The sequence below is a fragment of the Polyodon spathula genome, chromosome 5 (assembly GCF_017654505.1).
Source record: "Polyodon spathula isolate WHYD16114869_AA chromosome 5, ASM1765450v1, whole genome shotgun sequence".
In the NCBI taxonomy this organism is placed as follows: Eukaryota; Metazoa; Chordata; class Actinopteri; order Acipenseriformes; family Polyodontidae; genus Polyodon; species Polyodon spathula.
Window position 1 is genome coordinate 66,517,931 of NC_054538.1, and position 288,358 is coordinate 66,806,288.

Consider the following 288,358-nt stretch of genomic DNA (forward strand, 5'->3'; position numbering starts at 1 on the left):
GGCCGTGCATATAATAAAAAAATAAAAACAAAACAATCCAAAAACAATGAAAATTGATCGAACACGAATACAATATATTATACGAAAACTAAAAATACTAAAGTGAATAATAAATCTTTATTAGTGCACGTAATGCACATAACAGCACTGTAACACATCCTAATAGAAAACTTAACATTTTAAGTACAGTAAACAAGTTCAAAATCAGCATTTAGCTGTAACACAGAAAATAAGCGTGTTCAATGCGAAGAATGAAGACATCAGCATTGCAAATAATTTCGTTTTTTTGTTAACATGAACATTGAACTGCTTTGAACTGGCATAGGCAATCCTTCATCTTACTCTGACACTAGTCTGACCCAGAGACTTCAAAGTGCCTGCACGTCTGAGTCAGTAAGAATTGCATCATCCTGGCATTTTGCAAACAGACACACTTGGTGTGACATCACGTCTAGTGCACAAGTTGCGTAGTACGTAAACTTAGCTGTCAGTGGATCGCATATGTGGTTAGCATTTTGTTTCTCTTTTTAGTTGTACATAGTGTTTTACAAGTTAGGGGTCTACACTAGGTCGGTCAAACGACTGATTCCGAAAACCTAAACACGTGACATCCTCTTCTTCCTCTTTGGGCCCGGTGCTTCTCTTAGCCCTGTTCGGGTATCCACTTCCACCTCCTGGTGTGGGGGTGGCAGTCAGGTGACACATGCCCGACCTCTCCAATGGCAAGGCACCACTCCTCCCCTTTTATGCAGGTGAGGCAGACATCCATTCCTTGGTCCATTCTTCTCCATTGTCAAAAAAACAATGAAAAAATACACTGTGTACCCACAGTACTGTTCCTTGCCCACATACTGTGAAGGCGCTGTTTTCCACTTCTTGACACCATAGCTTGTGTGGTGCCATCACAGACCAGGAAATGCAGAAACACAGTCTGACGAGTGAAGTGCGGCTTCGCAGTTTTATTATAAGTAAATGATTTAAACAAAACAGTTATACCAAAACAAAATGGCATGGTGGACAAACAGACAGACAAAACAAACACTGGATAAACCCTAAATAAACAAGTATCGCGCTGGCTCCCTTCTCTCTTTTCTGTTCTCTCCCTGAACACACCAACCCCGCGTGAGAAATCTGTGACTCTCAAATACAGCTGTGCCGGGATTCAATTGCTAATCATTCAATCTGGCCCCAGCATATTCTGAACTTGAACTAATTGTGACATTCCAGTGCCCACATATCATACACACATTTTAAATCACCCGTGCTACATAACCCACACTATATACAATAATCCAAAATGCACCCTAGAGATGTTCAGCTGATGTGAATCCACAAACACGTGGCTGCATTTCTATTTTCCTCAGGACTTACAGAGAGAGGAGTCAATGTGCTGTAGTGCCTCTTTATAAGAAACAATTTAAAACAACAGACTCGTAGATTCAGCCATCAATGTCAAATCACTTGTGTAATTGATCTGAGACCTCCACAGATTGTTGCAGATTACACTCAGTATTGAAAGACAGTTCCAGACTCTCCAAGCATCTGATTGGTTTAAGACCTCCTTCAACATTCAAAACACATTCACAAGCCCCTGAGCAGGCAGACTACACTTATAAAATGGACAGAAAGACAGGATTTGAAACCATATTCTCCATATTCATTAAGGATTGTTTTTTGTCCAGGAAGTATGCTAATTCATACAAATCTACCTCTAGTCCCCAGTGCATGTGTTCAGCAATACACCAGTGACTCTGGTAACCATAGCGAGGTTCTGCTATATAAAATCATCATTTAGGACCGCCTGTGTTCTGTAAAAGGATTTGATGTGTTTCATTTCAGTTCAGTGCATATGAAAGAACTGTGTGAAAAATGTCATTGTTCCATTTCTGGAACACTGCTGCATTGCACGTGTAGAGTAAATTATTGAAATTCAGCCCAAGTTTCAACGCACAGCATCTATCAATTCCATTTAATAAGCACAGTTAAATAAATAAATAAATACAACACATTTTACTGTAAGGATTAATTTACCTACAAAAATATGTTTTACATATGCCCAAATAAAGAGGTGTTGCTGATTAAAACAACAGATCACTGAAGTTAACAGGGGTATTAACACGCATTGCAAGTTAGACAAATTAACACTGATTGGTCACCATTTTACTCAGTCACCCAATTCCCAATTCATCAGTCATCACTATTGATTGAGTCAATAAGAATTAGAAGCAGATTAGGAGTTCTGATCACTCAACCCAAGAAACACTCACACTGTCTCGTACTGCTTGCAAAAACTTAGCCAAGGGCTGTGGTGGAAACTGAATTCACTACTGACTGCTTTAGTTGAAACTTTGTTCTTCTGACAGGCTCATATTGCCCAAGATGCAAATGCCCAGCACTTCGGGAAATACAGATTTTCAGCTCTTTACATTGTGCTTTACAAAGACTGGTGTATCCTCTCTGTGTGAGATGAGCAAGGAGTGATCGGATGACTATCTATCCCTCTCAACACCAGTGAAACGCATTGATAGGGCTGACAGTGACAATGAAGGGAGGCCAAATAGACTTCAGAAAGTTACAAGAAAGGGTTTAAGGATCTGCATTTAGCTGGGTATTTTGAACCATTTACATCTGATATAATCCATCTCATACAAATACATTTCAGATGATTATATCACAACAGTGTCAGGGTCTACTATATAAATACATAATTAAATAGATGCCTATGTTTCTGCTTGTATGGTAAACTCTGCTGTTTCTGGGCTGTGAGTGTAGGGTAAACCCTGAAGTCGGCAGTGTTAGTGTGCCGAGGGAAATGAAGCTCCAGTCGAGTGTAACGCAAGCAGAGCTTGAGACATGTTTCCACTTGGCTGCTTCACTGCCATAGAGCTACCCTCCGATTCTCTCTGCAGGTACAGCTGTACCTGCAATAGCTACACACAGGAACACATGTTCCTGTCGGCATTACAAGCTCAGGGGGAACTTGTCTATCACCCCGACCAAGGAACTGAATCAGTCTATCACATAAAGAGATTCACAGTACCCAGGTATGGAAATAACTCCCATTGCAGAGAACTCTGTTCCACTCCTGGTTTTTTAAGAGTTTATTAAGACACACCTCATCTTGTTACCCATACACTATGGATAATCAGGCTAATTTTAAAACCTGGAATGGGAAAAACTGCTGCACAGTAAGAGTCTCATTTCCATCCCTTAGTACCTGTGTCCATCAACACAAGTGGCATAGATCTGTACCTGTTCTTTACTTACATAGCAGTGACAGCCCTGTATACCATTCAGAATTTAACCATTCCTACAGGTCTATAAGAGTAGACGTCATGTATATGTAAAACGTACAAGCCACACTATTCACATAGTAGAATAAAACCTGTCTTTAAACCACTGCAGTTAAAACACAATTAAACACACTTTTTACAGTCCTGATTTGTCCCAATTAACAGCAATGCAAAGTCACCTTCAACATATAGGCCACCCTGTATTTAGTATTAAGGCCATCAGCTGTAGTCCCCAAATGTATCAAGCATCTATTAAATTGACGAACATAGCGCAATCTACCCCCACCCCCCTCTTTTAAATCTACAAATATTTATTCATTTGTTACACGTATCTTCTGTATAAAGCCACATTTTGTTGTACCCATTCAGGCCTCAATTTGCAAGATGTCACTTTATAAATGAAACCACTGCATCTTGCTAATCTTGAAATATATTGTAATACACATTTTAAATTATTAACCATGAGAAAGTGTTAACTGCACAAGCTGGAACTTATTAAGTCAACGTATTTTTGCTGCAATAACATTACAGATGTTTCTGGAAGAGGGTCTTGCTGCAGTCACACAGACAGACAGATAGACAGGGAAATGCTCCTCAGCTCCTTCCCTCACACTGCCTCTATTCTTTTTTCTCTTTTTAATACTGGCGGAGGGGTTCTAGCAGCCAGCTCTGTGGAAATGTCAGATGGAGCGTTGCTGCTGCTGCTGCTGCTGCAATTAAAGGCTAATTTAAACATGTAAAGATGTAAAGAGCGTCTCTTCCCCTAATGCAGGATCTTTATTTATTTCATTTTTTTCTGACATTTAAAGAGGCGTACGAAAGGTTAGCGTACAAAAAGTGATTTGCAGGCAGAAGCAGGCTTTGTTCCCTTGCTCCCTGACAATTAGGAGATTCGGAGATTCGGTTTAACGTGAATAGAGAGACAGCCGATCTGCAACTCGCTGCTTTTGCTCTGCTGCTGCATGCTCCTCTAAAACCCTAATTGGGTGCTTCTTCATCATCTTCTCTGCTCTGGAGCAGGTAATGATCAGAGCGTGAAGTTTACTTTACTGCATCAGCCAGTGAGTTTTTGAACCCACCGCAAATGAAGACATGTCGTAGGCTATGGATTAAGCTGTTACAAACTACCACAGCAAGGTAGCAGGCATATCAAAGACTCCCAGCAAAAGACAAGGAAACAAAAGACAAGTAAGGGTTTGATTTGGATCTAGAATTTACTCCACTCCAAGCATCTATAAGAGAGGGGAAAAGGTTCAGTTAGTCAAAAAAAGTTGCTTCATATAGTAAACTCCAAGTCTCTTAGCTCTAATCGGTAGCCACACTGCTTCCCACCAAGTCTCTCAGCTCTAATCATTAGACCACACTGCCTCCCTCCCTCCATCCCACTCTCAGCTCTAACTACAAGATCATACTTCCTCCCTCCCAACTAGTGGTTCTCCAAGTTTTTGGACCTCGCCCCCCTTTCTCTTGTATGTGGTACTTGTTGATCACAACATAACTCAGTGGAATGATCAAAGTATCATACAGTAATTGTAGGACAGTATTGCCACATGTGAAAACTTTAACAATAAAGCCGAAACAAAAATTATTTAATTTGTTTCAAAATAATTTCAAACTTACTTAATAGACAAGCAAGCACTGGCAAAATCAGTTCAGTTTTAATGTGGTGCAGAATAGTGTTGTTTTGTTTATGGACCTTGCGATACCTTCACAGTCAGTGTCTTCAGTAATCGTATCTACATCATATCTACAATAACAATCAACAATTTCGTTACAGACTTTCTAGCAAGTCTGACACAAACAATACTAAATTAAACCCTTGTAAAAAAAATAAAAAAAAATAAAAACCACAAAGAACAGTCCTACTACAGTAGCAAGCAGTTTACAGTGCCTCTGGGTTTCTGATTGCATCATCAATTCCAGATTTTTTAAATCCATTGATGCAAATGTCTGGTCTACTTTTAATGTTTTCAAGCAAACTAGCTTCATCACTGCCATTATCATCTCCACTTTGATATCTGACACATTATTTCTCTTGTCCAGCATTTCTTTAACCTGTTCTGTATACCAGTCTGCCAGAGGGCGGGATCAATACGGGCACTGTATGCCATCCTCTGATTGGTGGAAGTAATATTGCTGATCCAATCAAAACCGCCAATAAGCCAAAATAAATTATCAGCCGTTAAATGGTATTGTTATTATGTGCGCTGTAATTAAGGACACTACCTCATGCCTCCCAGTCCCTCAGCCCTAACCACTAGACCACTCTGTCTCCTTCCCAGCCCCTCAGCTGTAACCACCACCACACTACCTCCCTCCCAGTCCCTCAGCTCTGACCCCTAGCTCACACTGCCTCCCAGTCCCTCAGCTCTGATCCCTAGCTCACACTGCCTCCCAGTCTCTCAGCTCTAACGACTAGACTGTTTCTGAAAAGTGTTGTGTAAAACCAGCCAGATTGCTTTATTGAAATATTGCATTTTCATACAATCCCCCTTGTTATCAGATATAGCTTTCACATTGGATCTTTAAAGCAGGAGTATTTCACTAACGATCTATGAAACAAAATCTGTGTCTGCTAAAGGCTTTCCAATAGAGACGATCTATCGTTTCTCAGCTGAAACACATTTTTTCAAAGACAGGTTCAATACTATTCCCTGCCTTAATGAACTCAGTCAAAGAGTAAAACCATCATTTGGTTTAAAATGCACTTCCCTACCTATCACTAGCTGTAGTATCATCCCTATCTCCAATCTTCCTTTTGTATATATTTTTTAAATTAACAGGTTTTCATACTTTTAAAGAAAAGTCTGCCTACCATATTTTCAGGAGCAACACAACTAGTAGCACTAATTACTGTTCCAAAGTCTGCTAAGAGTCCCCTATACTATGTACTTTTACGAATTTCTACAAGAAATTTATTTTTGCCTATTATGCTTCCTCGGTGCTAACCAGAAGATAACAGTTTCCCATTCACTCAGCTCTAACCATTAAACCACATTGCCTCCCTCCCATTCACTCAGCTCTAACCATTAAACCACATTGCCTCCCTCGCAGTCCCTCAACTCTAACCACTAGACCACACTGCCTCCCTCCCAGTCCCTCAACTCTAACCACTAGACCACCCTGCCTCCCTCCCAGTCCCTCAGCTCTAACCACTAGACCACCCTGCCTCCCTCCCAGTCCCTCAGCTCTAACCACTAGACCACCCTGCCTCCCTCCCAGTCCCTCAGCTCTAACCACTAGACCACCCTGTCTCCCTCCCAGTCCCTCAGTTCTAACCACTAGACCACCCTGTCTCCCTCGCAGTCCCTCATCTCTAACCACTAGACCACCCTGTCTCCCTCCCAGTCCCTCAGCTCTAACCACTAGACCACACTGCCTCTCCTCAGTCCCTCAGCTTTGTCTTTAATCCCTATTGTTTCTTATTTGTCTTCAATATTTGTCAGGTTTTCCCTGTAAAGGAATGCCTCAGATGTTCAGTAGGTTTACAGATTGTTTGTATGTCTTTAATCTGGTCTTGTTAGTAACAGAGACATCAGCTTCAAGTGGTTCAGCATTCACTTTATGTGGTTAAAGAAAAAAAAGTAAGTCTGGCCATCTGGCAAGCCACTGATAGAATTATATAGCTAATTAAATTTTACTTTCATCTTCTATTTGTTTATAGCAGAAAATATGTTTGTAAATATGGATGTCAATTTCAAGGGCATTCTCCTCCAAAGCACGATAAAGCTCATATGTGATATGTGGATCATGATAATTGCTGCAGGCACTACAGTAGGATCCCCAGCCTGGCAGACACATTTCTTTGGCTTTGCATAGCTAGGGGATAATTGATTTACTTTTAAAGAGACTCACATACTGTACACTGTTACGAGACACTGATTTAAACAATAACGGTATTTAGACCGTCCATTGTTTAGATTAATTGAATAAACCCCATTATTTCATAGAAGATTTTATTTATTTATTTTAATTTTAGTAGTTGTCAATTATTTTATTATTTTCTCCCAATTTGTCATTTCCAATTGTTATTTTTTTTAGACCACTACCACCCCTGTGCTGGTTTGGGAGCGGCGAAGATGAACACAAGCTGTCCTTCGAAGCGTGTGCAGTCAGCCGACCGCTTTTTTTCACACTGCAGACTCACCGTGCAGCCACAGCGTCGGAGGGCAACGCAGCTCTCTGGACAGCTAACAGGCAATTGCAGGTGCCCGTCCAGAATACAGGGGGCACTGGTGTGCAGTGAGCCGTGGACACCCTGGACAAGCTAAGCCCCCCACCCCCGGGCGGTGCTCCACCCTGGGAGCTCCCATCTACGGTCAGAAATGAAATAGCCTGGTCTCGAACCGGTGACCTCCAGGCTATAGGGTGCAACCTGCACTCCACTCGGAGTGCCTTTACCAGATGTGTCACTCAGGAGCCCTAGATTTCATTTTTTATCCAGCCTAAACAATTCCCTACAGTGTAAAAGTATAAAAAGGTCATTGAAGTGGGCATTCAGGGGGCTGTGTGGTCCAGTGGTTAAAGAAAAGGGCTTATAACAAGGAGGGCCTCAGTTCAAATCCCAGCTCAGCCACTAACTCACTCTGTGACCCTGAGCAAGTCACTTAACCTCATCATTATTATTATGCAACAAGATTAAAGGAGTGTGAATGAGATTAGACAAGGCTCTCCCCTATTTCTTTACTGCTTTAGCTGCTCTTTGAAGAGACGTGATCTCCCAACCTGCATTCTCTCTCTCTCTCTCTCTCTCTCTCTCTCTCTCTCTCTCTCTCTCTCTCTCTCTCTCTCTCTCTCAGCTGCACAGATAAATCTTTATCAGGTCTCCTTACCAAGGGGGCTACCCTGCTGTGTGTCAGACTCTCTCCCCCAGTCATCAGCAGGAAGCTGTGAGCTCACATTAATCAGAGAGCAGCGGAGTAATTCCCTCTGCCTTCACCTCACTCCTTCCCTCCTGTACCTTTATAATAAGCTATGCATAGCTGCTTATTCCTGTAATTACCGGACACAGAAAAAAGCTGATTAATAGAATATTTAAACAGTTTATTTGGGTCTGTGTGTGTGTATGTCTGTGTTAGTAAAAAGGCTCCTGTAGTTTTTAAAAGAAAATAAGCTTTGTTGAGGGTTCTGTTTTGTTTTCAACGCACCTCCAAAAGACTTTCACAGGAGGGCATAAATCCATGGAAGTATTGTAACATTTCATTTTTCCTTTTTGAAAATAACTGCTTCACATTTGCATTGTGGCCAGTGTTTAGAGAATCTGTCCACATATACTTAGATCTGTGTCCAGTGGGAATTGATTTTTAGTGCATAGCCTCTGCTGCTGTTCTTCAGGTTAAAGTTCAGTCTAGATCTTTGTACAGTCATATTTGTTTCTCTGGTGTACAAGAACCTAGAAGTTGACAAATGCAAACTTATGTACACTGAAAACAGCGAAGTAGAGGAAAGACCAGATTAAACATATCGTTTCAATCAGGACTTGGAGGAGCTGACTAACTAGGTATCTCTCGTAGAATTAAGTTAAGAGCTGAAGGTTTAAAGCCTGGTCTTGCCTCATATCCATTTAAGTCAGGTTTTTCTTCATTTCTTTCCCCTTCTCTCCAGAGTGTTCTCCATTGGAAATGAAAGTTATTTATGTCTGTTACTCTACTATTTTAAGTATATTTGTGAAGCTGTCCAGTGCTCTAGAGTTAGAAACTCAATTCCTCCTCAATTTAAGATCATGCAACTCACTTGAGTATCTTAACAAGGTCCATTACTGATGTTTGGTATATACATTTCACTGCAAACGTCTTAACAGGTAGAAGCTTATGTAACTAGTCTGATCTCACTCGCTGTTCTGCATTCAGTCTTGCTATGACTTCTGAAGCAACCACACCATCATGGGCCGGCAGGTTCATGCAACATTTATTCCTGATGAACAACAAACTGTGGTTGGAACAGGCACTTCATACAGCAGTTATTTCTCTCTCCTATTTATTGAATGTAAGACGGACTAGCATACTACACTGTCTCATAAGTAGTTATCATACTGTAGTTCAGTGTATTTTCTCCATGTGAGTTATAATCAAGATCCGACCGTATTGCTAGTCACAGGCCACATACATGAGCATGTATTTTATAATAATAATTAATAATTACTAAATGCCTCAAATTCGCAAAAATGACTCAACACATGTAACAACATTCTTATTAGTGGTCCTTACAGATGGTTTTTGAGGTATTATGAACAATATTTCCAGAAATAAAAATAATTATAGGAGCACACAGAAAAACAACTTACTATAGTAGGCAATAGCTGATTTCCAACTACAGCCATAAAGCAAGTCATGTAGTTCCTGCCGCAAAATAAGTAATTGCCTGTTTCAGCAACAAGATGTTTCCCTCTCCCCTCAAATAACAACCCCAATAGCATATAATGCAACCAAACCAATACATTTTGGTAAAATTTTCTCCTAGTGAGTTTCAAACTTTCCAAGAACAGACACATACCTAGAGAAAATGGGCAAATTCATTGTTTAAAGGTCATATTAATTTTTAGGTGACAGGATGAAATATTAACCCAGGAATTAGAATGGTTAGCATGCTTGTGATATAAACGGGAATTGAGTATATAAGGTGTAAAAGGCACCTTAAGAGGTATTGATAGAGCTAAGAGTGATAAGCGTTATGCTCAACCCCATCAGTTCTTTCTTGAACAACCAACAGGCTGACTGTTATGGAGGGAAATGTTATGCTTTTTCTTCCAGTTTTGTATCTTAAGCTATTCATGGGCAGTATTAAACGGTTAACTTTAAAGAGAGTGGCTTGTAATCCTGTATTTTTTGGGGTTTTTTTTCTGTTGTAATAATAAAAATAAACATATCAATGGGGAGGGAATTAAATAAAAAGGGAGGGAAACCTGTGGATCCATGAGCAGTGCAATTATTCAAAGTTTGGAGCATCTGTGGCCATTTTTGCTTGGCTCTCGGTGAAAGAGACCAAATCATGTTACCTAACATCTGGTTGAAATGTTCAGTTGTACCATTATCCACAGGGTGATAGGGCGTAGTGTTGGACTTCTTAATGCCTGAAAGCTGAAGTAATCTGCTAATTAATTCACTATCAAAATTTGCTCCCCCCCCCAATCCAAATGAATACATTCAGGGAATCCATAGATGCAAAAGTAGTTATTCCATAACTTCCGATCTACTTGTTTAGCTGCCTGGTAAGAGCATTGGAAAGCATGTGCCATCTTCGTAAAGTGATCCGTGATCACTAAAACATCTACAGTTCTTGGAGTCCTGTGTAGTCCAGAAGTCTATGCAGACTAATTCTAATGTAACAGTTGTTTTTATGCTCTCCAATGGCGCTTGTCCCTCTGGCTGTGGGGTTGTATTGATCATGCATCAGGTACAACATTTCACATTATTCCTCACATCTTTGTCAACATTTATCCAGTAAAACCTCTATCTGATAAGATGAAGTGTTCTGAACTGACCCTGATGTCCTGCTTCATTGTGGCACCCCACACGGTCTCCTCTTTCAGAGATGTCGGCGCAACATACTGGTACCTCTTCCTCCTGGTAATTGGGTCTTCTGATACCCTGTAAAGGATTCCACCATCCAGTTCTAATCTGTCCCATTGTTTGAGGAGCTTCAGCACTTTTGCACATTCCTTGCCTCTTTCCCTCCGTGAGGGTCTGCATCATTCCTCTACATAATACATTGCCCTTGAAAGCTCTTTGTCCTCTAACTGCTTATCCCTCAGACTTCATAAAGAAAATGAAAGCAACACATCCTGTCCAAAGGTGGTTAACTGCTGGACATGGTTAGCTAATGCAACAGTTCGTACTCTTGGTGCCTGTCTCCCAATCGGTGCGCCTTTCAAAAATAGCAGAAACCTTTGCACTCAACAGAGAGCCAGTCACAGGTTTCTCAACCTTGGGAGCATTTCTGGATCCCACATTTTGATTACTTCACTGTCCCTGACCTTTAGCTGTTTAAAGGACTTCTTGATAACTGTGGACCATCTGAACAGATATTGCACCATGCCCCCTGACAGCTTCTCATACTCTGCAAGTAAAATATGTCTCTCTTATCGGGCGATAAATGAGTCTGCTCCCCACGAATGGTTCCCTACTCAAAGCATTGGCCACAGCGTTCTTCAGACAAAGGACATATTTGATGTCAAACTCATATGATGCGATCTTTGCCACCCACTGTTGTTCTCATGCATCTAGCTTTGGTTTCGACAGAATGTGGGTGAGAGGATTATTGTCTATCCAAGCCGTGAACATATGACCCTTAACCAGTAGCTGAACTCTCCAATTCCATTTCAAAGCCAGAAATTCAAGGCGATGTACACGGTATTTGCTTTGTGCTCTGCTCAATGACTTAATTACAAAGGCAATCAGACGTGCTTTCTCTTCCCCTGGAGCAACTGCTCTAAACCCATCAAAAGAGGCATCTGTGGACACTATAAACAGCTTAGAAAAGTAAGGATGAGCCAACTCAACATTGGCCAGCAAAGCACTTTTGAATTCTTCAAGTGCCTTCTCACATTCAGGGGTTCAATCAGCCATTGTTAACTTCCTAGGTAGATCCCAATTCTTCTGCCTTCTCCCTCTACCAGTCTTGTTTCCTTCAGTTTACTGCATCAGTGGTTTAGATACTGATGAATAGTTTTCTATGAAATGCTGATACCATATTACCAACCCAAGGAAGGATTGAACTTTTTTGCTGAAGGACTGACACCATCAGGGCACATTAAATCTGCTTTAGTTATGCTAACTATGGCTTCAACTTTGGCAGGGTCCTTAGAGACCCTTTTCTCATCAATCACATGGCCAAGAAATTGCACAGAGCGTCTAAGCAGATTACATTTCGTGGGAGCGAGCTTTAGGTTGTGGGCCCGTAGTCTTTCAAAGACCATTTCTAGCCTTCTCATGGCTTCCTGTGCATCTGGAGTAAAGATTATTAACCCTTAGCAGTCCATTTATAGAGAGCTTGTCAGGCGCATCAGGTCCAATTTATTTTCACACATGCTGTTTATTTTACACACAAGCTGTTTAAAATAAAATAAAAATTCAAAGTAAGACAGGTTTAAAAGGCATTGCGTAGCAAAAGAACATCAGTACTGCATCTCCAGCCAAGCCCCACCCCTTGTTCGCTGCATTTTTCACATACCTCTTCATAGTCATGCATATTAATAAATCCTCTCCTGATCACTCATTTTATCACCTAACTCCTCAATAATGCAATCCAAGTCATTTATAACTATAACATCTCAAAAATCTCTGCAAATCTTCGTGATATTCTTTGAGCACTGGAAGAGGAAGCAGCTATCTTCTTTGTTTGTGTTCGGGTTATTTCAGTGGTGCAAGGGCTATGTGTATTGCTCAAATACGCCTCTTTTTTCGACTTCGTTTGGCTCCTATCAGTCTTACTCAGCTATTGAAAGGTTTTCTCGGCTTTTTCCGGAGAAAAAACGACTAGAAACCTGTGCTTGACATATTTTTGATGACTGGAAAGGAAAAATTTTAATGTCAGACCTGGTCCAACATAGGACCACAAAGGGTTAAATCATCTAGGTAACAAAGTAAACTTCAAAAGTTCTGGTCCCCAAATATACTCATCATCATGTGCATAAACCTATTACACAGACCTTGTGGGAGTCTGTTATATTCATGTAAACCGACAGGTGTTTTTGTCTTCTTCATGGAGAGAAACATTTTAAAAACCAGAAGTTAGATCCAATGTACTAAACAGAGTGGTGTGGGAGTGGGTGAGCATCTTTTATTGTGCTTGCATTTAGCCAGCGAAAATCAGTACAAATGTGAAGGTCACCATTCTTCTTCCACACCAAGACCAGAGGTGAGGCAAACTCACTAATGGACTTTTTATTATTCCCCTCTCCTCCATTTCACTCAGAACTAACCGTATCTTTTGGTAGTGGGCAGGTGGAACACATCTGTAGGGCAATCAGAAAGGCCTCTCATCTGTCAAATGTATCCTGTGGACAAAATCTTTCACTTCACCACAGTCAAGTCTATGTCTAGAGAAAATATCTTCATACTTAATACCTTCCAGAAATCAGATACGTCACATGAGTCAAGGTTTAAGTCCCCTAATCCTTATTCTTTCAAAGTGTCACAAATTGTAGCAGCCTGTGGTGACTGCTTACAATCTTTCTGTTGGTTGTTAGATCTCAAGGTCAAGTCAGTGTCAGTTCCTTCCTTCATCACATCCTCTAATGCTAGACAGGGGTAAACATCAGCAATCTTGACATTTCTTTTGAGTGTCACAGACTTACTTGTGGGATTTATAATCTTCAACAGGACCCAACCATCTTCCCACATGGGGGTTACTAAGCGTCCCACTAAGATATTCCTCGGAGCTGAACAAGCCTTTAGTAGGTTCAACTATCACTGTGCTGCCGGGGGAGCCTCGTACTTTCACTGGTAACTTTCCCCATACTAAATGTTCATGATCAAGTGTTAATGTGACTGCCTGATTGAGCTTCACTGTTCCCATAATATCTGGTAACTCATCACCCTTCCATTGAATAATGCCTGCCAGCATAGCTAAGAACTCCTCACTCCCATCAGCATCAGAAACTCTGGGCTTTGCAATCATCTCCCTGTATTTATCCAACTGTTTGAATTTGTGTATGAGATACTTGATGACATTTATCCCAAGAATCAAATCATCAACAGGTCCTGGTATGACCAAGGTAGGCACTAATAACTTACAACCGTAAACTCAAGATCACAAACTCTCTTCAGATGCACTCGCTTTCTTCCACTGTGTTCTCTTTTACAGCACTCTCTAGTGCTCCAGCTCCAATCAAAGTTTTTTCCACAGATTCATTTATGGTACAAGCCATAGAGCTAGTGTTTAGCATGGCATTTACTGTTACGCAATTTTGAAAAATAAACTTTCACAACCACTCAGGTGCTGTATATTCTGAATTACTAACTTTGCGTGGTCAGGTAAGGTTTTGCTAATCAAACAGCCTCCAAATCCAGTAAATCACTACAGAGGGAGTTTTCAGTAGTGCCCACACATCCCCTTTTCCAATGCAGGCATTCTAGTTTCCCTGGTTGCTACCAGCACATGTATTCAGTGAAGCTGTCTGTTGCGATGGTAACCCTGCTCGGGAGCAATCTCTTTTAAGGTGGCCAGATCCATAGTACTTGAAGCACAGATGGTCTGTTCTACAATGGGTAAATGTGGTATGGGACACGTCATTACAAATCTGACAAGCTTTATTAATAGCCGACCCCTTAGTTTGCCATGGATTACTATGTGTGCCTGAAACTCTTTGATTATCTTGCAAGGTAACTTGCTCCAAGACCTTTTCCAACATCCCAACCATGCAATCCAAGCTGGACTGTACTGTAACGCTAGAATCAGTCACCTTAGGCAGTTGCCATGAGGCCTACTTACAAGATTGCAACTCCACTGGTGATACTTGAGTTACATTTGACTGGATACTGTCACTGAAAATGTCCCTATTCTGTTTTTTGTGATGGTCAGGCACTTGTGGCATACAGGCTCTAGACTTCTGCTTACGCTGTCTATTCTTCTACTCATCTATTCTTTCCTGGACTTCCTTTGCTGTCCAGCTATCCACAGATTTACACTTAAACACATAGGCCAGACATGGATCAGGACAATTCCTGACAAACATCACTGCAACCTCATTATTGAGATTCTAAATCTTCCTGCCCTGTCGCTATAAACACTCATAAACACTCCTCTGCAATGTCTGCTGCTTTATTCAATTTAACCCAATAATCAATAGGGCCTTCTCTTGCCTTTGGTGGAGTCTGTAAAAGTCTGTGAGGGGAATGCATGAATATGACAATTTACTGAAGTGCTATTTAAGTATGCCACAAATTATCTCAGGGCTCTGTAGAGGGTCTAGTGAAGGGTTGCTTTGTAATCCTATTCTGACTACATCCTTTGCGCTACCCATCAGCCTACTCATTATTTCATCAAACTGGTCAGTTGTTCTAAAGCTTCTCTTTCGCAAGTATATTTCCATTCTTGGCTACTACACTTCTCTGAGCCACCCAAACCAAAAGATTGGAGGTTCTTTTATGTCAGACTTCAAAATCACATTCAACTGTGATAAATCTAACCCAGTAACCCAGGTGGCTGTACTTTCTTTCTCAGATAACAGACAGGCTGTGACAGAGTCGCCAATGTGCTTCCCTAATAGTCTAATAGTATCATTTGACTCACCCCCATCTGGGGAAACCTTGGGGGTTGAGGTGTATGGGGCTGTGTTTATAGTGGGGCATGTATCAGAACCATATAACTAAATAACTAGGTTTTTCACAAGCCCTTCCACATACAGAGGTGTGTTTAACTGAAGTTTGGGGATTAACTTGTCCAGGCTTAATATATGATGTTTGTAGAGAACTCAAAGGCGGGGCTCTCCCAATCCCCCAAAATGGAGTATCACCATCTATCCCCCTCTGCCATTTTATCCTATGACCAATGCAAATTAGGATTCGCACAAAACGAACAACAACAAAAACTGTAATAATAGTAACAATATTAATAATAATTTAAAAAATACTTCAATATGTAATATTGTCTTTACCAGTTAGTATCTAACCTGAATAACAAACTGGCAATAGATGCAGCAGCTCCACCGCGATCGGCACTCCGCTGATCTGATGATCCGGGTCACGGCACCAATATAACCTGTCTGATCTCACTCACTGTTCTGCATTGCGGCTTGCTATGCCTTCTGAAGCAACCACACCAACACGGGCCGGCAGGTTCATCCGATATTTATTCCTGATGAACAACAAACTGTGGAACAGGCACTCCATACAGCAGTTATTTCTCTCTCCATCTTAGGCAATAGCAGATTTAAAACTGGAAATACAGTATTATACACTGGTCATATTTCAGTAAAATACAGTGTGATCGTATAGTTTTACATTAGAATATAACATTGCACAAACCCTTTCTTTTTCTCTTATATATTTTTTTGCAAACAAAATAATTCAGTATCAGGATTACCCATACAGAACATTGGGATACAATAAACATAACTAAGACAAATGTTTCCAACATAAAATACAAATAACATAGGGAGACCCATCATCATTAACATAACATACAAAATATATAAACATAAAACATACCTGATGAACAACAAACTGTGGTTGGAACAGACACTTCATACAGCAGTTACTTCCCTCTTCTATTTATCGAATGTAGGACGGATTAGCATACACTGTCTCATAAGTATTTATCATACTGTAGTTCAGTGTATTTTCTCCATGTGCATTATAATCAAGACCCAACCGTATTGCTAGTCACATGCCACAAACACATGCATGTATTTTATAATAATAATTAATAATTACTAAATGCCTCAAATTCGCAAAAATGACTCAACACATGTGTCAACATCCTTATTAATGTTTACAGATGGTGTCTGAGGCATTATGAACAACATTTCCAAAAATAAAAATAATTATAGGAGCAGAGAGAAAAACAACTCACCATCTTAGACAATAGCAGATTTCCAACTAAAGCCATAAAGCAAGTCATGCACTTCCTGCTGCAAATTAGTTATTTGCCTATGCCAGCCGCTAGAGGTCTCTCTCTCCCCTCAAATAATAACCCCAACAGCATATAACGGAACCAAACCGATAAATTGTGAACTTCAATCATTTTTTCTCCAGCTCTGCTACACTTTGCTAATTGCCCAGAAGAGGCTGGAATGTTTTTCTTGAACTTTCTTGTGTTTTATGTTTTCATATTGGCCCAGGTGTTTATTAAATTGATGCTGAGATTTTGATTTATGAATGAGACACAGTATATTTATTGAATTTTATGTTATTTGAGTCCAACATTTTGGGGAGGGGACTCAATTTCACGACTACTGAAACGTGAACTTTTTTTTTGTTTTTGGTGATCGCCACATTTTTCAGTTGTCTTTTTCCAATTTGAAAACCCACTGCCACCAAGTACTGTATTGACTGGTCAATAGTGACAGGCCTCCTAGCATTAACTCCAAGAAAAGTCTCACTATTTAATTAGGTAGCGACACATAAACCGATATACTTTTAAACAATCATTATACAACTTTGGCAGTGAAACTGAAGATGGGGTGCGCCTTGAGAGCAAAACAATAAATTAAGCTCTAACAAAAAGCAAGCCTCTATGGTTACACAAACTGTTTTACTGCTGTTGGAATACAGATGCAGACCTAACCTACTGCCTTAACTTTTATGTCAAAGATCAACCACACAAATGCAACATACTTGTTTTATCAATTGAATGCAGAAGTATTAACACAGTAAAGTTAGAGTATCTAAAAATCTGAGAGCAAAGCTATTCATTCAGCTGCAAACCTCTGTCATCTGACATGTCTTTAATTAGTTTTTGCTTTGCACTGTATTATTAGACAGTGGGATTGTGACAGGACAGTTAAGTGGTGATGTCAGGCCAGATGCAGGAACAGAAAACAACAAAGGCAGTACTGAAGTTGAAAAGACGCAGCATGCGCCGTTTTTATCAAAGACAAAATAAATAAATAAAATATTTGAACAAAACGTTGATGTGTGTTAATGTGTGTGTTTTACGTTTGTCATCTGTGCACTGCTTTCCTTTTAACTTCTTCTGCAGGTTACCCGCCCTCTCTCAAATCTTGGTCTGGAGTTGGTGTGGTGACAAGTCCACTGAGAAGCTTGGTTCTCAGTGTCCTGTTGAACAAAAGACGAGCTGGGGTTTCCCCTACAGTGGCATGTTGTATTGTGCGGTACGCTAAAAGCTGGGGGACCAATACAACTGGTTTCCTGTGCATTGTATTCCTGCTCCTTGGAGGTATGCACCTGTGCCAGGTGTCAGATGTGAACTGAGGTCCATTATTTGTGGAAAGTAATGCAGAAAGTCCATGCATGACAAACAGATGGTGCAGCCAATTTACAACGCTTGTGGACCTCAGAACGTCTACTTTTGGTCTGCATGAATAGTAGTCGATCAGGAAAACAATATACTCTCCGGTTGGAAATGGCATGTTGTATTGTGCGGTACGCTAAAAGGAATGTGGCAGTTTAACAGGCATAACAATTTTGCTTCCTCGTAGAATAACAGTGTCGTATGTAATAAGTTCAGTCCAGGCTGATACATATGCCCTGTTGCATTGCTTTTGATCGCCTGTGTCAAGGCACTGCTTCAACGCTCTTAGCTCTGGATCAGCTTCTGAGGCTTTACTAATTTCTAGTAGGGACATAGATCCTGGTACTGCATAGTGAGAGATGAATCTCACGTATTCCTCTGCACAGTTCCTGATATTTTGTCTGGGTGTGACCTTGGTCAGCCTGGATAAGGCATCTGCAACATTTGTGGGACGAGGATGGTATTGTATCTTATACTGGTAAGGCTGAAGACGCAACACCCACCACCGCTCTATCCCTGAATATTTTAGTTTTGAAGACGTATTTTTTCCATTTTCTTTGAAACATACTGCACACAGATTTTCTGCGGACACGGTAGCAACATGAGTTCATGCTCATGCAATTGTCAGGGCTTTGTCTAACGTTAAATTTGATCCTCTTAAAAGCCGAAGCCGCAATCTGCTTGATAAGCACTAGTCAATCACTTGGTCCCTGATGATTTAGTCAGTAAAATTGCCGTACTTGCAAGTTTTAGTTGTCTGAGCCTAGTAACAAACATGTCTAGCGTTTCGCCTTGCTGCTGCACTGTCTGCCGGAAGACAAGTCTTTCAAAAGCAACATTTTTCTTTGGTTCAAAATATTCATTAAACTCTGTATCAAAATCGTCCCCTGTATTAATGAATGTATACAATTGTTTTAGTCAGTTTTTGATGCTGTTTTCATAAATACTATTCAAGTTCTTCTTAGTTTAGCTGGTTTAGTTTCCATGATTTTCCATGGTTTACAGAGCTTTTAAGAGAAAATGCAGGGACGAGTTTGCAAAGAAGTTTTGATATCAACTTCGTGTCTGGAAAGCAAATAAATTAAAACTGTGAGGAAGAAAAACCTGAACAAACAAATACATAGGGGAAACGGGAACAACAAACCGCTTCTAACAAAACATGATGACGAGGTAAACTGTTGTAATGCCATCTCAATCAGTATGTCAGTGACAAGCTTCTATCTCTTTAAAAAGAAAATAAAAGAAAGAGGAATGCCTTTCTCTCTGCTGAAATCTATCTCCTGTTGTAGAATCTTCCTTTTTTTGCGTGTTTTTATTTTACTTTGCAATTTTGTGATTATTTTTGATGAGAAATGAATGGGTCCTGCAAATATAATCAATAGTTGTTTCTCACTGAGCATCCTGATTCAAGGATTAGGACCCATGAACCTGGGTTACATTGAGCTGTTATTGAACCACACAGAGACTCAGCCATCAAGCTAGGATTTGTAGGGGGGAAAAAAAGTTCAATAAAATAATGCTAGTTTCGCATTTGCAGGCTTTCATTAAACTAGTATAACAAGGGCCGTTCACTCACAGAGCAAAGTAGCTAGTTGGGGTGAGACTTTATGTAACTCCAAGGTTAGACTGTACATTGCGTACTTCAGCGTAACACCACATGGGAATTAGAAGGGGGTGGATTGGAGAAGCAATATTGTTATTGTGCTAGCATACTGAGCTGTAGTGTGGAATACAGTGGTTTGAGTAGCTCAAAGGTTAGAGTGCTGGGCTGTAATGTGGAAGGCAGTGGGTTTGTGTAGCTCAGTGGTTAGAGTGCTGGGCTGCAATGTGAAGGTCGGTGGGTTTGTGTAGCTCAGTGGTTAGAGTGCTGGGCTGCAATGTGAAGGTCGGTGGGTTTGTGTAGCTCAGTGGTTAGAGTGCTGGGCTGCAATGTGAAGGTCAGTGGGTTTGTGTAGCTCAGTGGTTAGAGTGCTGGGCTGCAATGTGAAGGTCAGTGGGTTTCTGTAGCTCAATGGTTACAGAAAGTGTTGGGTTGCAGTGTGGAAAGTTTTGAGTAACTCATTGGATAAAGTGGGTCTAACTACAAGAAGACACATATAAAAAAGCATTTATTTGTAATTTGACTGGAACTCAAAAGGGTTGTTTTTCCTTTACTAGCAATCAATGATTACAACCTTTGTAATCGATATTTGTAATCAAAAGCTATAATTTTCTATTGGACAACTTTACAATAAGGTGAAGGAGACTACAGTGAACTTATTGACTTTTTTGGGGAAGATAAAAGGGTGACCTCATAATAATGTTTTTTATAAGTCTTAAAATATTTTGACAGGAGGAATTTGAAAAGGATGATAGCAGTGTCCTGATGAAAGTATATTGCACTGTGAAGTTTCCAAGACCTCTTGCAAGGTGAGAACACCATTGTTCTGCTTGAAGAACTTTATGGTTTGTATCCATCTTGCCTGTCAGACTCATTCTGTTTTAATAGGTCAGCCTATTTTCAAATAGAACACGCCATGCTATCCCAAGGAAACAATAAAACAAAAAAAATGGTCAATTCTCGCTCGTTTCAAGGGATCAGCACTTTTTTTTTTTATCTTATCGGTAACTTATATTGTCATCTAAAGCCAAAAGCATACTGTCAGTTTTTTTCTTTTTATTGAAGTTACAGTAACACTGAAATCAAATTACAATTACAGAAACATTTAAAGTAATATAAATGTAAAGTACTGTGTGTTTTATTGAAAATACAACTGTACGTGAACTTTTCAAAAGTATCCATTGCAAATGAGCTGCACTTGAATCCTGCATGTCCCATTCTGATCACAGGCATTTTTAAACAACAAAAGCAAGTTGTTCTCAAAATCAGGGTAGTGAGCAAATCAGAAACACTAACAACTTCAATCCATACAGTAGTTTGCAGTTCATAAGCCTGTATTATAATATTTTTAGATGGTTGACAAAGTGTCCGTGGGAATGTTGAAATCTGTAGCTACATCATTCTTTTTCTTGTTCAGATAGTGCATGTTTCTGCATGAGCACTAGCAACTGGAAATACTTAATAGGATCTGTAGTCCCCAAACAGCACTAAAATACAATACAGAGGTGCTAATGTGGATGCAAGCTAATACATTTCCTAATATCCTTTACACTCAGCTGTTCGAACTAGCCCATTTCGTTTTATTCACATTTTTCTTCCCTGGAAGGGCTCTGTTTTTCGCTAATAGGAATTGTGTGTTAAGTGAATTCACATTAGAAGAAGTAATTTACAATAAGCGACTGCTAATCAGACTTCGTTTTAAGGATAGTTCACTGTAAATAAAAATAAAATACCTGTTGTTGCTTGTAATGCTACAGATGTGTACCCCATGAAACTGCCTTTTCAGTCAGGAAAATGCTTGCATTTGAAAACATATTTTTGTTTAGAAAATTAAACCAGCTAATATAACATTTTGACATTTTTTGTTCTGCTACTGACATTTTGATTTATACCTCTATGCTGGGGTAGTCTGGGGTAATCATGGCCTGTTGTTTGCTCTTACATAGGGTTGGCCGTGCTCTGGCTCTGGAGTGGCTCCAGTAGCTCAGCTCCAGGCTGGCTCCAGAGCTGAAAGAGACCTCCTGCTCCATCTCCAGGAAGGCTCCAGCAGTCCCTGTTCCAGCTGAGGAGCCGGTGTGATGCAGCGCCACACTGCTGCTCCAGCTCCAAGCTGGCTTCAGCAGTCACTGCTCCAGCTCAGGAGCTGGTGTGATGCAGCTCCACACTGCTGCTCCAACTCCAGGCTGGCTCCAGCAGTCCCTTCTCCAGCTCAGGAGCCGGTGTGATGCAGCGCCACACTGCTGCTCCAGCTCCAAGCTGGCTTCAGCAGTCACTGCTCCAGCTCAGGAGCTAGTGTGGTGCAGCTCCACACTGCTGCTCCAACTCCAGGCTGGCTCCAGCATCACCAGTTCCAGCTCCGCTCCGGCTCCGGAGCCCTGCTGTTTCCAAAGTCGGAGCATGGCTAATCCACTCTTACCCTAGAGGATCACTACAAAACTACCAGCCCCCTTAAAGTGATTGTAGCCAACAAAATAATTCCATAAATCTAACCTGTCATAAACTTCAATCACTTTTTCGATTTAGGTTTCAAATGTGAAGTTTTGAAAGAAACACACTATAGCAAGCATTTTAACACATGAAATCTGATACTACATTGCGTTAAAGAAATTATTAGTTTCAATGTCTTACCTTCAGGAAATCTGTCAGTTTTAATTTCCCCTCTGCAGTGTCTTCTGGGTCAAAGCATGTCACTGGCTGAAAGCCTGTCAGTTAATAGGGAAATCAACTGGTAGTTTAATTACAAGAAAAGAAGCGGCTGGAAGGGTTGGGGGTAATCTCAACCCCAAGGTGAAATACCCAAGGATGTACAGCAGTATCTGAAAGCATGGCTTGTAAACAGATTTATTTATAGATATAACAACATATGTTCCTTTTAAACCTGAACATGTGAAGCCTAGGTAGCTAATGGAAGTGCACAGCAAATAAGATTCATAGACTTATTCTTTCAGCTGCAACCACTTTAACTATTTAAACCAAACACCCAGGGATGACCATTTCTGTGTGCTGCCATCACAGCAATTTAATGGACACGTGCTACATGAGTGACGCACAAACATGTGATGAAAGAGAGGCTTGCTGGCTGCTAAACTCTGTTTTTTCGCTGTCCAATAAAGTAAACGTATTACCTTATTTCCAACTATACCCAGAGCAATTATGCTTTGTTTTAAACTGAAGCTAAACTGAACATGTTTTGCTTGAGGCCGTTGGTGCATATGAATTTGAATACAGGGTACTACTCAAGGGAATACGATAACAGTTTTGTGTGTGTCTCTTTACTCCCACTCAAGCTGCTGTAGATGCATTTATAACCCTACATTTAAAAAAAGACCACATCTCTGATCCATGTCATCGTAAAATAACACAAAGAACTAATAAATCAATTTAGTAAAGCTTGCCTTGAATTAATCTAGTGTTATTTCCATGGTCTTTGTACAATATGTTGCTATCAAATTGACTAAATGTGAATCAGCACAATGCAAAAACAGGTTACCCAATGTGAATATGAATGCATATGAATGTTAATGCATGTGAATATGAATGCATATGAATGTTAATGCATGTGAATATGAATGCATGTGAATGTTAATGCATGTGAATATGAATGCATGTGAATGTTAATGCATGTGAATGGCAGGCTAAAGTGTCAATAATAATTCTGACATCATTTACAATACTGCTTCCTGCAATTTGTGTTTCAACAATATATTGTTAAACTAATCCAGGGATTCTTTTGCATTCTACATTTCACACCACCTATACCAGTATTGTGTAGAAATAAAACTCCCTTACATCCCCTGCTATTGTAAAGGGGTGGGGGCGAAGACAAAATGTGAGGTTTAGTCAAAAAATACAGATACGCCGGGCAGTGAAATTAGTTTGGAAGTACTGCCTCAGCAGATCAATGGTACATGTGAATAGAAAATATAAAAATAATCCAGCTCTGTTTAAAACTGCAGCAATTAACGAGCAATTAATATCCAAAGCAGCAGTGTAAGATAACTGAACATGGCGACAGTTGCATGCCATGAGCCTGAGGGAAGGGCACTTCACGATATCCAAGGTGATTTATCTGCAGGTAACGCCAGCTACAGCAGGGGAAATTAAAGCCATTATGAAGTGAAATAAAACAGTTTACTGGATTGCATTGGGCCATTGTTACATTGTATTGGATGTGAGTGTTTTGCTTATCCCTGATTGGTTGAATTACTTCTCTAATGCGATTGTAAGGTGATTTAAAACCAGGTAACCAGTCAAAATTGCTCTGGCGGCAGGTTTGTCACGTTTGTTCTTCAAGGAGCTCCTTCGCAAATTAAAGACAGAAGTGTTTTAGTGTTGAGCGTTTGTCTTGCTGTACCCCTGAGGAGTTGTGAGATGGAATAGGTAGCTGGAGTAATGAAAAGGACTCACAGAAACACACAGTCGGCCGGTCTGACTCAGCGCTGGAAAGTTTAATAGCCAGCCGCAGAAGCCTCCTCATTGCGTTTTAAAGGATTTTACATTTTTATCAATAAATGTAAATAACAAGATATCTTCTTCTGCATAACAAAATACAATTACCAACTTGATTTAAGAACATCTGAGAGCAGAAAGCAGGTGACAATGTAGAATGAAATCTTATCACACAATCTCTCTCCTCTCTCTCACAGCACGCACCATTACAACAGCTTACAGCCACACTGTCACTGCAGCCCTGTATCATTCGACTGGTTTATTGATCTGCATGTGAGTAAAACCATAATGAAACCATATATATGCATGTTTGTATATTATGGTTTGCATATTTATGCTAGCTCAGTTATTATTTTTAATATTTTACTGAAAAACTTGAATCTAATTTGAATACTCTCTTTTTACTAGATAACTGCTAGTACCAACTTGTTGTTTTTATTTTGTATTAATAACTTTTGTTAATATATTTTTATGGGGGGGGGGGGTCCAAAATTTTACAAAGCAAAATGTTATATTCCTCCTGAACAGGGCAAGAAGGGGACAGTTTTTCCAAGAAGAAAAATAATGCACATGCTGTACCACCAAAGATCCACTTCTGCTAGAAAAGATCCTATTTCTTGTGTAATTTTGTATGTTTTATTCTCAAGTTCAAGTAGGGTAATCACAAGAACATTAATTAAAAAAAACCAAACAATTTTAATACTGTATATCACGACAGGAAAGTTGGGTTTTGTGTGTACTATTACTTGTGATTCTTGGATGTAGGAATTGTACAGTATTTATGAGGTCCTGGAAGGATGCCTTAACACTGCTGAGCAGACTCATGATCAATATTTTATCTTACCAGGTTGTGTTTTTTTTATTTATTTATATATATATATATATATATATATATATATATATATATATATATATATATATATATATATATATATATATATATAATATATTATAGAATATATGATAATAATATATATTCTAATATATCCATATATATATATAAGTGACAATAAGTGTTGGAGCATATGTTTTTGTTTTTTTTCTGGATATACAGATCCCTGCCAGAATAATTTAAACACCCCAGTATGAATGCAGGCTTTTAAGGTGCCTGCTGTGGCTGTCTCGAAAGAATTAAAGGATAACATTCTGTATTGTTTCTAACAGATTGTTCTCCAGTATCTTCACTTGAATCAGCCGAGTACAAGTATGCGGCAAAACATTCTCTCTAGTGTGGCTGTGCCTATTTTATATAAGATTATCCAATAGGCTTAAGAGACGTTGCATCGTATCTACACTGGTGCAATGGATCTCTTAGTGGCTGATGAGTTAAGAATACTGACATCAGCATAAGACCCATACTCACCTCTCGACTACAAAGCTTGCTCTTTAGTTGAATGGTACAGTTGCCTTTGCATATTCAGGTTAGTGGTTGAATTCAATGTTCCATTACAAACAATCAGGCTTCAAAAAATTGTTAAAATGAACATACAAGTCTGTGTAAGACTGGCAATGATATTCACTGCTTAACATGGTCTTTGCTTGCTGCCAATGTCCTTAAGTGCCTGAAGACACCTGTACATCCAGTGATGGCTAGGGCAGTGGTGTAGTCCATTCTGTGACTCCCAAGCGCTGGCCATTTGATGTAACAGGTCAGAACCAAGCTTGTGTTCAAGCTAAATGCAGAAGGCTACATGCATCCAAATCCAGCAGCCACAATGTTTTCAAGCTAAGGGGTTTAAATCATTCTGGCAGTGTGTTTCTGTTCAATACATTGCTGGATACAAATATGCATTTCATATACGATACAGGGCTGCAGGAAAACGCTTTGTTTCCAAACTAAATCTTACAAAATATCTCTCAGATACATTGTTTTCCTCTAAAATATTTTGATACGTGATATAGAATATGCAAAACCCAGCACCTGCCCTCTTTATATTTTCACCAGTTTACCTGTCAATGTACAGGGGTGCATCCATGCGAGTCTGCATACAGGCCCTATAATGTATACACAGAGCTCTGAACACAAGGTATTTAATACAATCATACTGGTCCTTAACCTGGATACATGGCCACGCTTGTTTATATGCATATAGATCAGAATCAGAGTCAACCTGTTCTGTTTGAAGTACATTTTTACATTATTATTCATCATTCCTGTGATCTACCTGTTGCAGAGTGAATATGAATACTAAGGTAGAACCTATAAGAAACTAAGGATTTTTTTTCAAAAAATATATGTATATATATATATATATATAATATATATATATCTATATATATATATATATATATATATATATATATATAGACTATAGTCCACTATTTTCTATATCACATCACGCACACCTCAGGAGTGACTGCTCTGCTCTTGACTCTTGAGCTGTGTTTACACTGCCAAGGGCTTCAGTGCTCTGTGTGCAGTTAACATGGGATGGGGTGGGGATGGTTCCTTAGCTGAGTGCATTGAGCTAGGAATCGAGGGACTGCTTTGTTTAAATAGAGACTGCTGGACTTGGGTTGCCTTGAAGATCAGCAATCTTAAATGATGTGCGAGCCCTGTTGATAGAGAGTAGTCCCCCTTTTTTTTTTTTTTTTTTTTTTTTTTAGAACTGTGCAACCATATTCATTCACCAGGGTACCACATTAGCAGATATGTAAACTATAGTACAGTGCTCCCTCGATAATTCACTAATTTGGTTAATTCACTGTTGACAGTAATACTAGCTCTTCAGTACTTTTCAGACATGTTGTCTGAATACATTACAGCACGTTCTCTAAGTTCTTCTAATGCTGAGTTATTGACCATCCCAAAGGCTCAGTTCAAAACTGCTGGAAGTAGGCAGGGCATTCAGGCACAGCGCTCTGCATTTATGGAATTCTCTACTGAAACATATCAGGGACTCCACATTAGTGGCATTTTTTAAATCTAGATTAAAAACCTATTTGTTTGATGAGGCATTTGATTTTGTTTATTATATGTTCAGAACTTTGAGGTGTTTTAGAGAAGGTGCTTTATAAATCACTATTGTATTGTATTGTATTGTATTTAAAACCCTATATATTCCTGTATAAAGGGCCCTTCAGTAATTCACCATTCTTAGTGTTTAATTTGTTTTTGATATAATCACTGGGCACTAGTGCAGACACAGCTTCAGCTATAGAGAGGAGAAGTGAGTCGCAGAGCAAAGCAGTCACTGCCCCTGCCGGGCACTGGGCTTTTTGCGCTGGGATACAATATATGAGTACAATGAAGTACATGCAGCTGTAATGGAGTACATGGGATAAATGAATGTAAGCGATGAGCAGTCTCCATACACAGGGAGATGGGCACAGCACTGGTGCAGTCTGCAGTCTCCGTACACAGGGAGATGGGCACAGCACTGGTGCAGTCTGCAGTCTCCGTACACAGGGAGATGAGCACAGCACTGGTGCAGTCTGCAGTCTCCGTACACAGGGAGATGAGCACAGCACTGGTGCAGTCTGCAGTCTCCGTACACAGGGAGATGGGAACAGCACTGGCGTAGTCTGCAGTCTCCAAAAACAGGGGGATGAGCAAAGCACTGGTGCAGTCTGCAGTTTCAAAGATAGTACAGCCTAGTACTTGATAAGTAGTGGAGTCAAGCAAACAGTTCTCACCATCTTGCCATCCCGTTAAGAAAATAAGACACAGAAAGAGAGTTATTTTGACGTAACAAAGAAGAAATGTAAGTAGTTCCTCAAGAGGGCAAACAACAAACAAAAAAAAGGGAAAAATCAGTACAAACTTGTGCTTCTTTTGTTTTCCATTCTTTAAAAAAAAAAAAATCCATTGATTAGTCCTTCACCTTCTCAAACAGAAGTGCAATAAGAGGAAAGATCTTATTTTAGCAACACAAAGGGGGTCCCTTGCTTTGTTTGCTTTTTAAATCATTTCCCAGTCCTAGTCCACCACCTTGTATAACAATCAACGGATTTCAGTGCAGCTCCCCTTTACAGGTTCACACTGCTTGAAGTCTTTGGTAGATTTTTTTCAATTCGTTGGTGTCCTGGGGAGGGAGGGAGGGAGGGAGGAAGGGAGGAAGGAGGAAGAAAAGAACAGAGAAGGCGAGGATAAAAACATTCAAATGGAGGAAAAAAGGTAAAACGAAGAGTGATCGAGGAATAGAAAGTGGTGTAACGGGAAACAAGAAACAAGATGGGCTGACAAAAGAGGAAGATACAAAAAGGAGGGAGAAAAAGCAGGCTGAAAGAGTGAGATTGGGTATGAAAAAAGTGAGGATGAGAAAAAAAAGATGTGGAATAAAGGAGAGGATGGGTTCGGTATTGATTATTATGAGTTGATAGTTGAAAAAGGGTAAAAGAAAGTGAGAGAAAGATGAGAGAGATGTAGAGACAGACATAGATAAGAGAGACAGTAAGAGCAAGGGGGGGGCAGGGCAGTAGTACTCCACCGGCAGACAGGTAGGTAGGTAGGTAGTCATCTTTAGTCGTCATCATCTGTGGAACAGGGCTGTTAAGAACAGCGCGAGCAGCACAGTGTAGATCGGCAGGGAGAGAGCTGCTGAGGATCCCTTCACGGACACCGCTGGAAGGAAAGAGAGGACAGTGAGACCACACTCCCACAGCACTGTACACACACACTAGTGCATTACAACCAGGGCTTTTGACTGTTGGGTTTTCAACTGTGAGCCAATAAGAGACCATGGAAGGTGGAACTAACCCAGGGGTGAAACTCAGTACCAGGACTTGTTTTAATGCTGGTACTAGGACTTATTTTATATGTTGTTATCTACTTTTCTTCCACAACGCATGCACTCCTTCCACTTTTACACAGTCCACTAGCATTCCATCAGAAAGCAGTCATGTCACAGCAACTAATCATTAAAAAAAATTGTTATATTTATTATATTATATAATATTCTTTTCTTTGCACCATTCCAAAACAGCTAAAAGGGGGACTTGTCAGAGAAAATTGGTCCAGTCTTTGTATGTGCGACAAAAGTTTAAGCCATCTGATGTTTTTCTTGTTCAGAAAGACTTTCTTAGCTAGCATTCCTGACACCAGACCACACTCCAAGAGACACCTTCTCAGGGTGCATGCAGATACCTTCACTTCAACTTCTTTCCATTGGCACAGTAAGTGAATAGTACCGTCCGTCCTATCTCTCAAATCTGAGCGTCCTATCTCTCAAATCTTCTTATATTTCTGGATGATCTTAGATACTGTGTTTTGGCTGACATAACCTCTGTTGGTTATCTGACCACTGTTAAAACATTACCTTTATGAAGAGCAATGATGGCTGAGCGTATTTTCTGAGGAGCTATGGCTCTTCCCCCAAATCTATGTAAAAATCATGCTTATATAGCTTAAATCTACTTGTTACCACTTCTAACTGTAACTTTTTATTTACTTCTAATTGAGTAGCAAGTGTCAAAATTTGTGACATTTTCATGAGTGATATCAAAATGTCGCATTTTTTAATTTGTCAGTTTTTCGTTAAGTATATGGAAAACTACAAAGCGGTGTGTAATTAAATATGTTAATGTAACATTGTTCAGCTAGTTTCATCCAACTTTATGAAGCAGAATTATAAATTCTGGGGTGATGTAAAACTTTTGGCGATAGCTGGAAGCAGATTAAATACCTTAACATCAGCTTTTCATCTGTTTATAAGCATTCAGTGGCTACCTCCAATGATATTGACAGTGTATTTTTATTGCAATCTTTGTATGACAGACACAACAAATACACTGTCAACATGATTTGAGGTCGCCTCCGGACATTTCTAAACATGCATCAGAACTTTCTGTGGTTTATGAAAAAAGCTTCAGAACCCCAACCCTTTGTTGATGCCCCAGTCCTAATTCATTCAAAAATCTGTGCGCTGACTAAGAGAAGCTCAAACCCCACATTATCAATGCAAGCCACCTGCAAACGGGTTTAATAAATAAAAAGACAATGTATTAAAAAGATCAATATGAATTTATATGAAGTGTTATTTCCTCTTGGCAGGAAATCAATTTTTTCATAATAAAGCAGAGGGTTTTTTAGAGCCCCTTCAATATAAAAGAAGTTAAGCAAATGGTGTTCCATCTACTATATCTCTTTCAAGGTGCTTCCAAGGGTATAAAAAGCTCCCAACACAAAAGAAGAAAGTTAATTAAAGAACCAGACTTCACCTGTTACAGTTAGTTACAGTATTCCAGTGCTGGTAAGTCGAGCAGCTGTTATTGAAATGGTAACTGACTCCAGCACATCACAGCACTGGCAGACAACATAACGTTTCTGTTTCAAAAGTCTTTGACTTAATGTATCATCACCATGGAGAAATGATTCACACCATGTGATCAAACTTCACAAATGAATTACTCTATCGAGGTAGTCTCAGTCCCTTGTTGTCAAATTCCAGCTTCTTCCTGGGGTTAATGTTCTAAGAATTTAATTAAAATGAACACGTCAGCGAGTGATAATTCTAGTAGCTCAGTACTGACCTCGCCTTAGTGAATACAAGATCTCTGGGGAATAAATGTCTCCTAATCAACAATTTTATTTTGGAATCAAAACTAGATATTTTAACTCAGGGTTCCCCCCAGGAATTCTGTACAGCCGGGCAGCAGAGCATGATAGACGGCAGCATTTTCAACGCAAAAATAAAACTGCCTTACCTTAAATATATAATACGACAAAGAATGATAAGGATACTAATGAATAACAATGCACCCTAATGTAGAACCCAGGCTACACTGCTCCATTTTCCCCCTGATCCTTTGCGATCTTGTTTGTGATTCTGGCAGAGCTTGCACATCATACCACCCTATTCCTTGCTGTAAAAAAGCCATTTCTATTTTCTCTCCCCATATAACATCATACCTACTGTCATGATGTTTTATTTTTTACGTGCTGGCACCTCTTGTGGTTCATCCAATTTTTCATCATCCATTTCGGTCTGGTAATTTCCACATTCATTGTCACTATTATCGCTTAGAAAATAGTTGGTTATTTTTTTAGCAGTAATTTTAACGTTTCATCCTCTAGAAGTGCTTAAAAAGGAAAACCCACCCCTTCAACTCTCTGATTGGTTAAATGTAGTGTCAAGACGTAACACCACAACAGAGCTATCGTGTGGTTCCAAGTTTTTTTTTTCCAAGTGATCTAGTCTGCTACCAGTGCAATCAATCTTTATCGTTAAAGGCACAGTAGCAGCGCACAATTGGCCGAGCGCTTCCTGGGTGGGGAAGGCTTAGGTCAGCCAGGGTGTCCTCAGCTCACTGTGCACCAGTGACCCCTTTAGACTGGCCGGGTGCCTGCAGGCCTGTCTGTAAGTTGCCCAGAGCTGCGTGGTCCTCCAGCACTGCAGCAGCGCGATGGTGGCATCGGTGAGCCGGGTTGAAATAAAAATAATTGGGCTTTTCAAATTAGGGAGGAAATGAGAAAAATAATTAGCGATTCCAAATTTAAAAAAAAATAAAAAATAAAAAAAATAAGGAAGCAGTTTTTAAAAGATTCACCCCATGCTTTAATTAAACTACACATACATTTAAGCATCAAAAGAAACTTATCACGATTATAACACATTTATTAAAAAAAAAAAAGTATATAAATGATGGACATTGACGAAATGTTTTTTTTTTTTAATCACTCAACCATTCATCCTTGCCCATGACTCGCTTCAATGACTATGACTGAAGCACATGCACTTAATCACCGAATTAGTGAGACAGTTGATTGGACACTGGGTATAGAGTGATTTCAGCTGTTGAATTGCAAGCTTGAATAAAAGCAATAAAGAAAAAAACAATATGCCACGTGTGTCAGACACATCTTTTGGCAAACTGAGTTACAATAACAATAATTAACAACAACTGTCCTTCGTTGCGTGTGACATCAATAGCACGGCTCAGCTCTTGCATGGAAAAACAGCCCAGACTCCCCTTACCGCAGCGTGAGAGCTCAGTATGGCCCTGGCGTGGCTCGGTTGTACAGTAGAGAAGAGGACCAATAGTACAGACAATTTAAACAAGCCATCCTACAACACTGACCAAACTACTTCTCTGTTTCCTGCTACACCGGACCAAACCTTTGATTCTTTTACCTTAATTAATCAGCCAGATTTAATTTAGAAATTGACACGGGAACGAAACTTGAGTTCCATCCCATCCTGTCCCATCATAAATTTTTCCTGTCCAGTCCCATCCCGCCCTAGTTCATAAGACAAAATATACTGCATGCGCTTTAGACTAAACTGCTTCAAGAAGTTTTTTTTTTAGGATTAATAATACCACTTTAAATATCATTAATAGCTCACTTTCATCTGGTACTGTTCCCAATGCCCTTCAAGGTTGCTGTAGTACAACCATTGCTTAAAAAAACCTACTCTGGATCCTAAAATCCTTAAACAGCTTTAGGCCTATTTCTAATCTCCCCTGTCTAGCTAAAGTTTTAGAGAGAGTGGTAGCTAACCAACTTAATACCTTCCTAGCAGTACATGATATATATATATATATATATATATATATATATATATATATATATATATATATATATATATATATATATATATATGAGAAATTTCAGTCAGGTTTTCGCCCTGGCCAAACTGCTTTTATTAGAGTCGTAAATGATGTGCTCTTGCCATCACGGGCTCACACTCTGTTCTTATTCTTTTAGATCTAAGTGACACTATTGATCATCCTATTTTGACTGAACATCTTAAGAGTCATATAGGATTGTCAGGTAGTGTACTGTCCTGGATTAAATCATATCTTTCAAACAGGCTGAAGTTACATGTGGTGTCCCCCAAGGGTTCTGTTCTCGGACCAATTTTGTTTTCCCTATACATGCTGACTTGGTCAATATTATCCATAGACATGAGATCAATTTGCATTGTTATGCTGAGATTATCTTTGTTTCTAAAACTGGTTGCTACTTTATCTTAAAATATTCTGACTACCTGCCTCGCTGATATTAAGCTACTGATGTCAGACAACTTTTTATTGTTAAATTCAGATAAAACAGAGGTATACTTTTGGGATCAAAGAGTCAACTAAACAATAAAAAAAACATGTGTTTTTCCAGTGGACAGCTTCCCTTTCTCACTGAAAGCTGAAATGAGGAACAGGTGTAATTTTTGACCCAGATCTTTCATTGGAACCGCATATTAGGAATGTAACCAAAGTGTCATTTTTTTCACCTTACAAATATTGCTAAAGTAAGACGCTTTCTTTCGCTGCAGGATGCTGAGAGATTGATGCATGCCTTTGTATCATCTAGGCTTGATTATTGCAACGCCCTGTTCTCAGGTATCCCAAGCTATGTTTTATCCTAATTGCAGCTTGTGCAAAATGCTGCGGCCAGGGTTTTAACAAGAGCAAAAAAAATGAACATATTTCCCCTGTGCTAGCAGCCCTGCATTGGCTCCCAGTGTGGTCTAGGATTGATTTTAAGGTCCTACTCTTAACCTACAAAGACTGGCCCCATCATACTTAAGGTATCTTGTAATCCCTTATATTCCTAGGCGGCCTCTGATCCCAGGGTGCTGGGCTGCTTACTGTTCCATGGGCTTTTAAGAAAAATGCAGGTGGTAGAGCATTCAGTTGTAGGGTCCCTGTACTGGGAACGCTCTCCCTGGCTCTATAAGAGGCCTCAACCATTGCAATTCTTAAGTCAAGATTGAAACCTATTTTTATGATCTATCGTTTCCATTTTAATCTGACTGTCTTTTTTTTTATTGTTTTGCTGGGTTTTTTTATGTACTAGTTTTATGGGTGTTTTTATGGCTTTTACAGTTTTATGTTGATGTTTTGAACGGTTGTTTTCTCTTAAGCGCCTTGAGATGGAGCCACGAAAAGAGCTACATAAATAACGTTTGATTTGATTTGATTTGATACCATGCAATAGAAAGAAGGTAATACATGGTGCTAATACAAAAACAACCCAGCAGGGAGAATAGCTGCTTTTTTTAAATGTATTTGTTTGGTCGCAATAACAGTATTTGTGTATTTCCTTTTCTCTCCAGGCAAGCCAGTGTACACGACAGTGTTGTGTGATGCTCTGTCGTTACAGAATCTGTCACGACGGGGAGATGAGGCTAAACTCTACACCCATGAATGCTCATTTGAATCATGCTTTAGATGCTCAAGTGTTCAGGGTCATCGGTTCATGTTTAGCCTTCGCCCTGTTGCCAGCCCTTTTAAAGATTTACCATCGTAGAAGCATAATAAGGCATAGTGAAACCATGGTAAATTAGGATAAGCATTGTAAAGCCCAGAGAGTTATGGTAACGATAATAAATAGTTATAAAAATCTCAATGAAATCTAAAATTAGAACCCCCTCTAACTATAACCTTGCTATTGTGTGTTAATATTTTACCCTTTATTCAATAGTTTAGGTGGGACTATAATCCCACAACTCACTTTAGAGAGGATGTCAAACAAGGGCGGTCTGCAGGTAAGACAAATACACTTATAAAATATAAATTACTTTGAGTTATTTGATAATGTCAGATTGTTGTTGATTGCTACTCAATAATTGTGTAAACAAGTAAAAAAACAAGGCATTGTTTTGTGCTCAGTAATTAACACACTTTATTCCATTTAATTAATACCTAACAACTTCAAAATTATTAGTATCACCACACCGCTATTCCATACTATATATAGTTATATATATATATAGTATAGTGTGAACAGTGAAGAAAGGGCCACGTACTTGTGTACATTATGCAACAAGAGTTAATATTTCTCCAATGGTAGACTCTCCTGTTTAATTAATAATAACCCCAATGCAGTACAGCTGTAATCAGCAGTTCTGCGACATGTTGAATTCATTTCATTTGTTTCTGTTGTTTAATTACCTCATCCCTCTGTCCCTGTTCTATCAGATGCCTTCAAGGTGGCTTCTGCTTCTCTGTTTATATATTAGAATAAATTAATAAATTATTTACCATATACCATTTGATTGTGATTTAAAATCACCATCACAAATTCCTCTTTCTTTGTTTAACACTTCACATGAGGCGTTTTAAAGGGATTTTTGTATTCTGGTTTACAATGACAAATTGTTACCATGGTTCCTAACTTTACTAGCTGAAGGACATTTTAGCCAGTAAACATTCCTTAATGAGAGTTCTGAATAATTGTATGCTATTCTGTATAATTGTGATTATTAGGAATATGGATAGCTTTCCTTAATTGCACTGAAATATCCATTAACCTCTGTGTTACATATTAGTCTTACTGAAGCAGGGCAATATTTCTATTCCATGTAAATCAGATCCTCAGGGAGAGAACAAAGCTAATTTAAATCTGCAAATGAGTCACAAGACTAAAGTTGGGAAAAAAAACATCTATTTAATCTCCAAACTGTTCTTACCAGACATATTTTTTTTAAATGTATATATTTTTTGCTTTTCTGTACTGGCGTATTATGCAAGGAATCACTGGAAAGAAAAAAAAAAGGAAACTCTACCAGTCTTCCCACAAAACAAGTTTACTTTTCAGACACACTTCTGAAAATCTATTAAATGATTGCCCATCCCTGCAGGCAATGAGTCTCTCTGCTATGGGAATAAAAGAGCACGCTGAAACACTGAAAAAAAGAATGATTGGACATCATTATGAAGGTTTAATTATGAATCTGACTCTATGTCCCTGAATATCAAAACTTTTCCAACAGTCTGGGAGAGCTTTTGTGGCAGTGTTTTAAGTTTCCGACTGTTTCTCGTGTTCTGAGCAAAAATAAAAAATCGGTAGGAAGGATGAGAAGAGTCGCAAAACCCCAATTCTGACACTGTGAAGAATGTTATGCAAATTAAGTGGGTGCCTAATTAACATATCCCTCCATGCAAAAATCAAAAGGGTTAAGGTAGTCGGATTGAGTATCTTCATCTAAAGTGGTTCAATTTGTTTCAGAGTCCCAATGCAGGTGGAAACCTATTACAAACAGGCTCTATGCTAAAATAAAAAGGGTCTGCTGTGGGTGGAGTGATTCTGACTATACTACCAGTGATGGTGCCCAATGTGGTGCTAGGGATTGCTGTGAATTTAGAGGATGAAAGGGATAAGCTATGATATTGTATTTATGTGATGAACTTAAAGAGAATTTAGAGTCAACACCCTGAGGTGTCCTGTATTGCCAGTATCACTCACAGCCCTGTCATTCTTTGCCAATGGTTGTTTGTGTGTGTGATATCATATTATACCAGGGGTCGGCAACCTTTTTGTGCAAAGGAGCCAAACTCAGTGGTCTGCAAAGAGCCAATCATAAACACACAATGCATGTACTTTACTGTGCACTTCTTTATTGTGACTTCTGCTGCATCATTTTGTTCAGTTCTTTGAAGTCATTCAGGCTTTCTTCTGTTCATCTTGAATGAACATTGTTTTTTAATGTGATTCAAGTGGGAGAATGCCTGTTCACATGTATAGGTGGAGCCAAACATCGTTAAGAGAGACAAACTGGTATTCTACATTGTGCCGTATGTAAGTGGAAATTCAATGCAAGTTTGCAGAATGAGGTTAAATCTTCACACTCCGATTTCTTCAAATCAGTCTATTTGTGCAGTTTTGCTAGTTCTGCGTGTTGCCGAGCAAGACTTTCCAGATTTGAATTTATAGTGCAAAACTTTTCAACCCAAATGTCTTTCTCCTTGAAGTCAGCAACTTCCAGCTCCAAATCTGCCCAGAATCACTGTCAAGTCCAGTGCTTCCACACAAGTTTCATGGGGACGAATCATAAACTTGAACAAAGTGCTGTGTCTGCAAAAGTCCACAAAACGAGACTTTAACAACATTAGCAGATCAGCTGTAAACGCCACAAGCTGCTGCAGATCTAGACTGTTGCTAGGATCCTCTACCATGCATGCATCTCAAAACATTTGCAACATATTAAAGTGAGTCAGACTGCCAGTCTCGATATCTCTGATGAACAGATTCAATTTGGATTCAAATGCAAAAACTACCTGCTGTACAGACAGGATGGTGTTCCCTTGCCCTTGAAGTTTAACATTAAGTTTCAAATTGTAGTGTAGTGCAGCCTAGTGTCTTGCGAGACCTAGAGAGGCAGAGCTAAGATGACAAGTAGTATGAAAACAATGTGTTACAGTGAGCAAAACACTGTTTATGAGTTATTAATGTGTATTAATAAAGACTTGCTTATACAAACTCTAAGTGAGTGATTATCAACAACACTGCACAAGTGATCTGCAATGTACACAAGATAATAAAATCTTCCTTTCTATTTACTTACATTGTCAACCTGATCCACCATTTTCACAGCTCGGTCGGGGAACTGTTTTTGCAGATGAAGGCATATCTTGAATTTGTTGCAAAATGTTGTCTTTGTTGGACAATTCTTCAAACAGCTCTTTGGCTATATTAAGCATACATCTCTTCACATATTTGCCATCAGTGAAAGGCTTGCCCTTGTGAACAATCGCTAAAAAGAGGGCAAAACCTGCTAAATTTAAACTTCCACCTTTATTTGACCATGCCAGTAGTTTACTTTGCCCCGCTTTCATTTTTCTTTGGAGCTCCTTGCAAGTATTTTTCCACTCCTCCCCTGGGTATTACATGTTTTGTCATGAGATGTCGTTGTAAATTCAACTTTTTGTTAGAAGCCAGTCGTTCACTGCATACGAGTGGAAATCCTGACCTCCACAAAAGCGTACCTATCAGTCCATTCTGGCTGAAAAGAACGGTATTACTCATCTGACTTCCTTCTTTTTGCCATAAAAGCAGCAAAAAAAGGCGGGGTTGTAGATTGTGACTCGTGTGCATATTGTTTGTTGACAGATCTCTCGACCAATCAAAGCACGGTGAAACAGACCCCAGGAAAATAAGCACCAATAAGAGCAGCAGGTAGGTGGATGTAAGAATAAATACATAAATAAAGCGAGATATCACATCCTGAGTTGGTGATTTGTAGATTTTATTTGTGTGTGTGTATTTGTGAATTACTAGAGACTCAAGGCTCATATTTGGTTACTCGAAGAGCCAGGTATGGCTCACGAGCCATAGGTTGCCAACCTCTGAATTATACGCTCACATGTTATTAATTTTCATAAAGTGCAAATGGCTATGGAGGACATTTTATGCCAAAATGAAAACTAAATACATAAACAAATGTCTATATATGTATGTCTATATTTATTTATGTATTCATTCATTTTTCATTTTGGCATAAAATGTCCTCCATAACCGGGTACATGCAACAAAATGTAATTAATACAGAACACACATTTACAAAATGAGGCTACATTAAAATGAGCGCTCTAACGTTACTTTTTTTTTCTGTCCTGACGTACTTGTTTTATTATTATGTACTATTAAATGTATATTCTCTTGTGTCTCCATGTCTCTTTAAACACGTCTGTTTTGTTTTTCTCAACCTTTACAACCTTTCAATCCCACCTGTCCATTGACTGAAATCCTGAAGTGACTCCAATCATTCTCAGTACTGATGTCATTCTTTGCAGACCAAGCTGTTGTGTGACTGATTTGTGCATTTGTAACCAGCCCCATATAAAAAACACATTACTGAAGACTGAATTAGATTAATTTGCTGAACACTAATTAAGAATCAGAACTCCCTATAAACCAACACAAACAGATACAGGCATGTTGCAAATATATACACGCTGCCAGATTTTCACCAGTCATAGAGTTGGTTCATACTTCTGTCGCAGATGAATGCGATACGGCAGGCGCAGACAGCTATAAAAGCTGTGCAGCTTCACTCATACTATGCAGCAAATGTTGACATTTTTCAACATTATCCAACCCTGTGTGACTTCAGGTTGCAGATGCATGAGAAAAGGCTGTACGACTTTTCAAAAAATACGCACATCGCAAGAGTGTGGATCACATAATTCCGAGCTGTCGCACAGAGTATAAACTGAAGTATGAACCAGCCCTTATAATTCAGAACTCAGAATATTTGTGTTGTTTGTTTGTAACCTGCAGAGGTCTGTAGAGCAGTCAGTATCGTCAGTCCAGAAGGAGTGTCCTAGAATACAACAGCTCCATCAAAAGGAAGAACGCCACTCTCCACACAAGGTCTTACCTTCAGACATTGTTTCCCTGTTCATTGGGCATTTGCCTCTCGCCACATAGACGTCAGAAGGAGTGTCCTAGAATACAACAGCTCCATCAAAAGGAAGAAACGCCACTCTCCACACAAGGTCTTACCTTCAGACATTGTTTCCCTGTTCATTGGGCATTTGCCTCTCGCCACATAGACGTCATCAATTGCAATGTCCCCCTCGTAGCCACTACCTCGAACACCCTCAAATACAACCTGCAGTTATAGAGAGAGAGACAGAGAGGGAGACAGGTCTATGATTACTTTAGGCAGTCTAAATGGGCACGTGTGTGTGTGTGCGTGTCTGTCCGTCATCAACACGTCACTCTCTTATAAACAAAGATGAAAAAATGATACCTATGCCCAGAATAAAGCTTTACGTTACAATGCTTCTGGGTGCTGGGACCACCTTCAGAAAGAGTTAAACGCTGTACCCTGGTATCTCTGCATGATTTCAAGCACATAATTGATAATTATGTAACAGAAATCTGTTCCTGTTTTACCTAATATTTTAATATTTTTGTGAACTTGCAGATAACGATTTTGTAATTCAACTGGATAGTGAGTGTGTGTGTGTATGTGTGTTGGTATCTATTTGCCATCTTCTCGACCAGGTCTTACTTGTAAAAGAGTTTCGTAGACTCAAGTGACTTTCTGGTAAGATAAAGGTAAAATACATTGAAAAATGAAAATATTCAGACGCAGCCTGTATGTGCTCAATGTATGTGGACATTAAAACATTGTACGACTTGAAGGGGTGGGTAAATAGTCTTCTCATACTAAAAAGCCACACAATTGACCAAAAAGTAACCCACCATGCACTGTATTTTATTTTAAAATAATGTGTTATGCCTCATATTAACAGAGGTCCATATTGTTAAGAAACAAAACAAGTTTTTTGGAAAAAGTAAACGTGAACACACACCTACACAACAAGTAAGGCTTGAAGTTTTCAGGTTTGATTTTTAATCATGTGATTTTTAAACAAATTCAGCTGATTCTGTTTCACAGTTAACTCAGAAAAAGCTGTTAATTAAAAACAATCTTTGATTTTACCTTCATATCTTGCCTGAGCTTAGTTCTGGACCATTTAATTTTATTTCAAACAGAGCTGACAAATGATGTCAATTGTTCATCCAATGTTTTATATGTTTTTATTTTCATCAGATTGAACCCCAATTTGGTTATCTGCAATCATTGCCTTTTACTGAATTGTAGAAGGGCTACAGGACGCCTGAGTTTACAGAATGTCCCAATGTCCTGTAAAACAATCGGAAGATCTCTGAGAAAATGATCTGGGGTAATAACAAATGGACGGTTCTCACGGGACTAAATTTCACCGATGTCGGTAAAAATTCAGAAATCTTCTGTTTATGTGGTGATTTTTAGTCCTGTGCGAACGTTTGTATTTCAAATAGGTTTATTTGTACCTTGTACTGTTGTTGTGGACTATTTCATTATTGGCGTGAGATGGGATGTCTGTGGTTCAGTTTTGTGTACCATGTAAAACATTTCTGGGGGTGCTCCTGGTACCATTGACTGTATTTCTGAAATATACTTGTGTGTAGTAAAAGTACGGCTGTATTTCTTTCACTTCCAAAAAATGCTTATTTCACAGCATTTGGTGGTATAAAAATAGGTATTACAAGATATTTTGCAATTACATATGTTTATTTAAGTAGAAAAAATAGCGTTGTCACACTCAAAATTATCACACAACAAATGTGCCTAAATATTTAATGCTTACTTGAAAAACAATAACTTGTAGAATATTTATTTAATTAAGTAATAAAACCAAATGCTGTTTATTGTTATAAAAGTTCTGTGATAAAGTGTGTGGTAAATTGATGGATGGCAGGTACATAGGGCCACGCCTGGAAAGAGGCATATACCCTTTTTGACCACTGAGATAAGAAATGTAGATCAGTGAGTGTGATAGAGAGCGAATGAATCCGAGTCAACAATCTGCCTCCCGACCTGTGATGGCGTTGTGTAACAGGAACAGTGTGCCCTGGACTGGGTGGTTTAACAATTCAATCCAGGGTCAGTTTGAAGTTGGCAATCCAGAAAGGAGGCAGAGCCACCTTACCAGAAGTCATCAACCTAATACAGTAGGTGATGTGTCAGTCACAGATTGGGGAAGACAAAGAGGGCGGGACTGAATGTATATCAGGGTGCGTGGCCGAGCGATCTGTTGCATATACAGTATAATACATAACTAGTTAATGCTATGTCTCCAGAAGACATACCTCTCTGAATTATTATCCTATCAGCTGGGGTTTGGAAGATACATGGGTTGGATTAAGTGACGCTCATTCAGTTTTTACAGGCGTCCAGTAGAAGTTTAACTAATTCTCTGCTCTGAGATGATGGAACAGCACAGTTTGCTGTGACAAATCAGCTGTGTGGGTGCCATGCCCTTACCACTTTCTGCCCGTAGTGAGATGTGTAGTTTTCAAGAGGCTGGCTTGTACACATAAAACATCAATCCTTCAATTCAAAGCGGCCATTTAGCTTAGAGTAAGATTCTTTCTTAAAATGCGTTATTCATTTAGTACAAATATATTGCCAATTTAAATTACGAAAGCTCAAAGTCAGCAGAGGTATAAAAAAAAAAAAAATCAAAGATGGCCACTGGATAAATAAAAAAGGTGTTTTTTACACAATTAAATGTTTTAATTTTAGATAGGTTTAAGTTATATGAAAACTGATTATAATAATCGTTTCGATCTTTTTTTTGATAAAATGCTGGATTGGCAGGAGCACGTTTCGGAGGACGCGTGCTCCAGCCTCCATTCCCCGAGTTGGCAGGGGGGGTTGCGAGCGGTGAGCCGAGGATACAGATAATAATTGGGCACACTAAATTGGGGAGAAAACCAGGGTAAAAAATTGGAGACGACAATTAAAAAAAAAAAAAAAAAAGGAAGAACGATGTTGATAAAAGCACAGCATGCTATCTTGTTGTAAACTGGCCCAATTAATGCCTGCTTTTTCTCATTCATGATTTTTTTCTAAAATGACACCCCTGCTGTCAGAGGAGAAAGTTGCAGTGAGACTGCCTGTGTAAAACAATGGGCGTGGCAGGCAGAGAGAGGTAGACTGATGCTAAGTTGCTTCACTGAACTGGGACAGAACACAAGTCCACACTGGGAGGCCCAGAGGCCCATGACCCAAAATCGGTTCCATGCGGCCAGCCGCAGAGAACTGATATCCCCAGCCAAGTGGGCTGCATTTTCACACAGCGCCTTGTGGTATGTGCGTGTGTCCTTCTGAGTGGACCTGATGGAAAACCGCCAACTCTCAAACAACCAAATGTACACAGAACAATTTAAAATTAAAACTCCATCCTTCCACCTTTGCCTTTTACATTTTAGAATACTAATTAAAAGATAATGATACAAATGCAAACATGCAAAAGATATAATTATATCCCCTACCATTGCACAGATATTAATGGTTGAAAATTGAAGTTTAACATGAAAATAAATTTGAAACCATAACTACTGCGACATTATTGTGCCGCTATATCAGAGGTAGGCTTTCTACAGCACATTAACACAATGTTCTTGTATTACTTCAGTGCCTATAACCTTCTGATTTGGTAACTAAAGTGTAATTGTCTGCTAGCACAGCCACATGTTCTATTTAAGTTTAGGGTGGTTATACCATAATTAGGGTTTATGTTTTGCTGTGCTACAGTCCCCTCATTGTTCCATCAGTGATAATGCAATATTCTCAAGGGAGAATATTGAATCACTAGGTGGGGTCGAGCAGGTCCAGGTTTTCACAAAACTCCACAGCTCAGCATCAACACAGCAGGTCCACGATACTATACTTCTCACATGCTCTGAGAGGTTGGCGCTCTATTTTCTGCAGCACCTGGTATGTCACAGTAAAGCACTGTCAGAAGAAATCTGAAGCACAGTCTGTGTCAGTCAGTCAGCTGGAAATGAGAACAAGTATACCACCTCATTCTTTCCCTGAGTCTCTTTCTGTCTCTCTCTCGCTAATAATATCTATACCGGGCAGCTCTGCGTTTCAGATAGAATCAGCACAGAGATTTATACATGTTTACTCCACTTTTATTAATATAGCAAAAGGAGCAATCAGATGAACAGAAGACCTGCAAAACAAAATCTCTCTGGGCTGATCCACTGAACTGAAATGCAGGTCCCTCGGTTTTGACTGTTGAGATGGGGACGTGAGACTGGCAGCAACATCTTCATGGGCTCACTAGCTCAGCTTCTAGTGAAAAACTATAATCCTATAATCTTGTGGCACATAAATCTGAAGATTATTCCATTCATTCACCCATTAATACATACCTCACCCCACCCCCCCCCCCCCCCACCCCCCCCAAGGACAGATGGACAAAGTCACCACTGCCAGAAGATTTATGGTATTGCATGCATTACTGTCATGTAATACATTACTGTATGCAATTACATCACCAGGTATAATGTACTTTGATCAATTCCCCAGTTGCATCCTTACAGATCTATGCCGAGCATCAAAAGAAACTTATCACTATTATAACACATTTATTTTCAGAAAAAAATAAGATATATAAATGACGGACATTGATGAAAGATTTTTGGTTTCTTTATAATCACTTGATCATTCATCCTTGAGCACAACACATTTGAGTGAGTAAATAACAATAATAATAATAATAATAATAATAATAATAATAATAATAATAATAATAATAATAATAATAATAATAATCTTTATTTTTATATAGCGCCTTTCATAGTGGACCACCATCACAAAGCGCTTTACAAGATACGAGACTAGGGTGTGTGAACTATGCATCAGCTGCAGAGTCACTTACAACGTCTTATCTGAAAGACGGAGCACAAAGAGGTTAAGTGACTTGCTCGGGGTCACACAGTGAGTGAGTGGCTGAGCTGGGATTTGAACCAGGTATGTCCTTGTTGCAAGCCTGTTTCTTTAACCACTACGACTGAAGTATATGAACTTAATGAACTCACCTAATTAGTGAGACGGTTGATTGGACACTGGATATGGAGTGATTTCAGCTGTTGAATTGAAAGCTTGAATAAAAGCAATAAAGAAAATCACAGAAAATGTCAAGAGAGCCACGCCTTCATGCAATTAGCATGTTGGAGGCTGGACTAAGGCAGCGTACTGTGGCTTGCCGTCTCGGGTGCTTACAGCCAGCAATTTCAAACCTGGCAAGATGGTATAGCGAAACATACTCTTTCAATGACAGGCCATGAACTGGGAGATCAAGAGTCACAACACCTGCCCAAGATCTACACATCATTTTGCAGCACCTTCGTGATGTCAATTGTTAATCAGCACTATCAAAAGTCGCTGCACCTGCTCTAAAACAGAGTTTGTCATTTTCTAGTACATCTAGTGAATTTTATCCAAATATAAGTGATAAGTTTCTTTTGATGCTCAAATATAAGTGACACGTTTCTTTTGATGCTCAGTATACCAACAGATCAAGAGATTGTCTCTGTACCTGTGGGGGCTGCATGTGTAAGAGTGTTGCATGGGTGTGATGAAAGTGTACCTGGAATGGCCCACGGGGGTTGATTGTGATGTTGGCCTGTTGCCAGTCGGGTCCCTGGTTTCCAGAGAGAGTCCAGACCTGCATGTCGAGAGCCCCGACACTCTTCACCCTTAAGAGCACGTTCAGGGAGCCTGCGGGGACAGGGGGAAACACATGAGTCAAAGACACAACAAGCAGAGCTGGACATTGTCCTGATACTGCTCTGGAGGACTGGGTCCCTGTGAGTGATTCTCATCAGCATGGTCACAGAGCCTGCTGCACACGTATTTATTCACGTAAGAAAAAAGAAAAAAATACAATTCAAAGCATGTCACAATGTCAACGTTATCATTGCTACAGCAGGCTGGCAGTGTTCCCAGAGCTGAACTTACAGCATAGTTGTAGAACTGTCCCTAAGTGGTGGGCTCTTGGAACACCATCAACAGTTTATTTATACTGTATTGAATTAGCTGGCTCTCAGATCCTCAGTACTGAGCTCTCTATACTGTGTTGAATTAGCTGGCTCTCAGATCCCCTGCATAGAATTGTACAGTATACTGTACTGAATTAGGTGAATTAGCTGGCTCTCAGATCCTCCATAGTGTTTTCTATACTGTACTGAATTTGCCAGCTCTCCGTACTTCCTTGTTTTGACAGACTAAATATTGGGAGGACAGCGTGTGTTTGTCTTCGCCGCTCCCGAGTCAGCGCAGGGGTGGTAGCGGTGAGCTGAGCCTAAATAATAATTGGCCATTTTCAAATTGGAAGAAAATAAAAATAAATAAATAATTGGCAACAACTAAATTTAAAAAAAATAAAATAAAAAAAAAATGTCTAATTTGCTCTCACATTATTATCTGTGGTTGCATTATTAATATAAGTAATACACCATAGTTTCACAAATTAGTATGAGGATTGCAGAAATTGCTGTTAGCTTAATATTAAAGGGGATATAATTTGTTCATAAATAATTAAAGCAACAGGTAATTGGTTCTGAGTTATTATTTGAAATGGGCAATTTGCTTTTTTAATCAATATTAAAGCAGAGTGATCCCCTCATAATTCTTCTAATATGTTCACTTTAGCAATGGGTTATCATTGCTGCAGTGCCGAATAATGCAAGGCAGAGTGGGCTAGTGGTTAGAGCTGAGCGACTGGGAGGGAGGCAGTGTGGTATTGGGGTTAAAAGTGAGAGATTGAGAGGTAGTGTGATGGGTTGCTATTCTTTTGGGCATAAAAAGCAAAGAGAATGACCAAAACAGAGAAGCCCAGCAGAGACAACACAGCACTTCACATGTATAGGACCGCTGTTGAGTCCACACACTGGCAAACGACAAGTCTTAACTGAAATACTGTATGTCTGTAAATGCGAAGCTACGCAGTTTTCAGATCTGGGTCATTCCCCTGACCTTGGCTTCCATTAATAAAACTCCAGGTGAGTCAGGTGGGATTAGACTTGTCCTGCTCACTCACATCCTGGAGGCAGCACAGAAGCACAAACATACGCATGCACAGAAGCACACATGCACGCACAGAATCATACACAATTAAAGTGACACATACAGCGATCAGAATTTTCATATCCTCACAAATCTCCCAAGTCCTGGACTTATTTTTGCCGAATATCTAAACAATGTTATGTGACATCAATTATATGATAGGCATACATAACCGTTAAAAATAAAAATCAGAAGAAATCAGAAAATCTATTAGCTTGTTAGGCACGCCCTGCTCTTAATTAAAGATGATTTCAATGTATTATGATGTACAGCACATCAGACTGTTCTAGAGCTTGCTGTAATTATTCTATGCAATGCTTCTTTTGACCTGCGTTTCATCCTTCAGATAGCTGTTTCCTGGTTATTGCATGAATTTGATGAAAATCCTTCAGCTGTGTTAATACGAAAACTCTAGGCCTGCTAACAAGTGCTGGTGTGAAGTGCTGGTTCAGGAGGGACTGGAGGGCTCCATAAATCCATGTCTGGTACATTTAGAACAGCTATTTACAGAGCCCAGGCAGGGAAAGCAGCCAAGTCCAACAATATCTCTCTGTATTCCACACTCCGTCAGGGCAGGCATGGCAGTGTTAGTGCTGCCTGCCTGTTTACATCCTGAGAAGGATGCAAACCTCCAATCTTCATTTGAAGCGATTCTCCATGTTGAAAATAAACAGAAAACAAAAAAAAGTCTTCCCATCTTAAGAATAAATACAGAGCGTCTTAACCACTATGCAAAAGAGCCAGGCTCATCTGCATTTGTGGTTAGAGAGCTTGGGGCCTCATCTCATCTCCTCTAACTGACAGGGGAGAGAAACCATAATGGCAGTACATCACACAAAAGCTTGTGTTGCTCCCATGCAGGTCCTACGCACATGAGCCCCACATACGCATTGCTGGGGTGTGTGTCGATTAAATACGGATTATAAATTACTGAGTTTACTCCTCACAGAACAGAAAACATTGTACTAGTAAGTACTAGTAACTAATGGCAACTCCCTTATAAAAGTTTACCACAGCATTTTTGCACAGTGTTTTTGCAGTTTTACCATAGTTTACCCTGGTCTGCCATGTCTATGTACATGCTTTACCACACCTTGTTACTCTTTACAATGCTTACATCATGCTTTCACTATGCTTTTATACACTTTGCTAGGCTTTTACTGTGGGAAACTTTTATTAGGGCTACAATATCTAAAAGTACTGTTTTTACAAGGTGTGTATTAATAACAAATAGTGATTATAATATACTGAACAGATGATACTGTTCTTAAAGGTACAGGTAAGTAAGTTATTGCTAAAACCCAATGCTCAATGGTCAGTGACTCTCTCCTCAGGTATAAAAAGCTACTGCAGTGTATAGTTCTCAATCAAAGCCATTCTGTATTTGTGCAAACAGATTGTAATCAATCCCGCTACAGGATGTGTTTATCAGCACTAATGGCATTTACCCATGTGCTTGATGCATGTACACGCAGCTCATCTCCTTACTGTCTGCCAGAAGCTATCTCTGCTGTTTAAATGTTTTAATAACAGAGCTCAGAATCTGTACCCTCAGCTCTCCCTGTAATCAAACAGTTGTGTATTCAGATCTACCTGTCATAACCCAGAAAGACTCTGGCACTCTGAGAAATTATTTTATTTCCCTCCTCTGGGGCTTATTGAAATTTGAATGCATAATTTCTGAGCACTGAGTCAGTCATCAACTGGCCTTCGGTCCTTTTTAAAACTCTAATGATTCGAACCCAGGTTTGTGTTAATGCACTTAATTAATGTGTAACTGTAACATAAGGTGGAAGATCTTTCTGGTCGCTATGTCTCAGACATTTTCTTTAATTAAAAAAAAGCCCCAGGTACCTGTACAGTGGAGAAGGTTGGTTTGCATTTAATTAATTGTCGCATTAAAGTCAGTTTTACATTCTTTCACTATGCTATATATATTTTTTAAATAAACGTTGGATTCGATTTTGATTGTTCACTGGTTTGTGATGACCGTGTTGAGAAAGAAGCTCTATCATATCATCATTGTTGTTGTTGTAGTTTATAAGAGTCCGTCATTGCAGTGTCTCATTAAAAAGATGCTCGTTCCAAATGAGATGAAAAGAGTTTTTTTAAACATTTCTTATTTTAAAATAACAAGGGGAGGGGGAAAAAATATTGAGAATGTCAGATTGTAGTTCTACAATATACCCATTCATTTAGTCAAACATTATTACAGCCATGTCTTTACTAATGTTTCACTGTACCGTAACAGAGACAGCATCATTCATGATCTAACTGTCCCTTACAGATATTTAAAGTTATTTTACTTCTAAATAATACAGCAGTTTTTAATACAATTAATCACAAAACACTTAGAGGTAAATGTAACAGGGCGTGCAGACCACTCACAGAACATTGTAAATATTGTACTCTCTTTGTCTAGCCTATATATTGCAAGAATATTTCTGCCAATGAGGGGGCCTGTACAGTAGTTGTGACTATCTGTGCAAATGGCAACTGTAAGACACTTGTTAGACCAACCACAGATATGTATACTTTATGACTAGGCTTGCTCCTTTTTTATGTTTATTTTTCAGGGGTTCACAAAATATTGTAATAAATCATCTTTTATAGTACGTATTTAACCATGGGTTTTGCCACATTCAGTTTGAGTTATTGCTGACCAGCTGAGCTAAGCCATGATTGATTGGGGTGGAGAAACTGGTATCTAAAGTCAACAATAGGAAAGTGTTAGGTATGACTTACACCCATTTCATTTACTGTGATTTTCCTTAGCATGGATATCTCCACCCCACATTTGGTCAGATGCTAGTCAGAATAAACTTAAAATTCTTGCATTAAGTAGCATAGCCCCTGCAATCTGTTGCAGAAATAACAGTTTTCCGGATGTTTCAACAAACAAATTGAGTTGTATTATAACCACAAGAAAGCTTAAACTGCACAGCCCAGTAATCACCCAGCGTGAATTGCTAGAATTTGCATCTTCTTTGTTCATCTGCCTGAATCATATTACCAAACCTCTTTAAAGAGCCAATAAAACTGAGCAATCAGTATTACAACACATGCATGTATCCTGACGCCTGACATCCTGCTTGTACTTCACAGCCTGACAGACTGATTACAGTAGAGATACAACAGTGACACAGGGGCAGTTGGGACTAGTTTCCATCCTATTAGACATCACGTATGTTGCTTTAGGAGGTTGCTTTTTTTTTACTACGATGCATTTACCTCGGGACTTCGCGTTTGGGGCACTGTGTCTTGTCAGCGTTACAGTTTTCATTGTTTTACAGACAATAGACCTAATAATTCACCTAATACTGGTTTCCAGAGATGTTTGGAATTGATTTTAAAATTATTCCTTTAACTTTCAGCATTAATCATGGGTTGCCACCTGTGTATCTCATCGATTTTTGGTCTCTAGGTACAGTTTCTTCATACCAGGGCCCCGCGGTACAATAGACAGCAATATAACCACTATAGAACTTCAGAGCACAGTAAGTGCAGCTTCCATTACTCTCTTGAGTGAGAGTGAAGATACTTTACAGGTGCCCTGCCTGGCTACTTTAGTCCTATAGACAGAAGCCCAGAGCTGATTTATCATTGACAATCTGACAGAGAGTATCAAAAGGTGCAGCATTGTTAAAATCGAAAACTTGTTCGGAAGCAGCAATTAATTATAGTCTGGGGCCTGTGGCTGAACGCCAAGCTGTCCGGGAGCCAGCTTGTCACCTCCCCCAGCCTGGGAGTTAGCTGAGGAGCTGAGTTGAGGAGGACAGCCAAGCCAGAGCACTAATACAGCACACAACCTGCACACTGTCACTCACAAACTCAACCATATACAGAACCCAAACTGTCTCTGCCAATGTAATGAATTAGCATATGTTCAATAAAAAGCACATGACTACTGCAGTTGGCAAAGCTTGCAGTTTGAAAGCCGGATGTTATGCCAACTAGAGTACCAGTGCTAGTGCTCTTTATAATGACTATGATTGACTATGTTTTCACTATGCTTTATTTCATTTAACAGTGCTTTTCCCATGGTCTATAAGGGTTGTGCTAACTAGTCATGCAAATGATCCCCCAGATAAAGATTGAGCTGGTGTAGTGCTGTATTATGACCACCACAGGCTCAGTAAATGAAAAGTTTGTAAAGCTTGTTATTTCTGCATCTCTGCCTGCCATTAGGATTCTGTACGTATAACTCTCCTTACAAGGGAATCAACAATAATAAAGCAATCACTGAGGCTGGACAGGCTGTACAGCTACACTGCATCCCTGCCCACTGCACATCACAACAAATACCACTCTGCATGGAGAATTAGCGCTTTACATTTTCAATCCATTCTCGCTTTACAGTGCTTGCTTTTACCTTTAGAATAAGCTAATACTAAATTGAAGTTTAGAAAAACATGACTGTTGAATTATGTTGCTGTATCACATCACAATGTAAAACACAGAAGACATGCACCGTGTTGAACAGCAAGTGTTCAGTTCTCTCTTATACTGTAAGAGCACATCATCATCTGGTTATGATGAGGTTGTATAATGCACTGGTGCACACTTGGAGTATTGTAACAAAGGGAAATCGTGGCCCTGGAGAGAGTCCAACGAAGAGCAAGACTAAAGATAGGCTGAATCTATTTAGCCTAGAACAAAGAAGAATTAAGGAGGGCAAAATTGAAGTCTGGAAGTGCATTTGGTAGTCAAGGCTGGTCTGCGCCCTTGAAATTCTGAACCCAGACTCAGAAGCTGCACGTTTAGCGTTTCTTTACACACTTTCATTCTCCAAAACAAAACAGCAACAAAAGAAAAGGTTTAAAACAAAAACACTTCAAAGCACTACAAATAAAACAGCACCCAAGCTTCAGCTATCTCGTTGTCTCTGTATCTCTTTCTGTTCACTCTCTGCTCAGGCTGGGCAAAACTCCTTCACTGAACCATCGCTCCACAAACATTTATTTGTTCCCCTTTAATAGGATGTGGCCAGGGGTTGATTGACAATCAATAATTCCACCTGGCCACGTTTCACACCTTTTCACCGAACCAATAAAACATTTCATACTAATTACACAATTAAACATTCCAATAATCCAATTTACCAATTACAAGGTGGCTGTGCAAAGACATCCATCTTGGCCCCAGGCTGTTCTTCTACGCCTGAGCCAAGATGACTGTCAGCCACAAAACACATATACACATACACATACACACACACACGTTTGTATTCCTATATTTGTGGGGACTTCCCATTGACTCTCACTATATTTTTATTTACTATTTCTAATTCCAGTCAGACAAAACTCCACACAGGATGAAAGTCGACAACAAACGAAATATTTTGCCTTTTTTAAAAAAAAAATAATAATAATTTTAAAGCCATATTTTGTTCTTAAAAAGGTGTTTTACAAATTGGGGATATCCCCACAATGTAGTTTTTTCAGGAGTTGCTATCTTTCTGGGGACATTTTCTCAAATACAATACATGCCCACAGAGGCATACACGTACACACATGTGCACAGCCTCTGCTCTGCGACAGTGCAGTACAGAAATCAGGACCAGAGGACACAATTGGAAATTAAGTGGCGACACTTAGGACGAGACAGAGTGGTAATGGTATGGAATGGGTTAACTAGTAATATTGTTGAAGCAGAATCACTTGGATCCTTTAAGGTTTTAGATCAATCAGCTACTAGGAGCCAGACTAACTTAGATTATCCAAATGGCCTCCTCACGTTCATAGAATTTCTTATGTTATTATGTTCTTATTTGTCTTCTCTGCACAAGGATTGAACTCCATATGGGTGTAATTATGAAAGAGCTGCACTAACCAGTGTTAGTTGTATAATAGTAACTGATGTGTTTTATTTTGCGAAAATCCCTGACCAAAATTGTCCAAACTGTTAAAAGTTATGTTAAGAAGACCAACAGTAATTGTTCAAAAACAGTCCACTATCAGTGAATAAAGCAGTGCCAAAGAAACCAATAAGGTAAAACAGGTACAAGAACTGGCTGAGTAAGCGGTAGGTTTTAATACAGGCTGGCTATTAACAATAATAATAATAATAATAATAATAATAATAATAATAATAATAATAATAATAATAATAATAATAATAATATACAGTATATTTAACTCAATTCAAGCTCACAGTGCTTGTGTTTGAAACGTGTTGAAACGTGCTGTCCTGCTGGATCACACACAGTAAACAGTGTCCGATATGGGATGACACTCTCTGAGCTGTAAGTTTCTCATCACAAAGAGAAAATGTAAATGACTCAGAGCAAGAGGAGAGTCACATTACAGCGGCCTAGCAGAGAAAAGAGACAGTGAGAGATAGAGAGAGCTAACAAGAAGAAAAAAAAAACATCAGACAAGCAGAATTTGATCAGCTTTGATTACCCTAGAGCATCCGGCTCTCACTTCTACTCTTTTGCCCTTTTCAAACTCATTTCCCTCTCCTCTTTTCCTTCCCTCCTTATCTTGCCAAATCTCTCTCTCCATCTCCCTCTTCTCTTTCCCTCTCCCCATCTCCTCCTTTTGCCCTCTCTTTCTTTGTTTTCTTTTTCTGTGGGCGCTCAAATTATCCAATTCTATTATAGCAATTAACAGTTTCTACAGATTATTAAAAGAAAGTCCACAGATTCTGAAAGGTTTTAATGAAGGTAATGCTCATGAAGGGTGGGAGACAATAACAATGTTACAATTAGACAAAAATACTGTTTTGTGTGTGATTTTTAGTTATTTCCAGAAAACTATTGAATGGCACTAAAAGAACTGGGATAGCTGTGGCAATGCTCTAGATTTCCCATAAAGTTTGTCCTGTATAAGTAGTCATGGTATTTTTTATCCATCCTTTATTCTAATTTTCTCTAGTTATTGTACCACAAATGTTCTTAAATATTTAAATGCTTACCTGAAAAACGGTAAATGCTAAACTGTCTCATTTGTTAAGTCCACCTTTTAAAGACATTCTACTTTCACCATCAGTGAATTATCAAACACATTAAAAACATAAATAAATATAAAAATAACAACAGTCACATGAAATATCCTCTTCTTGTACTGGATTGAGTGAACTTTGTGCAGAAATATTTCCGCTCTTTCGTGCAGCTGGTGTTTTTTTCATTGAAGACATTTTAAAGAAACAGTGCAAAGAAATCTATGCAGTGTGTTCAATCATTTACAGGAAGCAAACTAAACCGGTTGCCAGGTTCCTAAATGCATTATAACAGGTAGTGAGTCTAGAAGGCAAACGTTTGCTGTATGTATTTTTAAGTGATACAAAAATATGTATATTTACACTACTCTTTCAAAAATGGGAATTTTCACAGAAACTACATATTACACAGCAAAGGGTAAATTTAACAGAAATCATGAAACCTCTGGTAACCGTGACAAAAATACAGCCTTACCAATGAGACTTTTTTTTTCTTTACAAAACCCCACATTTTAACACAGTGCTTTACAGAAAACAAAGTATATTAAGCTTCAAGTACAAAATAGAAAAGCTTCAAGTTGTTAAAGTGTAGATAGTTTACGGGGCAAACTTTAATATGAACCAAGATACACAAACGTAAATCACCTAATGTATTGACTCTCCAAACCCATTTTTACCAGCTTTTGAGAATAAAGTTACAGATTAATGTTTCTGTGTCATCCTTGACTAATCATCATGTTTCAATTGAATTGTAGAATAAATAAACTACAAGATCAAAGGATGGAGTCATAGAAATATTTTAAATGAACTCTTTTAAGTACATCTCAAAACTACCCCACTGACTCTTTGCTACTTTGCCCACTCACAGTGCTGCTTGTAAGAAGAAAGCCTTAGGAGACAGGGTCAGCTGTCTTACTTGCAGCAGAAGTACAGTCTGCCAGGGTTTATTTATTCTGTGAACAGTGCGAGATATGTAGAGTCACTGCTTACATTGAGCTTATTGTGAGAGGCTTTCTCTGCCACAGTTTCAGTGTAAATCAGGAAGTAGTGTCATTGAAGATGAAACGGTGTTTTTTTTTTATGTTGGTTAATTTAGCATTGAAAAGAGGTCCTAAATCTGCAGAAATTGGCCATTAAATATAAATGTTCACCTGGAGATTGCTGTGAGTGTGTTAACAGCTGCGTAACCCAGTTAATCAGAAGACTAGACTCTTAATCACATGCTTATCAGCCATTCAGACCAGCTGTTCATCTTTCCACACACCTGTCTCCTCCTCACTTCATTATCTATCCGTATCTATAACCTGGAACTACTCTTTTTTTCCTGTTAATTAAACACTATTTGATAATAATAAATTCCTGTTGTCACAAAAAAATATATCTTGAACAGGATACAGGCTCTGCAAATTGTTCATAAGCAGACCCTAGACACACTTTTTAGACTGGAGTCAGTATGTGTAAATAATATATATATATATATATATATATATATATATATATATATATATATATATATATATATATATATATATAAACTGAGTATCCGGGAGAGAAGGGCACTACTTAGGAGGCCTATGGCAACTCTAAGGGAGTTACAGTCTTCCACTGCTGAGCTGGGAGACACTGTGCATACAGCAACAACAGCCCAGGTGCTTCACAAAACTGGCCTTTATGGGAGAGTGGCAAAAAGAAAGCCATTATTGAAAAAAACTCGCATCAAATCTCAACTAGAGTTTGCCAGAAGGCATGTGGGATACTCTGAGAAGAATACTCCGATTTTGCATTCTTTACCTACAGTATGCAAATAAGAATAAGTACCTTAATGCAAATAAAATATATATTAAAAAAATTATCTTTCTTAAACTAGGAAACTTCATATCACTCTGGACACTGGGTTTCCCCCATTTCAATGCACGGAAATTAGTACTAGGGGTACAATATGTTCAGTCACTGATTCAACGCGATTAAATCTCATGCAAAGATATGTCAGTACAGTGCAACCAATTTTGTAAGTTATTAGCCATTCTTGGGTCACCATCACAGGACTCATCAATAACAGATTTATTTTTACCTAGATCCTGAATCATTAAGGCCAGTTTGTTCGAGCTCCTAAGCCCTTTATTGTTGTGTTTTGCTTCCTTAAGAAAATAGTTTATTCTTTTTTTTTTTTGTACTATAGTCATGGGAAGGGTTTTGGCTGTTTAAACAAAGAAAAATAGCAGCCAAGAGATACTCAAATTAAACTTCCAAAGTAAATTAAACTGAAACAATGACTTAATAACATGCTATTAATAAAATGCTGTTTGCTGTCTAAAAACTGCAGATGATATAGGTTACATCTGAGCAGGTGCTGACAGCTCCATACTGAATGTACAGACATCTGTACTACATGAAACTTACCGCCATACCACATCTTCAGTAGAAACCAGCCAGGAGCTAGGAGATGCCAATTTGTGTATGTGTTTCTGTCTATCTCTGTGTGTCAACTGTGTGTCTTTGTATGGGTCTGTGTCTCTTGTGTGTGTCTGTCTGTGTCTATGTATGTCTCGCTGTGTGTGTCTCTGCATGGGTGTACTCACCAATATGTTTGCCATACATGTGGTAGTAGAAGGAGATGCAGAAGGGGGTACTATAAGGGCCCTTTGCTTTGGTCGTCACATTATACAATGGGCTGACTAAGCGAGCTTTGTCACCTGGAACCCGGGGCCGAGAGGCTTCAATGTACATGTAGTACCCTGCAGAGAGCCAAAGAGAGAAAAGGGGAGAGTGATGCTGTTTTTACACACAGTACTACACTTTTCTTACTGAATGTCAAAAGGGTATTCGTCTCTGAATATGAATGTATCGTCACCTCCTGCTGTCTTCTTCAACACAACACAAAAAAAGGGTCAATAGCTGTGCTGGTCCACATACAAGAGGTTTTGTTTAGTGATACTAACAAATATATACACACTGCCTTTTGAGGCCACAGATGTCGTTGTTCTTTATCTTCAATTTCTACTTCTCATCTGAAGAAGAGACATTTGTGGAGAGCTAGAGTGTATATATTTTAACATATTTAAGCTGATCTTTTAAAAAGTAACACCAAGAGAACAACAGCACATCACACACATAAGTATTTATTTATTTAGTAACAGAATCCGTTAAATGTATTGTGAAAAGAAAACTCTAGTATAATATGATAACGCAAACAAAGAATTATATTATATTAATTCATTTAGCACCAAGAATTTTAATGGCATGAGGTATATATATTAAAACAGTATATATGTATTGTGTACTAGAGCAGATATTTGGGTAAATCCCTCATTCTATTTAGCATTCTCCCTGCTCCACCTTTATAAATGTGACCAGGCTAAATTGCCAATCAATTATACAATTTAGTCTGACCACATTCTCACAAGTTTTTCAGTTCCCTGCCTGCCTGTTGGAGGGGAATTAAACAAAATGCAAATATGTTTTCCTAAAAGATACAATAGATGTAATAAATACTTTTTTTTTTGGTTTTTAATCTATGAGACAGAAGACAATTCACTGTCAGAAGAGCTCATGTACATTTTGTAAATAATTTCCACTGTTGTGTTTTCTGTATATAATATGTATTGTGGTACAGTACCACTGATTTTGTTCTCAACAATGTAATGTTATCAACACAGTTCTTCTTATACCTGGTAATACAGACATTACCTTCCCTTGTTCCACTGCGGTCTTTAGTGGGTCCCGTGTTGGGGGAGCGCTTGGGATTCTGGGTATTGGCATTCTGCCGCATCCAGTCAAAGTCATCCTTCTTGTCTTGAGTAAAGCCACAGATCTTCTCCACCTCAAAGCCGCACGTCTGGTCTGTTGGAAATGAAAAGGAGACAGACTTTGGACAGGGGGTAGGAGACACTTAACACAGTGGTGAGGGTGTAGAACAGGTTATCCAACTTTGGTGTTGATGCTGAACGATTGCAATCACTCTATAAAAGTTTAACCTTGGTAGAAGGCAGAGACAGCATAGCAGCAGGGGCAGGAGGCGTGGCCGTGGCCCCTCTGTGTGTGCCCTTATTTTAGAGCAAGAACTTACAATATGTAACACTTTAAAATAAAAAAAATGTCCCAGGAGTAAAGAATAAGTTGTGTAGGATTTACTTTACTCCAGTGTATTAACTACAAAACAATGCATGCCAAATAGCAGTTCAAGTTAAACATTTTGTTTTGTTTATTCCCAAAATAAATAGTACATAAAGATGACAACGCATTTTATTATTATTTTTTTTCATTCCTTGCCATTGCTGTTTCCTCTCAGTAAACAGTGGGCATAGACACGTTTTCATAAAGTAATAACATGAGGTTTACTTGTGCCTTTTTGTAGCCGAACAAGCAAACAAAAACTGAAATTTAATTTTAAACACTTAAACAAACAAATAAAACAAACCGTGGAAATTACGTTGTAAAATAAAGGGGAAAAAAACTCACCATTTTGGTTCTTGTTTACTACATTCCACATAACAAAGTCACATAAAAAAATATATAATATATACAGTCTATTTAAAAATCACTACACAACATTGTCAGGAAGTTGGGTACTGTTTAAGTGAGGCATTTCAGATGACATGCTTGCCTTTTTTCTGTCCCATGAGATTCTGGCTCTAAAGCAGCACAATGCATTTTTCTCCCAGATGGCTTTCCGTAGAGATGACTAGGCATGTGCACACATAATCTGGTTTATTTACCTTTTGCTGTCTAAAACTTTTAAACAGAGGCTTAAGATCTGTTGTGTTGATTCTGTGTTTTTTTTTTAATATATTAATCTCACATATCTCACATATCTTTATCATTTGCCATTTTTTTAAACTGTTGCGCAAATTCTGGTGAGGCAGTAAATAAGTGCAAGGTATTTTTGTAATTTCTAGCAAATACTAACATCTGATTTTTGTATCCGAATACATGTTGAAAAACATTCATTCGAATATTTGGGTATTTGTCCCAGCACTAAGTATAACCATGAGAAAAGCATAATACAACTACAAAAATACCATACAAAAATATCGTGGTAAGCTTTTATATAAGGGCTTCTAAGATATGACGGCGAAGTTTTCAGATCAATCGGCTAGAAGGATGCACCGATAGGCCGAATGACCTTCTCTCATTCATACATTTTCTTATGTTCTATACTTCTTATGTCCAAGTCAGCAGAGAGAGAAGAGCCATTAACAAACAAACCAACATTTTATACAGTGGATGGGGACTGTAAGAAAACAAGCTTTGGGCATGGGTAAACCTGCTGTGATACAAACCCGTGTTGAGTTCATGCAGCAAGCACCTGTAATGGGGAGCCAACCCGGTAGCAGATATGAACAGAATATGAACAGTGACCTGCAGGTGACAATTCTATAGAGGATAATAATAAATTGTTCTATAGGATGACAGAATATATAGAAGATGATATCGCTGCTGTTGAGTGATGGACTGAAACACTTTCACTCTGGACTTATAATTGTTTTTCCACACCACATAAACAGTCACAATAGTTCACACACACATCTAATGATTTTAAGGGCTGCTAATAATTTCCCTCCCAACTCTAGCCCCTTGTTATCTGGCTTTTTAACTTGACAGTCACAGATTTCCTGTGGCATATGTTTTATAGCAGTACCAAATCTTACAAAATAAGTAACCAGGAATTTATATACAATGCAGAACCTGAATAATTAACAACATTTTTTTTTTTTTTGTGCCTGGCAAAATTAAGATTGAAATTATATCAGTTTGATTTCCTGGCAATTCCAGATTGATACAAAAGTGTTTCTGCGTTTTTCAGATTTGGTAGGAGGATGTGCAGATCGGTAACAAGAAGATGAGGCTGATCTACTGGAGACAATGGGAACTGTGATGACAGTATAGAAGAGGATAACGTGAAAGATGACAATGATTGTATGAGGATGATGATGATGATGATGATGATGATGATGATGATGACACTGATGCTAATTCCTTCTTACCTGATCGTCCTGGGTAGCTGTAGGCTATAAATTAAAGAAAACAAAAGCAGGGAAGTCTGTTATTGCCAGTTGTTTTTTAGATGGACTCATTTTAAACTGTGCAAAGGTCTGCAGGACCCTAGAGCATTCAGTTAAAAGATTAAAAAAAAACAATAAGGACAGAATTGTTTTGTATTTAGGTAGTAGTATGTTTTGTATAGAAGTAGTATAATAGTCACTGTGCTGTGCTGTAGTGTAATACTCATTGTGCTGCAGTGTAATAATGTACTGTTCTGTGCTGCAGTGTAATAATGTACTTTTCTGTGCTGTAGTCTAATAATGTACTGTGCTGTGCTGTACTGTAGTGTAAAACCTGTTTTATACTCCATTGCTCGACCATTGTGAAAGAGCAATGCGACCGCCAATCATCGCTATCACATCGCTGTTACACAGTGCTTATAATTAATTATTTCAGCACACGCATTATTTATAGTACCAGATGCCAGAATAAATATGAATTCAGCGCAGGGATGGAAATAAGATATTGTTTGTACAGCAGTTTGAGACATTTTAGGATTAGGAGCAGCAGGCTCTCGTACAAATTGTACAGATAAAGCAGAAAAGAGAAGACAATGTTGTAAACATGCTTATATGCGAGAAATTCACATCTGTTGTCTTCTCCTTCTTAAAAGTAAAACTACAGCGGAACTACAGCGTCGTTGTGCGTTTATAGTGCGCCAATGTGTGTTGATCGGGCAATAATTGTTGGCAGGGTTTCAGTCGATCGACAGTTGAAAAATTGCGTGTAAACCAGCCTTAATACACACTGTTCTGTGCTGTGCTGAAGCGTAATACTAACTGTGGTGTGTTGGGCTGTAGTGTAATATTCACTGTGCTGTGGTGTCCTGTAGTGTAATATTCACTGTGCTGTGCTGTGGTGTCCTGTGGTGTAATTCACTCTGTGCTGTGCTGTGGTGTCCTGTAGTGTAATTCTCACTGTGCTGTGCTGTGGTGTCCTGTAGTGTAATACTCACTGTGCTGTGCTGTGGTGTCCTGTAGTGTAATTCTCACTGTGCTGTGCTGTGGTGTCCTGTAGTGTAATACTCACTGTGCTGTGCTGTGGTGTCCTATAGTGTAATACTCACTGTGCTGTGCTGTGGTGTCCTGTACTGTAATACTCACTGTGGTGTGGTGTCCTGTAGTGTAATACTCACTGTGCTGTGCTGTGGTGTCCTATAGTGTAATACTCACTGTGCTGTGCTGTGGTGTCCTGTAGTGTAATACTCACTGTGCTGTGCTGTGGTGTCCTGTAGTGTAATACTCACTGTGTTGTGCTGTGGTGTCCTATAGTGTAATACTCACTGTGCTGAGCTGTGGTGTCCTGTAGTGTAATACTCACTGTGCTGTGCTGTGGTGTCCTGTAGTGTAATACTCACTGTGCTGTGCTGTGGTGTCCTATAGTGTAATACTCACTGTGCTGTGCTGTGGTGTCCTATAGTGTAATACTCACTGTGCTGTGGTGTCACTGTGTTGTGCTGTGGTTTTCTGGATTGTAATATCGCTGTGTTGTTCTGTAGTGTAATAGTCATTTTGCTGTTCTGCAGGGTAGTACAATACTCATTGTGCTGTGGTGTGGTATAATGTAATATTCACTGTCCTGTGCTATGCTGTGCTACAGTGTACAGTAATACTCACGCTCGCTGTACTCAATGATTCTCATGCTGGTGTCCCCAGGTCCGAAGTTTGTGATGGGGGTAAGCCGCACCTCATAGCTCAGCGGGATCTTCAGGTCAGTGAGGATGTGCTGGAGAAGCACCCCCTTCTGAGGGGTCCCAACCTGGATCTGCTTCGACATGTAGCTCTGGAAGTTCAGCTGTGCAGAGAGACACAGGGGGCACATTACTCCTTGGCACACAGCTAGACCCTTCCTCCATACAAGACAGGGAAGAGCTGCTATTCTTGCTGGTGAGAAAGCTTTCAAATCAAAGCAAATAAAAGGCTATTTGGAGATTATGTACATGTCATCATGTGCCAGGAGTTTGTCCTAAATTGAAAGACTGAAAGTTGTTTTCTCTGTGTGAAAACACAATCAGTTTTTCAAATGAAAACAGTTTATTGTTCATCTTAATGCACGTGTAAATATTGGTAACAATAACATGTATTGTGTATTGAGGTTTAAATCCACACATTGGTCTAGTTCCCCTCAAATTGGGCAGGACATTTTCCAAACATTTAAAAACATGTGTGTTTGAATAGGATGCCTGTCCTAATTGAAGGCAAAAGAAAAGCATGTGAGAACAAAGTCAAGCTAAATTGTTTCATTATTTGCCAATTCAGCCTCGCCACATCGCTACTGTTGAGTCCCTGTATTAACTGCATTATTTCCTCATAACGTTTGTCATCCAAATCGATAATGCAAATAATATAAGTCAACAATGCTACTATTCCAGAAATCCTGCATTACAGCGCCTACACACATTAAACATAATAACATCATGTCTTGTGTCATCCATTATTAAGGGAATCATTTAAAAGGACTTGGTGTTCCAGACGGCTATTAACTATCTTACACCTCATCAGACTTCTCTGGAAGAGCCTGCTTTTTTATCATTCTCCCCTAATCAACTCAGCTTCTGTTTTAACACGTTACAAGGACACTATTTGAGATTATTATTTATTTAGTTATTTATTTAGCAGACACTTTATCCAGAGACTAGGGTGTGTGAACAATGCATCAGCTGCAGAGTCACTTACAGCAATGTCTCACCCGAAAGATGGAGCACAAGGAGGTTAAGTGACTTGCTCAGGGTCACACATTGAGTCAGTGGCTGAGCTGGGATTTTAACCAGGGAACTTCTGGTTACACAGGGGTCAGTATATCTTATACAAAGGTTACCAGATGACATGGATTCCATTATCAGCGAGCAATAAATAAACAAGGCTTTCAGAGATATCATAAACTGCAAGAGCGAAGGTCACAATGTTTACAGCCAAGACACCAACAGCATTCTCGTCTTTAACCTTTTACAGGTACGTTATTTAACGTGGAAGGCAATATTTTTAAAGGTTATTCTTAACACAATATAAAAAAGTTATGTAAATGTATACAATATGTCACTAATTATTTAACCAATTAGAATTGTTTTTTTTATGTTTATTAGAAATTCTTAAATCCAACATTTTTTTTTTATGATTTACAAAACGTGAATAGGTTGTGTTTTAGAATTGTATTTCAATGACAGAATTTACTCACACACACACACACACACACACACACACACACACACACACACACACACACATTAATGATATTCTGTGGGGCCATGGAAATTGAATAATATTGTAAATTGCACGTTCTTGTTTAAGTAACGTGAAAAAATACATTCCAGTAATATAGCCATTCCTACATCATGGTGCTCCCCTATCAGCAATTTCCATTTTCGTCTCTCTGCAACAACTCAAAATAAAGACATCAAAATTCAAGCAAACAGAATACAGCCAGATTATTATTTAAGAAACATTGAGGGAAATATATATATATATAAAACCTATTAGTGATGATACATTATCACGTATTGTCTGAAAAAATATATTCTGATCCAAACATCATTCTGTATCCTATCCTACACGCAACTGTTGTTAACTTATAAGACAAATAAACAAATACACACACACACACGTTTGCATTCCTATATTTGTGGGTACTTCTCATTGACTATCATTATATTTTGATTTACTATATCTAACTTTCTAAGATTAAGTTCTTCAAAACATGTTTTACAAAGTGGGGACATTCCCACAATGTCGTTTTTTCAGGAGTTACTATCTTTGTGGGGACATTTGATCAAATTTTGTCCACTCATTGATAGCAATACCTGCCCACACACACACACACACACCCTGGCATGTACATTGCACTGATATCACTACAGCTATGGCCAAAAGTTTGCTTCAAGTCGAATGAAACCTGTTGAATAATGTTGCGGTAACACATTGTACAGCTCTAGATCGTATGTATCTCAGCTTTGTACTGTTAAGTAGCCAGGGCTACACACTTTGTCTCATTTAAGAACTAGCAATTACACTGGCGCTGGGAGCAAGAGTGTGCTGCTCATTCTATTTCAATAAAATATTATCAGTGAATAATGGGATCATTTGAATTTTAATGGGACATGAAGCTCTTACATTGAGAATTACAAATAGAGAAAAACGATCAAGAGATGATGCCGGGACCCCTGCAGCAAATTGCCTCACTTTGCTCAAATTATTTTCTAGTTAATAAAGATCTTCTTTCCTATCACTGTATTAGTGAGAATGGTTTTTCCACTTTCTAACTACAGACATCCATACAGACACACTTTATCATTTCTATCATACTCTAAGGCATTATTTTGCTATAATATCATCTAAAATCAGTGCAATATCATCTCATGTAACTTTGCTATTCACATGCTCATCTACAAGGGTGAGAGACACAATTCATCATTTATAAAAAATAAAAAAAATTCCTCACGATCATTAGCCAGATGACGATAAACAGTACTAGAAACCAAACTCTTGTATAAAAAAAAACAAAAAAAAAATATTATATATAAGATTAGAAGCTGGGCTCTTAAGCAATAAGGCACGAGAGGGCATTGGTTGTGCTGGATATTGTCACTTCTTGGTGTGTTGTTAGTCACGAGGCACAGCCAAGTACCTACAACCAACCAAGAAGTGACAATATCCACGATAACCCATGCCGTCAAGTTCCTTATTGTTTTTATAAAACTGATTTATAAACCTTTTATAAAAAAAAGAAAGGTGAAATCTATATAGTTTCTAAAGATTTATTAACATTTTGAGATACAGTATAACCTTCCACAACAGAAAGTAGTCCCTATGAACTAAAAATAATATTCAAGTATTTTCTTTTTTTTGTTTCACTTTTTTTTTTTGTTATTTAAATTAAGACTTTAAATAACTATACAAACCTTGCTTAGATGTGTTTCGGTTCATTTGTCTGACTTTAAATGACTATCAAAAAAATCTTGCTTAGTTGTATATCTGCGAGGTGCCTGCCATCCTACATATTCTAGACAACACTGTTGCTAGGTAACTCACTTCGACTGGCTCTAGCATATACCAAACGGTGCCAGAGTTTGTGGCATTTTTGTACCTGTAAAGAGAGTGAGTGCGCGGTAGTAAAGGAGAAGAGAGACAGTGAAGAAAGGCGACAGTCGTATGGTTAAGACATTGCTTGTAGTAATGTAAATACTGTCGGAAAATATAAAAATATCCAGTTAAAAATTAATGAAGAGTAACAAAAACAGTTTCACAGAACAATGGCTGATACCAACTAAAAGGAGGAAAATCAAACTGAGTATCTGACAGCTGGATCCGTCCGAACTTACAGAAAATGACTGGTATGTGTGTACTACAAATAAAATATCAGCATGCAGTATTCTAACAATCCATATTATACAGTTTTTCATACAAGCAGTTGGCCATGATATAACTGTAAAATAAATCCCTTCTAGAAACAGCTCACAATATCAATCTCTATCCCTTTCCAGGCAGAGGTACGCTGTAAACTCACTGCACTTGAGAACTACAAGACCAAAAGGCAGTGGTGGCCTGATTACACATTCTCGGTGCCCCCTGATCCAGTCACTTCATTTATCAGCGGCCTGCACAACCAATCCCAAACTCGTCAGCATTGCTCCGTCGTACCATTCATCAGCAGCCTTCCTGATGCCTGTCTGCACTCCGCTAAGGGACCTTATCAACAGTGCTGACTTAGGGGCTCCAGACATGTCAACACAGAGCAACACTGCAGAGTATGGAAGCACTAACTGCAGAAGAAGTAAAACTAGAATGTTAATGCCCTAGGTTCCTAATCCATGTCAGGTGTGTATAATTTAACGAACACTTCTTATGCATGGTTATCACTACACGTTTCACCAAGTTGTATTGCATTAGTTTAAGTCTGTCTTTATTTAAATACTGTCCTAAACAGTACAGTCACTTTAGAAGAATACCAACAGTTTATTTTCTTCTTACAAATGGCAGTAGAGTAGCTTGACATCTCCTTTTCTTCCTTGAACTAAAAATATGTTGAATGCAGAGGTGGATGTGGGTGACAGGAAGCACAAGAGGTATTCTTCTAACAGAGGAAAGGAATCAAAAGCCTTCTCAGGAACAACCTGCTAATTAACTCCTCGTTCTCTCTCAATCACTCCATGTCTCCATCTGCATGAGGTACTGAGAAGGGAAGGGGAAGGGGAACCTCCCCCTCCCCCCTACCCCTCTCTCTCTCTCTCTCTCTCTCTCTCTCTCTCTCTCTCTCATACAGCAAGCCTTATTAGGTCTGCCACAGGAATTTCATTACAAGCTTCTCTCCCCAAACACCCCCCTCCCTGCACACATGCACTCTCACACCTTTCTATTATGTTGGCCATCTGCTAGACCCCTGAGACACAGGGACAGCATCAGCATCAGTCTTACACTGCACAGGCACGCATATGAATGCTGAAAGTACCAAACCATAGGCTGAAGTGTTTATAGAAGCATGAAAAAATTAGAAGAATTTAAAAACAGGCATTTACTGTATCTCCTTTTCTAGGAACTCAAAGCTGCTAATAATACATTGGCTACATAAGTCAGAGTTGTTTTGCCAGCAGGTGGCTTGCAAATTGTCTCTTCGTTCAAATAAAATGTACATTTACTGTAGCAACAATGTCATCATTAGTGCATATTTGGATCTCTGCGAGTCAAACAAATCTAGCTGTGAATTAACTACATCCTCTTTAAGACCCATATACATGCCAGCATGTTTCTATAGAGAGATGTAGGATTTGTTGAAAAACGGGGTTTGTTTGATATATTTTTTGGAATAACAGATCTATATATTTAAAAAAAAAATAAAGGCTACACAGAAAAGGTGCTGAATTATATTTATATAATGAATATTGTCAATACAATACAATACATTACAATACAATACTATATCATTCATTTTTCTGCTTTTCATATTGAAGCATCTCAGTGTTTTACAAATAAATCTGAATACAAGTTCCATGGCCGCTGTGAATAATGGCTAAAGCCAAAAACCCAATTTGGCCTTGGATAATTGTAATAATTTGCGGCCCTTTTCTAATCTACCCTTTCTCGCTAAACTTCTTGAACGTGCTGTCAGTGAGCACTTAAATTGTTATTTTACTGCTAACAAGCTTTATGAACCTCTTCAATCAGTTTTTCGACATCTTCACAGTACTGAGACTGCTCTTGTTAAAGTCACCAATGATCTTTCAATAGCTGCAGACTCAGGTGCTATATCAATTTAGATTCTATTGGATCTTAGTGACGCATTTGATACTGTAAATCATGAGATCCTATTAGACAGATTAAAGTGTTTATTTGGTCTCTCTGGCACTGCTCTTAAATGGTTTAGCTCATATCTAACAGGACGTCAACAATTCATATCCCTGGGTGGGTTTAGTTCTGAAGTCAGGTCAATTACATTTGGTGTTCCTCAAGGCTCTATTTTGGGCCCCCTTTTATATAACATGTCCATGTTACCTCTAGGCCACATTCTCAGATCACATGGTTTAAATTATCATTTAAGAGCATTGGCCTTATCAGATAACACAAAGCAGACTCACAGTGGAGCACGCACAGTATAAGCATCAAAAGAAAATCTGTGAATTAAAAACGACACCCAGATTTCTTGCAACCAACGAGGGTAGAAGCTGGTGCCCATCAGAAGGTGAAACTGTTTGTGAAGCGTGCTGGCTCTGATCTCATCTCACATGATGGCTTCTTTTGTTTTTCTATCATACAAAAAACTAGCTTTGAGTCGTGAGACACTGGTTGTTGGAATGGTCCTACAGCTACAGAAAAAGGGAGGGCGGGGGTATTGAAAGAATGTCTTTGCATTGTGTACTAGGATTTATCTTGCTATCTCTTTAAGCTTTTCAATACCACTGCAGAGAGATTTTTGTAGTGTCTCACAGTGATAAAATGCCAAGAGGTCTCTATACACAGATTCTTGCTGATCTTGTGGGGGCCCATTCGTAGAGAAGAACAGCAATGTCTGATCTGAGAATGTTTTTTCAGCATGAATTCGAAAACATTGATGATGGGAACAACAGAATAAGGTTCAACACGTAAAGTGAGATCGGTCTAAATACATGGCATAATTAAAACATGTATACAATTTATATTTGGACCAGTATGTTGTGCAGTAGTTTTTTGTTTGTTTGTTTGTTTTTTACCAGTGCTATAATGTTGTATAAAAACAGTTTCTATTAATTTTGTTTTTGTAACTTACTCCATTTGAAGAGCTACTCACACCCCACACACCCACAGACCTCCCCCCTTTGTTTGAGAATAAGTGTTTTAGAAGCAGCTCTCATAGCTTATAAAAGCCCACTCTTGTGTTAACCTGTTGCCAGGTCAAAATCATTATTTTTTTTACACATAATTAAACCTTAAACGAGGACATTTACCAAACTCTGCTTTTCAACAATGTACAAATGACACATTTTAAACAATATCTTTGAAATTGAGAAATATCTCGAGGAATAAAAATACACGTCATTTTCTTTTTAAACTTGTCAAAGTCACAATCGCTAATAGGCTACAGCAGAGTATTCCCGAGTCTAGGAGCATAGCAGCTAGAAGCCCTATCACCTTACATACACCTCCAGGTCCCAGGCTTACAGAACAAACCCAGATTCGAAGGCTGAAGAGACAGAAGAATCTCGATGACCTTGCATGTTAAAAGTGTAACTTTAAAATTAATTTTAGATTGCGCTGGAAACTACTGAAGGGATGCCAAGCTTGAGGAGATGTACTGCTACAGATATCTCCTCAAGCAATTGAAATCCAGGTCAGCACTTAATTCCTGTGTGAGTAGGGCACCTGCTGTTCGGTTAGTTTAGCAGCACCGCCTTCCTCAGGGAAATTAACAGTTCATTTAACACAGCACAATTAATAGACAAATTCACATCATGTGAAAACACTGGGAAGTATCACAGATGTTTGAGTGTGTGTGTGTGTGCATTCACACTCAATGTATCAACACATACTTTATTGCATTGCATCTCATTTGCAATTTGCCTACAATGTCAAGTCAGTGCCTTTGGGAGCATTTGGAGGTATATTAAATGTAAAGTGACATGGGAGACAAATGTATCAATTGTTTTTAATGATGTTAATAGCAGGAAGTGGTGGTAATGGCGAGCCATTCAGGGACCCACGTGTTTGTCTTTGTGGGTATTCTGCCCCAGTAATGTGTTGCTCCAGTGGCTAGAACCTGCTTCCAAAGGATTAACTATTTTTCCAATGTGGCATAGCCTGGTGTGCTGTAAAAGTATTTTCTAGCAGTTCATATGTAACCACTTGTTCCAGATGTATATCAATAATGTGTGAGTGTGTGGGTAGGTGTGTAATGAGTCATATGCAAATAGCTTGGGTAGGGAATGACAGAGCTGTCTGTGAGAGTGTGAGAGGGGCTGCAGGGCAGCTGTGCAAAGCAGAGCAGAAATGATCTCGGCCGCTTCTTCTGCTGCGGCGACGTGCTAATTAAAGAATCTGTTTTTGTATTCCCTCTTGCCTCCTCCGCTTCTAATAAAATGTAAAGAATTCATGTAATAACAGCAATCACTAATCTTGCAGCTTTCCAGCGGACGGACCGGGTGATGGCATTGCAAAGAAAATCGGTTTAGTGATGGGGGGAGAAAGACATTCAGAACATGTTGGAAATGGTGGGCTTGCTGTTTATTAGGTAGTTATCCAATATGATTTAGTGAAGGGTGCTGTTCCAAGGCTAGACGTGTTTTATTTTATTAATTAATGGAATGAACCCCTTTCCCAGTGTTATGCACCGTTTGATCATGTGATTTAGAAGTTGTTGTGCCTTTACAAGATAAGCCATTCTGGGCCATGGTTATTAGACACATTTGCATTACATCTCCTAACATGTTCTGTAATTGGTGTTAGAATTGGTGCTAGAATAAACAAAGAGATCTTCAGCTTGAGGAAATGTATCATTACTATTCCTACCCTGCTACTCTGTGGACTCAAATTGCAAAATGCCAGAAAGTCACCAAATAATGATATTATACAAGCTGAGATATTTCAGGACTATTTGTAATTTGTAATTGTCATAATGCTTAGAATTAATCAATTAGAAAGCAACGCGCTTGAGCACAGAACTACACAATTGCAAAACCCAAGTGTAAGGTGTCAAATAATCGCTTATTTGTCTTATTTTGATAATGCAATTATTTTATTATGTTCAGAAATAAATGTAAGGTTGTTTGGAGGTAGGAATTACTAAAGGCAAACTGGGAGGGGCCCTGCTTCCTTCTGGAAACCTCATAAACCTTGTAGGGGTCCTTTTGGGCTGCACTCTGATCAGGCTGCATAGTGTAAAGTATGCCTCAGCCACTGTATGTCTGCCTTAAAATTGTTAAAATGGTTTTGACATAACAGCGAGTCCAAAACCACACGACATCACCGCGAAGGACACTGAAGCACAAACGTTACAGCGACTGCCCATAACAGCTCTACGACATCACCGCGTAGGACATTGCACGGTAAACTATTACAGCGACTGCCCATAGCACCGCTAAGACATTACCATGCCAAACTACAATTACCAGAAGACTCGGCGAAGTTCACAAAAGCGTCACTTACCAGGAACTCGTATACAGTACGCTGTCAAGGCAGGATTCACCACAGATTTTCAGATTGCAGAATTTTTTTTTTTTTTCACTGTTCCCATACAGCTCCATCATAACTAGACTGGTAAAGTAAAACTTCCAAGCTATAAAAGCGTGTTTCCACAAGCATTTTTTATGTAGTTGGGTTGCATATAGATTTTTTGTTTTTGTTTTTGGGATTGGGGACCGATACAAGGACATGACGTGTTTGGATTTTTTTTTTAAGTATATTTTGTGCAGATCTGTTTTTTAAATAAAGAGTTTAACTTTATATTGTTGTCCTTCCCTACCGTGTCGTATCCATACTGTACACACTGTTTTCTTTCCCACTGTTTTCACATAGTTTTTATTATTATTATTATTATTATTAATTATTATTATTATTATTATTATTATTATTATTATTATAGTACTACTTCTTATCAGGGTCTGTACACTATTTCTCATAAAAGGGACTATTTAAAGACCCTTACAAATACATCACAGAGATATTTACAATCCATTCATCCCGCTGTACATCAGTTTGCCTCCTCTCCAGCCTCCATCTGTTTCTTGGCCTCGTCTTAGGGGGAGGGCAGCTATCCTAGCCCCTGCCCATGGCTTCCCTACAGTCAACCTCTCCACCATCAGCAAACTAAACTATGAGCAGGGCTACCTCAAAGAGTGAGGCCGAAGGCAAAAGATGCAATAAAAATATGTTTAATTGTTCTCTATCGCATGAGTTTTCCAGTCTGAAATGTTGCAGTTTGAAAACTTTATATTTTATTGTTATGCTAAAAGAAGGTCAATGAAAGTTTAATCTAGGGATTACTTGAGTTGCATTGAGTTAAACATACCAGAAAGGAAACACTAAATGTTTTTGTGACGGGGTACCCTGCCCCTGCGCATGTTCTGTATTATTTTGTATTTGTTTGTTATTATTATTATTATTATTATTATTATTATTATTATTATTATTATTATTGTTATTATTATTATTATGATTTACGTATTTTATATGACAGCGAAAAGCCGGTGTTTTGATTTATTATGTTTGGCAGGACGAGTGAGGTGCCGTCCGCTATTATTTGTTATTATTTTAAAATCCCTTGTGAGAATGCGTGACTGTCAGCTACTGATTGTTTAAACTGGCTGACAGTCCTGCAAAATTAATAAACCGGTGCAAAATGTGACAGAGGGACAATAAGATAATTAATAGCTAGTTAATCCCTCAGTCATCACTATAAATACCTGCCGCTTTGGCTACATGGAGTTGATTGTTCAAGGGTAGAGAACGGGAGTAAGAGGAGGTAACATAATTATTCAAATAAACAATTGCTAGGCGTGCTGGTTTTGAGTTTTGTTTAAAACCTTTTATTTTACTAAAAGAAAAACAAGTGCATTTGCGTCTGTCCCCGTAACGGTGCCTGTGTGTTCTATATATTTCCTGGCATTTACAAAACCATTTTCTTTGTTATAAATACTTTTGCTGTTTAATACAGGTATGTAGTGTCGAGAATGGTAGTTTATTCGAACTGTATTATTGGAATATACTTTGAAAGGCATTAATAGGACATGTGCTTTAGTGTACAGCAACTGTATTCAGAAATTTCATTTTTAGAAGCTGCCTGATAATGCACAGTGTGTACAGTGAATTGTTCACTCTTCTGTTTTATTTCCATTTGCTCTATTGTGGTCGTACTACTATATGTAAAAATAATTGTAATTGTGCCTTCAGTGCTACACTCTGATCTGCCTGCATAAAGTAAACTGTGTCTCATTTATAAAATGTTTGAATCAAGACACAAAACAAGCCTTCATAGGAGTAGACCTGGTCACCAGTGCCATGGGAATTTTTCTCTTACACAAGGACTCCTCTCAAGGTTTTAGCAATACACCTTTTTTTATATCATTCATGGGAGTGATGGGTGATTACTAGTTCACTGGATGAAAAACACTACATGGCTCAAAATCACAAACTACAAAGTGTTCATAAAATATACCCATATAAGACTAATTATACATAGGTATAGAATATGTATATAGGGGGGATTAGGGATTTGTTGGAGCTTTTTAATGATCACGAGAATTAACACTATGTAACACAATTTTTGTTCCTGGGTAGTAAGTGTTATTTCCTAATTGCTTATGCCTCAAAAGTATAGAAAATGGCTATTATTCCCCACAAACTTTGCTTTTGTGACCAGGACCCAATGGGAAAATGGGCAAATGTGTGTCTTTTCGTTCACATAAAGTCAGAAAAAAACAACATATGAATCCAAATTAACATGTATTTATACTAAAGTAATACAAAGATTTACAGTATAATTGTAAATCTCAAAAAACTACTCACTTCTAAATCTTTTGTAGTCATCTTGTATTACTTTAGTATAAATACATGTTAATTTGGATTCATATGTTGTTTTTTTCTGACTTTATGTGAACGAAAAGACACACATTTGTCCATTTTCCCATTGGAAATAGTGATATTTTGAAATATCACTGTCCTGGTCACAAAAGCAAAGTTTGTGGGGAATAATAGCCATGTTCTATACTTTTGAGGCATAAGCAATTAGGAAATAACACTTACTACCCAGGAACAAAAAAAAACGTTTTTTTTGTTACACAGTGATCTATTCAAGAGAGTATGCTTTCGAAATAGATACATCCATACAGTATATTAAAAAATGCTTGTTTTGAATACATTTCAAAATATGTGCACAGTAACTAAATGTATCTGCTCTGTAACTAACATTTCACTACACATACTTTACACACAACTATGATGTGTAGGATAACCAAGTTATTGTATGGAAATGCAGTATAACAACAAGGATTAATAATGATATTCTCCAATTATAGCACTTGTATATGTTAAACATACATCTGAAGTATAGGTATTTGCAAATAATGTGTATCCCTAACACTCTATTCTGGTTCTTAAAAATCACCGGTATCTCAATTAATGGATCCAGCCTTCGGTGACATTCACACATCTGCAATGGCAGTGCAGCCTAATGGTTTTCTTTCCTGTGAGCGAGAGAGCTCATGAAAGAAAATAAAGAATGACAGTGTAAACCAGACTCAACTAAGTGTACATAATTATGTTCCCACAATAACATATAAAAACAACCACACAGAATTCAGTACTGAGAACCTGTAAAGGAACTCCGAGCCAACAAATTCAATACAGCATAGTCAATTTAGTACAATACTGGGGATCTGAGAGCCAGCAAAATGAATACAGTATACTGTGCTGGGGATCTGAGAGCCAGCTAAATCAATAGAGGATAGTACAGAGAACTCTAATACTGAAATAATTAAATATCAACGTAGTGTAGATAAATCAGTACTGGTGATCTGAGAGCTAGGAGATTTAATAAAAATGCAGCATGGTGGACACATCACTTAGCGCTGTGGTTGAAAGCTTAATGCAGTAATCAAGTCAGAGCATGCTCTTCCTGCACAAGCACTGACAGGTTCTCTTAAATAATTCAGTATTTAAAACTGCATTGTGGTCATATACCAATCCTTTTAATTTCACAGAGCGCTTGTGCACCACTCTTTTAATTTACAGATCATTAACAATCGCAGAGAGTCATTAAATAAATACCAATTACAGGCTTCATTTCAATGGAGAAGTGCAAAGTTTTACAATTCAGACTCCAGTTCTCCTGACACAAGCAATTCATTGAGGCCCTTTTCTACAGCAAGTTTCTGTACAAGCAAATCGATTTCCACGACTTTCACCCTATTGTGCCAATCATCTGAAGAACCTATGAAGGTTGGACGAGTCAGACTCTGCCAAAGCATGGACACTCAATTACAGTGTAGACAGATCAGTGTAAGCATCAGAGAATTATCAAATGTAATACAGTATAAAGAAACTGCCCCTATGTTTATTTGTATTATTGTATTGTTATTATTTAAATGAATTTTGTATTATTATTATTAGTGTGGTTTTGGGTTGGCGGGGAAGCAGACAATTATCTTTCCTGCCAAGAATAACACGAGCAGAATGTGTCCATCTTCAAATTGATGATTCATTGTTTGCCAATTCGAGGAAGGCCAATGTGGCAGTGTGCCCCCCCCCCCCCCCCCCAGTGTGTATCTTATGTTTACATGTTGTGTGTGCTGTATTAATGTTGGTATATATGTATTGGTGCACAGGATATAATGTGGGGTTATGTAGCACAAGTATTATAAAATGTATAATTGTATTTAGACACGAGGATGGCACAATCACTTCACATGCAGATTAAAAATTTGTATGGAAGCACGGGAAGTGCACAAAGTAGTTCACGTACAGATGTACCAAGATTCCAATTGAATCGAGTCTCGGTTCAGCTGTATAAAAGACTGAATGTTTCACTCACTTGGGTTTGGCTGTTCAAGGAGAAAGAATGGGAGAGAGAAAGGAAAAAATAACAATTGGAGGGCCAGCACGATACTTGTCTGTTTTGGCCAAAGTGCCGTTTTGTTTTGTCTAAAGAGTTTTTTGTTTGTTCAAACATTTTATTTTGTTCACCAGTTATTTATTTAATAAAAGCACCACAGCACATTCACTACCAATCTGCTCTGGATTTCCCTTCCTTTCACTCACCATATCAGCTCGCAGTGCTGTGTGTTTTGGTTTCAATTCCTGGCCTATCGTCACCCCTACAGCCAACCTATTCAGAGCCACATGTGTAAAAATAGAAGCAGCTCAGTGCTGCAAGGAAGAGAGAGGAGAAGAACCTTACAACAACTGCTACTCATGCTGGATTTAGACCAGCATGATATTTGTTGGATTATTGTGTTTGTTTATTTTGACCACTGTGCCGTTTTGTTTATGGTTAGTTTGTGTAATTTATTTAATAAAGAACAAGCGCATTTGCATCTCACCCCACAGTACTCAGCCTGTGTGTATTTCCAGGTCCGGTGACGTCACCCACCCAGCCATCTGTGACAGGGAAATGTGAGAGCCAGCAAACTCAATACAGCATAGAGAAATCAGTGAACAAGATGTGAGAGCCTGCAAACTCAGTGCAGTATAGTACAAATAACTCACTATTGGAGATGCAATAGTAAACTCAATACAGTATAGTAGTATGTACAGACAACTCAGAACTATACTGGGGATCTGATTTCCATTACATGCGAGTAGATGTTAAAACTTCATGCTGATTTGAACTTGGCTCTCTGGGATCTTCAAATGGGCACCTTTTATGATGGGATGCCAGAATCACTGTCGAGCCCACAACACCTCAAGAGGGCTCGACAGCGATTCTGGCATCCCATCATCACCCCCCACCATCCCACACTGAACTCAGCCCAGCTTATTTACCCGTACATCAGTGTTGCTTTCTTTGTGCTTGAGATCCTCAGACAGAATATTTCCATCTCAACCACAGACAGTTGCAGCTCCTTTCTGCTGGTTCAGATAAGTTCTTCACTGTGCGATGCAACCCTTGGCCACTGAACCCGACATCTCTGAGAAAGCGGGTTGTAGAGTGTGCCACAAATCCTCGACAACCCACCTCCACTGGGTAAAACGGACTCTCCATCCTCTCTGTTCCGCATCAGCGGCTAGTTGAGCATATCAAAGTTTCTTCCTCTCATATGCCTTATCCACAGCATCCTCCCATGGCATTGTTAATTGTACCATATGAACAAGGCGTGCTGATCCAGACCACAAGACAATGTCTGGTCGAAGGTTAGTGGTGGCAATCTCAGGTGGAAAAAAATAAGCAGTTGACCAACATCTGCCAGCATCTTCCAGTCTCTAGCAGCTTCCAGTTGTCCTGGGCGAGGCTTGGTTTTAACACCTTTTCTGGATGGAGGAATATTGTCTTTCGTGTGTAATGCTTTGATGGAACTGGTGGCAACTTATTGGTCAGGTTACGATTGTCTTCCAATGCTAATGCCAAACATCACAGCAAATATGTACTATACAGTATAATGTAAAACAACAGGAGATGTGGGATAACTCAGCACTAGGAATCTGCAAGCCTGCACATTCAGTGCAATAAAATATAGAAAACTCAGTACTATGGACTTATACAGTATAGAATAGAGAACTTAATGCAATAGTCCCTCACTAACTGGACATCTCAGGAGACAGACACAAACGTTTATAGTGCTTAATGTATTTGAAATGTAGAAATCATTGCACTGAAATAACAATAATGTGTTCTTTGTACACATTAGGTTATGTGAAAATGTAAATCTCTACAGAACATTACAGTAATAAAATCCAATGAATACCCTGCACACTTTCTTTTTATTAGCCTACCAATAATACAAAATAACACATTACTGTACAATGTGAAAATAATGTAATATTATTTTAAATTGAAACTAAATTATTTTAGTGCATTTTCTTTTTTTTTTTTTTTACCATAACTTACTGAATACCAAAATTAACACAAAATAGATTTTTTTTTTCAGTGTGTCTCTTTGATCATGCAATTCACAGTGACTTAGTGTCACGCACAATTGGATATTACTGGGGGACATACACTGTGTCCGGCATAGGCAAATGTACAGCATAACGCTGTCTGTAATAGCAAGGGACTATTGTACTGGTGTTCTGAGAGCCAACACATTCAATACAGCATAGAATAGAGAAGTCAGTAATGGGGATCTGAGAGCCGACAAATGGATGGAGGATCTAAGCCAGCTAATTCAGTACAGTTTAGTACAAGATAGAAAAAGCCACAAGAACAGTTACTCAGTACATAGTTCTGTTGTTGGATGTGTACGACAATATGCTTTGACATTAAGAGAGAACATGCTGTCTAACCTGTGTGAGCTGGTCTCCAAAGAGAGCATCAGGAGCTGTCAATCTTCAGTTAATTAGCTGTCTGTCTACCCAAATTCCTGCCTGACACAACTGAGGGCCCAGAAGAGATGAAGTGCACAACAAACTGGACAACAAGCATGAGGTAATAACACAATGGTAAACAAAAAACATACCTTATGGATATGAGTTAGATCACATATTACACTGCCTCTCACAGTCTCTCAGCTCTAACCACCAGACCACACTGCCTCCCTCTAAATCCCTTAACTCTAACTATCAGACCACACTGCCTCCCTCCAAATCACTTAAATCTAACCACTAGACCACACTGCCTCCCTCCCAGTTCCTCAGCTCTAACCACTAGACCACACTGCCTCCCTCCCAGTCACTCAGCTCTAACCATCAGACCAAGCTGTCTCTGTCCCAGTCCCTCAGGTCTATAGCAACAGAGGTGTTGTTGTAATAGGAAGCTGTCAGACACATGCTGCCCGATGGGGCCTGACATTTCAGTCGATAACACAGGCAGCAGAATACAGACTTTCTTCACGAAAGATAAAAACCCCTGGAATGAAACAAAAACATCAGTGAGGAACACACAAAGGAAACATGGAGAGTCAATCACTCCCCTCTGGCAGGGCTGGGACCCAGCTGCTCCTGGGCACAGCAACTTCAGCACTGAGTCGCTTGTCAGCATGTGACATGCTAGTCTAGGTTTGCAGGACTAATACTGAGTTTCAGCATTCAGATCATTGTAGGGTAGGTGTACTAGTGTTGCGGCTGTCGCAATAGTTGCAAACCGGTCGGAAGTCTTAGATGAAATGTACAGTAGTTTCTGTTTGCAGTTGAAGTGTAGATGAATATGTAATTATGGGCATTCCTGCATAAATCTGCAAATGCAGGTTTTCAACTATTACAATGGCAATTGCGACACTTACAATTGCATACCTATTTTTTCCCTAAAAGCAGTGAGTACTTAGAAGCCTTGAAAACAAATTTCTATGACATTTCTGGTTTTCCCAAAGTGTACTGCACACAGGGGTCGCTAACCCCTCCAGCTCATTTTGAACATCTGTATAGGAATAGCCAAGTACAAGGCTGTCCTGGAAGAAAACTTGCTTCCTTCTGCTCTGACAATGTTCCCCAACTCTGAGGATTGGTTTTTCCAGCAGGGCAATGCTCCATGCCACACAGCCAGGTTAATCAAGGTGTGGATGGAGGACCACCAGATCAAGACCCTGTCATGGTCAGTCACTGGTCAATCTCCAGACCTGAACCCCATTGAAAACCTCTGGAATGTGATCAAGAGGAAGATGGATGGTCACAAGCCATCAAACAAAGCCGAGCTGCTTGAATTTTTGCGCCAGGAGTGGCATAAAGTCACCCAACATCAATGTGAAAGACAGGTGAAGAGCATGCCAAGATGCATGAAAGCTGTGCTTGAAAATCAGGGTTATTCCACCAAATATTGATTTCTGAACTCTTCCTAAGTTAAAACATTAGTATTGTGTTGTTTAAAAATGAATATGAACTTATTTTCTTTGCATTATTCGAGGTCTGACAACACTGCATCTTTTTTATTATTTTGACCAGTTGTCATTTTCTGCAAATAAATGCTCTAAATGACAATATTTTTATTTGGAATTTGGGAGAAATGTTGTCAGTAGTTTATAGAATAAAACAAAAATGTTCATTTTACCCAAACACATACCTATAAATAGTAAAACCAGAGAAACTGATCATTTTGCAGTGGTCTCTTAATTTTCCAGAGCTGTATATATATATATATATATATATATATATATATATATATATATATATATATATATATATATATATACATTTACAGTATTAAAATAGGTCAAATGAAGATGGAACAGAATTGTACAGATGTTTACATTTAACAAAAACAATGCTATTTTGATTATTTTGATCCCTAAACCCTTGCATGTATAGATGTTATCCTTCGGGCAGCCTGTGCTGCTGCAAACCACAACTCAACTCCCGCTATTTATTTGAACAATGTCGTACAACTTTCGCTAAAAACGCAACAAATATTTTAATTAGTATATTGCAGCTTTTTTCATTTTCATATTTTCTCTTAGTACATATGACAAAATGTATACTTTGCTAAGTGTCACAACGAAAATGCAAATTGCGGTATGTTTGCGCTGCGACTGGCCCATCTTAGTACATCGACCCCTAAATGTTAACGTCTGACTCTTTCTCTGTCCAACCTCTTTATTTCTATCTTTTTCTCTCATTCTCGAATGCTGTGAGTTTCACTGTCCAGCTCATTAAACCTCTACGCTGGTGTGTGTTTGTGCCTGTGTGTTGCTTGCTGTGTTATTGATCCCCGGCAGTTAGTCAAGATGGGGCAGTGATTAATTTACAGCACAGAGAATGGAAGACAACGTCCCTCTGAGAAACAAACAAAACAGTTGAAATTAGCTGTCAGACAGGAGCGATCGATCGGTTCTCACGGGACATAGATAGAGGTCCCAACATGTTTATACATAAAAAACACAGAGCTTTCCCCTCTTTATTAAACTCAAACCAGCTGGCACGACCCAGGGACTCTTTGTGATGCTGAACCAGGATATCAGAACTTCTTACCATCTGAATAATGGCATTGAGACTCCCTCTCTGTTTCCACTTTAATCTGTGTCAGTTTACAACACAATAACTCACTGGCAAGGGACAGTACACAGCACGGAAACGCAGAAGAAATCTCCCAGGTCACCTTCTCACCAATCAAGGCAGAATGCACCACTGCGTCAATTTGTTTATCTACTACCAACAAGTGGACACACTCTCCCATTGTTTTCGATGGAGGTCAGCTGTTCTGTTATTACTCAATAACGGAACAGCAAATAAAGCACTGTTTATTTGACACTAACTACTGACAACTGTTATAAAACCAGTTACTGACAAACAAAGGTAAATAAATAACTAACACATTGTAATGTAATAGTGCTAGTGGCATTGCTGTGGTATGTTCCTTGATAATAATAGATGCAACCTTAAACAAAGCTTTGATTACTTTCAAAACTAGCCAAGCCCCAGCTTGGAAGCTATCCTGGTAGAGAACATGGTCAGTGATCCCTTTCAGTGTGTCTTGAAACAGCAGAAAGCTGTATTAGCCCAAGCCCCACAGCAGGACCAGTGGAGCCATGAGCAGGGAGTTCTCCAGGGTTCCCTCTGCCTTTGTCTTAGAGCTTTATCAACCCAACCCCAAGGAAATACTCTGCTGCTGAAACCAGGAGAAGGAGATTGGTCACATTTATTGCTTGTTATATATTTAAACATTTTTTTTATTGAAATGTTAATTGAGAGACATATTATCAAACGCTTACTTACGCTAAGGTTCAAATGATCACTTAAGAATGTAAAAGACCTGTTTTAATTAAGCTGGAGGTTTTATTAAATAAATGTTTCTTTACATGTTACTTTTCATGTTTTGGATAGAGATGTATGGTGCTACCTGGATAACTATATATATATATATATATATATTATATATTATATATATATATATATATATATATATATATATATATATATATATATATTATCATTAGCCAGGTATCGGTTACTAAATGTTTAGACCTTTGGGATCATTTTGCAGCTTAAAAAACGTCGAATAAAAAGTGTGTTTGCTACGTGACCCCCACGAACAGGTTGTAGTGTGTTTACATTCGTTTCGTCGAAAATGACAATCTGTCGTTCGGATGTCACCCAGACACTACGATCTTTGATGCAGCTCCATAAATAAGACTGCAGAAATGGGATATAAAACTGCCAGGAAAAATAAACATCACAGCACTGCTTAAAAAGGTGGATTAACTTGGTTTCAGGACTAAACTCAACCATGCCTTAAACTAACCCTTCATACTTCAGGCAGCAAGACTATGCATTAGTAAGAGTGGTGTTGAAGTAACCAGCATAGCACAGCAGGAGGGTGTTTAACAGACAGGAAGTCCCAGAGGTAGAGATGAGCTGAGTAAAACTATTAAGAAATCTAGTCAAGCAGATGTTTCAGATATCAGTTAATCTTCTATCAAAGAGCGATTTAAAAAATATTAACACATACTGTAATCCCAAGGGTTGGAGCCAACACTGACCCCTAAAATTCTACGTCTAGTTGTCTGTTCAGAATGTATTTGACAAACCTACAGGGATAAACTACAGTTAGATTTCATTAGAGCCTTTTACATCTCGGAGTGCTTCAACCATCTACACATGGTTATCCCAGGATTACCCATACAAATAAGGTCAGGTCACTAAAATCTATTTTTTCTTACCTCAGGGTATATAAATCTGTCCTAGTTGCCCACTTTTAATATTTTTGAGCACAATGTTTTACAGCACAATATGAGAGGGCCAGGTCTGCTCATGCCTGTTTGGAAATAGGCTCATAATTCTGCTTACATTGCCCTATGAAACTCTGACCTGAATCTGTCTCCCTCTAAACAGGGGAGGAAAGAGCCTTTTTGTCCCAGTATTGCCAAAGTATGTGAGTGAATAATTCATTATATAGAGAGAGCTACAGTAGCTGTTTGTCTGTCTGTCTTTTTCTGAGCAGGGAAGGGTGGAGTTCTGTCTTTCTTGCTCTCTAATCAGGGGAGGAAGGCGCTGTCTGTCTGTCTGATCAGGGAAGGAAGGCGCTGTCTGTCTGTCTGATCAGGGGAGGAAGGCACTGTCTGTCTCTGTCTGTCTATATCATTCTCTCTCTGAGCTGCTGAAGAAGGAGTTGTCTGCCCGTCTTACTGTCTTAACAGGGGAGAAAAGCACTCTGTCTGTCTCTGATCAGGGGAGGAAGAAGCTGTCTGTCTGTCTCTGTCTGTCTATCTGTCTTTCTCTCTCTGAGCCACAGAAGAAGAAGCTGTCTGCCTGTCTTGCTGTCTTATCAGGGGAGGAAAGCACTCTGTCTGTCTCTGATCAGGGGAGGATGAAGCTAACTGTATGTCTGTCAATCTGTTGGTCTGTTTTTTCTGAGCAGGGAAGGAAGGAGCTGTCTGATTAGGGGATTAGGGGAGGACCTTATCTGCCCCAGTAATGGCGCAGCCTGTGAGTGAATATTGACTTCAATATTTAGAGAAGCTTGATCTTGAACTGTCAGTAATTTTATCCATCTACCTCTCTGTGACTGAACAGGGGAAGAATATCCTGTTTCTTGTAGATCTGTCTGCCAGCCTTATTTACGCATTCATGTCAGACGCAGTGGTCATTGCCTGCTAGATAACTGACCATGGTGACAGTCAGTGTCTGAAATGTTGCCATTTAAAGTGAGTTTCAAGATTCTAAAGTCCTGTTAGGATAATGACTGTTCTAGTTCTGGAGCATGATTGGTTGAGATTACCCATGAGGTTTGTTATAACCTTCATTCTGTTACATCTCTCTTTCTCTCTCTCTCTCTCACTAACCCCATTCTCCTGTCTCATAGATCACTCTGCGACATAAAGGATGACAGACTCTATACAATAACACTCCTGTCTCTCTCTTCACTCTCTAGTCACAATCCGATAAAGACCTTGTAAATCCCTGCTAAAGTGTTGCTGAATCCCAGGACAGCGTGACACACCAAAATTAACCAGGAGGGGGCATAAAAAGGGGATTACCAGCAAATAAATCACCACCCCCGGGATTCCTCAGGGTTCCTAATTACAGGGACACGGTGGGGAAGCAGGGATGTTACTGAGCCAGCAGAATTGGGTAGACACAGTTACAGGATAAGCTAAAGCAACAAGACAGTGTGCAGTAATGAGCTGACTGGGAGATAGAGACTGCACAGTCACCAGACCTGTTCTGATCTTACTGTGACTGTGGGTGCGATTAACCAGACCACAACCCCAACAAAATAAAAACTATAGCCAACAAAAAGTCTCCAGTGGTATATCCCATAATGACAGAGACACATGGTCATACTACTTGGAGCTAGCAGATTTGAATACCGGTCGCATAGAGTTGACTATCATGGCTGGTTGCTGCAGTGGTCTTTGCGATCACTAGAACTAGAGAGGGCACATTGTCTGGGGTTGGAGTGCTTCAGCACACCACATCTTGAAAATTAAGTGATGCAAGCTATTTCACTAAATGTTTTTACTTCTTTATGCAAGTCAAGGTTGTTATAATAATAGAATGCGCTAGTGGAGGATTTGAGTAAACATGTCTAAGACTTTTGCAGTGTGTGTGTGTGTGTGTGTGTGTGTGTGTGTGTGTGTGTGTGTGTGTGTGTGTGTGTGTGTGTGTGTGTGTGTATATATATATATATATATATATATATATATATATATATATATATATATGTAAAGCAGCAGTCTCTCTTAATTAAAGATTAAAGCTGATTCCCTCTTGTTGCGATGGAGCATTGCCATGTGTACAGTGTGTATCTGTGCTTTCTGCCTACAGGTATATCCTCTGTGGAACAGCTGCTTCCTCCCAACATGACTTGAACCTCCCGAAAAAAAGGATGGATCACAGATGGCTTTCTGTGGGGGGTGAGGGGCTCCATTTCTGGGAACAGCCTTCAGTTTCTGTTCTTATTGCCTACCTGTTACATTTTAACATTTTAACAGCCATGCATTCACGATCCTTTAGTCTGGCAATGCCAAACTTACATTTCTGTAAACCTGAAGTACTCACAGACTCTAAGAAAGTATTGATTATTACAGTGAAGAGAACAGGAACCCCTATCAGTTAGCAGGTTAACTAATGCTAACCAATGATATGAAATCATGTATTATATCTGTTACTAGGACTATCAACTGATCACTGCTTCCCCTTTGTTATATTGAAAATCCTTTGGCTCTTTGTGTTTATATACTTTGACGCGGGACACAATTTTAAATATTTCAATATTTCAAATATAGCAGTTTAGTTTCTCACGTCCTGCATAGTAGTTCAAACTCATCTCAATGCTCTAGCTCCAGCACCAGGATGCAATAGGGTAGTTGAAGTTGATATAGTTGCATTTTGAGTAAAATATTTTCATCACAATAAAAAGCGGAGCAGAAATAAAATCTTAACAAGTTAATAAGACCAAACATAAGTTAACACTGTTAGTACACTAAGTGCTCCTGTGATTACATCCACCTTACACTCCCTGATTATTATCAAAAAAGGGGGCATTTTAGCTTTCAGTGTGCTAGCTGTATATAGACACACTGCCGTTTCCTTTAAGGCAGTCATTGAACAGCTATGAATGCTGTGGATTTAGCAAGCTTAGAACAAATTAGTTTTAGGGAGCAACCACAGAAAATAAAGGGACGTGCATGAAGCTGAATCACAATAACGAATCTGTGTTTGTTTTATTTTTTGATTAGAATAAAGCTTTTAGTGGAATAAACTTTTTTTTTTTTCAGAAACAACTCCACACAATGTGATTGCAATGAGAAAAGGGAGACTTTAAAAAAAAAGCAGTGGTATCAAGAGTCCAGATGTTAACTGAACCTTCCTCTGACTCGAGAACTCTTCTTTTGAAATATAATGATTGATATCAAAGGAAGAATAAATTATTAGAGATCCCTCTAATGCACACACCCCACTCACTCCATGGGACAGCAGGAAGATGAAACCAGCTTGGTGAATCAGTACAAGCTCATATTGATCCTCTGTCAGTCCTCTCCACAGCCCTGCAACTCCCCCGACCCAATTATGATTGTACATATGTATGTTATCTCCCTTAGTATTCAGCTCTGTGTGCCTCTATGACCTGTTTGCCATTAGATACTATTGAGCAATGCTTGTTTTCCTGCTCAAACACACAGTAACAGGAGGGTTAGTGGGAGAAAGGGAAGATATTTTCTTTCAGTTTAACTTTTGCGTTTTTTGATTTTATTACAGGTCATGAAAGGGGAATGAACAATGAGCCTGGCTAAAAGGGGGGGGGGGGGCTGTACAGTTAAGCAAGAAGCATTGGGTCGGAGGGCTACAATTAATTCTACAGCAGGTAATTGTAGGTAATAACCCCATATTCAGAATGAATCCCAGTAGAAAACCATAGAAGAAGCCACTAGTTGTTTAGAATTAACAGTGCCAAGGGAAGCAGTGCAACATTCCCAGGCTTTTCATATTGCGTGTTTCATCTGATTTCTATTATGAGTATAGATGATTGTGTGCAGCGTTACCTCTAAGCTTTTTAGATACTGAGAAACTTGCTGTTTTGACTGAGAAAGAGTAAATTATCAGTGAGAAAGATAAGGTAAATTATCAATGAGAAAGATAGGGTAAATTATCAGTGAGAAACCTCCGCCATGTATTGACCCTTTTAATATATTTTTGTTGCATTATACGATTTTGAAACAATATTCCAACACAAGTATCTCAACAATTTTACAATTTACTTTACATTTAAACAAGACATTTGTTGTGGCTCTGCCTCTCATTTTGAATCATCCTCTGATCCTATGCAGCCCAGTCGGTTATTATCATAGATATAGATTTCATTCTGTTGCTTTATACTACTGCATAAAACACTGGCATCTGCATTGTCTTCAATTGTAATCCTCTCTGGGGCTACTAATTGTTCCATTCTTGGGAATACCACATTCAGTTTTTCAAAAATGGCCAATTCCGTTTGTTCCCACTTTTTATCATCATATTAATAATTAAATAAGGCATTTGAACATAAATATAATGTTGGTAGTTAAAATAAGTATATTTAATAAATACTACCACAATTCTTTTTTTTTTTTCAATCAGACTCTTGTTGCTGTAATAGTTAGTAAATCACCTGAAGACACTTCATACCTGTCATAATGTTTATAGACGTCACTTGGCTCATTGCTGGCATTGAATTAAGCAGGAAAACCTAAGAATTATATTACAATAGTTCAGAAAACCAAATGTCCAGCACAGTTGTGAGAATCATATTTACAGTCTTCCACTAACACAGTAGTTCAGTCTACAAATAAAGGTGTTTTGAAAAGACCTGTTTAGCGTATTGTTCTCATTTATAATAACAATAAAAAAAAATGAAACAGTTTAGTAACGGTCCAGCAGTGTACAGTACTCCATAAATTAAGTTTAGCGTTTTACTGGCATTATAATAATAACCTGAATAAAATATGAAACACTGATAAAGGCATGTTGACTGACTCTAAAACAGGTTGACTGCTATGTATTACCCAATTGTAATTTAAATAGCGCCCTGTGACAAAGTGCCCCGCGCCTGGGCTATTTATTTGTGTTAATGTTGGTGTATAGTCATTGGTCACGGGATATAAATGGGGCTGTGTAACACAAGTGTTTAAAATGTATATTTGTATTTAGGCACGAGGATTGCACAGCACTTCACGTGCAGGTAAAATTGAATAATATGTGAGCATGGGGGAATTGCACTTTATTAATTCACGTCCAGTTGTACCAAGACTGCAATTGAATGATTGATTAGCAATCGAGTCTCGGTACAGCTGCATAAAAGCAGCATGTTTTCACCCACTCGGGGTTGGGTGTTCGGTGAGTGGAGAACGGGAGGTAACAATAATAATAATAGTTAAATATCAGCTCACCGTGTTTGTCTGTGTAGTCTGTTTTGTTTGTCTCTTATTTTGGCGAAAGTGCCGTGTCCTTTGTTTTTGTTTGTCTTTGCAACCTTTTATTTCCTGTTTGTTCATTATTAAATGCTGAGCGAAAGCAATCACTCAGTTTCACCAAACTCCACCTCTCCTCCTCTGTTTATTTTGTGTTGGTTCCTGTTTCTGGTCTGACGTTACCCACTGCAGCCGTCTTTGTGACACACCCCTTTTAATGTAAACGCATAATTAATCCTCTCCGTTGTTTCTTTTCTTATTCTGCAGTGTTATTTGCAAGATTTAAAAAGAGGTGTGTCTCCAAACAGAATGTCTTTATGAAACCAATGGTGTGTAGTGTAGTGACTACATCATTTCCACAGTAAAGTGGTCAATTTCCTTTAAGGATTGTATAGCTAGAAAAATAGTTTTGAGCTTGTTTCTTCGTCATCAATGAAATGACCATGGTTTAAAATTGTTAATTATTAAAATAAAAAATGTAAATTAACTAAACTAAACAATAATGAAATACGCAATTAATTTAGCTTACTTTGGGAAAGCGCAGAACCTTAGGTCTTACTTTTCCAGCATAGAATGCAGTGCTTTGCCATTGTTGCCATCTTATTTGCTTTCTTATTATTTACTGTTTACGATTGGCATTATGATATTTAATGGTATTGTCTCATGATCACGTGAATTACAGAAAAACTTTAAGAATACTATCGCACCATACTCCTATAGATAATTGCATTTCTTTTAGCTCTGTCTTACTGAAACATTGCTATTTTTCCTTTGTTGGCGCAGACGCCAAGTTGAGTTTCAGCAGAGGCATGGAGTAAAGTCAAATGACGAATAAATTTGCAAAATAAAAATAATGGACATAGTATGTCTTAAATTAGTATACACTTAAATGTGTATTTTCGACTAATGTGCTTATTACATTTTTGCCAGTTTCAAAACCCTTGAGATGATTTCTGAAATGGCTGGTTTTTTAAAAGGGAAATAAAACAAAAAAAGTGTGAGTATTGTGATTTATATTTATGTTTACCGGAGTATTTATACTTCTAAATAAATGCAAGAAGATTGTGCTTCACTGATTGGTATTCAATTATACAATGAGTTAAAAACTGTAAAGTTCATGAGCATCACCGAGCAGCACGAGAGAACCGCTAGACGCCTGCTTCGCCCACCCTGCACCTGTAGGTTCACTGGTGCCCGAGCCAGCTCTGCACTAATGTGACGTGCATTTTTACAGAGGGAAATCAGGGAATCAGCTGCAAGACAGACAAAAATATGCTTATGTTAATGCTTTTTAAGAATTGTCTCAAAATAATAGGTTTACCTCGAGAGGCTGGAGTCTCGACTGAAGTTGATATCTGTGATAACAACTTGCGAAAGTTAGTAAACTGAGTGCAAAGGTTGTTGCCAGTTACTGCGAAAACTGTGCACATTTTAGCCTTAGAGGGAACGCTGCTTGTGTGTCTGTAAATATGTGTGTTTTGGTCTGTGTGTGTGTGTGTGTGTGTGTGTCTGTGTATGTTTGTCCACGTATATAGAAGTGAGTGTCTGTGCTGGTCTTTCCAAGTCTGCAGGACGTGCCACAGGAGAACAGTATAGTCTCTAGAGCTTAGTGGCTCTGCACACTCTTAATTAGGCCTCAACGGGATCACATAGTGAAATATTCAGCTTAGCACAATCACAGAATAAACTGCCTTAAACATAAACAACACAGACAAGCTGCAGCCCAACACCTAATGAGCTATTCACTGCATCCAAGCCAATACCAGGATAGGAGGAGCACAGTGTTGACACTCATCAACACAGCCCAGAGGAGACTGCAGCAGACCAACTCCCTTCTGCATCCCTTCAGTTAAACTCAATAAACTCAATGGTTAGCCTTGTGTGATCACAGTCTGCATTACGCCAGTTTGTCAGGGGTTAACCAAGATTTTTTTAATTGAAATCAAGAGTGAAATGGCCCCATGCAAACCCCCGGAACATCAGAGACAGATTCCATACAGAATACACTTCATTATTGCAATTCCATTCCCCTTCAAACTTTATACATAGTGTTTTCTTCTCCTGCCAGCCGCAAACAAGAAAGCTGCAGTGTACTTTCAGTGAATGTAAATGCTTAAAAATAATATTGTCTGTAAGTACCATGAGGCCTGTCTCTCAACACAACAGGGATTTTTTCCCCCTGCATTTTGTATATTTGTTGTTTTACAAAAGAGAACATTCTGACATTTCCTGGGGACCCCCCCCTGGTCAACCTCTGTGTACCCCAGTTTCAGAACTACTGTGTGCGCTGTTCATGATAATCCAAAACCTGTAGATCTGAATCTTGTGTCACCCATTACAGTACAGTCACCCATAACCTGAAATGCAGAACAAAATGTGTGTTGCCAAAGGAGTTTGGATAATGAAGCCCACACTTAAGACATTACAGCTGTACAATAACCCCTACATGCCATGAGTAAACCTAATACCACCTACAGTAGCTTGGTTACAGTTACACAGTACATTCAGGACAAGATTAGGAAACATTTCAATTAAGGAAACATTTAAGTGCTTAATTACAAACCCCACTTAACATGTAGTAAAATAAGCAGAACACTTTGATTAGAGTGGAGACGTGTTACATATTCACAGCAACACTTTGATTAGAGTGGAGACGTGTTACATATTCACAGCAACACTTTGATTAGAGTGGAGACGTGTTACATATTCACAGCAACACTTTGCCGTTCAGACGTAGTAACTTCTGAACTATATATTGCCCTCTTGAATTTTAACAAAGCACACTTGTCAATTCAGATGTACATCTTTATAGCAGCTAGCTTGTCTCTGATCAAGAAGCAGTAAAGATATAAACTCCTACACTGTCCCAGTTCACTGTGGACATATTTTCAGCAGCTCAATCTATACTATCACAACTACACACATCTAAACAACAGGCAAACAAATTCTGCATTTTGCTGTATCTTTACGTAGATTTTCGATTACCCACCATGTGTTTCTTGAATTATTGTAAGTATGAAGGCAATAATGAAGTGTACTTTGGGATTTTTTTTTTAATTAAATATATTTAATTATTAATGTGTGCGCTGTTTAAGACTGTACAGTATTATTATCTTTGTATTTTGCAGTCTAAAAAGAAACATACAATCACTCATACAAGCCATGTGTCACAAACATAAACTGCCCGGGCTTGTTTTCTGTGCCTGCCTGTCTGCCTGTGTTCGCTTTGAACTTCACTGTGACCGACGGCACTATTGTAGGGTAAGTCGGACCAGCACTGATGTTTCTACAGGATTACAGTCATGCTGGAGAAAATGGACAGGGTAGGTCAATCTCAAAGAGGTGTGTCTATATTTTCTCCAATCACTTTCTCCCAGGGCACTATTCGAAAAACTCAAAAGGGGCATGTATTGCCATGTGATGAGTCAAAGGGGTTTCGGTCTGTGATTCAGCCTCCCGACAGTAGATGGCATCAAACCAACTCGGGACTTCCCTTACCAAGATCTCGTGACCATGGCAAAAGTCATCTTTTGAGGGGCGGCACCTTGGTGAGGGGCGGAAGTACGAGTATGTAACTTCCAGCCACTGGAGTCAAGTGAAGGATAAGGACACGTGTCGGTTGGGGATTGGTGTTCCACTGACTACAGAGGCGGGACATTACATACTAAAGGGAACGTACTACTGTGTTCGGGGTTGGTCCGAAAGTAAAGTAGGAGGAGTAACGGGTGGAGGGAGAGTCTGGTTTTGTGCAGCGGGATTTTTGAAACACTAACATTTCTTTTGTCTTTTTTTTGTTTATGTATGGTCACCACGAAGACAAATTAAAGACGAGTCATCACAGTTTGTTTTGGATTCCACCCCTGCACTCCTTCCCTCACACCATTTTGTTTTTCGTTTGTTATTTAATCCTTTTGTTGTGTATAGAAAATAAAAATAAATTATTTTATTTCTGTACACATAAATTACTGTCTGGACATTCCATTTAATACACTCTCGCCTCACACGTGGTGTCAGAAGTGAAAATGGATCCAGCTACAGTTTTGACAATGTTTAGGGAGCAGGAGGAGAAGCGAGAGGAGAGAGAGACACGGCACCTGGAACAGCTCGCCCAGTTCTTGGGACAGCTGGTAGAAAAACTATCAATATCAACATCAGAGAGAGCGGTTGCCCGGATGTTTGCAGCTCAGCCTAATCTTCAGAAGATGACCTCGGAAGATGATCCCGAGGCTTTCTTGATTACGTTTGAGAGAGTGGCAGAGGCTGCAGAGTGGCCTAGGGAACACTGGGCCATGAAATTGGCACCCTGCCTGACAGGGGAAGCTCAGGCAGCGTATCGAGCCCTGACGGCCACGAATGCAGGGGACTATGTCAAAGTTAAAGAAGCCATTCTCTCACGCCTCGGGATCACGGAGGAAACATACCGGCGCCGTTTTCGGGAATACCAGCTGTCCAAGGGGATGCGGCCCCGGGTTGCGGGACAATATCTTTTAGATCAGTGCACCCGGTGGCTGCGGCCAGAAGAACATACACCCCAAGAACTGGTGCAGAAAATAGTTATAGAACAGTTTGCGTCTATACTACCGCCAGGGAATCGAGAGTGGATTAAGAGGAATAGACCTACCACTCTCGAGGATGCCCTCCTCCTGGCGGAGGCCTACGAAGACGCAAACGAAGGTGCCGGGTCAGACCCCACTCCTGCCCCTAAACTAACTCGGACCAACCAACCAATGAAGCCCAGAGGGGGTAACCGGACCTTCAGACCATGGAGGTCGAGGTTAGCCCCATCCTGGGCGAGAGAGAATCCCCCTAACCTGCCGGTCGCGGACTCGCAGGACAGATTAACTCCGTTGATGCCTCCTAACCAAGTGTGCTACCAATGTAATGAGCCTGGACACATTGCCAGGAATTGTCCAGTAATAAAGGTGGACCTGGCGACAAGATCCTGGTCAGCAGTAACAGGTAGGAACACTGGGGAATGTCGGGAGGGCCCTTATCAGTTAAGAGTACAGGTCGGGGGAAAGAGTACTTACGCATTTGCGGACTCTGGGTGTGCACAAACATTGATTCGGCAAGCTCTCTTGGATGGGGTAGCCTGGGAGCCACAGGGTAAAGTGGCTATCTCCTGTATTCATGGAGAAACTCGGGTTTATCCCACCACTAAAGTTAGACTTATTGTAGGTGATTATTCAGCTTGCGTTAAAGTGGCTGTAGCGCAATGTTTACCATACCCTGTTCTCCTGGGAAGAGACTGGCCGTTTTTTGATCGTATTTTAGGTCGGGAAATGGTCTTAGTTTCTACCAGGGGACAATTAAAGCAACAGGAGAAAACAATTGGCGAGATTTTTCCGTTGCAATCCGACCTGTTTAACCCTAAAATCCGCCCAAGAAAAACAAAAAGAGAGCGTCGGGTGGAAAAATATGAGGGAACTCTGAGACGACAAGGGGAGGGGTCTGACACAAAAGTAAACCAATCGCTGAAACGGCAAGGAAAGGGAGTAGGTATTCAGTGTAACCGGGGCTGCGAGGTTACTGAGGTGGAAGGTCATGTAATAAAAGACACTCCTCTCTGTGTACCTAACCATTGGGACCGAGATATTGACTTGGGATATGAACAACAAAATGATCCCACGTTACAGTATGCTTGGAAACGGGTTAGATATATCGAGGGGAAGGATATGCAGGAAGGACAACCGGTGGTATTTCCGCATTTTTCTGTATCTGGGCACTTATTATATAGAATAACCCGGGCTCCCGGGACGGGACAGCTCGTAAAACAGTTATTGGTTCCTAGGCCTTTTCAGTCAGAAATCATGAGATTGGCGCATGACATTCCATTTTCAGGTCATTTGGGAACTGAAAAGACTCAGGAACGAATTCTGGCCCGGTTTTTTTGGCCTGGGGTTTATGGTCTTGTGCGGAAGTATGTATCGGAGTGTCCTGAATGTCAATTAGCTGCCCCTAAGTCAGTTCGCCCCGCACCTCTGGTTCCACTTCCAATTATTGGGGTACCGTTTGAAAGGATTGGTGTAGATTTAGTAGGCCCTCTGGAGGGAACAGAGTCAGGATATCGGTATATTTTAGTAGTAGTGGACTACGCAACGAGATATCCAGAAGCTGTTCCCTTACGCTCTATGAATGCAATAGCTGTAGCGAATGAATTGGTAAAAATATTCTCTAGGGTGGGAATCCCGAAAGAAATTCTCACTGATCAGGGCACTAATTTTATGTCAGACTGTATTCAGCAACTATATAAATTATTGAAAATTCGTTCAATTAGAACCTCAGTTTTTCATCCACAAACGGATGGGCTTGTTGAACGATTTAATCAGACTTTGAAAAATATGTTGCGCCGCTTTGTAGATCAAGAAAAACGCAATTGGGCTAAACTGCTTCCCTACTTGCTCTTTGCAGTTCGCGAGGTACCACAATCCTCAACGGGGTTTTCCCCGTTTGAGCTCTTGTACGGTCGGCAGCCGCGGGGTATCTTGGATCTCATAAGAGAAGGCTGGGAAGAACAGTCAAAGGAGTCTAAAAATGTAGTAAAATATGTGTTGCAGTTACGCGATCGCTTAGAATTAGTCGGTCGATTGGCACATGACAATCTCAAAGCGGCACAGCAGAAGCAGCAACAAAGCTACAATAAAAATGCAAGAATTCGGAACTTTCGACCTGGAGACAAAGTGTTGTTATTGTTGCCCTCATCGGAATCTAAGTTGTTTGCTAAATGGCAGGGTCCCTTTCAGGTTATTCGAGCAATTGGTAAAGTCAATTATGAGATCCGACAGCCTGGGCGTCGGAAAGAAAGTCAAATTTATCATGTTAATCTCCTGAAACCGTGGAAAGAACGGGAAGTCCATTTTATATCTCCTGTACAGGAGGGAGAGGATTTTGGACCCTCAATTGAGTCAGAGTCAGCAATTGAGGTCCCGATGGGGGAACAATTAACTCCTGATCAGCGTGAAGAGGTAAGCAATCTAATTAAAATGTTCAGTGATGTGTTTTCTAACGTGCCTGGAAGAACGCATTTGATCGAACATGCTATTATCACTCCGCCAGGTCTAAGAGTTAGACAGAGACCGTATCGCATTCCAGAGAGTCGGAGAGATTCTGTTCGAAGGGAGGTGGAGTGTATGTTGAAACTTGGGGTAATTGAACCTTCCCGAAGTGAGTGGTGTAGCCCAATAGTACCAATAGACAAGCCAGATGGGTCACTACGATTATGTATCGATTTTAGGAGGGTGAATGCTATCTCCAAGTTTGATGCATATCCCATGCCTCGAGTAGATGAACTCTTAGACAAACTGGGGCAAGCTCGGTTTATTTCAACTCTGGATCTGACGAAAGGATATTGGCAAATTCCATTAACGAAAGCCTCTCGTGAGAAAACGGCATTTTCAACCCCAGAGGGTCTTTTTCAATTTTGTACTATGCCGTTCGGACTTCATGGAGCGCCTGCTACTTTTCAGAGACTAATGGACAGGGTTTTACAACCTCATCGAGAGTATGCAGCTGCGTATATCGATGATGTAGTCATTTATAGTTCTTCCTGGAGAGAACATTTGACTAGATTAGAAGCCGTCTTACAGTCTCTGAGGAGGGCGGGGCTCACAGCGAACATGGCAAAGTGCGCTATTGGAAAAGAAGAAACTAAATATTTAGGTTTCATAATGGGTAAGGGTAGAGTGAAACCGTTGGTTTCAAAAGTCCAGGCTTTGTTGGATTCACCGGTACCTACCACGAAAACCCAGGTGAGATCACTGTTAGGGTTGGCTGGTTATTACCGCCGCTTTATTCCACACTTTTCCACTATAGCCGCCCCTCTCACTGATCTCACTAAAAAGAACGCTCCAAATAAAATTAAGTGGAGTGCAGAGTGTCAGACAGCCTTTGAATCTATTAAAACTAATTTGAGTCAGGCCCCAGCATTAATAAGCCCGGATTTCAGCCGAGAGTTCGTCCTGCAGACAGATGCATCGCAGACTGGTCTGGGGGCGGTTCTGTCCCAGGAGAGAGATGGTGTAGAACACCCGATACTATACATCAGTCGGAAGTTACTGCCCAGAGAACAGAGGTATTCGGTAGTGGAGAAAGAATGCCTGGCAGTGAAATGGGCAGTGGAATCTTTAAAATACTATCTTCTGGGACGACCCTTTGTACTCATCACAGATCACGCTTCTTTAAAGTGGTTAGACACGATGAAGGATTCAAACGCTAGGATTACGCGGTGGTACCTGGCGCTCCAACCCTTCGCCTTTCAAATAAGGTATCGTGCGGGTAAGTTACATCAAAATGCTGATTTTTTTTCCCGGGAGGGAGGTAAAAGGGAAGGGTTAGAGGTTTCCGAGTGTTCCTTCGGCTCCACTCTGAGGGGTGGGATATGTGATGAGTCAAAGGGGTTTCGGTCTGTGATTCAGCCTCCCGACAGTAGATGGCATCAAACCAACTCGGGACTTCCCTTACCAAGATCTCGTGACCATGGCAAAAGTCATCTTTTGAGGGGCGGCACCTTGGTGAGGGGCGGAAGTACGAGTATGTAACTTCCAGCCACTGGAGTCAAGTGAAGGAGAAGGACACGTGTCGGTTGGGGATTGGTGTTCCACTGACTACAGAGGCGGGACATTACATACTAAAGGGAACGTACTACTGTGTTCGGGGTTGGTCCGAAAGTAAAGTAGGAGGAGTAACGGGTGGAGGGAGAGTCTGGTTTTGTGCAGTGGGATTTTTGAAACACTAACATTTCTTTTGTCTTTTTTTTGTTTATGTATGGTCACCACGAAGACAAATTAAAGACGAGTCATCACAGTTTGTTTTGGATTCCACCCCTGCACTCCTTCCCTCACACCATTTTGTTTTTCGTTTGTTATTTAATCCTTTTGTTGTGTATAGAAAATAAAAATAAATTATTTTATTTCTGTACACATAAATTACTGTCTGGACATTCCATTTAATACACTCTCGCCTCACATGCCATAATTATGAAAGCTGGGACTAAAGTAAATACTCCTGCATTAAAAGTTTTATGTCAAGATGATGTGGTTTAAAAGTCACAGGGACATTTTTCACACAAGGTAGGCTTCACACAGGTTTTTCAAAATAAGTTGTGGAGGGGGTTTTGTAAACGAGCTCCCCATACAAGGAGGCTTGGTGGTCCAGTTGTTAAAGAAACAACTTTTGGGTGAGACATAAAACCAAAGTCATACTATTAGTGACTCCGCAGCACCACCTGTTGATGAGGCACAGTTCACCCCCTAGTCTCTGTAATGTGTCTGCTAAATAACTAATCTAAGACACACGATCAACACACTCTCTCCAAGTACCTATGCACACATTAACCTTCCTGGCTAATACAGCTTAAAAGCTGCTTAACAAGAGACACAGCTTGACAAGAGACCTATCCACAGCTGATTAGAACATAAAGAAACAAGCAGGGCTGTATTTTAGTGTCATCTTGTGTATTGGTATATGCACGTGTGTAAATATTGTTTTTGTTCCTTTAGAGAGCTGAATGCTGAAATTGTAACTGTGATCTGTTCAGAATTCACTGCAGATAGACAGAAAAGTTAAGATCAGTGGTGTTCGTGTCTTTCTGTACACCTCTTCCCTTACTCCTTCACTCTTCCTCTCTGGACAATATGTCACAGAGAGGTTTCATTTCTTTGACACTTTCAGTGGCATTCTGCTCTACTGCTCTAATCATCTTCCCTTCTCTCTGGTCTCTCTCTGTAATTAATGAGTTTTTATTCCTTACTAATGTCTTATAGCAGAGCTGTGCTTCAGAGTATTGAATAAGAAGACATCAAGCTCTCTAGCCAAGCTTTCCCAGAATGCCTCCATCTCTATCTCCCCCTTACTGTTCCTACTCCTCACCCCCTACATCTCCCTCTCCATCTCCCCCTTACTGTTCCTACTCCTCACCCCTACATCTCCTTATCTATCTCCCCCTTACTGTTCCTACTCCTCACCCCTACAGCTCCTTCTCTATCTCCCACTTACTGTTCTTACTCCTCACCCCTACATCTCCTTCTCCATCTCCCCCTTACTGTTCCTACTCCTCACCCCTACATCTCCTTCTCTATCTCCCACTTACTGTTCCTACTCCTCACCCCTACATCTCCTTCTCTATCTCCCCCTTACTGTTCCTACTCCTCACCCCTACATCTCCTTCTCCATCTCCCCCTTACTGTTCCTACTCCTCACCCCTACATCTCCTTCTCCATCTCCCCCTTACTGTTCCTACTCCTCACCCCTACATCTCCTTCTCTATCTCCCCCTTACTGTTCCTACTCCTCACCCCTACATCTCCTTCTCTATCTCCCACTTACTGTTCCTACTCCTCACCCCTACATCTCCTTCTCCATCTCCCCCTTACTGTTCCTACTCCTCACCCCCTACATCTCCTTCTCCATCTCCCACTTACTGTTCCTACTCCTCACCCCTACATCTCCTTCTCCATCTCCCCCTTACTGTTCCTACTCCTCACCCCTACATCTCCTTCTCCATCTCCCCCTTACTGTTCCTACTCCTCACCCCTACATCTCCTTCTCCATCTCCCCCTTACTGTTCCTACTCCTCATCCCTACATCTCCTTCTCCATCTCCCACTTACTGTTCCTACTCCTCATCCCTACATCTCCTTCTCTATCTCCCCCTTACTGTTCCTACTCCTCACCCCTACATCTCCTTCTCCATCTCCCCCTTACTGTTCCTACTCCTCATCCCTACATCTCCTTCTCTATCTCCCACTTACTGTTCCTACTCCTCACCCCTACATCTCCTTCTCTATCTCCCCCTTACTGTTCCTACTCCTCACCCCTACATCTCCTTCTCTATCTCCCACTTACTGTTCCTACTCCTCACCCCTACATCTCCTTCTCCATCTCCCACTTACTGTTCCTACTCCTCATCCCTACATCTCCTTCTCCATCTCCCACTTACTGTTCCTACTCCTCATCCCTACATCTCCTTCTCTATCTCTCCCTTACTGTTCCTACTCCTCACCCCTACATCTCCTTCTCCATCTCCCCCTTACTGTTCCTACTCCTCATCCCTACATCTCCTTCTCTATCTCCCACTTACTGTTCCTACTCCTCACCCCTACCCCTCCTTCTCTATCTCTCCCTTACTGTTCCTACTCCTCACCCCTACATCTCCTTATCTATCTCTCCCTTACTGTTCCTACTCCTCACCCCTACATCTCCTTCTCTATCTCCCACTTACTGTTCCTACTCCTCACCCCTACATCTCCTTCTCCATCTCCCCCTTACTGTTCCTACTCCTCACCCCTACATCTCCTTCTCCATCTCCCCCTTACTGTTCCTACTCCTCACCCCTACATCTCCTTCTCTATCTCCCCCTTACTGTTCCTACTCCTCACCCCTACCCCTCCTTCTCTATCTCTCCCTTACTGCTCCTACTCCTCACCCCTACATCTCCTTCTCCTACCACCCTACATCTCCCTCTCCATCTCCCCCTTACTGTTCCTACTCCTCTCCCCCTACATCTCCCTCTCCATACCCCCCTCCTTTTGAGTTGTACTCTTCTGACAAATGCTTTCATCAGTGTTACTTCTCAAGAATTAATATTAGTCCAAACGTTTGTCTGTTGATGTGTTTTACAATAAATATAAAGCACTACTGAAACATTGAAATTCTATTGGAAACAAAACAAAAACGTGATGAAACTACAGAGGCACATTGGGACAGAACTCGTAAACCTGCAGAGGTTACTCTTCTATCCAATGACTTGCTTAGGCTTACATCACTTAGCTGTTTGTCTCTTTAATAACAAATACAGGAGTAAATCACGTGAGTAAACATTTTGTAAATCCAGCCCTTTACCTCCCCCTTAATTACTGTGTATGCTCTAGCAGGACCAGCTCCAGTGAGGAAGAATACAGAGAATATTGTTTCCATTTTCATTTAAGTGTCTTGCTTACTTTGAAAAACAACTGCAGAAAGAGACAACTACATAGAGACTAATTAAGGGGGGAAATCAATGAAAACATTGTCATTGTGTGGACAAGGAATTGGTTCATCTGGGAAGATAATCCTACTTCAAAAAGGTACAGTAGCTTCTGCCTGCCATACTGTGGCTACCTGCCAGACACCTGCAGCAAAACTCTCATACACACTTACCCTAGAAAGAGGACAGTAACACGTAGTAGAGCACAGTGACAGTTAAACTTACATGTTAAACCATGGTAAATGCACAGTAATACCATTGGAAAACTGCAAAACTACTGTGTAAACATAACACTTTAAGCCCTTTAGGACATTTTGAGCAGAGTTAGTATAGAGCTTCGTTCCCAAAGTTCTCAGCCCAATAAAAACTATTGAGAAAAGACAAACAAAAAAATGTATTGGGAATTTCTAAATGAATAGTTACAGGTGGAATAAAGGAAGGCAAACTCTTCATGATACACTGCACAGTTAGCAATGCATGCTACTGCAAGGCATCATGGGTCTGAACTTCAGAATCACAAACAGTTTTAAAAAATCCTTTATAAATTGATGCCATGTAGAATGAAAATTCAAAATGAATGTGAAAACAATATTATTCCATTCCGTTAGCACCAAGCTGAGATCTGTTGGCTTCTCTTAATGCAGCCAACCTTCACTTCTTAAGCCACAAGTTTACAAAAACAACATTAACAACACTCATCTATGAAGCATTTATTATTTACAGCTGCACAGCTAATAATGTAAATGTTCCAGACTGTCCACAGTTATTGATGTAATAAATCATATTTCCAGAGAGCTTGTGTTGTAAATAATGGCTTGTGTATGTCCCACAGCACCCTCCTTGTATTAGCTTCTCTATATATATATACAAAACCACGGTAGGCAGACTCTGCAATTCTCTGGGGTTTGCAACTGAATTGATTGATGAAAAGCATTTCAGGTAAGCTTAGTATTAACAGCATCATTACAGCATTTATCAATGATCCCCTTGAATAGCTACTGCAGTTGCTGTAATTTATAAAATCAAATCGATAAGCTAAAAACATTAGTGGTTAAAAAAATATATATCTATTGTGGCCCATCCTTTTTTTTAAATTTCAGGCTAATGGTAGAAGTATTGCCCACATTTACAACAGAGGATTCTACAGTATTATAGAACACCAGTGCACTAGAGCAGACATTTTAAAAATAGCTTTGAAACAGACTTTAAAGTTATAAGAGTAAAAGGTTTTATCAGGATGTAAACAATGAAAAGAAACATTACAGGTATGTTATTAAACAGTTGTAGCACCATATGGGGACGTGTAGCGCTATATTTTTCAAAACCCTGCTACTTACTCTTTCAGCTTCTAAAGTCTTATGCTCCACTACTAATGTCTCTTGTAATGGACTGTATTTACTGTCTTTCTTGTTTGCTGTGATGATTTTAACACATTGTTATTTCTGGGCACTGGGGTTCTACTTCCATGCAGAGGTTATTACTTTCCAATAGTAATCCTTGGCCTGGACTGCACTGTACTGGAGGAGAGAGAATGACAGTGACAACATTGGAGCTGATTCCCTCTCGGGGTCTATTTTAATGATCTAAACAGAAGGGAGTCTTAATAAACCTGGGGCCATCTGTATCACAGACCTCTATCCACTGAATTTGTATTGTATTTAGTGATGTTAATATGGGTGTCAAGGGGAGCGCAGGTTTGCATCTTTGCTGTGCCAAGTCACAGATCATCTGTGGGGATTCCCCAGGAAGCATCTCATTGGCTCTGGCACAGCCACAGGTTAGTTAGACAAATCTTCAGCTCCCTCACTGTGCTACAGCAAACCACATGGATTCTCAACAACAAGTAGAGCTGCTGTAAGGAGTTGCTGCAGTGAGGCTGGAGGAGTGGATAACTGTCTTATATATTCCTTTAATAAAAAATCAGAAGCCATCTCAGCAGAGAGGGCCTGAAAATGAAGGCTTGGGTCAAAGACCAAACAGGAAAATAAAATGCATTATGGCACTCTGACACTACTGATATTAATATTAGATTTTTATTGCAGCACAGAAAGTATTGGATTTACATTATTTGGAATATAATGCAAATCCAATACACTACAGGAGAGGCCATGATAAACCTAATATTAATCTTTGGAGAGCTACAGCTAATTTTAATGGTGGGAGGACGGTAAATCTGAATAATTCACCCAAGATTTGTATTTTTTTATGCTGTAGCTGCTAAATCTGAAGATGTTAAAGTAACAAAAAGGAATAGACATAACCAGTACTGCTTCCTGTGTGACCTGAGTATATTAGTACTTGTCATGCAAGCACAGCCATATGAGCAAATCACAATTATACACACAAAAAGTGGTTAGTATAGAAATTCAGACAAAGCTCTATTCCTGTCTGGGATCACACTCAATCTCAGTTTAGTTATGTGCAGATGAAGATTAATAGCATTGTGTGGATTCAGACCAAGGCTACAACTGATTCCAATTAACACTGAACTCATCTCTCATCTACACCTCCAATGCTGCCTGTTAACAGTGTTTACATCCTTGTGCATTTCAGAGGAAATCACAGTTCATAACAAAGGAAACACAGCTATGAGTGGTGTTGATAATGAGGTAAAGCCCTTTAGACTTCCTTGATCCACAAAGAAGACAGATCGGTAACACTCAAATACGACAAAGCAAAAATTACTCCACACTGCTCCTGAACAAATATTTATGTAAGGTATATTCAACCTCAAAAAAGTAAGGAGTTTTGAAAACGTTGATAACACATGTTTTATAAGCAAATTTAAAATGTAAGGTCTGAGGACAAATTGCTGCTTGCTGATTGGTTTTCTTAAGAGGGGAGATTGAAAATTGGAACTGCTATGTGCAAAACATTGGATCATGTTTTGACAAACAATTGAGTGGTAAAAAAAATATTTAACATTCTTTTCAACTATAAAGTTCAGTCCCATGCATATTACGTGTAACAGTGATTGTGTAAAACATCATACTGAAACCTGTAACTTCATTGGACAGTAACGTTACCTTTGAGACCCCACCCCGTGGAGTATAAAAGTAAGGACCCATTAACAAAGTGCAGAGGGCTGATGTCAAGCTTAATTAAGGAATTATAATAATTAACCCAAGAGAGAATTAGTTTGGGACTTTGTTTTCAAAAGAAGATGCTTGATCTATAAAGACAAGTGACCCAGTGAAACTGGACTGGAACCGACAAAACTTTCTCTGCCTTTTGAGTTTCATCGCCTCTGCCAAGAGCAACTGTGGATTTGTGTTCAAGCTGCTAGCCTGCGACCTTGGATACAATAACAAATCTCAGACCAGCTGGTGATTGCAGGTGGAAAAAGCAAAGTTACAGAGATGCACAGACAACCTCATCAACTTGTAAGGAACGGGTTTGATGAGAATAAACAGGTTCACATAACATTAACATAGACTGGGATACTCTAAGACTAATTTAACTCAACTAATTTATTGTTTGATTTAACCCTTTGATTACTTTCTCTGATTGATGCCATTCTGTAACTTTGTGAGCTGCATTACTGAGTCACTTCTTTATTCATCTAACTATTCTGTATTCAATAAAGTGCTTTACTTTGTTATATATTGTTATATCTATATATTTGAACTATTAGGGGATGGTGGTCTTAAATAATTTGACACCCTGATTCTTCACGACATTTACATGCACTGCTTAATCTGATCAGCTGAGTTAGTTACCAGAGAGATAAAGGAACAAGCTTGAAGGGCCGAATGGTCTTCTCTCAATGGTACATGTTCTTATATTTTATGTACTTATGAGATACTGTCCATCTCTGACAAGGGCTATTCGATTTACACAAACAGCAGCACTCCAGTAAATTGGGGAGCTGCTTTCTAAGTGTAAGGCAAACATTAGCAAGAAGACCTGTGTTTAAAATGTGAACCTAATTTAAAAAAAAGTTTTTGAACAAATAAGTGTCTGGTTCCAATGAGCGCACACATTGGTTAAATCCAATCCTGCTCTTTTCCTGTGGTTACAGTGACAATAATAATGACACGCGCACCAATTAACCAGACGCAGCCTGCCAACACCACTGAACTGTAAGTAAAGGCCATTGCGTTATCTGCCTCGCTAATTGCTAGGGGATGGATCGCACAGCAGTGTCTATATATAATGTGCCAAGCTTCGGAAGAAGAAAAAGAAGATGTCCTAGTAAAGCAAAACAGTTACTGTATGACTATGCTTACAGATAATATGTTCTTACGTAAAGGGGGAGCACTTCTACACGAGACAAACACATGGGCTTGTGCAAGGGACTACTTTAGAAAAGAGCTCAATTGAAAAGCGAAAAGTGATCATTTAGAAGAAATCTAATTAAAAGACTGAAATGTGGTCTTTTATCAGCGTTCCTTTAACATCTTACTATGCTGGCGAACAGAAACACAGATTTTTACATGTTGGCCCCCGTGTCTTACATTTGCACTTATCTTCAGCTGTGGGGGTGCTTATACTGGGATTGGGGTGCATGGCCTTATGTATATGATGTGTATATGAAAACATGTGTACCTGCATTTTCTCCCCGAAAACACCACGCACCCAAGTACAAGTCCATGCCCCTTTTTGTAAGATTACTACAGCTGTCTGTTGCCCTGTCTTACCTGTCTGACCTCCAGTTTGTAACCGATTACGACGTCCACTGCTTCGGGCTCTCTCTGGGTCCACTGCAGTGTGTAGGAGTAGTTTCGGTTGTCCTTCTTTATCGGGGCTGGGGTGTCGTAGTAGAACTCAGGGTTGTACGCTTTGGCTGGAGGGACAAAACCAAGTTTAATGTAACTTTTATGATATCCATACAGTCATCTGGTGGTTAGAAACGTGGGGGTATTGTAAGGAAAATCTGTGTAAAGCTAGAATTCACTTTTAACATGTGATAACCACTGCCCTCTGCCAGTGCATCTCCTCCTCCACACTGCCCGCAGAGAACAGAGTAGCAGTTGAGTTGGAACACAAGTATATAGATCAGGGTAATTGAATGAAGTAAAGAAACCAGGAAACGGTGACATGTCAAAGGTATGCCTGAAACTAATCTGCCTGGAGTTATCATGACCAAAAGGATCCTGGAAAATTCACATTAAATAAACTTGCTTCAACTATAGTCTCTACAGTTGTCCCACGTTATACCGCCCCCTTATATAATGCCACCCTCATATACCGCCAGGTATTCTCTGAACAAATGTCACCAATATAAAAACAGTGCTATTTGTACCCGTTATACCACCACCCTGATGTCAGCCACCCTCCAACTTCCTCAGCCAAGCAAACGTAAATATAAGCTGTTGAGCTTAAATTGCTTTGTAAAATAAATAGATATAATCGTTCAATCGGGGATAGTATTCAGCAGGCTACAGTCGTGCCACAAACAGTAAAGTTCAACTGACCAGTACAGTAGAAAAAAAAAAAAAAAGGCATGCTTTTTTGTTTTTATGGAACTTTTGTTTGTGTGATTTGGCACTAAGTGAGTATATTATATAGAATATATATTTTTTTTTTAAGTATAAACTCTTCCTCAAAAGTAACCATGTATGTTTCATACAGATGGGAAAAGATGACAAAACGACACTAGTAGACCTACTGTTAAGAACTAGTACTGTAGTTTTAAAAAAGATTAATGTTTTAATAAAATGGCCTGGAGATACTGTAATTGTATAACTAAAAAAAATAAAATGCTTATTGCTCGTTTTTGCCCATGGCCCTTACCTGGCAGTAAAAAGAGGGCTGACTATATCTGATTCTTAAAGAATAAGTAAAGAATAAATATAGCGTCCCCATGTGTTGTTACAACTATATAAATAACATACCTGTAATTTTTCTTTTCGCTGTTAATATCTTATGAAATTTTTACACTTTAAATGTAAAGTCTCTTTCAAAGGTCTTTTTAAATACCTGCTTAGTGCACTTGGGTTTGAGATCAGAGGAGTGTCATCTCTCTCTGATCAGAGAAGAGACACGCCTCAGTAAAGCTGGGGCAGGGACAATGGTGTGTGTTTTTTTTCTTGATCTGTCTATCTATCTATCATCCATCCATCCATCCATCCCATCCATCCATCCATCCATCCATCCATCCATCTAAGGACTCCAAAGCAAAATACGACCCCATCAGGATGCAGAAAATTCATGACGGTGAGGGTGAGGGAGAGGGTGAGGGGTGAGGGGTGAGGGGTGAGGGGTGAGGGGTGAGGGTTTGTGCTGTGATTTTTGTATTGTATTGCAATGTAGTAGTGATTGGCTAATGCCCAGCCTACAAGTGTGTTGTTCTTTTGTTTAAACCTTTTATTTTGGCCATCGTGCCGTGTTTTGTTTGTTCCTGTTTGTATTTGTGTTTAATAAATGTGCGCTTTAGCGCTTCAACTGCAGCTTTCTGTCTCTGGGTCTAATTCCTGCCAGGAACCAGCCTGGGCCGTGATACTACCCTGTTACAGAGACTTCAAATGTATAACTGTCAAAACTTGTCAGGATGTTAACAACGAAAAGAAAAATTACAGATACATTATTAGACAAAGAGAAGGAGTGTGATGCCTTTTATTGGACTAACTAAATAATAATTATTCACAAGCTTTCAAGACCTCAAAGGTCTCTTCTTCAGGTGAAAGTAGGAAAGAGATTGCAATGTGGTAATGAAGGCTAATGCCCAGCCTACAAGTGTGTTGTTCTTTTGTTTAAACCTTTTATTTGGCCCTTCAATCTCTCTTTCCTACTTTCACCTGAAGAAGAGACCTCCGTAATAATTATTATTTAAGTTAGCCTCCAGTAAAAAAGTATACATAACAATCCCCTCCTGAGGTCTTGTAAGCTTGCGAATAATTATTATTTAGTTAGTCCAGTAAAAGGTATCACATCTCCTTCTCTTTGTCTATCATTTCTGGACTAATCCAGCTACAATCTATCCATACATTATTAAATAGTTGAAGCAACACGTGGGAACGCATATGCGTAAGAATATGTATATTTTTCGGAACCCCACTTAACTCTTTAATGGCCTATATACACCTTCACTTTAAAACACAACTCTTACGATATAACTGCCTGGTATGTTATTAAACTAAATGCCATCTTGTGGAGGCCGGACAGACCAACAGACACACAGACTCACCGGACACGTAGAAGATGCATATGGAGGTGCCCACGTCGTTGGAGATGCTGCACTCGTACGTGCCATTGCTCAGCTGGCTGAAGCTGTCGATCTGCCACTCCGAGTAGTCCTGGAGCTCAGGGCGAGAGGACCGGATCAGGCGGCCATTCAGTCTCCACGTCGATGAGGCGATGCGTTGAGGGTTCGCTTTCAGCATGGTGCACCTCAGAGTCACGCTCTCCCCTGTCCGAGTGCGCACATCCAGGGACTGGGGGTCCACGATGGGGGCGACTGGAGAGAGAAACAATAATAGGAAGACTCTTATTCCTTTCGCTTTCACTTTCAGAGTGAATTATAATTATTATTATTATTATTCTTTTATATAGTGCCTTTCATTAAATGAAATCCCAAAGCGCTTTACATTTAATGTAATCATTGTAAAGCCCAGTGAGTTATGGTAAAGCATATAAAAAATAAAAAAAAAACTTGTCAAAACCATGGTAAACTATGGTGAACTGAAAAATTATTGAGCAAATTAGTAAGGGCTGTGTTCTCTAATGCAAGCTTCTAGCAGCCAGCGCGCTCACATCCTTAATTGACATCGATGGGGTTAAGAGTTCAGAGCAGGGATCAATACACCCCTCTCCAGAGCTGATAAAATACAAGTAAACAAAGTAAATGAAGGAGCAGACTGACAAGAATGGGCTCGGAGAGAGAGAATGCAATTATTAGGACACAATAGTAGAGTTAATAAGAACAACCTGAGCTGGCTCTTGGTTTCGGGGGAAACTTCCCATGAACTACCAACTGCTGTCAGAAGGGGGCCAACAAAAACTGAGAGAGGAGGGTGCCCTAATACAAATGTATCACTGTAAAATAGCATGATTATTTTGCAGTTTTTCCCATGCTTATACTCCCACTGATATACTTTTACCACAATGTATTTTTATAAGGGTGGGAGGGATAAAGAGTGAGACAATGGAGGAGAAAGAGGAGGCGGCTGCAGACAGGAACCCTTTGTTTAAAATGAAAGAATACTTAACCTTACAGCTATGGCCAACAGATCTGCATCACCTCAAATTGTAACATTGTGAGATTTATATATAAAAAAATATATAAATAAACAAAGCTGCAAAATGATACCGCAAGTGTCTACCGGAAGCCATAATAGTAGTACTGTATTTCATGTTAGATTACAAAATACCACATTTTTCAATTTCTGTCAATTTGTCGTTTAAGTATATAGAAAAATGGGGAGGTAGAAAAAATGGCAGAGGGCTTGAGGGCTTAAGCCCCCAGTAACAATAGAATCTTATTATTGTATTCTGACTGACAACAGTTTTTCTATTATTATTATTATTATTATTATTATTATTATTATTATTATTATTATTATTATTAGTATTATAGTAGTAGTAGTAGTAGTAGTAGTAGTAGTAGTAGTAGTGGTATGTATTTAATTTATTTATTTGGCAAACACCTTTATCCAAGGTGACTTACAGGTGTTACAGGCTAGTACTGTGCAGGGTTACAATGCAAGATTAATATTTAAATACAGTATAGTTTACAGTAAGTGCAAATAATACTACTAAAATACAATATGAACTAGGATGCAACAAGTTAGGATTACAACAAGTTATATCTACAATAATATATTAGTAGTGCAATAGTGCAAGGATAGTGCATCAGCTGAGGATCCAGTAACATGGTGCTTAGGCCAGGCAAGTCCTGTGCATTGTAGTAGGGGTAGACCAAGGAGGGTTTGAGTTGCTCCTCCAATTAAAACCTAAAACCTAAAACTACATCATCTGCCATTGCTAGTACTGTACTGTGTGTGGTTATAGCAGATAGGAGTTTGTAACGGAGGCTTGCTTCCTCTGATGAAAATAACTCCCTGGACCCCTCCAATTAAAACCTGTATACAGTCTGTCATGTGATCTGCTACTGCTAGCACTGTGGTTAATAGCAGATAGGAGTTTATAATGAGGAGCCAGACTGCCGTTACTACAGGAATGTTGAATCTAGGGTTTAGGTTAAACAATATTTTTGTTTCTGTTTTATTGAACATTATTATATTATAATGTTACACAACAATATATATATATATATATATATATATATATATATAGAGAGAGAGAGAGAGAGAGAGAGAGAGAGAGAGAGAGAGAGAGAGAGAGAGAGAGAGAGAGAGCGTACTGCCTCCCTCGCCTCCTCTAAGGACCCTCCACTTATATATGTAATTCAATATGTTAACATAACATTATTCAGCAGGTTTTACTGGACTTTATGAAGCTAAACTAACAAAACTTTTGGCCATAGCTGTATAACAGCACTGACAAAGGAGGGTGAGATGGCGTAGGAAAGAGGAGGGGAGAGCGTGTGGGGGCTTCACTCATGACTGAGAGATGTGTGTAAACATCCAGTTCCACAATGCACTACTGCACCCGGTAGAGGCCTGTCTCTGTACAGGCTAAGGACGCTTGGCTACATGATTGTAATGAGAGGGTTAGTCCCTGATGAAACTGATCAGACAGAATGGGAGATTACGGGGCCCTAGCTCTCTTAGACAGGGAAGACGAGAGAGCAGCCTCTTTGATTAGGAAGCACAGCAATGCTCTTTATTGCATCAAGTTAAACACAATCTGTGGATCAGCAGGCCATGGCTCCACTCCAGAGGCTTGCTTCTAACCTGCCTCTGGAGAGACCCAGCATTGGAAATCAAACAGGTTATTAAAGACAGGGAGGCTCAGAGAAAACACTGTGCTACAGACTGAAGGTGAGCCCTAACCAACAAGCATAGCCTCAAACTGTCTAAAAAGCAGGTTATGCAGAACCTTTCATCTTAAACTGGGTGTCTGGCACTCCATATTGAACTTAAAACACCAGGAAAAAAAACACTATATATATATATATATATATATATATATATATATATATATATATATATATATATATATATATATACACACACATACATTCATACAGTGGTTTGCAGAAATATTCACCCCCTTGCAAAGTTTCCACATTTTGTGGCAACTGAGAGTACTCCACGATGCTTTCAAATTAGACATTACATGTAGAATCTACACAAACTACTCCACAATGATAAAGATAAAAAATGCATATAGAATATAAATAAGTAAGATTTACAGAGAAAAACAGGTTAATCTCAGCTGCATAGGTATTCAACCCCTTTGCAAATGATGCGTTTGAAAGGTCACAACATTAGTGAAATGGTTTCAGCCTGTGTGAATTCAAAGTGGTTTAACTTGTAGATCATTTCCCTCAGGTAAATAAAGACTTTCAAGCTGCAACTCACATAGTGATCCAACAAAGCAACGATGAAGACAAAGGAGCTTTAGAAACAACTCAGGGATAAAATGGTAGAGAGGCACAGAGCAGGAGAATGGTACAAGAAAATTTCAAAGGCGCTGATTATCCCTCTCAGCACAGTGAAGTCCATCATTAAGAAGTGGAAGATGCATCATACCACCCAGACAAGACCAAGATCAAGTCGCCCTCCCAAACTGAGCAGCCAGGCAAGCAGGAAACTGGTTCGGGATGTCACTCTGAAGCCAATAATGACCTTGAGAGATCTGCAAAGTTCTGCATCTGAGATGGGAGTCAGTGTTAACACATCAACAATAAGCTGGTCCCTACACAAAGCTGGCCTGTATGGACAGGAAGCCATTACTCAAAAAGCCTAATCTTAAAACATGTATGGAATTTACGAAAAAGCATGTAGACATGTGGAAAAAGATTTTGTAGTCAGACGAGAAAAAAATTGAACTTTTCAGTCTAAATTCCAAGCGTTATGTGTGGCGTAAGCCCAACACTGCACATCACCCAGTCAACACCATCCTAACTGTCAAGCATGGTGGCAGCATCATGTTATGGGGATGCTTCTCTTCAGTACGGACTGGGAAGCTTGTCAGGATAGAGGGGAGAATGGATGGTGCAAATTACAGGTGAATCCTTGAGGAAAACCTGTTTGAGTCAGCCAAGACTCTGACACTGGGGAGGAAATTCACATTTCAGCAGGACATTGACCAGAAGCACAAAGCCAAAGCCACACTGGAGTGGTTAAACAAGAAGAGAATTAATGTTCCTGGGTGGCCCAGTCAAAGTCCTGACTTGAATCCAATCGAAAATGTATGGTGAGACTTGAAGACTGTAGTCCATTGACGATCCCCAACAAACAAAAATGTCACCATCCTACTGTGCAAAACTAGTAGAGACCTATCCAAAAAGACTCATAGCAGTAACTGTTGCAAAAGGGTCTGAATACTTATGCAACCAGTAAATTTCATTTTGTACATTTTCTTTGCAAATGTTGCCAACATTTAACCTCCTCCTCATATAGCAGTGTTCAGTTTAACCACTACAGCTTTGAAGAAAAAAAATTTATTTGAAAAACTGTGCACACATTTTTGTAATTCAAAAATTTGCTACTTACTGAGATACTTTTTGAATATATAAATATTACTCCACCCAAATCTGATCTTCAACAAACTTCAGTATAATTCCTCCCAGTACCTGTTTCTGTTGAAGAAGTGCTCAGAAACAGGATATCTAAGAGGGCCAGGATAATGTTAAAGTTCAGGGTCAGGGCTAGGGTTGGGTTTGATTACTCACACTGCACACTGAGTTGCACCAGAGCCTGGCGGGGTTTGATATTGAGGCCGTTGAACCTGGCAGTCTGGCAGCGGTAGGAGCCGCTCATGTCTCGCGTCACGTTGTCCAATCGCAGCTTGCCATCCCTAGTCTCCACCAGCCAGTCCCCCGAGGGCATGGGCATCTCCTTGTCGGCACGAGACCACAGCACAGGGGGTCTGGGCTTCCCAGAAACATCGCACTGCAGCTCCGCACGCGAGCCCTCTCGCACCATGACCGTCGCGCGGTCCTTGGGTACTGTCAACACAGGAGGGACCACTGAGGAACAAAAAAGATACAGAAAACATCAGCTGTGGCGCTTTGCACCCAATAAACTCTCTATGTTGTTAATTGAGTCACATAGCCCCAAAAGTCTCCTCACTCTCTTAGTAATTTACTGTAAAAACCAAACCTATAAGTATATTCATTAACATCACCTGCTGGACAGTCCACTAAAAAAATAATCTGTTTAATAAGGCCGGATGAAGAACCAAACATACTCAAGGTTATGACTTTTTTTGCTGTATTTAAAAAATTGTGGATATGTTCTGAATGTGTTTCAACCAGAATTAGTATTAGTAGTAGTATTTTAAGCCAGACTTATTATCATTATTAGTAGTAGTGGATACAATAATGTTATAATACAAGAGACAGGGTCAACTGTACATATTCAGTTGTTATTATTAATGTTTTAATTTTTTTTTTAAATCAACATAATACTTGTTTAATGCCAGGCTTTAGAATTATTGTCCATTGCACAAGACTAAGCTTGTGGTGGAATATTGTCAAATATTCTGAGAGTAGCAGTGCTCGCACCAGTATTCCGTGTGAGGTTGACCTCAATCTTCAGCTCAGGAATGGGGGTTCCTGTAAATGAGGCCACGCAGCTGTAGGTGGCCTGGTCTCGGAAGTTCATGTAGAAGATCTCCAGGCTGCAGGTGCCAGGGTCCAGTTCTGGGTCATTGCGAAGGATTACCAGGGTCTTGGAGGGGCGCACTGGGAGGCCGTTCTTGTACCAGGTGTAGTTGACCTTGTCCTGGGGCTGTGCATCCACATGGCAGGACAACTTAACATCCTGCTCCATTTGGATGGTCTCGCTGTCTTTGTTGGGGTCAGGCGTAATCTGGAAGGTAATGTTGCTCATGGCTGAAAAACAGAAACAAGAGCTTGTGTTGTGTAATGAATTGGCATCCCAACCCATTGAACTAAATGGAGAGGCACAGGTTGGACGCGAACCTCTAACTTCACAGGTTCTCTGTAGTCGAGAGGTAAGTATGTGTCTTAAGTGGATGTCAGTATTATTAAGTTATCAGACACTAGTAGGAGATCTACTGCAGTTAACAGAACAGCACTCACTGCTGCTCTAATGGCTGAGAAACTGCTGTTCGGTTGCTGCAGTTCCAATGAGGGATAATGGCACTGGCTACAGTCAGGCGTCGTGGCTACATGAAAGCATCATGAGGGCTTATCCATATATCTTTGTACATGAACTGATTCCCCCCTCTCCCGCTCTCCCTTATCCTCTTTCTCCTCTGTCCTCCCCCTCCTCCTTCTTTTCTCCTCTCCCTCTCTCTCACCTCTCACAATGAGATTCACAGTCTTCTTGGCTGGGTTGCCCACATTGTTGACAGCGGTGCAGTTGTAGTAGCCCGAGTCCTGGACCTTGACATTCTGCAGGATCATTGTGCCCCCCTGGACTCTGGCGGTGGTGGGTATGGGCCCTGGGTAGTGCGTCCAGGAGATCTCAGGGGTGGGAATGCCACCCGCCACCAGGCAGGACATGGTCACATTGTCACCGGGGTTCACAACCAGAGTCTCGTCCACCGAGAGCTTGAGAGCAGGAGGCGCTAAGAGAGAGACATAAAGAAAAGAGGGAAAGGGGAGAGAGAGGGGGCAAGAAAGAGGAAGAGGGAGACATCCAGAAGAGGAGGGAGGGAGGGGAGAGCGTGGGGGCATAGAAAGGAGGAGACATCGAGAAGAGAGGGAGGGGACAAGAAAGAGGAAGAGGGAGACATCAAGAAGAAAGGGAGTGAGGGGAGAGAGAGGGGGCAAGAAAAAGGAAGAAGGAGACAGAGAGAGAAACCCATTTTAAAAATATTAAAGTTTATCAATAACTTAAACAACGCTTGTAAAAGTAGCACCCACTATTTAACAATAGTAAAATATATGATATTATACATTGCAGTATTGTTCAAATCATGAAAGTCCATCAATTTAAAAAACAGTTAAAGAAATAAACGAACACACTTATCTTATATGTTTACATTCTGTGTATGCAAGGAGCAAATCTGAACAATACGTTTTTTTTTTCCCCCACTAAAGTTCTCACAGAAGTTTTGACCTGTGTCTCTGCAACTTGGTTTTAATGCCCCTATTGTACACAGCTCTAATGCATTTGGATTTCAGGGAACTGACTTTGTAGTGAAAACCTGTTTGTCTTGTCACTGCAATGGAACTATATGAAATTCACATTTGATGTGTGAGAGAGAGGGGGGGGGGGGGTAGCAAGACAAAGAGTTTGGAGATAAGGGAGAAGACAGAGAAAAACAATGAGCTTAGGAAGAGCTCCAATAACACTTTTTTATATTTGAAAAAGTGTACAAATAACAACGAGGGGGGGCTAAAGAGAGTCAGGAAAATAGACAGAGGGAAGGAGACACAAAAAGAGAGTGAAGAGATGGAAAAATAGAGCTTGAAATGCAGATAGAAAGAAGCTAAGAGAAAGAGAGAGAGAGAGAGAGAGAGAGAGAGAGAGAGAGAGAGAGAGAGAGAGAGAGAGAGAGAGAGAGAGCATTTCCCAGTTAAGCAGAGGCAAGGTCAGTGTACTAGGCTGACAGAGTGTGATGGATTAGGGAGAGCAGTTTGATTAGGGAGAAGCGCTGGACCCGGGACTCATGCAGTATGCTGGTTGTCGTTTCCTCATTCCAAGCTGTGTGTTTGTACAGAGAACAGGGAGGTAGTTTAATGAACTAGCTGATTATTAACCCAGCTCTATTAAACTGTCAATTGCAGTTAGAGTGCGGAGGCAGAGAACAGCAGGGCCGCGTTCACAACGACCGCTCTTCCTATGTTCTTGGCCTCCAGTAATGAGGAGAGCTGTCTGATCACTGGCTATGCCACCATTCTCGAGGGACACCTCCACTCTGATCCACACAATTAGCTTTCAGACTCATTCTAAACGTTCAATGTTCAATGCAATACAGTCAACCGGAATACAATTAGCACAATACAAAAAAAGTACAAATCATTTGACCTACTTCTATTTGATAACAAGTCCTAGTAATGATGTGCCCTCCTCTTGCCTAAGGAAGTAACTGGCAGGAGAATACGCACACCCTGCAAAAAGTGAATTCTGCCACAGGAGAACAGAAAATATGCTTTCTATTTAAAACATGGTATAATTCGCTAGAAGTAAACAATAACTCATACTTAACACTAATAATAACATTAATTAAACTTCTTTTTTTTTTTTTTTTTTTTTAATAGAACCAATATGAAGCGGAATTAATGTTTACTTCACATGGATTTAATATGAAATGTCAGTTCATAGGTAATTATATTACACACAGCTATTAATGCATCCTGTTCTGCTCAGTGTCTTGGACTGTGTAAAGAACACAAGTAATCTTCTTAACTACTATGCAAAGGAGGCAGGATTGTCTGCGTTTGTGGTTATAGAGCTTTTAACCTCAACTCCCCGACAAGTGTCAGGATCCGTAATGGCAGTGCACCACATAGCACACTTTCAACCTCACTGATCAGCTGCTGCCAATCAATGAGACCCGAGTCATGGCGCTAGTCTAACCTCTGCTACTATAGCCCTGCCCAGCACTCTTAAAATCGGCACCCACCACAGGAATTAGAGGTTGTACCGTTCAGCGGTGAAAGTAACTTCCATTTCTTGCAGGTACTGTGTAACTGTATAAACTACGCGCGAAATGTTTACATTCGAGTGTTGTTACCTTGTACCGTTCGTTTTGATAGTGAAGTATCTCATGGTTGTTTTTCTGTTTTGATATTTTTCCTTTTTAAAAGCAATTATAGGAGCAACGTGTCACAGGCTGTCATTCTACCAAACAATAAAGTGGAACAGTTTTATGATTTTGTCTTAGAAGGTATTCACTTCATTTCAGGCCACAGTGTTGACAGGTATGCTGAAACCCCTTTCGCAGTCAGCGTTGCTTTCTGCAAGTGACGGCTATCATTCTAAATCACGTAAACGGGACCTGCGTGAATTCTGAGTTCTTTCTTTTTTTGTTTTTAAAGATATAATCGCTTTGTCAGCAGCAATACTAGGGTTTACAGGGAAGGGGATGCACATACATAAATGTGGTTAACTTATAATATTCAGGAAAAAAACCTTATAATACTTAAAAAACTTTATATGATCACATAAAATATTTGACGTGCTAAGCGTTTTTTAAATACTGTGTGTGTGTGTAATTTAATATATACTATATTTCGTGTAGTTTTGAGTCTGACTCGAAACTTGTTGGAGGCGGGGCGTCATTCAAGCAGGCAGGGAGTGGATTGGCTGTTGTGGAAAGAACTGAAACAGGGTTGGCAGTTTGACTGGCTGGTTTTGAGGGAGGGTGTTGTTTGGATCCAGCCGATGACAGAATTGTGGACCAATCGTGTCTTTCCTGTTGATTTGCTGTCCATTAGTTGCGAATTGAGTCTTCCTATGGTGTCCTGTCACAGACGCGAATTCAATTGTGTCTAGACCAGCGTCAGAAAGTATGTTTCAGTAGTTTTTTTATGTTATCTGATTAGTTGTAGATTAGGATGTTAAAGGAAAAAGCCTGTATTTACGTGCGGATTGATTGAAAAAGTGAGTGGTTGAATTTGCTGCCAATCAACCCACGTTTATTTATTTATTTTTCTGATCAGCTGTTCGTACATAAAAAAAGCCGCTGCAGCTATACAATGTAGTTAATGCAACTGTGAGCACGACTCCCTCCTCCCGATCCACCAGAAGAGTGGTGTCCTTTTTTTGTCCGATCACAATTAATTAATGCAGGGAGATGATCGCTCGGTGTGAACTAGCACTGCGTCCGTTCGTATAGTTCCTCTGTCTATCTCATATAAACCAGACTATTACAACATTCTGAAATGTTCGTGCCGTAAATGCAAAAAAAAAAAAAAAAACGTGTTTCCGCTTGTGTTGCCTCGCTGCGTCTGAACGACCCCTTAGTGGTAGTCTAGTTAGTAGTATATGAAAGACATTTTTAAATAAAGTACTGTATGAGGTACAGTGACAAGCACAGTACTAAAGAACACGTAATCATATATAGTGCTGGAAACTTGTGTACACACATTGACGCTCATTCGAAGATGCAGCTAGTGCTAAATCAATGATCTCAGAAGCTATAGCTCTCCTGCAACTCCTAACAGTCTATTGTGCCAAGTCGGAGTTGTGGTCGTGGTCTGTGAAAAATCAATATTTTTCTGCAACCGTCGAAAGACAGAAAGGGTTGCAAATGTACCAAAAAATTGTACGATGTGCGCTTTGAAGAAGGATTACTCTCATTTTCCAAATCAGACAAGGGCATTCTTGGTATCAAAATAAAGATCATCGATTACAATGTAATCACGTTAAGATATCCTAGAAGACTCCATTTTTTTTTTTTTTTGTGGTGTTATTGTTAAACACGTTTTGCTGCTGATGAAGGCTTAAAGGCAGGAGAATATGTCGCCTGTTCAACAAAAGTTGTTGGCCCAGGTATTGGAAGCAATGCGCAATCCCCGCGCAAAAGTTATGCCTCACAAAAATGTGTGCTTTTGCACAAAAAAATTATATTTTCCACCACGGCACAAAACAGTTGCGCGAAGTTGGAAAATAGCAGTGTTTTGCTCAATTTGCAAATGTGTTTGTACCTCGCAAAACCACCTGTGCATCAGTTACCAATATAACAGGTGGTAACAAGTGCTACACGTGAATGGCACAATTGGAATACTACATGACAATGGACTGTTAACAATACCCTGCCAAGCAGCTATCATAGGGGTACAGTACATACCAATATTCATGGAATGCAGAATGAAAGCTCAACAAACATCTGTAGCATTGGCACCCCCACAAATATATAAATAAGCTACTAAATAAATAAATGAAACAATTGACCACAGAATGGTGTAGGATATTCAACATATAACAAATAAAAATATATTGTACACTGTAAACCCTGATAAGTCAAGTTTATTCAAAAAACGGAATAAGCTCATTGCCTTAATATAATTAAGTTTAGCTACACGTTTAGTTTTTGCTATGACAACTTTCTCTGGGGCTGACTAGACTCATAACATGCATATTCATGTAACTTAATCCATTTGAATTAGATGTGCTTCTTAATAGTCAAGTTAGTTTGAACATTTTTATTTAATTTAAGCAGTAAAAAACTGGCAATAGAATGTGCAAAAAACAAGCTATTTTATTAGCTGCCAGTGCAGCACTTCTGCTTATGAGCTTATGGCAGCATATACAAGTGCTGGAACCAGGCAGAGACTGAGGGAGAAGAGAGGGAAGTCGCATCCGCAGACTGACCACCGAGTGGGGGTGGCCACACACAACACAAGGAGAATACAAGGGACAAGCAAACACAACACACTTGTGCAACAGCACCTACACAAAACAACAACAATTAACAACAAACAATTCGAAAAATAAATTGTATAAGTCCCACAAGGGCTGATTGGAATCTAGTCCCCTGATTCTACTTAAACCATTTACTTTGGAACAACTAGTAAATTTGAATGTTCAACTAACTTAAAAGGGATGAGTGTTATGAATAAAATTTGAATTAAGTTAATGTAACTTGATTTAATTTATTTAGAATGACTTTGGGGTTTACAGTGTAGCAACTTACGAACTGTCAACATGAAGGAGGCAGACAAAATATCTCTGTAGCATCAAACTCCACTTTTTATTTCACAGAAACGCGCCTGTCAGCCAGTGTTCTCAGTAGCTCCGACCTGTGCTTCTTACACTATACATAAACATATTTACAGAAATGTGGACTGTAAAACAAACCCACAATGCTGGAAACACTACTCTGTTTGAAAGCCCCGAAGACAGGAATCTCAGCATGGAGCCAACCAAGAACGCTGCCTGTGGATGTAGTCTGCTCATGTGTATCACTTACTCATACTCCTGCTGAATGCATCTTCCAACTGCCCCCCCGCTCACCACACACCCTGCGCCTAACGCACCTGAATGGCATAGTCAATAGCATGGAATGCAAGTTGTGTGTGTCAAAGTATTCTTCTGATATCAATGAGAAATAAATAACAATACTTAAAAAAAATCAGCTGAGTGTGGAATTACCGGGTGAGTGGCACGAAAAGGAAAGGGAGCCTTTGGAGAGTGCAACTACAGGGTTATTTTACAGATTGAGCTCTTGGGCACCACGGCCCTTTGCCACTGTTGCGGAAGATAGGGCACAGGTAAATGCATTTAATGGAAACATTCTGTGCATTGCAAGCCTGTCATGCTTATCGCAAAATTTCCCCTTCAGAGCAAATCAAATAATTTTGTGCTTAAGCATCTGAAATTTGCGCACATGCATCCATTTGTATGTAATGTTTATTATTATCACAGGCTGATATCAGAAGCACACTTTGACACCCACAGCTAATAAGCTAAATATTTAAAAGGCCATCACAGAGTCTACGGAATTCAAACAGATGTATCTATGCTGTGCTGTTTGCTGGGAAGCAAGTTTACGAGTCCTCTATTCTGTCTCCAAAATTTTGACAGGTGTCACTCAAATATGAGTACATATTCCAATTCATTTACATTTGCTGACTTTCTTGTTTTCTGTTACAGTACCATCCGTTTCTTTCTCAGTTTTAGCCGTGATCTCGCTTATCAAACCGCTATTGCTCTGTGTCTGGACTGATCTGATTTTTGTAATGTGTTTTTTTTTGTAAGAACTGTAAGTTTACTTTTCTTTTTAAACAGATGAAGGGCTTTTGCCCGAAACATCCTGAAAAGAAAATATTTTTTAATTTTATAAACTGTATTTTTTTATATATCATATATGTATATATATATATATATATATATATATATATATATATATATATATATATATATATATATATATATAACAAGGCAGGGATGGGGGTTGTATGTGTTTATTTATTTGTTTAATTATGATTTATTAGTTAATTATCACCTGTACCTGGATATTATTGTAAATTAGAGCCAGGTGCAGGGTATTTAAAGAAAGCAGCCAGTCTGTTCAGGGCTGCTGCTGTGTGAAGGAGCCAGATTGATAGAGTGCTCAGTCATACTTAAAGGTACTGTGTATAGCCTTTTTGTGTGATTTGTTTAAAAACTGTGTGTTTTCGTTTTGTTTTGTTTGGTGTTGTTTTTTAAAAGGGAAACAGCTTAGCTGTCCTGTGTATTGGTTAGGTTCCTGTATTGTATAGTCAGCACACCATAAACGGAGTTAGGTTTTGTTGTCTTTTTGTTTTATTTTTGTATTATTAATTCAAGTCCTGTCTGAGTCTATGATTAAAGGGGCAAACAAACAACAGAGAGTGAAGCCAGGTTCACTATATATATATATATATATATATATATATATATATATATATATATATATATATATATATATGTGTGTTTGTGTGTGTGTGTGTGTGTGTGTGTGTGTGTGTGTGTGTGTGTGTGTTTCATACATTAACTTTGTATTCAAAATGCAACAAAATTTACCAATACAGTAATCAGTACCCTAGCCTACAACTCTATAAGCAGTGGCCTTGATATTGAAATCTATGTGAATGCAAGGTAAGGAGGTGCAAACTGTTGCTGATCGATTTACAGTTGATATACTGCTGTTTGTGTCTATTAAAGTAAATCTTTCCTATATTATACAGGTAGTTGTTGAGAATCTGCAGGCTCGGTCTATGTTACATACCATAGGAATGTAGGCACTATGATACCGTGCTGTACTCTTGATTCTTTTTTGAGAGTTACTCTTTCAGCACCAAGAAAGCGTACTTGGGAAAGTGATTCGTTTTCTTACAGTCCGACAGAACGATATTGTGCTCATAACGACCATTTGTTGTTACATTGGAAACACACAAGCAGGGTGACACATTACTGTCATCAGACACAGAGGTTAGGACGTGAATTTAAATACAGTAAGGTGTGTTTAATTTATATACACTCAGAACACATCTGAGTGCTGCCGAGTTTGTTTCCTGAGTGAATTGTGATGAGCGGGCATTGCCTCCAACTTGTAGTAAACCTTAAAGCTCAGAGCAAACAGGATTACAGACTGAGGTCTACTGCCTGTGGGGATTTAGTGACAAGTTTCACAGTTGACTGTATGCAAACAATACAGTGCATTGCTTACAGATTGAGATGTGAAAGATTATTTGTTTCAGTAATCACGTGTTTAAAAACTGTACTGTACAATTTCAAAGAAACCATAAGTACAATCAAGTGTTGTGACAGGACCTCTAGAAATAGAAACATCCATCCACATAGATAACATCAAAATCAAACAAGCAAATGAAAAACTTTTATAGCAAGCTCTTAACATTTCTACAGACAACTGTGTGCTATCTGTGTAATGCAACCACATATCCCTGCAAATAGTTCAGTCTATCACACAGTACAGAGTAATGCCTGTTCTGTTGTGTCAGTAACCTTGTTAGACAATTTCTGGTTGCATTCAGATGAGATTAAAGTAAACTCACATTCCCAGGACCCGAAGTAGTAGCTGATTAACGGAACGACTCTTTGGTAATGATTTCTCTAATCTCCACTTTTTTAACTAAAATCTCTCAGACGCATCAGGTTTACTTGTTTACCTCCCGTGACTCCCTTTGATCAAAACTCACTTTTTAAACTTGTCTATAAAAACACTGAGGAAGCCCTGGGGCAGTGTATGGCAGTGCAGTCTCTCCTGTAGCAGAGATCCACTATGTAGCGCCTCTGTGTATAAACAGCAGTGTCTCTGTATATAAACAGTATATCTTTCCCACGCAATGTAAAGGACACTTTTAGATATGAAAACAGAAGGAGAGGAGGTCGTTTACATCCAGTAATATGGGAATTGGAAAAGCTATGGTGGTATGCATTTGAAGCCTTTGCAAAACTCTTCAGATTTGTTCAGGTATCCGAGAATAAAAAGCAAAAGAAAGTAAGCCGAGCATGTTTAAAGGAATTTGTTCTATAAAGTTACGATGTGAAATAGTGATAATTTGGTTTTAAGTGCAGTGAACTCGGAGGAAAAATATTCTAAATTCTAAAATAAACAGACACGGAATGTCTACCTCCACATACAGCACACTTAAAAATGAATTATTGCTTAAAATGTGCTATGAGTAGGTAGAGGAAGGTTGAAAGATCACTGTGCCGTATTACGAAATGAGGAATTCAAAGACAGGCACTAGCTTTCAGTGGATTTACAGTATTTGAAAACAAATCTTGTAATGACTGAACTACAGAAACTGAAAAAGTACAAAGTAAATGGGAAAATAACCCTTTTATAATACCTTTCATATATGTACCTAGACAGATGTCATAGCAGCTCTTTGTTAATTCAAAAAGCAGCATTGACTATATAAATATTAAGACTATGCTTTTTACACATAGTTTATTCATGTACTTGGCATACTGTATACTTATAGAGTACAGGCAAAGCAAGTTCAGATCCTTTTCTCAGAGTATTCTATTGGCAGCCTTGAAATTGCATTACATTTTAAAAACAATTCAATATATAAAATAAAAAAGAGAGTACAAAATGAATCACTGCTTCAATTTCCTGTATAAGGACATAACTGGAATGAAATCTGTGTTTCTTAAAAGGTTTATAGTTGTATTAAAAATGGGTTTACCTATCAAATAATCTGGAAGGACGGTAACATGATTTGCGCAGACAGGAGTCCCCTGAGACAGTCAGCTTTCTGACTGGGAGGCTGTCAGGGTGCCAGCAGTCTTCATTGTTAATCTGCTGTTATCTGATTGTGTTGGAGTAGCTGGAACCTGAAGTTACCTGCATGCATTGAATTAAAGAGCTGGACAGACTGAAATTGGGTGCGCCTCTGTAAAGAGATTAGACACTTATCTGGAATGCAGTATTAAAGCTGGCTCCAGGTCTTTGTTTCACTAATTCAAATGGAAAGATTTGTCATTTTGTCTAAGGGCAGCCCATAAGCCAGAGCTGCAGGACAGGACTTTCTAAACACTATTTACTGACGTAGAAACTGAGAAGTGTAGTGTACAAGCATTAAAACAAAAGTATATTGGTATTAATTACAGGGATAGATACTTTGTAAGACAGGAACTACTGTATTTGCATGATCTTCACTTACATACAGTAGCTCCCAAACTTCTTGACAATGACAGAAACCTGAATTCCAGTAAGTAAACTGCAAAATGTCTTTGTCAGTTTACAGTGGTAAACTTTTATAAGGGTGTGTGGCAAAGTGGTTTGCAGTGCACAGGTGTAGAGGTGATGCAGTGATCAGGAATAACAGACACAAGACAGTTCACTGTGAAAACAGCTCTTTGTTTGGCTGGGCTGCATGCTCACAACTCTTAAATAATAATATCTGGCTCTACACAGCAATGTGTATCGCTCAGTTAATCCACGGGGTTCAGTCCTGAAATAGCACAAGACACTAAACAAGACAAACACAAACACAACAAGTCCAGAGTGAATGCTCTTAGTGAAAGTGGTGATGTACAGGGTTATACGTATACAATGGTGAAGTTTAGACGGGTTTAATTGCTGACTCTTTTGCTAAAGCTCCCAGAGTTTAGCCTTCTATAATGACAAATACAACAGTTAAATAGACAGGCAACACACAAAAACTCACAGTTTCTTTTCATTAAACAGTAATCCTTTACTAGTATTGTGACCCCGCCCCCTTTCTGGATGGCCGACTTCCAACTAACCCTGGAATGAATTGCCAAACCATCCAATCCATGGCACACTGTTCCTGTTATACAGCGCCTTCACAGGCCGGAGAGGGAGATTGCTCACTAGGATTCATTTGCTCTCCAGTATCACATTTAGGGTGTACAGGTACGCCTGCATGCCTGCCTGCCAGTCTTTCACATTACCATATAGTGAGCAGGAGTATTGGGATCTTTCCCACAGACATGTCTCACACTCCTGCTATAGTAGATTGGCTCATGTTACATAGCGGAATGGATCATAAGGGTTTCCTCCAAGAAAATTACACATCTCTAATTCTGATCTGTTTGAATAAGAGGCATCAAGATTAACCTTTCTGTCCAGGAGTGTAGAATCTCTAACTGCATATCGAATTCGCATTATTATTTATCTCGTGTTGCCTGCAGCAAAAAAACAACCCTGACAATCAGCAAGAGGCTCAGAGATTTATTTCATGCTCTTCCAGAACAAAAACATTTTTATTTTGAACAAAACTTTCATCTGCTCATGACTTGCTATGTGCATGGAGCAGCACAGAGCTCAGACACGCTGAGAGGTTTCCTGTGCTCAAGCTCGGTGTGTGATTCTTTTGAAACAACAACAAAAAATAACTGTCAGCGTTAAATTGACTGTTATACAAGGTGCATCTTAATAATCTTCCATTTAATACCTGTTTAATAATGTAAGCAGTATTCTGTTGCAGTTTAATTGTTTGTCATGTTGATTGAATACTCCAGAGGTACAGCTTTGCCTGTGGCTGCTCAGATGACTCTACTGTGGCTTGTATCTGAAGGGAGACTGTGGAGCAGGGCAACAATCCCCTGTGCAACCACATGGACAGCCAGTACTAAGATGAATTCCTGGTGCAACAGGGCAGAGGCTGGGTGTGAAACGGCAACCCCTTCTACCACAAGCAGTTATCTTAACCACTATGCAAGGTTTGCCTGCATTCATGGTTTTACAGCTTTGAGCCTTATCTCATCTCACTGATAGGGGACAGGATTCATAACACCATGTATCACACAACCCTGTCCATTACACTGGGAAGAGGGTAGTTTAATGATCTTTCCTCCTGTCTGGTCCTTTCTGTTTTCTCTTAAAGGAGTGAGGTGGGAATGACACGATTTGCAGTCTGGAAACATCTTTGTTTTGCTAATTTTTCACAGCTGTTCATCATCTCCCTGGCCATCATCACAGTTTAGGCGCCTCGTCGGCGAATGTGTTATTAATTGGCTCTATCTCTTCTCATATAATTACAGCCCATTGATTAATGGCATACAGGGAGTGCTTCATCCAACGGCTTGTTAAAGAGACCTCAGTGTAATGGTCTGAGTGAGTTTCTGTGTTTTTAAAATCTGATGACAGACTCTTGTCTCGCCCAACCCCTCCCTGTCTATTGTGTTGTACATGAGAACTGCTGCTCTCTCTCAGAAGCCCCTAAAGTTAATGGGCATTTTCCTGAAAGTGTTTCTGCTATAGCTACTACTAATAATAATAATAATAATAATAATAATAATAATAATAATAGAAAACCTGAAACAGTTTACAGGACAAGAAAGGATTACAGTCAATTTTATTTACACAAGCCTTGGCATTATGTGATAGTCTCTTCGACTCTTGTGATTTGATTGTTCTTGCTTCCTCATATTCTCAGTGTTCCCCAGTTCCAGGCACATTCCATTCAGCTCCTCTAAATCCCCTGCAAGCACTACCCCGTTTTCATTCTGACCTGACCCAGGAAACCGCTCCTTGCCTGGGGTCATCATGATCTGAACAGAACAGAACTTGTTCATAGGGACATAACGAGTAGGAACTACAGGGCATGAGTTTAGAGGAGAATTCAGGAAGAACAGCATTGGAGCAAACAAAAGAAAATATAAATAAAACATGTTGAAAATACACCACACAAAAAAAAAACTTCTGCCTTTGTAGAAGACGACACTTCCCGGCATTCATTCAAATGAGTTGCATCTCCCTGGCTTGGAGGCACAATCTTTGAAACTGTACCCTTGTGTACATAAACACCAAAAACATTGAAACGGCAGACACTGCCTGTATTACTGCTTTGCGAATGATCAATCACCCAATCCCTTGCAGCCACAGTGCTCCGTTCTCAAGCATTCCTGCACATAGCTGCTTTCCTGCACACAAACACTAAGTCACTGACATTGGCAGCAAAACACAGTCTTAAATATTCCTGACAAATTCAGGCAACTAACAAAAACCCTGGGGACGGAAGAGACTCAAGGTGTAAAATTATACAGTTACCTGTCTCTTAATTTACACTGTAACAGAACAGTAATTAATCTGACAACACAAAACACGAGTTACAAAAGTCTTTTGTTATTTCACAGTATTTCCACAAGGTTGTGTATTAACAATACAATTACTATGTAACCACATCTGCAATCACAGTGTAATTACTGTGTAATTATAGACACATATTCTGGAATATTTCTTATGCTATTGAACCAAGAAAACTAAACACAGTTGTTTACTTTGCCAGCATCTGAGATGTTGGTTATGCTGACAATATTGCATTAATACTGTACACTGGCAGTACACAAATGTGGGTCTGGAGGTCCGGAGTCCTCCAGGTTTTACACGTCTCATTAAATAATGAACTGATTAAGGACTGAAGTTAAATGGTTCAGTTAAGTAATTTAGGGTACAGGTGGAGCAAAGACCCGTTGGGCTCCAGATATTGAGGGTGGGAATTGTGCACCAGAACGTAACACCAGGCATCGTTTAAACAACTTGTTGTAGGGGTCATTTTCCAACAACTTTCACTCAGATCAAGATTTTTTCAGATACTGTGGCTTGAACAACTCACATGGTTACAGTTGCCTAAAAATGTCACCACCAACAAGTGTCATAAGTTAGCAGAAAAAGTTTCCAGGAAATGCCTCGCGTTTCATGGAATTTGAATAGCACGAATGGCAAACTGAAACAGTGTACAGTATACTCTGAAACCGTCATCACCAATCATTCACTATTTGCAATCATCTGTGCAATCTGAAAGGTCAACTTTGAATATTAAATATCCAGACATTCATACACTAATTTTGGTTTCAAATACCCTGATTAGCACTAGTCTTGGACTACTTTACCTAAAATAACATTAGTTAGTCCAAGATTAGTGCTGATCGGTAGCATGAAACCAGCCGTAAAAGATGACAATTCCAGCACAACTGGCTGTCTAACGGTTAATAATAATAATAATAATAATAATAATAATAATAATAATGTGGGCTTACAGGTGGCGTTGGTGAGCTGGAAAGTGATAGACTTGTCCGGGATGCTGCACACGTTTCGCACAGACACCTGGCATGTGTAGTTGGCAAAGTCCTGTGGCCGCAAGTTTTTCAACTTCAAAACTTTTGTCTCACCCTGCAGGAGAAAGAGAGAGATTTTAACTACAACTGCCGTCTTGTTAACTACACAAAGGGAAACAGGTTCTTACAATAGAAACAAACGCAGAAGTTCCCTACAGACGTTCTCCATGAGCACCAAGGTATGTTAATATCACTTTAAAGAAGTAATATACTACTGATTACTGGCTCCAAAAAGTAATCTGTTAAATATTACTGATAATATGTTACTGATTTTTTTTGTTTTACTTTTGACAATAATAATAATAAAACACATATAATAGATAGTATAAACAGCACAGAACTTCTTGCTCTTGAGTTATATAATGGGTTTTACTGGCCTTTGCTTGCTCCAAATTGTCAGAAAAGATAAACACATCCACTATCCAAACCAGAATTAAACTACTTTATTTATTTTGGGGGGTTCTAAGAAGTCATAAACTGATATGTTACACCATTTACAGAATATTTATTGATCCTGGAAACTGATCCATGGGGTGTGCAACTGTAATTTCTGCCCCCCCCCCCCCCCCCCCCCCCCCCCTGCAATTATGACAGCTGTGAGGCAGTAAATGGAAAACCTCAACAGAACATCAAAGTTTAAAGTTTAAATTACAGCTGAAATTGCATGCCCCTTGTGGCCCTGGGGTTTGAGAAACTTGCCATTCATCTTACTTTAAAACAAAATCTCTTTTCATAACATGTTTTTTTTTCTTTTTGTTATCTTTAATTGACAAAGTTGCACTGCCGCAATCAACTAAAAAAAACCAAACCTTACGCTGTGTGATTCACCTTCATCTTTCTATTGAACTTTCCATTGAACCGAGCAATGGGCATCTCTAGAAGTCCGTTGTTTTGTCTCCCAAGCTGAGAAATTATTTTACCATCCTCAGTCAGCAGACCTGGGGGCCTGCCTCAATGTCAATCTAGCACAGAGGACCAGTCTGCCAGCTAATGAGACACCATGCTGACAGACTGAGGAAACATACTGCACCACATCCTGTCATTCTCAAAAGGCAAACTTTAATGTTCGCTAGAATAAGAGGAAAAAAGAAAAGTAAAAGGTACCACGAGTTACTGAAATCTGCACAGTCTGGAATGAAAAGTCTGGAGTAAAAGCGACCCAAATTTAGGAAGTGCGTATGAAGAGCCCTTTGCTGTGTGCGTGTCTCAGTATGATTTAGCATGTGATTGTGTATCAGTGTGTACTGTGTATCAGTGTGTGTGTTATTGTGTATTGTGTATCAGTGTATAAGTGTGTACTGTATCAGTGTGTATGTGATTTTATCACTGTGTGTGTGATTGTGTATCAGTGTGTACTGTATCAGTGTGTGTGTGATGGTGTATCAGTGTGTACAGTGTATCAGTGAGTGTGTGATTGTATCAGTGTGTAATGTATCTGAGTGTGTGATTGTGTATCAGTGTGTACTGTATCAGTGTGTGTGTGATGGTGTATCAGTGTGTGCAGTGTATCAGTGAATGTGTGATTGTGTATCAGTGTGTACTGTATCAGTGTGTGTGTGTGTGTGATGGTGTATCAGTGTGTACTGTATCAGTGTGTGTGTGATTGTGTATCATTGTGTACTGTATCAGTGTTTGTGTGAATGTGTATCAGTGTTTTTGTGATTGTGTATCAGTGTGTATTGTATCAATGTTTGTGTTGTGTCCCCTGCACCCCCTCCTCACTGACCTGTGTGTAGAGAGGCTCGTAAATGTCCACGCCATTGTCTTGGTTGTGTGTGATGACCTCAGAGCCTCGTTTCCAGATGAACCGAGCTGGCGGGTTGGAGTTCACAGTACAGCGAAGGAAGACGGTCTTCTCCTGGTAGTAGCTGCCGCGCACGTCACTGATAGTCTGGTGAACGGTCAGGGTTGGCATGTCTAGATCTGCAACCAAACACAAATACTTTATTACAACAAAGCATGGCGTTCACATCAGCATCAATGCAAGAAACAAGAGTGCTGAAATATTTTAACAAAACACTGAGTAGAGTCAGAGTCCAGGTGTGCATTGATACAGGATTACCATAATGCAACACAAGACAAGGTGAAAGATCATTGTAATACAACAGTGTGAATAGTGTTCAGGTGTGCAACAATGCGGAAATACTTCAATGGAAGAGTGCAGTAATATTTCAATACCACACAGCATAGTGTTTTGAATCCATATCTACAACAGTGCACAAATGCTTTAACAAAACACAATACAAGAACCTGAGAATCTGTCTGTGTTTCTGTGTGTACAACAAAGCCCTGCTACAGCTCAGTAGTCACATAGATTTCAGTGTTGGAATATCAGTGTTGCAATATCTACTATCACTGGTCTGTCTTTTTATCCAGCCAGATATTAGTCTAATGTGTTCAACTGAATAACTGCCAAAGAGAACAGGCAACAATGATAGGGTCCTGTATGGGTCTTTTTCTTGGATTTACTTAGAGTAGAACAGAGACGTATTAAGTGGAACTTGTTGAAAGTCTTACCCATAACCGAGGTGAACCAATACTTCAAGCTCAGCAATGAAACCAGGACTAGAGGACACAGTTGGGAGTTAATTGGAGACAGACTTAGGACAAACAGTAGGAGGCTCTTCTGTGCAGAGAGTGGAGCGGGCATGTAATGTGAATCGTTGGGATCTATTAAGACCCGACTTGACAACCCTAACCCAAACCCAAACCTTAACTATATGATGGGCACTCATGGGCCGAGTGGACTGCTCATGTTCGGATTTTTAGAAAAATAACAAGTCTGGGTGCAGGGTTTCCCACCATTGTAAATCCAGGCTGGAGAATGTAAACACATTAACTATATAGCAAACTGTGTTCCACAAACAATCATTCCATATCCTCCACTTTTTTATATTGCACTGTGAATCAATAATCACATTTTTATTTGATCTTTCACAGTTGGGGAGTTGGAAATTGTATAACGGTATATATTATTTTTTATTGTTATTTAATATTGCACAGTTATGGATTTTCTTTACAACTACTACTACAAGTACCACTACTAATAATACAACAATAAACTCCATAACAGTGAAATATATCAAATAATAAGGTTTATGATTTTCTGTGAAAGATCTCAAAAGCAAAAAATTATTCCAACACCAATAACAATGAAAACAGTGTCATTCAAACCAGCAATGTGAAAACGTATAATCCACATTCTTAAAGTAGTATTTTAATAAATCAGAAATTTCTTAAAGAACGCCCACAGTACAGTATTTCTTACAAATCCTCATTAAAATCAGCATCTATAATAAGCCTCTGCACTCTGCCCATGTGTCTTTGTTGGTTGTTCCAGGCTGTGTTTAGTACAAGATTATGAGTGCTTTTGCTCTGCTCAGAGAACAGGATCTCATCTCTCAGTGATGTTCCTGGTTTAAGTATTTCAATCAATCAATAACATTAAATAAACTAAACAAGATCAGAGAAATCCCTCAGGTGGTCTTTTAGAAATTAAATTTATCTTCTTTCAGGAAACCTAACAAACTAGAAATGAGAAGCCTGAGTTTTCATCAGGATTAACAAGGACATGTCTGGCAGTGTGCGGTGGGATTGACAACCGCAAGGGGAGAGGCGAGAGGGGGGAGAGGAAGAAAGGAGGAAGAGGGGAGGGACATAAAGCGATAGAGAGGAAAAAAGAGGGAGACAAAGGTGAGGGGGAGAGGGAAGAAGGCAGGAAGAGGGCGAGATAAAGAGAGATAGAAGGATAGAATGAGTGAGAGGGAGAGAGAAGGAATAAATAAGAGGTAGAGGGATAAAGACAGCAGAGTAGAGGGAGAATGAGAAAGAGGGAGAGAGGGGTTAGAAGGGGAGTAACTGACAGATGGGTAGAGGGGGTAAGGGGATTGAAAGGGATAATCAGAGGGATAGAGAGAGAGAGTGGGTAAGGGAGAATGGGAGAGAGGGGCATAGATAAAGAGTGAGATGGGCAAGAGGGAGAGGGGGTAATCCTGACCAAAAAGCAAAAAATTTGGAAACATTAACGAGAGAAGGCTGTGTAACCAGTGTGAAATGGGGGAGACAGAACCTGAGTTTGCTCGATTCTGCAATAACATCACAGTAAGGGATACATTATTTCCCAAATTCAGTTGTCAGATTATTGACTTCATCGAATGTAAAGATGAAAAAGGTTCCCAATTATTTTTAGGAAATGTAGAGAAAACAGCTGCTGAGTATGTGACTGCCTGTCACAGCTTGAGGGACATTGCTGCACGTAATGTTTGTAATTGTCAGTATTATGTATAATAGCATGCATGTTTTAACATGCTCTGGGTTCTTGTTAACTTGTCCTGATTGTAATTGCAAAACCTGAATAAACTTGTCAAGCCAATAAACCTTATTTGAAATTGAAATTGAAAAAGAGTGAGAGGGAGATGGAGGGAGTTGAGTGGGGGATTGGAGAAAGAAAAGTTAATGTTTAAGCCACAGCCTTCCTCACAGTCCATCAGCTCTAAACACGATACCACACTGCCTCCCCGTCACTCAGCTCTAACCACTATACTAAACTGCCTACCTTCCTCCCAGTCCCTCAGCTCCCACCACGATACCACACTGCCTGCCCCAGTCACTCAGCTCTAACCACGATACCACACTGCCTCCCCCAGTCCCTCAGCTCTAACCACGATACCACACTGTCTCCCTTACTCCCAGTCACTCAGTTCTAACCACGATACCACACTGCCTCCCCCAATCCCTCAGCTCCCACCACGATACCAGACTGTCTCCCTTACTCCCAGTCACTCAGCTCTAACCACGACACCACACTGCCTCCCCCAGTCACTCCGCTCTAACCACGATACCACACTGCCTCCCCCAGTCACTCAGCTCTAACCACGATACCACACTGTCTCCCTTACTCCCAGTCTCTCAGCTCTAACCGCGATACCACACTGCCTCCCCCCAGTCACTCAGCTCTAACCACGATACCACACTGCCTCCCCCAGTCACTCAGCTCCCACCACGATACCACACTGCCACCCCCAGTCACTCAGCTCTAACCATGATACCACACTGCCTCCCTTACTTCCAGTCACTCAGCTCTAACCACAATACCACACTGCCTCCCTTACTTCCAGTCACTCAGCTCTAACCACGATACCACACTGCCTCCCTTACTCCCAGCTCTAACCACTACACCACACTGCCTCCCCCAGTCCCTCAGCTCCCACCACGATACCACACTGCCTCCCCAGTCACTCAGCTCTAACCATGATACCACACTGCCTCCCCCAGTCACTCAGCTCTAACCACGATTCCACACTCCTTAGTGTCTGTACCCACTTGTTTGTTGCCTCATTCTGCTGAATGTTTAATCTATGCAGCTGACTGCAATTAACTCAGCATGTTTATATTTTAAATATTGTGCAAGTGTTGTAATGTGGAAATAGCATGTTGCAGCTCCCATGCTCAGTGTTAGTGAAATCTGATCTGACAGCATGTAACACAGTCAACTTATTTTTACTGCAATCAAGTGGCTGTACATTTCGTTTTTTATTCCCCTAATTTTTTTGTTTTTGTCTTCTCAGCAGTACACTTCCTAATTATAGTCCCAACTATTTCTGTGGGTTCTGCTTTCACATTTATTAAAATGGTCAGTTTGACAAATAAACTTTTTTTTTTCCCTGCAACAGCTGACCCTGCTTTAGTACAAAACTCATGATACATTATGTTTTTTCATTATGGTAACAATACTCTTTGGCCGTGCCTGCTTGTTTGGCTGAAGAGATGGTATTAGCTCATGACAGTAAACAATGTAACTAAATCGATTATATCTGAGATTCAAGATGCAACAGAGACCGTTCACGATGAGTCAAAACTTAATTTAGGCACTATACGATTTGACTGGTGAAAGATAATGTTGGTTTATTAGAAACTTTTTTCAGCTTGGTACAATAACATTTTCACTTGTTAGTTATTGAGCTTTTTGCTGCATTACAGGGAATTTAAACAGCACTCACACATGTTATGTCTCATTAATATATGCTTTTAAAGGGACAGGCAGCATTTTTGTGCCTATCCATGTAAAAACCATTTTTGTAGTTGCAACCATTTTAGTCACAGTCTGGAGCATCATAATTTCTAATTTCTCCGTGATTCAGTGGTACAAACAGATATAATACATTACGATGGTGAGATTGAGGGAGCACTGTTACTGCCAGTGTGTTCCAATTACAAGCCTGTCACTACCATTGCACTAGAACATACTTCCTTCATCCCAGTCCCTCATCTCTACCCACTAGACCACACTGCCTCCCTTCCTATTTCTCAGCTCTAACCACTAGATCACACTGCATCCCTCACAAGTCACTCAGCTGTAACCACTGCCTGCTTCCCAGTCCTTCCACACTGCCTCCCTTCCTATCTCTCAGCTCTAACCACTAGATCACACTGCATCCCTCGCAAGTCACTCAGCTGTAACCACTGCCTGCTTCCTAGTCCTTCCACACTGCCTCCCTTCCTATCTCTCAGCTCTAACCACTAGATCACACTGCATCCCTCGCAAGTCACTCAGCTGTAACCACTGCCTGCTTCCCAGTCCTTCCACACTGCCTTCCTTCCAGCCCCTCAGCTCTAATCACTAGACAACACTGTCTCCCTCCATCGCAGTCCCTCCGCTCATATTAGCACAGCTCGGTGAAGGAGAGGAAAGGTGAAGGTGTCTATGTAATGGGAAGCTAAATGTTTCCTCGGATGCCAACTTCATTTCCACTGAACGATACTTGGGATAAGTGAGATTTACAAATAACTATACCATACTTTAGTCTGCATTGTTTTGACAGGTAATCATTATGGGCTGTGGAATACAACTTTTAGCTGATGCCCAGCTTTTCCAATGCCAGGTTTTCTTTCTGTATAATTGTGAATTTGACAGGTTTCCCAGTGCTCACTCAAAAAAACACTGTGGCTGTTAACTGCTGCTGTCTCCTGCACTCCTCACAATGCACACACACACACACACACACCACACACACACACACACACACACACACACACACACACACACACACACACACACACACACACACACACACACACACACACACACACACACACACACCACACACACACACACACACACACACACACACACACACACACGTATCATTATGTGGACCTTGCATTGACCATTGCATTGATCCTGACTTAAATATGATATTATTTAATTTGCAAGGAATTCTCAAACTTATTTTCTAATTTCATATTCAGGCAAAGTCACTTATATGCACTAGGTACACAAACATACTGTATAGCTGAATTATGCTTAAAATATTTTGTGTTTCATGTTTGATTAATATGTTTCTTTAGTTCATTGAAGCCTGTTTTAAAGAATGATCGTGACCATTCATTTTTGAGAGGATAAAAAACAATAATAAAAACAATGATCTGTAAAATTAATACATTATTTTTTTCACAATTCAAGCATATATACAGTGGTTTGCAAAAGTATTCAGACCCCTGACCAATTCTCTCATATTACCGAATTACAAATGGTACATTGAAATTTCGTTCTGTTTGATATTTTATTTTTAAACACTGAAACTCAGAATCAATTATTGTAAGGTGACATTGGTTTTATGTTGGGAAATATTTTTAAGAAAAATAAAAAATTGAAATATCTTTCTTGCATAAGTATTCAACCCCTGTGCTGTGGAAGCTCCCTGTTTGCACCGATGAAAGAAATTGCCCTAACGAGGACACAATTACCTTACCACTGGCCTCCACCTGTGAACCATTAAAGTTGCTGTCACATTTTCTGGATAAACCCCACTGTTGAAGGATCATTGGTAAGGCTGTGAATCTGAAGGAAAATGAAGACCAAAGAGCATTCTACAGAAGTTAGAGATAAAGTAATACAAATGCATAGATTAGGGAAAGGGTACAAAATAATATCCAAGTGTTTGGATATCCCAGTGAGCACAGTTGGATCAGTAATCAGGAGTGGAAGGAGTTGATTTTGAGTTTAAGTGTTTTAAAATAAAATATCAAAACAGAACAAAATTTTAATGTACCATTTGTAATTCAGTAATATGAGAGAATTGGTCAGGGGTCTGAATACTTTTGCAAGGCACTATATATATATATATATATATATATATATATATATATATTACATTTTAACGTGCTTTGAAACTTTGATATGCTCCATTACATGTATTTTAATATAATTTCAAGTATTACTCTTCTAAAGAAATTCAGTTCTGAACAAGATTTGTAAAACATTTTGTTTATTTCAAATAACAGATATTGTTTAAATGTTGCCCTGGATAAGGGACCTCTGCCCGCAGACGATTATTATTATTATAGATAATAATAATAATAATAATAATAATAATAATAATTGGCTGAGATTCATGGTTTAATACATTGCACTACAGTTAAATAGTAGTATTTTTTTAAGTCATGCATGCTTTATAGATATGTATGTATATTCCACACCCTGAATATTATTGATAATCATCAATGTTTTCCTCTCTCCCTCTTCCTTACCCCCTCCCCCTCTCTCTCCATCAATGAGTCAATTATATATTACATTTCTACACTACACCCCTACCGTGAACGTTGAGGATAACTTTAACATTTCTCTATTAAATAATTCCTCTTAAACTAACAGTTTCCTCTTAGCTCAAACATTATGCTGACCAGGCTCTGGTGTATTTAACTATCCCCAGGGATTACTAACCTACACAGATCAGTTTAGAAGAGTAAAGGATGATTTCCTAAAACCCAACACTAATTGTTCAAAGGCTAGCTACCTGCTGCTCTAAAAGAGATTTCAGACTCATTTTGCTTATAACCAGCTAGCCAGAGAGAGTTCATTACACTGGTAATGTAAGATGTTGGGTGAACAACAAAAAAAACAACACATTTCAACTTTCAAATCGGTTTTTGTGTCAAGGCACCTCAAACCACATGAAAACTAACGGCCCAAAAGGTTGCAGAGGCTAAACTGTAAAAAATAAGTCTTTAAAGCAATCCAAAACCCTAATTAATTTCAGAATGTAGATTTTAAAACATTCCTAGGATTATTTATGCTATGCACCATCATTTTGGACCAACAAGAAGCTCAGTACAGATATATCTGATCTTTAAAAAGGAAACAGTGTCAGAGTTCTGGAGGCAGTGCCAGTGAGGAGTGAGGATGCTGTGCAGATGCATCATGTTCTCTGACTAACTGCACTAATCCTAAACGAACACACTGCACTTGTTAGTATTTACATTCTGGACTATTAGCTCTTTTTAATCTTGGCCTGCAGTCTAAGGTTTAAGTGAAATGCGATGCAAATCTCCCTGAACTTCTCACTGCTGACATGTGAAATAAATTACAGGTCTGTGCGTGAGAACGGATTTCTTTTAGTGGAGTGATGGTTTGCTGTGTTCTTCCACAAGGGTGTTCATTCTCTTCTAGTGTGAGATCATCAAGGATTTCATCAGACAAGACTACAAACCAGAAACACAAACAATTTTTCTCATAATTTCTAAGATTTTTGATTATTTATTGTAATTTGTTAAATGTCAGTAACTTCTCCATTTCTTTGCCCTCTCTGAACCTCACACAAACACAGCGCTGCAGGCTCTTCCCATCAGCAGGCTCACAGATAGGCATGTGAACTCATTCTGAGGCTCAATTACTGACGGTCCCTACAAGTCCCTCTCACTTTCTTCCCTATCCTTTCTTCTAGCATATCAGTCATTGCAACAGGACTGAATGACTCCTTTCTTCAAATTAAACAAAAGGAATGTTGGGTTACATTGAACCAGCACAGTAAAGTCGGCCAGTACAGGATCTGACCTCCAGTCCTAGGCAGGTTTGAGGCATGGGGAACTGCTCCCTCCCTCACCCCTAAGTGGAAGGCTGCTTCCTCTAGCATGGAGGCTATGTTGCACTCTCCCTCACTCTAAAAGAAAGGGTGCGCCCTCTAGTTCAGGGCAGACTTGAGGCTCAACTGCTCCTTCCATATCCTGCTATGAGAAAGGGTGGTTCATGCTCAATGCATGGGCTGGAACAGAACTGGTGACCAAGTACTATCTGGTAACTTGGCTTCACAAAAAAAGGACTGAGTGTACAGTGTTATTATTTGCTTTGCTTCAGGTCTATAACTTGGATCTGCAGATCTTTTATTCAGGTTTGTTGTATTCTGCCGAATTGAAATCCTTATTACTATATATTCTGTTCAGGAACAATAATATTGAATAATATCAGTGAGTGCTCCATGTTATGGTGAAGAGTCAATGAGTAGTTATTGTATATTATATTCAAGCGATTTACTTCAAGTTGTATTGTATATAATTTACCTTCATTTTTCCAGTAATTGAAAGGACAGCTTTTATTTTTTTTGCATAAGTTACATGTTTTATTCACTTTAGATTAGATAAATGTGGACTTTTCTCCTCTTTCTGACAGCAGTAATTTTTACACAAAGTGATTAGAAAGTATATTTACCATATCAATGCATGGTAACCAGCTTACAAGGTAAGAATGCTTTTTAAATAAAGGAATGTACACACTTTCTTTACCTTGGAGTTCATAAACCGGTTAATATAGTTTCCAGAAGACCTGAGAAATGAGTGACAGAACCCTGGTTGTAAAGAACTCCAGCTGTATTGTGATGAAAGTACTGTCATAATCAGGAGGAAACTTCATAGCCAAACCCATTCACATTGACTATATAAAAACTGTTCTCAGAGCAGTGTCTTTGGTAAGACTGTTGGTTTTTGGTGCAGGTGGTCCTGGGCTCAATTCCCACTAAAGATACACTTAGCAAGTTGTGCTGGAGTTTGCCCAGGGCCTCGGAGTTAAGAAGATTCCTCCTCTGAAAGAATTATGCCATGGGACAACAGCAATAATATCCAGGTTATGGGGCATTATCATCGGGTAGTTGGCCATGTCAGGAAGGTAAGAGCCTCAACCACAGGAGAGTGTGCTATTGTACAGACAAGGTTATCAAGGTACTTCCCAAAACTGCTAAATCGTGGATGAACACTCTCAAGTTTCTAGGTATGTTTAATACCTCAGCTGAAGGAGGACACCTCCTACAGAACAGTATTCTATAAAACAATGCAGCGCATGGGGATCTGGGTGAGATCTGTCGCAGAGCGCCCCCTGCTGACAGCACTAGCTGTGGGCTACAACTCAGGGAGATGGTTCTTCCCAATGCTGTTTATGTTGTTTAATTTGGAGAGCGCTTCATTTAACTGGAATACAGTATTTTCAAATGATGAATGAAGATTGCTTTTCAGAGCAAGACAGCTTAGCGTAGCACAGTGCAGTGAGTACGCTGTGAGTTGTGTAAATTGGGTAAACCAGGTTGAGCTCTTGAAGGAGCTGCTGGAGTCTCCTGTGGTTTCTCAGGCTGCTGTGGCAAAGAAAGTTGGCGAGTCAACATCTCTGGTACCTTGTCTTGTGATAAGATTTCATTATTTTTCATTTCATGTAGAAATAAAAAAGTGTGACTAAGGTCGTCTCAGCTGCCTCTTGTTTAATTGGGAAAGCCGCTTAGTGGGGATATTTTTACATCCCTTTAAAGCGGCACCGACAGTATCTACTGTACTGGAGATCTCCCATCCAAGTACTGACCAGGTCCAATTCTGCTTTGCTCCTGAGATCTGACACAGGCAAGCCTGCAAAATTAAAAAAAATAACAGGAAAAAAATAAAGTTTAGAAAACTAAGCCCAGTGATGTTGGATCTATGCATAGAGTTCGGTTTTTGACTTATTTGTTTAGATTCAGGCTAAAATACGAATTGATTACCTGAACTGACACAGTAGGAAATATCAATATGAGGTTTGATTAAGATTGGTTACACAAACTGAACTGCGTGCATGATTGATTATGCAGATGTTTTGTGTAAAACAGACTCGTCTGCTGAGTTATCTAGACTTGATCCTGGATAAACAGTAATACAGCAGATCTACCAGAACTATAATGGAACGTCTTTATAAAGCAGCTCACTGTGAAACAGCATCCGTAGACAGGCGAGAGTGCCACTGCTTGAATCTGCACAGGCCACTTTGCTATAGTGGAATCACACAGTTACTTTAATGCACAAATCTAGATTTTAAAATAAATAAAACATTCTTATAGAACCAATTGCAATAGAGCATCATAATGTGCGAATGGAATGTGCTTGTGAATGATGCCCCACCCATTTGTTAAAAAACAAGCTCACAGTTTAGATTGCCTGTGTCTTGCCCCATAAATCAAGCAAAAAGAAGCTGGTCCCACTCCTGCAAACAGAAGCAGTATTTGTCAAAGCACCCTTCATGGGTATGAAGGCTTGTGGTTAGAATTACAATGCCGTTTGCAGCCTTTTATAAAGATAATACTATATGAATACAAAGTGTTTGTGTATTTTTTTCTTTCCTGTTTGAGGCGTTTCAAAATATTAGACATTTGAACAAATTCCTAATCTAGCATTTTTAATGTACCAAAGAAAATATTCCAAATAAAATTGTGTTTGAAGGGAAGCTTTAGTTAGTCATGAATATGCATTAACCAGTTTTCATACTATCAACAAATACATGATAATTGTTCCCTCTGCCTTAATGATAACAGACAGATACCTTTATAATAACCAGAACCTCAAATACAATTACAGAATGTAATGTGAATGATAAATGACTTATCCTCTTCATATTATGCTTTGTATGTGTTTTATTGATAGTTCTATTTACAGATCATGAAGATGTCAATATTAATCAAAAAAGAAAATGTCTTTGTGAACATGGATCAAATACCCTGGGGAATGCCCTTGCACTGTCCTGTCAAGAAACAAGAGTGAATATCAGCATTGATATAATTGTCCACCAATGTGAGGAGTGCACTGATAGCGTCTTGTAACTGATTATAAATTAAGTATTGTTTGCGCTGCATGCCTTGATCTGTGTTAACTGCCAGAGTGTCCCGCTGGGCTCTCTTGAAAACAAGATAATCAGAAGCGCTTCTCCTGGGAAAAGAATAATTTCACATCTACTGATTGATTTCAATTTGTCTTAGCTGAAGAAGAAAAAAAAATCCCCTTTACATTAAAACATCTAGATCAGAAGAGTGTCCTGGAAAGCTACACTGCTGTTAACAATAAAACAAGCCCTGTGGTGCATATTTACACAACTAGATACATGGAAATCCAAACAGAACAACTGAGCTCAGGAAAGAAGCCCTATGACTAATGAAGTCATCTTAAAGATACAATACCAGCCAGGCTACTTCCACACCCCAAAGCACAGTCCTGCGCGGGTCCGATTTTTATGACCCGCTTCCGACCCGGACCCGCAACCCGCTGCAACACCATCTTCTTACCCACGACCCGACCCGCTTTAATAAGACATGCAACTCGACCCGAACCTGCAAGTGTTTGTCCTTTACCTACTGTCTGCGTCAAATGACTCTATCTCTACCATTCTCCACAGATTAAGTTTATACAATAAGCTATACAGCGTGGTAACTCGCTCTAGTGGTCTGGATATATTTTAACATAGTAACATATTAACTATCTCTACTTAATTTACTATAACACATGTCTATTCCTTTTGTGCCTCCAGCTGAAAGGGAGCTACACCTGTGCTTTGAATGTTTTGTGGCTGTCCTACAGAAAAACAAGGAATCCAGTCACGTTCATTATTTTCCTTTGCTCTCATTCAAAAAGAATTCCACACTTCTGATTTACCTCTCCAACTATTATCCACTGCATGACATAAACCCTGCAAGTGGTACAAACAAGTGGAAAAACAAACTGAGAACATTGCTTAGCCAGCTGACTCCTCCCTAATCGTCTCCTGCATTAGAGCAGGAAATAGCAGTACATTTACCTTCTAATTTGGGAAATGGTTACAGATGAGTACGCTGAAAGGACAGAAAACGTTTTTGGTGATTCAAATTAAGACCTGACCCACTCTCGAACTGCAATCTGCGAAAAAGTTCACATTCCGAATTGAACCCGACACACTTTGCAGGTCACCACCGGGCACCTGTAGGTAACAGACCCAATGCAGGATTCTAGTATTGTTGTGATAATGTGTTTGTAAATGTAATGTGCCAGGAGGTAAACATGTTTTTTGTACTCTTACTTATGGTTTTGCTTGATTCTCGGATACTTCAATAAATCCAGACATCTGTGCTTTTTACTCTCATCTGCTGTAGTCTCCATGGCTGCTGTAGTTCCATCTATTACAGGAAGCAAAAGCCATAATGTATCATGACATAGCCTACAGCAACGCAGTGATCTGATTGGTTGTAAAGGTTGTGTATAATATGAGATATAACAACAGATAACCAACATTTAAATTGATGTTTGATATTGGTGCTCTTATTATATGTTGTCACAGGATTTATAAACAATCAGATTACTCTGTTGTAGTAGATGATGCCATTACTGTTGAAACTGTTGATAAAAAAAAGCATTCCATTTATAGCAACTATGGAGACTACAGGAGAAAGTGAGCAAGAAAAAAGTGAAATGAAATTCGTGTTTCCCAGAATAAAAAGCAAAAGATAATTCAAGAAAGAGCAAAACACAAACTTGTTTTAAGATATTTCTTTTATAAAGTAAATGGTTTTTAAGTTCATTAAACTCTGAGATAAACATGACAAATTAGAAAATAAAACAATGTGGCAGGCTGTTGTATATATAGCGTCCTGAAAAAAGCATCTGACCACCCATGATTTGGAGCATCTTATGCAGTACACCACATTTGGTGTTGCTGATATGCAAATCTCAGATGGTTGCAGATATAAAAGCCACAGCCAAAATCTTGAGGGACAGAGCTGACTTCGAACAAGGTGTGATAGTCGGGAGCTACTGTAAATTAGGTAGATCAGAAATATCCCAAGCTGCCAGACTATACCCTCCTAAGAACATCTCTACCAGAGGGAGTACTGAACCGGATTGTCAGACAGGTGCACTGAAGAATGGAGATGAATTATGCAGTGGAGGAAACATCTTGACAGCTTTCCAGTGTCACCCATGCTAGACCAACAAAGGACCAAATGTGTACGGTTGGATAGATGTCCAACACTTTTTCCAGGACACTATATGTGGTTTATATTAAATGTATGCATTAAAATATAACACAAATAGTTTTCTGTGTTGTTTATTTTTTTGCATATGAATCTGTAACAGCAACTGCCTATTTAAAATTCCAGAACTACATTTCCCATCATCTTCCTGCTCACATATGCAACTGAGATGGATTTAACAATGAGCAGGAGGATGATAGGAAATATAGTTCTGAGAAGTCCATGTAGGTACATGTGAAGCCATCTCGAGGCAGGGAATGCAATTAAAAACATTTAAAAAGTGGTCAAAATGTAAAAAGAAAAAAATTAAAAAAATACACACACCTTACTTAAACAGTTGTAGCAACACATGGGAAAATGTAACACAATAAAATAAAATGGTCCTTATATACCCTTTAAGGACCATAATATTTGATGCAGAATGGATGGTTTCTTTGATTTTGATCCTGCTTGTCTGAGGATAAGTGATTCAAACTGTTCAAAAACACAAAACTGTTCCATCAATGTTTTTTTGTTTTGTTTTTATCAGCTGAATCTTCAAACAGTCATACATGTGTATTGTTAAAGTGGCTGAGGATATTAAACCAAAGCAGATAAATCTTTTGTGAATCAAATTGCTTTTTTACTGCATAAACACAGATAGCCGGATTAATTGGACCAGACTTAGCTTTTATAGGGCTCTTGTAGGGGCTGTGTACAAAAGGATTTCCTCTGCAGTATTAATCTGGTAGCATATTTGTAGTTGGGTTTATAGTCCCAGGAGACTTTAACACAAAGGAGAATGTGTGTAGTTGTATACTCTCTGGCTACTGATTTTCAAGAGGTACAAACACTGGTGTTAATAAACTAAATCTATTTAACATCGAACCAAAAAAAAAAAAATAAGTTGGTGTAGATCTTTTCTTAAGAAGCAAATGTGTGTTATTTTTGTAACCACATTTATCAAGAACTAATTAGCAGATTGAAAGTAACGGTTTCCCTGATGAATAGCTGTAGAAATCCATTCAAACTGCCTTGCAGGTTCCTTGGGGTTTTTCATATTTGAGCAAAACAAGAGGTTTCTACAGTATGCTGGAGAACCTTAGTTTGTTTGGTTTTCAAGAAATTACATTCACTAGTTTATATCAACAAAGTACACAGTTTCATGAGAATTCTTAATGACAAGCCGTGGTGGGGTGAAGACAGGTAAAAGTGAAATCTGGCCTTGCAATAGGTGGAGGCACTAAAGGGAGCTACTCACGTTACCTCACCAAGTTAAATCGTGCCTTAGGCATAGGATCCGGTTGTAGCCACCATCTTGGGAAGGTCGGATGCACAAGTGTTTCAGGTTACGCTAAAATCGCAACTGGTTTAGGTCAAATGTACAATCAAATATGGCTCTTTAGTGCTTTCGTCACTGACACTCACTTCCTTAGAGATGGTTGCTACCTGGTTCCAAACAACATGGCTCTCTCAATACAAGTGTTGAGAGAACAGGCCCGGTCAGTGGAAGGGAGGATGGTGGACAATTCGACCCCTCTCATGTATCCGTATTAAGCCATAAGCAATCAGTTGTTGTATCGGGTATCCCAAGTGTCAGGCACAGCAGGTGGCACATCAGTTACTGATTCCACAGTCTTGTCAGACAGAGGTGCTCAGGCTGGCCCATGGCATTCCGTATGCAGGGCACCTAGGCCACGCAAAGACTGAGGAAAGGATCCTAGCCACATTTTATTGGCTTGAGATCTATGGGGATATATGGAAATATGTGGCATCATGTTCGGAATGCCAATTAACGGCCGCAAAAGGAAAAGTACAGACTCAGGGTACCGGTTCATTTTAGTTAATGTGCCACTATCCCACTCATTACCCTGAAGCTGTTTCTATGCACAGTTTTAGTGCACATGCCGTGGCAGACAAACTTGTAAAAATGTTTTCTTGCTTAGGCATATCGAAAAGTATACTCACTGACCAAGGTACTTTGTTTATGTCAGAGTGCATTCAGCAAATGTGCAAGTGTGGTAGGGTGAGAGCCCTGCCCAGGCATGGGGTTGTACATCTGGAAAGTATTGGGTGGCAGGGACAGAGTTAAAATCCTCCCTGAAAACACACATGTGAATGTGGCTGGAGCCGTCAATTGAATAAATGTTTAAATAATTAAGGCTCTAACTACAGGTGTGTAAATAAGGTGATCATGGGTGGTGAAACGGTCAGTGTGTTAGAGGTAATGTTGGTGTTAGATGTATGTGGTGAGTGTTTTTTCTGTTCTGTGTTGTGCCATTTGTCCTCCTTGAGTGTTTTGTATAGTCCTTTTGTTTTGGCCCTTACACCAGCTATTATGTTAATGCGCTGGTGTTCTGTCTAGTGTTTATTCTTATAATTTATTAAATATGTGCATCGCAATACTGTCTCCATTCCCTTCCTGGTCTGACGTCACCCCCAAGCCAACTTGTTCACAGCAAGTTGCTCAAAATACACTAATTAGAACATCGGTGTACCACTCTCAGATAGACAGTTTGGTAGAGCATTTTAATAAGACCCTAAAACAGATGCTAAACTGCTTTCTAGAAAAAGATAAAAAGAATTGGGTTAAAATGCTTCCCTTCCTGCTGATTGCTGTAAGAGAGGTACCCCAATCCTCCACTGCCTTCTCCCCATTTGAGTTGCTCTGTGGGAGACAGCCCAGGGGTATTCTGGATTTGGTGAAAGAAGGGTGGGAATCAAATCAAAATCGAGCTCGCAATATTGTAGATACGTGCTCAAATTACAGAACTGCCTGGAAATGGTGCAGGAAAATTTACAAATGTCCCAACAGGCTGAAGAGTGAAGTTATAACCAAAACGCTTGAATTCAGTCATTCCAATCGGGCAACTGGGTGTTACTGCTTTTCCCCATGTCGGAATGTAAACTATTTGCCAAATGGCAGGGGCCCTTTGAGGTGATCCAAAAAATTGGAACTGTAAACTATGAAGTTCGGCAGCCTGAGAGATGCCAGGCCAAGCAAATTTATCATATCAATCTGTTAAGACAGAGAGAGACATTGTTCATCTCCCGTCTCCCCTCTGAGGCTGATTAAGGTCCCTGTACGTCCACTGAGCAGCAAATAGACATGGGGAGAGAATCTAAACCATGGACAGAAAAGAGATCTCAAAACGTTAATAAACTCATTTGCTGATGTTTTTTCAAAGGAATCAGGTAGAACAAATTTAATCGAACATGCAATAAATCACAAAACCAGAGATGAGGGTGAGAGAAAGAACATGTCGGGTACCAGAACGACAGAGAGAGATATCATAAAGAGGGACGTGGAGGATATGTTAGAGCTTGGAGAAGCGAGTGATGCAGTGCGGTGGTGATTACCAAACCAGTTGGAGCCATTTGCTTCTGTGTCAATTTTAGGACGGTTAATTCCCTCTCTAAGTTCAACGCATACCCCATGCCCTGGGTAGATGATCTGTTGGATCAACTGGGATCAGCATGGTTTATAGTCACACTCGATCTGACTAAAGGTTATTGGCAAATACCATTGACACTAACTTCCCGCGAGAAGACACCTTTGTCCACTCCACAGGGTGTTTTCCAATTCCGCACTATGCCCTTTGGTCTACACAGAGCGCCAGAAACCTTTCAACTACTTACGTCCATGATACTCCAGCCTCACAGGGAGTACGCGGCGCCAAACAAAGATGACGCAGTGCTCTATAGCGTGACATGGGCGGAGCACTTATAGAGGCTGACAGCAGTACTGACATCCATAAGAAAACCAGGTCTCATGGCTAATCTGGGTAAGTGCTCATTTGGAAAAGAGGAATATGTCTTGGGAAGGAGGATAGTGTGTAAATAAAGTACAAACACTGTTAGATGTCCACATTCCCAAGACAAAACATCAGGTCAGGTCAGTATTAAGATTAGCACGGTATTACATGCAGTTTATTCCTGACTTTGCGTCAATGGCATCCCTCCTTACTGACCTGACCAAGAAAAGTGCAGCAGAGAAAGTAAGGTGGATCACAGACTGTCAGGGGGCCTTCGATATGTTAAAAAATGTTTTACCCAGGCCCCTGCATCAGCCCAGATTTCTCTAAGCCTTGTAAAAGGACAGGTAAAAGGAGTGAAATCTGGCTTCCCGACAAGTGGAGGCACTAAAGGGAGCTACTCGTGTGACCACAAAGATGCAGCATGTCTTAAGCATAGGTTCTGGTTATGACGGCCATCTTGGGAAGGTCAGAAGCACAGGTGTTTTGGGTCACACCAATACCACAACCGGGTAAGGTCACACGCATATCCAAATAGCTGTTTGCTGTAAGGGGAACAGTGTTGAGTAGCGGGAGTTCCCTGGCAGAGGTCAGATTTTGGACAGGTGCTGGAAACACACAGAGAGCAGATGTCATTGTGTTCTTTTCTCTGGATACACTGGAACTTACAGGATTGAGAAGAGGAGCTGGGGAGATGAAGACCCAGTGACCAGAGCGAGTAAACAAAGCACCACAGAGGCAAGACAGACAGCTATGGTCTACCAAGACCAATAACACTGACTGTGAATAAATGTAAAAAAAAGTGTGTGTGTATGTGTGTGTACCATGAGCACTCGTGTGACTTATTGTAAATACACTGTGTGATTCACCCAAAACTACTGCATTGGTAATTTCATCACTTCCCTTCCCTCTCACACAAGCACTAAAACACTCCATTCTCACCTCTCCAGCACTGTCCTTACCCTACACCTTAATAATGTTCACCAGTCTAAACACTCCATTCTCAGCTCTCTAGCTCTGTCCCTGATCTCAATTATTTAGAAGAGATACAACAACTTTTCACTTGAATAGTGCCTTTCATAACGAAGCTCATTCCAAAGCGTTTTAAAAAACTAAACTGGTCTCACACAGCACACCCAGGTTCGAAGAACGAAGAGATAGAAGACTGGTAGGGTAGCAGTGGGTTTGAAATGTATGAAGGGTCTTGATGGCCTTGTAGGTTAAAAGCATAACTTTAAAATCAATTCTAGATTGCGCTGGAATCCAAAGAAGGGGAGAGGTGCTGGTTTACATGTGTTTTTTTGAGCACTCGGGCAGCAACATTTTGAACCAGCTGAAGTTTACTGAGGGAGCTGAAAGAAAGACCAGTAAAAAAAAAAAAGGCATTACCTCAATCAAGTCCAGAAGTTCCAAATTTATGGACAGGATCTCAGAGTGATTTTCATAGAGGTGAATGATAAAAAAACTCCTCACCTGCTTACTGGTCTTCTACTCCACTGTGTGCTTACAAAACATGGGCCCATCAGCCTCCCGCCTCATGCCACCTTTAACACAATGCTTCTCTGGACTCCATCAGAAACGTTGTTTAAATAAGCAGTGGAGAGATGTTTATCTGGATGGCAGGGATCTAAACTCACTGTTCTTAACTACATAATCATGCATGTTTTAAGTTGATTAAACAATGAACATGACTATGTTATACAACTGTAGTATCACACATTCCTCCTGAAAACTTAGCAGCATGATAACTTTAATTTATTCCACTCAAGTGCTAAAAATAACACTAGAGACAGCTGCTGCAGTTTACATTAAGGGGTTTACTAAACAAGCTGTCTTCTATCTTATATTTTAGTGAGCTGTTTTAATATGTTTATTGTGGCTTAGGTGAGATTAATCAAATTAACAACATGTTATTAAATTACAACTAACAGACTCTAAGAGCTACAACTTTTTATTAAGGGAGCTAGGAAACATTGCTGACTGAAATGATGCCATTGATTTTAGCAGTAGCTCACATATTACGTGTCTCAAGCTGTATTGTGATAACATTGTAATTATACAATAGTAACACATATATTTGTGTATTAATGATGGAGCAAGATGCTTAATTACAAGATGAAAAATGTTGGCTGTTGCTACCGTCTTTTACAATTACATTATGTACACATGGGATTGGGTATTCACTATGTAACTACGAAGTAACTACACATGTAATTACAATGTAATTACACTGCATTCAGAGACACTTAAAGTGTTACCATTAAAGCATATATGTACTTTCCCTTTAACAGCGACATTACAGCCACATTAGATTCAACAGAAAAACTTTAAAGGCAAAGTGGTTTTAGCCACAATATATCTGTCGTTTGCAGTGTACATGTTCTATAGAGGTGTCCGTACATCTGTTTATTGAGTACTTGTTTTTTTTTTCTATTGGAACTACCTTCAGCTCCATCATGTGTGCATAATCACCTCTCCACTGCTGGGGAGCTGCTAGTGTTTCAGTACACACAAGTCTGTACAGAGGGTATTGTGCATCAGGTCTCTGGACCAAGTCCATCTCAGCAGTAGATGTTTCGCTCCACCAAACTCCAGTTTGCAGCCCCATAGTTTTACAGGACTTACCTGATTTTCAACTTTCAGCTTAGTTAAAAGTCCAAATCTTTTTAGTTCTGTTACTATATATATATATATATATATATATATATATATATATATATATATATATATATATATATATATATATATATATATATAGTATTCATATCAATTTATTATAAAATTTATAAATGGCCAAATCTATTCTATATCACAAATTTGGCTCAATATCAACATACTTTTTTGGCTCAACAGCAATGTACTCTAGAAGTAGTCAGGCAAGTTTTGAGAACCAGGCCCCTAAGTAGAATTTAGCTGTCTGTGCCAGTGAGCACCCTGAACAAGGGAAACTAGTCCTGAGAGCTAGAGAGGATGGGAGAGAGGGAGCGAAACTCCACAGTGACATAATAAAGCAAAATGGGCATTGCTAGACTCCTAAGACGTTCTAGTTGCACTTAGGGCCTGATGTTACAAACAATGTAAAAATATTGTAATCTGGCGACTTGTTTGTTGCCTGCTGTGGAGTGGTCTTAAAGGTGTAAAAAGCAATTATCTAAAAACATCCTTAAAAGTTCTTTATTCTTGTTCTTTGTTCAAGCGATTTAATAAGATGCCTATTGCACTGCAGTTTCACCCATTCCAGGTTTTACTACAAGCTTGATTAGTCACAGTGTTTAGGTAACAATTTCAGGTATGTCTTATTAAGCGCATAGTAAAATCCAGGAATGTTTCAAACTGCTATTCAATAGGGATCTTATTTCCATCCCTGATGATCTGTTTGTTTTCTCTTTGACTGATGCTCATCCTGTCACAACCCTATGAGTGAAGGAAGTAACTTCTCCTCAACCACTACCCGACCACACATAAACCCTTACAGTGTTATGGCAGGAACAATGAAAATAAAATCTGAAAACTAAAAATATCAACATATATCTATATGTCAGATTAAAATAAATAGTTCCCCGTTGAAAATAAAGGCTGGGCTGTTAATGAGAAGCATTGCTGTAGACTTTCGTCTTGCATGCTGTACACGCACCCTAACTACACCACAGCCAGTGCTAATGTCACACACAGAGCGGCCAAGTGGTTGCAGGAAAATTGAACAAGCGTTTACTGTCACTTGTGGTTAAACTCACTCCTTACTGCTAAAACTATTTATCCAGGCCACTGTCTTAAAATTACTAGTCCCTGGGCGGCTTTTTAACACGATACAGCAGTGGGGTGTCACCAGCTGGCCCCAGAGGGCCACATGGATACAGAATATAGTAGTGTGATGGGTGAGGTGTCACACTGAGAGAATACAGTGGGGTGGGGAGAGTCACTAAGATAAGGGTTCAGGACTACCAGTAATAAACCTGAACCTGTACTTTTACTCTGTACTTGCTCGCTCTCTCTCTCTCTCTCTCTCTCTCTCTCTCTCTCTCTCTCTCTCTCTCTCTCTCTCTCTCTCTCATTGTAGAACTGTGGAAGCACTGCAGTGCCGGGGTTTGGCGGTTTTGGACTCTGGTTGTGTCTCTCAGTGTTGACTTACACTGAACATCTACTCGAATGGACTTGATGGCAGGCACCCCTATCCTGTTCTCGGCTTTACAGTAGTATCTGCCTCCCTGTATCCTCTGGATGTTTTGGATCTGCAGAGTCTCGTTGAAGATCGACGTCTCCTGGAACTTGTCTGAGGCGCTGCCCGCTGTCTTTGTCCAGCGTACCTGAAACACACAAACACAACCATCCATCTATTTACAACTAGAGTAAAATAATCAGAACTAATGAATGGCCCAATAAGGTCACTCAGTCTGTCAGTGCTTCTCCGGTTCCTAGTAACTGATTGATGTAAAAACATTGTCAAGCCAAGTCTTAAAGGATGCCAATGATTCAGCCTTAACACCATGACTAAGTAACCCATTCCATACCCTCACTACTCTCTGTGTAAAGTCATGTCTCCTGCCTTTTTCCTAAGTTTATCATTACTTAATTTCCAGGTTTGTTTCTTCCGGTCCTGGTTTCTGTGCTGAACTTAAAGTTTTCGTGAGGGTTAACTTCTCAACTCATTTTTGAGATTTTAAAGTGTTCAACCTTGGTCTGCTCCTCCTGGGGCTGCTTTTTCAAAACTTTGGTAATCGGATTTCCGCGTTTGATCTGGATTATATTGTGAAATTGGATTTTTCAAAACATCAAAATGCAATTGGATTACTGTGATCCGGATATCGTTTTGGTAATCTGATCGCACTTTTAATCATGATTTTTTCAGAATTTAAAGAGGAGATCAGGATTACTTTCATCCAAAATTCCAGGATTATTGTGATCCTACTGCGGACGAGGATTTAGCTTTTAAATGATCATAGAACAGCGATATTTTGTTTGAATTGTCATAGTAAACACACACTATATGTCAAAATAGAGTGTTATAATATAATATTTACATATTTATTTAAGTTTTGGATCCATGCAAGCAAAAAGGAAAACATTTATTTAATGGTATAGCTTTAATTTTAAAAAAAGCATTTTATTGTTTTATATACACGATGTTCAACAATTTATTTATTTTGAAATGCGTGTTTGTGTGCTATGTAGAAATAAAGATGTGGGGGGAAATTGCATATAGGAAGAAGCGATTACTGTTACTTATGCTAAAAGGGACCAATTTCGGAGACTTTATTCTGTCATTGTTGGTGGTTTCAGCAGAACAGCTCAGGGAATCTTGGGCAAGACACCAAAAGAAAAAATGCAATATGGCGTGACATTTTAACTGGAGTGAACTCTGCTGGGTCTGGGCAGATGCAAACCGTGGATCAAATCAAGTTAAGGTGGAACAATTGAAAGCAGAAAGCCACAAAAGACAACAGCCAGGCCAAATACCCCCAAACTGGCAATAAACCACATCGACGTGGGGAGTTTACAGATCTGGACCAGACATCATTGGAGGACCGCAATAGCAGACACTACAAGGACTATCCTCAGTTGCTGGTGGAGGCGAGTCAGAGCTGTTTCAGTGAAGACAATACAGAAGGTAATGACAACACAACCTGTCGACCATCATACTGATTTCATTAACAAGCCCCCTTCCAAGAAAGGCAGTTGTAGATACTTCAGCCCCCATAGCTGAAGATTCATTAGCCTTATTATTTATTTTTATTCTATTTAGATGTAGTTATTTAATTTCTGCTTAGGCATAAATAAAATAACCATTATTTGGTTATATGTGGTTATATAGTTACTGTATATGTGCACTAACATTAAAAGTGATGTGTGATTGTTGTTAAAAAAATATAAAACAGAATCAAATGTGTGTATTACTCATTATTACCACAATCTTATTTATTTTGTTAAATTAGGTTATATCATAAACAGTGGCCTCTTAAAACATACTTAAAAAACACTGGATTTTGTAATGATTATTTTTCAAAATGATCCAGATAAAAGTAATCTCTATCACAAAATATGTATTGCTGTTACCCAGATTAAAAATTTTGAAAAACCAGACCCCTGGTGACTGACAGTCACTGAAGCCCTTCCCCACTCACAGGGTCTCTTTATAACCTTTATAACATTGGCCACAGGAAACACAAGAACAACTAAATTATTTCTAATGACTTGGTAATGGTCTCTTCTGCTTTTACCATCCATTCTGGCTATTTAATCTGCACAATGAAATATGTCGGTTGTGACTAGGGTTAAGTGAGAATATACGATTGCATTCTCCAGACTTGCCACAGCATCAACACATTCAAAGGTCAGTCCATTGTGTGAGACACATTCAGCCAGTAACACAAAGCATGCACTAAGGTCCATGGCTAGTAAGCGCTGCAATAGACCATCTGCACTGCATCATGCTGGCCCCCGAAAGGATTTCCACCACATAGTTATCTCTTTAAGGAGTTTCCTTATAAGTATACTGTAATGACTATTGATGTTATTCCACATCATAAAACACCAGGCTTCAACTTACCTAGGAAAGCCTGGGTCAAGCTACATAATCTCCGAACTGGATATGGGAGATGTGCCTACTTAGTGAACAAGTGGAATGCTGCTCAATCACTGACATGCAGTTGAAGTGCAACAAACAATCCAACATATCATCATGGAGTGCACCCAACACACCCTCGCAGGAAAGATTGAAGAAATACATAAAGCCACACCAGCTGCGGTTCGAGGGATCAATAGTCTTGACTTTATAAAATATTTTGTTGTAAGAATATCTGTATTGTTAAAAAAAATTGCTACTACATACCATGTACACCGATACGCATATAACTTGATACTATATATATATATATTATATAGCAGATATATATATATATATATACAATATATATATATATATATCATATCTAATTATCCCATCACGTTTCTTCATATTACATATTTATCAAAGCGTGTCACCTGTGCATGTACTGTGTATTCAAATTAAAACGCAGCCGCTTCCCACTTTGAGGAATTCAATCAAAGCGATTGCACTGCCGGCAAAAACTGACTATATGGAATTGACTGATTACTTCATTACAATGTAGAAAGCAAACAGCATTTCACTTCATACAGTATGTAATTACATTTGAATTCCTATCACCTATGGAAACTGTTTTTGCTATACTTTTCCTTTTTCTTTTCTTTAAATCAGAACACATTTTGCCTCAATCACAGATACAATTGTAACACCAATATGAGAACTAGACCAGGCTGGGGATGGGAAATAAGTGAAATTGCTTGGAACAAATGAGAAGCAATGTTATGATGTTATATATATATATATTGACAAGATTGGCATTATTTTGTGGTTTTGGGTTTGTGTCTGTCACAAATATGGCCGGAGTGGGAGACGTCAGACCAGAAACAGGAACCAGGAAATAAACAAAGAGAGATGGAGTTTGGTGGAGCTGAGCGAATGGTCTCGCTCAGCATTTAATAAATGAACAGACACTCAGAATTTAAACGGTTGTAAGACAAACAAAAACACAGGACACGGCACTGGTAGCCAAAATAAACAGACAAACAAAACGGAGTAACACTAAACAAAACATGGTGAGCAGATATTTTAACTATTACTATTATTATTATTACAATTATTATTATTACCTCCGTCTCCAAACCCGTTCTCCACTCACCGAACACACAACCCCGAGCGAGTGAAAACATGCTGCTTTTATGCAGCTGTACCAAGACTCGATTGCTAATCAATCATTCAATTGGAGTCGCGGTACAACTGCACGTGAATTAATAAAGTGCAATTCCCTGTGCTCACATGTTATTACTTTTTACTTGCACGTGACGTGCTGTGCAATCCTCATGCCTAAATGTGTTACACAGACCCATTTATATCCCGTGTACCAATGACTATACACCAACACTAACACACAACATACAACACAAAATACACACAGGGGCGGGCACTTTGCCACAGTGTCCCTACAAAAATGTGACCCAGAAACAGAACTTGATTTTCAGTGTTTTATTGCACACTTTTAATGGTCCAAAATAAATCAAAAAACTAAATAAACAGCTAGCTCTTCTGAGCACTTACTATACATGAAGAGGTCCCTGACTAACTTGCAGCAAAGTTAGGCCGTTTACCTGACAGCAAAACAAAACACTCAATTTCACAAAGAAGTACAATAAAAGAAGGTTCACACAGTACCTTTTTGCAATACAAATGACAAACAGTCAGGCTCTTCATATAGCATCAGCCCCTAGTAAACTGACTGCTCTCCTTAAATATTGGTAGTTGCCTCTAATTTACAATAACGAGAGAAATGCCAAAACAATAAAACAATTTACAAATAATAACACAATTAACCAATAAAATTAAACAAAAACAACTAGCTTGGCAGGGAGACTTTTCACCCTGCCCCTGCCACAAAACAAACATTTTTACTCTTGCAGGGCCCATGCCCTGCTACAATATATTACATATATTATAAAAGTGATTCCAGGACCAGCACCCACAGATAATAGCTCATAATTCCTGTTTATTACTGTGAGCTAGCTTAATTTCAAAGAGTGTGCTGCAGTGAAACCTCACAGGTACAACAAAAATAAAACCATTAAATAGTGGCACCCAACAACGCTCACTCAGCTCCTCATCTCACATGCAGCTGGATTGGATGGGTTTATGATGGAATAGAAAGTAGTTTAAAACTGTAACTGTTATTTATATATTTTTTCATGTGCTGCTTGAATATCACAATTGTCTTTAATGGAGACTTCTGAGAAACGAACCAGTATCGCAGTTTAATGCACTGTGGTGCACTGTAATTCAACCCATTCTCCTGGCATAACCACTTGCCTTAACTCAGCATCAGTGATGCAGTCTCCTTCAGCTATGAGTTTAGTTCTGTGTCAGCAGCTTGATAATAAACTGTCCCCTTAAATCAAAGATATCAAACAGAGTGCTTCTACAGTGCAGAAAGAAGCAGTTAAAATACTGTTATAGTGTGGCAAAGTGCCCGCCCCTGTGTGTATTTTGTGTTGTGAGTTAATGTTGGTGTATAGTCATTGGTACATGGGATATAAACGGGTCTGTGTAACACAAGTGTTTAAAATGTGTATTTGTATTTAAGCGCGAGGATTGCACAGCACTTCACGTGCAAGTAAAATGTAATAATATGTGAGCACGGGGAATTGCACTTTATTACTTCACATGCAGTTGTACCGCGACTCCAATTGAATGATTGATTAGCAATCAAGCCTCGGTACAGCTGCATAAAAGCTGCATGTTTTCACTCACTCGGAGTTGTGTGTTCGGTGAGTGGAGAACAGGATTGGAGACGGAGGTAATTGTAAAAGTAATTAGTAGTTAAATATCTGCTCACCATGTTTTGTCTTTATAGTCCGTTTTGTTTGTCTTTTTGTTTTGGCGACGAGTGCCATGTCCTGTATTTGTGTTTGTTTGTACAACCTTTTTATTTTCTGTTCTGTTTATTTACTAAATGCTGAGCGAAACCATTCACTCAGCTCCACCAAACTCCACCTCTCTCTTGTTGTTTATTTCCTGGCTCTGGTCTGACGCCACCCACTCTGGACGTCTTTGAGACATATAGTTAAAGTTGTATTGCTCTAACGAAAAAAAAGGGTTTGTTATGGAATAACGTGCTTACTAAATGTTATTTTAGTTGGTTGTAATTAACCTTAGGAAGGAAGCAATATGCAGTTGTTACTTTAATCCAGTGTTAAATAAAATTTGCTCAATGCACTCATCTGTGGATTATCATGATCGCTTGCTATATAACATGTGAAAAACAGACTTGGAAAAGAAGCCATTAACAACATCTCTTGTCTGGAGTATTGAGTATTAAAAGCTTTAACGGGTAAAGCCTTTCATAGTTTTAAGATAAATCAGCTGCTAGCCTCTCACGTATCGGTATAGTATATATATATATATATATATATAGTATAGTATATATATATATATATATATATATATATATATATATATATATATATATATATATGATATATATACAAAGATTAGGTAAGTTAGTTTCTATAAAAAAAGTTCAAGAAAGTACCTTTGAGAAACAGTGACTTTAAAAAATCACTTGCAGCTCTTCCTGTTTCTGTGTCCGCATGCTAGCGACAGCTGTACAGGGACATTTACTTAAACACATGCTACCCGAAAACAGACAGTAAACAACTGCGGGAGAGTGAAAAGGCAATTACTATAAGTTCCATGGCCGTGTCCCAATTGATTATAATCCAGGACGAGTAAATATATCAGAACAACTACAATTTCTGTAGTGCTATGTGTGTTTGAAAAGAGCGTGCACCAGAGGCAGTGACAGTACGTATTGAAAGTGTGTTTTCCAGAGTTTTCGGGCCCCACTCTGTCACAGTCTAAAAGCCCTCCTATAGGGGGTGTGTTCCCATGGAAACCTGCTTTGTTTGGGCTTCACAGCAGCTACAAGGCAGTTCACAGAGTGCACAGCATTGACAATGGCTGGACAATTGTAAACAAGTTTTTCAAGATGTCACCTACACAGAAAAGCCATTTACTAAGCTGGGTTTGTCCGCCTTTGCTCCATTGTTCACATTGACAGCCTTTTGGAAACTTGTTTTTAAACTATAGGGGCACCGTTAAGGGGTGAAGCGTGTTTCCCAAAATAACCAAAGTGTAGCTTAATAAGTCCCACTAACTTCCACACTGCAGCCCAGCACTTTTTCTTACCACTGAGCTACTCAAACCTACTGCCTTCAGATTGCAGCCCAGCACTCAACCACTGAGCTCCTCACACGCACTAGCTTCCTTGTAAGGGGTGCAGGTGTGACCTTGTGTCGACTGTGACTCCAGCATTGTCAGTGTGTTTGTGCAACACGATCCTTGCACTCAACCAGCCCAATATCGAACAGACAGGGAAGATATCAGGGACCTGTCAAGGACTGAAACCAAATCCCCTAACCACAGATGCTAATAAACCCTTGATTGAAACACAGTCATTCCAAGGTCAATTTCGTCTCTTATTTTTACATCATTATCATTATTCCAGGTATTGATAAGAAACACATAACTGGATGATAAAAAAGGTAAATTATTCAAATAAAAACTTCAGGCTCAGCTGGTCAAACAGAGGTGCTAAGTATGTAGTGCATTCTATTGGTTCTGATTGTTTTTTAGTTTTCTTTTTTACATTATTTGGGTGGTACGGATTTGTGTGTGTATGTGTATAAAATGACACTATTATTGAGTTGATGTATGAGGTCTGTACTTTTTTTCCAAAAAAAAAAAAGATTACATTTCATTGTTATGGATTACAGCCAAACTCATCGCAATCCAATCTTCTCGTTCCAAGTTAAACAATCACAACTAATATAGGATTGAATAATTCCTCAATATTATTCTTTTGAAGCACATTTTATTAAAAAGGCATTTACAGGGTGCTAAATTGGATCGAGACCAAATGTGAGGAACTAACAGCATTGGGGTATATAGGAGAAACTACATACCGTATTGAGAAAACTACACCGGGAATTAATAACAATTACAAGATGCGTAGAGATTATCTGTGGGTAGTGCGAACACAAAGATGAGGAACAGAATACACAGTCTGAACCCTATTACTGTTGAAATCTTAACTAGTTGTTTTGTGTGATACACATGGAACCTGCTTGTTTTCTGTTTGTCCTACTTGAAAATCAATACCAGTGCTTTTGTTTTCACTGGTTTAACTGCAGAAGTGAGACTGGAGAAACGGACTGACTGCTTTATTTTTTATTTAAAGCAGGTCAAATTCTTCTCAGCTGGCTGGATGCTTATAATGCATTTCTTTTGTCAGGAAGGAATTTATAAAAATGTAGTAATATTTATGTTACTGCCTATTTGCATGAGTTATTTATTCCTTACAAACAGATCTGTACGCTGAGATGTGTCTGAGATGTGTCTCTTTTTGGTAATTCTAAGATTAGTCAGTGTAGAGCTCTTTGTATTTGGTCCTATTTTTGTAAAGCACCACGGGATGCTTGTACATAAAGGTAATGGTACAGTATGGTATGCTTTCCCTCCAAATTAATTTAAACAAAAAAAAAACCTTGAAGATTCATCATGTCAAACCACTACTCCCTTTTGACAGTTTTACATGCACTGCTTCTTACTATCAGGATTGCATGTCAGGTTACCATGTCTCCTGCTGATCAAACCTTAGCTTCCTGGATTATTTGTGAGCATGGCTCTTTTGCTTAGCAGGTGAGACTTGTTTGTGGTGTGCGTTGTGCGTTGTCTCCAGCTCACGGCCAGCCTCTGCCCTGCTGCATTACTCTATTTCCTTGTCTCCTGGACAGGATCAGTTTGCCCCAGTGAGGCAGCATGTTTTCTTTGTGCTTGTCTGGCTGGTGGGGGAGTGTGTATGAATTCTAGAATAGGGGCCATGGCAACACTGCTGGTACCTCCGGCAGCCACATTTAATACTGGCTACTGAAGGGTTAGGGTTAGGGTTCAGTCCAGCTGCACATTTCTCAATGTACAACATCAGGAAGCAAGGAATCAGTAGAAATGAGGGGGGTCACAGGATCTCCCCTCAACATTTGACACTTTTTGGGTCTGTTTTGTGGTAATCCCCCCTGCAGCCACACTTTGCAGGAGTAGTGCATAATGCCACACCAATCCATTTGCATCTTTTGAGTAGCTTAGTGGTTACTGTGGTTAGAGAGCTGGAAGGCAGTGTATTTTAATTGCTCAGTGATTAGAAAATGTGCCCAGCTACAGTGTGGAAGGCAGTGGGTTTGCGTAGCTCAGTGTAGAGTGCTGGGTTGTAGGGTGGAAGGCAGTGGGTTTGAGTTAGGTTAGGGGTAGGGTGCTGGGCTGCAGGGTCAAAGTTAGTTTGTTTGGGTTGGGTCAGCTGGTTTGAGTTGGGTTAGGGGTAGAGAATGTGCTGGGCAGCAGGATGGAAGGCAGTGGTTTTGGGTTGGATCAGTGGATTTGGGTTGGGTCAGTGGGTTGAGTTGAGTCATTGGGTTTGAGTTGTGTCAAAGAGTTTGAGTTGGGTCAGTGGGTTTGAGTTGGGGAAATGGGTTTGAGTTGGGTCAGTGGTTTTGGGTTGGGTCAGTGGGTTTGAGTTGGGTCAACGGGTTTGAGTTGGGTTAGTGGGTTTGCGTTGAGGAAATGTGTTTGGGTTTGGGTTGGGTCAGGGCTCTGGGATATTTAATTTATCTCAAGTACAAAATGTCTGCAGATTAAAAATGGAAAATGAAAAATACATTGAAAAAAATGAAGAATGCTGTAAATTTGAGTGCCACTGCTTCCTTTTTGAACTTCCAGACTGAGAAGCAAGCCCTGTTTCTTAGTGATGCTCTCATGGGTATCACTCTGGAAGCTGTCAAGGACCATGTTAAGTAGGATCTTCTGGCTCTCAGAGTCCAATTGGTATCTATAATTGGCATTAATATCACTTTCAGTGGCAGAGAGGCACGCAGACACAGCTCATTACAAGCACCTCTACATGGGCATGGATTAATAAAGCTCCTGAAAAAACGTTGACAACCCAGCACTAAACTCAGAAAACAGAAAAGAAAGGTTGAAAAAAGTAATTAAACAGCTAGCAGCTAGTCTCTGAACTCACAGGCTGTCACCGGGAGCTTTTCCATCTAATTTTGCAGTCCTCTGAAAATTAAGAATTGCACCAGGCAGGCTCCTATCGTTTACTGCAGAGATTCCTTCAAGTTAGGAAAGCAATCTCAGGCGTGGGCTGCATACTAACTGAGTATCTTTGGAGAGGAAATCAAAATAAAAAAAGTACTGGAACTCTGAAAACCAAGGTCAGGCACTGTCTTTGTTTAATGTAAAACTAGAAAAACAAGAATGGCGTAACAGCGCAATATGAAACATGAAAATGTTTGACATTAATGTATATTAGATATATATTATATATATATATATATATATATATATATATATATATATATATATATATATATATATATATATATATATATATATATATATATATATATATATATATATATATATATATATATATATATATATATATATATACAGCTCTGGAAAAAATTAAGAGACCACTGCAAAATGATCAGTTTCTCTGGTTTTACTATTTATAGGTATGCGTTTGGGTAAAATGAACATTTTTGTTTTATTCTATAAACTACTGACAATATTTCTCCCAAATTCCAAATAAAAAATATTGTCATTTAGAGCATTTATTTGCAGAAAATGACAACTGGTCAAAATAATAAAAAAGATGCAGTGTTGTCAGACCTCGAATAATGCAAAGAAAATAAGTTCAGATTCATTTTTAAACAACACAATACTAATGTTTTAACTTAGGAAGAGTTCAGAAATCAATATTTGGTGGAATAACCCTGATTTTCAAGCACAGCTTTCATACGTCTTGGCATGCTCTCCACCAGTCTTTCACATTGATGTTGGGTGACTTTATGCCACTCCTGGCGCAAAAATTCAAGCAGCTCGGCTTTGTTTGATGGCTTGTGACCATCCATCTTCCTCTTGATCACATTCCAGAGGTTTTCAATGGGGTTCAGGTCTGGAGATTGGGCTGGCCATGACAGGGTCTTAATCTGGTGGTCCTCCATCCACACCTTGATTGACCTGGCTGTGTGGCATGGAGCATTGTCCTGCTGGAAAAACCAATCCTCAGAGTTGGGGAACATTGTCAGAGCAGAAGGAAGCAAGTTTTCTTCCAGGACAACCCTGTACTTGGCTCAATTCATGTGCCCTTCACAAAGACAAATCTGCCCGATTCCAGCCTTGCTGAAGCACCCCCAGATGAGTCCAATTTTCAGCTTTGCTCAACACCTGGTTGTCTAATGGTTAGACGGAGACCTGGAGAGGCCTACAAGCCACAGTGTCTCACACCCACTGTGAAATGTGGTGAAGGATCGGTGATGATCTGGGGGTGTTTCAGCAAGGCTGGAATCGGGCAGCTTTGGCATGAATCAAGCCAAGTACAAGGAACTACATTTCCTGTACCACTAGAGGAAAAACAGCCCCATAGAAGGATATTACCACATCCATGCTTGACAGTAGGTATGGTGTTCTTTTCTTTGTATGCCTCACCAGACTTTCTCCAAATGTACCGAATATCAGCATCACCAAATAGCTTGATTTTTGTTTCATCACTCCACAAAACCTTTGACCAGAACTCATATCCTATCATTCAAATGCCGATTTGCAAACTTAAAGCAATTGTCCTAGTGACGTTTTCCTAAGAGTGGCTTTTTCCTTGGCCTGCGACCATTGAGACCTTCACCATGCAATACTCGACCCTATGGTTGAAATGGAAACCTCAGTCCCACATGGAGCCAATTCACTTGAATATCTTTAACAGTCAATCTCAGTTTGTTATTAACCTTCCTCACAATTCTTTTACTTGTTTTTCTTGATAATAGAAACAATAGTTGAAGCTGGGATACTCAAATGCTTGGAAATTTTCTTGTATCCTTCTCCAGATTTATGACAATAAATAATGTTCTGCCTAAGGTCTTCAGATAGTTCTTTACTTTTTCCCATATTGACTTATTGGTAATGACAGCCATTATCCTATATTTAACCCTTTTATACTCTCTAAGAATGTTCACCTACAATCCAGCACTTTCTAGACTTTTCTATGATTAGGTTCTGCATTATTATATTGCAACTTCTAGCACCTTGTAGACAATACTATCATAGCATCAAAGGGTATGAATACTTTTGAATTAGCATTTTTGGAGTTTTGCCAAAAGAAATACTGAAATAAATCATGCAGACATCTATTTCTTGTATTTTATTTTCCTCATCCACAAAAGCAAAACTTTTGCTAAAAAAGATTTTTCCTATAATTATTTGTTTTCGAGAAATTTCTAGAAATGGGAACATGTAAACTTTTGACTACAGCTATGTGTGTGTGTGTGTGTGTGTGTGTGTGTGTGTGTGTGTGTGTGTGTGTGTGTGTGTGTGTGTCTCTGGAGTCACATTGAAGACAAAAAGAGAAAAATTGCTTTCCGAATAAAACACCATTGTCAATTCAGCAAGCAGCCTGTTGTATAGGGTTCGGAGGCTCACTGCCTGGTTAATACATTCTCAGACAGGACCCAAGGACATAGGGAAGGGCTATTCTCACATACTAATAGCTTTTATTGGCTTAAATGAGGTGCTGAGTTTTACAAAAGTCACCAGACTCATTTATCAGGGTAAGGAATTGCTGCTGCGGTTTTTTAACTGTTACAAAAACAAATTTGCATTTACTGTATAATCAAGCGCTTTTGAGAAGAGTGAACAAGACACACACAAAAACTGAGAGACACACATACATATCTCTCAGTATATATATCAAAACATAATTAAGAAATCTGCACCTTATAAAGCCAATTAAAAAAATATGAGTTCTACTTTCCTTAAATGCTTCTAGCTTTTTTGCATTAAAAGGTAAATCAGTCCCTTGGTGCGGTTAGACATGGGTATCGAGCACATGGACACATATTATAGTGAAATCAGAACATTATGAACTTCAAAAGAAACAGAAAGTCTTAATCTGGAGCTAATTAATGTTAGCTGTGCTAACTGTTAAACAGCATGTTAAGAACTCCACTGGGAGTGTTCTGTGCAGCTTTCATATGTTGACCTTGGAAGTTAAAGTTGGGTTCCATTCTTTGGTTGTGCTTGTATGATGCGGGTTGCCCAGAGCTAGAGTACACCGGTTGGAAAACAGCGCTGCATACGAGGTACTAATGATTGTGATGGTTGAGTTACTGATGAGCTACTGTCAAATCATTCAGGCCACATGTTAAAGGGTTTAAAACTAAGACATGTTACTTCTCGTGGCTGCCCCCTACGTATTTCTGCAATATCTTGTTTTTTTCAACAAAATCTAAATTGTTTTGATGTTTTTATTCACATATGCTGGGTCTTAATCTGGCCAAATAGATGGTTACTGATTTTACCCATGGAAATGAACGTGAGGATCATTTTTACACATATAGGTTACCCGTAATGATAGGCTGGTGGATTGAGAGATGAAAGTTCAAGTCTTTTCGTTCTACACTGTTACCATTTGATTGCATTGCTTGTTAGTTTGTAACTAAAAGTTTTTTAGCTTCAAAAGACATCTTTTGCTCAGTTCCATAACCAAAATGGATTTGAGCTGCAATGATCAGCAATGATTCAATAATAATAATGAATATTAACTTACGATTGCTCTGTGTAACACCTCGCTGTGCAAAACCATGAAAACCTATAGTTCTCAAATTTTGCTAAACCAATTCAAAAGGTGATTAGTCTTTTGCCCAAAACCTATCATATCATAGAGGGTGACTGTCTGATTTATACACTGGTTTGCTCTGGCTGTCCTCAATCCATTTTGAATGTATTGCAGACAAACAATCAGAGGGCAAGATATTGATCAATTTTGTACAAACAGACACTTAACATCTCTACTGTATCAAGCAGGTATAAGAGCAAAATACCCCAACAGACAGAAAGCCACCAGGGAGATAGAAAAGGATCGAAATTTGACCCTGTGGCAAAGTGGTTGATAGTGTGTAGGTGCAGGTGATTAAAGAACAGACAGACAATTATAATCCAGGTGAAAAGGTTTATTTTGTTTATTTTTATGTCCCGTGCCAGACGGCAAAACAAACAGTAAATAATAATGCTGGTAAGTAATACAGCTGCATGTATTACATTTTATAATCTCTAGGCTGGTCCCAAAATAGTCCCATTATTGTATCCCCACATTAAACAAAAAACACATACACAAGTCCGTTTAGTGCATGAATTAGTGATTGTGATACAATACAGTTTACAGTGGTACAAGTGAAGTGCTGTCCTGGGTTTGTGCTGCCATCTGGCCACAGCTCCAGAACGTGTTAGCCGTCTAGTGATTTACAAACACAGATGATTACTAACAGACACAAACAAACAAACAAAACACTCACGAATATTCTTAAAACACAAAAGGTTTATTTCAGCAGCGGTTACTGTGTCTCTCACAGTCCTTCAGGTTCAAGTTCTCAAACTAAGCAAAGGAAAAGATTACGATTCTTCACCCCTCTTATATGCTAACACGCATGACTCCTTGGTAAACGAATGCAGCTGCCTTTACAATCTGCGGCTGCTGCATTGTTTCCCTTCCAGGTTGATACGTTCTTGCAATGGAGTCTCGCCTTTTTCCAGACTGAACCGAAAGAACTATCAAGCCAGCCAGTCAAAAAAAACTCTGTCCTCACTTAGTACCCTTACAGGTCGGGGGGGAGATTTACAACCAAGGTTTATTGTATTTCTGTCACAGACAAAATTTATATCATCAAAACCAGCATCAAGAGAACAGTGATAGCATTGCCAACTCTCATGAATTCATCGCGAGACACATGATTTCTAAGTTAAATTAAGATCTGCTCATGATCTTGCAACAGTACTGATGGATCTCGGGATTTTTGGTTTTTCAAAAGATATGCATTAGAAAACTCAAAGAAACGCAAACACTGTAGATAAAAATTGAACCCAGACTGGAGCAGTTTCCAGCTCCTTCATATTGCTAAACATGCAACACTATAGTAGGTGTCATCGCAGCAGCTATCTATACAGCAGTAACAGGTACGATAATAGATAATGTTGTTTGCAATGTTGAATAGTGATCTGGATTGTCAGATTTTGTTATGCATTTTGAAAAGCACTAATAGAGGTTTGTAAGTTATCGTACGTGTTATAGACTCAATATAAATTGTTAACAAGGCTTTAAAAAACAAATGAAAATATCAGTTGTCTCTTAGCATTGAAATATTGGTTTATGTTTTGAAAAATAAAATCTCGCCAATCGAACGCTAAATCTCTTGATTTCTAAGAGTTTGTCTCATGGTTTCTACAGAGGTGTGGTTGGCAATACTACAGTGCTGTCCAGGCATAAAAAAAAAAGGAGATCATGGTTGTCGGGGACTCTATATTGAGAAACACAGCAAGTTCAGTGTGCAGTCTGGACCCCCTTACAACAACAGTGTGCTGAGTTCCGGGAGCCTCATACACATCACTGAGAACGTGGACAGATTCCTCGAATGAACAGGAGATGACCCGGTAGTAGTCGTCCACATCAGTACAAACAATATTGGAAGAGATAGACCATAATCCTTGCAAAACAAATTCAGAGAGCTAGGAAGGAAATTCAAAGACAAGACCAAAACTGTGATATTTTCTGGGATAGTGCTGGCACCTTGCAAAGGACCATACAGAAAGCTGGAGATAAACAATCTAAATGCATGGCTGAAATCATGGTACACACAGGAAGGCTTCACCTTCCTTGAACACTGGACCACATTCTACAACAAGGACTATCTATATAGGCAGGATGGACTTCACTTAAATAAAAAGGGAACCAATCTACTCTGAAAAAGGATACTCAAGGAGGTTCAGAAGAATTTGAACTAGAATGGAAGGAGGGAGAAATCAACAAAAAAACAAGGGAGACTACATCAAGGGCAACAACTTAGGTAAGACAGCCATTAAATGTATTTATCTAAATGCTAGAAGTCTCAAAAACAAAATGTTGGGATCAGAAGCTGCTGCACTAACAAGTAACTATGATCTGATAGGTGTTACTGAAACTTGGTTATCCGAGAGTGATGGAGATGAATATAATATTAGTGAGTATACACTGTATAGGAAAGACAGGCAGGACAGAAGAGACAGAGGGGTAGCACTATACATCAAAAATAGTCTTGAAGCCCAGATGTTAAATATGGAAGGGAAAAACAACGCAGAATCAATATGGGCCAGAATAATGGACAAAAATTCAAAGGGCATAATAATAGGGCATGCTATAGTCTGTCAAATTTAGACACCGAGCAAAATATTCTGTTATACAATGACATTAGAAATGCGTGTAGTAAAGGAGAAGCCATACTAATGGGGGATTTCAACTTCTCACATATAAAATGGGAAAACTCAGTGGGGAGCACAACAGCCAAAATTGAAATGGTAGAAATGACAAATGACTGCTTCCTAATGCAATTTGTCAATGCACTGACTAGAGGAAAGGAATGCCTTGATTTAGTCTTTTCAAATACCGAAGACAGAGTAACTAAAACAGAGGTCAGAGACCCATTGGTAAACTCAAATCACATCATGTTCTCATTTGAAGTGCTTTTTAAAACTCCAAAAGTAAAGACTAAGGCTATGATTTACAATTTTAAAAAGGCAAATTATGAAGAAAACAATTATATCCCAAAAGTAAACAAATCAAAATCTAAAACAAAATGGCCAAAATGGTTAAAATAGATCAATTAAAAAATATTCTGAGAAAAAAAGGCACTTTACAGATTGTTTAAAAGTAACCAAGAACAAAGTACACAGAAAGAGCACTTCAAACGAAACTGCAAACGCAAGTCAAAAAGGAAGTGAGAAAGGCCAAGAGAAATGAGCATTGCTAAGGGGGCTAAAACCAATTCCAAAAAGTTTTGCCAATATTATAACAACAAAAGAGCATTCAGGAGGAAGTAAAATGTCTAAGGCTTAAGAAATACAAATGGTAACATCATTGATGAAGAGAAAAAAATAGCAAATATATTAAATGATTAGTTTTCACAAAGTCTTTACAAAGGAGGATATGGACAACATGCCCCACATGTCGACCTGTTCCTATTCTGTTTTAAATAACTTTAGCATAAGTGTGTGCAGAAGTGTTAAAGGGACTAGGAGCTCTTAAAATAAACAAATCCCCAGGGCTAGATCAGATCCTCCCAATAGTACTCAAAGAAATGAAAGAAGTTATTTACAAACTGCTAACCAAGATCATGCAACAGTCTCTTGAGATGAGTTATACCAACAGACTGGAGAATTGCAAATGTAATACCAATCCACAAAAAGGCAAACCAAACTGACCCAGGTAACTACAGATCAATAAGCCTGACTTTTATTATATGTAAACTTATGGAAACTATAATAAGATCCAAAATGGAATATTGCCTATATGGTAACAGTATCCCAGGATCATGGTTTTAGGAATGGGAGATCGTGTCTAACTAACCTGCTTCATTTTTTTGAGGCTGCAACATCGACAATGGATAATTGCAAAGCATATGACATGGTTTATTTAGATTTCCAGAAGGCTTTTGACAAAGTCCCACATAAAAGATTAATTCTTAAACTGAGCACAGTAGGGATCCAAGGAATTGCATGCAGAGTGGTTAACATAGAGAAAACAGAAAGTACTAATTAGAGGAGAAACCTCTAAATGGAGCGAGGTAGCCAGTGGAGTACCACAGGGATCTATATCTCTTCCTAATCTAAATTAATGACTTAGATTATGGTATAGCAAGCAAACGTCTTAAATTTGCAGATGACATAAAAATAGGAGGCGTGGCAAACACAGCTGCAGCAGCAAAGATCATTCAAAATGATCTAGACAGCATTCAGAACTGGGCAGACACATGGCAAATGACATTTAATATAGAAGTGTATGGTACTGCAAAGTGTATGGTACTGCACACAAGCAATAAAAATGTGCATTAGAAATGTCATATGGGAGATACTGAAATTGAAGAAGGAATCTATGAAAAAGACCTAGAATTTATGTTGACTCTGAAATGTCTTCATCTAGACAATGTGAGAAAGATATAAAAAAGGTTAACAAAATGCTCGGACACATTGTGAAAAGTGTTGAATTTAAATCAAGGGAAGTAATATTAAAACTGGACAATGCATTAGTAAGACCTCATCTAGAATATTGTGTTCAGTTCTGGTCACCTCGCTACAAAAAGGATATTGCTGCTCTAGAAAGAGTGCAAAGAAGAGCGACCAGAATTATTCCGGTGTTAAAAGGCATGTCATATGCAGACAGGTTAAAGAATTTAATCTATTCAGTCTTGAACAAAGAAGACTACAAGGCGATCTGATTCAAGCATTCAAAATTCTAAAAGGTATTGACAATGTCGACCCAAGGGACTTTTTCGACTTGAAAAAAAGAAACACAAATGGAGATTAGAAAAAGGGCATTCAGAACAGAAAACAGGAAGCACTTTTTTACACAGAGAATTGTGGGAGTCTGGAACCAACTCCCCAGTAATGTTATTGAAGCTGACACCCTGGGATCCTTCAAGAAGCTGCTGATGAGATTCTGAGATCAATAAGCTACTAACAACCAAAGGAGCCGAATGGCCTCCTCTCATTTGTAAACTTTCTTATGTTCTTATGTTCTTACTATGTTGGCAAGCATTTTAGCAAGAGCATTGTGCAGTATACAGTGCAGTACATGTTCTTCAGCTCCAGAGGCTGCAGCTCTGTGATTTTTCTAAGTACTATAGATTATTTTATTCTGGTAGACTGCTGTGGCAAAGTGCCCCGCCCATGGGCTATTTGTGTTGTATGTTACGTGTAGTGTGTTAATGTTGGTGTATAGTCATTGGTACAAGAGATATAAATGGGTCTGTGTAACACAAGTGTTTAAAATGTATGTTTGTATTTAGGCATGAGGATTGCACAGCACTTTACGTGCAGCTAAAATGTAATAATATCTGAGCACAGGGAATTGCACTTTTATTAATTCACGTGCAGTTGTACCGAGACTCCAATTAAATCGTGCTGCAGCGCATCCATTTATCATTCCATGTGTGTTTCTTCTGGTTTGACGTCCCCACTACAGCCGTCTTTGTCACAGCCCCCTTTGCTTTTTGACAGTTATTGCGGGAGGAAGCAGGGCACTCACTCACATTAGTGGAAACCCTACAAGTGCAGGTGATCAACAAAGTCAAAAGCGTCTGACAAGTCGACAAAATTAAAAAGAATAGCAGCCAATCTGCCTCTCCCTGGTCCTAAGAAAGCAAGGTACATTTCAGAATTAAAATCAAAACTTAGGGAGCAGGCCATTTGTGCAGTGCAATAGCCGAGTCAAAAGACAGATTGACATGGTGTCAGAAATACAATTGAATTGCACTTGCTCTATGCGAAAACTGAAAAAAAACCTTATACCAGCTAAATGTTTTGAAATAGTGATTCTGACAGCCTGAAATATTCTGCCAGCAGAGTAAAAATGAAGCAGACTAGCAGACTGTGGTGGGGTGGGGATCCTGTGTGTATTTTATGGTTTTATGTTGCATGTTGTGTGCTATTGTTGGTGTGTGTATAGATTGGTACACAGGGTATAAATTGAGCTATGTAGCACGAGTGATTTAAAATGTATATTTGTATTTAGGCACATGGATTGCACAATCACTTCATGTGCAGATAAAATCTGTATCAGTATGTCGGCACGGGGAGTGCACAAATTAGTTAACACTAGAACCGCCATGCGGGTCATTGTGACCCATTTTTCACTTAAAATGTTAATTACTCTTCCGTTGTAAATCGTATGTGTATGTCCCTTTTTTACTTTTTCTAAATATATGAATGAAATATCCTAACGGCGTTTGATAGTCAGAATCACAAAAATGATAACATTATAAACAGTTCTACCCAGAACTGCCACGAGGGTCAATGTGACCCATGCATTACAATACATGTCTTTTTTTTACTATAATGTAAGATATTCTATTATTTTTGTAAATGCAGCAAACAAGACACGCCCCCTCCTCCTAGCATGTTTTTTTTTTTATTTCAAGCCTTTGTTTCTTGACTGACTATGAGACAGAGATTGCTATGATAGTGGATTTGTCAATGCCAAAGACTAGTTGCTTATTTTTCAATGTACCTGGGAGACAACAATCCTTCGTTTTGTTACACAAATGTAACTGGGAATATATCAGAAGGAAATATTTAATCTTGAAAGTAGTAATTTTGATTTGAATAGGGCAAGCTACACTTTGCATACAGCAAACCGAAATGACAGGTAGGATAAGAACTTACAGTATGTGCCTAATACAAAACGTATTTTATATATTCTTTTTTTATATTATTTTTTGGAAAAAAAAAAAACATTTCGGTTTTGCAGGTTTGTATATACCAGTTTACACGTTTACACAATAGTGTTCAATGGATCAATAAAATGCTGTTTATTTTGAGTGTTTTGTCTTGTTTAAAACTTTTATTTATAATAAACCAGAGCAACAGCGCATTCACTCACAAACCTGTTGTTTGTCTACTTGAGATCGTTGAGAAGAATGGGCGTTAAATCTGCCAAGCATTTTCTCCTCGAATGACATTGAAATGCAACGAAATCCTGTATTTTGGAACTTGGTGATACTGCAACAGGACTGTCACAGCCTTGTTTACCTCTGTATTTCTATCTGGTGAGCAAAACCATTCATCGGAATATTAAAATACGTTTTCATATTTAGAGTACAGCAAGCAGGCAAGTGCGATTTTCTGCTTTCCTTGCAGACACTTTTTCAGAAGTTCAAAAGACCCAGCGTTCACTGAAAATGGAGTGAATGGCTGGAAAAAAAAAAAAAAAAAAAAATCTGCAGAAACATTTGTAATCTAGCACCACAAACTGTGTTCTGAAAGGTGGCAAATTTTCAATTTTTCAAATTTTCAAAATTTTCTGAGTGTAGCGTCAGTTATCAAATTCTCACAAAACGGTGGTCCGTGAAAACAGACAGTATGCTACGAAAATATTTTGCCACAAGTTCTGTAAAATTGGATTCTGATCAAGCTGTTTTTATAGATAACAGCAATTCGAATAAATGTAGAAATGTAGAAAGAGGACGTTCCAGGCAAGGGAATGAGCGAAAACGATTTAGCATTTTCGTCGGCTGCCTCCTGCAGCAGTATGGGAGGGCTCAGATTAGTGGGAAAAATGGACATTAAACCAGCCAAGCATTGTCTCCTCGAATTACATTGAAGTGCCAGTTAAACCCTGTATCTGTACTACAGTGTTGATTCTGATATCCCAGCTGCACTAGTGGTCTGGCAGTTGCGCAGTAGGAAAGGTTTGTTAGATCTGCTTTGCACGCTTGCGAAAAAAAGATCGTTCTTCTCTCACAAATATTTTTTGTGTTGGTCAGAACAATTTCTCGTGAGGGTTTGGGCAATTTATTTTGGGGAGACAGTAGTGCCACTGGCTGAACGTTTGTGGCAAAGGACCTGTAACGTACCTTTGAGCACCGCTACTGGGAAAATATTCTTACCTGTCATGCCCAGGGGTCTTTCACATCCTGTGACAGAGAGAACATCACTCAACCCACCAGGACCTAGTATCCAAAACACAGCTCTGGATTTAATCGAACTACAGCATTCAGGAACATGTTGCTATTGTTAGCACTGTCTGCGTGTCATTTGTGGTTTCCTGGAAGAGCGTGTCTTCTTCTCCTACCCTTCCAACCCTTTTCTCTGCCCTGCACTTAGTGACACAGTGTATCAGTGTTTTTGGGCTTACCTGTGGCCTGGGATGTCCCTTGACCAAGCACTGCAGCATCAGCATGTCTCCCTCCCGAATGGTGTAGACTCGCTCGCTGATGTTGTCATCCTTCACCACACATGCCTGGCCCGAGTGAACTATCTGACCGCTAGCCGGAGCTGAAATACAAAGCAGACCCTGTCAGAGGAGCCCAGTAAAGACACATACTGCTCAGAGACACACACACACAGACAGATGGACAGACAGGCACACAAACTGACAGACAGATATAAAAAATAAGTCTGGTTAGCTTTTTTGACCATAGTTACTGTCAGCAGTGAGCACTCGAGACATGTGTCTTTCTGTGTTATGTATCAGTTTATATTAGTGAAGAAGGAGATGGGAAAGAAGATGAAATCAAAGAAGATGACCTGCCAGCAGGCAGTGTATTGGTGAAAGATCGATGCAGTATGAATGCTAACTGGGGCCAGCTGAATCAGATCAATACATTTAACAACAGCACAATCAATACCCACAGATTTTAGAGCCTAACATATGTATTTATGTAGTGAAGTATTCAGAGAGTATTAAAGAATATCGAGTATGGAAGTTTAATCACACAGCAGATTGACCGAGAGAGGCAGAGGGAGGGTACCTGAGCAGCGGGGTGACATCAGAGGTTTTAGGGGGTGTTTGTTTCCATTGAATTTCCTAAACGCTTACACTTTAGGATCAAATGCATTTAAATGCTTATACTTTAACATAGTGGAGATATTTGTAATCAGCCAGGAAAGCCATTGTAGGAAGATCACCATCACGTTTTATAAATGATTGCAATATACATGTGTGTATAAGATTGTAAGTGAACAGCATTTAATTGAACTCTCTATGGAATAACTTGGCCTGCACTCAACAATTACTACTATGTAAACACTAAGGCCAACCCCTAATGATTTTGGTAATGTTTAAACATTTAGGCAACATTTTAAACTCTATTCACCTCCTAATAGTGATATAAAATTAATAAATAAGAAAAAGTTTTGCAAGCTGTCTGTGACTTATTCAATATTTCATATTTGCAAATGTTAAGATAGTTCACTATCCACGGTGAGGATTAAGATTGCTGGATTTAGAGCTACCATGAATTTGTAAACAACAGAGACGAGTTAACTGTCCAATAATGAGCTGCGATGCATCAAAGTCATGCATGAGCAATCCCTGACACACAGTCAAAACAGCCTGACCGCCAAGCTAATGCACAGTACATCACAGCCTTGTTGCACTGAAACCTGTTAACCAGGGTTTCATGACAGAAAGTGTAAATAAGTGTCTCCTGCCCTCTGTCCTGAGTCTATCTCCACCTACTTTCCAGCTCTGTACTCTGGACCTGCTAAACTATTGCTTATGATTAACCTCATGTCAGTTCCTTTTAAGATGTTAAAGACTTCAATTAAGGCCCCCGTATTTTTTCTTTGTTCTGGTATAAACAAATCCAATTCTTTCATCTTCAAAGCACTCTCCTTTAAACCCTGGGATCAGTCTAGTTGCTCTTTGTTGGACTGTCTCTGAGATTTGTCCGTAGTAGTCATAGTGTGTGCAGACTCTCATAGAGTCTGTGACGGGGAGGACCCCGTCACTGGTTCTTGCGCGTATGTGTGGGATGAGTAACAGGAGACGCATTACAAGGCAACTAATTGAGTCGACAGGCTCTCCCAGCGCTGAGCTGATCGGGAGGTCCAGACTGGCAAGAGGGCATTGCCAAGGACTATGCATAAACAAAAAAAAAGCGTCTTTGCTACAGCTCGAGGCGACTTCACTGCCATGCTATACAGACGGGCGCTTTGTTTACATCGAGGAGGAGAGTGTCCGCTCTGCAGGACAAATACTACGGAACTCTTCAACTGCAAGACGGTGTTCATGAAGGCTCTGCTCAGCCAGGACCGTCAGAAAGAATCTGGAGTTGCCAGGAGGCCAGGACTTCGGGAGCAACAGCAGTAGGTTAGTTTAGGGTATGCTGATCCCAACCGTTATAGAGAGGGTTTCGTAATGTAATCGGTTCCAGGAGCGGGACGTCACTATTAATGAGGCTACAGCTCACCTTGTGTGTCAAACTTTTATTTTTGGCTTTGTTTTGTTTTCTTTATTAAATCGGACACTAGGGCTACCATTGCTGGTTCCCTAGTGGCAGCACCTGTGTGTTTATTAAATCTGCGTGCCTGTGTGGTGTGCCAACACCCACTGCTCTGTGCATGACTCGTTATTATTTAGTTCAACACACAATTCTTTCAGCACGTGAGAGTAAATGTTGTATCCGGGTTGGGTGCGAGAGGAAGAAAGAAGGATTCTGTTGTAGTTACAACTGCAATGAAATATGATATTGAAACAAGATTTTGACATGACATGCATTGTTTATTGACTGTATTTAAACCAAGGTTTTATTATTATTATTATTATTATTATTATTATTATTATTATTATTATTATTACTATATTACCAATTATAGCCTTTTGTTTAGGAATTACAAAGGAGAGGGGACTATAGCTGCAGCAGGAGTGGTTACAATCTTTCTGTAACACAAGAGCCTCAGCCATCAACATCTAGTTACGTCTTTAAGAAAAAGATTTTGTAGGTGGAAAGATTTCACGGTTACGGAGAACACAGTTTCACAACCAGAACTCGTGTAACACAAACCACTGCAGGATCATCCAGACTTCAAATACAAAACCGATTTCTGAAGTAGTAAACATTCACAGGGGCAACAAATTCTCCACCGATTTCATTTAACAGATTCAGAGGACGAAGGTCCGACTGACGTGGAAGCAGACAAAAATAGGGGTAGGCTTACTGAAATGGAGAGAGGGGGTGAGGAGGACAGAGAGTAGCGGTAGTGCAGAATTAAGAGATACAGGCAGAGCAGGGACAGTGCAGGCAAAAAAAATATTACTGAGACAGGAAGCGAGAGATAAGCCAAAAAAAATATTACTGAGACAGGAAGTGAGAGATAAGCATAACATAGAATTTATGTGTACTTAAACAAAAGCGGAAAGTGCACAAACACAAAGAATTGTATTATCATACAAAAGTACAACTGCTTAAAGGTACACAGGCAGATAACTCCCCATGTAGCAATTTTACTTTTACTTTTTCAAATGATTACTTATGAGCAGTAGTAGCCTACTGGGTAATGTTGATTGATAGAAGTGTAACACAAACTGATAGCCCCCCCTTAGTTCATCATGTGCATTTCTTTCTTAAAAATGAGCCCTATTCTCATGCACCGACAAACTAGGTATTGTGCCCATTCCAAACATTGAATACCATACTGGCCCAAATTTAAGGCGGTCTCTTACTTTTCAAAGATTTTTTCAAAGTACTAATTCACGCAACAAATGGGGAGGCATTCACATTGTACAGTTTCTAAGACTGTTTTGTAAAACAGCAAAAAATATGTAAAGATAACTTAATAAAATGTAAATTAATAAAAAAATAGAAATTGCAGTAAATAGATATTGACTATGGCAGCCTGTAACTGCAATTTGTTGGCACGCAAGGCCCCTGGGAGCATGAGACACCAACACAGACACCATGGATCTGACAAGCGGCATTGAAAGAGATCACAGGAAGGGTCGAGGCAGGCTGACAATGGGATTAAATGGTAAAGTAATAGAGAGAGAATAAAACGCTCAAGATTTTACAGACAGGTGTCAGCGAGCAGCATGGAGAGAGAGGCCCATGGGGTTCAGGATGTGAGGAGAGATAAATAGAGATAAGAGAGAGAGAGAGAGAGAGAGAGAGAGAGAGAGAGAGAGAGAGAGAGAGAGAGAGAGAGAGTCTGTACACAGCCCCATCACAAACACATAAACACACAGAGACGCACCCCGAAGCACAGCCCCTAACAAACACAGAGACAAAGTCCATCACGCACACACACACACACACACAAGCACACACAGGCACAGACAAACTCAATGACACACACTCTGTTATGCACAAATACGGCACACCAAAAGGTACACACACCCAGAGACACACAGACACACTACCAGAGACAAAAGTGTATACACACACACACAATGAAAATGAGACACACTCACACGCAGCTTCTAACATAAACTCTCATATACATCCACAGCTCCTTGCACACACACACACGCACGCATCCATACTGTATCCACAGGTCTTGGGAAAGCTTGTTAATTTATTTAAAGACATGTTTATTTTCTCTAGAAAGACTGTTTAGAGTAAGGTGTTTGGACAGCAATGATTTCTGTCCTGTCTGTGTGCCTACGTTAAGTTTACCCCACTGCTGGTAAATGTTTCTAAACCTCATGCGAACAGTGAATAGCAGTCTTGAGTAACACAACAGAGTCAACTTGAATCTTCAAAGCTCTGAGTTGTGACAGTGTTTTCAGTCCTGGCACCTCAATAAGCACCTTGGTAATATTGGTTCACTCTTTATTCTTCACAACAGATGTCCAAGTCCACACATCTGAACACCTCAATTTACACTTTATGCTGCTGTGCAAAGTTTCAGATGTACCTCTGCCTTTCTATGAGCTGCATGTCAGTTGTGTTTTTGATGGCCTGGCATCTCAGCCCATTGTACTGAAAGGACAGGCAAGGGCTAGACACAAACCGATGACATTACAAACACCTTAACATTCAGCCAAACAGCGAACTCCACAGTCCAGAGGTAAGTAGTGTACATGCCAAATGCTGATAAAAGAATGGTTGAATTAGGAGCAATCAACAAGAAAAGGACTTGACCCTAACCCTAATCCTAACCTTAACTCTAACTCTAACTCTAATCCTAAACCTAAACCTACTCCTTCACCATAACCAGCATCTCTAACTCTAACCCTCTTTCATCAAGCACCCATGTTCAGCTAGGTCTGTTGACAGTTTCAACAGTTTTAAGAAGCGCTCAGTGTATAGCACTTTAACTGAGAATATATTGAAATATTGCCACAGCTTTATTGCTGCTTGATATAGTCATATACATGAATGTAATATAAATGTGCCCTTGCTTTACTCCTCTAATTTGAGCATTTCTACAATGCAGCAAATGTCTGATGTATTTATGTATTAATAAGCAGATGATCTTTGGTCACACTGCAGAAATACAACATGCCTGACAGTTAGGACTAGCCACATATTTGATCTCAAGATCTCTTGGATTCCACTTATTCTACATTCAACTGCTCTAAACAGCTTCACAGAAATTACATCGAGTTATCATATTGAAAACACAACTCAGTGGAATTTAATTTCTTAGCTAATAACTATGGTTTATCACTTGATCTAGCACAGTCAATGATTTCCCACCTGAGCAAGAGGGATGAACCTTGGTGTTTAATTGCTGTGTATTTGAAGAGCCAGTCCTCACATGGAGGAAGCTGGAGCAGGACACCGGCAGGATCAATCATGTGAGTGCCTTCTTTTTATTGCTCCCAGCTGACTTGGGCTGCACGAAAACTCCTAATACAACTCCTGCTAACACAGCTAGATATGGGTTTGTGGGTGAGTTAAATCTAACACTGTGAAAACGAAGTTACAGTTCACGCTGACAAGCTGACAAAACTGAAATGGCTTCAATACAAAAGGCCAAATTTCAACAGGCTAAAACGGAAGTTCAAGGCCCTTATTTTTCACTATTGGTGCCAACTGAAAATACTGTGATTAAGAAAAAATATATATATATGGTAAACGGTATACGGTAAACTTTCAGATGGGAAAGTGGAGCAGTCTAACCTTTTTAATTGAAAAAGCCTCAGAACATGACTTGGAAAGCCATTCCATACTCTCAACAAGCTAATAAACCCAATTCCAAGCAGACTCATACTTCTTTGTTTTGACAAATGGAAAACATGATCAGGTGGGAAACCAACCTAGAAGAACCTAATGCAAATTAGGAATGTGAAAATGGTGGGAGGGGCAGGGGGTGCATAAGGAATCAAACTATGAATACAATTACTTTCCATTTCAATTATTACTGTTTACCTTCCAATACACAGCACCAACTGGTGACCAAATACATGCATATCTTTCAGAGAATGTAAAGCTAAAGCTTGATGAATATGCAGATTTTGTAGTTGTCTTCCATGGGACAGCTTTTCAAGCTGCAAGCAGAAAGACATACAGCTACAGATTTTGACATCTTATTACAGGGAATCATTGTGGTGAGTGTTGTTGGTCTCCCTTTTATGCCTGGAAGTTTGATTAAATGTGCCTTTCAATGTATGTGTATAGCTAGAGTTTAAACAGCCATTCCCTATGATTGCAATGCTGGACAGGGCTTGTGTGACCTTTTGAAACGCTAAATAATAAATGAACCAGTCTGTCACCTGATCCTATCATTATTGATCACTTCATTTCCGAGATGTAGTCACTTGTATTGTCCTGCGAATTGGCGTTCTTCAACAAACGTTGGAAACCGCTTTGATAAAGTTAGGTAATAGCCCAGGATCTCTTCCTTACTGCCTGCCAGGGGGTACCCTTGACTAAGAAGAGTTAAGGGCATCCCAGCCTGGGTCATGGGACCCATTTACGAAGAGACCCATTTACTGTCCAAGTGAATCAAAACAAAAAAAAATTACTTTATGTGACACATTTCCCTAGCTACCCTGCACATTCAGTGTAATAATATAGTCATTACAAATATGCTTGCATAGGTACTATGCAACAACTTGATTAATTACAAAATAAAAATGAGAGTGGTTACCAGCATGTTGTGACCACAAGCAGTGAACAAAGCAGAGTACAAATGTTTAAATTTTAACTAGACCTTTATGGTGGGTTTTATATACCCTGATTAGAGCTAAATCTTGGAGAACCTAATGTTATTTGAGGCAAGGAAATCCAAGATTAGAACAAGCAAATCATTTTGATTTACTCTGAAAAGTGTCGAATGGATCACAAGTGTAATTTTCAATTGTTTTCTGTTTAAATTATTTGTTGAGGTTGTGTGTTTTGCAAGTTTTCAACAATACTGACCTTGATAATACATGCTGGAAGGAGAGGTGCGACCACACTCAGAGGTCCCCAGGCTCACAGACATGAGCTTAAACACAGTAAGAGAGCTCAGCACAGAAGTGTGAAACAGTTACATCTGCTCATACACAGTGGAGTATATGGTTATGCAAATCAGAAGCTGTCAAACAGCTCGTTAACATTGAACATACAGTATCTCAGTGACAGAGGGAGCCTCTCCTGACTGCATTCTAGTGCCTTTACCTATTGTTTAATAAGTTACAAGAGAAGGAATACTCAAGCAAGGCTGGATATGGCAAGGTGCTTCAAAACTTTTCTTATTTTGAATGTACAGTAATTACGTGACTAACACAACATGGACTGAATTGAAACAATAAATGGCAGCTCATTGTGCATGCAGCTCATAATAAAACCTAAAATGTACAGCTTAGTTGCGATATTGGTGGAAAAGTGGGCCAATGAATCTAATTTTACCCCCATATATAAAGAATGAATGCAAATTTAAATATCAATGTTATATTGTCAGCTCCCTGGCTATGTCAATACAGCCAGCCTTTGTATAATCGGATTCCAAGTGTCTTTCAAACAAGTGTATATTAATAAGCGTTAGAATTCACAGGTCAAAGAGCAATTCTGAGCAATTATTGTGAGAAAAAAAGCGTGTCATTTGGTAATAAAGTGAAGCAGGCTGCATGAAGGCGATCTATCTGTGCTGATTTATATTAGCTGCACAATAATAAACTTAACAAAAATCAACTTTATTTCTATAGCTCCTTTCACGCTAAAAGCAGATCAAAGCGCTTTACAAAGAAAATGCATTTAAAATACCAAGAAAATGAACATACTTGAAGAGTAGAATGTTTATTTTAAAAATATTAAGAATTAGTACAAAAAAGGGTTACAAAAAAAAAACAATACAATACAAACTAAAAGAAAACATTCATTTTAACCATTTGAGGCAACAGAAACAAAACACATTAAAAGTACATTTGATTTTAAAAGGCTAGATTATAAAAATGTGTCTTAAGTTTTAGAAATTGCCATTGAGGGTGCCTCTCTGACAGAGAATAGCAGGGAGTTCCAGTCTGGAAGCATTTAGAACAAAAAGCAACCTCTCCTTTCCTTTTGCGCTTTACCCTCAGAACACAAAGTAAGTCGCTGTCAGCTGACCTCAATGGCACATAGGCTGATATGGAGTTAACATCTCAATTAAATAGTGCAGAGCCTGGCCATTAAGTGTTTTAAATGTTAGTAATAGAATTTTAAAATCAATCCTATAACTGGAAGCCAGTGCAGTGATGCCAACACAGCAGTAATACATGTGCTTTTCTTTGTTTTAGTTACTGTATTATGATTTGAATGAAACCCTGACTGAAACTTCTCCTAAATAGAAGTAAAAGTTTATCTTATTTATCAAGTTAACATGACTGTAGAGATTAAACATCTAATTTGCAAAGTCGTCCTGGAGGTTCAAAACAAACCAACTTCCTAATCATTCCATTTCAATTAGCATCGTCATCCTCATCGCAGCTCTCTTTCATTTACTGTAAATTACAAGCACAAGGTTGCTGTAGGAAGATAATTTTGTTTCTTGAAATCATTGAGAAGCTGAATGAACTGTTTTTCACTGCAGTCAAGATCTGTTTTAATAAGCCCTTGATGTCAGAGAGCAATGGTGTTTTGACTATTGACTCCTGAGTGACATCTGAGGGAAGAAAAAAGTTTACTATTACACCAACTCCAGCTTGTCTTATTTAACAAGCGTGGTGGGACCACGTCCCAGTTAGCTCTGAATATAAGCACCACGTAGGGTTATTGATGGAGCACGTTTTTATACACATGTGAAACCTCAAGGGCTGTATTAGTCACCTCACCACAGAGAGCAGTGAGTATGTTTGGGATACCTTGCCACGTTGTTGATGTTTAATCAATGGGATCTTTTTTAGATCAATCAGCTACTAGGAACTGAATGAGCACTGATGGGTTGAATGGCATTCGCCCATTCACGAAATTTTCTTATAGTCTTAGACCACCAGCCGTATAAGCCTTATTGAAACATACCGTCAGTATAACTGCATACTGTCACAGATATGTTCGTAGAAAATACCACTAGGGAGACAGACAGATAGGAATCTGTTTTTTTTTGTTGTCAGGAAGCTTTTTTTTTTTTTTTTTTTAGCGAAGCTTTTTCTAATTTTCTGAAGTTTGAGTAATAACTTGTGAGATTTACGGCACAACGAAAATTCACAAAAGCCCCCTTGTGAGTTCAGAGGGATGGTGATTTGTGTCTCCTCTGCTCCTTCTCTTTTATAAAACAAATTTTGTTCAGAAACTGCAGCCATTGCCATGGCGACTGACACAAACCCCTACAGCGTCTGAAAAGCCATAAAGTGGAATTGAGCTATGGTGTCCCACTGGGGCCGCAAACAGCATCAATGTTTTTTTGAGCTTGAAAGATAGATGAAGTCATTAATAGATAGAAGCAAATACATACTTACTTTCTTTATCTATGGAAAGTTAGCTTCATGGTGCATATGCTATGACTTCAAAGTTTAATGCTTTAGGCTTGCCAAAACTCTGAAAAACAACAACTTTGTTAAAAATTGAAAGCAAAGTTTGGATCGCATCCATATGGCTAACTAAACACTAGCACATTCCCTATTTAAAACACAGCAAGGATCTATCAAACTCACATAAACTGTAGCAGCTCCCTATTAAAATATAAGAAAATTTAACAAAGAGAGGAAGTCATAGCTGATTGATCTCAAAAGTCAAGTCTGGTCTTAAAGGATTTCAATCAACAACATGGCTATGTAACCCATTTAAGACCCACACAACTCTCTGTGTGAAGAAGTTTATCAAACCCTAAGTCTATCTCCACTTAAATTTCTCTGCTTTGGACTCACTGAACTTTATCAAAGCAAGAACCCTGTTTATAACTGGATCTGATCTCTCAGGGCTGCTCGAAATGAACTCAGAAACTGTTTCTCAGCCCTACAGCTAACGCAGCTGAAAAGGCAACAATGCACCTGCTCTAATATACATCCTGCATGTGTCAGCCTTGGGACAAAACTGAAGTCGAAATACAGCCAAGATTTTCCTGACAATTGTCAGAAGTGTTTTCTGCAAGAGTCAAAATGAATAAAGCAAGATAAAGCATGCAATAATGTTAGAGAGAAATGGGAAACTAAAAGCCTGTTGAGTCAAAGCATCAGAGCCCACATCAGACATTAGCTGGGTCCAAAATGTTTTCTTTTAAAAGTAAAGGCCAGCATGTATAGTTGAGCTGCTAAAAGGGCAACTTGGAAGGTACTCTAATGCAAGTGTGTTTGAATAGCTCAGGGTTTAGATAAATTGTTTGGCTGCTGTGTGGAAGGCAGCGTTTGAGTAGCCCAGGGCTTATATAAATCGTTTGGCTGCAGTGTGGAAAGCAATGTGTTTGAGTAGCTCAGTGGTGAGAGAAAGTGCTGGACGCTAATGTGGATGGAAGTGGTTTTGAGTAGCTCAGTGTTGGGCTGCAGTGTGGAAGGCAGTAGGTTTGAGTTTTTAAGTAAATTATTAGAATCATTAAAATGACTCTAGAAAAAACTCAAAGTAATATATTTCTTTAAAAAAAAGACAAGAAGCACATTAAAGCATACAGTGCTGTGTAATAAACTGAACATTTAGCAAAATGTGTTTTGTATATTCAGCTGGCACACAGAGGAATTGTATAAATGAGGAGGAGAATGTGAAGATCTGACAGAGTGAATCTACAAACACATCTTCAGCACATGTAGACAGCCATTGTTCTGAAAATACGAGTTTCAATGTTGCAGATTCATAGCACAGAGATGAGAGTTGAAAGAACAGCCCGATAGAAAATGAGACAGCCTGTTCTGAAAAGTGTGAAGCTTGTGGAGATAATGGCTTCACAGACACTTAAACACAGCACCTTACACTTTGAGCTTGTTACACATTCTTCACGTGCCTGTGGCTGACAGTGTGTACTGAAGTCTTGAGAAACATTCTTTATGACAAGCAAAACATTAAATGCAGTCCTGAGATACTGGGATGGGAGTTCGACAGTTTTACAGCTCCGTCTTGGTGGCAGCCATATCAGAATTTCAAATTCTAACCTAATTGCAATTCCAAATTCCATGACACGTTTATATTTCTGCAATTATGAAAAATAACGGTGAATGAAACTTTGAGATTTTTTTTGTATTTTATCCCCCTCTCTCACACACATTGTAATGTATGTTGATGTGTTCAGTGGCCACCTCTTAATCAAGTTGCAAGTGTATTTCTCCCACTCTTTGCTTTGTCAGGCTCATGAGAGAGAAGCGATGCAGGTTGTTGGATCATAACTTCATTTGTCTTCCTCAATGTCTTCAATGTTGAAATTAGTTTAATTTACATACTATATAACTGGGTGATGTGAACCTCACCCCCAGTTAATAAAGTGTGAATGCGCTCTTAATGGTCCTATTTGGAGGAAGGTCTGTGTGTGCTGGTTTTGTATTAGAAAGGACCATTGCACAGGTGTGAATGGCACTAGTTACAGAAGGTGGAAAATGAAAATAACAAAATTGAGAAGGTAAGGAAAAGATTAATTTATTTTGTAGATTTAGTGATATCTTAGCTGGGAACATCTTCATGTACAGTGGAGTTATTTTGTTAATTCTGAATGATTATTAGTTGTGTGATTGATTGTTGCTCCCTCGTCGTCTTTCTTTCTTGTAGTGTTTGATAGCATATAGTTCTGATATACATGCGTGCTGTTTGATCCTCACCTTAGATCAGAAGAGAAACAGGTGCAGATAGCCAGGGCAGTGCGGCGGACGCGAGGCAGACACCACCTCTGTCACACATTTCCATACAATTAATTACATGAGAAGAGCTTCTGAATAATTAAAGACCTCCCTTTAACTAATTTTAATTATTAAACATCAGTGTGTACATAATTGAATCAATAAATACAGAGTTTAGATAATGAAACAAAAAGACCAGATGGAAACTTGATTAAAGCTGAACGCCACCAGGTTATTTATGGTGAAGCTAGGGTACAGGACTCTGAACAATATGTTTAACATTTGGGGGGGGGCGGGACTTATAAGCACTGTAGGGAGGGCGTCTAGGCGTCTTGGGAACGTAAAATAAATTTAAAAATAAATCCATCACATGGAGAATAAGACATGCCACACTGACCGGATCACAAAGTCTATTTTTTTTTTTTTTTGTGCAGTACATTTGTGCATGCTCCTAACAACAACATCAACAACGACAACAGCAAAGCAACAGATGATTTAAATTCACAATGGGTTCATTTATGATTACACACTTCAATGAAAAAGTGAAAGTAATCTAAATAATCATGAAAGGCTTCCTCTCATGGTCACTTGTTGTAACCTGCATGCTTTTGTCTCAGAAGACCAATGTTAAACTTGATGCTTAGATTCATATCAGATATGAACCTGACCGGACCCCGCTGCTCAGCTCCTCAAGATTCCTATCCAAGTATCAGACTTCACCTTCTTTAGCTTTCTCAAATATAACCAGGTCATGCAAATCCATGAAGTACTAACTCATCCAGACCCTGCACATACTTTATGTTTCTTAGATCTGAGCAGATTGTGATCCATGAAGTTTTGACTAGGCCTGGCCTAGCTGCTTAGCTCCTAAGATCTGACCAGGTCACAGTCTCACAGTGGTACTGACATTGATGTATGGCTTTTGATACTTGTCATTTGTCATTGTGTGTATCAGGCTGGCTGCCAGGAGAAATATTCATTGATAAACATGATTACTGGTAACACTAAATATATACAGCGCACTTGAGAAAAGCGTTCATAGTCAGGTCATCACTGTGATTACTTATGATGTAAATTGATGTAAATTGAAGTGCAGGTATCACATTCCAGCAGCACACAAGTGAGCTGGCGTCTCTAACCTCCTTGGAGACAGGTGGGGGTGCATTTATTACCAAGAGGGAGGAAGAGAGAAATCCCTCCACTTGCACCCAGATATAAATGGATGTAAAGATGGTGAGTGTCACTGGGATTTGATCTATCCGCTGGTTATCGGATAAAAAAAAAAATTGACTAGAAGAAAGTTGAAAGTGTTTATAAATAAATAAAAAAATATATAAATAATAGCAAATGCGTCTTGACACAGCAAAGGCAACTGTCTGAGAGAGAGAGAGAGAGAGAGAGAGAGAGAGAGAGAGAGAGAGAGAGAGCAGTGATACATCTGCTGGATGTGTAATAAATATTTATAACTGGAAATACAATAATAGAAAAGGAGAGTTTATCTGGCTTGTTTTATAATGACAGCGAGAGATGAGGCCAAGAAAGAAAAGATAGATGTGAGAGGAACGGGGGAGGAAGAGCGTGAAGAAAGTGCAAAGAGAGAGAGGAAAGCAAAGAAAAGATAAAGAGAGAGAAGGCAGCTATATAAATTTAACCAGCCTTACAAAAGGCTGAACCCACCTTTCCCAAATTGTCCTGAAAATATAAATGCATGTGTGACAGGGTGCTTGTGTCACGTGTGTGGGTAGCTGCTGATTATGCATAACAGAGAGACCATGGAGGAGGAGTTGAAAACATCAGCAAAAGGTGGTCATGTGATGTTACCAGCCATGGTAACACACAGAGGACACATACATCAAGCTGTTCTAAAAGCAGCAAAATAAAACACAGTACAAAAACTACAACTAAAAGGTGCTACACAGGGCGAGCACTAGCCCTATAAACGAGGCATCCCGCTCCAGGCCGGCTACACTACGTAACCCTCAATATACATTACATGGGATCACTATCCCCTAAACTAACCTACTTATGAGCCAGTATGGCTGGGCATTGCCTTCACAAGCACCGCTTGCAGTGTCAGGGTTGCATAGCTGTCGTTATTGCAGGACGGTAGCATGGCATTGCAATCTCCCCGAGCCATCTCCACCAGATGAAAAGTGTAAGGTACTGCACGCAGGAAATAAAAATGTACATTATAAATATCATATGGGAGATATTGAAATTGGAGAAGGAATCTATGAAAAAGACCTAGGAGTTTTTGTTGACTCAGAAATGTCTTCATCTAGACAATGTGGGGAAGCTATAAAAAAGGCTAACAAGATGCTCGGATACATTGTGAAAAGTGTTGAATTTAAATCAAGGGAAGTAATGTTAAAACTGTACAATGCACTAGTAAGACCTCATCTTGAATATTGTGTTCAGTTCTGGTCACCTCGCTATAAAAAAGATATTGCTGCTCTAGAAAGAGTGCAAAGAAGAGCGACCAGAATTATTCCGGGCTTAAAAGGCATGTCATATGCAGACAGGCTAAAAGAATTGAATCTGTTCAGTCTTGAACAAAGAAGACTACGTGGCGACCTAATTCAAGCATTCAAAATTCTAAAAGGTATTGACAGTGTCGACCCAAGGGACTTTTTCAGCCTGAAAAAAGAAACAAGGACCAGGGGTCACAAATGGAGTTTAGAAAAAGGGGCATTCAGAACAGAAAATAGGAGACACTTTTTTACACAGAGAATTGTGAGGGTCTGGAATCAACTCCCCAGTAATGTTGTTGAAGCTGACACCCTGGGATCCTTCAAGAAGCTGCTTGATGAGATTCTGGGATCAATAAGCTACTAACAACCAAACGAGCAAGATGGGCCGAATGGCCTCCTCTCGTTTGTAAACTTTCTTATGTTCTTATGTTCTAGATGTTTTTAAGCTGACGGACACTCGGTCAAGACCTGCCCTCCTAGTGATTGAGGACAATTCAGCCAATCACCTGCTGCCTTCCCCTCAACCAAGCCTAGTAGGCAGCAAGTCTCAATCGAGAACCCATCTGTAAACAATCATTTAAACTCTTATTAACTCTAAAAAGATACACAAACCCATTTCCACATACAACTTACACCAACACTAATTCCCCATTGTGCAGGGCAATTGCCCTGCTACAGCATGGTTACAGCAATCTTCAGGGTATAAATATAAGCAGGATTAGTGAAATACACCATAAACTACAGCAATATTTAATAACTTTTAAACAAATTAGCTTTTGCTAAATTATGCCAATGCCATGCTGTGCTGGCAAAAAGCTCAAACACACAAAAGAATCAGGCACCACAACACAAAGTAGTGTAATACAGTACAGTAATGAAAAACAAACCAAATCAAGAAAGTTCTGTGGTGAATAAAATCTACATCTTTGCATCATAAATTATTACAGCAAACTAAATCACATTTCTGTGAACTTGATCATACAAACATAGGTATTTGTATTCACCAGAAATTCAACCTGGTAAATAGTTTTTTGTTTAAATTCACCTGAAACAAGACTTGAAAATGACATTTGTTTAAATTACATAGTGGCAATAAATGCAACAAAAAAAATATATCAGTGAGTAGAGTCTAGTGAAAGCATGATACAGCACAGTTTGGTAAACCTGACCATGGTAAATAAATAGCATAAGTAAGGGGAAGCAGCAAAATAATAAGTTTACCATGTCAAACATTTAAAAGGGGTCTACAGATCAACCTCATTCTAACAGGACATGGCACAACCGCTAAGGAGCTGCCTATTTATTGACTAGTTCTGTAAGATTTTTTATTATTATTATTGTTTAGGACCAATATATTCAGGACCGGTAATTATTTCAAAGTTAGGATAACAAATTAATAATTCATTTAAAACGGCGGTACTCAACTCTGGCCCTCGCGATCCATTCCAGTCCTGGTCTTTATTCCAATCAGGTCCTAAATTACTTAATTGCCTCTTAGCAGCTTCAATTAACTACATTAGTGTATTGATTATGTCGTAATGATAAAGGTGTCGTAAAGAGAAGGACTGTTTTACGTTAGGCGTGAAGAGAACAATAAACTAATTGACTTGCTCTAGACTTGAGTCGTGAATCACTACATGGTACCAGAAGTGAATAAAACAATTAAAAAGAATAAACACGACAATGGAGCAGATAAAACCAGAGTTATGCCTTAGTGGTATTGTCAGTGAGAACTGGGACCGGAAGTTTACAACACTTTCAAACTCACGGAGGAAGAAAAAGGCAACTACAATGACATGTTGAAAAAGTTTGAAGATTACCGCATGCCCCCAATGCAACAAAACCTATGAGAAGTTTGAGTTTTTCTGTCATATGAAAAAAGAGCAGGAATCAATTGAGCAATTTGTCACAGACTTGAAGTTAAAGAGCCAGTCATGTAATTTCAGGGATATAACTGACTAATTGATCAGAGACCAGCTAGTGATGGGAGTACAAGAAAAGAAAGTGAGAGAACTTTTATTACGTGAGACTGACATAAATTTGGAAAGAGACGTTTAAAAAGCCTCGACAGTAAAGATGCAGACATGCAAACAGTGAGCAAGAAGGTTAGGAAGCATACAGGAACAAAAATGAAACTACACAGAATGACAGAATAAAAGAAAACCAGAGAAAAAGAGATAAATGTGACAGTTGTGGATTTTATGTGTACATTAATAGTAAATGCCCAGCTCAAGGAAAAGTCTCTAATAGCTGTAGCCATTCAGATCAGTTTGCAAAAATGTGCAGATCATAGTACAGAGTGCAAAGTGCATACTGTGAATAAAGGATCGGAACTCAGAGGTAGCAGCGATGAACAGGAACGTGAGTTCTTTGTGGGTGCTATTGGCAAGATTGAGGATAGCAAGAAGGACTTGGTTACTGTGTTGAAAATTAATAACTGTCTAATTGCTTTGAAGCTGGACACAGAAGCACAAGTGAACATCATTCCTGTGAAAGAATTCAATGCCTTGACAAAAAAGGCAAAATTAAAAAATAAATAAATAAATAAATAACATGTTGCTCTGCACGCATACAACAGAAGAGACATTCCATCAGTGTGAACCTGACTTGCTAAAGTTGAGTGGAAGGGGCGTAAAGTAAGCGTTTACTTCATTGTTGTTACGTTGGACACTCAGATGATTCTAGGTCTTGCAACCTGTGAAAAGCTGGGCTTAATTAAGAGAATTTACAGCATCCACAAGGCACAGGAACAAAAATGCACTGTGAAGCAATACATGGATGTTTTTACAGGTGTGGGGTGCTTGCCCAGAAAGCACAAAGTACAACTCTTTTCAAACCCTAACTCCAGCACAGTGATTGGACACACAAAGTTTGTCCCTCTTGTTGTGGTGAGTGACAATGGTCCACAGTTCAGCAGTTTAGAGTTTACTAGGTTTGCAGCGGAGTATAAGTTTTCTCACACCACTTCAAGTCTGCACTTCCCACAATTTAATGGGCAGGCCAAAGTAGAGGTTAAAATTGTAAAGAGGTTGTTCAAGAAACCCATTGAAACAGGAGAGGATTCTAATTTAGCCCTATTGGCTTAGACAACAGCGCCACTGGAATGTTGCTTGTCTCCAGCAGAGCTGCTCATGAACAAGATAAAGACGAGGCTTCCCAGAGCCACAGGAACTCCACAGACCAAGGCAAGGGTTAAATTTACTTCACAGAACAAGATGTGTTATAACAAAGATGTGGTATTGGTACCCGTAGCCCCACGTTCTTTTCTGGTGGAGACCGAAAGAGGTCAAACTCTGAGACGCAATTGTCGCCACCTTCTAAAAACAAGAGAAACATTTTAAGCAGCACCTGAGATGGACAGTGAACACAAAGAGCCAATACAGCAAGTAAATGAGCAGGATAACAGCAACAGAAACAAGGATTCTGCTTCGTCTCTGGATCACCCTGTACTGGATTCTTCAATTTCATCTATGGTGTCATCTACTGCTTGGAAAAAGCTTGCTGGTGTCAGTGATGAGCCCTTGCATTGTTCCTCACACAGAACAATTTGACCACCCTTGCGTCTGACTGAGGAAATTTAAAATAAAAACAAAAATAAATACATAAAAAAGGGGAAAAGGGGGGCATTTTATGTTCCCTTTTCATGGATGTAGGAGGATCACTGCCCATATATTCAGGAGAAGAGACTTTATTTTCCACTAGAGATGTTGTTCCTGTTGTTCATATATAAAAAAAAAGAGGAAAGATATATTGATATGTCGTAATGATAAAGGTCTCGTAAAGAGAAGGACTTTACGTTAGGTGGGAAGAGAACAATAAACTAATTGACTTACTCCAAACTTGAGTCGTGAATCATTACAATTAGAACGTGCTTGGAGTAAGAACCTGGACTGGATTTGATCTCGAGTGCCAGCATTGAGGATCACTGATTTAAAATATTCAAAATTAATAAAAGATCAGTGTTAAAATGTATAAAATAATAATAATACATTAAACATACTTGCTGTTAAAGGCTAATAAGGCAATTGGTTAAACTCTGCTGGTAGCATTAAGCTTGCTTTGCAATAGTGTTTGCCTTCTAATTGTTTGTATAAAGTTATTGAAGGGTCTTGTATTCAATAACCAGGAAGTGAGGTGAGTTGAGAAGTTGTGCAACATGTGGGCTGCAGTAATAAAACAGTAAGATTGGAATCTGTCCGCCTCCCGCTGAATTATTGATATAAGAGTTATTTCTTCACCACATCTGAACCCTAACATTACATTTGTTATTTATTGAAACTGAAGAAGAAATATAAAAAATAGGATGTATCACTGCAGAGTTGAACTGGTGCTGCATTACCTTCCCAGAGCTTCTCTTTTGAAGTTGATAATGTCTGTTTACACCCGATATGTACGCATTGTTGTTTCATTATTATCATTAGCTTCACATTGTCTAAACATTTTTTTGCTACTGAGTTTGCAGTACAGCACAAATAGCAAAGAATAATGTTTTATCCTGTGATGGTTTTCATCAGGGAGCTATCACATTCCTCTGAAACAGCCTCTAGATTGATACCATGTTCACAGCATGGGCTACCTGCTATCTTCACAGAAATATTACAAACAAAATACATATTTAAAAAATAACACACACACAACAAAATGATACAAAATAATGTTAAATTCACATCATTAATTCATAGAGCGCCATCATCACACTCACAGTTGTTTGAGAAATGCATGTGGAATATATTAGAAAATGGTAAATACAGTGCAACAGTACTGAAAAAACTACACTACATTATGAGCGTCTCTCCAGACAGAATCCAGAAAATCCCTTACAAAGGTTTACCACGTAAATTTGCACCTCTATTTTGTGGTTTTCCCATGTTATATAATCTAATAATATATGGTATAATACATGGGTGTTCTTCTTCTGTTAGCACTGAGGAAAAATACAGCGAAGAAGGAGTGGGGCTTGGCTGGAGATGTAGTGATGAGTGTCCTTTGCTATGCAGTACCTTTTAAACCTGTTTTACTGTGAAAAAATATATTTTAAACAGCGCATGTAAAATAAACAGCGCGTGTGAAAATAAATTGGATCTGACGCGCCTGACAAGCACTGAATAAATGGACAGCTAAGGGTTAATAGTGTTCAGTGTGCGGATCTAGTATATGTCTATGATGCGTTCACTATGCTTTATTACACTTTGCTATGCATTTGGTTAAGTTTCCTAACGGATGGTACGTCACTACTCATAACACCTGTTGCTTCCTGGTTGGTCTTTTAACATAGAAGTGGTGGGCTGCTTTCCGTGATGAGGAGAGCGTGGAAATGTTGTGTCTGCTATTTTAGTTTCAAGTCTGCAAGACCTACCTTGCCTCCCCCCCAATACTGTTTACAATGCAGAACCTTCCTTCACGCAGTACTGCTGCAGCGCTGTGCCTGAGCGTGGAAATTACTGCTGATTGGAAATGGAAATGTCTTGATTGTTTCACTCCTCCCTCTAAGAAAGCTCATTTAAACTATCCGAGGATACTTCCATGGTAGTTTAAGTTGTTTAATGATATCTAGGTGTTTTCTTTCCACTGTTTTTCTATTAATCTGATTTGGTTTTTATCAGGGGTAACTATATATATATTCATCATCTTGCCATTTTGTTAACTTAACCCATCTATAGCTCTGCCTGTCTATAGAGTGGTGTACTCATAAAAACAAAAACAACAAAAAACAACTCATGCAAACTTCTGCTCATTGGAAGCCTTTACCGTGTTAAATAAAAATATTAGACAGCTGAAGCTAATTATAAAATTAAATAGTTCTTTATCTGATGCAATACAAATGAAAGTCATTTTAAATGTTTTGTCCCACATGAACCTCATGGAACTGGTTATCGTCTTCACAGGGGAATACAGATATTTCTCAGTTCAGAGAGCTGTACACACGGTATGTGAACTACCTTTGCTATAATAACAAGGACATTGAGGCAAACAATTACGGTTTAATAAAAACAAAAAATGGTTTTGTTTCTCTCTACTTTCACAAGAGACAGGAAACATAAGATAGAATTTAAGTGAACGCAATGTCCTCACAAATATATAAAAACAGTATGTGTGTGTGTGTGTCTGTCTGTCTGTCTGTGTTGTGTGTGTGTGTGTGTGTGTGTCTGTGTGTCTGTGTGTGTGTGTCTGTGCGTGTGTGTGTCTGTCTGTGTGTGTGTGTCTGTGTTGGCTCTGCAGTCACTACAGAACAGAACAGACAGGGTAGAGCTTGCAATGATCCTTTCATAATTGGTTCCTGTACCTTTAAAATACTGAATATAGTTAATTTGCACTACATCCTCAGTTGTATATTTCTCAGTAGTGAGCAGGGTGGAGAGCTAAGTAGACTCGGATGTATCCAGAGTAACGTGGAACAGCTAGTGGGATCCATTATAGAAGTACCCAACTCTGTGTTATAGAATGGAACTGTGGAACTAGACTACTAAAATAAATGTGCTTGTATTCTTTGTCAGGGCTCTAAAATGCTGCCTTCCCATCTGGATTAACATCAAACCAGCCTGACCACCATTACAAGCTGGTAAACTCTAGTCCCTGGCCTATCTAGACTCTGCAGCGCGTATCCTAACATCAATACAGCTCTCCCCTCACTTGCAGAGCCTGGATTCAGAGCACATCCCACAGCGGCCAACACCGCCATTGGATAAGGAAATCCAGCAATCAGCCAGATTACCCTTTCCCATTGATGAAGTGGCAACACAAAGAGCAGATGTAAGAGTTTGACAAAATGTTAAACTAATTACGATTTACCAAGCAGCAGCGCACTCCACCTGCATGACAACTCTGTCCTTGGGAGCCAGCAGCCTGCCACACTGTATGAGGTGCCGTGGTTTTCAATAGTGGAATGAAAGAGGCAATGCCATGGCAGGAAGCCAAGCCATTGTTAGGATAACACAGACCAGAGAGGAAAAGGGGCATCCCACTGGAGTGGAATGTCATAGCAGCTTTAATTCTAATAAAACCTTTGAGACTGATACCCCATATACAGCACTGGGATAGATCTGCTAATAAAACTATATATATACAGTATATATATATATATATATATATATATATATATATATATATATATATATATATATATATATATATATATATATATATATATATATATATCACTGGAAAATACAGAAATACATCAGAAGAGTAAAACTGATTAAACTAGTTCAAACACCTGCATTAGTTACTAGTTCAGTTTTACTAATGAGTCATTGGAATTTCACAAATTCCAGGCAGTTGGCCCTTTCGCCCAAACTAAATAATTATGAACTACTATAGACAACCCATTCAAGACCTTCTCATATATGAAGAGCTTGATAGCCTATTTCACACCCTCAGGTAATGAAGAGCTTGATAACCCATTCCACACCCTCACAGAGAGTGGTGAGCTAACTTCAGTAACCCATTCCACACCCTCACAGAGAGTGGTGAGAGTACAGAATGGGTTACCGAGCCACACTGTTGATGCTGAATCGTTGGGATCAATCAGATACTAGGAACCAGACAAGCACTGATGGGCCGAATTGTTCATACACTTTTTAATGTTTCTTATGTTTCTTATTGTCAAGTATTATGAATCAGTTCATATGTACAGTATAGATTCTGGCAATAAAACTACACTGCTGTTTCCTGTTATGGTGATTTACGAAACGGTTTCATCACAGATGGATACTAAATGAGGTCAGGTTACTGACTACTCAGGAAAGTATGTTTGGTTTCTTGACAGAGAATCATTTTCCTGGCAAGTCTTTCTGTACGTACATAATGGGGGTAACACATAGAACATTGTATGTTACATTTTTACTATGTATAGTTAAATAATTACAAAGTATAGATAATCTGGATTTTTTGTCAACACGTCCCAAAACCAGGTTGGCCAAAGCACTGTTGGGCGTAAGTCAAATGGAACATAAGTCTACTCGGATTACAGTGAAATCAGAGATAAATCCGGTAATCACAATCGCAATCAGAGTTTTACTAAGCTTTACTTCACAAATACAGCAAGCAAATTAAAAGTGAAACAACTACATACATGTTGTGTTGCTCTGCATAATTCACAACTGTGATAATAATAATAATAATAATAATAATAATAATAATAATAATAATAATAATAATATCAAATATTTTCCATCTGATAAAGTACAAATACATGTCAGATGGCTGTATCACATCAATACCAGGGTCTACTATATATTATAACAATTTGTATCTGTCAAAGTCTTTTGTTCAACCATGCATGTCTATTCTATAAAAGGAGCACAATGTGTAATTGATTTGATTAGTAATGTTCTTGCATAGTGACTGTCACAGGAAAGTGAGTGCAGAAGCAATGTCACAATTTGAAACAGAGGGTAAATATCACTCTCCTAATTGTTGTATTTATTGCCTAATTATTTTCCTTTTCGTGTTAATTTGCAAGCTGCCTCTATCTTCAGGCTTGGAAGCTAGGATCCAACGTAGCATGCACAATCAACTCCATACATTCACTACATCATGTTAGGCTTTCATTGTGAGGAACTAACATCATTAAACTGCTAGGAATAGCAGATATATGGGTTGATGTAAGGATAGGCGTAGTGCAAAGAATTGATGCTGCAAAATTCTTATTGTCTAGAGGTCAGGCAATTACTTTGCACTGCGGCCTATGTAAGCTTAACAGCAATGCAAATTACTTAACGCACAAATAATGAGCTGTAATCATGATAATGAGGGTCGTAATCAGCATCGCCTGTGCATCGGGCTATTTAGCGGCTGCACTTAAAGCCCGGAGGTGAGGGGAGCTAGGAGTACAGAAAGCAGTAGGCGCTGTAGATTTGTGGAGCGCAAAAATCAAACGAGCAAAGTCCTCTTAGCGCACAGAAAAGAACAGAAAAGTTTTCTGAAGAGGAGCTGAGAGTCCTTATGGCTGAGGTCACTCAGCATGGAATTTAGTTATTTGGAAAAGCCAGCCAACATTAGTGATTCTACCAAAGAGGTCATATGATCCTCTACAGTGTAGAAAGTCAATGTTGTCGGTGTTACCAGGAAGATAGTCAACCAGGTGATGAAATGGTGAAATTCAGCTATTAGGTCTAGGATGACCTGTGGAGTGAGATGATAATGCGCATCCTCTGGCATTCTAAACAAAGTGATCCTGGGTTTGAATGTACGGGGTCTTATCCATCTTGCCCTTCTCCTCTGAAGGTTTTTCTGCCCGTCCTCAACAAGAGCCAAGCGTCGCTGCATCAGGAAGTGTACCTTAGCAGCCACCCTGAGGCCAATGACAGGTCTCTGAAGGCATGTGGTTTGCACCTTGTAAGAAGAGGTGCAAAGTTTTTGGAGGGTCAGCAATTGCCCAAGTATAAGGCAAAATCCTTACATCTTATTATAATGTTTGCACCCACTTAGTATTACAAATTTCTGACCAATTCCATGCTCTTTTCTTCATTTGAATACATTTCAGTATCATTTATGACAGCAAATGACATTATGACATTTCAGTATCATTAATGACAGCAAAGTGCTCATTTGATAGCTGGTGCAGAACGTCAGGTGAAAACCATTCTTTACAAACACTGCATTTCTACAAACACTGCATTTTTAGTGGCCTCTAAAGTCCCACTTTACAGCCGCTAAACACGGTTTGCGCCTCCCAAACACCAATTTTGGCCATAATATGGGTGTTTTGCAGCCACAGATCACGTTGCATGTATCCTTACATCAGCCCCATAGTCTGCTGCCCATCACCTTTCGTCAGTTGGTAGTATACATTGCACGAGACAAAAACTAACGGCAAAATAAGATGTGCTGGAATGTTCTGCAATCTGGAGTTTTGTTTTCGAAGGGGCTTCATGATTTATAATAAATATTTTATCTATTTTATTTGGGGGTTGGGAGCCACCAGGATGCAGACAAACTTCCCATCAAAGGCCAGAGATTATTGCTCCTCTAATTCCCCCCCCCCAAATCCGAGGAATTAGGGCCCCCAAATTACTGAAATAAACAGAAGTACCAGAGTGGTGGAGTGGATTACCCATCACTAAATGATCCATATTGTTTGAAATATGAATTGCCTGTAAACCTGTACAAGTTTTATAACGTATGTACTAACCTGTATTCAGATGGGAATGTGGGTGTCTGGTTTGGAAATGGGCCAGTAAAATAGGCAAAATAAAACTGAAACTTACTGGGAGAAAGCATTGCAGCAGTCATTAGCCGAAGCTAGATTGGGGGTGCAAGCATGAATTAGTGCGTGTATTGAGCCTCATGATCGTGCACCATTGATTTCAATGTGGGGGGGGGATTTTTTCTAATGTTTTACTTGGATAGGCTGATACATGCCTTTCAAAATGAAACATTTAAAAGAAAACCAGGGGATTAAAACCTACTGGTTGCACCCTGATTTAAAGGTAAAACACGGTGTACCGTGTTTTAATATGCATCTTATTTGGGGAATGTCTTTGTTAATCCTTCATGTTAGTTTAGCCCAGAGGCAGAACTATCAAGGATCAAGCTATATAAAGGCTGTGTTCTGCCATACTAGAGAGAGAGAGAGAGAGAGAGAGAGAGAGAGAGAGAGAGAGAGAGAGCAAAGTGAGGTTAGATGTCCTCAGAATATGGCTAAGGATAGCTTGTTATCCTGTATCCTGTTCTGTTTAGTTCTTTTTATTTTGTTCCAGAGCTCTGTGTTCTTTTGTCTGCACCATCTACATAATTAGGGCTTCTAGTTTTCGTGTTTTATTTTTGATCACGTGATGTCCCTTTAAACATATTTTGAGCTGATTCGCTTTCTTAATCAAACATTAATTACCAAAGGAAGTTGTTGCTTAACAACTATTAATTAAGGTTTAAAAGGAGGGACAGAGATGGAAAATAAAAAACAAAAACTAGAAGCTCTAGACAAAATACAGACTGCGCTTTATCACTGAGCGTCAGACTCAAATTTGCTTTTTGCGCTACCACAATCCCTCGGTAACTGTACCTTTACAACCACATTAAGAGGATTTTGTTTTTCCAGGCCCACATCAGATTTCAAATGAAGTCAATCAAAGAGCCTTGACAAGATAGCCAGCCTCCCTCTACCTGCTGGTGGGCTCTACTTGGTAGAGCTGGCAACACCAGACAATGCGTCTCTAATAATTGTCAGTAATGCAAACAGAATTATGCATGAACTAACGCATGACTTCCTACTGAATCCATTCTGCAAGAAGAGGCGATATATTCATGGCACCTGCATGCCACATGCATTACTTTTCCAGTATTTATTCAGCGTTTTCTTGGGTTTCTTATAACTGTGCAGGCTGGAAATAGCTCTGTGCTTCTCATTGTACATGGTGCTCTTATTATTATACAGCCGCTGCTGTTGTCATGATCCCCACCGGGAAGCTGGCTCTCAGGGGGCCTTGTGAATTTCTTTGTTGACAGACCCTTTCTTTCTTTCATTCAGATTTATGACTCATCAGAATATATCACCTTGTATCCAATAGTTTCCCACAGTAAAAACAAAGTGCTGTAAGGCATAGCAAGAACAAGGTAAATCATAGGTTAGCATAGTAAAGTCCAGATAGGTTTGGTAAATCATATATATTTTTTTAAACATGGCAAACTATGGTAAACTATGGTACATAATAGTATAACCATGGGAAAAAGGTGGAACAACTGCAAAAAATACTGTGCAAAATTACTGTGGTAAACTTGTCTAATGGACATCAAGGCAAAACAACATTTGAAACTATCATCCCTGCAGAGTGTCTACTTATATAGCTGCTAAAGAAAACTGTTTTATAGCATCGACTTGGTAGCTAAGAGGTTAATGAGGTCCTGCCCTTTAGCAGTGACACAAACATATTTCTTATAAATATACCAGGCAGCGGATATTTCCAGAGGAACCTTTGCCTTCCCCAAACCAAGTAAAAGAAAAAGCAATACCTTAGGAAACCAAATAACTCAAGAGGTTCACTGTGCTTCACAGTTTCATAAAACAAGCAGATTCCCTTTGGGAGTCCAAAAAAATGAGTTTACACCATGCCTGTATCCCCTGATACCACACTCTTGTCTCTGCTCACTGTCAGCATCAATCTCAGCCTGCTTCTCTGTGGATTCATTGGCTGCTATTAATTATTAAACAGAGATGCAACAGGTTTCTTCAAGTGCTCCACTGATAGCTGCTGATCATCAGCACAGGAAGGAACCTGCTTCAGAACTGTCTGCAGAAACATCTCGCAGCAGTATGGAGCAGTGAAGACTTCAATGAAACCCATTTGATGCCTGAATGGCTATGCCTTAGAAGGATATGTGGTGTTTACAAATGCTCAGGAATGGTTAAAGGATTCACATGACATGGCACCTAGTCAATGCTGTATATAACAAACCATTTTTTGCTGTTGTTTTGGCTGACAGAAATGCAACAAAGACAAACCTACCACCCCAACCTGGTAGTATGTATATGTGTATGTTATTAAGCTTCTAAACACTAATCTATAGTAATTACCGTATAAGGAATCACTGAGCATTTAGCACAGCTAAAACAAAACGATTTTTAGGCATCAACGTTTAATATGAGGAGCCAAATACTACCTAGAGAAAGCACCAAGGCTAAGGGTATAACAGTAGAACCCTGCAGTTGTAACAGTATAAAGTGAGAGTTGAGATTCAAAGGTAAGATTGGACTGTGCCACCCCAACACAGACAGACTGCATGCTTTTAAAATAAGTCCAGTTTGTAATAAAATTGCATTTACTGTCTAGCAGTATAAAGACCTTTAGCACTGCTGTCCTGGTTGATGTTTTTGTCCCCTACACTCCTGCAGACTGCAATGCTTGGCTGGTACCTGAGACGCCATTCCTGTGGCTGATATAATTGATTTCTCCTAACTTTCCTTTTGTTCTGCCCTTGACTCTGTACCAGGGAGGGGATGATCCTTCTCCTCAGAGCACACAAAAAACACTTCAGATTGTTTTTTTTTCCTTTCTCAGTTTTTCAAGATCAGATAACAAAGTCCCAAAGTGACATCATCGACTGTGTAAACCGACCCTTGTGTAGACAGCTAAGAACCTAAGAGCTTCTACAGGAAACCTATTCCCCCCAGTTTCACTACATTAACAACGCAGCAAAATCGTATAAAATCATATCATTTCCAAGTTTCAACGGTTAGAAAAAGATTATGAAATAATGTAAGTTAAAGCGCAATGGCAGTTACTTCAGAAAAAACTCCTTCAAATTCAATTAAAACTGCACTCCAGCATTAGGCATGAACTTAACAATAATAAAATAGGTGTCCTCTATAACCAGGCCTGGTTAAAAAAAACAAGTGCAGTGAGTAAGAACTTAGTCTTTAGTGTGTATGGTCAGATAGCTTTGTTACATGAGCCACCAGCGCCCTGTAAAACAGTGCAGCACTGCTAGTCATGTACTGCTACTCCTACTGTAATTTGCAGGTCCTAGCCAAGTACAGACATTCCCAATTTCTTCTTCACTTGTGAGAATCCAGTGCACATGCACCCAAAATACATTTTATAAAATGCTGCCTCTACATTTGTTACAAACACACTGAAAAAAGAAACAAACCATCAGATAAAGTTGCCAGCTAGAAGCCTTGATCTCAAACTGGATTACCCGAGGTATTGCGATAATCCTGGCTGCTGTGTTAACGTAACACCGGCGGTCAGACTAGAAGGAGCACGATTTCAATTCAGAAAATTATTGCCTACACAGCCTGCAGCAATACTTCCTACGAAGGGATTGTTTAACCCAAAAAGCTGCAAAGCATTGGTTTTCAGTAGGCTGAAGGTTAATAGGATTTTATACAGCTTTGGTGTAGCTTTGCATCAGAGGCAGTATTAGTGCAGAGAGCTAGGATGGAGGAGTGTGAAGAATAGCAGACTTCTATTACACAATATCAGAGAGTGTTAGAGAAGAGAGGCTGGTACAGTGAGTATGGAGTGAATAGCAGTTGGATTATCCCATAGGCAGATAGAGCAGAGGCAGCGAGAGAGGGTCAAGCAGTGGAGAGAATAGCAGCTTTGTATTCCATTGTATCAGAATTAGTATTAAAGCAGAGTGTGAGTGAGAATGATGGAATTGAGAAAGTACTAGCCCTGTATGACACTATAGCAGAAGCTGAAGAAAGTGAGTTTGTATTGGCTGTGCAACAATAAACCTTGCTGATGGTCCAAAAGTGCTAAGCATATCTTTTATTACTGCAACCCTAGCCGTAACCCAAGCCCTATCTTTAATAGCCACTACCAGTATGTTCCAGGAAAGTGACAATACAGCACAATTAAGGACAAAACAATGCGACAGAATCACTTCCAGGCACAAGGTACTGATTAATGGTAAACACTGGCAAACAAAAAAGATTTATATTTATAAAAGGAGTCTTAAGTCACTGACATCCGTAGGTAGGGAATTTCACGGTCGAGGTTCGTAGTTGTGGGTAAATGCACTGGGATTATACTGTACTTGGCTGCAGTTTGAAAAGTGGACCATCCACACTGAAAAACCAGCCGGAGATTTGAAACACCGTTTAGTGTTGGTTTTAATCATTAGGGCAAAACCACTGTGCACTGGAGATCTGCCAGGTAAACTGGTATGCACTAAAAAATCATACATTAAACAGCCATGCTAAATGTTACAGTGTCATTCCAAAGGCACAGGATTTCGGAAAAACATTCCCTTCCCCATCTTTTTTCATTGAGCCAGATGTTTAGGTTCTATAAGAACCAATGGAACTTGGAGGGTTTCAAACATGAGAAGCATGAGATTGCGGATCCCATAATGATTATATTTAGAACCCTTTGAACCTGTTACGTCAAACCATTGTTATAACAGAATGGTTCTTAGAACCATTCCAAAATAAGGGTTCTAGAGAAAGCACCTATGAAGCACACAGTTTCACTGAGAGTACCCCTGACTCCTGTATTGTGTGCAAATTATAGATAGTCCCCTCTGTTTAAAACATATGGCGTATGAAACAGATCATGACTGTTGAATAAATATTTGCAAGGTGAGCTTATTTTTATGTGTTGTGTCACAGTATCTTCATGTGTGGGTGACAGTATTTTTACTGTATGTGTAGGCTTTCCATATTCTTATGTGTGGGAGCTCCTTATCTATTATGTGCCTAACCACTATATTCTTATGTGTAGGGTCACTATATACATTCTCTGCACATGAATGCTTTACTTAATAAACTGGACAGCTTTGGTGTTTGTCTGTCACTGAGCAGCCAGTCCCACCATGCCTGCTGTCCTGTTTAGTATAACCAGTGATGTGTGATACAAATTACTGCAGCTAGACTAGAATATATATATATATATATATATATATATATATATATATATATATATATATATATATACACACACACATACACATATATATATATATATATATATATATATATATATATATATATATATATATATATATATATATATATATATCATAGTGATATTATGCTAGATCCCATACTGTTATTTGTTCTAGACGAAAGCATTATTATTATTATTATTATTATTATTATTATTATATTATTATTATTATTATTATTATTATTATTATTATTATACTACAGTTTTATCCAGGATGGATAATCCGCTCTAAAGCGGACAGTTAATCGGGATCAGAGCCTACTATACACCAAATCTTTTTTTTAATAGTTTGACTGACCAGAAACAATAGACTATTTAACACTTCATTGCTCAGAATAGTTAAAGAGACCTTTATTAACTAAAATAAGTAAATACATTAATAGATTAATAGATGACAGACTAAAACAAATTAGTTTTTTTTTTTTTTTTTTTTTTTTTTTTTTTTTTTTACCAAGGTGTCTGGGTGGACTGGTCCGGTACTTTGTAGGTGTTCATGCCCGCTTACACAGATACAAAACACCGAACACAAACCCAGGGCTGCTATAACTACATTTAAATATTTGAGAATGAAAGAGAATACTAATAATTATTAATTCAGCAGATTCTAAACAATGTAGTGATTATGTTTATTGTCTGAAAAAAAAACTAACATTTCTGTTTCATGCAAAAAGCATTGTTTTAAAGAATACGTATATGACACACTTTATTTTACGTGTTTAAATAGGTCTTACCATAAACTCCTTGCCCTTCGACGTATAGATGGAGGATAGAAGCCAATAAAATCCACAGAAGTTCCATCTTCAGCTCAGATCCCGCATACCCTGCAAAAAGAACCAGCAGAAATGAGCGCCTCAATTCACATCCACAGCCGAGCAGGGAGCGGGGGAAACGCAGTAGGGTGCAGCCGGGGTAAGAAGGCAGCCGAGCGACCAGCGATCAGAGAACTCCTCGCTGTTATGGCAGAGGCTACATCACTAAGTTTGCTATAATGTAATAATGGGAAAAAATTAGTCCTTTCCTTCTTGTCTCTGCAGATTGTATTTTTTTTTCCCCATGCTAATTAATTCTGAACAATTGTTTCTCAATTTTAATCTGACAGCAGCCTCCCTCCAAATCACTAGGTTATAATTTAATAGCGTGGAGCAGATCGCCGTCAGATTACTGGAATGCGCAGCAAGGATCCAGAGATTTCCTGGATTGAAATAATTCGTTTTTAATATTTCTTTTTGTTTGTTTAATTATCCCTATTGCCCCTTGCTCTCTGCCAGCCTCCCCTATCTGTGTTCCATGGGGCTAATGCCTTTCTGCGGGTAAACGAGATCCCGGGGTTTTCATAATTATGGGACTTTGCTTGAGAGGTATTATTATTATTATTATTATTATTATTATTATTATTATTATTATTATTATTATTATTATTATTATTTCTAAACTTGCTTCATGTTGCTTTGATCAAAACGCCGCAGATAATTTTCAAACTATCGGAGCTTCATGCAATTCAAAAATGTACTTGATATTAACAATTAATATTAGACCATTTTACATAGTTAGTTTTAATACTAAGTATGAATCGTACATTCAACATTTAATTACTTTCATATAAAATCGTTCCTAGCAGAAAGTATTGAGGTTTTAGAAAAAGTGGGCTGCTATGTAGCTGCACTCGATTAATGTAAACACATGTTTTGTGTTAAATCTCTGATATAGAACAATGCAGTGTTTGGGTTTTTTTTTTTTTTTGCCCAAATTGAGTTGTTGTTTATTGTTTTTTACACAGACTGTGCGACCCTTAACCGAAACAGTTTTGCCACAATTAATTTTAACGGTTTTTTTTTGTTTGTTTTTTTTCAGAGAGCATTTTCAACTTCACTTCCCTTGGTTTGTGTGAAACCAACACCATTTTATTTTTAACAATTATCGGTGGGCTATTTTCTTTAAATTTAGGTTTCTGTAATGTATTATCTAATAACTGTCCTATAGGTTCAGCTAACTGTATCGAACATTTAAAATAGGTTTTGTATTTGTTTGAAGCAATGGTTACCTGGAATATGCGATGCGGTGGCGTACACCTCTGTGCAATCCTTAGTCTCTCCCTAGTCCGCGATGAGGTGTCCTCGTCTACCGGTGTGTCCTCTTTAAGGGAACGAAGAACAGTAGCGCATTAACTGCGCTTTACTCTTATGTTTGCTTTCCTCGCTGTTTTTTGTTTTGTTTTGTTTTGTGTTTTTTTTTTGACACGTCCTCACAGCTCAACAGTGTGACATCCGAGTGGCCAGGCTAAAAGCACTTCAAAAGAGTGTTCTGAACGAAATGTTTTCCACAAAGAATTGCTTCAACTCGGTTACTAACCTAGATTTGATATTAGGTGTTATCTTAGACGGCTGTTAATGTAATCTGCGACAATCACACATGACGATGACACGGTATACTGGCCGACCGCTTTTTTTTTTTTTTTTCCAAATATAGACACGTACTCCAAATCGCACTGTTGGCAAATGTCTTGTTTTCGTCTATTTAACGGTATGATTCTGTTTACTTATCTTTTAAAATCCAACTTGAAAGTTATACATCTCCAAAGCCTTGCAAACGACCAGAGGTTGACGGGACAGCTGCGGCTGCCCTTCTGAACCCATTTAGCGGAGCGCCAATCAAAGCAGGCCCTCCTGTGTGAAGGTCTCTGCCTGGTCTGCTTGGTCTTGATATGTGTATTTTGCAGGTGCTAGGGGTTGAAATACTAAAACAGTTGGAATGAGAAGGGAGTTAAACATGCCTCTATATAATGAAAGTCTGCGGTGCCAGTCTATCCTCGCTGCGCCCAACTTACTCTCTTTACAAAGAACTTATCTCGTCTTCACGTAGTTAGTTCTGCGTGTGTGCGAGTGAGCTTCAGTTTTTCAAATACAGTTTCTCTGTACTATGCGCTGTTTGAAACTCCTCCAGTGAAGGCAGCCAATTAAATCCGCGCAAGCTGCAAACTGGTCCAGCCTACTACACACCGCGTTAGCAGTTTCCCAGAGGAACGATTGCATAAAACAGGGTAATAACATAGCAGCAAAGGAAAAAAACAACACAAGCTCCCAATCTCCTCGCTTCTCTGTCTTCTCTGTGTTCTATTTTCGTTCCATTTCCAGTTTTCACCGCCAGACGTCAGATTTCAGCACACGGTCCATCCATCTATCTCTTTATCATCTCTCTATCTTAAATTAAGAAGAGCAGCGTAGAATAAGGTCGAGGCGCCCCGTAGTAGCCTACCTGTCACTGCAATCACACACCAGGCGATATATGTAGCACCATTGCGCTCCAAGATCGTTGTTTTAGTTCATCTGAAAATGACACTAAAACTGTGCTTTCCTGCCAGACAACACACTTTGTTTTGTGTTTTATCTAGTTAAGAGCTATCTCCACAATTGCTGTGTTTTTATTAACACTTTTCGACACTTCGAATTGTTATGGTTCGCGGTTAATTTTTGTAAATGATAGATACAGACAGACAGACAGACAGACAGACAGATAGATAGATAGATAAAATTGGTCTAAATCATTTTATCGAACCTGTTGTTGAAATGCTTCTTCAAAGGACATTATAAATAGAGATTGCCCGAGTTTGTCGTTTATGTTCAGTCTTTGAAGAATCAACGGGGGCTATTTGTAACCTGTCTCGACCACTGCGCTGGGTGCCCTTTTAAAACACAATATATTTTCAGCTCTCTGGCGTTATGTAGGAGAAACCTGCAGATATAAACGTTGCCGCTTGTGGAATCAATGAGCTGCAGACTTGTTCGACCGGATGCTTTGTTATATAGCCTACCGTTTGCATATAAATGGGCAATTGTTGCTTATTTACCAGCTTAATGGCATATCAGAAAATATAGTTTATATTTTGGTAGGTTATTTATGATATAGCAACATATTTATAAAGTATTAAATAGAACAGCCAATTTATTTAATGTGCCGTTAAACCAGTTGAAAGAACTTTGATCAACTCTGAATAATACCGGGAAATGCTAAATAAACATATGTGTGTGTGTGTGCATGTGTGTGTGTGCATGTGTGTGTGTGTGTGTGTGTGTGTATGTGTATGTGTGTATGTGTGTGTATGTGTGCGTGTGTGTGTGTTTGTATGTGTGTGTGTGCGTGTGTGTATGTATGTTTGTGTATGTATGTGTGTGTATGTGTGCGTGTGTGTGTATGCATATGTGTGTATGTATGTGTGTGTGTGTGTGTGTGTGTGTGTGTGTGTGTGTGTGTGTGTGTATGTGTGTGTGTGTGTGTGTGTGTGTGTGTGTGTGTGTGTGTGTGTGTGTGTGTGTGTGTGTGTGTGTATGTGTGTGTATGTGTGTGTGTGTGTGTTTGTGTGTGTGTGTGTGTGTGTGTGTGTGTGTGTATGTGTGTGTGTGTGTGTGTGTGTGTGTGTGTGTGTGTGTGTGTGTGTGTGTGTGTGTGTGTGTGTGTGTGTGTGTGTGTGTGTGTGTGTGTGAACCGGTTGCTATATTTTAGAATTTTAATTGTTGCGTGCAACGCCTTGGTTATGTTGTAATTCAAAAAAAGGCCTGACTTGTCTGCGGACGTGACTGAGATGACACGCGGGAGCTGTTCCAGTGCTGAAACGGAGATACAGGTGTAACACTACACTTAACGCAACTGTCTCTACGTCGAGGACGCTGTCAAGAGGAATTGGACGAGTTCCCCTTTAAATACACAATCAAAATATCACCAGTTAATTCTGTCATGATCAGACGACATTTCTTTCTAGCAGCGCGTTAAAGTTCCAGTACTCCTAAAAGGTGTAGGTTCGATTATCACTTTTGACAAAGCAAGAATTGTAATTATTGGTACTTGTTTTAATCACCCCAGAAGAAAAAAATGTCAGTGCATTTCTTAGTACCTTAGATTTCAACGGTTAAAAACAGTTTTGTGCTTTAAGGTTTAAACAGTGACGTTTTAAATATCTGTGTCAGTTGGCTCTTTGAGCTTATATATATTTACTGGAACTTAAGGCAGATGGACCTTGTGTGCGAATATGTAAATAGGCGCAAAGGCGCTGGATTTTGGGTAAACTGTTGAATTAACGCTGTATTCATGTCCAGAGTTGTTATTTCTTGATGTATGTAGCTGTTCTGATGTCCCATTACATAGTTCAGGAGGTTGTTAATGTCATTCTGTCGTGTATTGTGTTTTGGTGTATGTCCCCCTAACAGCCTGTGGGGCTGGGGAAGTGGCTATCCGGGGCTAAGCGAGCTAGCGTGTGTGTTGCTTGTCTCGGTTATGTAAATGAAAGCAACAAACAGTGCTCCTAAGCACTACAGTAGGAGTTTAACATTCCTTTCATGGTTTAAAACGTAGACTCAACAGAGGTACACAGTTATTGTAGGTTGTTTTGACATGAATTTAAATTCTCTGTATAATGTCAGTGGGAAAAATCCGATATAATGTTTTAAAATTATTTTTACGGTAAAATCTTTTGTATTTTTAAAAGTAAATTGGAGTTATTTTTAGAGAAGAGAATGCAAATTGGTTCATAGTACTGAACTTCATTTTACTGGAAATTACCGTGCTGCTCGGCTGCCAGTCTGTTAAATAAAGGTTTAATTTTTACAGTGTAGAATATGATCACTCCTCTCCTCACCCCAGGACAGGGCCTCTTTTAGATTAACAAGAGTACACTTATATTAAATGGATTTTAAAACAATTGTTCTGTCTTGAGATATGACTTAATTTTTGCCCAACAAAATGCCCTTGCATTTAATATTTTATAACCTCTTAAAATACATCGCTCAATGGTGCAACATTGTCTGAAACTCTAGCCTGTTATGTAACACTGCAGCACATGATTAGAGGACGTGGTAATGGTGTTCTATTGATTCCATTCTGCCAGACTTCCACACTGGGATTTTGATTTAATATTTAAAACAATATTGATCCTCATGAGAGGAAACAGGCCATGGCTTAACACCCTGACTTTATCAAATATGCAAAGTAGTGGTTCCCCTGGGGTATTACTCTCCTGACAGGGATGCAAAGACCAACTATAACTGCTCACCTGGCCATTTTACAATAACACAAAAAGTGGCAGCTCAGAGACATGCAGCAAGTTCAGGCATCACAAGTTCAGGTAGGTGGTCAGGCTGATGCAAACTGGGGCTATACCAACAGGCCTCTGTAGATCTGAAAACTCGATTGGCTGTTTGACACCCAAAAAGTTATCAAAAACAATCCCTGGAATCTCACTGCTTAAAGAGTAAGAATCCACAAATGTAATTGTAATTGCTTTTGCTGGAATGAAGAATGATATTAAAGATAACAACTCAAAATTGCAGTTCAATACAATATACTGTATATAGTAGAAGGTTGCCCCTAGTGGTGTACCGAGTGCAATACCTCTCTCGGTGATATGGTCAATGCAGGTGAAGGAAGCAAACAAAGGACACCAGGATTCTTTTGAGAAATTGCTTTTTTTTTTACTGCACACACTGTGTGACAGTAAATTTAACAATTGTATGGGAAAACTCCTGGTTCAATAAAACAAACCTTGCCATCATTGACACTCACTAAACAAACTCCATAACTCCATAACTATCAGAGGACTGCTACCTTTACCTCTCTAAAACAGCAGAATAAATTACTCACTTAGCACACATAATAAATAAAGTTCTTGACGCTTATTGTGTAAAATGCTTCCACCTCCTTAAGAACAAGCAATTTGTATAGTAGGTAAAATAGCAGCAACACACAGCACCTATTGTTCTCCCCAACAAAACAATCTAGAGAATGGCTCTGCACCTCCTGGCTCTACATACCATTACCACAGCCACGCCCCTAATTGCTAACTAAAATGGAAGCACTCCCAGCTTAAATATAAGTATGAGGGCTAATAATATATATATATACATACTATTTTACAGGCTAACATGATCTCAAATGTCATAATATATATTGGTGGGGGTTGAGGATGTGTCATTGTTACCGAACTTATGATGGAGCTTAACATAGGACTGAACATTGTTACGATTGTATATAGGATATTGCTTAATTGTATATTAATGTAACAATTGCTTAATTGTATAGTTAATGTAACAATTGCTTAATTGTATAGTTAATGGCTTAATTGTATAGTTAAGGACCCTTAATTGATAGCCACACAATTGCTTATTGTATAGTTAATGTAACAATTGCTTAATTGTATAGTTAATGTAACAATTGCTTAATTGTATAGTTAATGGGCAAATGCTGATCAGATGCGAGTGATCAAGTTGGGGTTAAAAAGGTTTTCAGTTGGTGTGTTCAGGGGAGAGAGAGAAAACTGAACAGTGGAAAGGTGTGTCGGACAAAGAAAGAGTTTTCTGTTAACGAAACAAAGGTACGGGTTCTGACAAAAGTGCTTGAATGTGATTTGGATTAGGTTATTTATGGAATTAATTTAAACAGGGGAACAGGCTTACCCTGCCCTGCATTAGATAGAACTACTATTGACCAGTTTAGTTAGCGCCTAAAGAAGGGCTAGGTTTTGTTTTGTGTTTTTGTTTGTTTGAAACATCAGTTTGCTAATAAACGTACACCACAGTGTTTAAAGAGCACTTCCATTGTATCGTGTAATAATTAAAGAGACAGACACCTGTTTGAAAGAACAACACGGACTCCGGCTGAAAAGGTCAGAATACATCACATTATATATATATATATATATATATATATATATATATATATATATATATATATATATATATATATATTAGTCAATGTAAATAAACAAGTTAGAAAAATGCAACAGCCATTTAAAGTGGTGATGTCAAACACAAAAACCCAAGTCAGGAGAAGCAATTGGGTCAACCTTGTCAAGCATCAAGCAAATAGACACGATTGGAAAGGTGCTGGGGCCCAACATTCACATAATTGTTGCTTCTAACTTGGATTCTTTTTTTTTATCACTCCACTCTGCATTGAAATGCTCTTTGCACAGCTTCAAGGGCTTTGTGACCATTCCATTATCAGCTCAAAAGTCACATCTGCAACAAAAAACATTGATAATGAACAACCAAAAAAAAATACTCCAACACCCCAGCATCAGCTGTCTCTTCCCATACACTTACCTTGCATTCTCGTTATCCCTTGCACTCGTTGTCATTATTGGTCTTGTTCATCATCTTCATTGTTGGAAATATATTGCTTCATGCTCTTTCATGTTTTCTTGGGCTAAATGTCTGTCCATGTGTGCCCTGATCTACCTGTGCCTTACCTGCATGTTGTATGTTTGTCTTCCCAAAGCATATTTGTCTGCACCTGTGATGATGCCTTTCCCATTCCCTGTCTGTCTTTCTCTCTGTAGTAGTGCTTGTAAGGATAACCAGGAACACTTAAGTCTGTGTTGAGCACTTTCCTTGGCACATGTGTCTTAGCATCTTTATTCTGGTTCAAAACAGCCGATAAGGGAATGATCATTTCAGTGTAAAGGGGAGCGATCAAAAAAAGAAGCCAAGTTAGAAGCAACAATTGTGTGGATGTTGGGCCCCAGCACCTTTCCAATTGTGTCTATTTGCTTGATGCTTGACCAGGTTGCCCCAATTGCTTCTCCTGTCTTGGGCTTTTGTATTTGATAGCACCACTTGAAACGGCTGTTGCATTTTTCTAAGTTTTTTTTTATATTAACAATTTTTTTGATATAAATATAGGTATACAAATGTTAATTGCTCTGGATAAAAGCATCAGCCAAATCAATTAATATGACATATTTGGCTTGCTATTTATTCATTTATTTATACATTTATAATATAAACATTAATTTCTACATGTATTTTATTTAAACATATGTATTTCTAAATATATTGATTTCCCTATGCATTTTTTAAATCATTTATTTATTTCTACCTAATAAATTATTCCTTTATAATTAAACAAGGAAATATAATTTATCAGAGATCAGAGATTTAGACAAGGAACCTACATGCCACTCTTGTGTATAATTTAATTCTATGGTATCTACCAAACAGGAAACTAGATATTTTCAAACAGGAAATAGAGCATTTCTAGAATTGAGCAGAACCTTCAGGTTTTCAGTGAAAGCTGGTCAGGCTTGGATGTAAACTTAAAAAATTAACGCATTTAAACAACTGCACAGTGGTGCAGCAGGATAAGGCCATGTGCACGCCATGTTGCAATTTCAAACATGATGTAGCATTATAATATTGAGTGCGGGACTTTCCAACAGTGACAGCGCAGGCCATGGCACAGGGCTCTTCAACAGCAACAGGGCAGGCCATGGTGAGGGACACTCCAACAGCAACAGTGCAGGCCAAGGTGCAGGGCTCTCCCACAGCAACAGCCATCACAGCCAAACACTACTTGATTATGCTTGTGACTTAATCCAATTTTGATATCAGTGCAACCTGTGTTTCCGCCATTCCCAAGATGGCCTCCGCAACCGCACCCCATGCTTAAGGCATGTTCCATCTTGGTGAGGTCGTGCGAGCAGCTCCCATTAATACCTCCACCTGTCAGAAGGCCAAATTTCATTTCTTTTACCACCCTACACCCTGCCACATTGTCATTTATTTAACTTTAGCAAATTAAGTCTATATAGTATGTGTTTGATTTTTGTCTGCCTTTCTTCTGCCATAACAACTTTGTTTAGAAATGATTTTATGCAAAATATGTTAGTGACGTGATCTTGAAATCGGAGTGGTATATAAGGTTGTATACAGTGCATTTTTAAACATACGCTGGTAGTGTGTAACAAGTATATTTGAACAAACTATATGGGCTACTGTTTTCTTTTCTTGGTTGGCTAGTGGAGAAAATGCATTTAACAGCGCGATTGGAGTAAAACCTGTTTAGACTGCACTTCTAATCTCTTGATCTGCCCCTCCTACTGCTATGTACTGGATTTGCCTGACCTCAGCACCACGTTACTGGACCCTCAGTAGTTGTTGTAATCCTAACTTGTTGCATCCTATTTCATATTGTATTTTAGTAGTTTTATTAGCACTGTAGACTATACTGTATTTAAATATTAATCTTGCATTGTAACCCTATAATAATAATAATATAATAATAATAATAATAATAATAATAATAATAATAATAAATTGTCAGTCTGAGTACAATAATAAAATTCTACTGTAGCCGGAAGCTTAAGGGGTCCCTAAGCCCTCTGCCTTTTTCCTGCCATCCCGTATACAGTGCCGTGAAAATGTATTTGCCCCCTGTCTGATTTTGTGGGTTGTAGTAATATATAGAGGGAGTCTGAGAGAAAGAAATGACGCCAAAGTTTGGTGCTTCTCTCATTTGTTTGGTGTGCAAGGTAATCAAACATGCAATCTTCAGGTGTGAAAAAGTTATTGCCCCCCTAGTTAATTCAACCCAATTAAAGGGATAATTAGGGAAAACTGTTTGAATACTTTGGCTAACAATCAGGCCTGATTTGGGCCAGCCCTGCCCAATATAAATCTGACTAACTTTGGCCCTTACCATCAGAGAGAAGATGGCAGCATACAGGCTCTAGAGGCATATCATGCCACGATCAATAGAAATTCCTGAAGACTTCCGGAAAAAAGTTATTGATGCCTACCAGTCTGGAAAGAGTTACAAAGCCATTTCTAAGGCTCTAGGGCTCCACCAAACCACAGTCAGAGCTATAGTGTCCAAATGGAGAAAGTTTGAGACAGTAGTGAATCTTCTCAGGAGTGGAGGTCCTGCCAAAATCTTTCCAAGAGCAAGGTGCAAAATCGTCCAGGAAGTAACAAAGAACCCTAGAACAAGATCCAGGGATCTGTAGGACTCTCTCACCTTGGCTAAGGTTATTGTTCATGACTCCACCATCAGAAAGACACTGGGCAAAAATGGGATTCATGGCAGAGTAGCAAGGCGGAAACCACTGCTCACTAAGAAGAACATGAATGCTCTTCTCAAGTTTGCCAAAAAGCACCTGGATGATCCTCAAGAGTTCTGGAACAATGTTCTATGGACAGATGAGTCAAAAGTGGAACTTTTTGGCCAACATGGGCCCTGTTATGTCTGGCAGAAACCAAACACTGCATTCCACTGTAAGAACCTCATACTAAAGGTCAAGCATGGTTGTGGTAGTGTTATGATTTGGGGATGCTTGGCTGCATCAGGACCTGGACGACTTGCCATTGAAGGAACCATGAATTCTGCTCTGTATCAGAGAATTCTACAAGAGAATGTCAGGCCATCTGTCCATGAGCTGATGCTGAAGCTGAAGCACAGCTGGGTCATGTAGCAAGACAATGATCCAAAACACACAAGCAAGTCTACATCGGAATGGTTGAAGAACAAGAAATTAAAAGTTTTGGAATGGCCTAGTCAAAGTCCAGACCTAAACCCCATTGAGATGTTGTGGCAGGACCTGAAACGAGCAGTTTATGCTCAAACCCACAAATGTCAATGAGTTGAAACAGTTCTGCATGAAGGAGTTGGCCACAATTCCTCCCCTGCCACAGATTGCAGTTATTGCTGCTAAAGGTGGCTTCACAAGTTATTGAGTCTAAGGGAGCGATTTCTTTTACACACAGGGGCTTTGGGTGTTGCATAACTTTCTTTAATATGAAATAAGTATCAACATTTTGTGTTGGTTGTTCACTCAGGGTTCCTTTTATCTAATATTAGATTTTGGTTGAAGATCTGATAACATTCAGTGTAAAAAATATGTAAAAATGCAGAAAATCAGACAGGGGGCAAATACTTTTTCACGGTACTGTGTGTGTGTATGTGTATATATATATATATATATATATATATATATATATATATATATATATATATATATATATTTTTTTTTTTTTTTCTAGTTAAAGTAGATGCGTTCTTGCAGAGCTGCATGAGTCACTCTGGTCTGGACAGAATTCCCTCTGCTCCTAAGAAAATTAAGTTTCTTCAGGGAACCTTTTCTGGTGCACCAGGAAATTACTTCACAGGAAAAATGCAGTTTAGTAATGAAAACTCTGCTGTTTGGATGCAAGGGAGATCTATAATGATTTGAATGTTCAGACAGCAAGTACAGTTAGAGACTAAACATAATCTGAGAAAAGGTGAAACGTACACAAAACAAAGATACAAACAAAAACAAAAAATAACTTTCATATCTATCAATATTAACTTTAATATAAATACTGGCATGAAGACGAAATGTGGTTTAAGTAACAAAGGCATTCCTGTCGGATCACTCTCTTACAGAACACTATGTACATTAAGGATGAGCAACATCAAATTGTACTGCCAACAGTGTGCTCAGAAACAGAGTAGGTCAAAAAGAATCACATGCAGCAATATTAATAGGATTCTATCCTTGTTTCATCCCCTGAGACAATCACACAACCTGTGCAAGTGTTGCCTCCTTACTTTCCTGTTCCACTGATCATTGTCAGTAGTTAAGCCAGGGAGCACTGTATTGGCCTTTGTGCTCTTGCAGTGCTCAGGAAATAAATGATTTGTATTAGATACTCTGTTTGAAATGTGTGTGTACACCTTTAAATTTCAGGTTTGAATTAATACACATTTGCATTTGGACTATGGACAGGTCTCATGTATGTATTGGAGTTGACCTTTATGTAGGGATCGAGGAAGTGAGAATGAGAGCGAAACTTGTGTGTTGACCATACACAAGCCTTACATTAGAAAGGAAAATGGCTAGAGATAGTTTGTCTCATCACACTTCAGCCAGCCCTACTGGTAAGATCCACTGCTTTAGGTTTGGCAGTGAAAGGAGTCTATAGGCTTTTCATGTATTAGCTTGCAATGCCACAGTGTTGATCGAGATAGCACATTGGTCTCTGAACCTGAAGACTGAGGTGGGAGGTTGATCCTAAGCCACTCCATCTATATCATGTATTTATTTGTATTTAGAATTCTGAAAAGAGCACTTTTAAACAATGCATGAATTAAATTAGCTGAATACAAACCGTTGAGCAGTGTCAGTTCAGATCCCTCCTGAACGTGTCTTGACAGAAATAGAATCTAACGGGAGAATCCTCCTCACAAAACTCTGTCCAAATTACTGACAGCAATTATTTATCTTTACTGATTTACAGACAGCTTGGAATCACTGTGATTTCTGTATGGGTTGACAGTTAATGTACTGACAAGTGGCAACTCAGCACAAAACTGAACAAGAACCTGGCATGCTCTTTCTGGCTTACAGCAAATTTATTCCAACCGTCGCTCTGCGGTTAACCTTTACACACTCCTGAGCTGTGTGGCGACACAACACCACTGAAGAATTGAACTGGCTCAGTTTCTATAGAGCTGGGGGCACTCTTTCTCCTACAGGAGAGCTATGGGAGAGAGCAGCTATACTAACAGTGCATTTCTGTTTCTATAAAACTGCTTTGGGGACTTCTCTCTCTCTCTCTCTCTCTGTCTCTCTCTCTCTCCTATAAGAGAGCTGTACTGTGTTTATATAGGAGAGCTACCTGAATGAGTGGTTATATTATCTGTTTCTTTATGACTTTCTCTATTACTTTTACCCCTGGGGATTCTGGTCATCTCTCTGCTCTGACCCTGAAGATTTATTTAAAGGGTAGGTTCTGCAATCAAAGATGCTTTTGTTTTTGTGGGTGGAAGTATGTGAAACAGTCACTCTGCTACACAGTTGCAATCATGACACAGAACAGCATTTCATTTAAACAATGATTTTCCAGACATGAACACTGTACTCAGTTAAAGACTGGTAACATTCTCCCCTCATACAGTTGGTATTTAACTGGCCTATAATCTACAGTCAGATTCAACAGAAAGCCCTCTTGCCTTTGACACAACAGAACCAACTTTAATTAGTTGCATTAATACACTTCAATTATCTGAAATTTAAAAAGAACCAAATGCCAGTTGATGACTCAGTGCTCAGGGGTGATGCATTCAAAACTTCAATAATCCCCAGAGGAGGGAAAGGAAATAATTTCTCAGAGTGCCAGAGCCTTTCTGGTTTATGACAGGTAGATCTGAATACACAACTTTTGATTGCAGGGAGAGGGTACAGCTCTGTTATTAAAACATTTAAACAGCAGAGATAGCTTCTGGCAAACAGGAAAGATGTGACCTCAAGTCAAAGCTGTGTTCTCAAATCACCCAACTCCCATCAATTAAAATTGGACGTCCTAAAAATGATGCATTGATTGATCTTGTAACAATATCTTTATTAATATGTGGTGAGATAATTTCCTACAATTCCACTGACATGTTTTCAAACATTGTGTTGGTATTTCTATATTTAAAATGTCTTTGTCGTGCTTAGGTGTCTCTATAATAACACTATGTAACACAATTTTTGTTCCTGGGTAGTAAGTATTATTTCCTAATTGCTTATGCCTCAAAGGTATAGAAAATGGTTATTATTCCCCACAAACTTTGCTGTTGTGACCAGGACAATGATATTTCAAAATATCACTATTTCCAATGGGAAAACGGGCAAAGGTGTGTCTTTTCATTCATATAAAGTCAGAAGAAAACAACATATGAATCCAAATTAACATGTATTTATACTAAAGTCATACAAAAATGACTACAAAAGATTTAGAAGTGAGTAGTTTTTCGAGATTTACGATTATACTGTATTTACAGTATAATCGTAAATCTCAAAACTACTCACTTCTAAATCTTTTGTAGTCATTTTTGACAATGTCGGATGGCAAAACATTTAAAAAAATCTCTAACTTCTAGAACCACATTTAAAATAGTTGAGAATAAAGGATATTTAGCTGTTAACATGTCAATATATTTCTCAAATAGACAAACCATAACCTTCCTGTATTCTTTATAGTAGTAAGGGCCAATCCACGTTGCGTATTCCACTTATTTTAATTTAATAACCAAACAAATCTACTTTTGTATTTTTAGTGCTCTGTCATGATCTTTTTTTTTATTATTATTCACTATGCCCTTTTGTAACTGTTGCTTTTGCAGCCCAGGCACGTGACGCATGATAATTTCCAGTAATGGGCTCTTACTAGTGCTATTTGGAATTTGTGATTTTTTAGTTATGGCTTTTTAGTTATCCTTTTAGCTAGAAGGGGGGGTGGGGGGTATCCGGGAAAGCTCCAGCCCTTGGGCAGCACCTGTGGTCCTTGTGAAAAAGAAGGATGGATCCTGGAGGTTCTGCGTTGACTATCGCAAACTGAATGCAATGACCAACAAGGATTCCTACCCCCTCTCTCTCAGCAAGCAGTTCCTTACCAGTTTGAAGCAAGCAGAATGCTGTTCAACATTAGACTTATCCAGTGGATATTGGCAAGTGGAAGTGGATCCCCGCGACCGGGAGAAGACAACATTTCGAGAGTATGCCCTTTGGGCTTTGCAACGCTTCTGCAACCTTCCAGTGACTGATGCAGAGGTGCTTGGGTGGGCAAATATTTGACTCTTTACTGCTTTATCTAGATGATGTAATTGTGTACTCATCTGACTTTGACTCCCACTTGCAGCATTTGGAAGCAGTGTTCAAGCAGTTGCAGAAGTATGGTCTGAAAGTGCAACCAAAGAAATGTCAGTTTCTGAAGAAGAAAGTCGGTTACTTGGACCACATTGTAAGTGGAGAAAGTTGCAAGTTGTCAGGGACTGGACCAGGTGCGACCAGGTATGTTCTTTTCTGGGGTTTACAGGATATTATCAACGCTTTATCCTTCATTTTCTAAAATTGCAGTTCCCTTACATGCATTATCATTGGGCTGGATGGACTGGACTCCGGATTGTCAAACTGCGTTCAATACCCTAAAGGTGCCCTGACATCTGCCCTGCTACTTGCATATGCCAAGTTTACCCAACCCTTCCGACTCTACACTGATGCCAGCTTGAGTGAGTTGGGAGCTGTCATGGCCCAAGTACAAGACGGTAAGGAGCGGGTAATTGCATATGTAAGACATAGCTTACACCACCTGAAAGAAATGATCAGAACTACAGCTTTTAAACTTGGCCCTCAAGTGGGCTGTAATTGAGAAGTTTAAGAACTATCTCTGGGGTGCTGAATTTGAGATTTACACAGATAGCAACCCTCTGGTGTAATTAGAAACAGCAAGATTGGGGACAACTGAACATAGGTAGTAGGCCCAGTTGGCTAATTACAAGTATACTTTAAAGCATCATCCAGGATTGAGTAGTATCAATGTAGATGTGCTTTCTAGGATGCCTGAAGAACAGGAGGTGGTTGTGTGGATCACTCAATCCAGCCTGCAAGAAGACGCTGTTCACACCACTCAAGTTGACACTGCAGAAGCAGCCGTGGTGGCAGTCGTGGGTACCTCCCCTGGGGACTGGAGTGCCCTGAGATGGAGGGAGCGGCAGCAGAAAAACCCAAGTGTCCAGAGAGCATTTGTTCACCTACAGCACCAAGCCTACAGAGTGCGGAGGAGCAGAAAGCTGCTACAGCTGATGAGCAGAGATTGCTATGGGAATGGAAACATCTGCACATGATCGAGGGACTGATGGTGTGGAAGTGTCAAGAGTCAAGTACAGGTGAAATATTCTGTCAAATTGTTGTCCCCGAGGCACAGACGTGGATGGTGTGGGAGGAGTACCACTGAGCCACTAGACACCTCGGGTGGGAGAAGACCCTGTTGATGCAGGCTTGGGTCTCTCAATGCCTCCACTCCACTGCATCCTGGAGGTTATAGCTATAGAATATTTATCTTTAAGCCACCCTGCCTACACAAATTCGTACATTCTAGTTAGGACGGGTCTATTTTCTAAGTTCACTTGTGCAGTCCCCACACATGATTAGACTGCACATACTACAGCACGTGCCTTATGGCAGACTCTTATCCAGGCCTTTGGTTGCCGTGAGAGGATATCTTTCTGACCGGGTGCTGCCTTTGAGTCCTCCAGTTGTGTGAATTGTATGCATGTAAGAAAAGTAGAACTTCCCTGTACCACCCTCAGGATAATGGAACCTGCAAAAGGTTAACCATGCCCCGTTGGCTTTGCCAGGAACTCTTTAAGAGGAGCAGCGACTTGGGTGGACTGATATTCTCCCTGAGGTGGTACATGCCTAAAATAATACAGTAAACAGCAGTACCAACCTCACCTCATTCTTTGTGATGTTCAGGAGACACGCTAGGTTGCCTATAGACCTGATTATGGGAGCGCTCCCAGGTGATCCAAGGGGAGGTTTGGACCAATGGGTATGCACCCACTGTCAGACCTTAGCCCATGCTTATGAGGAAGCAGGGAGGCAGGCAGAGCAACAGAGGTCAAAAGACAAGCATCTGTCTGACCGCCATGCCAAAGAGGTACCCTTATTACTAGGAGCTAAAGTTTTAATTTGCAGTTTTTGTCGCAGTAAGTTAGCAGCAAGGTGAAATCCAGATCCATTTTATAGTTATTGCTTCATTGAAAGGTGGAAATCCTGTCTATAGGGTTTGCCCTGAAGGAAAAGAAGGACCAGAATGGACGATCCACAGGAATAACTTGTGAGGGTGCATGTTTGTGTTGCCCCTACCTACACCTAGGTTAGAGACAGCCCCTAGGCTAGAACAACTCGCCTTAGAGGCTATGAATTGGCCCCCTTTTTGGAGATGTAATGTACCCCATCTAAACCCTAATGTGGAGGTAGATCTAAGTCCACTTAGTTAAGGACTGAATCAATTATGGGGATCTCTTGGACATGGGGAATCTGCTAGAGTTTGATCTCTCTTGTCTCCATCTAACGGGTCGATCTATTAATGTAAACAATGTAACAGCCCCTACTGTTAAAATTTTCGTCCCTCCTTACAGTGGTCCACTGTTAAGTGATAAAAAAAAAGACGAGTTAACATGATAGAAAATCAAAAAACAAAAAAATATAGAGGTGAAATTTGTGAAAGTGTTCGTTACTAACAAAACAAAAAAACACGCAAAAGAAAGTGTCAAACTAAATAAACCATGTGATTAATGAACAGTGTAGGACCGTAGCTAGGCACACGTCTTACGTGTAACGATTGATCGACAACTTAATGAGTGACCGTGACTGGTATTTTTGATAAATTAATCGGACTCATAAATTTTCATCGACTTTGTTTTTTACTCCCTCCTTCTCGTCCTTCTTTCTTCCTTACTCCTCTCGGTTGTCTCGTCTTTCGGGGGAGAGAAGAGTAGAGAGAGCAGGAAGCAGAGAAAGCGTGGAACAGGCAAAGAAATGGACCGAGAGAAAGATAGGACAGCTGGACAGCAATGTAATGAAGAACGACAGAACAAACGGGGTAAGAAAAAACAGGGAACAAGTGGGTGTATTTAAACTATTGGAAAGCAGATTGAACCTGAAAGCAGCAGGAGTGCTGTTATTGGAAGTCTCAATTATTGTTGCTGGATTTTTTTTATCTTGTGTGACTGTTTGCATTTTTTAATTTTTTTTTTTTTTACAACTTTTATTTTGTTTGTTTAGATTTTTTTGTGGTGCACTGACTGGTCCTTTCGGATAATTTTGCTGTGGATTTTTTTTATATTACAAACACTTTGGCTAGGCAGGTGTGCTACTAGGATCAACGCTGCTTTCCTACTCTACAGTTTACCACAACTTCAAAAGCCAACTCTACTTCCCTGTTTAACCCCCCACTGCTGAAAGAAGACTACAGTCCCATGTGGGTTAGTTGCAGTGTTTTGTCTTTTAAAAATGGCAGTGCAGAAGATCAGCATTTCTTTTGGGTTTTTTTAACCTTGATGGATTGGCTGCATATCAGCAGCAATTAGACAATGTTTTTTTTTTTTTTTTAAATCCTTCTCTCTTATCATCTTCAGCCTTTGGATTCTTTTTCTTCTGTCTGTTCTTTCTAATTCCCTCTGCGTGCAAGTTTTATTATTCTTTTTTTTAAAGTCTAATTCCCTGTTTTTATATTTAATAAAATGCACACCTGTGTTGTCTTTCTTGTTCAAAGCCCATGGTATGAATCTAGATAGACGAACCTGAAAGGAAAAGAAAAAGGTTAATGGTAATTGCTAAGAATCGTAGAATATTTCATACAGTACCTGAATTGTCGGAAGTAGTTTTCCCTCCCATATTTTACCAGGACTTTGTGCCTGTAGTTTCTCCACCAAGTGGCATAATCTGGCTCTAAATCTGTCATTTTGTAAGTGCGAGGCTTTTGTTGAGGTAGTGCGGGAGCTAGGTTCCTGAGCAGTATGTTTGTTTATTTGGGTATTTTTTTGTGCTACGTGTTTGTGTTTATTGTCAGAGTGATCCCTGACGCCAAGGAGCTGCCGCACCACTGCCAGCACTTTTCACCTTGGACACCTGTGGGAGGGTAGTGGGTGGAGCTTTTGGGAAGGACCAGAAATGACAGCACACAGGAACCGGAAATGGAGTTTAGTCCTTAGAGCCCTGTACCATCAGTGGTATCAGGGCAGGGTTTTATTTTACAAAAATAATAAAAATAGAACAGTCCAGTATTGCAAAAAATAAACAAGAAAATCACCTGGAATACCAGCAATGGTAAACTCAGGTTTGAAAATAAAGAGTAAACAAAAAATGTCACGGTGGCACTGGGTTTCTTTGTGGTACTGCGGTGGGTTTCCTCTCACCGCTTCTTAGCTCCCTTCCACAGATTAATGGCCAGTCCTCGGTTCCTCACTCCGGTAATCCAACACAGTGTCCAAGGTTTTCAAGCTTCTGTGAATAACAGCAGTGAATACGAGCAACACAACTAGCACAGCATGTGTTTTCAGTTCAACCCAGGAGACCAAATGGCAAAACCATACTGCTTAAATACTGCCAAGTCCCACCCCTGCAATCAGCACGCTGCCCCACGTCAGCCAATCAACGAGAACAGCACAGCTGATTGCAATGATGGGACCCGACGGCTGCATGGTTCTACCTTGGGGCAAGATGGCCGCCTGACCCAGAACTTCCTGCATAGTCAGAGTTCAGCTTCCTGATCCAATCACGGTCAACCCTACACAGCGCTGCCGGTGGTCGGGAGGGCAAATTACGACAGGACTCCTTTCAGTCCAGTCACAACACCACACACCCCGGACAACAGAAGTGAACACTTCAGCACCAGAGCACCTGCACTTTTCACCACCCCAGAAGTGCACCCAAGGAGCTGAGAGGGACTTGCTCTGTTGGAACTTATGATTTATATTTTTGTTGCTTTGAACTGTGATTTTTTTTGTTAATAAAGTTCACCCTACCATTGTGGTAGGGTATTGGCAAAGTCAGAAGTGACTCTGTGACGTCTGCTCCACACCCACACCCATTGCACCGTCACAATGCCTCTATTATATCTAGGACTAACAACATCTGGAATAAAATGACAACTCTTCCTCTACTGATTTACAGATTGTGTGAGTCATTGCACTAGTGGGGATGGGCATGGTGGGGAAGGTGCACAATGAATAAAATATGCTACAATTCCTTAAAAGTATTTATGTAGGATTAATTGTTACACAAATATACAACTTTGCTGCTTAAATGTTTCCCCAGAGCCTGACACATGAGATAAATAGCTTATTTTCAGTGGGTTCCTGTCATTAGTAAAACCCAGCATAAGTTATCTTTTGAAACTGTGTCATAGTTCATAATGATAATCGATCGGTTTTTGTCTGCCTTTCCCTGGGAGGAACATAATCTGCCTGTTACTCACTGTCCATTATACATTTTCTTCTATAGAGGTCTGTGTCCCCAGCTGTATCCACTGAACCTTTTGTATTTGGCATTTCAACCAAAGGACTACAGATGTTCTACTCGCTGCTTTGGAAATGAAAAATTCACTTGATGCTGGTTGGTTTGAACAGCTTGGTTTGAAATGTGGTCTTGGTGTGTGAAGGAATATGATTATCTGCTATGTTTTCTGTGCATGCAAGCAACCCACAAAAAGCCAATATGTGTGTATCCAGACAGAATATCTGTATTTTAAGTCAGCTGTGTGTAGTGTAGTGATTGCATCCTCCTTACAGTGATAGGAAAGCCATAAGTTTTCATTAAGGAATCCAGAGCTATAAAATATTTAAGCTTGATTTAATCCAGACTATGGTTTAACAATGCTAATACAGCTTTAAAGACAGGTAGAGAGAACATAAATAAATTTCAAAATCTACAAACCTTATATTAATAAGTAACAGTTGCTACCAAATGCCCCTCCAAACAGTAGTGCCCTGTTTTTGTACTGGCCTTTAAAATTGTAACTTTATTTCCCAATGCGTCTACAGAATGAATTGAAGGGATTGCTGTATAATAATAATAATAATAATAATAATAATAATAATAATCTTTATTTTTATATAGCACCTTTCATAGTGGACCACCATCACAAAGCGCTTTACAAAATATGAGACTAGGGTGTGTCAACTATGCATCTGCTGCAGAGTCACTTACAACAACGTCTCACCTGAAAGACGGAGCACAAGGAGGTTAAGTGACTTGCTCACAGTCACACGAGTCAGTGGCTGAGCTGAGATTTGAACCAGGGGCCTCATGGTTACAAGTACGTTTCTTTAACCACTGAACCTCACAGCCACCTACAAGAAGGTGTAAAGGCTTATAGAAGGCGTAACTTTCCTGATTAGCAGGTGTCTGCAGCATGTTTTCAAGTCTTGTCTGTGTTACAGTAGAGACCAGCACAATGTAGAATGTTTGTGTTTGATGATTTGAATACTTTACTTCCTATAGTTAACTAGTTTAAGCACAAGTAAGGCTGGGTTGATGTTTTATTTAACATGACACACCTGTCTCGTTCCGTTACTGTTTTTAAAAGTATGTTTGAAATCTAAATGTTAGCTTTTGGGATATTGTTTTTATATACCATAGGTGTTGCAAACATTTAAATGCTTGTCGTTTTTCAATAGGCTACATAATTGCAAATAGTAGACTGCAATGGCATTTATACAACTGTTCAGTTTGTGAATAGTAAACGTTCAACAGACCGAAATGTATAGAATGTATTTTGCTATTTTAAAAAGACATCTATGGCACAAAATAGGCTATATTTAGTATGTCATTGAAATTTATGTAACATCTGATTTGCAATGTAGTTAATACATTATCTTGTTGCTTTAAATCTTACATAACATTTTTAGACTTGTGTTTCTGTTTTTTTCACTTTGTGCCGCTGTGTCTTATTCATTATGAAACTCACTTGGTCTGTATATATTTTGATGGCGAAATGCAGAAAACATTACAATTTTCAGCGCCCTCAGTTAGAAATTCATACCTGCATCTCTGCAACCACATATAGAATACTGAGTTGAATTGTGGTCAGCAGCAGACCAAAGGGAAATTTTGGTCCTAGAGATAAGAACATAAGAACATAAGAAAGTTTACAAACGAGAGGAGGCCATTCAGCCCATCTTGCTCGTTTGGTTGTTAGTAGCTTATTGATCCCAAAATCTCATCAAGCAGCTTCTTGAAGGATCCCAGGGTGTCAGCTTCAACAACGTTACTGGGAAGTTGATTCCAGACCCTCACAATTCTCTGTGTAAAAAAGTGTCTCCTATTTTCTGTTCTGAATGCCCCTTTTTCTAAACTCCATTTGTGACCCCTGGTCCTTGTTTCTTTTTTCAGGCTGAAAAAGTCCCTTGGGTCGACACTGTCAATACCTTTTAGAATTTTGAATGCTTGAATTAGGTCGCCACGTAGTCTTCTTTGTTCAAGACTGAACAGATTCAATTCTTTTAGCCTGTCTGCATATGACATGCCTTTTAAGCCCAGAATAATTCTGGTCGCTCTTCTTTGCACTCTTTCTAGAGCAGCAATATCTTTTTTATAGCGAGGTGACCAGAACTGAACACAATATTCAAGATGAGGTCTTACTAGTGCATTGTACAGTTTTAACATTACTTCCCTTGATTTAAATTCAACACTTTTCACAATGTATCCGAGCATTTACTGCGTGCAGTACCTTACACTTTTCTCTATTAAATGTCATTTGCCATGTGTCTGCCCAGTTCTGAATCTTGTCTAGATCATTTTGAATGACCTTTGCTGCTGCAACAGTGTTTGCCGCTCCTCCTACTTTTGTGTCATCTGCAAATTTAACAAGTTTGCTTACTATACCAGAATCTAAATCATTAATGTAGATTAGGAATAGCAGAGGACCTAATACTGATCCCTGTGGTACACCGCTGGTTACCACACTCCATTCTGAGGTTTTTCCTCTAATCAGTACTTTCTGTTTTCTACATGTTAACCACTCCCTAATCCATGTACATGTGTTTCCTTGAATCCCAACTGCGTTCAGTTTGAGAATTAATCTTTTGTGCGGGACTTTGTCAAAAGCTTTCTGGAAATCTAAATAAACCATGTCATATGCTTTGCAATTATCCATTATCGATGTTGCATCCTCAAAAAAATCAAGCAAGTTAGTTAGGCACGATCTCCCTTTCCTAAAACCATGTTGACTGTCTCCCAGTACCCTGTTACCATATAGGTAATTTTCCATTTTGGATCTTATTATAGTTTCCATAAGTTTGCATATAATAGAAGTCAGGCTTACTGGTCTGTAGTTACCTGGTTCAGTTTTGTTTCCCTTTTTGTGGATCGGTATTACGTTTGCAATTTTCCAGTCTGTAGGTACCACCCCTGTGTCAAGAGAAAAAGAGCAACCCCATATTAAGAGCAACAAAGAGCAACCCCATATTAATCCTAGGTCTTAAATGAATGAGCTATGAAGAGAGGTTGCAGAAACAGAATTTATTTAGCCTAGATAAAGAAAAATAATTAGATTGGACTTTAAAATCTTAAAAAGGAGTTTTGAAAAAGTTAACCCTAACCAATACTTTAAGCTCAGCACATAAACCAGGACCAGCAGACAGTTGGAAATTAAGTGGAGATGTAAGCCAGAGAGTAGGAGACCTTACACACTACATAGTGAGTGGTGATGATGTGGCAGGGGTAACTGAGCCATGTTGTTGATGCAGAATCATTGGGATCCTTTAAGACTCAACTTTACAACATCAAGATCAATCAGCTACTAGGAACCGGACGAGCACTGATGGGCGGAATGGCCTCCACTCATTTGTAATTGTTCTTATGAAGCCAGGCTGTGCTCCCCTGCTGTAATGAACTTCTGTGTTTCACAATTTTTCATGAAGAGCCACATACATAAGCCAGTTAGAAAATCAAATACATATATTATATTAATTCACACTGCCAGAAGAAGCTCTCTTATTACCATTGGTTGGTAATTAAAAATATATAGATTGCAAATGACAGAAAAAGCATAATTGCATGTTTTGCAATCAACACATTTTTAACAAATTAAAGGGAATTACTTGTAATCTGAGTATCTGCACACCCCTATTTTCTTCTATAATAATGATGATGATGATGAAGCCATGCTCTGCCCCTGGCTAGCTGGCTGGCTGACTGCCCTGCTAGGTTGGAGGGAGTGTCATCAGTTTGCAAGATCATCCCTGGAGCTCGGCTCCACAGTCCTATCACACAGCAGCAAAATAGAGTGCCTGTCTGTGCTGACAGCCTCCGGTGACTAATTAGAGAGACGAAATCAACAATTCCATTAACCGAGACTCCTTTATACAGCATCATCACATTCTCAAGCCCTGCAGGTGAGGATCTGCTCTGTAAATAAATGAACATGTTTTCCTACCACAGACCGGAATAGTAATAGGCTAGTACAAACAGCATCTGTAAACTATATATGTGTTTGCATTATCAATAAACAGCTAGTTCCTGATGCAGTAGGGAGGGCACCCTGGTGGTACTATAACTAGCCAGTGTTGCAGGTAAATGGTTATATTAAATATACAACACAAGCAACACAGGGATCAGAGAGGAGAGGAGAGATGACTGACTCTCAAAGAGATGTGGGTGCTGGGGTTATTATTGCAGGTTTTTATAGTCTGCACAAAGTTGGTCATTGTTAATGTGATATTTTAATCAAACCAGAGCTCACCTCCTCCACACTCAGTAAAGGCTGCCTGCAATCAGAACAGTTTGCACAATCATTGTTGAAATGAACGGCACGATCCGAATTAGTAGACATATTTTCAGCATGGAATAAAATCAGCTGTGTTCTGAAAACAGCTTGCACGCTTATTCCCTTGGTTGTTAAATTCTGTTAATATTGCTGTCTCTTGTATTGTCTTTTCTTAGCTCAATATCTCCACAGTCACAGCAACAGAAGCAGGTCTCTTACGTCCTTGCGCTGTGCGGGTGAGTGATTAGAGTCCCTGCTTGTTATGATACCTGTGTGGGCTGTTGGGTCTTTAATAGTGAGAATGACTTGCATCCCTGTCATCTTTATGAAAGGGCCATGCGATATATCATGATTAAAGCAAAGGTAAAACTTCATCTCAGTAGCATCTGTTTCCAGAAAAAGGTTTCTTCAGAAATTTTCCAAAACATTTTCAGTAAGCCTTTCCAAAAAAAAGGAAAAATTAATTCTTAAAGTGGAAGAAAGGTTATGATTCTTACATTCTTTGCTTTTCACCTTCACATGTTCATTGGGCATTATAAAAGAATGGTGAAGCACAGTTAAGAATGGTAAAGACACGTGGTTAAGCACTAGAAAGAACAAGGCTCATGAGTAAAAGCAGGAGAAATGCATGGGGCACTGCATAATAACTGCGAATCTATCATAGTGAACCTTTAGAACCCCCCCACACACACACACACACACTGAGTTGTACTAAAGAAAGAAGAAAAGAAGAAGTAGAAGAATGCTGACAGAATCAAAACCTGACAGGTGATGTAATAGTTAACCAGAATAAACATTAAAAAAGCCGCCCGTACCAAGAAGATGTGATATAACAAGACACTTAGGCAATCCTTTTCGATTTCAAGCCAGAGCCCGGGGGGGGTAAGATCCCACATTGAGATAAAAACATCTTTGGAAAGTAAAGTTAAACACAAAAAACAACTATAATATATTTGATTTCTGGAAAATGTCTAAGGTTACTTATTTTCACAAATTAATACCGGCAAGATTTTCCAGTCAGTTGAAGTAAGCACAATGTGCACATAGAGTAGTTTGGTGTGTGTCGATATTTGTTGTAGCTTTGTAGTATTTTTTTTTTTTTTTTTTGTAGTATATTTATTTTTTATTAGCATTTTTTTTTTTTTTTGGTAACAGAAAAAGCTAAGGAAACAAGGTTAGAGGTCTATTGCATTTTGATTTTGCTAGGAGAATCACTGTCAAAGTAAACTAATTTTAAAACATTGTTCTGTAATATATTTGATTGCATACATCTCCAGTAAATGCTGATTTGGTTTATATTACTAGTTTATGTATTTTATTCATGCATTCAAGTCACACGCAATGAGACATCAATTATCTGTGGATTTCACACATCCGTGGACCTGTCTCCCCAAGAGCGGGTAAATGAAGTTCCACTGTATTTATTTATTTATTTATTTATTTGTTACTGGCAGAATTCACTAGCAGTGCAGTCAGATGAAGTTTAAAGAAAAAATGAATGCAATAAATACAGGCTTAGTGATGAGCATATCCCTTCTCAAATATCACCAAGTCTGTCCGTTTCCAGTATGAGTAGTGAATTGTCATGCCCAGAAAAAGAAGAGGCTTTCAATAACCTTTCACACAGACCAACTGCCAACTCATTCTGCACACACTGCCATGGCACAATGAAAGTTTCAGTATTTGGGAGCTGCCCCTTTTTATCATCCATGCCTGAAAAGAAAATCTATTTCACAAGGTTTTTATTTTAACTTCAGCACTGCTGTTCTGTAATCACATGTTTGTGATAGTCAAGCATACACTGCTTCATTATTTTTTTTGGTCGAGCTTTACATTGCATGATTTTGTATAATCTGATTCTCATTTTATAGATTTTCCTCCTTCAAAGTCACTATTTAGAAATAATAGTAATAGTAATAATATTATTTCAATGTGTTTTTTTTTTTTCTCTTTTCTGTAAACATACATTGGTTTAAGATTACTGGTTTCTGATGTGATACATTGTTTTCTGAAGAAAACCATTGATTTCTGTAAATTATCCCATTTATTGTTAGACTGTTTGCTGTCTAACCCTAACACAACCAATCGCTAGCTAGAACAAAGAACATCTGAGTCACGTTCACGTCTCCACGTTCGCACGTCGGTTTGGGCGCTAGGGGGCGATGACGGGAGTCAGAGTATATTGTTCAATGAAGCTTTGGTACGATACACCTTGTTTTACAATCGGCAGTCAGTAACAAATATTTACCAGTCAGGTCTTGCACCCACCTGTTAACCCTGTCACGCCCCCCAGTTTGAAAACGTCACTAATTACCCTATGTTTATTTAGTGACCCTTGCTTTATTTATATTTTGCATTGGTGGCAGAGATGTGGGGAGCCGGGGGTCTTGTTGGGGGCAAGTGACGATCACTTCCCAACCTTAGACCCAGCTGAGCTGACCTCAACCACAGAGAGGAAGGCTTCAAGGGCCAGAGGGGACCCCTAGCTAAATCTATTTTACCAATCTATCACTCCAGATTCCTTCTGGGGGCAGCATGCATGTTCCCCAGCCTCGAAGGCTGATCGGTTTGGTCTCACCTCCGAGAGGGCAGTATCTCCCTGAGCCAGGGGGCACCCCTGCACATTTTTCAAATCTCCGTTTTTTTCTATCACTTGTTCCCCTTGGGGCCAGCATACATGCTCTCCGCGAGGGGGGGGGGGGGGGGAGGAGGACGGGGGGGGAGACCCTGTATTCTTTACTAACAACTTGCTTCACCTATGCCAGTGTTCTCTTTAGCCCCTTTGCATTTTCATTTCCTTTTCTCTTTCAGAATTCCTGTCGCCCCACGTGGCTCTGTCTTGAAGGTTGGCCATGCCGGTCTCCCAAAACGTAGACGCTCCTTGTTAGTCAGAGCGACTTCTATTCTTCTGAAATATGAATCCTCAATCCTTCTTTTCATTTTCCTCTTGAGGGGAAGTAATGCTTGCTCCCCAGCCTCAGTGGCTGATCGATTTGATCTCACCTCTGTGAGGCCGGCTCTCCGTGAGCTAAGGAGTAAGCATGTCATCTTCTTAAAATCACAAGCACTATTCCTATTTCAAGTCCCAGGGTTTACCCCTGGCAGCCCTTGCTCCTGTTCCATGAACTGGCTGGTCACAGAAATGTTTTCCCGAATTGAGGGCACATCCATATCCCTGAAGATCTGCTCTGTTCCTTTGTTTGGAACAGAACAGTCCTCACACCCTCATTTTACACATCAACAGGTGCCGGCAGGAGATACATGTCTGTGCAATTTGCTGTAGTTAGCTTAGAAAAATCAGTTTCCTGAGCAATTTTCTGAATCGTTTCTATCTCATTAAATTACACTCCTCTTTTCTTCCTTTCTGGTGAGTGTATTATATCCAGAACATTATAGCATTTGCTCATCTTGTTTATTGAACGCTATTTCTTTCCAGTAATAGTTTTTGCCAATTGTATGTCATTATGAGTGTCAAGTGCATGTGAACAGTCATTAAAAATGGTATTTAACGAAGGCATGCTATTTTGTTACTAATTGTATGACTTCCATCGATCACTCCATGTGAGACACTTTGATACCTCTGTTTAAAATCGTTCAGTACATCATAAAAAAACAATTGAAAGGCACAGACTGGAAGGTGCTCTTGTTATGTAGCTTTTGTTTTCTCCTTTCTCTCAGCTTGTTTTTAGGATTGTCAGGGCAAAGATTGATTTAAATAGCATAGTGCGTGATGAAGGAATAGTTTAACCAGCCTAGAATATAACATCACATTGTGCAGGTCTTGGAGTAATTTAGTGAGCCTAGAATTTGTTCATTTCATTTTTCGAGTTTTATGTAGATACCCTGAAATGTTTAGTTTTTCAGGGCTTTCGCTTTTTATATACTGTATGAGATTATTGTTTTTGGTTACTTCCCAAAATTCATGGCCGGTTTTTCCTGGCACAACATATAGTAGCTCGACAGTACTTGCACACTAGCAGTACCTTTTTTCCTTTTCTGTCTTCTACATGAAATCCTTATGGTCACGAGTATATTGTTCTGGGGGGTTTGGGTGTGTAATATAGCTTTAAATCTGACTGCAACAATGCTTCATATCTAATTGCAATGTTGTTTCAAATCATGCAAGTGTGTAAAATCCTCCCTGTCTGTGGTTTCCAATAGAAACGTAGCAATTTGCTGCCACTCAGTAGTTGGGGTGGGTTTAAAGTATTCAGAACGAATCAATACTAGATACAAATCAGGATGGACATTGCATAATTAACTGCAATGGCAAAGGGGTGAAGTCAACATGAATTGTGTAACCAATTCCAGTGTTTTTTCAGTGTTTATTGGATATGCACCAATTTAAATTTTATTGTATCAGGAGTGTTTTATAAGGCAGCAAGATCACAATTAAAGGAATAATGACCAGACCCATCCCTGCTGCTGCATAGCTGTCTGAGAACTGAGCTGCTCACAATCCAAGAAGTAGTATGAATCAGACCTGACCCTGGTGCTTCTTAACTTTCTGAGGTCTAACCAGCTCACAACCCCATAAGTGCTGACCAGGCCTGACCCTGGTGCTACTTAGCTTTTTGAGATATGAGCAGCTCACAATCCTAGTTGCTTGACCACTGGGAACTGCCCAATATTCCAAAGGTTCACAGACCTGACGTACGTGAATCAGCTGTCAAAGTAGGACTGCCCAGACTCAGGTCTGTCCCTTCTGCTAAATTACATTGCTTGTCATTCCTGCTCTGCATTTGCTTGCATATGGTTTTGTTTTTTATTAAAACTGAACTTTAATGGTAAATAAATCCAAACTATGTCTGATTGTTTGAGAAATACATTTTAGAAACACAGTATTATATATATTATCCAAATGAACTGGATCAGGAGGTGATTGAATAAACAAAATTACAACTTCAAAATCTAAGAAACTTCCTAAATAACATATTATTCAATCACTACTTTACCTGTAAATACACATGCGGCATTGTTTTGTAAATACCAGAGACTGAGCAGTGAATGGCACATTTTCCATGACAACAGGGCAGAAGAGCACAGCACACAACAAGACAGGTTGCCAGGGGGCTGTTTTGGATAATGGAGGTTTTCAGATAATCAAAGTTGGGATAATCATGGTTTAACTGTTTTCAGAAAAGAAGTACTGACGAGGCCTGGTCCTGCTAAGCATTCGGATGTTTGTGGGGAGCGAAATGGTTGGATGCGTTTTTTATCTCTTGTACAGTATTTTGTAAATAGTATTGATAGTTTGTAAGCAGAGAGATACTGTAATGGTGAGGTGGTGGTGGTGGTGATGAGATTGGTAAATATGGATTTTTTTTTTTTATTTTGATTCTGTTATTTCTTAGTGTCTGGTCACTGTAAGCAGTTAGCAATTATCCACAGCTGGCGGTGCCAGAAATTTCAGTCTTCATCTTTATATCAGGGATGTGATATAGGTGGTGTCATTAGGAAATGTCATCACTAACTCATAATGGAAACTTACATTACAGCTGAGAAAATTGACTCCAGCTGCTTTCTGACAAAGGGATAATGTGTAATAAAGCATAGCGAAAGCATGGTAAAGAATAGGTAAGCAATGTAAAGAATAGCAGCGTGAAGCATATTATAAACATGGCAAACCATGGTAAACTATAATAAATGCATTGTATAACTATAGGAAAAGCAAGAGAAAATTACTTTGCAAATGTACTGTGGTAAATATTTATAAGGGCTAGACTGTGGTTTTAATGGCTACATTAATAAAATAAAGCCCAATGAGTTTAGGTGTAAAATCAATGGCAGCACACCGGATGAATATTCCTTCTTTAGAATGTGATATGCTGTAAGTATGGGTTTCATTACCATTGAAAGGCAAAGTAATTCATCTTTCTGCACGTGCCTCATTAAGTAAAATATAGCCAGGTTAAATAAAATGAATTACTGATACAGGATGCATTACATGAAAATAAAATAAAACAGGCATTATCTGCAATGGCTGCTGTCCTGACAGTCTCTGCAGAGCTGCTAATTGTAAATAAATCGGATTTACAATGGTTTTAATACACAGTGTAATGTCACCACTTCAACAAGGGAACTGAGTGAATCATACAATAATAATACCAATTTAAGAGATCAAAATATATTTAAATTTGTGTAATTGCTCTTTCTCAAAATTCCATATTTCTAATTATGCAGATGAGTCGTCTCTAATGCTCTGCCAACGAGCAGGATAATGAACAGTATATTGGTGTCACTCGGGGTAATGGGGGTGTCAGCTGGGTTACTGAAACGGGGACCCTGTTGGATTGCTTGTTTTTCAGAGTGTTAATGATCTGTTACTGGCCCTCATTTGTCAATCCAGCATTCTCTTTCAAAAACACACAGAGCCAAGAAAAGCCCGGAGTTGTTCCATCTCCAGAGGTTTATATATATATATATATATATATATATATATATATATATATATATATATATATATATATATATATATATATATATATATATATAATATATATATATAATATATATATCTATATATATATCACTCCTTATTTAAATTCAACCTCTGTCACTCCTTATTTAAATTCAACCTCTGTCCTTGTCACCTTCAAGCCTTAAAGTGGCATCTTGTAGTCCAAAATAACTAAATCTATGACAACAGCAAATGTTCACTAGGAAGCACATTTTAATGTTACAGTGTTTATTGAAAAAAATAATAGTTCATCACAGAAGTTGTGCAGAGAGTCCAGCTTCAGCAGAAATGATGAAAGCAGCGGAAATTGCCTGTTGAGGCGTAAAACCTTTTAGTAAAGTTAAGTTTTACACTTTTTAATAAGTTCTTCTTGCAGCATGAAGTGAAGAGCCATTTCAGTTTGGAAACAACAACATATGTGATTCTTTTTATGTGTTCTCTCTTTATTTTCTGTCTCTCCAGTCCTTATCGTGCTGTAGCAATTGTGACATCCCCTGTGTCTGAACCACTTGTAATAATTCTGTCAGCTTGTAATATTGATTGCATTGGAGAATGATTGCAGGTGCTCTCTGCTTCCAGGCCTTCACGTTGCTTCTAATTATCCAAATAAAAACTGCCAGGAAGCAAAGCATACGAGAATCAAACAAAAGGATAATTCTACAAATAAAGGAGGTCTTCAGAGACAAAAAACAACAAGCTATGAAACTTAATAAAATCCCTTACAAGGAGCAAGGAACTGCTGACAGCTGTGTCTGATAAGTCTTTTGTTTATTTTAATTTGAATTTAGCGAGTGTGCATGCAGGTTAATTCCAGTGGTTAATTCCAACCCTGCCAAATCCACCAGTGGACTGGCTCGGTCTTGATTAAATAATTGATCATCAGCCACGTGGTATAAGAGGGAGGCCAAAGCCTCTGTTAGTTGAAGAGGTTGGGAGAACCTTTTGTGAGGGCTGTGGCTCAGCTGAAGGAAAACAAGTGGTTTGGGTATGATGTGTTTTTTTTGTTTAACCCTTTTATTTTGTTACTTGTGCCCTGTTTATTTTTCCTGTTTGTTGATAAATGTGTGCAAATGGTGCTTTAACTGGATGTCGCTTTTGTTCTGGTAAACAGCCTTGGCTGTTATGTTATCTTGTCACTGTGCCCAGTTATAACAGATCAGTCCAAAACTTTCCCTCTGACATAAGAACATAAGAACATAAGAAAGTTTAGAAACAAGAGGAGGCCATTCGGCCCATCTTGCTCGTTTGGTTGTTAGTAGCTTATTGATCCCAGAATCTCATCAAGCAGCTTCTTGAAGGATCCCAGGGTGTCAGCTTCAACAACATTACTGGGGAGTTGATTCCAGACCCTCACAATTCTCTGTGTAAAAAAGTGCCTCCTATTTTCTGTTCTGAATGCCCCTTGTCTAATCTCCATTTGTGACCCCTGGTCCTTGTTTCTTTTTTCAGGCTGAAAAAGTCCCTTGGGTCGACACTGTCAATACCTTTTAGAATTTTGAATGCTTGAATTAGGTCGCCACGTAGTCTTCTTTGTTCAAGACTGAACAGATTCAATTCTTTTAGCCTGTCTGCATATGACATGCCTTTAAAGCCCAGAATAATTCTGGTCGCTCTTCTTTGCACTCTTTCTAGAGCAGCAATATCTTTTTTATAGCGAGGTGACCAGAACTGCACACAATATACAAGATGAGGTCTTACTAGTGCATTGTACAGTTTTAACATTACTTCCCTTGATTTAAATTCAAGGCTTTTCACAATGTATCCGAGCATCTTGTTAGCCTTTTTTATAGCTTCCCCACATTGTCTAGATGAAGACATTTGTAAGTCAACAAAAACTCCTAGGTCTTTTTCATAGATTCTTTCTCCAATTTCAGTATCTCCCATATGATATTTATAATGTACATTTTTATTTCCTGCGTGCAGTACCTTACACTTTTCTCTATTAAATGTCATTTGCCATGTGTCTGCCCAGTTCTGAATCTTGTCTAGATCATTTTGAATGACCTTTGCTGCTGCAACAGTGTTTGCCACTCCTCCTACTTTTGTGTCATCTGCAAATTTAACAAGTTTGCTTACTATACCAGAATCTAAATCATTAATGTAGATTAGGAATAGCAGAGGACCTAATACTGATCCCTGTGGTACACCGCTGGTTACCACACTCCATTCTGAGGTTTTTCCTCTAATCAGTACTTTCTGTTTTCTACATGTTAACCACTCCCTAATCCATGTACATGTGTTTCCTTGAATCCCAACTGCGTTCAGTTTGAGAATTAATCTTTTGTGCAGGACTTTGTCAAAAGCTTTCTGGAAATCTAAATAAACCATGTCATATGCTTTGCAATTATCCATTATCGATGTTGCATCCTCAAAAAAATCAAGCAAGTTAGTTAGACATGATCTCCCTTTCCTAAAACCATGTTGACTGTCTCCCAGGACCCTGTTACCATATAGGTAATTTTCCATTTTGGATCTTATTATAGTTTCCATAAGTTTGCATATAATAGAAGTCAGGCTTACTGGTCTGTAGTTACCTGGTTCAGTTTTGTTTCCCTTTTTGTGGATCGGTATTACGTTTGCAATTTTCCAGTCTGTCGGTACCACCCCTGTGTCAAGAGACTGCTGCATGATCTTGGTTAGCGGTTTGTAAATTACTTTCATTTCTTTGAGTACTACTGGGAGGATCTCATCCGGCCCAGGGGATTTGTTTATTTTAAGAGCTCCTAGTCCCTTTAACACTTCTGCCTCAGTTATGCTAAAGTTATTTAAAACTGGATAGGCACTGGATGACATGTGGGGCATGTTGTCAGTATCTTCCTTTGTAAAAACTTGTGAAAAGTAATCATTTAATATATTTGCTATTTTTTTTTTCTTCATCTACGATTTTGCCATTTGTATCTCTTAAACATTAAATCTCCTCTTTGAATGTTCGCTTGCTGTTGTAATATTGGAAAAACATTTTGGAATTGGTTTTAGCTCTCTTAGCAATGTTCATTTCTATTTCTCTCTTGGCCTTTCTAACTTCCTTTTTGACTTGCGTTTGCAGTTCTGTGTACTCTTTCTGCGTATTTTCTTTTTGGTCCTTTTTTAATGCTCTGTAAAGTGCCTTTTTTCACTGATTATTTTTTTAAATTGATCTATTAAACCATTTTGGCAATTTAGTTTTACGTTTAGATTTGCCTACTTTAGGGATGTAATTGTTTTGCGCCTCTAGTACTACATTTTTGAAGAACAACCATCCTTCTTCTGTGGGTGTTTTCTCTATTTTACTCCAATCTACTTCTGTTAGTCTCTGTTTCATACCTTCATAGTTTGCTTTTCTAAAATTGTAAACCTTAGCTTGTCATGTCATCTAGTACAATGGAATGGGTGGGAGGCTATTTTAAAGGTTGTATGGAATAAGTTGCTATAAATCATTTCTGTTTAGACTAGAGTTTACACATGGTCTTAAAGAATTTCACTGGTTCAGCATAAAAAAGATGACTGGTAATGAAGTTTCTCTGTCCTAAGTCTATCTCCTCTTAATTTACAACTTTTATGTGGTCCTGCTCTCTGGTTAGAGTTAACTTCATAGCTCATCCATTTAAGCCCTGGGATGAGTGTTTTTTTTTTCTTCACTGGACTCTCTTCATGGAATTGTAGTTACCAGAATTGAACCCACTATTTTAAGTATGATAGTATTTATCTCTTCACTAACCAGCCAGCTGTGGTTTGACCTCAACCTATAAAAAAAAATATATATATTGTTACTGCTATGAAATTTCATCTGTCATGTAACAACACTATTGTATATTGTTGGCTTTGATTTGTTTCTGTTGCCCTAGTGAAATCTAATGTTCAGGGCTGTGAACAAACTTGTTTTTATTGCACGTGAAATAGATCAAACATTGATTTATTCCCTTTGATGTTACATTTCCCATGTTTACATCCTGAGCTAAACTTTAATCACACACCAGGACTAAATTACTGGAGATAACCGCCTAAAACTATAATTTGACTTGGTATTTTCAGTACATTTAAAAAATAAATTTAAATAGTAACTTGAAATGTATACTTGACAGAGGAAAGGGCTTACTGCTTTCAAAAGACCACTGTTCAATTGAAACTGGTGTATACTACATAGTCAAAACAAAGCCATTTTATACCCTCACCACTCGGTGTAATAATGTCTCCTGCCCTCTGTCCACTTTATCAGGTTGCACTTAATACAAAATGCCACACCCAGAATACTTACACACACTAAATCAATTTCCCATAATTCCCCAGTTTTATGGTTACTGCAGTGAGTCTCCATGAAGCGGCGCATTGGTCCATGTTTCTGACCCTACCTGTATGCATGAGTTACAGTACTTATTCACTACAAGATCAGTAAATGATGAACTCTTGATAATACCAAGAACTTGATTAAAAACCTGTGGTGCAAGGGCTTTTCATTCTTGAGCTCTTTCACTTTGGAACGCTTCCAATTTGTACTGGGAATGCTGAATATGTCAGTATTTTTAAATCTAAGCTTAACTAAATGTACTTGATTTGGCCTTTCACTAGCAAGCAGTTTGGGGCTCTCTTGGCTTGCTGTTTATTTTTGTAAAGTGGCCAGGCATGCTTGCACGTGAGGGACGTTATATAAGTAATATTGGTGTGGTGGTGTTTTTCCACCTGTTTCTGTGATGAGCTTAAAATAATTACAAAGCTTATCTTTGTCAACTCCTTTTTCAGATTTGAAAGACTTCTGCTTCTCTTGTTGTGGCAGCATCTGCATGTGTGGCAGGCAGGCTGCTGGCAGGTTTCCTGGTGGAAGATGCAGTGATGCCTGCCCATCCATCCCTTTTAGATGGGTCATTGATGCGTTTGTCCCTGCTGGGCTCCGCTATGATATACAGAGGGGGGTTGTGCCACAGACAGAGGAAGGTTGTGGTGTTAGCTTTAGCTGTACAAGCAGTGGGGGAAGGGGGCTCACCCTTTAAAAACATGGGACTGTAGTGTGAATTGGACCCAGCTGAGAGATCCAGGGTTGGTAATAAACCTTTTGAAACTGCCCCTATTAGGTGAGACTGCACCCTGAAAATGAACACTGTATCTAACCACTAGCCCACCCAGCCTCCCAGTTCTGAGTTCTCGCCATAAGGCCACACAGCTGCCACTGCCTCCCTTCTAGCCACCTTCGCTCAATTCTAACCTCATGGCCAGAAAAGCAGAATATTTATGACATATTTGGAAGCTGTTGTTAAACTAGCAGCCCAATTTTATTGTACAACCAACATTGTGTGTTTCATAGAGTATGTCCGTGATTGATGTCTAATGTCTGTCAAGATTAATTCAATCTTGTTTTTGGTGCTTGTGAAACCAAATAAAATTAAAAAAATTAAGATTGGAAGGTTTGTTATTGCCCCGAAGGTATACAGTTCAGAAGTAGATTTTCTTATAAAAACGGGCCTGTCTGGGAAGTGTCACTAGGGGTTTGTACTGTAAGCACCAATCTGCAGCTGCTCTTACTTCCCTTCAGGACCACGGCTACAGTACAGTGCACAATTGCTTTATGGTGGTGTTTTTATTCAAACTGGAGATTTGTACACATCATGGGTTAACATATGAATGTATGTACAAGTATGTATCTTAAACCCTGGTTTTGAAGCAGGGTTGCCAACTAGCTCTAGAATTTACAGACACTAAGCCAGGTCAGATTTATTACTGCGCCACTAAACCACAAATGAATTGATGTAAAATAAACTAGTGGGTGTGAATTGCGTGAGCGGCTTCAATAAATGTGTTCACTTGTTTAATTGCAGTGGCAATTCTATCCAGAGAGCAATCATATTACTTAATGTTATGTGGTAAACCATATGTATCAAAATAGTGCATTTCTGTCTTTATAGAGAATTATGCACTCACCCACACTCTTTGTCGTTTAACCTTGGGGTTAAGTTTCTATTAACGTAATACCTATTTCTGCTTTGCACAGTCCCGCCTCAATCAGACAAATACAGCAAATCAGCAAGCTGTATAGGTCTGATTGATGGAAACAATCCTTGCAGGAAGTAACTCTGGCCCCTAGACAGCTGTATGCTTTTAGTAATAGTTAGCAAAGCAATTACGTCCCTTTAGCGACAGCTCAGGCAATTTAGGGTCATGTTGCATGCTTAATAACATCAATTCATTTGTGTAAGAGAAGCAAGTTAAAAAAAACCTGAACAGGCTTAAAGTGTCTGTAAAGTGTGGAGCCAGTTGGCAACCCTGTTGGTTAAAACAGCGTTACTTGACCAAGAATAGTTTGTGCTATTGCCAACAAAATCGGTTAATTGTCACTTTGATTATCAGTAGTCAAATAACTTTTCTTGTGACATTACAGGTTGAATAAAACATATACAGTATTGACAAGAGTTTTCACATTATAGTGAAAGCTATTGACCCTTTCCTGTATGTAACGGGGTTGCTCACGTTGTATAAAGTGGTTTTATTTTGGCACATTAGCACTGCTTACACCAACACATTAAAGCTCCCTTATTCGCGGCTCCCATAAGTGTAATTGATTGATTTGGAGAAGCTGAGCACCTGGTATAAATGTTCCTGATTTCATCCATTCCAGAGATTGATTTGTCCGTTGTGAAGTGAACCCGGGTTTGTTTGGCATGGAGGCGGAACGCGTAGTAAGCTGGAAGGAATTGGACCCTGATTCAGCAGGCGGTAGGAAAACACATATGAAAGAAAGACCTGCTGAATTTAAGGGTTGTGTTTCTGTTTTTGTTCTCTGCTTTCTGATATAAATAATTCTATAGTTTGCTTAGCTATATTCTGGTTGTGAGGTTTCTTCAATATAAGGAGATGCCTCACGGCCTTCAGCTACGCATGCATGTCACACTTACATTATCAGAATTTTCCATCAGATACAGGGGGCTTTGTATTAGGGGGCTTTTTTAATTAGTTTACAGGTGCAACTATCTCTGCCCACACGTCACTTATTACTGTACGTGTCCACTAAACACAAGGTGCCCTAATACTATGTGTAAAATGCAACTTTGTATCCATCTGCAGTATCAACAAATGTTTCAAAAGCAAAATGAGTTATTCTATAGTGGGCATAGATGCCACAGACTATTAAATATGTAATATTTCCTGTGTACTTCAATTCACTTAGAAACAGAGTAATATTAGCAAGTATAAAATGTAGAATACCAGAAGGAAAACTTTATCACACTATTATGTCGGGCAATGAACACCGTTTTATTAAATACAGGTGGTAAACTATACTTATCAAACAGGGCAGATCTAAAATACACAGTCACAGCAAAGGGTTTGTCAGGCCTGCAGAGTGAAAAGAAGCGGTCGGCTGATGGAACACGCTTCGGAGGACAGCGTGTTTTTGTCTTTGCCGCTTCCGAGTCAGCAAGCAGTGAGATGAGCCTAAAATAATACAACTGCCCGTTAATTAAAACAATCACTAAACACAGGACTACACGGAGTACCTACATGGAGACGGGGCTCAAAAAAAACAATAAAACCAATACAGCCCTTCTCCAGCACTCCTCTACAACCCACTGCCTTTTATAATGGTTAGTGTAATAGCAGCAAGTCATTTCTAAGAATACATTGCTATAAAATTAAATCATCAGATGTTTTTTTTTTCTGTATACAAACACTATTCGGTTCCCAGAAATAAGTAAAGTCCTTCTTAACTGTTTACTATCAATTCTGCAAAGGTCTGACCTCATCCCACCACTTACATATTTTTTTCACCCTGAAATTCTATTCCATGTCACTGCAATTGCTTATTTTATTTTTTAAATTTAGTAGTTGGCAATTGATTTTGACCCTGTTTTTCTCCCAATTTGAAATAGCCAGTTGTATTATTTTAGGCACATTTCACTGCTACCACCTGCACGCTGACTCTGAAGTGGCAAAGTCAAAAACACGCTGTCCTCTGAAGTGTGTTCCATCAACTGACTGCTTCTTTTCACTCTGCAGGCCCACCATGTAACCTCCTCAGAGCTACAGTGTTGGAGGACAATGCAGCTCTTGACAGCTTACAGCCATGCCTGCAGGTGCCAGGCCAATCCACAGGGGTTGCTGGTGAGCGGTGAGCCGAGCAAACCCTGGCTGACCTAGGCCCTCCCCACCAGGGCGACACTTGGCCTATTGTGCACTGCCCCTTGGGAACTCTCATCCATGGTTGGCAATGGATTGTCCTGGACTTGAACTGGAGACCTCCAGGGTATAGGGCACGCCGCATGGAGCGCCTTTACCGGATGTGCCACTCAGGATCCCCTGCAATTGCATCTTAGTGTGCCAACCTGGAGAAAGTACAGCTCATACACACGTGAACAAAGGAATGAGAAAATGAAATGCACTTCTAGCAAGTAGTGAGAAGTGGAGAGATGGGTTTGCCGAGGTTGGATGTTTCTTATGGTTTGCCGTCACTTGCAAAAATAATAAAAGCCAGCTTAGTCGCAGAATTACTCTTCACATTTTCTGTGTTGAACTTTTACAAGCAGCTGGGTTTGCTCATCACTGTTTTCTATCCTCTGCCTGTTTTCTTGGGATTTTCCCTGCGGTATCACAGCCATCCTAATAGTTTCCTTACCAATCAATGAGGACATTTATCTATTCATTCCCAATGAATTTTCAGTGAAGTCTATACAAAAGTGGATAACAAGGAAAAGCCATTCGAATAGCATTTCCCAGTCCCGGCCTGAGAATCCAATATCTGCAGTCTCAGTGGCTCCCTCACTGTGTTCTGTTCACTTAGTGTTCTGCTAGAAGCTAGAGCCCAATAACTAAATTCTGAAATTCAAGTTCTCTGCAGTTATTTGTTTCTCATTTAGTTATTTTCTTCTTTCAAACACTTTGAAGATATTCACCCTGTTTAGAGCACAGGAAATCAAAAGATAAAAAATTAAGCAAAACAAAATTTATATGTACAAAATGTAAAACTTTTCAACTAAAAGCCCTTTAATTTAGCAGTATTGAATGTTAAATGGTTATGGATGCCAATTAGATGTAGTAATAATAATAATAATAATAATAAAAGCAGCAGACCCATTAACTGAGTTGTACACTAGTAAAAACGAAACCTCCAAAACATAACCTGGTCCTGGCTCATTAATGAACAACACTCTCCATCTGTGAGTGAAAACCAGGCCTCCTAACAGGCAGTGTGCTACATCCTTGCTCTTTAATTTATAGCAGTGTAGAATTATGTCCTGTAATAAATTCAGCAGTTCTTCACAGTGAATATATTTGGAGTAATAATGCATTGCAATCCAGCTCCTATAGTCTTTTTAAACAGATTCATCTGTAGCAGGACCTCTGTGGGATTCCAGCTGGATGACCTCCCCTAATTCTTCGTGCTCCTAATGACCCCCTAAACACCCCCTCATGCACAGACAATAAGAGCTATTACCCCAGAGGAAGGCACACGCTGCCCCCCAGATCACCTTGGAGGCTCATCCAGTTTCATCTCTTTCTCTCTCTCTATGTATGTAATTTTGTTCTGTATTGATTGGAAAATCAACACACTGTGTACCCAGGGGTATGAAAGGGGGGGGGGGGAAAGCAGGGGCACTGGCCCCTCCAATAATCATCTCCAAAATATTAATTTTTGCTTATCAATGTGTTGCGTTTGTCCTGAAGCTCACAAACTGAACGTATTTCCTCATGAGTTAAGAACTGGTGAGTGTGGTACAATTAGTTGAAAAACCACACATTTTTTTTTAAATTGCTATTTTATGCTAAACTTAAAACTGTTAATACACTAAAGAGAAAGCACCTGTGAAGCTGAATCAAGAATTTCAATGCAGAGTTCCTGAAATGCAGAATGATTTATTAGTACACCACATTAAGCCTATTTTAACGCTCAGGAATCGGACAATGCAATGTCTTTGCCAGCACTCATGCAGGTCTGTAAAGAACACAACCTGGGACTTCTGCATCCTGATGTATTCGACCTACTGGTACTTTTGGCCTCGCTACCTGTTAGTTGCAACTGCAGAAAGATGTTTTGGTGTTAAAGCTCCATAGCGTATGGACTTTCATTGAAATGGCGATGTAATGCTATGTAATTTTATAACCATATCAACACTCTCACACACACATTAGATATATATATATATATATATATATATATATATATATATATATTATACACACACACACACACACACACACACACACATATATACACACACACACACTTGTATATATATAGTTTAATGAGCACCCCCCCCCCCCCCCCCCCCCCCTAGTGGGTTAAAACTTATTCAGAATCACAGTTGGGTAACAAATTAATCACTGTATTAATTTAAAACAATAATATCAAAGCATAACAATAAAAAATGTATATAATTGGTTGAATTAGAAATGGAGCATGATGTGTATTTAAAACAAGTCAGTTAGGAAGTCAAATGGGATAAACTTCTAATTTAATTATGCATTACAAAAAATGACAAACTACGCCATGTTTTGCTGTATCAGACTTGCTTTACAGACAGATAAACCTGGTAAAAGCTGTTTAAACAGTTTAGTATCCAGGTCCACTACAGGTTTGCAGGATGTCAGAGATGTTTGAACAACACACTTAGTCACTAGGGACCATACTCGGTACTTGCAGACTTCTGGATTAGCTAAAATAAAGTCTGTGTTAAAATCATAGCCCTTCAGGCCAACATCCTGAAGACCATTCATTTACCATCCAGGGAATGATGCACTTTGGATTGTTGACTATTTACATGTACAATGACAGAATGGACACAATTTCCACAGTCAAATATTTAAACACATTGGTGTAATAAGGGATAAACTACAGTTAAGGGCAGAAGTTTTGCATCACCTAGTATTTTAGGATTGAGATATAACAATAAAAAATAGATATATTAATATAATTCAGATCTTTCATTTATCATGTAATCAAGAAATTACAAAATGATATTGCAAAAGTCTACCAGAAGCCATAATAGTAGTACAGTATTCCATGTAAGATTTCAAAGTGCCATAGTTTGTCAGTTTTTTGTTAAGTATATGGAAAACTATGAAGCTGTATATAATTCAAAATGAACATCATTCAGCATGTTTCATTTGACTTTATGAAGCAATATGTGTTCATTCTATAGGATGATGCAAAACTTTTGGCCACAGCTGTACATAGGAACAGACCTGAACCAGAAAAGTTTGGTAATATTGCAATTGTCTTTAGTGCAGCTTAGTATAATAGACAGCTAGCCTATTTGTGCACCAACACGAAGCGACAGCCAACCGAAGAGCGTCTCTACCAAAGAGCCAGGAGTCTAGCTGTGGAAGTCCAGCAAGGAGAGACCTGTAAGGAGAAGCTGTTGGAGAAAATCCAAAACTACCAGCGCTCTGGAAGATGCCAACTACTAGACAGGTCTGTACACTTCCCCCACCGCTCCTGTTCCCACTACTACTGTACCTATCTGTCTCATCTGTCCTGCTATGACTGTCTCTCACATCCCTGTCATTCTGTCCTCTCACTCTCATCCTCTGTCCTCTCTCAGCCATTGCTTCCCTAACCCCTCTAACCTCATCCCTCTGCCTCTCTCCCCTCCAACTCTATCCCCTCCTGCCCTTTCTTTGGTGCCCTCTGGAACTATCACTCTTCTGCTAACAAAGCTGATTTAATCTCTGCCTTTGCCTCACTCCTCTCTCTCCATTTCCTTGCTCTCACTGAAACCTGGCTCTCTCCTGGTAACACTAACTCCTGCTGCCCTGTCCTCTCTCTACATCCTGTCCCATACTCCACGTATAAATGGACGGGGAGGAGGGACTGGTCTCCTTTCTCCCTCCTTATTCTTTTCTGTCCCCTCTGACCTCACTCTCTGTTAAGGCCTTTTAATTTCACGCTGTCCAACTAACCTCTCCCTGTCAACTCCTGCTAATTGTACTGTACCATCCCCCTCAATGAACTTGACTTTCTCCTCTCCTCCCCCAACTGTCCTGTTAGGTGATTTCAATGTCCATCTCTCCAACCCCACCCACTCTGCTGGATTCCTTCGTCTCCTTCACTCCTTCAACTTCTCTCTCTCTCCATCCCCTCCTACCCACAAAGCTGGCCATCCTCTGGACCCCTATGATCACGATCTAATCTCTTTTTCTCTGTCTCTCCCTACTCCACCTACCCCCACTGTTGCCTCCCATCATAACCTCCACTCTCTCCCCTCTCTGTCCTTACCTCCGCCGCTCTCTCTCTTCACCCTCCTATCAACTCCTTCTCCAACTCTCTGTAGACTGCTACCTCCACCCTCTTCTCCTCCCAACTCCCTCTGTCCCTTTACCCTCAACCCTGGCTCTCCTCTGTGCTCTGCTCAGCATTAATCCAATCATCCACTAACAACCTTCAGAAACTATTCTCTACCTTCTCCTCCCTCCTCAACCCTTCCTCCCTCCTCCTATCTCCTCTGTCGACTTTACCTTTTTCTTCTCCTCTAAAATCTCAGATATCTGCAAACTCTTTAACATCTCTCCCTCTCCCACCCCCTCCTGCTCCAACCCCAATACCCTGTCTCTCCTACTAACTCACCCTCCTTCTCCTTCTCTCCCTACTCTGACCTCTCCTTTCTCCTCCAGGGCCACAAACCCACCACGTGTGCTGGACCCCCTTCCCACTCACCTCTTTCAAGCTGCTGCTCCTGCTATACTCCCCTTCATCTCCTCCCTTCTCAACACCTCTCTCCTCTCTGATCTCTTTCCCTCTGCCTTCAAACAACCCTCTATCACTCCTCAAAAAACCTATCCTTGACCCCACCTCCATCCAGAACTACCATCCTGTTGCCATCCTCTCAAAACTTTGAGCAGGCAGTACACCACCAGCTCGCTGCTTTCCTTTCTAACCACTCACTGTTCAACCCTCTCCAGTCTTGTTTCTGTTCTGATCACTCCACTGCTCTCCTGTCTGTCACTAACTCATTAAATTCTGTCCATGCTGCCTCTTTCTCCTCTGTCCTAATTCTCCTAGATCTCTTTGTTGCCATTGACACTGTCAATCACCCTGTTCGCCTATTCTCTCTCACTGACCTGCGCAGCTCAACCTCAACACCTTATCCTCTCTCAACAGGAGTCCCCCATGGATCAGTCTTGGGTTCTTTCTTGTTTTTTCTCTACACCTGCTCCGTGGGCCCCCTCATCACATCCTATGGTTTCTCATACCATTTCTATGCTGATGATGCTCAGACCTTCCTCCACCCCCCTGACCCCACAATCTCCTCCTATATCTCTACCTGTCTGTCTGTTATCTCCTCCATGCACTTTCTTCACCTCAAACTCAACTTCTTTAAATCTGATCTCATTTACTTCCCCTCCTCATCTTCCGCCTCCTCTAATCTCTCTATCTCCATTCCTCTGGAATCTATCATGCTCTCTCCCTCCTCCTCAGCCAAGAACCTTGGAGTAACCCTGGACCCCTGCCTCTCCTACTCCCAGCACATCTCCACTCTAGCACGCACCTGACGTTTCTTCCTGAGCAACATACGAAGAATCCAACCCTTCCACCTAGACTACTATACCTCCCTCCTGGCCGGTCTCCCTGCATCTGCCACCCATCCACTCTGCTGCTCGTCTGGTGTTCTCTCTAGCTCACTTCTCCCACGCTACTCAACTGCTCCGCACACTCCACTGGCTCCCGATCACCGCATCGCATCCATTTCAAGACTCTTGTACTCGCCCACCGATGTCTTGACCAGACTGTACCCAGCTGACACTCATCTCTCCCTACATCCCTACACCTGACCTCTCCACTGCACCTGCACTAGAAGACTAGCTGTACCTCTTCTATGCTCCCCTACCTCCAGAGCCTGCTCCTTCACCACCCTCTCCCTGCAGTGGTGGAACGACCTTCCTACAGAGGTCAGGACTGCCCTGTCCCTGACCACCTTCCGTGCGCCTCCTCAAGACAAAACATCTCTTCAGACAACATCTGTAAAACTCAACTCTTCCCTTCTGGACAATATAGCACTCTACCTTTAATGCACTTTAACTTGCACTTAACTGCTCCCTATTTTACTGTATTTAATCCTGCACTTAACCCAGTCTGTAGTATTTCGTATTTCACTTGCACTTGTATCTAACCCTAATGTAAATATCAGTACTGTTATCTGCTCTTGAACTGCCCTGATATCAAATCATACTGTGTTTTGCATTGCTCTTATTAGGACTGAAGTCATAGTATTTTGTATCTTGCTCATAACTGTACTGTAATTCTCTATGTATTTTATTTTGTATACAACTGTAAGTCGCCCTGGGTAGGGGCATCTGCTAAGAAATAAATAATAATAAATAACACATGAAACACAAAAAATGAAAAGGTATTTATGTATCTTTTAACATGACACAAGTTTGTACACTAGCAATCTGTTAGTAAAATGTTTAGAAATACAAATGTGAGATCCCCTTACCTTGCCCATGTTGTTATTCCTTGTAAATAATCATCAAAACCTTTATTCACATGCCCTTTCACCGGAACACGCACACCTTCCAATGAAGTTGTATCTAAATTGAAGTTACAAGAGCCCCTCAATTAATTTAGTGTTAATTAACCTTAGGAGAGCCTGCTATCAGCATCTCACGGCTTGGGGTTCGCTAGAGAAATTAATGGAGACACAGAAATCTCAATCTTGCTCACAAAACGATTTGACATTTGGGGTCATGTTACAAAAGAGCCATAATTGCCACTTTCTATCTTTGTCCGGATGTCCTACTTTTAAGTTTAGGAAATGAACTGAAGGAAAATGCTGTGTTACCCTAAGATACCACATCTCATTAGTTTAACTCAAGACAGACTGGACCCATTAAGGACTCAATCAGCTCAATCATGCTGTTTCCATGATTGTAGCGGGCATGCCCAGACTTTATAAAGTCTGGATTTTATGAAATAATTGTCATCATCCCATTGAAATACAGATTTATTGACTGGTTAAAGTGATCATAAAATAACTTAAGTAATACTTCTGCAAACCACTGTGTATAATATGTGTGTGTGTGTGTGTGTATTTGTATATATATATATATATATATATATATATATATATATATATATATATATGTGTGTGTGTGTGTGTGTGTGTGTGTGTGTGTGTGTGTGTCTTGGATGGGCAGTTTTGAAAGTAACACATTTAAAGATGCATTTTAATTTTGAAACATGACTTTACTACTGGTACTACCTGGTAGTAGTAGTTGCCTTCCTGGAAGTCTGACACTGCTTTACATCCTGGGTTATTTCACCCCAGCAGTGTGTTTAGGGTCAAAGCATGTCATTCATTTATGAAAGCAAATGATTACCCACAGGAAAGAAGGTCCTGAAGCAATGGGGTCAATCTTATTCTCCAGATGCAAGACCATTTAAAAGCATGGTTTGTAAACAGAAATGTATTTTACCTTGTGTTGCACCAGATGACATTTAATTTGAAAATAAATGTTTTTACTAAAGTGTGTTTCTTTCAAAATTGCACATTTGAGAACTATATAGTGAAACAATGTGCATGCATTGGGTCATTTTGTTAGCTATAATCAGCAATTGAAACACAAGTTTACTGGGAAAACACGGTAGAACTAGAACACAAGTACACCCAGACAAATGCTTTGACCAGCTGTCTTGAAAGACATTTTTGTATCACTCGTGATTGAGTTTTTAATGTTGTGGATTAGCTACCTTTGATGGAGAAAACAACACAAGATAAACCCTCACGGCATGGGTCTTTTTACATAATTATAATATTTTTGATAATGAAATGTTCTTGTTAGGTTGTGGAGAGCTACTCCAGAGACCGTATCACCTTATTTTCCTGTTCCTGTCAGTCATGGTGGATATTGGGGACGAGGTAGTGACCCCATTGCCTGTAATGATCCCTTTAAGACCTGTCTAAGGAATATACTTTTAATAAATGTCACTCATTAAGCACTGCCCCACTAGATTGTTCAGACTTGACTGGTACAGTTGGGCTCAGTCTATGAGTGAGAGCTTGATGAAGCATTGCAATGACACTGCGCCCCATTAAGGATGGAGGAGAATACCTTCATGTGTTTATTATTACATGCCTTCTTCCACTCTCCCTGAGACCTCCAGGTGTTTGGGGATGTAGGATCTATTAGGAATCTGTTAGAAGCCTGCAGTTCAGACCTGGGTGGCTAGACAGACCCCCTGGTGCTGAATAACATGTCATCACCCATACAACAGTTTACCATAGTAAAAGCATAGCAAAATGTAATAAAGGAAAGCATTGTAAAGAATAGCATAGCTAATGCATAGTACAAGTATGGGAAAAGCATGGGAAAGCAGCAGAAATACTGTTCAGAAATACTGCCATGAACTTTTATAAGGGTTTCTCCAGCACAGGTAAAAACAAATACTCTCTTGCATTGCATTCAAAACTCTGAACTTCTAAAGAGTCATTTTAATTGATTATTTATTTTTACTTTACTTTGTTTCTGGATTGTGCAGTCATTCCGAGCAGTTCTGTCGCTCCCATATTAAGATATCTTCATGTTTCTCTACGAAGACACATATTGAGAAACAGGATGGTAACTCAATATTAGAGCAGAAGTCAGATGCACTCAGAACAACTGCATTAAATTAATTAAAATGACATTTGTAAACTACACCACGACTTGAGCAAATCTTTCTTCGACTGATTGCGCGGCCGGAGCACTGCATGTGAAGCCAATTTGCATAGCTGGTAGGTCGGAGAGGTGAAAATCCATTTTAATAATTTATGACAAATAAAGCATTGACCCTCTGGAGGACAACAGTTTCACACAACCTGACTGCATATCATTGAGGTCAGCATTTGCAGGAGGAACACCACTCTGTCTAATTAAGAGAGGCTTTTGAAATTAATATGTGCAGAACGTATTATGACTAGATGCAGTAGTTTTTATTCACAAGGAGGAACTATTGAAGTTTTGAAAGTTTTACCACCCAAAAGGAAAACAGGATTTGACCTTGTTGCACTCAGCTTAGGCTGCCTACTTAATCAACACCTTGGTATTGCTGAATAGATAATCGTCCACTCTTCAGATATTATAATTAGCAAACCATCTCACAGAGCAATGGTACCCCAAAATGTTATCCATTTACAAGGATTGATGAACAGTTAAGGGTGGGGTGGCCTTTTAACCCCAATCTGACCCTTGTTTACCAAACGTCATGGTATTTCTGGATATATAACAGTCCTTCTACAACAAAAGACAAAGGATTTTAATATGCAACGCATCCCACAAGCCAGCAATAACTCTGAACACTACAGTATGTATCTATGTATGTATGTTTGTTAGTTTTCGTTTGTAGTTAGTTACAGGCACAGTTTCCTCTCTAACTTTGGGCATGCAGTAGTTATTGAATATAATATTATCAATATTCTGTAGTAATTGGTGGCATTTAATTTTTCAGTCATCCCTTTAGGATCATATATATTGGATGTTCTTGATATATCCATGAGCCCTATAAAGCTAGCCCCCCAAGCAAAAAGACAGGCACTGTACTGACTTTCAGAAATCTATTTTTTGTCAGAAAACTACATCATATAAACTTACAAGAGCCACAAAACTTGGAATCAATAGCCTTCCATGTGCTGCAGAAATCAGACAGGATAATGTTTACATGTGTGTGTTTGAGGAGTTTAAGGACTTGGGCACCCTAATGTCAAATGAACCTGTCTTCATTCACTACCACAGAAAGTGCATACAGTCTTACAGTAGCAAAAGATACGTAACTTTTGTTAATCCTTTAAATCCTGTCAGTCTAGCTGAAGACACTGTCCATAGAGGTTAAGACAGCCCAATGTGCACACCCCCAGCAAAATCTACCAGGTCAACAAAACCAAACACAGATTGGACAACCTGTGTTATTTACCAACAGAAGACCAAGAAAGAAAGAGACACATCTTCATCTTATACAGTATACAGAACAGGCATCTAGCTTTCTTAAAGCAGTACAAGATTAGAATGATGAAACCATGCTGCTCCGAATTGCAGGTAAAAACCTGTTAGTACAAGAAGGTATGTACCACTCTGCTTGTATAGCAACTTACTTGAAAATCAGATCAAAGCAATAGTGCTGAAGCTGTGATGTGTACACAATCATACCACGAGGAGGCATTCCACCAACTAATATAATACACAGTGAGCTCATTGAAAACAGAAAAGTATTCTTGTTAAGCAGTCTTCAGAGCAAGTCTCAAGCTCTTCTATCTGACAAGGCCAAAGCAGGATGCTACACCACTAGCAAACTTCAGGGAAGGTTTGAAAATTATTATAGCACCGATATAGTTATTGAGGCTCAGCATAGAAAGGGAAAATCCAATTTAGTCATGAGTAGCAAAAAAGTCAAAGGCATATCCTAGAGTCTAGACCAACAGAAGTTAGTCAAATGTCATCAGAGGAAATGGTGCCCCCACGGCTCACACAATTAAACAAAGATGCACACATCACAGCAAATAAAGAATATAAGTCAATCGATATGAATCGTAAAGCTATTTCACTGGCTGAATGCATAATATTTAACGGTCAGAAAGTCAACACGCCGTTACATCTGGCACTAGCTGTACATTTACATTGTTAATATGGCTCCTGTTCTCTTATAGGTACTCTTCATGCCTATGGATTGATTTTGCGTCAGCTACGGTGAGCTGCAGCTCTTTATGACAAGTACAGCCCCAAACAAACTGGACAATATCAGGAAAGGTGTGTATGTTCCCAGGGTCAGTGATCTGTGTTTACCCTGCACTCCTCACTAGCTGATTCATCTCAAAACTTTGTCAAGACGGGTCTTAATGGATCCATGGTTCAGCATCAGCAACATTACTACTGTAGTAACAAATTCCATTCCCACACCACTCGATGTGTGAAGAAGTCTTGAGTCTGTCTCCACTTAATTTCCATCTGTGTACCGATCTCTGTGCTCATTTTAAATAATGACTTGGAATAACTTTGGAGATTAATTAACCAGTACCAGTCAAAAGTTTGAGTACATTTGCTGGAAACTAGGTTTTTTTTCATATTTGACAATGATTTACATCATATACGTTTCTGTAAATACTTGAAAATGAAAACACATGTTACAATATACAAAACAAAACATGAGGACTATCAAAGCAATGTTCAAGAAAATTAAAAATTGTCTCTAAATCTTCTATTCCTCAAAATAGCCACCCTTTTCCTTAATAACAGCCTCACAAACACGAGGCATTCGGTTAAAAAATTTCAGCAGGAAATCACCTGACATGTCTTCCCAGCTCTTCTGAAGCAATTTCCAGAGATGTAGGCCTTGTGACTCGAATGAACTTGTTCTCTGATTCTGAGGTCATCTTTGGCCTGCCTGACCTTGTTCGGTCCTCATGAGTGCCATTTTCTTCAAATCGTTGATGGTCTTGGCCACAGCAGTTACAAACACTTGAAAAGTTCTTGCTACTTGTCTTAAAGATTGACCTTCATTTCTTAAAGTAATTACAGACTTTTTTCTTTGCTTATCTGAGAGTATTTTGCCATTTTCTGCTCCCTTACATTTAGGAATGACAAACTTGTGCCTATGCTACCTATATTTATAGTAATCATGGACCCTCACCTGTTAACAATAATTAGTGACATTTTTGAATGCAATTCACTTATGATTATCAGCTTATATAAGTACACGTATCATATAATGAAATATTAAGTGTTTATAGACAAGTTTATACAGTTAAAAGCATAGATAATCATGAAAAACCTGGTTTCAAGCAGGTGTATTCAAACTTTTGACTGGTACTATGTGTATGTATATATATATATATATATATATATATATATATATATATATATATATATATATATATATATATAAAAATGGTTTCAAGCAGGTATATACTGTTTCAGCCCTGGGATTGATCTAGTTGCTTATTCGCTGAACTCTCTTCAGAGTCTTAACGGTGTGTTATACAAACAGAGAAATTAATAATATTCAATCAGTTTATATTGTTTAGAAATGTCAACTTCTCTGTAAAGAGAAACTGGATATGCTGCTACAATGTATTGCCACCACATAAATACACGACCAAATCTAGATTCATTCTAAAGGATGACTTTGAGACACTCAAAATGCCCTTGATGAAATTACCTACCTATTGTCTACAGCTGGGCATGCATTATTTCTAATATTATTAACTGATGTTGTACCCCCATGCTAACAAACTCTCATTACTGTCATGATAATCTGTGTATAATGTTACTTTTCATCGATGCAGGTTTTCTTTTGTTAGGAACTGAAAAGATCACATTACCACAAACAGTTATTTTTGCATTGACCAAATGTCAGCACTGTGATATCTTCTGTCAATAGAGATACCAATAGCATAAATACATTATAATTGAAACATTTCAATTCCCCAACTACAACAACAGCACACTGTAGTTCCACATTCTCAAACCCTCCATTGTATGAAACAATTCAAACCTAACCTAATAATAAGCCACTATACATCACCCTCAGTTACTGAAGACAATAACTGTATGCATTGACTCAATAAAATGCAACCTTTTTTATTACTGTCCATCGGTGCATTAGAAGTTGCATTCCATTCAGCATCAAATCACAATACAATCAAGTGGCCCTGTTGCGGTGCAGGAGACCCTGCACATGTAATTTGTGGAAAAATAAAAGTTTTGTTCATTCTGAATTTAAGTTTAGCAGGGAAGGGGTTAAAATCACATCCCTGAAAAATAAGTGTGGAATGTGGCAATTCCTAAATTGGTTAACTGAATACTAATTTGGGGATGGCCACCTGTACATAATTGGAGCCAGCCCGTGTTTGTGAGGCCCAGTTAGCTTAGAGCAGTGGTCCTCAAAGTAGTGCCCACCAGGCCATCATGCAAGCAGCAGCTGTTCTTAATTTATGGGTTGTGAACACATTTCTGGCAGGTTGTAGCATGGGAAAATAAAGAAAGCTTTAAACACATTTTCCAACAAAAGTGCCACAGCAGTCTGTTGACAGTGCTGCTCGCTTATACTGTGCTTGTACGTACACAATGTTTTTTTTTTTTTTTTTTTGTAAATGGCTTTTGCGATACCATCAACCAATTGAACACCTGCATTGTCTCTGCAGTAGCCCAATCATAAATTAGCTGGGTGGGACATAAACTGTGTCTGTTTCAGGTGCAGGTACCGACTGTAAGTTTAACCAATAGGAGAGTCAAATATCTGCCATGTTTGACGCAGCTGTCCAATCATAAGCAAGCAGAGGCCGTTAACGGTATTCTGCATGAAAATTAAAGGCGAGTGAGTAGCCAAAGGGAAAGTGAAAGATCTGACAGCTGCCCACTCATACGTGACCAGAGGCAGGGTGTTAATATGCCAGGTAAGCACTGAATTTCGCAGACTGTTATTGAGAAAAATAATACATTTCAATATTTAGAATTTAATTCTCTGTATTTTCTTTTATTTCGCCAGACAAGCGAAACACCGTAGTCGATTTAGTTACGAATCCACTTTCTTTGAATAATTGTACTGGAGCGATCTTTAAAACAGAGCAGTGTTGACAAATTTGTCAAATTGAAACAAAGTGAGAAACTATCTATACTTTTTTTGTTATTATTATTATTATTATTATTATTATTATTATTATTATTATTATTATTATTATTTAAATAAGTGATATTAGTCTGTGTAAACACGCTGTTTAAAAAATATTTGTATTGCATATTTTATGTAAATCACTTAAAGAATAAGCACAGCAGGCACAATTACTGCCGGAGACTTGGCCTTATTAGAGTGAGCCAAGAATAACCCCACTAAAACTAAAAATTAAATATATATAATTACTACTACTGTATTTTTGTAATAAAGTTACAGGCACTTGTTTTGGTTAGCATCGCGAGAAGACACTGTAAGATAAGAACCTATACAATAGTCAGCGTGCCCGTAAACAGCCAAGTAAGATCAATTTATGCCCGCAGCGCTGACCGACCACAGGCTCTGGAAAGAACATAAGAACATTTCCAAACGAGGGGAGGCTATTCGGCCATCTGTGTCCTTAATTGTTGGATGATCTCAAAACGTAAAAAAATCAGGTTTCAAATGAACCCAATGATGAGCATCATCAACATGCGCTCACGACAGAGTTGAATGATGACAGTGCCACATGAATTGAATGGAGGAATGCTGTGCATCCCAGCAGTTAGGATTCTCCAAACAAGCTGAAAGACAGAGTTAGAAAAAGATGATAATAACACTATGTAACACAATTTTTGTTCCTGGGTAGTAAGTGTTATTTCCTAATTGCTTATGCCTCAAAAGTATAGAAAATGGCTATTATTCCCCACAAACTTTGCTTTTGTGACCAGGACAGTGATATTTCAAAATATCACTATTTCCAATGGGAAAACGGGCAAATGTGTGTCTTTTCGTTCACATAAAGTCAGAAAAAAACAACATATGAATCCAAATTAACATGTATTTATACTAAAGTAATACAAAAATGACTACAAAAGATTTAGAAGTGAGTAGTTTTTCGAGATTTATGAGTATACTGTATTTTGAAATATCACTGTCCTGGTCACAAAAGCAAAGTTTGTGGGGAATAATAGCCATTTTCTATACTGTTGCGGCATAAGCAATTAGGAAATAACACTTACTACCCAGGAACAAAAAAATAAAATCATTTGTTACACGGTGTAACTATACATTGGAGAAACAGAATTAAGAACTTCTCAAAAGGATTGCAAACACAGTAAAATAGTAAACAGCAATTAAAATGGCATTTGAAGCTACTTGCTCCAAGCTCTACGTAGCACATCTGAAGACATTGCCCTTTGCTGTGGGTGAGATCAGTGTAAGTGATGCTACTGCTTGTTAAGTGCTTGTCTTTAAAAGACCAAATTAAGAAAACCATTAAGTGTTCCATTAGCGTATTTGGAATAGGAGCTTCGCTGTTTGTTTAGTTGGCAAGGGGGTGATGAGAGAGTGTTCTTGAAATACAAAGCTGGTAATAATGTATTTATCATTGATTTCAATATTGGTTATTCTATTGTTTGGTAATTAAATTAGTTCAATTTACCTCTTTGTAAATGATCATGTAAATTATTAGTCAAGTAAACACTGTGAAACCTTTCCCCTATTGAAACCATACCAATATTGCAGTTGTTGTACAAGTAATGTATAAATGGATTATATTAGTTCAACAGCAATACCATTTTTTCACCCTGTCCTAGTGAGCCAACATAGCCATCTCTCTTGGTATATGTACTAATAAATAAAGCTTTTCCTAAGACTATTAGTTTAAATTCAAGATATATTTAAATGTCTCTGTTTACTGTAGTTCTACTTTTTGAAAAATATATTTTTTTAAAATATATAGTTCATATCTCTATGATTATTACAGACGGACACAGACGCACTGAGTGAGTGTTGAAGAAGACACTGTATCTTTGAGTTTATTTATTTGGAGCCCTTATTTCATAAAGAAGACACGTACCAGCCTCACCCAATGTCATCTCTAGCAATGTAATGGAACAGGCTGAGCATGAACCACCCATATTCATGAGTGGGACTACTTAGATGGATGATAGAGCTACTTTATACCTAGCAATTCTTTGCTTAACTGTTCAGTTATAGAGATCCAGTACTGTAATCAGATTACTCTTTGTCTAGCTGCTCAGTTATACAGTATGATTAACTGCCTTTAGATGTCAGTTATCATTGCTATAGAATGCCTGTTTGAGTCTGTGATGTCAATAAAAGAGAACCCCATTTCCCTTTGGATTACAACTTGACTCTGTGGATTAAAAAAGTTTCTCTTCAAAATAATGGCAAGGCTCTGACCCTTACTCATCAAACAGAACCAACAGCCAATCAGTGGCAGTGCTATTGTTTCACCCGGTGAGTCACGTCTCCAGCCAGTAAGTGAGTCTCCCTCAGACATCACAACCAGCTCTGGGAGCGGGCTATCTCCTTGCCCAGCTACGTTGTCAAGAAGGTACTCTGAAGAGACTTGATGGTCTTTGCAGGTGTTCCAATCTCTGATAATGACGTTGAAGCAATCTGGTATATCAAATTAGTATGAGGAAAAGGGACGTTCAAATCCATGGCAAAATAATATTTCTACATTGTTTATTGTCTGTTTTTTTTTTTTTTTATCCCCTGAAATGTGTTCCTGATCATCATTATCACTGGTCTGCACTAAAGGGTATTTGGCATGTGGCTCCTGATTACAATGTGGGATGTGCACCAGTAATTTAATCCTCATTCAAATCATGGGAAGACATTTTGACAGGATGACCCAAAGCATAACCGATGTGAAACGAAAATAACTCATCAAAACGAAATATGTAAATAAAAATATAAAAACAATCTGGATCATGTTGAAAAAGACATTGCAGAAATATATGTACAACAGAGCAGAAAGCTAGGGAAAGTAATGTGTTGTATTTTAAACCCTACAGCTTGTTCAGTAACCCTTTAAACAATAAAGACTTGTATGCACATTATCTCGGATTTGAAGATAACAATAACCTCAGCTAATGCACCTTCTTTTTGTCACTGTTTAAGAAAGGCCGTGGTACTTAATGCAGTTTTGTTATCCCCTGAATTCCCATTTAATCTGCCCTTCTCAAAACCCTGGGCGGTCCTCTTGGTGGTTAATTTCACGAGGCTGTTAGGAACCGACCTACCACTCTATCAACAGCCTCTGTTATTCGCCTATATTCAATTAGCCCCTTTTAGGCTGAGTGTCCCCTGTTAGATGGAAAAAGCAACGTTCCTTACAGAATGCAATTAATATTATTTTTATTGCCGAGCAGCCCTTAATAGCTGAGCTAAACGGTAGGGAGATGGTATGCCTTCAAACAAGACCTTGTTGTCCAAATGAAGGTTATTTAATTGTTTCAGGGGCTGATGAGAAGGCAACCTGATTCCTCTGCCATCGGCTTGTGAGACCATTTACAGATCTGTGATAAATCTCCAGGCAGTTGCATTGGCGGATTGCAGTCTGAGTGAGGGAGATCGTCTTTCCAGTGCTCTGTGTACGTGCAAGATTCACAATGTCAAGCAAGGAGGGAGGGGGGTGGACTTGAATCCCAGAAAATGAAACTCTAGACTGAGGCTGGAAAGTATACAGGGGTGCCTGAGCAAGGCCCACCAGTGCCACACCTTGTACAGATAACATAAACATGTGTTTACAAAAACCGTTATATAAATAATTTGTTATCGGTATAGAATTAAGCATATAAATATTTTTTACTTAATCTGAAACTTACTGCAGATGCTGTGCAACAATTCTGCCAAAACGTGGAGGTATCTTCACCAGGCACTCTCGCATGTCATGGTCAATGCTCATGCTAGCTCTGTACTTTGTTTTCATCAGAGCCATGGCTGAGAATTTGGTTTTACATAAGTAGGTTATACTAAATGGGATTCATATTTTCAGTGCTGCAGAAGAACAGTGCAATAGTCATCGGAACACCCACAGCAACATTTCTCCAGCGGCAGTTTACTGAACTTGGTTCTCAGGGATCTGTTCGATGAAATGTCAATGGGCTCGTCTAACAGTTTTGCTGGAATAGAAGAGGGTTCCAGTTTAGCTTCGATATTCTCACTAAAGGGGTTTTTAACCCACAGATGTGTTGCTTCTTGTTCTGTCGTGAGTTCAGGAAAATAATTGAATTTGTTGAGTAGGCCAGACAGATGTGCTGCCAGATTGATCACATCAAAGTCTATGTTGTGTTCCTGGATGAACGAATGTAAGAGCCCAAACATAGTGGTAATCCCCCCACAAATATAAACTTTTCCAGAGTTTCCTTTTGAATGATTCAAGTATTTAATGCTAGGCAATGACATGACTGCTCCCAAATTGTATAGTTTGATTCAGCTTATTCATTTCATTGAATATAGAGAGAAGCAAGGTAAAACTGCAAAATCACCCTGCAGATGTATTGTTTTTTATAAGGGCCTAGCTGCTGAATATACAATGAATCTGCTTGTCTCTCTGAGGAAGATATATCACTTTCAGTGAGCATGCACATGTTCTGCCATCTCAGGAACATATTAACCTCTTGTGAGAGCAATGGTGGAGGGTTAGACAGTCTGGTCAGCTTTTTATCAGGAGAGCGGATTGCGTTTTTTCTTCTGCTAACACCTGACTGTAATAGTTAATCATCTGTTATCGACTGCTGGGTGTTATCACAGTGATGGAGTGAAACACTATGAAACTAGCGTGCTAAAATACTGTATCCAAACACCAGAAAAACAAAAGCAAGGGATAGCTTACACTGTACTGTGCTGTCTCTGGTGGCCTGGCCTCATGACATGTCAAGTTTCTTTTAGTATTCCTAGAAACATTCTTTGCAAACATATTCTAGAAATTGTACAAACAGAAGATGGACAAGCAAATAAAATAAGCAGTCCAGGCTTGTCACTGAGGTACTCCTTACTGTGAATGTTCGATTGCTGGCTTTCTGATTCATTTCTTATTAAATATTTGTTATGTATTTGTTGCTTTTATTTTTTTATTGGTGTTATTGTGGGAAATGCTTCCTGGCAGAAAGTCAAAGTCACTCCCGCCTTGCATAGGACAGTTTTCCTGATAGAAGATGCTGTTTGTTAATTAATGAGCCAATGGCCTAATGAGTATTTGCAGATCTTGATTCGCTACAATATAAACAGCTGTTCCAGTACATGCATCTTGGTCAAAGCCACTTTCACAGTGAATTACGCCTATGAATTAATGAATACTGAAATCGCAAAGCTGGCATCAAAAAGTAACATTATTTCACTGAGTGCCACTGCAGGAAGTACATGCTTCTTTCTTATGTAATATTAACAAAGTGGTAAACATTTTGGCCCTGTCAGGAAAGCATTTCAATATGTTTTAATGAGTGGCAGAAGTGTTTATGCATCTCAGAGTCCCTCGGGCAGGAGTTTCTGAAGAAGAGACCCTGGTGCTCGATGTCTTTGAGCTCTTTTTGTTGGCATGTCTGAGTGAATTCACCCCAGAACACAGGCTGCATAGTACAGGATATTAAACACAAATTTACAAATCCTCTTATGTTATGTTGAGAACTATTGTCCAGGCAACCTTTTATTTTCTGACTGTCTGTTCAATATTAAATGCTGAGCGAGACCATTCGTTCAGCTTCACCAAACTCCATCTCTGTTGTTTATTTCCTGGTCCCTGTTTCTGGTTGGACGTCACCCACTGCAGCTGTCTTTGTGACAAGTGCACACACATTTATAGTGTTTATGAGGATTTTGCATTGATTCCCATATTGTGCAGATTTACAATTCTAAACTCCACAGAGGTCACAATAATGAAAGCTGGCAACAAAGTAAATACTCCTGCAATATAAAAATATATGTTGAAATATTACAAGGTAGATTTTGTCAGGTTTTCCAATATTATGGAGATTGTTTTGACCCCCTAAGTAAATTAATTGGAGTGCACACACAAGTTTCAGTTTTTTACCTCACCCAGTGACCCTACATGCACATTTTATTTTGCAGGGTTGTACGATGGCTGCCGCGAGTGTGCAGATTTGAATGTCAATTTCCAGGCTAAATGTGGGTGACTTGGGTGGTATGAGGTGCTCTAATTTCGGGTTTCATTTGCAATGCCCAGTGCAGTACACTCATCTCCATAAACAGAGCTCCCCTAGTGAGGAGGGAGGGACACGGGGTGATAATAGTGGTTAGAGCTGAGGGACTGGGGTACAAATAATACTTCCCTTCTCAGTTCAGCTATCTTTGTGATTTCTAAAAAAGTCAAACCACATCTGAGAGTGTCTTTCAGGTAGTCTTACTGATTCCACGATTCAAATTAATTTACCTTGATGGGGTGCCAGATGAAATTGTTTAGCATTTTTCTCTCAGCGAGTATTTGTCACATTTAATAAAATTCAAAGGTAGGAAATAAATCAACCTGCAAACAGATAAAAATGTCAAGAAGATGAAATGCTGCAGTTCTTAAAAACAAATAATCCAATAACTTATTAAAGGATGCACAAAACTCCCGCAATATTAATTTCCTTGCTTAGTGACAGAGATTCAGTCTGCGTGTTCCTTAATTACTCCATATTTCTGGAAAACCGCTTATCCAGTTGTGATGAAACTTGGTGTGGCAGGTAAATAGTGTGTGTGTGTGTGTGTGTGTGTGTGTGTGTGTGTGTGTGTGTGTGTGTGTGTGTGGTTTTGGTGTCACCCTTTGTTAGAGGAGTTTAGAAGAAAGGACTGAGTGATGGTAAAGCGAGTTTTGTTTGTGTCTGACTGGTGTTTGTTTAAACCTTTTATTTTGGCTCTTGTGCCTCTGTTTATTTGTTATTGTGTTTTATGGCGGCCATCGCGAAAGATGAGGTGGTTGGCTGAGGAACGGCTCTGCCTGAAGGTCCGACCCCAGTTGCCCACCCGACAGTGCGAGACGGGCCCTTCCAAGCCCCATGGGATGGGGGATTAGACGCCCATCCTCGCTGCCTTGATAACCGAGGTTGGTGCTTCACCTGTGGGGAGCTCTTGGTGCTATGCCCCATCCAATATCAGGAGGTGGAGCTCCCTGCCTTAACGCCCAAGAAGGAGAGCAGGGAAGAGTCACTCGGGCTTAGGGGATAGAAAGGGGGTAAAATGGGCACCCCCTTATCAAAGACCAGGGGTTACCACGGGGGATAAACGGACACCCCCTCATAGAAGTCCAGGGGTCTTAAAAGGAGTTAAATGGGTAACCCTGAGAAAAGACCTAGAACTAGGGCAAAGGCAAGGAGACCACATGTACAGTATGTATATTTGTCAGCATAATAGTATTTGCTTTTCTTTGATTGCATTATGCATTTATCATAGTTTGACACATATGCTTTCTCTACAGTGCTTACCAGTGCTTTCACTATGCTTTTTACTATATTTGATTACCATAATTATATTTTGCTATGCTTTTACTGGGGTAATCTTTTATAATGGCATTTTCTGAGTCCCTGTAGCCAAACTCATTCCATACATTCCCAGGAACAAGTACAAATTGGGGGAAGTTTTCAGCTTAAATATACTTGCCTGGACCAACCAGGAGCCACTCAACTGGATAAAGGGTTGGTTCTAAACTCCAATCAGAATCTGTGAGTTAGCCTCTGTAGATGGAGTGTAGGAAATCATTTGTGAAGTATTGCACAGCTATCAGCTAATAGTGCGCAGTGTACAAGGGTAGAGATTGCTATCCAGAAACCCTGACTACACCAATAATAAATCTGTATCCATTTTAGAATTAAAAAAAAAAGTTTCTGCCTTAAACTAGTTGATGACATGTTTTACAACACAAATACATTTATTAAACACCTTTAATGTCCTTAAGGTCCTTAATGAAGAACTAAAAAAAACTATAATGTGTGAGTAATGCATAAATGTAAGATGTACAGACATGTAGATGGTCCTGGGGATATGCACTCTCTAGTGTACTTGTAAAATTACAGTAAACTTATATTCAATCATAAATGGACATGTATTCCTATTACTATTATTAGTTATTATGACCGTGAAGATGGTCATTATTTTGGGGGATGCATTTCTCAAATAAACAGTGTCTGCCGGTCTGGTGCAGTGCTGGCTCGCCTATCTCAGAACAAGATTTCCCCAGAGCTCCCCGGGCAAGTGCTATTATGATCTGTGCATTGAGAGCAGCTCATCCAGCAGGCAATGTTCATTTCCAGAGTCCCAGGGTAGGCTTATAAAGTTAGAGCACCGAGCGAACCTGGCACAGCTGACAGGACTCAGAACAAGCTTTCTGTATAGGAGCAAACTGTCTTACATTCATCATCTTCTTTGCTGAGTTTCAGGGAAGCTAATATTAAGTTTGAAGAAGACAAGTCTTGCTGTCTTATTATTATCGAAAACAACACTTAGAGTAGTGGGGCTCTGAAAAACCTAACACATGTATGTAATAACCTATGTGTTATTACACACATGTGTTTTTTCTTTTCATTGTTAACATCCTGACAACTTTTTACATGTATAACTTTAAAATCTGTTTCAAAGCTCTTTTCAAAATGGCCGTTCAGGTGCATTGGGGTTTTGAGATCTGTGCTCTAGCTTTTCTGTTCGGTACCACATCATGGATCGTTATTGCTGTGTTACCTGTTTGACAATGTGGGCAATAATCCTTATACTATCAGTGCACTGGAGCAGACATTTTGAAGAGAGCTTTGAAAGTTATAAGTGTAAAACACTGTCAGGATGTTAACAATGAAAATTTTAATTACAGGTAGGTTATTTAAACAGTTGTAGCAATACATAGGGACGTGTAACTCAATATTTTTTAGAACCCCACTGCTTACTCTTTAAGTCACGATATGATAAACATGCTTGATCTAGACCATAAAATCATTGGCCTGATGATATAATAAGAAACAACCCGCAAAGTATGATAAAGCATAGTGAAAGCACAATACATGGTAGCCTGGAAAAAACTACAAATTACACTGCAAATTTACCATGGTAAATGGGAAAAGTTTCATATTTTGTTATAAAATAAAACTCTTTGAAATGTGTATTAATTAATTCCGACAATATGTTTCTTGTAAAATGTCCTCAGTATTGTGATATGTATAATGGAGAACAGACACCTCGAAACATGATGAATCGTTTTACCAAGAGAAACTAAGTGATATCTCATATAAGAACATAACAAAATGTGTGAACGAAGGAGGCCATTTGGCCTATCAATACTTATTCGTAGTATCGTAGCTGATTGATCTCAGAACTTTGCCAAGTCAGGTCTTCAAGGATTCCAATGATTCTGTATCAAAAACATGACTAGGTAACCCATTCTATTCCATAAGTCTGCCTCCATCTATTTTTTAGATCCTGGTTTTTGTGTTTAAAGGATTGGTTAAAATTAACTTTGTCAAAACTTTTAAAGATTTTTTAAAGACTTAATTCAAGTCCCCCCAGCAACACTAAGAAATATTCTTGTAGCGTGTTTATAGGGAGTTTTACGGTAACTTCTTATGGACATGCTGAGAGCAAAAGGTTATCTTACGATATCAACATTGCAAACCTTTATGTCGAGATGCAGAAATAATGTAGCTCGTGATCTTGAATTTATCTCCTGATTGAAAAAATAAATATGTATTTTTTTCATGTCCTCAGTTAAATGCATATTCATAAAACTTTTTAAACACACTTTTGACTAGAGACGTGTAAAAATGAAAGATTGATGTGCTTTAGTTATATTAAGGCCAATACAAGTGCTGTATGTATGAGTCGCTCCACTCATGGTGTCTGTGGGGAAGGGCAAGAGGGGACACCTGCCCCCCAGAATCTGAATTTACAAAAAATAGATAAATGGTAGTTGGAACACTACCAGCACTAGGCAAGTAAATGACTCCTGAGAAGAATATTAAGTTAATTTAACTCTCTCAGTTACTGGTACGCAGTGGTACAGAGGAATCATCTATTCTGGTGATGAAATAATGTTTTTGAAAGCTATTGGAAAGCACATCAAGCTGATCAAAAGGATAAGGGGGGGGGGGGGCGAAGACATCAAGACCAGTAAGGTAACTTATTAAATAAAATATTTTTACTCTGTATTTGTTGACCTTTAGTCTGAATTTGATAATCATAGTCAATATGGAGACACATTTACAGTATTGGTTTTCATCAGATGTTGTTGTTTTAGCTTATTTATGTGCACATATATGCTATACCTTTCTACTGCATTTCTAAAAATGTAAACTTTGATTCGCTGCGCTTCTACTCACAGATTAGATGCTACGTTAAATACAACAGAGTGTGTCGGATATTATAGGATACATTGAACTGTTAATTATAATGGTGCGGTACCATCACAGTTAGGGTTGAGTAGGATTTATTGTTAAACACCAGTTCTTGCACTTCAACCCCATTAAATGGATTGGCACGGCATTTTGCATTTTGCATGGATGGTCTTGTAGGGTAACTGAAAATTAATCTTTTAAATTTGACATCAGATAGTGTAGTATATATCATATTGTATATATATATCTATATATATCTATATATATATATACATATATACACAGTGGCTTGCGAAAGTATTGACCCCCCTTGGCATTTTTCCTATTTTGTTGCCTTACAACCTGGAATTAAAATTGATTTTTATTTGGATTTCATGTAATGGACATACACAAAATAGTCCAAATTGGTGAAGTGAAATTAAAAAAATAACTTGTTTAAAAAAATTCTAAAAAATAAATAACGGAAAAGTGGTGCGTGCATATGTATTCACCCCCTTTGCTATTAAGCCTCTAAATAAGATCTGGTGCAACCAATTACCTTCAGAAGTCACGTAATTAGTTAAATAAAGTCCACCTGTGTGCAATCTAAGTGTCACATGATCTCAGTATATATACACCTGTTCTGAAAGGCCCCAGAGTCTGCAACACCACTAAGCAAGGGGCACCACCAAGCAAGCGGCACCATGAAGACCAAGGAGCTCTCCAAACAGGTCAGGGACAAAGTTGTGGAGAAGTACAGATCAGGGTTGGGTTATAAAAAAATATCCGAAACTTTGAACATCCCACGGAGCACCATTAAAGCCATTATTAAAAAATGGAAAGAATATGGCACCACAACAAACCTGGCAAGAGAGGGCCGCCCACCAAAACTCACGGACCAGGCAAGGAGGGCATTAATCAGAGAGGCAACAAAGAGACGATAACCCTGAAGGAGCTGCAAAGCTCCACAGCGGAGATTGGAGTATCTGTCCATAGGACCACTTTAAGCCGTACACTCTACAGAGCTGGGCTTTACGGAAGAGTGGCCAGAAAAAAGCCATTGCTTAAAGAAAAAAATAAGCAATCACGTTTGGTGTTCGCCAAAAGGCATGTGGGAGACTCCCCAAACATATGGAAGAAGGTACTCTGGTCAGATGAGACTAAAATTGAGCTTTTTGGCCATCAAGGAAAACGCTATGTCTGGTGCAAACCCAACACCTCTCATCACCCCGAGAACACCATCCCCACAGTGAAGCATGATGGTGGCAGCATCATGCTGTGGGGATGTTTTTCATCGGCAGGGACTGGTCAGAATTGAAGGAATGATGGATGGCGCTAAATACAGGGAAATTCTTGAGGGAAACCTGTTTCAGTCTTCCAGAGATTTGAGACTGGGATGGAGGTTCACCTTCCAGCAGGACAATGACCCTAAGCATACTGCTAAAGCAACACTCGAGTGGTTTAAGGGGAAACATTTAAATGTCTTGGAATGGCCTAGTCAAAGCCCAGACCTCAATCCAATTGAGAATCTGTGGTATGACTTAAAGATTGCTGTACACCAGCGGAACCCATCCAACTTGAAGGAGCTGGAGCAGTTTTGCCTTGAAGAATGGACTAAAATCCAAGTGGCTAGATGTGCCAAGCTTATAGATACATACCCCAAGAGACTTGCAGCTGTAATTGCTGCAAAAGGTGGCTCTACAAAGTATTGACTTTGGGGAGGGTGAATACTTATGCAAGCTCAAGTTTTCTATTTTTTTGTCTTATTTCTTGTTTGTTTCACAATAAAAAACATTTTGCATCTTCAAAGTGGTAGGCATGTTGTGTCAATCAAATGATACAAACCCCCAAAAAATCAATTTTAATTCCAGGCTGTAAGGCAACAAAATAGGAAAAATGCCAAGGGGGGTCAATACTTTCGCAAGCCACTGTATACAAGTAGAATCTAGGATTTTTGTGAATACTGGTGGTGTTGTTCTTGAAAATCAGATTGCTCTAGCTAAAGTGCATTTACAAAAACTATTATGACATCATGCATTAATTAATAAGAGGGGCTGTTTTCTACTTATGTTTATTCTTCTATGGGTCTCGCAAACAGCTTAAAGCATTCTTTCACAAAGGGCAACGTACACACAGATAAATACATTTGTATTCATGTTCTTTCTGCACCTTTACCAAAGTTATTTTTTGTGCATTTCATTTAAATCATCTCATTTTAAATGCATTTGCTTGAAGCAGTGTATTAAATCAAATTTCTTACGATGTGAATGCTCAACTGTGAATATGTTTTTCTTCCTTTGCTTTATGTGTGATGGTGCAGACCACTTAAGTTTTTTATTTTATTTTCTGTTCATAGTTATATTCTGTGTGGTCCAGTGGATAAAGAAAAGGTTTGGAACCAGGAGGTTCCTGGCTTTAAATCCCAGCTCAGCCACTGACTCACTGTGTGACCTTGAGCAAGTCACTTAACCTCCTTGTGCTCTGTCTTTAGGATGAGGTGTGAAACCGAGGTCCTATTCTAATAACCCTGCAACAATGATTGTTGTTGCATTGTTCACAGCTTAACCTCTGGAAAATTCCTTGATAAAGATGTCTGCTAAATAAATAATATTATTATATACTGCTAATATAGTTATTCATTATAAATAATATGTTTAAGCAGGAAACCTCTTTTCATGTCTCCTACAATAACATCATTTTTATACTTTTTACCCAACTGACTAAGTTATGATTAAATTTAAAGTGAGTATAATTAAATAGTTTGCTGCTGGCCATTTACAAAGATTGTAATACTGTACCTCTAGTTAGATGTGTTAGTGCTCCGGTTCTGGTGCCACCAACAACTCTGCCTGATGGCTATCATAGTGTCATGCAGTTCAAGTTTGTGTTTGTTTATTTTAAATCATTCAGTTAGGTTGGAGCAGTGTGTTTAACTTCGTTACTGCAATATGTCAGTAGGTGGCATATTTTGTATAACAGTTTACACTTCCTGCTCTACTTGGTTGTGGTTGTTTTTCTTGGCAAAGGATATCCATTGTTTCATGTATTGTTGATAAAGCACACTTTATGACTGCTTTTTTCAGCTTTTATTCCTACACGTTCCTGTGTGGTTAAAATAATTCTATAGATGTGAAGGCAGTAGCTAATGTGTATTCTTAAATTCCAGTCTGTGCTCTGGAATTAAAGAACGGTGGACAAGTGTAAACACAACCTAAAATGGTAAGTATCTCTGCTGCCATCCAGATGTAAGTCTGAGTTGTAAATGTAAATGAGACTTATAGGTGCAATAATTATCATACGATACAAATCTGTGTTACCCTGACTAGTTTTAAACACCTTCAAATCCCCCCCCCCCCCCCCCCCCCATCCGCTACAATTAATTTTGTGGAAGTCCATAGCTGCACCATCTTTGAAATGAGTGATTGTGTCAAAATATCCTGGCTGCTTTAAAGGGTGCGTTGCCAATTAATGTCATTCAGTGTCTGACAGCTCACAGTGCATATGCCTCCGTCGCACATGTATGTATGTATAGCCTACTTCAAGTGCTATTAAACATGAGTTAATATGTGTATTTCAAAAAATGTAGTAAAGGCTGACTCCAGTGGTTTCTTTTTTGCCACTGTACTACGGCACGGAGGGCAGTTGCAGATGCAGAGGTACAGAACACGGGTGCGTTCAATAGGCAGAGCTCAGCACTACCTCGCTGGAGGGTCAAAATGGCCGACCTATATTATCAGTGCCGTGGATGCAAATCGACTTTTTCAAATGTCGATTTGTATGACCAACACATGTGACACACACACACACACACACACACATACATATATATATGTGTGTGTGTGTGTGTGTGTGTGTGTGTGTAGTTTTTTTTTAAAACTGATTATATTTTTTAAGTGATGATTGCATTAGAAAAGGAAACATTTACAACTTGACAAATCTGACTCACACCTCAAGATGTTAAACCAAAACAAGTGCCTGTAACTTTATTACAAAAATACAGTAGTAGTAATTACATTATATATATGTAGTGCGTGTGTCTCCCCTGTGATTGGACCCGTCTATGAGTCACTTTTCCCATTGGCCCAAAGTGTGCGGCTGAGGACCAATGGGATGCGTAAGCTTTCAATAAAAGAGCGGGCCAGGGTTATAAGAGGCGCTGCAACGCCCTTTTGTAGTTTCATGGTTGCCATGGTTCTGGCGTAGCCAAGGAATAAGTGGAAACTTCACAGGATGCGGTTTAAAGCAGTGAAAACTGCTATTTTTTTATTGAAGCGCTGGAACAGCAGGGAAATGGATGCTCTCTCATTAAACGATTTAGCTCAAACATAGGACACATGACTACGCGAACACTTCAAGAACACGACCACGTGCTGCACGCAAGCAGCTTTTGAATAGTGATTCCCCAACCCTCCCCCGAGCCCTATTGGCTCACACAAACAGGGGTACATTTACATACACACCGTCCAATCGCTCGGACCCGCGCAAACAGCTGGCTGGCGGAACCAAACACAAATCACATGTAGCCACCACAGACCCCTATCTACATACAGCTGCACTGTGCACATGACACCCCAGGCAACGGGCCAGCACTGCCTAGACACAAAACATGCTTCCAGTCAGACTCACGCAGGGTGGGGAAGACAGTACAGCACACACAGCAGTACACTAACACCACCCCCCGCGTCCAGTTCCAAACTTACCCGCTGTTATCGCAAGCTAACAGAATTTCGAAACACTATGAAACATGACGGCAGAGATTACACTTGTCATATAATTAGAAATCACATTAATTGGCTGTGATGTGGTCTCGGGGAGGTTACAAGAGATTAACGACTGTTTTTTTTTAGCTAAGTGTTGAGTTTTCCCAGCTGTTAATGTATCATATTTAGACTCACAGACATGTAAAAGCATATCAAGTGTAATAAAGCATAGTGAAAGCAAAGTGTAATATTTCGCATTAAACTTTGTAAAATATTGAGAGGTATAGTATATAACGATTTAAGAAACATGGCAAACCAATCTATAGCATTACCATGGGAAAACTGCTGTTTTAATATGGTAAACTTGTATGAGGGTTAGTATACTTCTAAACCAGTCTAAGTGTCCAGGCCTGCGAACGAAACCAAACAAAATCGGGGTGGGGGGTGGGGGGGGGGAGTGTTCTTCATTAAATTTTTTATTTATAAATTAAATTAAACCTGATCAACTTTAGTTACAATAGAATTACATACCAAACATAGGAATAGTAGTAACTCGTTCATTTTAGGTTACTTGACTATGTTTTATTTAATTGTAAATACCCTTTATTTACAAGGGTGCGTGGTATATTCCACGCCAGCTGATATTTATTGTTTTGTTGGTATGACCCGAAAACACTTTGCCCAGTTGTACCTAAACATTGTCAAAACGGGGGAAACGGCTACACCCGTGTAACAGGTGAGCAAATTAAATAAACAACACGTTCACGTGTTTTATGTGCACGAATAGCAATTATTTATCCTGTGAACTCCCCCCCCCCCTATATGAAAGTGGAGCGGCCTCACTCCAGCTATATTTTGGCAGGACTCACAGGCCCCAAACAAGGCCCCAACCATTTTGGCTCACATATAATCAGTATATTCTATGGAACTGTAGCGTAAATAGAACCAAAATGTTGACAACATAAATGCAGTTTCATCACCTCACCACCGTAACCATGGCCCCAAACAGACGGATCCACCTGGACGGTACCAATTTCACATAGGGGAAGCATGAATCAATTGGGCTCGATAAAGATAAAGAACCTTCACATGTTAAGACAACAGAGTCCAAATACATTATTTAGTTAATTAAAGAGACATTTTAAATTGTGTTTCCACTAAATGTGTTAATCTTTCCTGTAGTGAGTTGGACTAAATTGCTGGTCTCCTCTATTTGGTCGTTGGTGTCGCCCTTGCTCCAGCTGACTGGCCTGGATTCCCGGTTAGGATCCCCGAGCTCTCCCCGGCTGCGTTCGCCGTCGTTTAAAACTGTCTTCCCTGGCTGGGTTTACCGCGAGTGTTTGTGTCAGTGGTGCTCTTGATTCTGTGTGTCTCAGTAAACAGCAGGCTTTACTGCTCAGCAGGTTTTCTTGCCTCCGTCACATCGAGAAGCCTCCCTCAGCTGCTAGGCCGCCCCGCCATCCACGGATTTGCCTTCACCGCCTCACCGACCAGAGCCATGGGAGACACAGGCAGCGAACGCAGCAAACCACCAGGCCTCCCGCCCCGCTGCTCCTGCGGATTCTGGGGGTAAGAAACAGTGAAACTGTTTTGGTTACTAAAATATTACTTTAGTGACACCGACCACAATATATCTACTTATGTGTGTGTGTGTGTGTGTGTGTGTGTGTATGTATATATATATATATAATATATAATTAATAATATATATATATATATATATATATATATATATATATATGATGTCGTTGTATTCTGTGCGAGCGTACTTGTTTAATTGTTATTGCTGCTACCAACAATAATTGGGATCTCTTGTGAATAATAATAGCAGGTGTATCCGATAAAGGGCAGGTCACAATACGATATGATTTATACACGAGTGTTTGTGTGTGTGTATATATGTGACATATAATAACTTTTTAAAATTACATTCCTAGACAAAGATGAGAACTTTAGTTTGGGATCATCTCCTTTCAAGGGTGTCCTACCATAAATGTAGGTACAAAATCAGCAGTCACCGTCTGTGTCTAAATTCAAGTCCATCACACCACCCAAAAACAAAACAAACAAACAAAAAAATTCCTGGTAGAATATATTAATGAAGACATAATCCCATTAGTTTGTTTACAAATGTTCGTTGTTGAGCACTAGCCTAGCTTTAACGTTATAACAGTCACCATAATATTATTTGTCTGTTTTATGGGTTTTCCTTTATCAAAGCGTCAAATCCCATCCAAGGCCTTCAGTTGTATTAGTAATCGAACACCAGAGGTTCCTAATTAAGCTACTAAAATTACCACTGTTGATTGCATCTTGTTTAACACCCGTCCACCCCCTATAGTTGCACTTTACTTTTGCCTGACAGCAGACTGAAACGTAACACTGGTTATGTTTCCATCAGCAAGACTAGCACATTTCTAGCGAACTTGCAAAAGGTCTCGCAAAAATATACGCGAATCTTTCCGTAGAAAAAAGTTTACATTAAAGTGGATTATAGATAGATAGATAGATATGTATGTAATAATAAACAGACAGAATGGCAGTCCAGTATCAGATGCCCCACAGTAGCTGCACCGAAACCTAAAAGAAGATGTTTAAATCCTGTTTGGGGAAAATTTATATTTTGGGGGGTTTATTTTAAGTCAGGGGTGGAATTAAAATATACAGTGTCCAGAAATTATGCCAAGAAATGGTATAAAAAGATGATGAAATATTAAACATGTCTGCAGCAGAAAGTATGTTTGTAAGAGAAGCGAAAGAAAACGGGAGTGTCAGGTGTATGTCAGCATTTGTAAACCAAAAAAAAAAACCCACAGAATGAGCTCCGTCTTGCTTCCAGTTTGGCAAAAGCTGTTACAATTTACAACAGGTAACGTCTTTAAAGAAATGGCTTCCTCTGTCTTCCAAAGACTGCACTGTAGTGTAGAAACTATTGCCAGAAACAATGAGAAATTTGGCCACTGCCTTTTCTGCTGAACCCTGAAATCAGTGGTAGATCTACGCTTTATGTGCAGAACGTGTGCTGAAAGCACTGACCAAAGTGACATCAGTCAACCTATTGTTTACCGTCGTTTTTGAATGTAACACAAATATCTGGAGGCTGTAATGCAGAAAATAAGTGTAGCCATATTCAGTAGTTTGGAAAATGAACAGAATGATGATCCAGTACAGAAAATTGTGTGGTTTTAAATCAGACAGTACGCCAATAATGCTATCACATCATTATTATGTATGTTGATTTTATAATATAATGTATGTAATATAACTGAAAGAACTGAAACAGGGTTGGGAGTTTGACTGGCTGTTTTTGAGGGAGGGTGTTTGGATCCAGCTGATGACGGAATTGTGGACCAATCGTGTCTTCCCTGTTGATTTGCTGCCCAGTAGCTGCGAATTGAGCCTTCATTACGGTGTCCTGTCACGGACATCATTTTGCTTGTCTTTAGACCAGCGTCAAAGTATGTGTAAGTAGCATTTTTATGTTATCAGATTAGTTGTAGATTAGAATGTTAACCCTCCTATTATGTTCAGAATTTAGGTACATCTGTTATATTTTGGGTCATGTTGACCCGATGCCATTTCAAACTAATTTAAACAGACTTAAATTGATTTAACTGTTTTTATTTGCAAAGGTTTTACTGTTATGCTCTTTTAGTCCAGGAGCTGTGATAAAACTTCTTTGACTGCCAACCTGGGAGCGCCTCATTTTGGAGTGTCTTTACCAGTGAGATGCTGTTGCAATACTGACCGTGAAAATTAGGCTCTGCCTTGTAGAAATTGTTTTTTTTGTTGATAAATATCTCCAGACAGGTAAAGCCATTTCCAGAGATAATACAAATGAAATAATAATAAAATAACAAATTGAAGAAGTTTGTTTTATTCCTGCACACAAATCTACAGAGAAATGCCACATCTTCTTTGTATACATGACCTATTCTACATCTCGTAGGTTCTGTTTTCTGTGTATAAGTTCATGACCCCAACTTAGGAAAAGTCATAAAATGTTATACAGGAAAAGAGAAATAGCATTTAATCTAATTGGAAACTAGAGTCTGGTCAAATAGACCTGAAACCTAATTGGAGGGTTAAGGGAAAATGTATTTAAGGGTATTTGTGCATGGATTTATTTAAAAATATAATTCACAGTTAAGCACTTCAACGTTCCAGCGGCCATCTATGCGAAATAGAAGGCTGCTGCATCTGGAAGCTGATTGACTGGTCGCACTCAATCGTATTCTGATATTAGAAAATACATTTTGAAATTACATTTAAAGTCATAGCCCATCCCTCGCTAAACCAGACATGTCAGGAGACAGATAGCTTATCCAAAAAAGAGGTGTCCAGTTTAAAAAAACAAACAAGTGCTACATTTATTTGAAATAAATAGATCGTTGCCCAGAAAAATAATTATTTTCTCCAAGTTGGCCTTGGCTTACTGCTGTAACTCAAATATCTACAGCTATAGCGCACTTTTTATACTTCATGTATAGGCTACCAATAACAAATACATTATGATGCTTTGTTCACGTTACTGTACAATGCGAAAACAAGAGGATTTCAAATTGAAACTAAATGGTTTTAGTGTTTTTTTTGTTTTTTTTTAAATTGTAGTCCTACTTTGTACCCAGTTAATATAACAGATATTGTAAGTGACTGCAGATAATGCACAGTTCACAGCCTACCTCTGTAAAGCGCTTTTTGATGGTGGTCCACTATGAAAGGCGCAATATAAAAATAGATGTTATGCATAGACGCACTGTGATACTGTAGCATTGTGTGAAAATAAAGCAGACTCACACAAGCAGGGTTTTCGTTTTCCGAAATTGACGGTTTATTCATTTTCTACAGTAAACGGAACTGCTGTCAGCCACAGTCCATGCCAAAATAATAAACCCCTTTTAATTAGTATTTCTCAATTTGTTTTGGTTATTTTTCTGTCTTAGTTGTTTCCACTACACTTCTCATACACAATGCTCTTGCCAGCTCACCGGGTCATTACAATACTATACAGTACCTTACATATACAACACACGCTTAAAACTAAAAACATTGTACACTGATCTGCTATAATATTTGGTTGGTATGTGCTACTGTAGTCCATAGGCTGTGTGTGTACATATGTTTATAAACACCTGCACTGCCATTTACATTAATTGTTTTTCAAAGCAAGAGTTGCAGAAACACACCAAATTGCCAGTCCTTCTGCCATTCTCTCACTGGATGACAAAACTCGCCCAGTGTGTGGTGAAAAGGTTCTAGGGATAAATCAGAGTAAGAATAACCAGCAGAGGGATTTTAACTAAAATGCAGAATTTTATATAAAAAAAATAAAAAAAATCCTTCAAAACTTTCAACTGCATTTAACACACAGAACAGCTTACTAACAAAGCACAACAAAATGTTTGCTCAATAAAATCTGTTCTATAATGCAGTATATAACAATGAGGTGTACTTTAATAATAATAAATACACTGAACAAAAATAAACGTAAAGTGTTGGTCCCATGTTTCATGAGCTGAAATAAGATCCCAGAAATTTTCCATTCGCTCAAAAAGCTTATTTCTCTCAAATTTTGTGCACAAATTTTACATCCCTGTTAGTAAGCATTTATCCTTTGCCAAGATAATCCATCCACCTGACAGGTATGGCATATCAAGAAGCTGATTAAACAGCATGATCATTACACAGGTGCACCTTGTGCTGCTTACAATAAAAGGCCACTCTAAAATGTGCAGATTTGTCACACAACACAATGCCACAGATGTCTCAACTTTTGAGGGGGGCGTGCAATTGGCATGCTGACTGCAGGAATGTCCACTAGAGCTGTTGCCAGAGAAATGAATGTTCATTTCTCTACCATAAGCCTCCTCCAGCGTCAATTTGGAGAATTTGGCAGAACGTCCAACTGGCCTCACAACCGCAGACCGTGTGTAACCATGCCAGACCAGGACCTCACCATGGTCTTGACCTGACTGCAGTTCGACATTGTAACCGACAGTGTGCAAATGCTCATCTTCGATGGCCACTGGCACGTTGGAGAAGTGTGCTCTTCACGGATAAATCTCAGTTTCAACTGTATCGGGCAGATGGCAGACAGTGTGTATGGTGTCGTGTGGGTGAGCGGTTTGCTGATGTCAACGTTGTGAACAGAGTGCCCCATGGTGGCGGTGGGGTTATGGTATAGGCAGGCATAAGCTACGGACAACGAACACAATTGCATTTTATCGATGACAATTTGAATGCACAGAGATATCGTGACGAGATCCTGAGGCCCATTGTCGTGCCTTTCACCTCATGTTTCAGCATGATAATGCACGGCTCCATGTCGCAAGAATCTGTACACCATTCCCCAGTTCTTTCGTGGTCTGCATACTCGCCAGACATGTCACCCATTCAGCATGTTTGGATGCTCTGGATCGACGTGTACGACAGCATGTTCCAGTTCCCGCCAATATGCAGCAACTTCGCGCAGCCATTGAAGAGGAGTGGGACAACATTCCACAGGCCACAATCAACAGTCTGATCAACTCTATGCGAAGATGTGTCTCGCTGCATGAGGCAAATGGTGGTCACACCAGATACTGACTGGTTTTCTGATCCACGCCCCTACCTTCTATTTTAAGGTATCTTTGATCAACAGATGCATATCTGTATTTCCTAGATTAGGGCCTAATGAATTTATTTCAATTGACTGATTTCCTTATATGAACTGTAACTCAGTAAAATCTTTAAAATTGTTGCATGTTGCATTTTATATTTTTGTTCAGGAATCAACATCATCAGGTAGTAATAATTAAAAAAAAAAAAAAAAAAAATCCGGAATCAAGTCATTGTCAGTAGGAGACCAATAATAGCAAACAAAGGCTTAACGTTGCCCGAGTAGTTTGCAGTCAAAATCCAAACTGGTTAACTTTCAACAAAAAAATAAAAATGCCTCACATGGCTGACCACTGCGCACAGTAAAACTAAAAGACGCAATGCTTGTTTGTTTTTTGCCACATTCTGTGTTTTCTTCCAGAGTAGCAGATGAGTTCTTGCATTTTAGATTGCGCATTTAACTGTAATACTGTACTTTCACGCGTTGCATCTTTTTTTTTTTTAAAGATGCCATTTTCATTGCTCATGTACTCCCTTAGCCAATAGTGAAGGGCGATCGCCTCCCTGACAATTGTCAGTGAGGTGACAATTCTAGTGGCTGATCACTTAACTTCCTTCTCTCAAATACTGTGCCAAGTTTTGATAATTTTTTCCATTTGTTTAGAAATTAACGAGTATTCAAAACTTGATCAAAGTATTCAAGTAGTAATTTGATTTAGAATACTCAATTAATCGAATGTTCGGACTCTCCTCTAGTCCAGTATAACCTGTTGAATATAGTAAAATCTGACATGAAATACTACTGCTATTATGGCTTCTGGTAGACTTTCACTATACAATTTTGTAGTTCATTTGATGAAATGATGTTTTTATTTATTTATTTTATATATAAATTGTCTCACCAATGTGCTGCTTTCGAGCGTGCAAGAATCTCATGACAGAAAGGCAAGCACACCATTCTGAAATGCCTCGCTAAAACAGTGCCCAACTTTTTTCTATTTTAACATGTTGCATATTGTAACGTCTTGCTGTAAAATAAAGGCACACATACAGGGGCCACCCCCCCCCCCCCCCCCCCCCCCCCCCCCCCCTGGCCCTGCTGCTATGCTGTCTCTGCCTGTTTTCTGAGCAATATAATGGCTTTTATTACTTTTTGAAAACGAACAAATACTTAAATTATGAGCATATGTCTGTGTTCATCCCAGCACTGTAAATTTTTTAATTTAACTACCCCTGACGCTCTATGGAAGGTAGCAAATCTCTTTGGATCTGCTTTCACAATCTTATAAATATTCCCATCAACACTTTAACCTTTTTCAGCTAAATGTTTTCAGCTGAATGTGTGAACTTACACCGACCTTTAGTCAATATTAGATCTCTATCAAGTAAAGCACAAGTTAATGACTTTATTGTAGATCACAACCTTGATTTTGTTATTCATAACCAAAACCTGGCTCAGTTATGATGATAATATTTCTCATATTGAGACCTCTCCTTTAAATTATACCTTTTTCAGAAAGCATGCCCTGTTATGCAGGGGAATGGACTTGGTACTGTTTTTGTGTGCAGATTACAATTCTAAACAAAGTGTTTTTCAGTAGGCTACTCTTCTTGAGTTTGCTGATTTCCTGTCTGTTATCAGCTAAGCACGATAAGATTATTTCACTTGGAGATTGACATACAAATACTGTGGAATTTTCACGGCTGTTAGATTGTCTTGATTTTATATTCAGCATGTTGCAGGACCAACTCAATTGTGGTTGCACCTAAGATTTAGTCATCCTTCTGGGCTGTTCAAAATGAATCCACTGTAGATCCACACAAAGTGCGGAGGGCTGCAAGCTTTTATGCAGGTGACCATCTCCCGATTTAGCAACAAATTAATCACAATTCAGGAGATGGCCACCTTCTACACAAGGTTTTAATTCTACACTGACAAAGGACGAGCTGCCTGATCTCGCCTCTGCGCTTTTGCCGTCATTATATACAAATAAATCATAATACAAACACAAAATAATAAACTGCACAGGGGCGGAGAGCTACCCTGTTCTAAAATAAACAATACATTTGTTTTAAATACCATAAATTAAAAATAAAAATACTTTAACCCCCTTTTTATGTACAGGGCGCCTCGCCCTGTCACAAGGCTACGTTGACTACCCAATAAGAGTGTGGCACATACTATTAAAACTTTCAGAATAAGTTCAACCGCAGTACATTTTTCTGAAATGGTGAGATGATCGCAGCTCGGTGCTACCCACTCTGTCTGTGGTGAGTTAGTTGACAGATGTAACTGCTTTTTAACAAGAATGTTTTATATTGCATCATGGGTTAATAATGCCTGCTGCGAAATAAAAAGGGAATTAATAATAATAATAAAAAAGGAAAAATTTAAAGCGTAGATGGAGGTCCAATAAATCGCATGTTCACTGATATTTGGAAACATCTGTTAAAGTACAATGAAGCCCTAAGAACAGCCAGATGTTGCTATTTCTTGAGTCTTTAACGTGATTTACAAATTGTTTTTATCTACTTTATTTTATAATTTTTCTAATTGTGTTATCCGTCATATGTGATTTCCTATTTCGTGATAAATTTATTAGTTGTATAACTTTTTACCATTTTTTGCTACTGTGGTATGAAAGGCGCTATATAAATACATAAATTGATTTATCACTCGTGAAGAATTTACTTTTTATAACTACACTAACTTCTGTGTTTCCTCTAGAATTTGTTTTTGGTAGCCACTGTGGCTAAAGTAACTGTGTCCTTGAATGCATGCAGGGCTCTATGGTGCACCCATTTGTGACCAAAAAAGTAGTTGGTGCGACCAATTTTGTTTTGAATCAATTTTGTTTTAGGCACATGTGTGCGACCCATGCTTTCACAACCTCAAAAACATCAGAAATTTAAATTGTCAGCTACAAATACAAATTGATTTGAAAAACTAAACAAGTTTTTCCAGATAAATCATGAAAGTGTTTATCACAATGCGTACCATTATTTCTGTTGCTAACAAGGCACTACAAATTGCATATTCCACACAGCACTGTGAGCAATGGCATGTGTTTTGAATAGTGTTATGTAAGGCTGGGGCGATGCCTAATTTTTCACCATCAATGTATAGTTTTCCAAAGAAGCAGATGCATCGATTCATTGACATTATGAAAGGGTACAAAAAAATATAGTAATGCATGTGGAGCTGTGGATTAATGTGCAACATTGCTAGTACAAACTATTAGACTGATTTTAAATTACGTCAGTTTGTGCATACAGTAACAAGAAAACTGATTTGTGCCAGTCAAGTAAAACGAAAACCCATTGATGTAAAAATAATTATTTGTGTAAATCTAGTCTGTTTAACAACCAGTCCAGAGAACAACATAACTGATTTACAGAAAGTAAACACTGTCCACAGCAGTTCAGTAAATTGTCCATGGCTTAAATTTTACTCTGTCTTGCTTTCGGCACGGCATTTGGTAGCCTGGTCTAAGATTTGTAAGCAGTTTTCGAAACGCAGCTCCTTCAACAATATTTGCAGACCTTTATAGTACATTTTGCGTCAATGCATTCATAGCCACACCTGTAATCTGCTTTGCTCTGTCACTGTTCAGATCTTAAAAAAGCAACTGGTAGTACATGTTTATTTTTATCAATGTTAGATTTTGTAGGGTCCCATCTCATTAAATGGTTACGCAAATTAGTTGTGTTACAGGAGTATTCCAGACACTCATCGCATAGGCTGCACTTTACTTTCTTGTCATCTTCTGTTTCAGAAAAGAATTGCCAAATGTCAGACATTTGTATCACAGTCAATGTTTAATTTGCTGCATTGCTTGTCCTGAGGACTCCTGCGCACATGTGATCCTATTAGTAAAAATTCGGGGGGGGCGGGGTTGAGCAAGCTCCATCGCGCGCACATTCAGTGAGTCAGACTTGAGGCGAGCTGGGAAACTGAAAATCCCCCCCCCCCCCCCTGATTACCCCCCCCCCCCCCCCCCCCCCCTTCCCCCCCCCCCCCCCACCCCCTTACACAGAAATGATGCACAGGCTTGAGTGTTCAAACGATACGATGCATCCCCTCTGCCTTTGTTATGTACTCATGGTTTGCAAGACAGTTGTAAAGGGTGTTAAAAGCCAAATAACAATTGTATACAACAAAAAGTCAATGTAGAGGTTTTTCATTCCAGTTCTGGTCAGGACTGACAAGCTTTAATTTTACATACAGTATTGGAAGACCTAAAAATGATGATTCCTAGTACATGTCTCTACATCACTGCATTCTAAATAAATAAGCAAATACATAATAAAAATAGTAGTATTACAACATTTCCATGTATGCATTTATTCATGGTACCATAATGTATGGCTGGATCAGAATATATTGCTGCACAATAATGTCTCAAGTTGGTTTTGAGCCAAAATGCCTGATGACAGAACCACCAGTGCATTACTAGTTTAAAACCAACGAGACACATTTGTGTGGCAATATATTCAGACCCATGTTATTTTATGTATTCTGTGCTTCTTAAACCTGCTATCCTTTACCTTCTTTCTTAAGCTGTTTTTCTTTGGCTAAGTTTGTTTTGTGAAGAGCTGCTCTGGAAAATGCTATGTTCATTATGTCTGTGCAGGTAACGGTCAACAGTGCTAAGAATGGTTCACAGACAACTTGGTTCAAAGTTGCCCCCATTATTTTGTTTTTCTGTTACTGACTACAGGAAATTCAAAGTGTTTGTCAACGTCTTTTTACGGTATCTGGTGAAATTCTATCATTTCTCCCAACGAACGTAAATACGACATTTTGGTTTGTCAGTAAGTGTTTTTCTTGTTTCTTCATTTTCTTGCTCTGTTAGAAACTTGTTTAAATTCTTGTTGTTGAGGTGAACCTGTTATAGTTGTTTTGAATGTAGCCTATTGTCTGCTTTACATTGCATGTTGTAATTTATTGATAAATATGGAGTCTGATGTTAAGCGACACAGGCTGGCACTGCACACTGTAGAAAGTGATGTAGGAAGTCTAATATGAAAAATATTTATATTGGGCCCCTCCCCCCGCCCTGCTGAATCCAACTAGAAACGATCAAGAGAATAATGTGTAAAGACTGGCAGCAGTGCTACTGTAGCTGGTATGAGATCCATGGTGTTCGTGGAATCTTTTCACCATTTCAGAATTCCCTTTGGTAGTTCAGCTCCAGGGTCGATGCTGGATCGATGTTGAAGTTCTTCCATACAAGGTTTTTTGAGCGAGAGGATGATGCGGTTAAGGAGCAGGATATGTTTGTTTTTTTGTGTGTGTGTATTTGCAAGATGTTTACCTAAAAGATCTGAGTAGGTATGAAAAATAAGATCTTGTTTTAAAATACAGATTTATTGTTTTAATACCTGTACACATTTATTGAGAGTGTTAGCACCTTTCAAACCCCAGCACGACACGGGCCTGTAATAAACAAGCGCCTGACTGTCTTCAGATAATCACGATAGTAATAATAATGCTGATCGAGATGAGGCTGTGTGTTTTCATTTTTTTGGCAGGGGTGTTTCATTCCTGACACTCACTGTGACGGATGGTTTTAATCCTTCTAGGCAGCATCGCTGTGCAGCTAGCTGAAGAAACAATTTCAACTGAGCAAGACTAATGTAGAGTTTAAACTGCCTGCCCGCTAACCCCAGTATCTGGGTCTCGAGGTTGGGGTTTATTGTAGCTGTCAGGGAGTGAATGACAGGCTAAAGTCCTTATCCGGAAGAATGGTGGAGGTGTTTAGAGTGACGACGGAGCAGCAGATTAATTATCCCCACAGTTTATTTAGGCGGCGGGGGTGGCTATTTTGAATACCTGGTATCTATTTCATTGCAAAATTACTTTTTTTCCATTTCATATACCTATAACTACAATATAACTATAATTATGTACTGGACTTTTTCAAGCTAGTTTGTTCAAATAAATGCCTATACATTGTTTATTTTTTGTATTTATTTTAATCAAGCAACAGTTAACTTATATATATATACACACACATATATATATATATATATATATATATATATATACATACACATATATATATATATATCGGTGCCTATAGAAAGTCTACACCCCCTTGAACTTTTTTTTTTGCATTTTGTTGTCAGTGCTTCAGTTTCTTGCATTTAAATGAGGATTTCTTTCCACTTATCTACACACCATACTCCACACTGTTAAGGGGGAAAAGTTTTTATTGAGAGAAAGATTGTGTTAATTAGAAAACTGAAAGATCATAATTGGATAAGTCTCCACCCCCTTAGTTAATACTTGGTGGAGGCAACAATTATAGCTCTCTGTTGGGGTAGGTCTCTACCAACTTTGCACACCTAGACCTGGCAATATTTGACCATTCTTCTTTACAAAACTGTTCAAGCTCCTTGGAGAGCGCTGATGGACAGCAATCTAAGTAATGCCACAAATTTGATTGGATTTAGGTCAGGGCTCGGACTGGTCCACTCAAGGACATTTACCTTTTAGTTCCTTAGCCATTCCAGTGTAGCTTTTAGCTGTGTGCTTTGGGTCGTCATGCTGAAAGGTGAATTTCTGTCCCAGTTTCAGCTTTCCTGCAGAGGGCACAGGTTTTCCTCAAGGACTTTTCTCTACTTCGTTCCATTCATTTTCCCTTTTATACTGACAAGTGCCCCAGTCCCTGTTGATGAGAAACATCCCCATAATGTGATGCTGCCACCACCATGCTTCACAGTAGGGATGGTGTTCTTTGGGTGATGCGCTGTGTTGGGTTTGCGGCAATCATAACGCTTTGCATTTTGGACAAAGTTCCATTTTAGTTTAGTCAGACCACAAAACTTTTTGCCACATGACTACAGAATCTACAGAAAACAGTTTTTTTGCATGCTTCAGACAGGATTCAAGGTGGGTTTTCTTGAGTAATGGCTTCCTTCTTGCCACCCTACCATACAGGCCAGATTTGTGGCTTGCTTGGGATATTGTTGTCATGCACACTTTGACCAGTCTTGGCCATAAAAGCCTGTAGCAATTGCAAAGTTGCCATTAGCCTCTTGGTAGCCTCTCTGATCAGTCTCCTTCTTGCTCGTTCATCCAGTTTGGAGGGCCAGTCTGATCTAGGCAGGGTCTTGGTGGCGCCATACACCTTCCACTTCTTTAATAATCATCTTGACCATGCTCCAAGGGATATTCAAGGCCTTTGATATTTTTTTATACCCATCCCCTGATCTGTGCCTTTCAAGAACTTTGTCCCGGAGTTCTTTTGAAAGTGCCTTGGTGCTTATGGTTGAGTCTTTGCTTTGAAATGCACTACCCAGCAGAGAGAACCTACAGGAACTGCTGAATTTATCATTAAATCATGTGAATCACTACAATTTAACACAGGTGGAGGCCTCGTAACTTGGTGTGTGATATATGTATTGCTCGCGTTCGTTTGCCCTTTTTAAATGAGACCCAGTACACAAAACTTGGAAGTTTAGTGCTGACAAACACTTTTAGTAATACAAAAGTAAACAAACGAAATAAACACCTAGCTCCTTTGGAGCACTGACTAAACAGTTGATCACGTTAACAAACACATCAGACAGATAAGCTGTTTACCGGTAGACATGAACGCACAGTTTTATACTCGGTTGGGATTGCTCAGAAACAGGACATGCACCTTTCTGCTTCCTTCTCCACAGCAGTCCTGAATGATTTGGCTGTCGGGTTTGTAGTTCCCACAGAAACAGATATAGGTAGCTGACACAAATTTACCATGGGTAGGGCCAACAATAAAACCATTAACACAAGAACAAATTAACAATAACACTCATTTGCACATGTGGAGGGAGGATTTTAACCCCTTGTGTGTGTGAAATATATATTGAAAAAATAAGACAAGCTTTGCATTAGCGGCAAGTACACCTCAATAGCTGCGGCGACTGTTTTCGGGGATCTAAATTGGAAAGAAAATAACATCCTGTTGGGTTTATGTCTGTGATAACTCTTAATTATCCATTAATATTAACCGTGTGGCTTCCAATACGGAATGCTTTTTCTACAGATAGTTTTCTTACCAAAAAGGTAAAATAAGTAGCCTTTGTTTAAAAATAAATATACAAATAACTAAAGTATTGTGAGCGGTGCACCCCAGAAAAGTCTGAAAACATAAATTATTTTTAATGAGGTAGATTTACTAAGAAAAAACATGCTCTCTAAAATGCATAGGTGAAAAGTACAAAATTTAAATCTGTATGAGAAACATTACTCTCACATTTACAAAATGTGTACCTATTTTGTTTTGGGTTAAATAAAACTATTTGTGGAGCAGATTAGTGCTGTTCATCCTTTTGAATGAAATATTTCATTGGCAGAGATTGGAAATTCTGTTTTCTCCTGCTTGATAAAGAAATTCCACACCATGCTTTGCTTGGATGCCATGTTAATGTAAGTCTGAAATATTTACCAGTTCGGATTCGGAGGACTGCATCCTTTTAAGTGTAGTTTTGGACTATTGTATTTGTCATAGTGAGACCAGTGAACAATAGTTAGAACAAACAGGATGTGACAAAGGATTGTGACAGAAATAATGAATCTTGGTTGTAGATCCCCCTCCCAACCAGTGAGGGCGCTAAGCAGCGAGGACAGAGTTCTTTTAACGGACTGGCCTGACAGTTCTTTCCCCAGGTTGGAAAGTCGGTCAGTCTGGATGAAGGCGAGACTCCTTTGCCAGAACGTATTGACCCAGAAGGTAAAGAGGTAGCAGCTGCAGATTGTAAAGGCAGCTGCAATCGTTTACCAAGGGGTCATGCGTACTAGCATATAAGGGGGAGTGGAGAATCGTAATCTGTTCCTTCGCTTGGTTATAAAATATAACCCGGAAGGACCTGTGCAGTAAGTTGTGAAATATTGTGAGTGTTTGTTTGTCTTGTCTATAATTGTTACTTGTGTGTTCATAGACGGCTAACACGTTCCGGAGCTGTCGCGAAGGGCCAGCATTGAACCCAGAACAGCACTACTCTACTGTCACTCTTTAAACTGTATAGCCCACTATGACCATTACAGCGCACTCCCAGGATTGGTGACCGTGATTCTATACTGTGGGAGATATTCCTTTGCCGTATTCCACAACTAAATGCCTATGGTCAGACACATTCTTCTGGGGTTTTTGTATGTATGCATTTTTGTACATTTCGCCACAGTTCTGTTTTAAGTCCTCTGTGTCTTAACTGTAATACAGCTTTAAATCCTGCTAACAAGCCTCCATTCCTGATTTTTTAATCTTGTTTTAAATCTTGCAAGCGGAGTCTCCAATAGAAATGTAGAAATGTGTTGTCACTCAGTAGTTGGGGTGGGTTTAAAGTATTTAGAAAGAATCAATGATAGATAGTCAGGAAGGTGGGACATTTCCCCACAGCACTGGGAAATGTGTTTGTTTTTTTTTAATGGGAAAAGGGTAAAGTCGACGTGAATTGATTAACCATTTCCACAGTATTTCTGGTGTTCATTGACTACCAACCGTTTTAATTTTTTTTGTAGCGGGGAGGGGGGTGATGGTTAAAACCAAAAATCAGAAGCCCTATTTATAATGAGCTATAGTTTACCAAATGTATGGAGTTTTAGACTGGTTAAGTATTTGGGTTTTAAAGGTCTCTGTACTATGCTCACTCCCTCAGCCTGCTTCCTATACATGTATGGGGTTTCCCTGCTAGTAATATATTGATATTTTATTTTCTTCTTTTGGTTTCTTTCTTTTTCCGACCGTTCTCGGTCTTGGAGCAGAACTTCTGCTAGCTTGTGGTTTCGTCTTTCAGGGGCAGAGCTGAGTGAACAGCAGAACGTTATTTTATAGGGCTAGCACCCCCCCCCCCCCCCCCCCCCCCCCAAGGCCCACCTCTCAGCCACTCTGAGAGGGAGAACCCACACACCCTCTCTGTGTTACTGCCATGACCGACAGACAGATATTGTAAGACTGCTGCCCTCTTCCTTCAGCACTCTGAATGCACCAGAAGAGTCACCCCCCCCCCCCGTTATTAAGGGAATGTCTTTTTTTCTGATTTAAGAAATGGTGTAACAATTCAAACGTGTATTCAGTCTTGGAATCTGTTATGACTTGTGCTGTACTTTATCTAATAAAATATCTTTGTTGAAATCTACAACTGAATTTGGAATCGCAATTATTGTACACACATTATTTGTACACACTGATGCTTGGAAGAAAAAAGAACATTAACGAAAGTGTTTTAGTTTCTATACATTCATTGCTGATTTAACAATGTGAAAACCAACACCTGCTAATTATACAATAAATACATAAGTGCTAAAAAAACACTGAATTTTGTGATTCAGAAATAGTTAAAACTAAAGAGTACATTAACGGTCTCAAAATGGCATTGATACAACTAAACGAGAAAAGAAGAAACTATCAAAAATAGCAGAAAGACTCGAATTTATCAAAGCACTGTGTGGAAGCTCCAGGTGTGGAAGACCAAGATAGACTTCTGCAAAACCTGGAAGAATAATCATTCAAGCAGTCCGACAAAATCTTGACTACTGCAAAAGATCTGACACAAGAATTGAGAGAATAATAAATATCAAATTCATGATGAACAATTAAACTTAAGAAGATGAATGTCCTTGGGCAAAAATCAAGATACAAACCTTTGCTAAATACAATACACAGAAGAAAGGATTGGAGTTTTACATTGAATACTTGAGGAAGCCTGATTTCTTCTTCCAAATTTTCACCAAGGAAGCAACAATGTTTGGAGGAAGAGAGGTGATGAATTTAAATAAAAGTTAAACATGGTAGATATTGTGTGATAGTATGGGCTTGTTTTTCTTCCTCAGGCACTGGCAAACTTTGTACTGTAGAAGGATCAACGAATCCTGCAAACTATCACATTTTGCACTCTTTATTTGTTACCCAGTGCTAGGTGGCTTATTGGACGGAAGTTTGTATTCCAGCAGGATAATGACCCTAAGCATTCTGTGAAGTCTACAAAGGAATTGCTTTTAAAAAAAAAAAAAAAAAAAAAAGGAAGTTTATGGATTGGCCTTCTCAGTCCCCAGACTTTAATCCCATTGAAATGTTGTGGATTGACCCTGAAGGCTGCTGTTGCAAAAAGGAAAACAAAGATTGCAGTACTCAAAGCTGTATGTGTTGAACTATGGGCAAAAATATCTCCAGAGCGATGCCAGGAACTGGTTTCAAAACACAAAAAGACTGCAAGCTTTAAAGGAAGCAAAAGGTGGGCACACAAAATACTAACATAAGGGTCCCCAAATACTTTTATCAAAGTATGACATTAGTTTTTGCATGTTTCATTTTATGCATGTTCTGTAATAATGTGTTTTATTATAAAGTTTAATTAGAAATTATAGAATTAAATTATATTATTCATCACATCTTGCACATGTATGCTTTCCTTTTTACAAATTGTTTATTTTATTGTCCACTGCATGTGTTGCTATTTACAATTATTTTTTGTATTGTTTGTGGTATTTCCAAAAAGTTTAAAAAAAAAAAAAAAAAAAAAAAATGAAGTAAAGGGTTAAAGAAAATGTAGCATTCATTTTTTGATTTGTTATCTATCATTACTATTTCAGAGGTATAAATAGCTATTGAAATTATTTCAAAACCTAGTTCCTGATGTGCACATTCATTTTTTACACCTGGAGTTGAAGGGGTTAAAGATTATGTACAGAGCAGGGTCTTCATTGATTGTATCATTTTGGGCGACAGCTTGTTTGTGTTTTTTGCAATTTTAATTGGTTAAATGGTCAATGAACCAACAGTTTTTGAAGTCATCGATATTCTATTCTGTTCCTGTGAGAACTGTTTGAGCGTGCAGAGGTCCCATTAAGAGGAGCATCAGGGCTTATTAAGCATGAAAGAAATTAAATGTCACCAGAAGCTGCTGTCTGCCTTTCATTATCTGGCTCATTCACTTGAAAATACTGATTTGCTTAAAGTTTAATTGTGTTTTATGATGGAGGCTTCCCCATGCCACTTCTGTGTTCTGGTTCCATTGTGTATATAAGCTGGGTTACCATTGTAGAGAAGTTACAAATGAGTGTTCAACTGGTGTGTATCACTTCTCAGTCCAACAGACTAATAAGCAGATGGTAGGTTCTGTTGGTAGGTTTCTAGCTCAGTAACACATCAAACTCTGCATTTCTATTTTTAGGATCTGTATGCTTGTTCCACAACCATTCAAAACCCATACTTGTTGTTCCCACGTGACCAGTCAACGCATAGTTCTTCACAGAGACTTTGCTGCCTTCTGGTGCAGTAAACTTATCACCACTTACCAGAACCTTACTGAAGATGACATTCATGTGAGGAATTTCCTGATTTGTTGGTCCACCCAATGTTGGTAATGTTGTTCTTCGATGTCATTCTTGGTGCTCCACGTTCACATACCCAGCCGAGAATCACAATATTCAATACTATCAAGCTACCACCCACTATAAGCTAAATGTCTGCCAAAAATATGTTCCTGTAAGCAAGACTAAAGGCTATTTTTCTTTCTTTATTTTTCTCTCCATTGTTCGTCCGCCGTTAAAGTAAGGCGACCAGCTATCGTCACTCACGTCATCGGCAGTTTTTGGTGTCACCTGACAATCGCCCAGCTCGAAAAAACTACAGTCGCTGGTAGAGTCACTGAGTTCAAATCCACTGAACTTTTACCCAGTCGCTGACCTTGTGGCTAGATAGAACGCTAAAAATGGTTGTGTGTTGTGAAGCTGCTCAGTACAATTACTGCATATCCCAGCCTGTACGCAGTAAATAGACCAGGTTATAAAGATCAGTAGTACTTGTAAATCTATTGCTGAACAAATACAATCAACTTGTGAGTTTTACCCTCACGGCAAATGAAACTATTCAAAATGATGTTCCCTTGCATATCTCAATACATGTTCAAATAATAAACACCCGCAGGGCAGTACTATAGGACAGTAAAAATTTAGCCCAATTCTAAATTGAATAACAAATAATCAAGCAATTTATCTAATTTTAGCTCCCTACCTACTACATACAGTAAATGTATTGCAAGGATAGAAATTCTTGGTTTTCCTCAACTTGTCCACCTAGAACTGTGTTGGAACACCAGATTGGCTTTAAATGTAGTGATAGACAAGAATAAACCTTGAAAGCCTATCCCAGGATACCGCCAACAACCCGTCTTTTTTTGTAATCTGTCTGGAACGTGTATTTTATAATGCAAGAATAAATTTGTTTACAGAGCAGGGATGGAAGTAAGATGCCCATTGCATAGCAGTTTGAGACATTTCAGGTTTTACAAGCTGTAGGCTCTTGTACAAATTGTACTGATGAAGCAGAAAATCAAATACAGTATATTTATCTTTCTGCTACATTGGTACATGTACACAAGCCTGCACTTTGTTAAACCTTAATGTCTCAAACTGTTATGCAAGGACTTATTTCTATCATTGTAGCTTAGAAAAATGAATTTGCCAATACAGGGTTAATACACTAGGGGTGTGTTTTTTTGTTTGTTTTTGTATAGAAAGTGAATGTACTAGTTTTTCCGACCGTAAAATACATGTTTACTTTGTGTCGATAGACAAACAATGTTCTCCCATTGAGGGAACAGGTTTTTAGTTTTTTCAACTAAAAATAAAATCTGAAAGTACCAGAAGTAGCATGTCTTAATGTTCTGGTATACATCTCTACTAATTTTATTTATTTTTCTTTCATTTTGAAAATTGACAGTTTAACAATAACAAGCTGACGTGGTATTTTCAGTGTTCTGAAAGGTCTACTGTTCATTTTGACCTGTGATCCAATATGGCTGGTCAATTTCTTTTTGTTTATTGGATAAAAGATGCATACCTCTATTACAATACTATATACTTTTATACATACACAATGAATCATTACACCACTACTGTGACCAAATATGGCTGCAATTTTCTTAGGTTTCTGAATGACCGACCAGTACCACTTCCTGTTTGATTATGTGTGTTGTACAGTTCAAATGTAAATGTTTCACTACCGCATTGCTGGCCTTATGAATGACAAGCTATTCTAGCAAAATTGTCTGACACACAACACTCCCTTTGCTAGTTGTACAGGGTTTATAACTACAAGACGTGAGGTTGGTTCTCTAGTGTTGTTGCTTCACGAGTGTTAGCCGCCAGACTTATCAACCGCCAGATGGTAATCTCATTAATACACAGCAGGCCTTATCGGTTCTGTTGCTTTGGAAATAATTCATTTGATTGCTCTAATAATTAAGAGTTTTGAGGAAAGTGTCAGTCTGCTGCTTAATTAACTACCAGAAGTTAGTTGGGTTGGTAGTTTTGGACCGTATGTTGTGTTTATGGGTATAAACTTGGATAGAATCTTTTTCTTCACCCAAGGTTTTGAATATAGGAAATGTGTAACTTTGTAATTGGGGACCCTGACAGTTTTTAAATGCATAATGCCTGAATAGGCTTTGAGCACTGCAGATCATGGTGCTACTATAATGTCCTTGCTGTGTTCCAAGGTAAGGCACCCATCTGGGCAGACTCACTCTGGACAGCTAATCATTTTAAAACGACACTTTTTGAAATGCAGACTCTTTCTAATTACAGTGCTAATCAGTCCCCTCCAATAATGGAAATGGTTCAGAGAGTCATTTTGTCATTACGTTCACGGCGCTAGTTTTAATGTTGCTTTCGTCTAGAAAATTGGATGCCTTTTGATAAAATGACATGGGCTGCTCTCATGAATCTTGTTTTTTTATTTTCTTTTTTCTGTGTTTTAAACCCTCAGGTCCAGCAAGACCATGAATCTCTGTTCGAAGTGCTTTGCTGGTAAGTCACTCTTCTCCTTTTTGAGCCAAGACATTGGAGCCCTGCAACACGCACACATGTTTCTACATTATTTCTCAAAGGTCTTGTTGCTGGGGTACTGGTTTCAATGATGACTCAAGGAACAGTTATCAGTGAGAACTTGCAGCAGTAACCTGTACCAAAGACAGAGGTCTGCTTGGACAACTAGATACAACACAGACAGTTAACTGGGATGACTGCAAATGGCCACTGACCAACTCTGCAAGTCTTGCCCACTCTCCCTGTTACAACTCTAATGGCAAATCACATCTGAGTAGAACTGCAGCTCCTTTTTCAAAATAAAAATATTAGTTATTCAT

At 39.2% G+C, this 288,358-nt stretch overlaps 2 protein-coding genes across 2 annotated transcripts in view; one reads left to right on the forward strand and one right to left on the reverse strand.

The window, feature by feature from the left end:
• Window positions 1-26,513: 26,513 nt before the first annotated feature.
• On the reverse strand, window positions 26,514-201,170 carry LOC121316191 (MAM domain-containing glycosylphosphatidylinositol anchor protein 1). Its single transcript, XM_041251079.1, has 18 exons — window positions 200,986-201,170; window positions 199,676-199,765; window positions 169,337-169,476; window positions 148,135-148,309; window positions 126,942-127,138; window positions 125,138-125,270; window positions 111,543-111,812; window positions 110,782-111,111; window positions 109,948-110,244; window positions 105,334-105,603; window positions 102,845-102,990; window positions 60,938-61,115; window positions 59,264-59,287; window positions 56,967-57,119; window positions 55,859-56,014; window positions 44,860-44,990; window positions 39,422-39,530; window positions 26,514-28,819 (listed from the first exon to the last, which is right to left on the reverse strand). Exons 2-18 carry the CDS (start codon window positions 199,740-199,742, stop codon window positions 28,728-28,730), a joined length of 2,868 nt encoding a protein of 955 aa, XP_041107013.1. The 5' UTR covers window positions 199,743-199,765; window positions 200,986-201,170; the 3' UTR covers window positions 26,514-28,727.
• Window positions 201,171-267,822: 66,652 nt separating this feature from the next.
• Window positions 267,823-288,358, forward strand: part of zfand3 (zinc finger, AN1-type domain 3) — a 73,323-nt gene continuing 52,787 nt past the window's right edge. Inside the window, exons 1-2 of the mRNA XM_041251080.1 lie at window positions 267,823-268,192; window positions 287,980-288,020. Of these exons, the coding sequence (XP_041107014.1) occupies window positions 268,122-268,192; window positions 287,980-288,020 (112 nt within the window). The 5' untranslated portion in view covers window positions 267,823-268,121. The remainder of the gene's footprint in view (window positions 268,193-287,979; window positions 288,021-288,358) is intronic.

Excerpts from the sequence above, each read along its gene's own strand:
- LOC121316191 (XM_041251079.1), bottom strand. The coding sequence starts at position 199,742 with ATGGAACTTCTGTGGATTTTATTGGCTTCTATCCTCCATCTATACGTC. Across the intron at positions 169,477-199,675 it reads CGAAGGGCAAGGAGTTTATG|CTCCGGCTAGCGGTCAGATA; the intron begins GTAAGACCTATT and ends TTTGTATTTCAG. Across the intron at positions 105,604-109,947 it reads GGTGCAACTCAGTGTGCAGT|TCGCCCCCATCGTGGACCCC; the intron begins GTGAGTAATCAA and ends TTCTCTCTCCAG.